The sequence below is a fragment of the Capricornis sumatraensis genome, chromosome 10 (assembly GCF_032405125.1).
Source record: "Capricornis sumatraensis isolate serow.1 chromosome 10, serow.2, whole genome shotgun sequence".
Taxonomy (NCBI): domain Eukaryota; kingdom Metazoa; phylum Chordata; class Mammalia; order Artiodactyla; family Bovidae; genus Capricornis; species Capricornis sumatraensis.
The window spans coordinates 2,046,610-2,325,297 of record NC_091078.1 but is presented as its reverse complement, the minus strand read 5'-3'; the positions used below and the strand labels follow the sequence as shown (position 1 = coordinate 2,325,297).

At 48.3% G+C, this 278,688-nt stretch overlaps 3 protein-coding genes and 1 non-coding gene across 4 annotated transcripts; 2 read left to right on the top strand and 2 right to left on the bottom strand.

The window, feature by feature from the left end:
• The first annotated feature begins 110,817 nt into the window (after positions 1–110,817).
• On the top strand, positions 110,818–115,119 carry C10H10orf71 (chromosome 10 C10orf71 homolog). Its single transcript, XM_068981672.1, has one exon. It carries the CDS (start codon positions 110,818–110,820, stop codon positions 115,117–115,119), a length of 4,302 nt encoding a protein of 1,433 aa, XP_068837773.1.
• A 25,851-nt stretch (positions 115,120–140,970) lies between these two features.
• Positions 140,971–172,127, bottom strand: DRGX (dorsal root ganglia homeobox). Its single transcript, XM_068983162.1, has 6 exons — positions 172,094–172,127; positions 167,895–167,992; positions 166,942–167,043; positions 163,668–163,846; positions 163,465–163,577; positions 140,971–141,236 (listed from the first exon to the last, which is right to left on the bottom strand). Exons 1-6 carry the CDS (start codon positions 172,125–172,127, stop codon positions 140,971–140,973), a joined length of 792 nt encoding a protein of 263 aa, XP_068839263.1.
• A 22,161-nt stretch (positions 172,128–194,288) lies between these two features.
• ERCC6 (ERCC excision repair 6, chromatin remodeling factor) lies at positions 194,289–262,806 on the bottom strand. Its single transcript, XM_068982357.1, has 21 exons — positions 262,746–262,806; positions 257,749–258,184; positions 255,816–255,936; positions 253,864–253,975; positions 248,488–249,199; positions 231,616–231,744; positions 227,329–227,487; positions 220,419–220,554; positions 210,616–210,786; positions 209,940–210,116; positions 206,464–206,580; positions 205,311–205,406; positions 202,078–202,293; positions 201,521–201,631; positions 201,038–201,157; positions 200,403–200,497; positions 199,886–200,031; positions 199,099–199,797; positions 196,618–196,822; positions 195,922–196,000; positions 194,289–194,809 (listed from the first exon to the last, which is right to left on the bottom strand). The coding sequence occupies exons 2-21, from the start codon at positions 258,168–258,170 to the stop codon at positions 194,387–194,389; spliced, it is 4,446 nt and encodes a 1,481-aa protein (XP_068838458.1). The 5' UTR covers positions 258,171–258,184; positions 262,746–262,806; the 3' UTR covers positions 194,289–194,386.
• Positions 262,807–277,563: 14,757 nt separating this feature from the next.
• On the top strand, positions 277,564–277,667 carry LOC138088050 (U6 spliceosomal RNA). The gene has a single exon (XR_011145643.1). It is a non-coding gene; the product is annotated as a U6 spliceosomal RNA (small nuclear RNA).
• The last annotated feature ends 1,021 nt before the right edge of the window (positions 277,668–278,688 follow it).

The following is a 278,688-nucleotide window of genomic DNA, read 5'->3' as shown; positions in this document are numbered from 1 at the left end:
GTTTCTCCTCCAGGGAGGTGCAAGAGGAAGGTGAAAGGGGAGAATCTTGAACTGACAGGAAAGATTCCCCGAAATTACTGTTAAACCAGAAGTGGCTTGTGTGATAAGATCAAGTTTATAGCACTGAGTGATATAGTAAGGGCTCAGGAGGAAGTAAAGTTCAGCCACAGAGAAATAGATCTGGGTAACAGCATCTCCTATGACTCTGAGACCAGGAACACCCGTGGACCGCTGCTGTTGCTGTGGATACACCTGAGGCCCTGCTGCCAGCACCACACAGCCAGACCCCACTAGGAGGAAGGATTAGAAAGGGGAGTGGAAGTGCAGAGTGAGCGGGGCTGCCCTCATTATGCTTCACGTCATGGAAAGAGCCTGGACCTCCCTCTTCTCGCCTGAACGTGGGCCCCGACACACAGAATGGACTCACTCAGACAGCTTTCTTCCATCCATTTGTCCCAAATCCTTCCTGCAATGGAAGCTGACCCTGGGGCCCCAGCAGGATTCAGGGCACACTTCTCTAACTGGGCTGGTTTGGGGGCTTTGGGCGCTGGCAATCCCGTCCCTCCTCAGAGCTCACAGATGATGGGTCTTCTCAGAAAAATCCAGGTCAGTGGCCCTGGCCCTTTTGCCCCTCCCCGGGGCTGTTAGATGCTAGAAATTAGACATGTGAAACTCTAACAGGATGGAGGCTCTAGTCCTCTCCTGAGCAGGATGCCAGAGGGCTGTGAGTTGGTAGGGTTATGCAGCGGCCCCTGCTCCCAGTGGCTGCTAGCATTGCGCTGGGGTCTACGGCCTTCCTCTGACATTCTGTGACTTACAGGAACCTCAGGTTCCCGGCTCACAAACCTAGAAACCACCTTGACATTGCTCTTCTTCGATACCCTTTTCCTATCTCCGTAAAGAGGCCGCAGCTGCCAAACTCCGAGTAAACAGGACATTGTCATTCCTATCCCAGAGCTGTGCATTCCTTTCTTCCTATGAAAGCACCTAGACTTTGGGCGGAACACAAACCTGCGAAGCTGCACAGGTTTGAGAGACGGAAAGCAGCAGGAATGCAGAGGACAAAGCAAAGATGGCTCCACCATGGGCCATGGAGACGGGACGCCGCCTTGGCTTCCAGCGATCCCCATTCAGGGCAAGAGCACGCTGAACCAGACAGACCTTTCGCTCCCAAACCCAGCTCAGGACCTCCCAGGCCCTGGACTGCAGTGGGCCCTGGAGACTCCTGGAAGATGGGCAGTAAGTAAGGAATTCCATGCAGGGGGTTCTTCCTAACACAGAGAAACATGCAGCCGTTAGCATCCAGGAGGACTTAGGGGGCCCTAACCCAGCCTGGGGCATCCGTGAAGGTCCCCAGGAGTGAGCACTATTTAAAAACAAAAGGACAAGTAGGACGAGGCCTTGGGAATAAAGGAAGTGGCTCAGTGGGTCAGAGCAGTGAGGGGGGCTTGGGTAACAGGCTCTGAGTGCTTTCCAGAGGACGCGGATGGGACAGGCAGCTGGGCAGGACCTGGAAGCAGGAGTCAATGGAAGGCCACCAGAAGGATGGAGGAGCCCATCTGAGGCATCAGAATACAAGGGGAAACGCCTCCAGCTTCCAGAAATAGCCTCATAATTAAGAGGAAAACATTAATGGCGGGTGACCAGACGGTGTCAAACCTTGTGACCACTTTGTTTTTTCCTGAGCGATCTTCGCTAATTAATTCTTAAAGATTCACACACTGGGATTAAAACACTCAGCTGCAGAAGCCAAACTGATCAATACCTTTCCAGGCTAATGGAGGGGCTGGAGGCAGGGAGCCGGCTCTGGCCCAAGGTGGAACCAAGGGTGCTCCAGGCCCTCAGAGTGCTCCCAAAGGGGTAGGAGGCCACAGGGAGCTCCAGCCATGCTCAGTGAGGAGTGGCGATGCATAAATGCTATCACACCCGTCAGAAGACCTGCTGAATTCTCAAGGGGGTCAGAGGTGCTTGGAAGCTGGGAGGAGCTTGAGGCTGTCCTGATGGGGTGGGCAGTGATATCCAGGAAAGCCTGGGTCAGAAGACCCCCCCAGTTGGAACACCCAATCAATTCTGCACTCACCAGTGGATGGGTTCACTCCATCTTTGCATGTCTCTGGTGCGGGGCGGGGGGAGACATGAAACCTGCCTATGCCCCCATGGTGGATGGGAAGGTGTGACGCTTGGAACCAGAGCATCTGTGTCCCCTTTCTGCCTCTGCTTTGTGGCCCTCGTGGCTCCCAGCTCAGGGGCCCCTGTGCAGTGGGGCTGACCACAGGAAGCCTGCCTGGCCACACAAGGACTGTGACTGCAAGGATCCCCTCACAGGAGGGTGGTGTAGACTGACGTGTGGGCAGGAACCATCCTCCACGGGCACTTGGCCACTGCTTGACACGGCGTCAGCTTGCCAGCGGGCTGCAGGACGGGCGGGGACAGAGCATATCAGGAGGGGCTCTGGAGAGGCACTCGGATCAGAAAGGAGCAGGCCCTCCCCATCAAGGTCTCAGGTCCCTGCTGTTGCCTCTGAGAGACTGGGGGGTCCCAGGTGGGGGACGGCCCACCCCCTCAACACAGGAGCTTCAGACCAGAGAAAGCCTGTCTTCAGGAGCGATCTCAGGGCCTGCCTTTGCAGAGAGCAGAGGAGGCTGGAAGCAGAGCAGAATAGCTAATTAATGATGGTAAAGTGTTGTGGAAGAGGGAAGCGTTGCATAACCGCTAAGTGGTGGGGTTATTATTATTCATGCAATATTCATAGTGTGCTCTTCCGCCTCTGGGAAGCTTCGCTCTGGAGTCCTCGGGGACTTGGTGGAAGGGGGCATGTGCCCAGGGGGCGGAGCTGTGGGATGACAGCTGGCCTAGCCCTCAGGGAAGGGGTCACGAAGCTGCAGAGGAAACAGCCACACCCCGCCAGTGAACGTCCAGGGAGCTTGGCAACTCCGAGCCGTCTGTCTGTCGCCATCATTGGGCAGCACTGGGTGCCAAGGTCTGTGTCAGGCACTTCCACCATAGTTATCTTTTTAAAGGCTGCTTCTAACATTTGCAGAAACCAGGGCACACCACAGATCTAAATATTTAAAGATTAGAGATCAAGCTACACACAGGGCTCAACCCACTTCCTCCAGCATGGCCCTGTGGTCCACTCTCCAGGGGTCACCTTCTGGAAAGGGAAGCTCAGCCCTGCCTATGGCCCCAAGGGCTGCCAAGGTCCTCTGAACAGAGCAGGGGGATGTCAGGCTTGACCTGGACCTCCTGGAAAGACCAGATCCCCAGGATTCAGGATGGAGCCTGGCTCAGTCTGACGCCCCCAAGGGCCTCACACCAACCAACACCCTGCTTTTGCCATTGGACTCTTGGGCAACATTAAGACATCATCCCACACTGGACCACCAAGTAGAGAGAGGAAGTGGAGCTACCTGGGAGCTGGGTCTGCATAGGAACGCCCTCGACCATTGAAATAAAAGCAGCAGCCCACCCTCAGTCTGTAGTTCACAGCTCCCCACCAAGCCATGGTCCCCGCCCCTTCACGCTCCACTGCCCAGCACACACACAGCTCCCTCCCTTACGTCTCTGTGCTGACCCAGTTCTGGAACTTTCAAGGATTTTCTAACATAACCAAAAAAAAGAAAAAATCTTGCATTTGTATGTGTGTGTGATTTGGGGGGTAGGGGCAGGAGTCTCTCTCGGGGATCACGGTCCTCCTTTCACAGGGAAGTCCCAGGAGGCGAGTGCCGTGTCGTGTCACGCAGCTGAAGGAGAGTGCCCCAGGATCTGGACCCGAGCCAGCCCGGCTCCTCAGGGTCTCCAGCCACGCACAGTGAGGACTGGGGCTCCAGGCTGAGCACAGGTTCTTAGCGTGTCGTGTGTGGCTCAGCTTCAAGGGCTCATCTGCAGCTCTGTAAGACGGGGCTCTGTTCTTCGTATCCGGGGGTCGCCTCAGGGGCCCTCTCTGAGCATCTCCAGAACCTTCTCTGGGTCAGCTTAGCTGCCCAGGGCTATCTCCACACAGCCTCAAGCCCGTTGGTCGTACGTCGTCTTCTGCAGTACAAGCTGTGACAGAGAAGGCACCTTGGCCACACCCTGACCGCAGGCCTCACACAGTGGGAAAGCTGGTGTGAGTGTATAATGGGGCCTCAGAAGCCAGCATAGACCCTGCTGGTGAGGCCCGAGACACATCCAGCCTGTCTTCTCTCCTAGGTGGTCTTACTACTAACTCACCTGCTACACTGCTGGGGAGGTGGTGGGGCGGCTCTTCTCTCAGGGCTGCTAAAACACCCTCAGGGTAAGACCTGTGTCCTCCCGAGACTCACACTCCTCCCCCAGCTAACCCCTCCATCATCCCCGGCTGCAGCGCACACTCCTCCCCAACCCACACTGCCTTCCCGCAGTCCTCTCAGGCCAACCAGATCCGTCCCTGCTCACGGTTCCTGCAGACTGGCTCCTGGAAGCCAAGCTTCTGCTTCATGCACTAACCAGCTCAAACAAGTGCGGCTGCTGGGCATGAGCTGAGCGGTGGCTGGCAAGATTGGATCCCTGACCTGACCGAGGTGACAGTGGCAGGGAGCAAGGTCCCAAACAGGCGTGGAAACAGCCCTGGGAGAGAGCATCTCTGGGGTCCTGGGGCGGGGGTGGTGGGGGCGGTGGGGGTGGTTGGCACACACCTCACACAACAGAGGCAATACGAGACTGGGCAGGGGACTGGACTGGAACCTGATGGCTGTTCCTGGGGCTGGGGAGCAGGAGCCCCGGGATGGGCCGCATAATGGGCTAGGGAGGCCCAGTGACCACACAGATGCTTGTCAGTCCTGGCAACAGCAGGAAGCTGTCAAAGGATTTTAGGCAGGCAGTTCAGTTCAGTCACTCAGTTGTGTCCAACTCTGCAACCCCATGAATCACAGCACACCAGGCCTCCCTGTCCATCAATTTCTGGAGTTCACTCAGACTCATGTCCATCAAGTCAGTGATGCCATCCAGCCATCTCATCCTCTGTCGTCCTCTTCTCCTCCTGCCCCCAATCCCTCCCAGCATCAAAGTCTTTTCCAATGAGTCAACTCTTCACATGAGGTGGCCAAAGTACTGGAGTTTCAGCTTTAGCATCATTCCTTCCAAAGAAATCCCAGGGTTGATCTCCTTCAGAATGGACTGGTTGGATCTCCTTGCAGTCCAAGGGACTCTCAAGAGTCTTCTCCAACACCACAGTTCAAAAGCATCAATTCTTTGGCACTCAGCTTTCTTCACAGTCCAACTCTCACATCCATACACGACCACAGGAAAAACCATAGTCTTGACTAGACGGACTTTTGTTGGCAAAGTAATGTCTCTACTTTTCAACATGCTATCTAGGTTGGTCATAACTTTCCTTCCATCTGGTCCCATCACTTCATGGGAAGTAGATGGGGAAACAGTGGAAACAGTGTCAGACTTTATTTTTTGGGCTCCAAAATCACTGCAGATGGTGACTGCAGCCATGAAATTAAAAGACACTTACTCCTTGGAATTCAGGCAGAGATATAATCAAATTGTTCTCAGGAAAACTCCTTTTCCAGGAAGCCCTCCTGGATACTCTAGTTTGGCTCAAGTTCTCCTCTCTGTTCCCTTCCTGTTCATTCATCTCAGCACTTAACAAACACACTGCAACTGCCCTCTCCATGGACTGTCAACTCCTTCAGGTTGGGGCCTGAAATCATGTACTTTTTGTGTCCTGGCAGAGTCTGGTGAAAATCACTGTTTGGTTAACATAAGGGACATCCCTGATGTCCATGTGTACCAGCCCCTTGGTATAGCTCATGGGTCCAGTTCTAGGTCCTTCACCTCAAACCCTGGACAACAACTCCTTGATGACATGGCCCACGGATCTGCACAGGTCTCTGAGGTGGGTGCAGTCAGGTTCCAGGCAAAAACTCCCCCAGCTGCCCATCTGTTTCATTCAGACAACAGGGAGAGCGCAAGCCCAGTTCATCTTACTGAGAACCACTAGCCGCTTATCGAATGGAATCAAATTTAATAAAAGGAGCAGTTGAAGCAATTCTGGTGGATAAGTGAGGGTCTGGGTGCTGATGTGACTTTGCAGAGGAGGCATGCATGGTTTAATTTGAGAGCAAGTGAAGAAGCCTGCGGATCAGTGTGTTGTTAGCCAGGTCAGCAACAGCTCTGAGCCTCTCGGCTGTGGCTCCCACCTGGGGTGCAAGGCACAGGGGACTATCCTATAGACAGACACTCTGCTGAGGTCGCTCCTCGTGCCTTCACCACACAGGGCATTTCCCCTCAGGAGTCTCGAGGACCAGGGACGTGTGTCTGAGAGACTGCAAACAAGAAGAGTAGAGAAAATCACCGGAACAAAACCCTGGTTCTTTGAAAAGATCGATCAAACTGACAACCCCCTAGCAAGACTGACAAAGGAAAAGAGAGAGAATACACCAATTACCAAGAGCAGAAATGAAACAAGAAATCATATAGATCTTTCAGACCTCAGAAGGGTAATAAGAGAACACCATGAAAAACTCTACACATAAAATCCTGATGTCTTGGATAAAATGAACCGAATCCTCAAAAAGTACAAATATCACAACTCAACCAAATGAAATAGGATGAATAGCCTTGTAGCTATTAAGGAAATTAAATTCATAATCTACAAATTCTCAGAAATATGCAAGACCAATTTCATGAGAGAATTCCAGCAAATGTTTGAAGAAAATATTCACACCAGTTCTGCACAGTTCCGTCCAGAAAATGGAAAGGAAACACTTCCTAATTGATTTTATGAAGCCATTACTACGACATTAAAACTAGACAAAATTAAATGTAAAAAAAAAAAGAAAACTTCAAACCAGTATCCCTCATGAATATAGATTCAAAATATTATCAAATAGAATTCAGCAAGATAAAAGAATTATACATCATGAACATATGGAGTCTATCTAGGGATGCAAGACTGGCCTGATATTCAAGAATCCATCAATATAATCCACCATAACTACAAGCTAGTGAAGGAAAAATTGCCTGACTATATAAAGTGACGCGGGAAAAGCATTTGACAAAATTCTACATCCATTCATGATAAAAACTCTCAGGAACTAGGAATAGAGGGAAATTCCCTCAACTTGATAAAGAATATCTACCCCAATCCCTACAGCTAATATTATATTGAATACTTAATGGTGAAAAATGAGATATTTTTCAATTAAGATAGAGAGTATGCCTGTTACATACAACTAGAAGTTCCTGCCAACCTAATAAAGCAAGAAAAGGAAATATAAGGCATACTTTTCAGAAAAAAATAAACTATCCCTGCAGATGATATTATGGTCTATGTAGGAAAACCTGAAAGTTAAATCCTAGAACTAATAAGTCAATTCAGCAAGAGGGCAGGATAAAAGATGGACATATACAAATCAATTATACTTCTATATACTAACAACTACACATAGAAAGAGGAACTTTAAATACCATTCAATTTATAATCACTCAAAAAAATACTTAGGTGCAAGTCTGGTAATATACTCTGCTGCTGCTGCTGCTAAGTCTCTTCAGTCGTGTCCAACTCTGTGCAACCCCATAGATGGCAGCCCACCAGGCTCCCCCATCCCTGGGATTCTCCAGGCAAGAACACGAGTGGATTGCCATTTCCTTCTCCAATGCAGGAAAGTGAAAGTGAAAGAGAAGTCGCTCATATATACAATGTCTAATATGTTACACATTCCACAATGCTGACAGAAAGTTTAAAGCATCCTAAATAATTAGAAATACATACTGACTTCATGAAAAACTCAACATAATAAAGATGCCAGACTCCTCAAATTGATCTATAGATTTAATGTAATTTCTCCCAGAATTCCAGAAAGGTTTTGGTTGATGTAGATAAGATTATTCTAAATATTTACACAGAAAGGTGAAGGAACTATACTTGCTGATTTCTTTTTGAAAAGGAAGCGTAAAGTAGGAATGATCACTCTCCCATTTGGGAACCTGTATGCTTACAGAAATCAGTGCTGTGTGGTCCTGGCAGAGCGACAGACAGACACATGCATCAACGGAAAAGAGAAGATAGCACAGAGATGTTTCACACAAGTACGACCAACAGATTTCTGAGGAGCAAGCAAAATCCGTTCAATAGAGGGTCAACCTTTGTGTCAACCAATGGTGCTGGAGCAACTGGATATCCGTAAGAGGGAGAGAGGGAGAGTGGGAGGCAGGGAGGGAGGGGAAAGAAAGAAGAGTAGAGAAGAAAGACAGGAAGCAAAAGAAAAAAGTTACCTTGACTTAAATTCTCAAATGAATTCAAAATGGATCATAGATGCAAACATAAAATATAAAACTATATAACTTTTAAAAGAAAACGTAAGATAAAATTTTTGAGATTTAGGGTTGGTGAAAACTCAGCTATCAAAAGCATGACACATTAAAGAAAAAAATCAGTAAATTAGGCAGTTACAACTAACTGGCTTTGTTTTATGAAAGACCCTGTGACGAGGATGAAGAGACAAGCTAGTGGCTGAGAGAAACTACTTGCAGATCACATATTTGTCAAAGAGCTCCCACCCCAAATATGTTAACAACTTTTAAACAAACAAAAAAGCAGTCACATTAGAAAATTGATAAACATCATGAAGAGAATTCTTACGGTGTCAGGAAATTTCTCCTTGCCTTCCCGGGGTCCCAGCCCCTTCCTCCACCCTCTGCTGACTTTGAGAAAGACTCTGGGACGTGGTTTCTTCTGGTATATTTACGATCATTTGTTACAGAGTCAAAGAGAACTAATACAACAGGGATTCTTTCTCACTGGAATGCACACACCACGTGATTCCGAACCATTGTCTTGGCAAGAATCTGGAACAGGGGAAAAGCTGTCAGGAAAGATTTTTACAAAGATCTCAGGGAGTGAGAGCCAAGGCATAAAGTGATGACTTTGACTTGTGAGATAAAAACGAATTTAATTCCCTTTACCCCGGCCTTTGCCATCTTTTCATTATAAATTAAGGGGGGAGAAAAGCTTCTGCTCTCTTCAATAACTCTGCCTCCTCCAGTGAAGAATGTTTTAGGCACTGGAATGTAATTAAAGTGATATTGTATTTCTCTTATTATCATGATTATAATAATACATAGATTTCAGCAGGTACTTTCCAACAGAATTAAAACAAAGACAGATGGCTGACATTTGGGTGGGAATTGGAGTCTACAGGAATATTTTAAACAGCAGCTTTCTCAAAAGGAGGGTGCAAACCTCTAATAAAATGCTGAGAAATTTCACTGGATATTGAGCTCTTCTTAGGGCAATATTTTAACAAAATTTTAAAATATTGATCGGTTGGTAGTTAAGTGGCAAATTATTTAGAATTGTGACAGCTATTATCCAAAACCCGGTTGTAAGTCTTTTATCATTATGTCAAAAGTACATCAGCCTCTCTCAGAAGAGAGAGAGGCTACACTTCCCATTGTGAGACCCTAAGGACGCAAAATCAGCTACGGATTTTCTGATGGGGAATGGACCCCTGGAATCTGATCATTAGGATGTCAGACAAACTCCCAGTTGAGGAATGTTCTATGAAAAAAGAGGGACAGAAACCCTCAAAGATCAGTATCATAAACAATGAGCAAAATTTGTGGAGATGTTCCAGATCAAAGAAGGTTAAAGAGACACGGCAACCAAACACAACACCAGGTCCTCGCCACCGGCTTCTTGCCTGAGACACGGTAAAAGCTGCAAAGATCACCGTGAGGTCCCTGAAATACTGGACTATGATAGATTACATGAAAACTTTAGTCAATGCTAACTTTCCGGCAGTTGATAACTGTCTTGTGACTGTAGTTTTGTGAGAGATTGTGCATACTCAGTCGCTCAGTGGTGTATTTCTGACTCTCTGCAACCCCATGGACTATTATAACCCACGAGACTCCTCCGTCTATGGAATTTTTCAGGCCAGTATATAAGAGTGAGTTGCCATTTCATACTCCAGGGGATCTTCCCGACCCACAGATTGAACCCTCATCTCCTTTATCTCCTGCATCGGCAGGAGGATTCTTTACCACTGAACCATATCTTCAGTTTTAAAAAATACACATTAATGTATTTAGGGTTTTTTTGAAAGTGATGTATATAAATTAATCTCAAGTGGCTCAGGAAAAAAAATCTGCCTGTGTATGCATCTCTCTCTGTATGTATGTATATGTATAAATATATCTACTATATACAATAGGTATTTTCTGTTTCATAAAAACACAGCTATTATCTACATAAAGATCGCTAGAGACTATAAATGCAAATATACACATTACCACGTTTGTTTCATCATGCGTTCTCCCTGTTTACAGAGAGAGAGAGCATGTGATAAAGCGAGCGAGGTAATTTGTTAAAGAGATCAGCAAATCGTACAACCGTTCTTTGTACTGTTCTTATTCCTGCAACTTTTCTTAGGTTTGATATTATTTTTAAATAAAAAATTGAAAGGATAGTTTGAAAAATCTCCTCAGTTTTTGCCTGATGATCCATTTTGACTGATGGGCCAAAAATATAGTCTTTGGGAATCGAAACACTTCCATTTGAATCCCAGCATTCTCGCTTACCTCACCCTCTGGTAAATTAGCCATCATGCAATCATGCTCTATTTCTCAGTTTCCTCATCTGCGAAGTGGGCGTAATGTTGCTGCTCATGAACAGTTCAGACACGTATTAGATGAGGATAGAAGTATTGAAAAGTAGGAGAAATAAAAAAAATAAAAATAAATAAATAGTTTTAAAAAAGAAAAGTAGGAGAAAAAGGAAAGATGATTAAATAAATGATAGGACAATTAATATTCCATAAAGAAAAAAAACTAAAATTAGCCCTTATACAAAAAGAAATTCCAAATAAATTCAAGACCTAATCATGAAAAATTCAACCACTTTAAAGGTTAAAAAAAAAGGTTTCTTAGGCGAGACAGAAAAACAAAACATACAATAAGGGAAAGACATAAATTTGACTGTATCACATCTAGAGACTTCTGCAAAGAATGCTGCAATTATAAAAGAAAGGCAGTAATACAAGAAAAGCAATAGCAAGAGAAAATATTTGCAATGCATGGCATAAACAAAAACTTAATGTCCAGAAAAAAATTACATGAAAAACCAGTAACAGAGTAAAACTAGCAAGAAGTTTAGAGAAAAAGAAACCTGTCTGATAAGTACATGGAAAATGGTTCTTCACACTAGCAATCAGAAACATATAACCTAAACCCTTGCAGGTAATATTTCACAACTCTGGGAAAAAAAATTTGGAAATGTAACAATATTGAGTTTTATCGAATCAGTAGCAGGATAGATAATCCCGACCTCCCTGATGGAGAGCAACTCCGATAAGAAGAGAATCACGCATACAAATGGCAGGAAGTCCTTCCAGGAACGCCTCCTCAGGGGCACACTGCTCATAGGCCCTAGGAGACAGGCCCCAGAAGGCTCACTGCAGCGACAGTTGTCATGAGAAGCGTTAGCAACGCAACAACCCGAGTTGGGTCCGTCCTGGAACGGACAACGAAATTACTGTGCGGTATTTCAAGAGACTCATACAGAGAGTTAAGGTGAAGACACCTGATTCCCAGGCTCAGCATGGGTAGATGACGCAGATGTTACCCACGCTGTGGGGCATTCAGGTCAACATTTAACACCCAGAATACAACACAGGAAGGAAGCACAGTCAAAGCAGGCGCGCCGCTTCCTCTGGAGAGAGAGGAGGGTAAACAAGACAGAGGAAGGGAGACAAAGGGCTCGGCTTCATCTCTGATGCCCGCTTCTTTGATGGATGTGTTCGTTCATCCATCTCCTTTCAAACACGGATATCTTAAAAACACTTTTTTTGGAAATGTGTTAACTTAGGGTGTTGTGTCCATGAATGTTTGTTACCTTGATCTAAGTTTTAGAAATAGTTTCAAAATATTTGAGGACTGGTTCTTCAAAAGCTCTTCAACTACTCCATGTGTGGGAAATGGTGGACCTGACCTCTCTTCCCTGGCCCCAGGCAAGCCTGGATGTCACGAGGTGACAAGGTGGAGATGCCACTCTGCCTCTCTGCGTCCCTAAAAGCCTTCTCGTGTGCAGTTCTCACATACACCCTGGGATGACCAGCCCGGTCACCTGCCTTCCCAAGCCATCTGTTCATGGGGCACACTCGCTAATCCTTAGCTCACTTTCACCAGCCCATAAAGGGAAAGTGCAGCTTGTCTTTTAATTTTCAACAGGTCGGTAGTTCTTTTTCTCTTCATATAAATATATTTATTGGAATGAAGAATATATATAAACATTATGAAATTTTCCAACACAGAAACTAAAAGATGACCTATAATCCTATTTCCTAAAAAGAGTTGAAGGGTACTTTTAACCGCTTGCTATAGTTCCTCCCCGTCAATTTTTGGAAAGGTAAGAAAACGTGCAAAATACGACGACATAACTAGAACTCTGCAACTATGACCTTGTCTCTCTCTCCTCTTCTACCCAGATCAGTTCTGAGAAAGTTAAGTCTTTCATTGACACGTACTGGATTTGTCGGAAATTTTACAGCATAATTGATTTAGCCAGATTCCGACAGATAATCATTAGTTTCTGGTTTTCGCTGTGATCAGCAGTGCTGAATAGCATCCTGCTAAATATTTTAGGGAGCTTTTACCCTGTTAGGTTATTAGGATGAGCTCCTGGAAGTGGAATTTTGGGGTAGAAGGCTGTGAACAGCTTACATTTTGCTACAAATTACCAAATTGTGATTACAGAATCTGGTACTCAATAACGAATGGTCCCTTCACCTTAGATACTGGCTACATGCTTTAAATATGATAACAGATTGAATTCTCTCAACCTGTGGGGTCGGTACCATCTTCATCCCCAAGTTACAGATGAGAAATCTGAGCACAGTGAGGATGAATATCCTACCCATGCTCTCTGGGCTGGTAAAGAGCAGGGCAAGGATTCACATGCAGTGTGTTTAGAGCTGGATGCACAAGGCTAATCACTGCTATCTCTCCAAGCAGTGTTTGAAAGCCCTAAGTAGTTGTGATGCTTTGGCCAAGTATCACAACGCAAACCTCATCCAGAAAACTCAGATAATAGGGGGACTCATTTCAGAGTTGTCACGGGGACAGAATGAGCTAATGTAAGGTATTCAGCAGAATATATACGACTATGCAGCTTATCAGATCCACTCCAAAATGTTTGATGTTATTATTTCTTCTGTTACTTGTGAGCGTGAGCATTTTAAAGGTTTTTTCTATTTGTCATTCTTCAGTGAATTGCCTGTTTGTATAATTTGCACCTTTTTTTCATGAGGCTCCTTAAATTTAACTTTTTCCTCCCGGGCTTGTATATCTACATAAGTCAAAAGCAGAAACGAGGGTTAACACTTGGACTGCCTTCTGTCACTCTTCCCAGGCACACCTCCCAGGGTCTGCCCTGTGCATCCTTAGTTCTGGCTGCCTGGGTTTCACCATCCTTTCATTGCCACCGACACTTGTTTCACATGCCATTTCCACGTGTAAACCAGCAGAGGCCGAGGCTGCTGTCTGACCTGCTAACTCCCGGAGGTCAAGGACTTTATTCTCTCCTGGGCTTAGTGCAGGCTTTAGACAAAGTCCTGCCCATGAGAATAATTTTGCCCGCATCCAGGATACAGGCTGTTATTCGAGAGACAGAACATTAAATCGAGACAGACTGCTCGCCTCTGAGGCTTGACTCAGTGCAGGTTTTGGCAAAGAGCTTCTTTGTGTACATGACAGACACCCATTGCCTTTTTAAGAAATAACAGTTGACGTTAAAGAGGATTTTGCAAAAAGTCTCAAGACTCTTTCCTTTTCTGTTATCTACGCATTTTTCTAACCAGCGCCCTGTCCTGATCGCTGTCTCTTTTGGGTTTTTCTGTCTGTTTCTCTGGCCCGATTTCTCTCCCTCTGTATCATCTCCCTCTTTTTCTGTTAGTCTCTGCCTCTCTCCCTTTTCCTCTTTTGATCACAGGATTAAAAACGACTTTAGAAAACAAATACCTCTGAGTAAATTAGAGCATGCTTTATTGCATAATAAGACTGATTCACCATTAACAATAGAAAAGTGTCTACATATCTATATTTTCTCATTTTACATAATTATTTTCATTTGACTTGATTAAATTTAACTTAATTTTCACACAATCCTAGAAGGTAAACATTATTATTCTCCCTTTTATTGGCTCAGAAACTGAGACTCTAAGGAGCTCTGTTTTGTCAGCAATGGAGCCACAGTTTAAAGCTAGATTTGTCTAGGTCCCAACCCCACTCCAGGACTCTTCCCTGGAAAATCCCAGGGACTGAGGAGCCTGGTGGGCTGCAGTCCATGGGGTCGCTGAGGGTCGGACACAACTGAGCGACTTCACTTTCACTTTTCACTTTCCTGCATTGGAGAAGGAAATGGCAACCCACTCCAGTGTTCTTGCCTGGAGAATCCCAGGGATGGGGGAGCCTGGGGGGCTGCCGTCTATGGGGTCACACAGAGTCAGCAGCAGCAGCAACCCCAAAGCTTTTTCTGCCACAGGAAACTTCTTGTCCTCTGCACTCCCAGAAGCATTTGTCAGCTGCAGCTGGAGTGAAACAGACCAAAAGGTTTTCTCACTGTCCCATCAAAGTGAGAAAAGCCGTCTGTCCAAAGGGACACATGTGTTCTTGAGGGACTGAGCCCCAGTGGGCTAGCAAGCCCCAGTTTCTGACTTACTGAAGCACCCCCGCCCCAGCCAAGAAAGGGGGACATGAGCCCCCTTTCCACACACCACTTACCAAGGAGAAGGAGGAGGACCGTCAGCGTTCTGGCCACAGAGTGCATGCTGGCGTTCTGCTCAGGGCTTCTTACAGGGCAGAGAAGGGGGACTATGCGACCAAAGCTCCGGGGAACGGGAGCCCAGTCCCACGTGACAGATGGGGAAGGAAGCTGCCGCCACAGCCCAGCACTGCTCAGTCCCCCTCAGCCTTGTCATCCCAGCAAGTGCAGGCAGCCAAAGGTAGCTGGTCCACAATGAGGGCATCTAGGGTAAGAAGGGGGCACCAGGGGAACAGTACTGATCCTTACCCAGTATTATCGCCTATGATGTTCCCCACACAAGAGTGACTGCGTGCAGATTCTTCCCCAGAGACCCCAGCTGGTAAGTCTCAGAGAGGGATGTGGGCAAAGCTGGGCTGCCTGGAGGTGCAACTCCTGCAGTAGCCCCCAGCCCCCCAGCCTTGAGGCAAGAGCAGGAAGTACCCCCAAGCCCACAGCATGGCCAGTCACTGTTTTAGGACCACAGACTCCTTTGGGTTCCAGTGGCCTATGGATTTCTCCCCAGAATAACATTCTTAAGTGACCCAAATAAGGTACTTAGGGATCCTTCCCAGGTGGTGCTAGTGGTAAAGAACCTGCCTGCCAATGCAGGAGACAAAAGTGACGCGGGTTCAACCCTTGGGTCAGAAAGATCCCCTGGAGAAGAGAATGGCAGCCCGCTCCAGTATTCTTGCCTGGAGAATCCCATGGACAGAGGAGCGTGGCGGGCTGCAGTCCCTGGGATCACAAAGAGTCAGATGTGACTGAGTGATTAGCACATGATTTAGCCCATGCACACACTCACAAGGATTATAAAAGAAACCAGTTATTTTGAAATACAATTACCCAAATATCTAGAAAACAGACTTGCGATACAGAAATATATGCACTTCTTTACCCACACAGTGAATAGCAAGGCATAGCATCAAGTGAAGTAACTACCACCGTCTTGATGCCATGATACTGAGAGATGTCTCTAACAGCTCAAGTGTGGATGGACATATTCACTGCTCCTGCTAGTGAAAAAGCACCCGTGTGGTAGAGGCACTGCGGCTTACTGGCTGCACTAGCATTAGCAGGAAATGCTAAGTTTCCATTAGAGGTTGGAGGACAGAGATGGAATTTTTTCCCATCCAAGGTCACAGATCCCAGGTCAAGTGTCCAACCTCAGGAGACCCTTGGCTGTTAACACAGACTCAGCCCACAAATTTGGGGTCACACGTTTCCATACTCCTCCTTGACATATACTTAACTGTCAAGGCACCACCTCCAGGGTGCAAGAAATGTCACTTGCAAAAACACAAATCAACTTCATGGCAGTTGTAGAGCCCCGTTTAAATGAGTGGGCAGAAGTTGAACACTTTTCTTCTTGGGATCCCTCAGCCAAATCCCCAGCACACCTCACTCGGTGAGCACTTGCACTCTTAGAAGGCGAGTTTATTTGACCCCCATCCCAACCCTCTGAGTCAGGTGTTAGCACTGGCCTTCCTTTGATGGAGGAGGGAATGACATCACTGAGGTGTGTGGTACCCCAGGTCCACTCAGCTGGGTGTTGAGCCCAAGCCTTTGGCTGGCAGTCTGTGCCTCTCACACCGCACTGTGCCATCCATGGGTGGGCACCACCCACTGCCAAGGTCCATCTGTCCAGCTAGAGGCCATCATGTTGCACTGGCAGCCGCTGACGCCCACTGACGGGACCCCTTCAGAACAGCCGTGTTTGCTTCTCTGAGTCTCCCCCATGAGTGGAGCAGGTCGTTTCTGGGGAATGCAGTTTTCTTTACGTTGGTGCCTTTTACGTTCCACCCTTTTACCCAGATACACTTTATTTCATTTTAAACACTCTGGCTCACTCTTCACTTGGAAACATATTCTTTCACCAGGAAACATATTCTCTCTTGCTTCTCCTGAAACATGTGGACTTTTAAAATCTTTATCCCTCTTAATGGAGACATTTGTAGGAGAGATATTTCAGTTTCCCCTAAGCGATCTGAAAGAAAATGCCAGTGCAGACACAATAATCTATGGGCAGTGGCTGTGGGCTGCAGAAAACACACCAGGAGAGCTTCAAGTGGGCCCAAGGTTTCAGGTACACAAAGAGGTCCCAAGCTGATGTGACATCAGACTTTGCAATTTGGGGCAACTAATTTGAAAATGTCTTCACACGCAATGTGCATGCTCAGTAGTTTGAGTCGTCTGTGACTCTGTGACCCCATGGACTGTGGCCCTCCAGGCACCTCTGTCTATGGGATTTTCCTGTCAAGAATACTGGCGTGGGTAGTCACTCTCTTCTCCAGGGGATTTTCCTGACCCAGGGATCGAACCCGTGTCTCCTGAGTCTCCCGCGCTGCACGTGAATTCTCTACCGCTGAGCCACTGGGAAAGCCCTCACGTGTGGCAAGTCAAACCGAATAGCAGCGTGCAGCTTCTGCTCTAGAATACCTCTCGTGATCTCTTCCAGGGCTCAAGCTTTCATATTAAACCCACGAAGGGAAGTTCCTGCAGCAACTTCTTCTTTTTCACCCAGCCACAACCTCCTAAGACCAGAAAATGCAGCCTCTGCTACCCATGTGAGCAGAAGAGTGGAGAATGGTCCCAAATGCTGGAATCTGAAACGACAGCCTGCCATCCTCTAGCCAGGGGATCTGGGGGTGACTGGAGTCTCAGTGTGGTGCCCTCCCGGCCAGAACGGGCTGCCCCACCCCATGCCCCTGTAATAACTGCCCAGCTCTTAACCAGAGGCTGCTCTTTCATAGGTGTCGGGATGCCTCCCACTAGACCGGGAGCCTGTGAGGTCAGGGGCCAGAGCACTGAGCCCCACACCCGACACAGCAGCGGGTCTCAAGAGCTTTTACTGAATAAAGGAATCACTTTACTTTGCTCACACACAGAATGAGGCAGCCCAGCCTCCAGCCTAGAGCACGGTTGTGGACCTCACCTGCGGTAGGGAGGTAACCTGCTCTGTCAACCAACAGAGAAAGAGCTCGGCAGCTCTGATATTCTGCAGGCTCTGTCCCTTCTCCAGCGTGGTCCCCTCATGCCCAGGAAGCGTCAGTCCGCTCCCAGCAGCTGAGCGCCAGCCACAGTGCTTGCGACTGACGCACGTGTCTATAGTATTAGCCGCGCTGCGGCTGCTTGGTCATTTCTGATTCTCTGCAGCCCCACAGCCTGTAGCCGCCAGGCTCCTCAATCCATGGCATTCTTCAGACAAGAACAGTGGAGTGGGTTGCCATTTCCTACTCCAGAGGATCTTCCCAACCCAGAGATCGAACCTGCGTCTCTTGCATCTCCTCGTTGGCAGGCAGATTCTTTCCCAGTGGCACCACCTGCAAAGCCCAGTACTAGTCAGGAAAAACCGTCAAATCTGCCAAGATTGTGGGAGACTTTGTAAAAAACTAAGTATAGGGAAGATTTTTAATCACATATTGATGTACCACACTTAAATAGAAGGCTGGTCCAAAAAATTAGAAAATTGTCCTTTCAACCATACATACAATATTTACCAAAAAAATATGAACCAGGAAGCCATTCTCAAAAATTTCAAAGAATAGGTGCCAAACAGCGCATATTTCTTACCATGGCACAACTGAATTAGGTAACAGTGGCCAAAAATACATTTAAGTTTCCATGTTTAGACATTTAAAAATGCATTTCTAAGCAACTGATAAGTCAAAGAAAAAGTTACAATTAAAAACAGCTAGCAAGATCATACACCATGACCAAGTGGGCTTTATCCCAGGGATGCAAGGATTCTTCAATATCCGCAAATCAATCAATGTAATTCACCACATTAACAAATTGAAAAATAAAAGCCATATGATTATGTCAATAGATGCAGAGAAGGCCTTTGACAAAATTCAACATCCATTTATGATACAAACTCTCGAGAAAGCAGGAATAGAAGGAACATACCTCAACATAATAAAAGCTATATATGACAAACCCCCAGCAAACATTATCCTCAATGGTGAAAAATTGAAAGCATTTCCCCTAAAGTCAGGAACAAGACAAGGGTGGCCACTTTCACCGCTACTATTCAACATAGTTCTGGAAGTTTTGGCCACAGCCATCAGAGCAGAAAAAGAAATAAAAGGAATCCAAATTGGAAAAGAAGAAGGAAAACTCTCACTGTTTGCAGATGACATGATCCAAGAGATCATTGGCAAAGCAATGTCTCTGCTTTTGAATATGCTATCTAGGTTGGTCATAACTTTTCTTCCAAGGAGTAAGCGTCTTTCAATTTCATGGCTGCAGTGACCATCTGCAGTGATTTTGGAGCCCAAAAAAATAAAGTCTGACACTGTTTCCACTGTTTCCCCATCTATTTCCCATGAAGTGATGGGACCAGATGCCATGATCTTCGTTTTCTGAATGTTGAGCTTTAAGCCAACTTTTTCACTCTCCTCTTTTACTTTCATCAAGAGGCTTTTTAGTTCCTCTTCACTTTCTGCCATAAGGGTGGTGTCATCTGCATATCTGAGGTGATTGATATTTCTCCCGGCAGTCTTGATTCCAGCTTGTGCTTCTTCCAGCCCAGCGTTTCTCATGATGTACTCTGCATAGAAGTTAAATAAACAGGATGACAATATACAGCCTTGACGTACTCCTTTTCCTATTTGGAACCAGTCTGTTGTTCCATGTCCACTTCTAACTGTTGCTTCCTGACCTGCATACAGATTTCTCAAGAGGCAGGTCAGGTGGTCTGGTATTCCCATCTCTCTCAGAATTTTCCACAGTTTACTGTGATCCACACAATCAAAGGCTTTGGCATAGTCAATAAAGCGGAAATAGATGTTTTCTTGGAACTCTCTTGCTTCTTCCATGATCCAGCGGATGTTGGCAATTTGATCTCCGGTTCCTCTGCTTAGAGAAATGCAAATCAAAAACTACAATAAGGTATCACCTCACACCAGTCAGAATGACCGTCATCAAAAGAATCTACAAACAATGAATGCTGGAGAAGATGTGGAGAAAAAGGAGCTCTCTTGCACTGTTGGTGCGACTGTAAATTGATACAGCCACTGTGGAGAACAATGAATGGGGATATTTCTTTAAAAACTAGGGATAAAACTAGCTCATGACCCAGCAATCTCAATACTGGGCATGTACCCTAAGAATACCGCAACTGTAAAAGACGTGTGTACGCTGTTTATCACAGCACTGTTTGCAATAGCAGGGACATGGAAGCAGCCTGGACGTCCATCGACAGAGGAACAGACAAAGAAGCAGCGTTGCATACACACGAGGGAATATTACTCCGCCGTGACAAGGAACACGTTTGAGTTAGTTCCAGTGAGGTGGATGAAGCTAGCGCCTATCATACAGAGTGAAGCAAGCCAGAAATACGGTAATAAGCAAGGCTAGTTGTACATTTGGGGATGATCCACAGAGAATCTTATATATAAATGTGATCCATAAATCTTACCATACATGTGATGTGGTTTCAATATTATTTTCTGATTATAAACATTTGGGATCCCTGGTGGTCCAGTGTTTAAGACTCTGTACAAGGACCTGGGTTCAATTCCTGCTCAGGGAGCTAAGATCCCACAACCATGTGGCACAGCCAAAAAAAAAACAACTATATATATATATATATATATATATATATATATACACACACATATATGTACATTTATGCCTTAACCTACACATGGCCTAACTTCTTCCCCTATCTCTGCATGGCTCTATACAGTTCTGTTACTGATCCAAGAATAATATTGCAATTCTAAATTTTCTCAAATATGGCCAGGTCATCATAAAAAGGATAAAGTCCATTAAGGTACTAATGCGAAATTCATTATTAAAGTAATCAATCTTGAAAAAATGAAATCACCAAAACCAAAAAGGAATTTTCATTCTCAAATTTTTTCCAGTGCTTCAGGGAAGCTAAGGAGCTGGATATCTATCAGTGAGACTTTGAAGAAGCCGTGGACACCATAAAACCCCCTTGGCTCAGGGGCTCCTGGTCAAAGAAACATAGGCATGGCTTGCTAAGAGCCCAGTTCAAAGGGAGTTCTAGGGACAGAGCATCTTACTCAGGGTGGGCTTTCAATTTTACCCATGCTGTGTGACAATTAGGAAACTATGGTGTATGCAGCGTTTTCCTCACTATCAAAAAGAAGAACTTCATCCTCAGCCGCATCTTTTAGAAGGTTGCGAAAGTTGGCATTTATCAAATTTGAAGACTGGTAAAAACACAAACAACCCAGACGCCTGTTTCTTAACTTCAATCTTGAGTAAAAGACTCGGCTCTCTGGACATCTTCGATGATGCAAGAAGCTTAGATAACGCTAGCAAACATCAGAAGTCTCCCATTCCACCTTATTTTCTCAGAAGGAATTAAAATCATTCCTGGCTTCTCTGCCTAGGAAGTAAGCCTTGAGTTATCTACAAATTCTCAATTTGCAGCTAAGATTCTGCCCTGGAATCACAAGAAATTAGCATAAACACCAATTTCTTTGGTGTTAAAAGATATCATCATATAGATAAATATTTTGAAAATGGAATATCTGCTTCCTTACACAAACTCAAAGATCTAACTCCATGGGTAATATTCCTGCTAAGATACTGCTTACTAAACAGTATGACTTGAGATGGGGAAAAAGACAAAGATATTGGAGGGAGAAACAGTGCTGGGGATGAGCCATGCTTTTTAAAAATTCTTTTAGCTCTCTATATTTCTATATGCACATTTTCGGTATGCATATTGAACTTCAATAAAAATGTAGATATGTAAGTAGGGATAACTATAAGATAAACATGAACATTAAATTTTTTAAAATTCTGCAATATGTTGTCTATTTGTTGCTAAATAAAGATCTATTTTAGAAAGAAATTCATGAAAAGTTGAAAATTAGAAACAAAAAATTTAGCAGAAAAACACAAAAAATAGGGTAGTGATTTTAACATTGAATAAAGTAGAATTTAAGGTGCAAAATCACCTAAGTGAAAAGATGGATATTACACATAATGGTAAAAATGATGAAAGAAAGTAAAGTGATCATGCGTATGCAGGCGCCTAAAAATATACTCTCAAAACATATAAAGGAACAGCTGAAAGAGCTGCTGAGAGAAATGAGCAATTACACTTGGAGAATGCCATCTATCTGTTTTAGAAACTGAGATATCAAATAAACGGAAATAAGCAAGAAGCAAACAGTTTGAATGAAGTCAGTTCATGCTAACGCATTTACACTCAAAGAAGAGAGAATATAAATTCTGTAGCACATTTCATCTTACGTCATATTGGCAAGAAATTAATCATGATCAGACTTAAATGCAAAAAGACTGGGAATAAATCTTTCATCTACGTGCCCTGCGTAAAATTTAGGGATTTGTTACTAAGGTAGGAAGGGGCGAAAATCTGAAACACTGATCCTTTACAAATGCTGATCCAATAGACCTCTAGCAAGACTTAGCAGAGGGGAAAGAGAAATAGCATAAAAATAAATAAGTTGCGATAACAAGGAGTCACACATGACTGAGCAACTGAACTGAACCGATTGCATAATTGAGAGGTTTTAAAAATTTTATAAAGATCCACAAAAGCAAGTTAAAAACCTCAAAGAATGGACAAAAATTGGTAAAAATATAAAATGCCAAAATTAACATAAGAAAAGCATAGACAAATTGAAGGTACCCTAGCCATCCAGAAAACTGAGACGTCAATCACAGACATCCCACCTTTATAAACCCATGGTTACATGTGCTTATGAGTTCTACCGAATTCTACAGGAACAAATAATTCTCACACAAATGTTCACAGAAAAAAATTGGCTAAAATCTGTCCTACTCGTTTTAATAAAAGTTCATATTAATGAAGCTAAAATCAGATAAGGACAGTATTAAAACAAATATTCCCATATGAATATAGGTAAAAGATTTTTGCAAAGTATTAACAAATCAACTGCTTACTTTGAAACTAATAAATTGTAATGAAAGAGTTTATTCAAAGAATTCAAGAATGACTTAAAACCAGACAAATCTATCAACTTAATTCACTACAATTATTTTTCTTGTTTTTATTTTCTTTCCAATGTGTTTTATCTTTTCATATACCTGATTGTATTATCGAATCCCTGATATTACATATGAACATTAAAGAAACAAAATAATTTTAAGTTTAGGATGATATTATATTCCTTCAAGTAGATTTGTGTTTCCTCTGACAGTATCCTGTGCTTCACTAGCAGAAATTGCAACACTGAACGCCATGCCAGAGACTAACATGAATGAAGCTGGACTTTCCTCCTTTTGAGGGACAGTTTATTTCCGGTCCACTGTTTCTACTAGGAATTAGCCCTTTAGCATCCAGACCCAAAGCTAGGAGGGTTTCCAAGGGTCCTCTTTCTTAGTAGGTTCTGGTTTTATCCCCTCAGCCTCCCAGTCACCTCTTCTGGATTTGAAAGATGCCTCCAGGAGAAAAAATTGTCAAGTTCCACGCACATTTGGAGTTTCTTCTCCCAGATCTTGTTCTCATACTTCGTTGCCTGTTAGCTCTCTGACAACTTTAAACAGATGTTTTAAAATTTATTTTTTGTCTAGCATTTGCAGTCATTCTTAATACGAGGAAAGATCTGAATTACTTAGTCTATATTCCCAGAAATCCAAGTCCACCACAGCCCAACTTGTCGCAATACAAGATAATACTTGTATCTATGGAGGCACCTTCAAAACTCCCTATTCACAGAAATTTAAAAAAAAAAAAACTGAGCAGATGCATTCCTGGAAATTGCTGATCAGCTGCTAAAGACTCAAAAGCATCTGGTTAATGATATTAGCCTGAATGGATCACATTACTGAGCCCTTTTAAAACGGAAATTCAGGCCACCATCCCTAAGCAAACTTCTGGTAGCAAGGTCTTCACTTACCTGCAGAAAAATAAGCTAAAGATTCTCAAAGCCAAACGTAACTTAAAGGAACATCCTACACCCTAGGCTCATCTTCTAAAGCTTTGCGATGTTTCTGCTCCCAAGAGATCCCAGACTCTGAGCGTCTTCTCCTTTAGACAGAATCTGGTGTCAATGATTACTCACCCAATCCCAGCCTTTCTTGCATAAGAGAATCTCAGCCCATTTCTCTTCTGGACTCCCTCCCCACCTATCTGTTGCCATTCAGGATATATACATTTAATTAATTCAGCTTTACCTCCAACCTGTAAATAGTGAGAGAAGTGTCAGATTTATATGGTGGATAAATAAACAACAAGGGTTTTCCCAGGAGACTCCATCCTGGTGAAAGAGGGTAACTGTAATTTTCAGCTGTGAGTAATTGTACATAATATAATCCTAAATGATTTTTCTTCTGTAATTTCATTAGAGTTTAGAAATTTAATTAGATTTTGAATCACTCTGAAATAAAGTAGCAAAACACCGAGAGACTGAGAGCGGTGGTTATTTTGTCCTTAGAGGCCACATTCTTGGTCTCAAATTGGCATGTCTTCATTAGGAGGAAGTTTGCAGAACTTCTTGATATATTATTGTCTTTCAGAATGGACTCTGAATAGGTCTTTGGAGAGCATTAGAAGAGTACACAATTATTGTGCACACTCTTCTTGAGGTTTAAGATCATCTGCCTTGCATATACTTAATAAAAATATGTCTCTAAAGTTGTTTAAGAAACTGTGGAGATAGGAAAGATGTTCCTTGAATGCCCCAAAGCTGTTCCTGGATTATTAGCAACTACCTGTACGTTATGATGCAGTGAGGGGCTGTTTGCTTAACTTTAATGATTATGTAAGGTTTATGGTTATTTTTATTGCTACAACATATGAACTGTCATGGTGGCTGTAATTAGAGGCAAGCTAAAGTGTTGCTGTTACAGTCCTCCGGGACTGAGGAGAAACTACTTCCTGCTCATCAACTTTACCTCTGTGCAAGAGTCGGGGAAAAAAAGAGTGGAATCAAACTAAATGAACAGTTCTTACCTCAAAGCAGGTTGTGACACAGAAAAATGGAAGAGAACGTTAAAACTCCAGGCCAACAGCTTGCACCTAACGAAGCTGCAAGGAAACAACCTTCTTTTCCCCAAAATACACGAATTTGTTTAATTCTCTGAAAGGCCATTGCCCACATCTTTTCCCAAAGGCCATCTGAGAAGCATGGTGATGGTAGAATTGCTCCAAGGGGCTTCTGTACATCCCTGCTACGCTGCTGCAGCCGCTATGCAAATATCCTCTCCGCACTCCAGGCTGGGGATTAAGAAACTCAAGATGGCCTAAGACATATGGAGAAAACAGCTCAGAGGCTCTGGGAGCCCATGAAAGGGTCCTTGGGATGCAGAGAAAAAAATCAGAAGCCCCAGGAAATAAAACAAATTAGGCAATTTGACTACCTGGTCAATCTGAAGAAGGTAGAATGGTTTGGGTAAGAAGCTAAAAGCACATTATGAACTTGAGAGTTGAGAGTTATGTGATGGGAACACAAGGGTCCTTCAAGAGGCGCTGGGAAGGAGGTGGGAGCAGAGGGAGCGAGGGCCAAGCAGGAGCCTGGGAGGAGCTCACTGGGTGTGGTGGGAGTGAGACCACGGACGTCTCGACAAGGGCGGCCTAGCTCCGCGCTGGACTCTGGGCAGCCGCAGACACGGGGGACACGGCGCCTGACTGCTGAGGCACCGTCTGCCCTCTCGTCTAGACTGTGTGTTCTCTGAGCAACAGGGATGTCAGATTCATTTTTGTTTGCACTACACACACAGAAAATCCTGCTCTATAGCAGGGGCTCAATGAATATTGAATAAATGCATGAATGGGGTCAGAAAGTAACAAAGAGAAGACCAAGCCTCTGCTGTAAGGGGGCGCCCAGTGGCAACGTCATGGTTGCCCAGGGATGGTACCCAACTGAAAAGGGCCTCCTTGAGAAGGTCAGTTGGTCATTTTCAACAAAAGCTTGCAAAATGACTGCGTTCTTTGCTGGCTGAACTGTACTGGGGATTTTTTCCAACGAAATAATCTCAAAGATGGCAAACAGCCCGATGCACAAAATATACCTTTAATAGTGAAAAATTAGAAATGACCCAAATGTTCAAAGAGGAACACACCGAATCAGGAGGCACAAACATTTGACAGGCTAGAGTACAATTAATAACAGTAAGTTTGACAAAAGGCTAACATGGAGAAGGCCATTTGAGGAGGAAACAATATACAAAGTCTGTTCACACAGGATGGTCACACAAATTCATGGGAAAGATGATGGTAATGAAGCAGCGACATGACAAAAAATAGCTTTGTTTGGGTTATTAACCTGGGGGAAAGTCAGTGTCTCCTCCACTCAACGTTTCTGTGTTTTCCAGACTGCTACTGATGTCAGAGTAGTGGTCTCACTCCTAAAAGAGCCCTCAGTCCAATCCGTCTTCTTGCTGTTGTTTAGTGGCTAGGTAGTGTCTGACTCTTTTGCGACCCCAGGGACTGTAGCCCTCCAGGCTCCACTGTCCATAGGATCTCCCAGGCAAGAATACTGGAGTGGGTTGCCATTCCCTTCTCCAGGGGATCTTCCCAACCCAGGGATCGAACCTACGTCTCCTACATTGGCAGGCAGATTCCTACCTCAGTCACCAGCAAATGCCTGCCAATCATGGCCAGACTGGCAAGTGGGCTTTGTAGTGAGATTTCCCCAGGAGATTTTTCTAGTAAGAGTTTCATGGGAGAATCACTTCCTGCGTTCAACCAACCCCCTGGTAACTTCTGCTCACAAAACCTAAATCCAACCTTGTTGAAAATGCACGGCAACCTAAGTCATGGAACTGAGCAATGTTTTATGTATTTTTCCTTTGCTTTCAAGACTTCATTCCATTTTATTTTATGCAAGTCACTAAGGCGCCATTTGTGTCGAGCTTCTGCGTTGGGTCTCAACTGGGACAAATATCTACCGTTTATCGACAGCCTCTGTCATTGCCACTGGAATTTAGTGTTCTCATCACATCCTGTTCTGAGCTTTGCCTGCCTCGGAGCAGTTGGGAAGAGCTTTCTCCAGGGTCAGACATCGTCTCTTGTGCAGCTTCTGTGGTTCTGGGGACGGCATCACCCTCTCCTCTCCTCAGAGGCCCATCCCGCTGATTACCTGCGCTCTAAGCTGTCCCTCACATCCTCGGGTCATTCTCTCTGGAAAGAGCCGAGACAGGCACAGAGAGTGCCCGGGGAGGCAATGCCAGGAGCGAGGCTGTGAGCCAATTGTGCTCTCTAATTAAAGTTGGGAGTTGGGGGGATATGAGGAAAATATGCGGAGCCCATGTTCAAAAACAGACAGGCAGGAGGATGTGAGCAGTGCTGGGCTGGAGACACAGCTCTCTGATTAAAAATAAACAACAGCCACAGAGAAAACTGAGCCGTATCCTAGCATCTGGGGCTGAGACCCTAGGGGTCCAGGCCATTCTTGAGCCCTAAACAGGAATTCTGAGCTCCGGAGCAGCAAGTGCTGACTGTGCCCATCACTGACTATGTCTAGAAGCAGGGCTCGCATGGAAGCAGGATGAGCTGTGGTCGCACAAGGTTGTCATACAGCAGTGCAAGCCCAAGAAAGAAGCAGGGTCGTGCGTGGTCAGGAACCCACCCTGGACCCAGACGGTCTGAGTCCCAGGATCCACGTCCCCAGTTATGCACAGTGTCATCTAAGCAAGTCACATGCCCTCTCTGGGCTGCAGATTCTTAGTCTGTCGGATCAGGATGACGCTCACAGCAAGGCCTGCCTGGCATTGTGTGAGCCGATGCCCTAGGTGGCAAGGAACACCTGCCCACACTGAAGTGCCCCCACTGACGCAGTACAGGGTCAGCACACCGTAGGAAGGCCTCACTCTGATCCCCTTGCCCCAACCACGGTCCTCACCAACGTCCTGGCTGCCTCAGAAGCAGAACATGTCTGTGCTTCTGTGCCCCTTGGGCCACCCAGCAGGGTCTGGCCCCCAATCCACCCGTGCCTGGGTTAGGCCCACTCCTGTGCTCCCACTCCCTCAAGCTGGGCAGCTCCCTGGACTGGCCCTCGTCTCACCTCCACCTCCACCCCTCCATGGCCAGAAAAAGGGGTTCATGGACACTCTGCACCAGAGCTGGCTCAGCCAATTGCTGGTGACAAAGACCCCCCAAGGGATAGCTCCTCCGCATCCCCCCTGCTGCCTCACCTCTCATCCCAGGGGGCGTGCAGTCACAGCAGCATAAGAGGCTGGCGGTTGGCTCCTCCTGGCCACTGATCAGCCCCAGGCCACGCAGGCACAGAGTTCCTCCTTGGCCCTTCCTCTCCTGCCTCCTGAGAGCTGAAGACAGCCTCCAGCTCAGCCATCATTGCTCCTGGTGTCAGCACGGGGCACACGCATGCCCTCCACCATGTTTCGTAGGGTAGGGAAGAGGAATCCCAGGATAAGAGAGAGACCTGGCTGGAGTCCAGGCGTGGTCAGCATCTCACGATGAGCCACCTGTCTGAAGGGTCAGGGGACGGGCAGGGGATGGGGGAGGAGGAGCCGCTGGGCTAGTGCACACGCTCCGCTCTGCAGAAGATGCCACCAGCGTCTTGCTCCACACGGACCTGGCCACCCCCACGTTCAGCCACAGCAGATGGACAGTTCCAAGCACGCGCGCCTCGGGTCTCTTTGCCTCTGCTTCTGAGCTTTCTTTGTAGATGTGGCATCCCATTTAGCTCATAAGCAGTCTGGAAATGTGGGGGGAGGGTAACTACTTTCTGGGCAACTCAAATGATGAGGGACAGGAACGCGCATCCTCCAGCCTCTTGAGTTGTAAACAGACAGTTCTGACTGGCAGTGCTTCACGGAGATTCCTGCAGAGGCCTGCCTCTGCCGAACACACAGGAATCACCGTGCTATACACGTTCTATGAGTTTTTTCCCAGCCTCACCTTCCTTCCTCCTTCTCTCCTGCTCCCGGGCCTCACCTCCCAGAAGAGTTCCTTGCACCCAGGGATTTGTGTGAGATTCATCTTGGGCGGGAAACACAAACAAGCCACTCAAACAACAGAATGAAAAACTTTGTCATTTATATCCTTAGCTGTCTTCTTGCTCAGGTGAATGCCGTTTCATAAAAGGCCGTCTTGCTTGCTGAGCACCCAAATGACTTGGGCACAACTCCGGGGAAAAGGACTGGTGCGTTGTTCGTGTGTTTGGAGTTCGTGTGTTTTCTAGTGCAGACGGGAGGAGGAGGTGCAGCAGCAAAAGAGGAGTGAGAAGCCGGGGGCCCTTGAGGGACGGGCCAACAGGTGGACAGAGCGCTAGGCGTCCGGAGAGAAACTTCCGAGGAAAGGAAAATCAGTAAGTGACCTCAGCTTTTTGCAGGGTGGCGCTCCATGTGAGTCTCCCCCGAGCTGTCTCAACAGTGTGTGCGTGAGTGGGTTGTCTGAAGCTCAGCTCAGGGATGGGTCTCACCCCTGCCTCAGTGTTACACTTGGGAAGAGTCCCACCCCCAGGAGATCAGGGTCTCTGGGCACAGTGGTCAAAAGATGCAAGGCCTTGGGAAGGTGGAATCAGGCACCATGCAAGGCTTTCCTGGCATCTAGTGTTGGCGGACGAGGCCTCTGGCCCAGAGCTTGAGGGGCGATGAACTCCGCTTCCCCACACGGCCCAGCTGAAGGCATTCCAACGGTGTGGGAGGCCCAGTGGAAGATAGCAGGGTTGGTTGGAGAGCACTGCGGACTTTCTCAAAGTTAACAGAAAGGGGAACCAGAATCCAAACCTGGGCTTGTCTCTCTAAAACCTGTGCCTTTTACACCTGATGAGACAAAGGAAAGTCATCCTTGGTAAAGTTAGTGCTAGGGTTAACCTGAGGACAGCATCTGCTTCCTGGGTGCTCACTGGCCTCAGTGACCCTGAAGGCAGGGGCACACTCTCGCACAGAATAAACACAATATGTGACAACTGTGCAGAGCTTCATCCCAGACCCTGTGCTAATGGCTTCTTTGGTATTAACTAATTTACTTTCTCAAGAGAGAAAAAACACCCGCATGCTACACGTACCGCCTTTGCGTTAGCAGTGCGGCTGCCCTGGAATGAAGCCTTATTGCTATGTTGTATTTCCAAGCAAATTGTTGACTGCTAACAATTTGGCCACTTTGAGTGGCTCCTCATGTTCCCTGAAATAGCTCTAGCTGCCTCCTCTATTAATTGCTGGAAGGGAAAATGAGAGCTGTAGTGTCTGGTAAATGTAGAAACGAAGCCAAATGGCTGTTGAGACTCTGTTTGCGTAGAGACAGTGAACAGCTCACACCTCTGGTCCTGTGATCGCCTTTGGACAAAACAGAATTCTCCTTCCTTGGATGTGTGTCACCAACATGCTTGACAAGCTGGCTCAGTGGCCTGGCATTCCACACAGGCTCCATCCCTGTGCTGGCAGGACAGACCACATGCTGGACTCGGGTCACAGAGACCCTGAGGATGCTTCGCCTTGAAACTTTGCCGCTCAGCTTCCCTGTATGGTCATTGCCTGTCATTATGCCCGGCCACCAGCCCCGATGACAGCGAACCCTAAAGGGAGGGACAAGCTCTTGCACATAATAAGCACAACAAGGCAACTGCCAGGAGGGATCTGAGGCAGTAAACACCCCGACCTCACACTCCTTCTTTGATGCCTCTGATCTCCTTCCAGAGCACTCAACTCTCATTTTATTGTGCGTCTCAGGAACCCAAAATAAACAAACATACAAACAGATAAGTCCGAACAGATCATAATGAATCTGAATTTAGAAAGTTTCAATGATGAGCTTGAATGCGTATCTCCAAATACATGTAGCAAATGCAATTACTTTATCGCTTCAGTTTCAGTCAGCCAAACCTTAACAAATAACACTGGCATCAGGTGTCATAAAATTAAAGATAAAAGAGGTCCTTGCAAGTATGTGATCACACTGATCCTCAAATTTTCTCCTACAAGGCAGGTATCTGTGTAGCAGCTATGACATGTCAGGATGTGTCGGAAGGTTGAGGCTGAGAGACAAAGGAACTTGCCCAAGGACACAGCTGACATGTGGAGAGATGGGACTTACCCTCAGGTCCTCTGGATTCTAAAGCCTCTTTGCCCCTCTCCAGGAGACCGCAAGTGTCTGAGGCCGGTGTTAAAAACCGCCCCAGTCACTGGGTTCCACCCTGTGCAGCAGGCACCGCGCCCTGGGCTGCACATTCATCTCCCTGTTCAGCCCCCACGACGTGTGTAATGAACTCTAACGACCACCGTTTGCACACAGGGGGACCAAGTCAAACAGAGCTGCACAGTGGGGCCTGGATTTGAATCCGGTCTATGTGATACTACGTGGGCTTCCCAGGTGGTGCCGGTGCAAAGAAGAGCAGGAGACGTAAGAGACGTGGGTTCAATCCCTGGGTTGGGACGATCCCCTGGAGGGGGAAATGGCAACTGACTCCAGTATTCTTGCCTGGAGAATCCCATGCACAGAGGAGCCTGGCAGGCTACAGTCCATAGGGTCGCAAAGAGCTGGACATGCCTGAGCGACTTAGCGTGTATGTAGCGTGTAAGCTATAATCTATGCTAACAGTCATGCCATTGTCCTGCCCCCATATACACAGCTCTGGAACCTGAAAAGCAACAAATTTGGCTGCCTAGGAGTAAGAAAGGGTGTCAGGAATACAGCGGGACTGGTACGTGGGACAGACTCTGGCCAATAAATTAAGGGATGAGTTCAGCCAGCCTAAGGATGGATTGCAGTTCCACGCACTCACTCACCCCCATCAGAGGAGGGAGGCCCAGGTGGGAAGCTGGGACCAGAATCTCAATGGTTCAAGACTTTCTTTCTCATAGCTCTAGCTTCCAGAGTCTTCTGCAGCATCCTGGGGACTGGGGCAAAACATGAAGCCATTGATTCTCAGCCCTCCCCCGAGGCACCCACCCATCTGTTCTTACTTATGCCTGCCTCCGTGGTGCAGCGGCCGCCAATCAGAATCCCAAACCCCACTGCCTGCTGACTAGCTCCAGACAGGTCCATGTCCCTCTCTGAGCTCTGTTACTGTTAGGTGATTTTTATCAATAAAAGGAGGCCCTTCCATCTTAAGATTAGGTGACCAATGAAACATTCATCTGAGAACATAATACTTCTGTTCTTCTACTCAAAGAGCTTCGTCAGTAGACCTAAAAGCCTGTGGGGTATGACCATCTCCCGGGGGGAGAGTTGGAATGCTTTGGCTCCCAGATATACACCAGGGGAAAATTCCAGGCAGCCCGCTATGTTATTCCTGCTCGCTGATAACACCCCGGGACTCTTAAAATAGTTGTCGAGTGGATGGCTAGGACCCTCAAATATTTCAAGGCAAAGGGTAAAGAGGCTGATGTGATCGGACCCTGGGAGGCTGCTTGTGTATTCTGCTCTCTCTCTGAGGAAAGGCTCTGCGCTGTGAAGGTCAGAGAGGAACAGTCAGGGCAGCGGGCCGCCCTCGCCACCGGCGTGGCACCAGCTCAGAGAAGCCACAGGACAAGAGAGTGCAGCCCCGCCCACTCTGAGGGCAGGTCAGGCGGCATGTGCACACACGGCTGACTGACCCACACGTGGTGCCCAGGCACAGCCAGGACCCCCTGCTCCTCAGGGCAAGCTCAGCGTCACCTCAGTGCACAGCCCAGACCCTCCCCAAGGAGGCCCATCGCTGCCACCCACATAGCTTCTCGCCATCTCCCACTGGGCCTCCCGCGGAGGTGGAGAGAGTATCAGCTCTGCGGCGACCCTTCCTGTTTTTCAGCCCTGTATCTCCTGCCGTCTTGCTGACCAAGACGCATTCTTCCTGCTGACTGTGATGCATTCGTGAAGATCCACTGATCTCTGCTGTTTCATTACATTCTATTTCTACCAACCCACGTGGCAGGCAAAATGCTTCCAAACGTGTGTGCCTGTAGACGGAACTTCTTACAAGATTCGTTTCTGGGCATATTTCTTAACCTAACAAGGCCACCCCCTTTCTTTGCTAGGACTGGACCTTGCCCTCTCAGTGACATTCTGCCTCCCACCTCTGGGCTGCAGAGGCAGGTTGGTGAGGCTGGGATCTGGCAGCCAGTGGCTCCAGTGTGGCCAGCTTCTACGGGTCAGTCAGATTAACAGCAGAGTCCCGTGACACTCTGCACGTCAGGGGACACATACAGAGCCCACTTCACAGGCAAGCGAGCAGGGGCTCAGTGATTGGCAACCACGAGACACCTCCTGAGTCCAAGCGTTTACCTGGGCCCCCGTCCTCCTCCACTCCCTGAGACTGCCCTAGGCTCATTCTTGGAAGCTACCTTGCAGAGTGTTCAGGGTGAAGTGATTCGCATGTAAATACTTACTTTCAAGTAATACAGAGGGAATCTGTAGCTATACGTGCACACCTATCTCAGGGAATCTGAGAAAGACATGACCAACCAAGAAACAGCAAGCCGGAGAGTGCACCGTAGTAGCATCTGTGACTTCAGCCAGACCTCACTGGCCCTCCGCATGGGACCCAGCCTCTGCCCTTCTCCAGGTTCCTAGAACAAATGTGATTAGGCACAGTCGGTCAGGTGCCTACCCACAGACCAGGGAAGCAAGGCTGCGGCGGGGTGTCAGCTCTGTGCTCCTGGAATGCGGCGAGTTGTAGGGAGCTTAGCTGACCTGCCTACCTCAGCTCCCAAGCAGGGTCGGCCAGTCAGAGGAAATTATTTCTAAAAGGTAATAGCAGGTGGAAGGGAAAAGGGCAGCTCAGGGAGAGGCTTTCAGAACGTGCTAAGCAGAGGCATTTGGACTTCCCCTGGGCACAACAAGGAGCCATTGGCGGGTTCTGGCAGGGTAGCAGCTGGTGTCAAGCCTTGACAGCTCAGAGGCGCTCAAGGCAGTGGCCTGGAGGACCAACTGCCACCCCAGACCTCTGTCCCACGCAGACACCTGTGTTGCTGTACCCCAACCCTTCTCCCATGACGGCTGGCACGCTGATCTGTGCCACTTAGCCTCCACAGCCAGTCGGTGGTTTCTGTTGCTTCAATAAAAGAAATGTAACTAATTTGGCCACCAGCCTGGCATTGTCTAAGTGCCCCTCATGTCCCAGCTCCACGTCTTGCCTCCTGCAGCTTCTTCTGCTTGGAATATCATCCCTGGAAACCAGCTCCTCGAAGGGGAATTGTATCTGACCTTTAAGATCGCAGATTCTGCCTCCTTCCTGAAGGTTTCCTTCATCTCCCCAAATGGACGTGATTGCCTCTCTAGACCACTTTCTCCCTACCACACGGTACTCATCTCAGCCTGGGTGTCTTCAGTTAATTCTCTGTTACCATTTCTCTAAACTAGAAGTGCAGGTTCTGTGTAGGTAGAATCTGGGCTTCCTTCTCCTGCGAATCTGCCACTGGACCTCACCAGACCTGATCCGTGGAGAGTGCCCCTTGTTGGTGTAATGAGAGAGGGTGGAACCTAGGAGGGGAAGTGAACCTGAAGCTCTGGTAGATTTTCTCATGGCCTGGGCCAACCCTGGCTGGTGCTGTTGCAGAGAAACAGATGAGGAACCAGGGTCCTATGGGATTGGAGGTGCAGTCCTGCACATAATCCCCCAGTGCCTGCCAGTGTAGGGGGTGGGGCCATCTCTCTGCTGCAGAGACAATGCCCATGAGTGAGACCCCGAAGCAGCTGCCTCTCCCAGAAGGACAGAGGGATGGATGGCCCCGCCTATCCCCCGGAGGGCCTAGGTATAGCCCTCTGAGAGCTGTGTGGATGTCAGACTAAGGGGCACATTTAACAAGGCACAGAGAGTCTTGGCTGGGGGTGACAGTTGCAAGCTGAGAAAGTTCTGGGCTAGGGACACTCTGCTTCTGGAGAATGAGCAGAATGCCCAGCTGCTAAAGGCTGAAGTAAAGCAGACCACGCAGCCAGTGGCTGCCAGGAAGACCTCAGTGCGGAAGAGAGGAGTGCCCCCAGACTGCCACCTGAAGAGCCTGCCTGGTCACGCGCAGCGAGGCTGAGTGCTGGGCCCGCTCCTCACCCAGGGCCCTGCCCCCTGGCCCTCTCCCGGGCATTCCCCTCTTCCTCTCGAGAAAGGTCTTCCCAGAGGAACAAGGAGCCATTTTCCAAAAGGTCTGAATTGCAGGCAGCCTGGAGCAGCCCACCAGGCTTCTTGGGAGCAACTCCTTCAGTCGCCGGAGCAGAGCCATTTGGTTTAAAATCCCCATAAAAGCAGCAAGGCTCATTTCCTATATTGGGTCATATTTCCTAATTACTGTCCCACAGGAAAACCTAGGGAGGAGGAGAGGGGAGCCGGCCCCGCAGCCTCCATTTGTACATTTAAATAGAGTGTGATTAAGAAGCACACCCTGCACACTTGCCTAGAACACACCTTCCTTCGGTGAACGTTTCTGAAGAACACCGAATGGAATCACTTGGAAAAATTATTAGTTCAGCTTGAAAGTAATTGCCACTTATTTTGTTTATAAGGCAAGCTCTTCTGGTGACATCAGATTAGACTTAACTGCATCCTGTTTTGATGCTAACTAATATTTGCCCTAATACCAAGCATAAATGAGTAGGAATTTCTCCTGAGACACCAGAGATATTACATCTTTAATGGGACCTAATAGTCAGAGGCAAGCCAATTGCCCTGCTGTGGGATCATAATTGTGTGCTCTTGTTCCCCCTTTTAAATTTCAAGAGCAGAGAGGAGCGCTTGAAGCCATTAGGCTTTCTCCAGAAACGTGGAGTAAAAAGGAAACGGCCACGTGCAAACTCCACGTCATCCATTCGGGAAGCTGATGGCATTCCGAATGCCCCCGCAAATGCGTTGCCTTTCCCAGAGCTTCCGGGTAAGTGGCAGATGCCCCCGGTGGCTGGCAGGAGGCTGGGCATTTGAAAGGGGCCACGTCCACACTGAGGCCAGAAGTCCGCTCTTCGAATGTCCTCTGCCTCCAAGACAGACTCCTTCAGCCTTCTTGAGTGTCTCTGGCTTGGGTCCCTGGTCTATTCAGGGAAAATTCCCCTGGCTCTATCTGGAAATCAGGTTGTTGCTTTTTTCTCTAAGGATGTTTGGTGTTAAGGACTCAGAGCCCTATCTTGAAGGACATATGGGCCATCTCGACAAATAGGCAAAGCCCTAAATAAAAGCTTATTCAGGCCACTAGCCCAGGGCCTGTGCCTCCATCCTGTCCCTTCAAGCTGATGAGAATCTGGGGCCCTGAGACAAGAAGCACAGTGACCACTTCGAGCAAAGGACTAGGGACAGCTAGATGCTGGAGGCAGAAGATGGGCTGTACGCTGCAGAGAGAGAATCTTCCAGCCCGGACAGCTGAGGAGCTCACCCACCTCAGCTTCAAGGAACGGGCGAAGGAGCAGTGTGCCCATAGGACCAGAAGGGTGAGCAGACCCTTAGGTGGGGCAGGAGGGGCCAGAGCCAGGCAGCTGGACTCCAGGGCTCTTTGCTTTTCAGAGCCTGCCGTGTAAGCAGGGGAGTGGGGCCAAGTGAGGAGAGCTGGGGTGATGGCCTCTGTTCCTTTCCCTGTTGCTAGAGTCCTAGACCCTCTGTGGGTCAGCATGGAAGTAGTTCTCAAGGGGCAGTTACAACAGCCAGTCACAACAGCTGGGTGTATCCCAAACCTAGCCCTTTCTCGACATCAGAGAAAATAGCCTCTTCACATGTTGCCCATCTCGGCTCCCCCAAATGATTTCAAGTAGAGGCTCCTGTGTTTGACTCTCTTGTGCCCAAGGAATTCTCTAGGCTGAGAAAGTCCATCTCCAGCCACAGCCTGGATGGCTGGGGCCCTGCCAACGCTTTCCTGGTCTCTCATCTCTCTGGCCCTCCATCAAACTAATGGCTTTGGTTAATAACTCTGTGCACCTGACATGGAGGCGCTCAATAAGCACTGGCTATTACTTTATTATTATTTTATAGTAGGTATGAAAGGAATGCATGAGGGCATGGATAATGCATGATGAGAGAGCGCAGAGGGGAGACTGATTACTGGGGGCGGATCACAGAGGAGCCAGTGAGGGCCAGGCAGGAGGGAAGGGCATTCCAGGCCAGCCAGGGGAAGGGGAGCCACAGGCTTCAGAAACACCACGTGGATATTTCGCTCTAGTGAGAGATTCTTGTTTGCAGACTGGAGGAAAGGAGTCAGGGGAGGAAGGGAAGGAGAAGGGGACGAAGAAGAAATGAAGGCCGCAGTCAGATTGAAGAGAGGACCGCAAGTGTGAGGCTAAGTTATTGAGATTCTGTCCCAGCCTCAATAAGGGGCTACCAAGAATCTTTACAGCTGGAAGACAGACATGTGCCGTGGGATTTAGGAAGGCCAGTCTGGAATCTACACAAGAGGGATTAGAGAGAGGGGGGCAGTGCTGGGAGCAGGGGAAGCTGTGAGGAAAGTGGGACTTCAGCTCTTGGCGACTGTTTGCCTGTGGGGAGGGAGGGAGAAGAAAAGAAGCCAGTGAGAGGATCCAGGATTTTGCCTCTGAGAAAAGGGCAGACAGGTTTTTATTAGAAGACATGGCTTTCCGATGGTCCCAGACTGCAAAAGCCCACTGGGTCTTGGGAGACACTGCAGTCCCAGGCCTGGCACCCACTCCAGTGAGATCTGCCAGTTCAGATGGACCCACCACGCCACAGTCCAGGGACGGTTTTGGATGAGCTATCGCTGCTGCAGAGCAAGGTTCTGCCCTTTTATAATCTTTGGAAATTAAAAAGTATCAGAAAACAATGGGGAAAAAAAAGAAACAATGACCCATAGCTGAGACAGTGAAACACTGCCTGCTTTGGGATATTGCGTCTCCATCTTTTACTGTGCTTATACTCTTTTAAAAAACAATCCCACAAGTATCATATTCTGTTTTTAAAAAGTGTTAGAACACGTCAGTTAAATGCAAGGTCCTTTGCCCTCTCCTCAACCCAGTGGCTACCTGTATTATATTTCATTTTGCCTTCAACTCATGTCTTATGGGAGAAGGCAGTGGCACCCCACTCCAGTACTCTTGTCTGGAAAATCCCATGGATGGAGGAGCCTGGTAGGCTGCAGTCCATAGAGTCGCTAGGAGTCGGACACGACTGAGTGACTTCACTTTCACTTTTCACTTTCATGCATTGGAGGAGGAAATGGCACCCCACTCCAGTGTTCTTGCCTGGAGAATCCCAGGGACGGGGGAGCCTGGTGGGCTGCCGTCTACGGGGTCTCACAGAGTCGGACACGACTGAAGCGACTTAGCAGCAGCAGCAGCATGTCTTACAGTCATATATACATAGATACATATCTATCCACAAAAAATAAATATTATTTGGTATATTTTCATTTTCATAACTGACATAAAAATGAATTTTTCTGCACCTGACTTTCTCACTCACCAGTGTCTGAGACCTATCCCTCTCGATTCGGATGGCTCGAATGCCTTTCGCCTGCTCTTCCTTGTCCTGTTTGCATGTTCTGTTCCACTACCTTTAACTTATCCCTTCCTCCATTCACACTGAGGTTGTTACACCTTGTTATTATTGCAAACATCGCTATAATGAAGTTCCTGGCACTGTCTCCTGGTTTCTGTTTAAGCTGGCCCCCAGAACCCTTCTCTCATAAGCTTACAGAAGCCACTACCCTGAGAAAGATGGCCGTTTCGCTGGTGTTAATATCAACATAGAATTGTTGAGTGACAGGGTGTGTGCATTTTAATTCCTTTTCTATGAAGGGATTTAACTGGTCACACACTTTCCCAAAATAAGCCGTCAGCCTCTGGAAACTGTAGTGCACTCTCAAGAGGCATGGTAACGAGACTATCTGGGAAACTAGATTACACATCTTCTGTACGAATAATGCCATTTGGCCTCAGCTTACTACTGATACTGATATAAACTTTCATTCTTGTGTATTTATATTTTTAATTACAAGTACATTACAGCATTAAATAAAGTGCAGGAGCAGACAAAAGGCCAGGGAATTAGAAAACTACAGTTTGCCACCTCAAGACAACGAATCTAGATGCTATTCGCAATGGCTGAAGGTCCGCTGGGAAAAGATTGACAGGGGTTTTGTAATAAGAGAGACTTCCATCACCCATCAGTGAGTCATCAGTAATCACTCAGAGTGGTTTCTCCAGACACCATGCTCCTTATGATACGATACAATAGGAAGAACAGAACACCGTCTAACAAAATTCCCTTTCAAAACAAAACTGAACCTGAACATAACCAAGTAACTGGGTCTAATTGCCTGTTAAAGGAAATCTGACGTGTTCAATGACGCTTGCAAGATAAAATCAGTCAAACCCAAAATGTGAAGGATTCATAGGGTAGATGTTCAGTTCTCACAAAGGTGAATGGCATTATAGCACCCCTTTAAGAGACTTTCCACCAAGTAAGAAGTGTAAAGTTTGCTTGGACCCTGATTTGAACAAATTAACTGTAAGCAACTTTACAGAGAATCAGGGAAAATTGGACACAGACAGGGTAACAGATGGTGTTAAATTATTGTCGGAAACCAAGATGATGGTTCACAGGAGTGGCGGCGGCTGCGTGGCACAGGAGTGGCCAAGAGGAGCTACCCCCATGTCCAAGGTCAGGAGCAGCGGCTGCACTTTCTGGAGCAGCCATGAAGAGATACCCCACATCCAAGATAAGAGAAACCCAAGTAAGACAGTAGGCATTGAGAGAGGGCATCAGAGGGCAGACAGACTGAAACCACAATCACAGACAACTAGCCAGTCTGATCACACGGACCACAGCCTTGTCTAACTCAGTGAAACTAAGCCAGGTCGTGTGGGGCCACTCAAGACGGACAGGTCATGGTGGAGAGGTCTGACAGAACGTGGTCCACTGGAGAAGGGAATGGCAAACCACTTCAGTACTCTTGCCTTGAGAACCCCATGAACAGTATGAAAAGGCAAAAAGACAGGATACTGAAAGAGGAACTCCCCAGGTCGGCAGGTGCCCAATATGCTACTGGAGATCAGTGGAGAAATAACTCCAGGAAGAATGAAGGGATGGAGCCAGAGCAACACACAGTTATGGATGTCACTGTTGATAGAAGTAAGGTCCGATGCTGTAAAGAGCAATATTGCATAGGAACTTGGAATGTTAGGTCCATGAATCAAGGCAAATTGGAAGCAGTCAAACAGGAGATGGCAAGAGCGAACGTCGACATTCTAGGAATCAGCGAACTAAAATGGACTGGAATGGGTGAATTTAACTCAGATGACCATTATATCTACTACTGCAGGCAGGAATCCCTCAGAAGAAATGAAGTAGCCATCATGGTCAGCAAAAGAGTCCGAAATTCAGTACTTGGATGCAATCTCAAAAACGACAGAATGATTTCTGTTCATTTCCAAGGCAAACCATTCAGTATCACAGTAATCCAAGTCTATGCCTCGACCAGTAATGCTGAAGAAGCTGAAGTTGAGCGGTTCTATGAAGACCTACAATGTCTTTTAGAACTAAAACCCAAAAAAGATGTCCTTTTCGTTATAGGGGACTGGAATGCAAAAGTAGGAGATCAAGAAACACCTGGAGTAACAGGCAAATTTGGCCTTGGAATACAGAATGAAGCAGGGCAAAGACTAACAGAGTTTTCCCAAGAGAACACACTGGTCATAGCAAACACCCTCTTCCAACAACACAAGAGAAGACTCTACACATGGACATCACCAGATGGCCAACAACGAAATCAGATTGACTATATTCTTTGCAGCCAAAGATGGAGAGGCTCTACACAGTCAGCAAAAACAAGACCAGGGGCTGACTGTGGCTCAGATCATGAACTTATTGCCAAATTCAGACTTAAATTGAATAAAGTAGGGAAAACCACTAGACCATTCAGGTATGACCTAAATTGAATTCCTTATGATTATATAATGGCAATGAGAAATAGATTTAAGGGACTAGATCTGATAGACAGAGTGCCTGATGAACTATGGATGGAGGTTCAGGACATTGTACAGGAGACAGGGATCAAGACCATCCCCAGGAAAAAGAAATGCAAAAAAGGAAAAATGGCTGTCTGAGGAAGCCTTAAATAGATGTGAAAAAGAAAAGAAGCTAAAACAAAGGAGAAAAGGAAAGATATAAGCATCTGAATGCAGAGTTCCAAAGAACAGCAAGGAGAGATAAAAAAGCCTTCCTCAGTGATCAACGCAAAGAAATTGAGGAAAACAACAGAACGGGAAAGACTAGAGATCTTTTCAAGAAAATTGGAGATACCAAGGGAATATTTCATGCAAAGATGGGCTCAATAAAGGACAAAATAGTATGGACCTAACAGAAGCAAAAGATATTAAGAAAACGTGGCAAGAATACACAGAAGAACTATACAAAAAAGATCTTCATGACCCAGATAATCATGATGGTGTGATCACTCACCTAGAGCCAGACATCCTGGAATGTGAAGTCAAGTGGGCCTTAGAAAGCATCACTGTGAACAAAGCTACTGGAGGTGATGGAATTCCAGTTGAGCTGTTTCAAATCCTGAAAGAGGATGCTGTGAAAGTGCTGCACTCAATATGCCGGCAAATTTGGAAAACTCAGCAGTGGCCACAGGACTGGAAAAGGTCAGTGTTCATTCCAATCCCAAAGAAAGGCAATGCCAAAGAATGCTCAAACTACCACACAATTGCACTCATCTCACACGCTAGTAAAGTAATGCTCAAAATTCTCCAAGCCAGGCTTCAGCAATATGTGAACCAAGAACTTCCTGATGTTCAAGCTGGATTTAGAAAAGGCAGAGGAATCAGAGATCAAATTGCCAATATCTGCTGGATCATGGAAAAATCAAGACAGTTCCAGAAAAACATCTATTTCTGCTTTATTGACTATGCCAAAGCCTTTGACTCTGTGGACCACAGTAAACTGTGGAAAATTCTGAAAGAGATGGGAATACCAGACCACCTGACCTACCTCTTGAGAAACCTGTATGCAGGTCAGGAAGCAACAGTTAGAACTGGACATGAAACAACAGACTGGTTCCAAATAGGAAAAGGAGTACGTCGAGGCTGTATATTGTTACCCTGCTTATTTAACTTTTATGCAGAGTACATCATGAGAAATGCTGGGCTGGAAGAAGCACAAGCTGGAATCAAGATTGCTGGGAGAAATATCAATAACTGCAGATATGCAGATGACACCACCCTTATGGCAGAAAGTGAAGAGGAACTAAAAAGCCTCTTGATGAAAGTGAAAGAGGAGAGTGAAAAAGTTGTCTTAAAACTCAACATTCAGAAAACTAAGATCATGGCATCTGGTCCTATCACTCATGGCAAATAGATGGGGAAAAAATGGAACCAGTGGCAGACTTTATTTTGGGGGGCTCCAAAATCACTGCAGATGGTGACTGCAGCCATGAAATTTAAAGGCACTTACTCTTTGGAAGGAAAGTTATGACCAACCTAGACAGCATATTAAAAAGCAGAGACATTACTTTGCCAACAAAGGTCTCTCTAGTCAAGGCTATGGTTTTTCCAGTGGTCATGTATGGATGTGAGAGTTGGACTATAAAGAAAGCTGAGTGCCGAAGAATTGATGCTTTTGAACTGTGGTGTTGGAGAAGACTCTTGAGAGTCCCTTGGACTGCAAGGAGATCCAACCAGTCCATCCTAAAGGAGATCAGTCCTGGGTGTTCATTGGAAGGACTGATGTTGAAGCTGAAACTCCAATACTTTGGCCACCTGATGCGGAGAGCTGACTCATTTGAAAAGACCCTGATGCTGGGAAAGATTGAGGGCAGGAGGAGAAGGGGACGACAGAAGATGAGATGGCTGGATGGCATCACCAACTCAATGGACATGGGTTTGGATGGACTCTGGGAGTTGGTGATGGACAGGGAGGCCTGGCGTGCTGCAGTCCTTGGGGTCGCAAAGAGTCGGACACGACTGAATGACTGATCTGAACTGAAGATGATGGTAATGACTAAATCCAAATCCTTCCACATAACCTCCAGAAGGAAGGAGGAAAGGAAGGAAGATAAAACTACACAAAACTCATACTCTCCACTTAAATAGAGGACAGAAAATATTCAAATTTCAAATTATTTCATTGAACAAATAAATACATTGTGGATAATGAGAGCTAAATCTATTAAATAGACAGGAGGAGGGAGGATGGGGAACACGTGTATACCTGTGGCGGATTCATGTTGATGTATGGCATAACCAATATAATATTGTGCCTCCAATTAAAATAAATAAATTTATACTTAAAAAAATAAAATAAATAAAAAGAAAAAAAGTAAATAGACAGGAGTTACAAATATTGAAGTGAAAAGGATAAGTAAAATGTGGGGTGTTATACTGAAATTAGAGACATCAATGTCAATTTCAGTCACTCAGTCATGTCCGACTCTTTGCAGCCCTATGGACTGTAGCCTACCAGGCTCCTCTATTCATGGGATTTTCCAGGCAAGAATACCGGAGTGGGTTGCCATTTCCTTCTCCAGGGACTCTTCCCAAATAAGAGTATATAGAAATTCTATTGTTCCTCCAACTTTTATGTCAATTTTTTTTTTAAAAAGACACACACAAAAGAAATTAAGTTGCTTGTTGTGACAATATGTGGATTATGCATTTTAAAAAATTATTGTTTATTGAAGATTTTTTAACTTACATGAAGCAAACATTGCAAAAGGTTACTAATTGTGAAATCTAGGTGATGGGTTTACCAGCACTTTTTCCCTGCTCTCCATATATGTTAGAAATTTTTTATAATGAAAAGCTCTTTTTAAAAAAAAGTTATTCTTAATGCCACGTCATTCCAAAGATTGGAAAGAAACATTACTTTTGTCTATTTCCTCTGGACTTTGGAATGACATGTATATTTTGTTGTACAGACCACTGAAATTCGGCCCATTTTACTTTTCATGTGATCTAAGTCTTCATAACTGACTCTTGGATGGCTGCCTATTAGTTTGTCAGGTAATATACTAACTCATTTCACTACTGTTGAACTTCTATTGATAGCTTGCTTATGCAGTGAACTCAAAAATATAAGGTTTTTTCCTATTTTGGATATTTCCTTGGGAAAGATTCCCAGAAATGAGATTTCTGAATCATAAACATGAATCTTGAAGCATTTTGCCAGATTGCTCTCCAAAAAGGAGTACCAATTTACGCCATATGAGACTAACCATAGGGAGTTAGCATTAATTTTTTAGCTGGTGCTGGGGTTGTGTTAATTGCATCTTTCTGATTCCTCTTTTGTGAATTGTTCTGTCTCCATGCCTTTGTTGGGGTCTTAACGTTCTTCAACATTTGCATGAGCTCTTTGAGTAATAAAGATATTACCCTTTATACCATGTTTGCATCAGATGTTTTTCCTGGAAAGCTCACTTTAAAAGGAGGAGAATGCGTAACAATGTCTTGCTGCTGCTGCTAAGTCGCTTCGGTCGTGTCCGACTCTGTGCGACCCCATAGACGGTAGTAACCAGGCAATCCATACACCTGCTGCCTCTCACTTTCTAAGAAAAGCGCCACATCCTGGTGAGGCAATCAGTTGTTCAGGAAACAGGATATTTATATTTTAAAAAAATATAAATTAATGTGAAAAAATTGTCTCTTGAGATAATTTGCCAAAGACTACAAAAGAAAACGAAGATTCTGGCTCTGTCTTCATGACCAAAATAACCAGCTTTAAAAATGGCGGATGTGGTTTTTGTACTGTATTCTTAACAACCAAGTCAGCAGTCTCATGGCTGAAAAGCAGGACATGATGGCAGCCAAATAAAGCTAATTCATAGAGAAAGGTGACATAACTTCTATTTTTACAGGAAAAAATGCAGATATATTTCTCCAAGAACAGATTTCCAAAGAAACTAACCTTCCAGGGGCTGATACCTACATTGTCCCCATAAGCAGTCCATGCTCACCAAGTAGGTGAGATACGGTTAAGTCACACTGATATTCACTGGGTGGCCCTCCTTTTAAAGGCACGTAGGCCTCCCATGCCAGAGGCCATCTGCCTCAGTCTTGCCTCTTCTTCCCCATTTCTCATCTCCCCAATACTTTCTAAGCAATCATGTACCAAGGGTGCTAAAGTTAGCGCTGATGGGGAAAGCAGAGTTTTCATGTGGAAAGGTGTCCCGGATGGGGTTTTGCAACCGATAAATGAGCAGGCTTGTAAACCAAACAAGCTCTCCACCACCAACAGGGTCTTCTAGAGACACAGTCAGACCCCTGCCATTTGGATCACGGTGTTGGTTCTGGCCAGGACCATCTGAATATTATACTAAGAGTTTCCCGGGCATCAAGAACTGAGCTGAGAACTGCTTTCTGCTAGTGACCCTTTTGCTGGGTGCTCTGGATACAGCTTCTGTGTTCACCCCTCCCTTACCAGCCACAAGGCAATACTCAGCACTTTTTGCATTCATCATAAAGAACCTGTCTGCTACAAAGGTGGGGTGTGTGGAGCCACAGCTGGAAAGCTCCTGTTAATTACGTCTCTTTTGCCAAGTGTTTCGTTTCAACTGCTAGTCATGAACTCCCAGTCTCTCCCTCCCTCCCTTCCCTACCCGTCTTCCATCCTGTCCCTGCCACCTTGCCAAGGGTTAGCAAACTACAGACACCCGCTTCACTGAAACAGCCTACCCATTTAGGTTCCATCTGGGACTTGCTGTTGTGCTACAACTACAGAGTTGAGTAGCCAGGACAAACTGAATGGACCTCAAAGCCTAAAATATTTACTATCCGGCCTTTAAGAAAACGTGTGCCAACCTCTGCTCTAAATCTCCTCTGTTACTACCTCCTGTTCCTAGATTTTCCCCAAGACCACTCAATTTGCCACTCCTTTCTTATTAAGGAACACAGTTTACAATTTCCTGGTTTCTGCCTTTAAACTTACACACCCAAATCAATACTGTATTCAGGCCTATGGAAGCCATTACATAGAGCATAACTGCATTCAGCAAACAGAAGGCTTCCGATTAGCACGCCCATGCTTCTTAGAAGGCAGTAAGGGGCTTACATAAGAAGAGAACACTTAGATTTCCTACAACACACGTTATCACATATAATCTGCTACAACACACATTATCACATATAATCTGTTTACAGGCACACTCAGCCCCTCTGGGAATGACCTTCGTGGCCTAACTGTGTGGAATCAGATCCCTGAATTCTCAGCCATTCTGACATCAACCAACAGGCTGTGGCTATCCTGAGGTATTGAAGGAGGTCTGGGGAGGCCTGGTTGGGATGCAGGCGGGGGAAAAGCCTAAAACAAGTGAAAGAGAGAACCAAAGCAGAGAGCTGGTTGGCTGGCCACTGAAAATTCAGGCAGTTCCGGCTCTACCTAGCCAAGTGAGTCAAGCTTCTAAACGAGTTAAGGAAAGACAATGAAAGACACAGGAATGGAAGACAATGAAAGGAAGAGTTGTCTCTGACACTTGAACCTGACCTTCAACCCCAGCCACTACCTGTACTCTCGACTTTTCTAGAAAAATTGAGTAGAATTTGGCTGCAGTCAAACCCCCCAACCCAGGTTTCATCAGTAACAAACATGAAAATATCATGGTCAGTCATCCTGGAAGTGCAAATCTAAACCACAGTGAGATACTACTTCATCCATTAGGACAGCTAGAAACACAGCCCCCGATGGCAACAGTCATTGTCAAGGAGACTGTAGAGAAAATGGACTCCTCATACACTGCTAGGGGAAATGCCAAGTGATGCAGCCACTTCAGAAACCTTTTCCCTTAACCTTCTTCTTTGTCCCAGTCCTAAAAGAAGTGGATCCAAAAGAGAGTGGGAAACGAGAGGGGAAAGACAGCAGGCCACTCCTTCCTACCAAGGTGGACCCTGGGCATGTGTTGGGTATACGTGGCCTCATGGCAACAGTGGGGCGGGGGCCGCAGACACAGGCTAATTCTGCACTCACCTCTGCCACAGCCTGACTGATCAGGTTTCTACCTGGGGCTGCGCTCCATCAGATCGCCTCTCACTGTACTTGGCCCCAGGGCGTCCTGTGGCACCCAGGGCAGAGCTCTGAATTCCTCCTTTGGCGCTTGGATATAGAGTGCCTGCTCACGACATCTCTTGGAACTCCTCCACCCCATGCTGCCACTGTGTCCTTTCACCAAGGCACACAACACATCTGCACCGTTGGTATGGGACAGGAACTTGTTAAGCATTCCTTTTCCTTCTAGGTACACGGCCAAACTACACCATCCAGACTCCCATGCGATTAGGGATGTCATGTGATTTGGTTCTGGTCAAAGACGCGGTGGAGGTGGTGCTCACCGCTTGCCGGCCAAACCCCTGAAGTTTCCTGTGCCACGCTGCAAGGCTCTCCTTCCTCTTTTTACTTTCTTGTTTTGACCGGTCAGACAGAGAGGATACAGTGGAGAACTGAGGGCTGAGGGGGCCGCAGAGCCAGCAGGTGGAAGAGCTTGGGAGGCTGCCCGGGCACCCTCGCTGTGGCTTACCTGCCAGCCTCCTCTTCTGCCAGTGGTACACCATTGCTCCCACCGCGGGGCAACCATGCTGATGAAATGGCACCTCTCTTCTCCTAAGGCTCATAGCCTTTCAGGATAACATGCAGGAAGTGATATTGGTGGGGGTATAGAAATCTTTCTAAGCACCCCAACCCCACCAAATTGTATCCCCCAGAAGGGGAAGATGAAGACTCTACTTTTGGCCAATGTTTCCTGGCTCTTTCTCTCTTCTCTTTTTATAGCTCACTAGAGTAGAAGTGCCTGGAGAATCCCAGGGATGGGGGAGCCTAGTGGGCTATAGTCTATGGGGTCGCACAAAGTCGGACACGACTGAAGCTACTTAGCAGCAGCAGCAGCAGAGTAGAAGGGGTAAGCTTTTTGCTTTGCTTTCGCATGTAGCAGGGTCTATGATTATACTATATCCTGAATTCCTCTGCCCAATATGTTACTGTAACCTTGATGTTCCTGTTGGCCAGGCCTGGCTGCTAACAGGCCATGGGAGCTTCAAGAACTTAGAAGAAGCTTTCCCTCTCTACAAATCCTGACTCTTCACATCATTGTCCTGTCAGAGACTCAAAAAAGCATTTGCAGAGCTGAATCATGACATGGTGTTCTAGTTAATATCTGCCTTCTGCCTGAAGCACTGAAAACTATTGCTACCATGGGGGGCTGGCTGATCCTGTTAGTTGCCCCACCCCCACCCCCACGAGCTTCCGATTCTGGGCTAGACACTCTATTTTCAGAGAGAGATCCACACACCACCGAGCGTCCGCCAGGCTGACACGCCGACTTGGAAAACGAAGTGAACAAGACTTCCTGGCCGCCCAACAGCGCATGGTATCTTCCAGAAGTCTGACTGCAGAAACAACTGACTCTTCTCAACAGCTGAAATGGGATTTTGAGAGCCTGGTGTCATAGGTGCCGAGCAGGGGGTGGCAGCGGCCGTGGTGTTTTTCTAGAATAGTCCTGTGTGAGCTTGGGCAACTTTCCTGTGTGGCAGCCACGACCCTCCCCCGGTTTCCCAGGAGGTCCTGTAAGCAAACAAATATGACTTTAAAATCCCCTTTCTGGTGAAACTAACTGGGACAGATTTTGTTGTCTCCTGGTAAGAACTCTGTCCAACGCAGGTGGGGAGCCCAGGGCATGAAGAGTTACCAGATAGGAAAATGCTTCAAAAATATTATCCCCTTTAAACATGTTTTCTGAATGCATGCCAAGTGAATTTATAAGCATCTTGCTGAAATTGTGAGGAAGAGATACCTAAAGATTTTAAGGAAGGAAGGAACGGTAAATGGAAATTAATCATGAACTTGCTGCTATTACAAATGTATGACGTGTAAGAGGCCAATGCTTCTGTCTTTATTTAGTATGCTGCCTTTGTTTTATTGAATTAAAGGTTAAAAAATAATTAGATGTATAGTGCCTCATGACTTCGTTTATGCTCTCAGGCCTCAGCCCTATTTTTCTCAAAAGCTTCTCGACAATGGGTTCCCCTACTACTGAGGTTTCAAGAAAACTCACCATTGGGCTGGGCATAGATTTCTAGCCACACATTGTTGGGATGACGTACTCAGTAATTAATTAAGTATGACCTGGTAACTGCAGCCTTTATCTTGATGCTTAGGTTCTTTCCAGCCACAACACTTTACGACTCGCTCAGTTCAGTTTCTAAGACACTGAAGTCTTGTTTCTCCAACCAGACTGCAAGCCTCTTGCTGGTCAGGACACCCTTCCTAGAAAGCTCAATGATCCCCACACAGATTGCCCTGCATGACATAAAGGTCCATGCCAGTGCCCCAGGAAGGGGATCTGGGATCCACCAGCATCTGTCTGTCTCTGAGATGGGGGAGGGCTTTGATGGGCGGCAGATTTCCCCAGACCACCAAGGAGAGAAGAAGGATGGAATAGCCTTCTGCAGCCAGTCTGTGAACAATCTCACAAAGGAAGGCGGAAAAAGGTGCTGAGTACGGTAAGGCAGAGCATCTCAGTCAACCCTGGACTAGCACGTGGGAACCAAGGAGCCACATGGTTGCTTCATCTCACCGAGACTGGTGGACTTTTATGAGAACTCACCAGCTGTCATGGATATGAGAGTACTGGGGCTTCCCTCACTGGGCTGTGATTCAGACCTGCTCTAAGTGGTTTGGTCCATTCACACTGTGTGGTTTATAAAAAACAAATGTGTACTTCTCACATTTCTGGAGGCTGGGAAATCCACGATTAAGGCATCATCAGATTTGATCTCTGATGAAGGCCTGCCTCCTGGTCCATAGACAGTCATATTCTCACTGTGCCCATACATGGTAGAAGAGGAAAGGGAGTTCCCTAGGGTCTCTTTTATAAGGACACTGATCCTACTCATGAGGGCTCCACCCTCATGACCTAATCATCTCCCAAAGGCCCCACCTTCAAATACCATCACACTGAGGATAAGGTTTGGAAGGGGAGAGGGCGGGACACAAACATTCCATCTCTGTCACTAAGTGAACACACCTTGGACTTCTTGGAGCTGAGAGATTAAGAGTCTGGCAGAGACGAGTGCTCAGATTCCTGTCTGCTGAAGATGTAATGATACACAAAGCAACCTGAAGGATCACATTGCCTCCTTGCTTACAGCCCCTCAGAGGTGCTGCACAGGGGATAAAATCCCACCCCTCACCCTGAGATTCAGGACTCCACGGGAGCTGCCTCTGAACCCTCACCCAGTTCATCTCCTCACCACTTCCTCCCTTACTGTAGTCACAGGGCCCTTCTCTCTGTGGCTTGGGCATCCTGAAGGCTCCCCTTCCCCAGGGCATTTCATGCGCCATCCCCCCCTCTACATGATCCCCTACTCACTCCCCAGTCAGCATTCTTTGTCTCCCTAGGTCACTGCCAAATCCTTCACTCCTCAAACTGTGTCTAGCTCATAGTAGGTGCTTAGTTCAGTTCAGTTCAGTTCAGTCGCTCAGTCGTGTCCAGCTGTTTGCGACCCATGGATTGCAGCACGCCAGGCCTCCCTGTCCATCACCAACTCCCGGAGTTCACCCAAACTCATGTCCATCATGTCAGTGATGCCATCCAGCCATCTCATCCTCTGTCGTCCCCTTCTCCTCCTGCTCCCAATCCCTCCCAGCATCAGAGTCTTTTCCAGTGAGTCAACTCTTCAGATGAGGTGGCCAAAGTACTGGAGTTTCAGCTTTAGCATCAGTCCTTCCAATGAACACCCCGGACTGATCTCCTTTTAGGATGGACTGGTTGGATCCCCTTGCAGTCCAAAAGACTCTCAAGAGTCTTCTCCAACACCACAGTTCAAAAGCATCAATTCTTCGGTGCTCAGCTTTCTTCACAGTCCAACTTTCACATCCATACATGACCATTGGAAAACCATAGCCTTGACTAGACGGACTTTTGTTGGCAAAGTAATGTCTCTGCTTTTGAATATGCTATCTAGGTTGGTCATAACTTTCCTTCTGAAGAGTAAGCGTCTTTTAATTTCATGGCTGCAGTCACCATCTGCAGTGATTTTGGAGCCTAAAAAGTAAAGTCTGACACTGCTTCCACTGTTTCCCCATCTATTTCCCATGAAGTGATGGGACTGGATGCCATGATCTTCGTTTTCTGAATGTTGAGCTTTAAGCCACCTTTTTCACTCTCCTCTTTCACTTTCATCAAGAGGCTTTTTAGTTCCTCTTCACTTTCTGCCATAAGGGTGGTATCATCTGCATATCTGAGGTTATTGCTATTTCTCCCAGCAATCTTGATTGCAGCTTGTGCTTCTTCCAGCCCAACATTTCTCATGATGTACTCTGCATATAAGTTAAATAAGCAGGGTGACAATATACAGCCTTGACGTACTCCTTTTCCTATTTGGAACCAGTCTGTTGTTCCATGTCCAGTTCTAAGTGTTGCTTCCTGACCTGCATACAGGTTTCTCAAGAGGCAGGTCAGGCGGTCTGGTATTCCCATCTCTTTCAGAACTTTCCACAGTTTCTTGTGATCCACACAGTCAAAGGCTTTGGCATAGTCCATAAAGCAGAAATTACTTCTTAGTTGATATTTGCTAACTAATGGAAACCTCATCGGGTCTTGACTAGCACAGGTCCTAACTAGCGAGATGCATTGATGTGCAATGGAAGCAGTGGCAGCTCCGGCTCTGCCCCCTTCCTTTCTGCTCTTAGGCTCCCAAGCTGAAGGCAAGAGTTTGATAGAGTCCCGTGAATTCCTTGGATCTAAAGCTTTCCTTTATAGCATTTCCCACGAGCCAGCCTGTGGCGTCTTTGAAGCTGAAGTCTGGCTGTGCCATGCCAGTACTTAGAGGCCTGACCTAACAAGTATGAAGCCTCTGACTTATACTGGGTCCTCTTTTATGTAACACTTTCATAGCAACCTCTCTGGTTTTTCTATTCTTACTTAATAATCAAGGACCCCAAGTCTCGGGAGCATTAAGAAATGAGTTCCTAATCACCCATCTTACAAATTATACAACCAGATTTTGACTCTGAAGCCAGTGTTCAACCCTTCACGAGGTTGTACATTGAGAGCAGTCTCTGGAGTGTCACTGAGGTCATACATTACAGCCATCCAATCCGCCTGCCAGTTCAGGAGATGTGGGAGACGCAGGTTAGATCCCTGGGTCAGGAAGACCCCCCAGAGTAGGAAGTGGCAACCCACTCCAATATCCTTGCCCGGGAAATCCCACGGACAGAGAAGCCTGGCAGCCTACAGACCATGAAGTCACAGACGAGCTGGACATGACGGAGCAGCTGAGAACCCGCTTGCAGGGCACCTCGCTGGAGATGAGGGTGAGCTGCCAGCAAGACTGTGAGATGTGGAACTTGCAGGTGGTGCAAGGCCAAAGGCAGAGCCAGTGACTCAGGCCGCCTGAGCCAGGTGACCCTGCACAAGGCCCCTGGCCTGGCCTGACCTCAGCAACCTCGTTTCCAGATTGGAGAACATGGCAACCAGAGTCCACTGACGGCTCCAGAGTGCTGGGAGAATTAACTAATAAATGATTGGGAAGCACTTGGCCAATGCAAAGTGCTATATAAATGCTTAATAGTAACAACCACCCTGTCAGGCATCCAGGGTTGCTTTTGAGCCCTGTGGTCCCTGTGTAATGATACTGAACCCTACAAAGTGCTTTACAAATAGTAAATAATTCATTCTCAGGGCACCCCAGGGAAGCGAGAAAGGATTCCTCTTACTTTAGAGGAATTGAGATCCAACATTTGCTGGGGCTGCTCAGCCAGGAGTCCTCTCAAAGCCAAGTTTGGGTCTCCATGGCCCTCTGCGTCAGGCCAGGCTGGGCCCAGCTGCTCACGAATGAGAATGAGCTGAGCCTTCCCCCCACTCCCACCCAGCGGCTCTGGTCAGACATTTGTCTGTCAGGCTCTGGAGCTCGAGGCCACAGATGGGAAGGGCGAGCAGCACGGGAAGATGAATGAACGTAGCTGGAAGTGGGAACACGCAGCGGCTTCTTGTTGGTCAGGCGCTCAGCCTTTGAGGAGAGAGGACCTCTCCAGGGCCTTGGAGAGGACGTTGCCAGGAAAGGGAGATGACAGGGCAGGGTGGCTGGAGGGAAGAGGCAGTGAACTCAGGCCTTGAGGGAGGGTCCTCCTCAAGCAGGAGCCATAACCCAACCTTGGCCAGAGAGACAGGGGCTAAGGAAGCTGGGGGGGCCTAACTTCCCAGTGACGGGGCAGGAGCCCACTGTTCAGAGAGCTGCTATGTAGGGTTCAAGTCCAGGGGCCTGAGCTCAGGGTGTCAGGACAGGGGTGGGTTGGGCCCTGAAGGATGGGACTGGAAGGCCACCAGCAAAGCGTCAACTTTGTGTGGGGTCATTGCCCAGCACTGCATGGATGGCTGTGAGAGTCGCACCGTAAAGAAGGCTGAGCACCAACGAATCGATGCTTTTGAGCTGTGTGTTGGAGAAGACTCCTGAGAGGCCCTTGGACTGCAAGGAGATCCAACCAGTCCATCCTAAAGGAGATCTGTCCTGGGTGTTCATCAGAAGGACTGATGCTGAGGCTGAAGCACCCCCTTTTTCATGCCATTTATCTTTGTAAGAACTGAACGGGGATTGAACCCACATCTCATTTCTCCTGCACTGGTAGTCAGGTTCCTTACCACAGGGTCCCCTAGATAGGCAGAAAGAAAGAGAGAGAGAGAGAGGGAGGGAGGGAGGGAGGGAGGGAGGGAGGGAGGGAGGGAGGGAGAAGAAAGAGAGGGAGAAGAAAGAGAGGGAGAGAGGGAGGGAAGGAGGGAGGGAGAAGAAAGTTAATTGCTTTCCAATTAGATAGTTAAGACAATTACTATCAATATAGTGGTAGAATTTTTTAATGAAACAAATATTTACAAAATAATTCTAAACATCTAAAAAATAAACAACTGGGAAATGTTGGAAGCAGTTCTTAAAAGAACAGAGAACTATTCTGCCAAATTTTAAAATGTGTACTAAAGTTCCAACAATTAAGTGTTTTATTGGCGGAAGAATTTGCAAACAGATCAATGGAAGAGACTAAGTAAGCACAGAAAGAAATCTCCAAAACATGTAAGAACTGAGAAGACGATAAAAGGAGCATCACACCCAAGGGGAAAGGAAATCTGTTAGTCATCAAATAGAACTTGCATTTACAATGAAACCTTAGAAAATAGAAGTAAATATATGTCAATAATTACTAATATCAGGATGGTGGAGGCACTTCTAAGATCAGCAATAAAAATTACTACAGAAGAAAATGTGATAGATTGAGCTGCACAATCTATGCATATGTATATCTTATATATGCCATATCAAAAATACCACATTTAAAAAAAAAAGGATAAGACAAACTAAAAAAAGGTAGTTTCAACAAATATGACAACGAGTTAATATCCTTATCATTTAGAAGACCTTTAAAAATCAGAATGGTATGGATGGAGCACTGTTTTGTTGAACCCTTCACCAGAGGAGCCCGGCTTCAGTCCATGGGGTAGCAAAGAGTCTGACATGATTTAGTGACTGAGCGACAAAGTGAAATTCACTATAACGTTACATTCTTTCCCTAAACCAGGGTCTCTCAGAGTGTTCCTGACAGAACAGCGGCAGCAGCGTCTTGACAAGAGCTAGGTGGGACACTATTCTCATGATGGTCCTCCAGGTATGGGGCATTATCCCCATCACCCAGACCAGGAACCAGGCTTACCACGTTGAGAGCCAGCATCAGTATCACTGTGGGATCCGAGGCCAGATGTCTCCGGCTCCCAACCTGTACCATGCCCACCAAACCATGCTGCCTAGCAAGAACATCTCCTTTAAGCAGCCCCCAAAACATTCTTAATGCATTAGAACCCTAGAAGACCCTAGGCAACCCCCACAAACCTTGGCTGACCAGATCTGCAGTCCCATGTTCTGAAAACCGCAAGGATGCCACTGATGTAAAGCACATCCATCACAGAGGCTACATCTACTTGGAGAATGCCATGCCTCTGTAACTGGCTGAACCCTGGATCAAGAATTCCCTGAGGGTAGGGACAACCTCTGCGCTAAGACGTAGAGGCGCTGCACGAATGATTGCTAAATAAATAAAAACTGAACCACGTTCCAGGCACTGGCTGAAGACTTGGTGCCCATTATCTTCTGGAATCTCATGGCAGAGACAGTGATTATCTACACCAACCACGACCCTCCTTTCCTCCCTAGTTATAGAACCCTGGTTTTTAGTTAAGAGAAGATATACCAGCTAAAATCTTTATTCACCTCCCTCCCTTGCAGTTAGAAGTAGTCTGACTGTTTCTGGCCAATGGAATGAAAAGGAGTTGCTCTATGGGAATGCCAGAAAATGTATTCAACTGGGAAGAGAAAGCTCCGACTCCCCAGCACCCCTACCTTTCGTCTGGCTGCCAGCCTGGAATGCTGACATGATGGCTGGAATTTTCCACCAGCGTGGACCATGAGGTGACCTTGAGGGTGAAAGCTATACACCAGGGTGTGAAGAAAAAGAGGGAATCCTGCCCTGCGATGTCACCATGGGATTGCCTTTCTAATGCTGGGGAGTCTGACTCCAGACTTTCTTAAACCATCAAGACCTTTAATTTCTCTGCTTGATTGCATTTTAACTTAATCCAAAACCTTATGAATTACCTCAATGATTCTGAAAGGCGGACTAGAAACGTTCAGAGTTGACTGCTAAATTTTTCACTCCTCTGAAATTAGGGAATTGGGGGGCCTCTAGTAAAGTCGGGTAGACTTTTCCAGCACTGTGAACACACTCAGGAGTCCTGGAGTGTGTTCTTGTCCCTACAGTGGGAAATGATGGCTGAAGACTGAGAATTAGGGTCAGTGTGTTCTTCATGACATCTCTCTGCTGCCTGGGATTAAACAAAAAGTAGAAGTCTACCTTGGCTTGGGGCTTCCCTGGCGGTCAAGTGGTTAAGAGTTAGTTTTGCAATGCAGGGCACACGGATGCGATCCCTAGTCTGGGGTGACCACGCATGTCACAGAGCGACTGAGCCCAAGCACTGCCACTACCGAGCTGGTGTGCTCCAGAGCCCGCGCGCCGCTGCTAGAGGGCCCGCGCTTCGCAACTGGAGGGCCCGTGCGCCGCGGCTGGAGGGCCCGCGCGCCGCGGCTGCTGAAGCCTGCACACCACAAATAGAGCCCATGAGCTGCCACGGAAGGTCCCACGTCATGCAACAAAGGCCCTGTGTGCCACAACTAAGACTCAGTGCAGGCAAACAAATAATTTTTTTTTAACTAGCAGATAAGATTTACAAAAAGAAGAATCTGCCTAGGCTTAACCTTGTCGTGAAAGAAAAAGATGTTTAAATGCTCCCTTCAGCAGACTGCTTTTAGCTACAGAAGAACTCACCACCATTAATTATGATGGTGATAATTTCACAGTGCATAAAGTATACTATGTGGTTAAAGTATATAATTAGATAATTGGCATTTTTCATGATTGCTTATGGATCATTCCAGGATGATGAGCAGACTTAATTATGTCAAATTACACCTACCTTGCTTCCATGCCCATTGCCCAGGCGTTTACCTTCCTGGACCCTGGTATCCTCATCTGTAAGACGAGAGGTTTGAATGAGAGGCTCAAGGATCTGACAGCTGAAGGGTGCCTGTTCTGAGCCCTGGGGGAGAGCCAGCCATTTCCTTTGGGTCATGGGATTAGACTTAGAAAACTGTGGAAGATCCTTACTACAATGCATAGCCCTTTTTGTTTGCAATATTCAGTGTGGTTTAAGCGTCACATCTTACCCTTTTCTAGGTTACGGCACACGTGTGTTACATGGAAGTAAACGGAAGAGGCTGCTTGTGGTTGGAGGTGATCAGTTCCTCTCCCCCATGCCTGCCTGCTGCCCCAGGCCCAAGGGGAACAAGAGGCTGGCGCTTTTGCAACCCACTCACGGCACACCAGAAGTGCTGGATCCAAGGACTAGAAAATCAAGAAACGTAAACGTTTTTAGTATTTTTAGTTATCAAATTTACTCTTTGCTCTGGTTTTGCCTACAATGCAAGCACAGAGGCTGAGACCTTGTAACAGTTTATCCAAAAGCAGCTCAAGGCAAGCTGCCTGAAACTCTTGGCTTTTGTATCCATGTGCTCTATCCTCTTTGCATGTAACCCAGAACGAAGCAGCCCCTTGGGCTGGCCAAAGCTGTCAAGACATAGAGCGGACATCAGGGTCTAGCTTTCATTCTGGGGGTCCTCAGACTCAAGGCCAAGTTAATTTGATCTGCTGGAAAAGCCTCTGTTCTTCCTCTTGAGACCCAGGGACAAGATTCCCTAGTGACAATCTTCCACTCAAAGGCAGGGCTAGGAAAAGGCTTGAAAGAGAGAAAAACCTAGTTATCTCCTTTGGATGTTGAAAGATGAAGCTGATTTTGTTTGTACCAGGGGCCAGATGCTCCTCACCTCCTTCATGGACTTCACTGTTCACGAGTAGAGGTAAGAGAGACTGGCCTGGGCTGGGATTCGGGAGTTAGAGGGACCTTTGTTCTAACTCTGCTGCTGAGTCGCTTCAGTCGTGTCCGACTCTGTGCGACCCCATAGATGGCAGCCCACCAGGCTCCGCCGTCCCTGGGATTCTCCAGGCAAGAACACTGCAGTGGGTGCCATCGCCTTCTCCAGTTCTAACTCCAGTTCCTCCATTTACTTCACTTTCCAAGTCTTGGTTTTTTCTGTGTGAAAGGGAAATATTCCATCTAAATTAATAAATATTTATTAAAAACCTATGATGTGTATATCCTGTGAAAACCACAATTGAAAAAGACACATGTACCCCGATGTTCACTGCAGCACTGTTTACAATAGCCTGACATAGAAGCAACCTAAATGTCCATTGACAAATAAATGGATAAAAAAGTTGTGGTACATATGCCATGGGATATTACTTGGCCATAAAAAAGAACACATTTGGGTCAGTTCTAAAGAGGTGGATGAACCTAGAAACTGTTATTCAGAGTGAAATACGTCAGAAAGAGAAAGACAAATATCATATACTAATGCATGTATCTGGACTATAGAAAGGCAGTCCTGATGAACCTGTTTGCAGGGGAGCAATGCAGACACAGACATAGAGGACAGACTCGGGTACACATGGAGGGAGAAGAGAGTGGGGTGACCCGAGAGAGTAACACCAGTTCAGTTCCATTCAGTTGCTCAGTCGTGTCCAGCTCTTTGCGACCCCATGAATTGCAGCACGCCAGGCCACCCTGTCCATCACCAACTCCCGGAGTTCACACAAACTCATGTCCATCAAGTCAGTGATGCCATCCAGCCATCTCATCCTCTGTCATCCCCTTCTCCTCCTGCCCCCAATCCCTCCCAGCATCAAGGTCTTTTCCAATGAATCAGCTCTTCGCATGAGGTAGCCAAAGTGCTGGAGTTTCAGGTTCAACATCAGTCCATCCAATGAACACCCAGGACTGATCTCCTTTAGGATGGACTGGTTGGATCTCCTTGTAGTCCAAGGCACTCTCAAGAGTCTTCTCCAACACCACAGTTCAAAAGCATCAATTCTTCTGTGCTCAGCTTTCTGTATAGTCCACTCACATCCATGCATGACCACTGGAAAAACCATAGCCTTGACTAGATGGACCTTTGTTGACAAAGTAATGTTTCTGCTTTTTAATATGCTGTCTAGGTTGGTCATAACTTTCCTTCCAAGGAGTAAGTGTCTTTCAATTTCATGGCTGCAATCACCATTTGCAGTGATTTTGGAGCCCAGAAAAACAAAGTCAGCCACTGTTTCCACTGTTTCCCCATCTATTTCCCATGAAGTGATGGGACTGGATGCCATGATCTTTGTTTTCTGAATGTTGAGCTTTAAGCCAACTTTTTCACTCTCTTCTTTCACTTTCATCAAGAGGCTTTTTAGTTCCTCTTCACTTTCTGCCTTAAGGGTGGTGTCATCTGCATATCTGAGGTTATTGATATTTCTCCCAGTAATCTTGATTCCAGCTTGTGCTTCTTCCAGCCCAGCGTTTCTCATGATGTACTCTGCATATAAGTTAAGTAAGCAGGGTGACAATAGCCAGCCTTGACGTCCTCCTTTTCCTGTTTGGAACCGGTCTGTTGACATATGGACTACCGGATGTAAAATAGATAGCCCGTGGGGATCTGCGGTATGACACAGGGATCTCAACCCTGTGCTCCCTGACAACCTAGAGGGGTGCGATAGGGTGGGAGACGGGATGGAAGGTCAAGGGAGGGGACATCTTAGGTGTACTAAGACTTATTCATGCTGATGTATGGCAGAAACCAACACAGTATTGTAAAGCAATTATTCTCCAATTAAAAATAAAAGAACTTTTTTAAATCCGATGATATGCCAGGTATGCCAGGTACTCTGCTGGAGTCAAAGGAAATGATGAAGAACAAAATAGCAGAGGATGCTGCCGCGCCCTGTCAAGTGGCCGCAGGGAGGAAGGGCCCACCGCCCCAGCTGCTAGGGTGCTAGGAGCAGGGGTCCCTTCACAAGTCATGTCAGCACAGAGCTGCCAGGCACTAGGTCCCACCTTTCCCAGGGCGGCCGCCATGCGACGACTGATCGAAGCCAAAGGATGAAGACCTGGCCATCTCTACCCAAGTCAGGACACCTCTGGAGGCCCACTCCAGCCCCACAGCTCCCAGAAGTGTCAGACAAGATCAAAGTTTGATTCTCCTTCTTCCCATACCTGCTGCTAACCCCTCCATTCTACAGGGTTGGTCCCAAGAGCCCTCCTTAACAGACATCCTGCCAGCTAACCCCCATCTCAGAGTCTGCTGCCTGACAAACCCAACCTGCAACAGAAACAACCTCCACTCTCTCAGGAAACCAACTTGGAGAAAGAAATGATAAAGTGATTTTATGAGGACTCTTGAGAAAAGCAAGTGAGAGGTGTGTGGAAGCACTTTAGTAATCCAAAACTACCATTGAAGACATGGGTTTCTTTCTTTTTTTTAATGGCTTGAAGTGAGTTGAATTGCAACGTGAAAACCTTTCTCATTTCTTAGAAAGAAAGCCTCCCAATTCCCCTCCACTGTGCCCTCTTCAAAGGCTCACTTCTCTATCCTCAAAGACTCATTCTCAGTAGCCTGCAAGGGGTGACCCCTGACCCCAAGACAGGTGTGACATCACCCAGGGGGCACTTCCAGTACTCCAAGGAAATTTCTTGGCTCATGTCTGCCAAGTGCCTATCATTAGTGAAGCCCAATTTCAGAAGCTACAAAAAGGAGAGGGCCGCTTGACCCCACGCCCAGCTGACAACTTTCCAAGTTCCCCAGTGGTCCAACTGACTCTGCAGAAGCAGAATCTTCGGCTCCAGACCACTAATGAACTCCTTCTAGCTCCAGGTTTAATTAGTTTTCATTGCAATATTAATGATCCTAACAAACCATTTCAACTTTCCTGTTGCACAGCTGGAATTCTTTTATTTGGCATTTGGTCTCTTTATAAGAAAATCCCTCACGCATCCTCCTCCCGGCCGGCCCCATCGAAAGGGAATAAGATCACATTCTTACTTTCCTTATCACTTTGGCCAACCCAGGGACAGTAGTTTTAATAATTTTGAAACTGGGAGCATTAAACACATCACAAACTGCCATACAAATAACATATAATATAACTCCCGGATTTTAATTACAGTGACTAATATATGTACCAATCTTAAAATCTCTGTAGTACCATTAGGCCACATGCATGGACATTATTGGGAGGTTTAAAATTTGCACAAGGTATATCATTAGTTGATCCAAGACTTCCAGATCTAGAGTTCTCGCCTGGGACTCAGAATTCATTTGTTGGGCACTTTGAACTTCTCAGCCAGAAGCAGCATTGTTTTCATTAGTGACTATGAAAAATGATTAGACATTGCTGCCAGTTCGTGTTGGTTTGTGTTGAAGGTCGGCTTGCTGCATGGCTGAGCAACTAGGCATTTGGTACTGGATTCCGATGGTTCTTTATTTTCTCTGCCTTTCCAAAGAAGATCTTCCCTGGTGGCTCAGAGGTTAAAGCATCTGCCTCCAATGCAGGAAACCTGGGTTCAATCCCTGGGGCGGGAAGATCCCCTGGAGAAGGAAATGGTAACCCACTCCAGTATTCTTGCCTGGAGAATCCCATGGACGGAGAAGCCCGATAGGCTACAGTCCACGGGGTCGCAAAGAGTCGGACACGACTGAGCGGCTTCACTCACTTATTTACTTCCAAAGAAGAGAGAAGCCAACAGTAAACCAACGCGTGGTAGAACTGTTTTCTGGCTGCTCCCAGAGATTCTCCAGCCCAGGCTTGATGGACTTTGATCTGGATTTATATGAGAACGCACTGGATCTTTGCTACGTGTTCTTCTAGCCAGAGATTTGGATTTGGGTGGACCTGCTGGGTGACAGCTGATAGAAACTGAATGGAGAGTCCCAGTGGGCCTCTCCATAGAAAGGTTAGCAGCCTATGCTTTAAGTTCAAGGACACGTGGTGAACTCAAGTTCAGCTCAGCCAGCATCAGCCACCCAGGGGCTATGCTACGTGGGGCAGCAGTGCTGAGCTTGTGGTGAGGGTCCAAGTTCAGAGATGTAGTCAGTGTGACTTGGTCCCAGTGGACTCCAGGAAGGGAATAAAGAGCAGGGAGGTAAACTGGCCAGAAATACAGAGCATAAGAAAGTGGAATTTACTCCAAGTACACAAAGGTTTATTTAACATTCAAAAATTAATATAATTCACCATATCAATAGGCTAAAGAAGAAAAATCATATGATCATACTAATTGACACAGGAAAAAATTTGACAAGATATAACACCTATGTATGAAAATTAGAAAAAGAAAAATCTCCAGTAAGCTAGGAATAGGGGGTTTCCCAGGTGGCTCAGTGGTAAAGAATTTGCCTGCCAGTGCAGGAGACACAAGAGACATGTGTTTGATCCCTGGGTCAGAAAGATCCCCTAGAGAAGGAAATGGCAATCCACTCCAGTACTCTTGCCTGGGGAATCCCATGGACAGAGGAGCCTGGCAGCTTACAGTCCATGGAATCACAAAGAGTCAGACACGCTGAGCTATTGAGCATGCGTGCACACAGCTGGGAATAGAAAGGAACCACTTCACACAGTAAAGAACATTTACAAAAGCCTACGATGACACACTTATGGTGAAAAGTCAAACAGGGAGAGGGGATCTGCTCTGACCTATGACAACACACTCAATAGTGAAAAGTCAAACAAGGAGAGGGTATCTGCTCTGACCACTGCTCTTCAACATAACTGAAGTTCTAACCACTACAATAAGGTAAGAGAAAGAAACAGCTTACAGATTGAAAATGAAGAAATAGAACTGTTATTATTTGCAGATGGCTTGGTTGTTTGCATAAAAAAAATCCCAAGAAATTCACATACACAAAAAAATTAGAATAAATGAGTTCAGCAAGATTCCAAAATATAAGATCAACACACAAAAGTAAATTGCATTTCTACATGCACAAATGAACACCTTGAAACCAAAATTTAAAACCTAATGCCGTTGGTTATTGCTCCAAAGAAAATGAAATACTTAGGTATAAGTTTTACAAAACATGTATAGGATCGGTAAGCCAAAATTACAAAATGCTGAGGAAAGAAATCAAAGACCTAAATAAGAGTAACATATTATGTTCAGGGGTTGGAAGCCTCAACACAGCAACCTGGATTCTAGCCTCAGCTAGATCTGTCTTGGATGGACTCAGTGGACCCCCTGGTCTCCCTCTCCCTGCGTGCCTGCATGCTAAGGCACTCAATCCTGTCCAACTCTTTGCAACTCAAAGGACTGTAGCCCGCCTGGCTCCTCTGTCCATGGGAGTCTCCAGGCAAGAATATTGGGGTGAGTTGCCATGCCCTTCTCACTCTCCATGCCTGATCCTTATTTCTTTACTTTTGTACCAATGTTGTGAAGGGAACTCACCTACTAAGAAGCTTTGGAGAATGTGGCAGGCTTCCCTGCCCAAGGCATTCAGTCAGCCCAAGGGAAACCTTTGCTAGGGATTTTAGGTTAAGCCGTCCCAGTAGAGACCAAGTTAAAGGGCTGATGTAGGTAGCTGTATTGGGGAGGGATCCCAGGAATGTGAAGTGTAGGATCAGAGAAGACGGCAGAGAGAACATAAGAGGTAACTCAAGGATGCATTATGGGTTACCCACTGCCAAGGAGGACTGGTTCTCCACCTGAGCAGAAACTTCTGAAGAACTTTTTGAAATGCCTTTCAGAATTGTCCTCCTGGGACTCAGGTGGAGAATAGCTCGTCTTTTGGCTGTCCCCCTCCACAGGTCAAGGGTGGTCCAGGTACACAGACTCCAACACTTTGGGACCACACCTGTGTGAGTGCTCAGTGGATCCCCGAGGGTGTTGCCACACGCGCTGGTCTCAGGAAGTCTGAGACAAGAAGTGAGAGGCACGTGTGTGGAGTCCAGGAGAAGGGATGGGGTGGTTCCTGTAGAGTGTGTTTGTCACCCGTGAGGGTGGCGGTAACTAGCACGAGAACTGTGGACAGATTGGTGTGGTGCTTGAAAGATGTCCAGCAGCGTGGAAGGTGGGGGCGTACGGCCTGGAAGTTATCGACAGCCAAGGCCTCGTCCTTGCGCAGCCCAAGGCCTCTGGAGGGCGGCCACTGCACACCTGGGTCTCCGGCTGGTGAAGCACCCTCCTGTCCTCCTGCCCCTTATGTCGGGCCAGCATGATTCCTCATCTTATCTGACATCCCCCGGCTGTCAACTCCGTGACGGAAAGGGCTCCCGCTTAAACTAGAAAAGATAGTCATCCTCTGTGCTCTGCGTGGAGTCACTCACAAAAGCTTCACAGCTGAGAAAGCAAGGCCCAGAGAAGTGCAGTGATCTGCCCGAGGTCACACAGGCAGTTCAGTCCCGAACACTGGCTCCGGAGCTTGGGTTCTGGACCATGGCCTTTCTCTTCCCGCGGGAGTGCAGTCTGAGGATGCCATGTCCACTGCAAGGTTCCAGAAGAGGCTCGGCGCGGTGTGGCGTGGTTACGGGAAGCTCAAGGTGTCAGGGAGCACGGAGAAGGGCAATGGGGGTCATGGGGAGGTTAAGGGCAGGGAGGGGAGGAGGAAAGAGATGAAGAGAAGAGGGAGAGTAGAGATGTGATGCAGAGAGAGATGCTGAGGGGAGCAGGCGGGGAGGGGCCGCAGCTTGAGCAGGGCTCCTGCGCACGATCGCAGTGCGGGAAAGGGGAGGGTGATCCCTGAGGCTGCCGTGTGGGCGGGGCTGATGCCGAGGGGCTCCGATCCAGGCTCCAGCGGGGGTGAGAAATCATCACCACATTCTGGCTGGGAATGTGACAAAACCAGAGCCTCCCTGGCGTCGGCGGCTGTGGGAAGTGGGCCTGGAGCAGGCAGCCCGGGGCAGCGAGGGTGCTCAGGAAACGGCTGGAGGGACCCAGGGGAGCCGGGGTATGGCCCAAGCCAGGGCACACGAGGTCAAGACACCGGAGGACTGGGAGCCAGGGAGAGAGGGGATCCGAGGTGGTGGAAGGTCCACGCTTCTGCACACAGTGGGTGGGCTTCCCAACCCCCAATCCAAACAACCATTTAATGGATGCCTACTGTGCGCCAGGCCCTGGGCCAGGCCCTTGAGATAGAATCCAGGTTTGTGATCACAACAGTGTTTCCAGAGGGGTTTGTCCCTCCTCATTTTACCCAGGAGGAAGCCTTGAGACGTTCCCGTGGGAGGTAAGCGATGGCAGGGCCAGACCCTAGGGGTCTGAGGGACTCCAGAGTCCGCGTTCTTTCCATGCACCGTGAAATTACACTCAGGTCATTTCACTCAGCAAAGAGCGTGAACCCGTGACAGCTGACCAGGCTCTGAGAGTGTCATAGTGGCCGAGAGCCAAGCTACAAATCACACCACGTCACCACAAAAGCCAAAATAACCAGCGCCTGTGTGCAGTCTGCTTTCTCCAGCTGTCTCAGCTCAACCGGATCTATTGACGATTCCGTAATCCAGCCAATAGCTGGGTGCTGACCCACACGCTCAGCCGAGCCGGAGACAACACGAATCTGTTCCTGAGCCCTTGGCTTTGCCGGGGAGAGTCCATCATTAAAGTCTCCTTCAGAAGCAGCAGGATTTACCTGGCCTGGCCACAGGGGAGCCTGGACAGCAGAGCCAAAGACACCCCAAAAGTCTGCGTCTCTCTGTAAAAAGTCCCTTCTCTCGGGGTTCCTCGTTTGACCCACCTGTCGATGGCCATCTCAGCAAATTTCATTCGTGACAATGAGCTGTAGTGGCTGAAAGCTGGCCCCTAAAAGATATGTCTGTGTCTTAATCCTGAAACCTATGAATGTGACCTTCGTTAGAAAAATGGTTCCTACAGGTGGAATTAAGGATTTTGTGCTAAGTAGAAATTTCGGTAGCCCCTAAATCCAATGATAAATGTCCTTTATAAGAGAAATAGACATTTGAGACAGAGAGAAGGGGGCAATGCCACCGCATGGGTTGAAGAGATGTGTCCACAAACCAAGGAATGAGTGGGGCACTAGAAGCTAGAAAGGACAAGGAGGAAGCCTCCCCTAGAGCCTTCAGATAGAGCTACCCTGCCAACCCCGTGATTTCAGACTTCTGGCCTCCAGAACTGTGAGACAATGAATGTCTGTTGTTTAAGCCACCCTGTATGTGGTCATTTGTTTGGGCAGCCGCAGGAAAGTAGCCTCTGACTGTCCAGTGTGCGTTGCTATTTGCAGGAAAATCTGTGATCTCATCCTTCAGGCCCATGAGCCCGCCGGGTCCTGCTCTGCCCTTGGCTGGAAAGGGAATCCCAAGGTTGCATCTGCCTCTTGGGTGTGGAGCTCCGGGCTGGAGCAGGATGAGAAATGGGCCTATTTATAAACGAACAGAGCCAGAGGGCGGGAGCTGGGTCAGCCGAGGGCTTCACCAAGGTCACAGACCCAGTCCCTTGGGATGGGGGCATTGCAGAGAAGGGCCAGGCTCCAGAGGAAGCAGGGGGCGGGAGCGCTCAGGCCTCTCTGAGCAGTGGGGCCGTGGTCCATTTCTGAGCAGCCTAACAGGAATGTCCAGCTGGCTTCCAAGTCAGATCTGGTGTCTCAGGCGAAGGGCAGGCCCAGCTGGGAGGGAGTGGATTCTTCCCCGCTGCCTCATTGCCTCTCCGAGAAAGGAAGTGTGAGTGCCCGGGGCAGGCGCCCTGCACGCAGCCCATGACTGTCTGTGGGCGGTTGTGTCCTCCACGCTTCTGCCGCTCAAGGAGGATGCTGCTATGGTGAGTAAGCCTCTGTGCTCCCCTCGCTCCTTGCTGCAAAGAGCACTCTCTCACCAGGGCCAGGTTGGAGGGACTTAGCCGGGTGATATTTCAGCCCCAGGCTGTCTCATGGAGGGCAGAAAGCTGGGCAGGAGTGCCAAGGACGTGGGTGGATAGGGGCTCTGCTGATTAGTGGCTGAGTGGGACCAGGGTCTATCCCCAGCGTGACTGGTGCTGGGCAGAGCTGTCCAGAGGAAGTCATAGCGCACAGGCTGCCTTACCCGGCCCCTCCCACAGGCCTGGGCCTGGGATGCTCAGCTCCACAGCACCAGGAGTCTTAAAAGCCAGCAGAAGGCTTCCCTCTACAGCAGGAACAGCTTCTGATCCAGCTAGGATGCCTACCTCAGTCACATCTGTGACCATATCATGTCTCTTGAGTCTTGTATGTCTTTAAGCACTTCTCCCTGTAAGAGTAAATTTCTGAGTAGCTATCGCGGGAAGAAGAATGAGGCCAGATTTTCCCCCTGCTCGTGTTCTGAGCTGCAAGCTTCAGAAAGCACTGAATCTCAGCTGCATCTTCTTCTCGCTGTGTTATCCTGGACAAGTCACTTGACCTCTCTGAGCCTCATCTCCTAGTCTGTAATGTGGACATAGCCCAGCCTATTTTGCTGAACTGCTGGGGAGGTTAGATGAGACAGTATGTGTGACACTCCCATCTCCATCCACAGAGCCTGGGCTCATTTCCCAGGACTTTGGACATCTTTTCTGTTTAACCTTTCCCGCTGAGAAAGTCTGTTGGAGCTTCAGAGTTCCACCCACTCCAGCCGGGCACCTGGTCACATGGAGTGATCAGCACAGCCCCATGCTGTCACGGGGACATTCATGCCACCCACGAGGGACTTACAGGGCTCCGGTACCTGCAGCCCGCAGACTCCTCCTCTACCTTCCTCCCCTGACTCTGGATCTGGCCCAGCTGCTCATGGTCAGAACATTCAGATTCCAAGTCTGAAACCAAACCTGTATCCTTTTCATTCACTTGTCAACCCTGTCTTTCCTGCAGAAGCCTGCCTATGACCTTCTCAGGGTTAAGCTTATACTAAAGTAGAAACAGAACCAGCATGTGGTAGGGATAGTCTGTGGAAAAGGACTCACCGCCTCCACTACGGAGGCAAGGGGTGCTGGTCCCTGCTGCTGATGTGACCTTGGACAAGTCATTTTTTTCTTTCCGTTTCCTCATCTTTAAAATGGGTATGTGCTGTGCTCAGTCACTCAGTCGTGTCCGACTCTTTGCAAACCCATGGACTCTAGCCCGCCAGGCTCCTCTCTCCATGGGGATTCTCCCAGCAAGAATACTGGAGTGGATTACCATGCCCTCCTCCAGGGGATCTTCCCAGCCCAGGGAGAGAACCCAGGTCTCCCGCATTGCAGGTGGATGCTTTACTGTCTGAGCTACCAGGGAAGCCCTAAAATGGGTATAATTTTACCTAAGTCCCAGAATGACTGTAGCTGATCGTCAACCACCTGGCCTTGCCCCTGTCGTGTATGAGGTGTCCCCCCTCCTCTTGCCCTGAGCCCCAGTTTGCATGAGGACAGCAGTTGGCTCCATCCCCAGGTACAGAAGCAGGCTGGCTCAGGGAGGGCCCAAGACTCAGGAGACCCAGGAACAATAAGGGGCATGATCCCTCTTCCTGGGTGTTGCCCCCAAGAGGGGGATTACTAGGGCGACTGCTCAGGCCCCCAGCAGGGAATGGGGGTGAGTCGACTCAGGGCCCCTGAGAGGAGCCTTCTCTGACTCCATATCCATTCCCAGGAAACCCGCAAACCGTTCTTTTGCGTTAATCAGATTTGCAAAGCCGTGGACAACATGGCAACATCACCTTTAGGAAACTCACTTGAACCTCTTAGCTGCTCTGGCCACAAGGGGAGGTCAAGGGTGCTGTAGGGAGTTGTGTCCCCCAGGCTGCAGTGAGGGGGCAGGGCAGACCTGCTTGAGGGTCTCCTCGGGAAAGGGGAGACGCTGAGGGTGGTAGCTGGCTCCACCAGCGCTGTTGAAACCTGTAGCATCTGATGGAGAGGACGCTGGGCTCAGATAGCAGGAGACCCTCAGAGCAGACAGCCGGCACCGGCCTCACTGCGTGCCAGCTCCCTTCTCTCCCGCCTGACTGGCAAGGACGGATCAGATGATGGGGTCTGTGGGGCCTGTCCCCAAAGGCGACTGGGCCTGGCAAGTACAGAGAGGAGAGAGCCAGGGTCCTCAGACAAGGAGGCCATTAAAACCAAACGTTTAAAATATGACTCCACATATATAAAAAGATATTCAGGCGAATTAAATGCATTTAGGCCAGATGCCTGGGACAGAACCCAGCTCCACTACCTGGAAGCCCTGTGACCCTGGACTTCTTTAAGCCCTGGTTTCCTGGCTTCTGTGGACTGGATGGTGGCCCCCAAAAGATATGTCAACATTCTAACCCCAGAGGTTGGGACTGTGACCTTATTTGGGAGGAATCTCTGCAAACATAATGAAGTTAAGAATCTAGAGATGAGGAGATTGTCCTAATTACCCAGGGGGGACCTAAATCCAGGGACAAAGTCTCTGACAAGTCTCCTTTTAGAAGCACTCGGAGGAGACAGACAGACACACAGAAAAGAGAAGGCCGTGAGAAGACAGAAGCAGAGATTGGAGGGATGTGGCCACAAGCTCAGAACACCTGGAGCCGCCAGAGGCTGGCCAGGCACTTGGAGGCAGCTCAGCCCTGCCAGCACCTTGAGCCCAGATTTCTGTCCTCCAGGACTGTGAGTGAAGAAATATCTATGAACCCTCTCTCACCACCAGCTTGTTACAGTGGCCACAGGAAGTATTCTTCAAAGAAGGAAGATAAAGATCTGACAAGAGAGGGTTGACGTAGATCGTGCGCATTGTTCCACACAGTAAGAATCGTGTGCAGTCACGCAAAGAAGCCGTGGACAGTCATTAAGGGTGAAGCTGGTGTTGGGAATATCAAGCCGGAAAAGCAGAGTACCAGAATATTAATTTGTAAATGTTTAGGAATCGAATTTTGTTTTTAAAAGTATGCCAAAAAAGGGAAAATGACGATCATCTCCAGGCCATATTATACCATTTCTTTTATTTTCTTCTTTGCTATTTTCTATATTTTCCAAATTTCCTCTCAGTGAGTACATGCAGGGTGCTGTGCTGAGTCACTTCAGTCATATCTGACTCTTTGCCACCCTGTGAACTGTAGCCCACCAGGCTCCTCTGTCCATGGGATTCTCCAGGCAAGAATACTGGAGTGGGTTGCCATTCCCTTCTCCAGGGGACCTTCCTGGAACCCACCTCCCTTAAGTCTCCTGCCTTGAAAAGCAGCTTCTTTACCATTAGCGCCACCCGGGAAGCCTCCTCAATGAGTATTACTTTTACTGTCAGAAAATAAAGAGCCATTCTACAACTTTCTTCCGCAAATGTGACTTAGTTGTGCAAGAGCCCCCGAAGGCCCACTTTCTTTCCACCTATAATCTCATGAGAACCTTACAACAGCCCCACCATAAACTCACCTGTGATTCCATTTTGTAGGTGAGAAAACTATGCTTCAAGAGGTAAACAGTGACTGCAGAGCCAGCCTATGGCCAGAGTTGGTAAAGGAACACAGTCGACCGGTCTTCTGAGCCTTGTGTGAGAAGCCACACTCCTCTAACCCATGGAGACAGCCACTGCTCTGCACTCACCTCCCTCTCATGACCACAGCCAGGATCTGGCCTGTCCTTCAAGTCAGAATGACTGATCAAAGTCTCAAGTGCCCTCCAGGCAGAGATAAATAACAGAGAGCTAGATCCTGGGATTCCGGTTTCGTATTTTTAAATAGAAGGAGAGATAAATCATTTCTGCTAACTGTTTTTACCTGGCTGCAGGAAATGATGCATCACCATCTTTTAAAAGAAAATTAAGCCTTTAATTCCATGGCACATGTAATAAAATGATACTTCAGCTCTCTGCCTTGAATATATGGCCCGTCGTGTCCTAATTTACTATTTCAATGCTGCCTGAAATGTCTTGAAGTTATTAATGTGGCAATATATTCAAACAGCTAACCTGGCCTTCAAATGCTGTTCAAGCGCTCAGTTAACACAATGGATGGCCAGGTGGGAGCCAAAGGGGTCATATCGAGAGGTAGGCCATGCGGGTGGGGTGCACGGCAGACCCTGCTGTAGAGGGCTACTGTGAGCCAGAGCCCCATTTTCTTCCTCTTGGAGGTGGAGATTATGATGCCTCCTTCACAGGCGCAAGGGGCCAGGTACACATCTGTACCTGAGCCCCCAGCTGCACCCAGGGCCACTCTCTTTATCCTGATTCTCTCGCGGTCCACAGGAGAGCTGTGGTGCTTCCACACGCATACCAATGCTTAGCATGTGTGCACAAGCTCACACGTGGGGCAATTCATCCCAAGACTCTGAGCAGGCACATCCCACTGCCCTTAGAAGAACAGGCCTTTATGACCAGGGAACTGCCCAGTGATCCATGCAAAGACATACTGGGGTGAAGTTTCAATGTAAGATAAAGGGCAGGGGCCTGGGGGCTCCAAGGCCCGCGCCGTTCACCTTGTGCGCCTCTCTCCTCTCCTGTGAGTGTGTGATGCTGACCACGTGCTAACGTCAGCTGTCCTCACAAGCCCTCCCCACTGGCACGTGGAGCAGCCGCTGCACGCGGGCATCTAGGTGGGGCCGCTTGAGTGAGAGCGCTCTTGTTCTACAGAAACTCCCAGATGGGCTCAAAAGACACTGCTGGGGTCTCTGGGGTCAGGGACTTCAGGTCTTTCAGTGGGCCCCTCAGCAGGGGCGCTGGACCCCCTGGGAGGTTCAGGGCAGCCCCACATCCTCTCCAGGGTAAATCTCATCTGTTCCAGAGACAGAGAGTTGGGACAGTTCATTTAGCTTTTAGCAAGCTCACAAGGGGAATAATTGCAGTCCTCTGTCTAAAGGGGAAGATATACATGAAATTCTCCAGTGTGGACCAGATCCCTCAGCAGTGGGCAAAAACCAAGCTCCCTCTGACACCCAGAGCTGGAGGCCTGAGGGAGAGATGACAGCTATAGCTGAGACTAATTTTCTGGAGGAATCAGGATGCTTGGGCAACCAGACAAGTGAGTTGAGCAAACTATTTAGACAACAGTAGCACCTCTCTTGGACTTCCCTGGGGGCTCAGACAGTAAAGAATCCACCTGCAATGAGGGAGACCTGGGTTCAATCCTTGGGTTGGGAAGATCCCCTGGAGGAGGCCATGGCAACCCACTCCAGTATGCTTGCCTGGAGAATCCCCATGGATAGAGGAGCCTGGTGGGCTGCAGTCCGTGGGGTCACAGAATTGGACACAACTGAATGACTAAGAGCGACATAGCACAGCACCTGTGTCTTGTAAGACTGCTGTGACTGTTAAAATGAATCGATATTGCGATCAGTCACACAGACGCGCTCCTGCTAGCGGTGGAAACCAGCCCACTGCACAGTGGCTTCCTAAAGCTTACGCTGCCCCATCTGAGGCAGACAGTGTGAGTGAGCACTCGATGCTGGGAGTCCTGCTGGGGTCTCCTCTTCCGCATCACTCATATTCAAGTGCCCAGAGCCAAATTCTACCCCAAATAACCTCCCCACTCTCCCCTCTTCTCTGACCTTCCTGGCCACCTTCTCCCCTCTGAACACCTGCAATGTCCTTCGACTGGCCCTGCCCCATCTCATCCTACAACGTTCCCTTTTCCATGCTGCAGTCAGAGAAATCTTTCTTGAATTTATTTATTTTTTCATTGAAGTATAGTTGATGTATAATATTATATAAGTTAAAGGTATACAATGAAGTAATTCACAATTTTAAAGGTTATACTCTATTCATAGTTACTATAACATGCTGGCTACACTGCCCGTGTTGCACAATACATCCCTGTAGCTTATCTTATGCCTCAGTTTGTGCCTCTTAATCCTCCGCCCCTACATCGCCCCTCCTCCCTTCCCTCCCCCCACTGTAACCGCTAGTCTAGCCTCTATGCCTGTGAGTCTCCTTTTTGGTTATATTCACCAGTTTATTGTATTTTTTATATTCTACAGATAAGTGGTACCATACAGGGCTTGTCTTTCTCTGTCTGGCTTGTCTCACTTAGCATAATACCCTCCAAGTGCATTCACGTTGCTGCAAAAGGCAAGGTTTCATCTTTTATTGCTGAGCAGTGTTCCAGTGTGTGTGTGTGTGTGTGTGTGTGTGTGCCACTTCTTCTCTATCCATTCACCTGTTGATGCACCCCTACCTTGCTTCCATATCTTAGCAATTGTACATAATGCGGCTATGAAAGCTTCTTCAAATGTTTATCAGATCCTATCGGACCTGTGACTAAACCCACCATTGGCTTCCTATAACACTGAATAAAATGCAGACTCCATGTCCCTGGCCAGCGAGGCTCCACATGGCCTGGTGCTGTCTGCTCTCTACCCTCTTCCAGAAGCCCCCACCCTCAAGCCCCAGGTGTAAGTTCCATGAAAGCAGAGATCCTGTCTTGTTCACAGCTGTATCCCATTGCCTGACCCATAGTATTTACAAAACAAATGCTTCTAGAATAAATGGAAGATTCAAAGCCAGACAAACTACCTACAGTGCATTGTACCACTGGATAGGGGGAAACAGGCACTAATAAAAATAAACCCCTTCAGTTAAGCAAATTTCAATCCCTCCTCCTAAACTGGGAGCCCGTGGAGCTCAGAAGGCTGGAGAAAAAGTTTGAACAGCCTGTATCTTCCAGGGGCCAAGGAGCTCCAACAGAAAGCACTCTCTTGTTTTCCTTCATTCGCTATAGCAGCGAGCATAAGGTTACCATGACTCTCTCCTACACATGAGGCCAGTGTGGCTCAGAGGGTCAATGGTTGTCCAAGTGCCCACACTGCCGGCGATGAGCCAGTGACTCACCCTGGCCCTCAAGATGGGCCCGACAGCTCCTGTGAGGCAGCCGTGTTCCCAAGGCTGTTGGGCATAGGAACCCAAGACTCGGGTCTCCAGGACTCAGCTTGCTGCCACGCTCAGGTCTGCAGGTCCAGGCGCTCTCTGCCCCCATCCGACTTCCCCTGCCTTCTAGTCGGCCCTATGGGGTCTGTCCCTGGGTCTACAGTTGAAGGGGAGGAGGGGAGGACTCCTGAAAACAAGATCCCTGCCCCCATAACTGAGTTTAACTGAGAAGTTCCAGTCTGAAAGCTTTGGACACGCTCCTGACAGTCCCGATGACAGCCCAGCTGGGAGGGCGGCTATATTTAGCCGCATGCTTGACCTACCGTGTTATCGGGAGCAGAACCAAAAGGCTGGCGAGGGGGGTAGCAGAGAGCGCCTGCACCCCGTACCGCCCCAGCCGCGCAGCCTTAGCTATCTGCTCAGCAAAGTTTCTTCTTTCTGAACACAGGTTTTCCCCAATGCTGGGGAGATTTGTGACTTGCCCAGTGCTTTGGGCCTGGAGGTAGAGGCCAAAAGCAATCAGCTCCGTTTCTGCACAAGGTAGCTAAGAAGCATGTTGGTTGTGGGTTACAAAGCCAGGCTTTTCTCCTGCATCCCCGGGCGCCTGCAACGATAGGAGGGCGTCTGTGCAGACAGCGCTTGGGCCCGGGGAAGGGGGACTGAACTGTGAGCAGGTGAACCTTCATCCCACATAATCGTGCTCCCCACCTCGTGGAGCTTCTGAAAAGAGCAAATGAAGCATAACGTGAAAAGCACACAGCGCAGCAAGCACTGCGCCTCCCTCTCCTCTTCCCCTGACCCTCACACCCAATGAGCTATTAGCAGATGTATCCCCATTCTACGGACAAAGAAACTGAATGGAACACACAGAGAAGGGGTTGCCTAAATGCTCAACGGGGGACTCAGCAATAGCTGTGTTGCAGACACATCGGTATTTCTCATCTCTGAATTTGACCTGTGTATTCAATGGTCCAAGGAAATCAAGGTTGGGGGCAGGTGTGATGGTGCTTCCTCCCCAGAAGCAGTCTTACCTCTGCTCTTTGAAGCGTCACAAAACTGGCTGGAAGCTGCTCCCGTCAGCAGCACTGCACGAGGCTGCTGAAAGCACTTTTAGCACCTGATTAAAAAGGAGCCTTATTTTCCTGAGCAATTACCAGGCTCGACTCTCATGATCTCATCCCAAAGACAAGGAAGAAAAATGATGCGAGGCTGGCCTCAAGACACTCACCCCACAGAACACTAAATGGCCTGGCCTCACCCATGTGTGGGGTATGCCAGGCACAGCGTGGGCAGCAACGTCCAGAGCTGCAGGGCAGCAAGCAGGGCTCGCCACAGGGGTGGGCTCTGTCCTTTCCAGCTCCAGTGGAGACACTGCACTGGCCTGCAGCCGGCTGTGACCTGACTCCTGGGGGATCTGGGAGTGAAGCAGAAAGAAGAAAGGAACTTGCCGTTCTTGAAGTTCTCCTGTGGGACGGTTATCCCTTTTATACCCCCAAACAGCTGTTCCTGGGAGCCTTCTAGTCTCGAGATGTATATTAAAGAAAGCAGAGACGTAGCAGGCAACTTTGTGCCCAAAAGCACACAGCCAATAGTTTAGAGAAAAAATGAATTCAAGCCCACGCAGAGCTCTAAACAGCCCCTTGCATTAGACCGTGCTGTCTCGTAGCACCCCCGGGCTGCCTTAAAGAGCAGCTTGGGCCCTGCGCTCACCTAGGCTTCCTCCCTCTGCTCCCAGTGTGGGTAACAGGAAGGCTGCCTCGCCCTGTGCCTGGCTGAGAACTCCTGCCCCATTTGCCCTGAAATTGTGTCACCCCAAGGGCACTGTACACCTGGTCTAAGTTATAACCAAGGTTGTCTCTTACAGCCCATAGTAGCAAGGAGCCATAAAAAGCAAATACCCTATGCTGCCAAAGACGTGGTCAAACAGGAAGGCTTACTCATCACTGGTAGCAGTGGAAAGCAATCTGGCAAGACGTACGCATACAGGGCTTGATAATGTGAATCTCTTCAATCCAATAATCACACATCTGCAAATACATCTTGAGACAATAAATCCAAATAAAAACATCTTGCCTATAAACATCTTCATTGTAGCATTTCCTAAGGAGCCAAATACATTGAAATTCCATAATTTGGAATATCAAGCCATTTAAAATAATATTTCATCTTGGATTGCAAGGACTACATTGTTAAAATGGCCATACAACCCAAAGCAATCTATAGGTTTTATGTAATCCCTATCAAATTACCCATGACATCTTTCACAGGACTGGAATAAATAACTCTAAAAATTATATGGAGTCACAGAAGATTCCAAATTGCCAAAGCAATCCTGAGGAAAATGAACAAAGCTGGAGACATAATCTTCCCAGACTTCAGAAAATACTGCAAATCTATAGTGATCAAACCAACGTGCTCTTGACACAAAAACAGGCATAAGGATCGATGGAGCCAAACAGAGAGCCCAAGAGTCAACCCACACGCCTGCGGTCAATTAACCTCCAACAGAAGAGGCAAGAACGAAAGATGGAGAAAAGACAGAGTCTTCACCAAGTGGTGTTGGGCAGGCTGGACAGCTACACGTAAATCAATGACGTGAGAACACCATACACACCACACACAAAAATAAACCCCAAATGGCTTAAAGACTCACAGACAAGACAGGACGCTATAAAGCTCCTGGAAGAGAACGTAGGCGGACATTCTCCGACATAAACAAGAGCAGTGCTCTCTTAGGTCAGCCTCCCAAAGCAATAGAAACAAAAAGCAAAAATAAACAAGTGGGGCCTAATCAAACATAAACTTTTGTACAGTAAAGGAAACCATAAATGAGATGCAAAAACAGTCTATGGACTGAGAGAAAATATTCACAAATGATGTGACTGAACAAATATATAAACAGCTCATACAACTTAAACAAACAAACAAAAAAAACCAACAAATAAATCAAATTGAAAAAAAGGGCAGAAGACTTAAATAGACATTTTTCCAAAGAAGACATACAGATGGCAACGCGCACATGAGAAGATGCTCAGCATCACTAAGTATTAGAGAAATGCAAATTAAACCACAGTGAGGTATCACCTTACACAGCAGTCAGAACGGCCCCCATTGAAAAGCCCACAAGCAATGCATGCTGGGCGGGTTGTGGTGAAAAGGGAACCGTCCAGCGCTCTTGGTGGGAAGGCAACCTGGTGCAGCCACTGTGGAAAACAGTATGGAAGGTCCTTAAAAAGCTAGAGTTGCCACATGACCCAGCAATCCCACTTCTGGGCACACACCTGGGAAAAAACTCTCGTCTGAAAAGATACATGCACCCAATCGCATGCGCAGCACTATTTACAATAGCCAAGAAACAGAAGCAACCTAAATGTCCATCAACAGATGAACGGATAAAGAACAAGTGGTCCACATATTCGGTGGACTCCTACTCAGCCATAAAAAAGGAATGAAATGATGCCATTTCAGCAACGTGGACACACCTAGGGATTATCATGTTGAGTGAGGCAAACAAAGACGAGTATCAAATGATACCACTTATAGTTGGAATCTAAACTATGATACAAATGGTCTTATTTTCAAAACAGAAACAGACTCACAGACAGAGAAAACAAACTGTGGTTACCAAAGGGAGAAGAGGAGGAAGGATAAGTTAGGAGTTTGGGATCAGCTGATACAGACTACTACGCATAAAATATAATATTCAAGCAACAAGGTCCTACCATATAACAGGTAACTATACTCAGTATCTTGCAATAACACAAATCAAATATAATCTGAGGAAGAACTATAATCTGTGTCTAGCATAATCACTCAGCTGTACACCAGAATCGAGCACTGTATCGTGAATCAACTATACTTCAACAAAAAATGTTTCAGAAGAATTCATAATATGGAAATAAATGCTTTTGTTACGAAGTTTAATGGCAAAAGAAAGTTAAGAAATTGTCCAGATGGTATGATCACAATTATGTAAAAAAAAAAAGTGAATGAATAAATAGTACATGGGACTTATGGGTAGAGGGTGGTTTTTGCTTTTGTTTTTGACAGACTTAATTTTTAAGAGCAGTTTTCTTTCAGTTCATACCAAGACTGAGTGAAAGGTCTAGGAATCTCCCATATACCCCTACCCAACACAGGCACAGCTCCCCCATGTCAACCTCCCTGAGTGGGTTTTTTCCCCTACTTTCTTTCCTCCACTCCTAAATTGTCAGATTGTCTATAATGAGAAAAATAAATTCTGTTAGGAAGGAAGGAAATACAAGAGGAAGTGAGGGCGGGAGGAAAGGCGAGAAGAAGGAGCCCTCATCCCAAAGGGAGAATGCAGACGGCTGCTTAGCCCTTTCAGTTTCCAATACACCTTTTAATTGCACCAGCTGTTGGAATGCCTCACCATTTTAAGTTTGTGGCATCATTTCCCCTTTCTGCATACTGCTCACAGACCATTTTAATGCTTTCTCATCCCTGAAACCATCCTTCAAACACCAAATTCAAGCCAGTCTCTGATGGATGCCTCCTCAGCTCATTCTCGGCTTCCTTGCACCTTAGGCAACTTTTCCTATAGAAGCTGAGCACCAAGGGACCAGCAGCCTGGGGGCCTGGGCAGAGATTCTCTGGCTTTACCACACACACACACACACACACACACACACACACACACATACACACACATACACACACACACATACACACACACACACACACATACACACACACACACACACATACACACACACACACACACACACATACACACACACACACACACACCCCTCCCTGGTGATGGTGAAAACACGACCTGCAGTCCCCACCTCCTGCCAGCAGGGAGCTCTGAAATGCTGAGCCTGGGTGGGGGTCAGGCCCGAGTGTGCGTCTCAGGGCCTCCGGTACTCAGAACTATAGAAGCACAGGCATCGAAGGAGTGAGTGAGTGCCCCTGTAAGTCCCTTTTCTGGCACTCTCTGACCTTTGAATTGAGACTAGGTTTTTCCAGGCAGTGATGGTGGAGTTTAAGTGTTAGTCACTCAGTCGTGTTCAACTCTTTGCAACCCCTTGGACTGTAACCCGCCAGGCTTCTCTGTCCCTGGAATTTTCCAGGCAAGAACAATGGAGTGGGCATCTATTCCCTTCTCCAGAGGATCTTCCTGACTCAGGGATCAAACCTGGGTCTCCTGTATTGCAGGCAGATTCTTCACCATCTGAGCCACTAGGGAAGCGCCTGGTCATAGAAGTTCACGTATCGATGCCAGGTATACATTTACAGCGGTGTTTCGTTCATTGACCCCTTAGTGCTTCTATCCATTTATCTACTCTTTCACTCTACAAATAATGCTCAGGCACAGAGTCCAGGTAGAATCCAGACAGCCCAGCCTACAGGCTCGCTCTTGGCCAGCTCACAACCCAGCAGGTCCTTTTAGGGAGAAGCGGCCCAGTGTGGGGAAACACAGAAGATGGAAAGGGAGAGCCCGGGAGACAAGAAGCCCGGACTTTGCACAGGCTGTCCTGGAGCAGTGGGACTGGGCAGATGGAGGACGCTCCCTTGGGACCTTGTCTGGGGACTGACTTCCAGGAGGCCTGAGGCTGTGTTTGCTTCCCTTGGGGGCCCCCATGCTAGCACAGAGACCCAGCCTGTGCTGAGTGTGACCTGGCAGTGCGTGTGTGAGAGTGCTCAGCTGCTTCAGTCTTGTCCGACCGTTTGCAACCCCATGGACTATAGCCTGCCAGGCTCCTCTGTCCGTGAAATTCTCCAGTCAAGAATACTGGAGTGGGTTGCCATGCTCTCCTCCAGGGGATCTTCCTGACCCAGGGATTGAACCAGAGTCTCCTGCGTTGCAGTCAGATGCTTTACCCAGTGAGCCACCTGGGAAGCCCTGATCTGGCGAGCAGGGGCTAATTTTACATGAAGCACAAAAGAAGAGCACAATCTGGGCCTGGGGCTGAGTTACACGCGCGCAGGAAGTTGCCCACACCTATTGCCCCAGAGGCACCCAGAGGGGGCCACAGCCCTGCGTACCCTGGGCTCTGAGACGCCTCGTGTGGGGTGGACAGCTCCTCTGCACGCACACGCATCTCTTCTCCAAGCCAGCGATGGATTGTTTTCATTTCACTCCAACTGAACTGCGAGACTAAACTGGGCCCAATTTCTGATCAGCGTCATTTCTCTCAGGCTTGCTCAGGGAAGACAAAATCCATTAAACTCCTGCCTGCTCCCCTATGAGAAGCGCTGAGCTCCCCATGGCAGCAAGATGGCAGCTCTGGAGGAGAGAGACTCATTTTATGTGGATCAGTGGCTGGCTTATTGTAGGTGCTTAATAAATATTCAATCATAACAATCTTAATTACTGGATTACATCATGTCTGTCTTAGGGTAGGATATAAATAAATAATGCCGTAATAATAATGAGGCTCTAAAGGAGGGCTGCTCGGTTTGAGTTCCCACTTAGACGCAGGCGGTTTTAATAAATTTGGGTGGATTTCATATTTCATGAAGACATATCTGCTCACAGCAGGTAAATGTTCCTGAAGATAAGCCTTATTTAGTATTAATGCCGGCGGAATGCTTCCTAGTTTACGTGTTCTTCAAGGTTTAATTCAGCTCAACGTGACACCCAGTTCTCTGAGTGTTTGAGGGTGTCCATTGGCAAGGAGGTTGATGGGCAGGGTGTTCAGGGTCCGGCCCCCCAGCTGGCTTTTGGGGAAACCATCCCTCTCCAGCACACCCTAAGCCATCCCCTGCTCAGAATGGAGTTGCAAACAGTCCTGGCAGGTATGAAAATGATGAAGTTAGCTGGTGGCCAGCAGGAGGGTACATGCCTCATCTGGAGGAGCAGCCCCGCACATCCCGCCACCCAGTGGTGCCCAACCTTCCATGTGAAAAGGAGTCAGAGATGCCACTGCCACACCCGCCTCCCGAATCTCCCAGGCTTTAAAGGCTGCTAACCACTGCAAGGAGATCCAACCAGTCCATTCTGAAGGAGATCAGCCCTGGGTGTTCTTTAGAAGGAATGATGCTAAAGCTGAAACTCCAGTACTTTGGCCGCCTTATGCAAAGGGTTGACTCATTGGAAAAGACTCTGATGCTGGGAGGGATTGGGGGCAGGAGGAGAAGGGGACGACCGAGGATGAGATGGCTGGATGGCATCACTGACTCAATGGACATGAGTCTGAGTGAACTCCGGGAGTTGGTGATGGACAGGGAGGCCTGGCGTGCTGTGATTCATGGGGTCGCAGAGAGTTGGACACGAGCGACTGAACTGAACTGAACTGAACTGAACCAATCCAAATTACTTTAGAGCAAAAGCCTCCTGCAGCCTTTTGGGTCCCCTCTGGCCATAGACTGCACTAGGCGACCCTGAGTTCTGGAGCTGAGAATGAGGGGTGTGCAAGGAAGGGTGTGTGCTGCTTCCTCCAAGAAGGCCAGGAGAGAGCCAGAAAGCCCCTGGAAGGCTTGTTGGGTGCCCTAGATCTGACCCCAGCTCTGTTATCTACTGGACTCACCATTTGCCTTCCACAAGTCCCCAGGACCCCGCTCCCTCTGCAGGAAAGTGGGACATGATGAGGCTGCATCCGGAGCCCTCCTCAAAGGGCTGCACAGAGAGCCAGTGCCTTGTAAACAGTGGGATAGCCCTCTGCAGGCCATTCACACCAACAGAACTCCAACTAGTGGATGCCCGTGTGTGTGTGTGTGTGTGTATGTGTGTGTGTGTGTGTGTGTGTGTGTGCTGAGTCGCTCAGTCATGTCCAACTCTTTGCAACCCCATGGGCTGCCAGGCACCTCTGTCCATGGAAATTCTCCAGGCAAGAATACCCATGAAGTTGTGCAAAAACCTCGCAGCTATCTGAATTTGGGCTGCTGGAAGCTTCTGGAAGCAGTAATAGTCTTGGAGGGTTGAGACCCAAATGTCAGGTAGTGAACCTGGAGCGGACATGGTGACCTGCAGAACCGCTCATCTCAGAGCATACAGTCTGACTCAGGTCCAGCCTCCCAAGGCACCTTAGCCAGCTCTGGTCCCACCATGGGTATCTGCTTCCCCCACTCTTCTCTAAAACTGGACAGGAGGATGTGAGAGGACCACCTGTGGAGGAGCCGAGGACGGGCAGGGGCCTTGCCGCCTTGCATTCCCCAAAAGGGAGCCAGAGCTCCGATGGGATTACTGGTACAAGAGCTGGGCAGCCCCCGTGGTGAGCATGCCCTCCTCACTCTGAGGGCCCGAGGTGACCCTCTGCAGCAAAAGCAATGCCTAGAAGGGGTCCTTAACGTGCGCAAGGGTCCAGAAGCAGATCTTACCCCAGCCATGGTTATCACCTCGCAGCACTGGCCGCTGGAGAGTGACCTCCCCAGCCCTTGGGAGAAAGTAGACAGCTCTGGGCTTTCTAGAGAAACTGCCCCTGCACTGGGATATTTTTAGCTCCACCATCCCATACATCCATTCCAGGGGCGTTAATGTCACCAGTGAAATTAACCATCCACCTTGGCCAAGCGAAGGTGGCTCCAGCCGGGGGTGTGGGGCGGGGGAACGGAAAGTGTCTCACTAAAACTCTGGACTCAGGTTTCCCTGCAAGTTGGTCCAACCATAATCTCTTGTCAAAAGTAGTAACAGGTTTTCTTCACCCTGTGGCAAATCATCTCAATGAAAAACACACCATCATTTAAAAGAAAATAAAAGGAAAAATCAACACATGCCCATATTCTGCTGACAAAGCAATATTTGTTGGTTTTAGGTATCATTTTGCCTATAGCTGGGCTATATATTATTTGAGAACTTTTTTCCCTGTAACTACATTATTACAATTTTAAAGTTTTTTCCCATGAATATATATACATTTTTACATTAATTATATAAACTCCATCTTTACTTGATTACTTAATGGAAACATGGAACCATGTGAAGTTGCTCAGTTGTGTCCAACTCTTTGCGACTCCAAGGACTATAACCTACCAGGATCCTCTGTACATGAGATTTTACAGGCAAGAGTACTGGAGTGGGTTGCCATTTCCTTCTCCAGGGGATCTTCCCAACTCGAGGAATGAACCCGGGTCTCTGGAATTGCAGGCAGACGCTTTACCATCTGAGCCACCAGGGAAGCCACTGATTACTTAATACTCTTACACAATATTTTCTTCTATTTTAATGTGTTAATTTTTAAGTCTAGCCTCAGCCAATCAAACTCTAAAATTGGGCATTTAGCTGTTTCTGATGCTTTGTGTACCTGCCAACATTTGTAGAGCTGTTGGCTTCGCTAAAGCCACTTTATATCAGATAACCTTAAGTGAGGTTACCAGACAGACTGGAGTCTGAGGGACAGGCCAGGCAGGCCCAGGTGCCACCTCCTCAGCCACGTGGTTCTCGGACGGTCTCAGGTCTCGCCCTGGCTCCCGCGGAGCCTGCTGGTGTCCGGCTCCCTGCTGTGTCTCTCCTCTTCGCAGAAGCTCCCACCTTCCCCTCGGCTCACTCTGACCCTCTCATTCTCTCCTTCCTGTCTCAGGGAATTTTCTATGTTCTTAAAATTATGGAACATTTCAAATGTAACACAAGTTCAGAAGACAGTGTAACAAATACCCAACTCTCCCAGCTCTTCAAAAATCTTGTTGCATATACTCCAACTCATTTCTCCATACACTGCATCACTCAGAAATAAGTCCCAGATGTCATATCATTTCATTCTTAAATATTAGCATGCATGCGTGCTAAGTCACTTCAGTCATATTCAACTCTTTGCAACCCTATGGACTGTAGCCTGCCAGGCTCCTCTGTCTGTGGGAGTCTCCAGGCAAGAGTACCGGAATGGGTTGCCACGCCCTCCTCCAGGGGATCGTCATGACCCAGGGATCAAACCTGCATCTCTTCTGTCTCCTGCATTGGAAGGCGAGTACTTTACCTCTAGTGCTACCTGGGAAGCATTGGTGTAGATCTTGATAAATAATAAAGCTGCTTTTTTCAAATACCATTTTCATGTCTAAAACATTAGCAGTAATTCCTGAATAACATCAAATACCCAGGAAGCATTCAGATTACCCGAGTGTCTTACAAATGTTTGCTCTGGAGGGTGTGTTAGAACCAAGAGCCAAAGAGCGTCTGCGTGTGGCGCTTAATCCCTGTGTCTCCAGGTGTCTCATAATCCACGGCTTCCACCTACTTTGATTTCAGTGGCTTATTTGTTAAAGAAGTCGGCCGCTTGCCCTGTAGAGTTTTCCATGCCCTGGACTTTGCTGATTGCTTCCTCGTGGTGTCACTTAACAGTCTCCTCCGTCCCTGTTGTTCCTATAATCAGGTAGTTCAGTCCAGAGGCAGAGACTTGTTCTGGTTTAGGTTTGTTTTTGTTTGGCAAGAGCACATCATGGGTGTTGTGTGTTTATATAGGAGTCCCTCAGGAATCATTGTCTTGATCATCATTTGTCAGGGGTTTGGAAAATGATAATCTTCCGGTCCTACCCTTCCTTCTTTACTGGGGCTTCCCAGGTAGCACCAGCAGTAAAGAATCTGCCTGCCGGTACAGGAGATGCAAGAGACGAGGGCTCAGTCCCTGGGTCGGGAAGATCCCCTGGAGCGGGGAATGGCAACGCCCTCTTCCTCACTCATCACCTGGCTCTTTGGACTACTGGGTGTCGTTCACACAGGAAAGTCAGGTGACTTTCAACTTTTCAGAAGGATGAACCTGCTCCCTCCATCCTCCAAGAGGACCATGGAGGGGTGTTTGAGTTATTTGGGTTTTGATTTGGGTTTTTTTTTCTGTTCAGTATCATTATGAGCTCATGCGTTCAAACATGCTCAGTGCTTCAACCTACCCAGGCCTTTATTTGCACTAATGTGACCTGTTCCATCTGTTGCTGTGGGAACCTCTTCAGTTGACTTCTGAGTTATTTTTATATCATCTGCCATCTTTCTCAGCCTGCCTACCTTTGGTGTGACCAGAGGTTTCAGCCTCTTCTTACACATTTTCTGTTAAGAGAATGTGTGTCCTTTTTAATGAGCTATCTTCAGAGACAGAAATGTTGGTAAAGAGGAGAGTCATTGCTATGATGTTGGTTATTATTTTCAGGCCTTTTAAGAAGTGCTTTTCTTTTTTTAAGAGAAACTATATCTTGATTTCACACTTTTGCATACTTGATCTTATATAATTGATATTGATATCGAATAAACGTTACCAAGTTTTACTTACCATTTTGCTTTTATATTTGCAGCTCTTTTCTCCAACACTAAAAAATGACCTTGTTTCCTCATGACACTAACATACTTCCCAATTTGCTTTATCTATGTCGATCTATGTTTCTGAGAACAATTTAAGATTTTACTTTACAGCTGATTTTATGTTCAGGTATACCCTCCTTACGAATGTTAGAACGAACTAATGTAGTTTGAAACCATTTGAAATAATTCCCCTTGGTGAAATTACGCCCCTTACACATTAGATTCATTTGTTTCATTTCGCATTCTTTTTAATGGCTGAGTAATACTCCATTGTGTTGTAATATTCCACAGCTTTCTTATCCGTTCGTCTGCCGATGGACATCTAGGTTGCTTCCGTGTCCTGGCTATTGTGAACAGTGCTGGTAGCAGACATTTGATGGGGAGAAGGAAGGAACCGTGTAAAGACAGAGGCGAAGTGCTTCAGACAGAGTCCGCAGCTGCAAAGGCCCCGGGGCAGGATAGGATGGGAAATATAAAGCGGAGCAAGGAGGCAGGTGTGGCTGGAGCCAGAGTACGTGGGGACCCTTACCTCACTTCTGCTCTGAGGTCAAACAGTTGTGCTCCCCCTGTGCCAGAAGTAGATGCAGGAGAAACCAGAGCCTTCTTCTCCAGCTGCTGCTTGGGGGAAAGGGAGCAGGCAATGCCTAGGGGTGCAGGACAGCAAGAGGGCTCCCTGGGGCTGTGCACCCCAACCCTGCCTCCAGATCCTCCTTCCCCACAGTCAGGCTGCTCTGCAAAACCCAGCCATCACCTCTCTGTATTGTAGGGAGCAGCAGTGCTTCCAGGAAGGCCCTGCTTCCACAGCATCTTAATAATTAAGGCATCAGGGGAACACAATGCAGTCTGGGAAGACAGGGACACCTGATTCTGAGACCAGCTCTACAACCAATTACATGATTTGGGGCAAGGGATTTCTCCTCTTTGACCTTGTTCTCCCTCTGGCAAAAGATAGGCATGGCTTCCTCCCAGGGTGGTTGTGAGGATCAAAAAACACACAGTATATAAGACAGCTAAATCTTAACAGTATATTCTATTAAAGCCAACATATTCAAAGTATCACCATTTCAGCACTGGTTCAATACAATATTCAAACCAGAGTACTACTAAGAAGATATTTTGCGGGTTTTTTTGGTACTAAGTCTTTGAAATATAAGTGTATATTTTACACTTAGAGCATTTCTCAGTTCAGACCAGCTAGGTTTCAAGCACTCACTAGCCACATGTGGTTGGTGGAAACCAAAGCGGGTGGCATGGCTCAGGTCTGGCACACCATGGCCCAAATCCATCTGCCCCTGCTTTTGCACAGCCCTGTGAGCCGAGAGTGGGCTTCCCAGCTGGCGCTAATGGTAAAGAACCCACCGTGGCCCAAGGAGCCTGGTGGGCCACAGCCCACAGGGTCTAGTAGCGGCCGTGAGCTGAGAGTGGATTTTATAACTGAAGAGGAGAGAGAATCAAAGCCAGAATATTCTGTGATATGTGAAAATGACATGAAATTCAAATCTCCGTGTCCATAAGTAACGTTTGACTGGAATGCAACCCCACCTCTTCATCTATAAAGCATCTCTAACTGCTTTTCATGGCTGAATAGAGCGCTGACAAAGACGGTCTGACCCACACAGCCCAAAGCATATACTCTCCAGCCTTTTACAGAAAAAGTTCGCCAGCACGCCCGCCAGGAGCACAGATGGAGCCCAGCTCCTGGCCCCTCACGAGCCTCCTGGCCCGTTTCCAGGTCCCTCCTAGTGGCTAACCTCTCGGCTGGTCACCCTGATTTTGTTGGTGTTTGGTAGTAGTTGAGTGGATTTACTTCATTTCACAGGACAGTTTCTGTGTTTTTCTTTTAAATCTTTCATTATGAAGTCCTAAGCCAAGAGTCCCAAAGGAAAGGCCTCAAAGAGAGCTCCCAGACCATGTAGCCCTAAACTGACTTTGACAGCCACCAATCTGGCCACGGTTTGTCAGACAGGGGGAGCATCTCTAAGGAAGGATCTTCAGTGACCTGGGCCAGTGGCCTGTCTTCCAGCCATGCGTTACAAACAGTGGCCCCCAGATAAATCCAGTCCTTCTGCGCTGGGCACCATTATCATGCCCCATCCCTTCTCAAAGCCACTAACTCTGAGTTCCTGGTAAGGAGATCCATCTGATGAAAGGGTCTGAAGGTGAGAAGTGTCCTGCTGCGGACACCCCACTCTGCCAGCCGCCCTGAGGATGAGAAGGGTCCTGCTGCGGACACCCCACTCTGCCAGCTGCCCTGAGGATGAGAAGGGTCCTGCTGCGGACACCCCACTCTGCCAGCCGCCCTGAGGATGAGAAGTGTCCTGCTGCGGACACCCCACTCTGCCAGCCGCCCTGAGGATGAGAAGTGTCCTGCTGCGGACACTCCACTCTGCCAGCCGCCCTGAGGACACCCTTTCACTGTGCTGACACTCAGGTACAGAATCCCACAGTTAACAAAACAAATCAGTAGCCAAGGAGATGCCCTGGCCAGACTTTACTCTCTCCCCCAGAGGGAGGCAAGCAGAACAGGTGGATGGAAGGAAGCCGTGCTCCCTGCACTTAGGCTTACAGAGTGATTGGCTAGAGTGGCTAGGACGCCTGCAAGGGACTACTGTCCAGACAGGTCAGAAGACAAACCCTCTTCTGCGTCCTCAGAGCCAACCTTGGTCATGTGGCATCCAGGACCTCTGCAAGCCTCAGTGTTCTCATCTGGAAAGCGGGCGCATGAACAGTCATCACATATAGGGAGAAAAGATATCAGACAGTGCCTGCCACATAATGGGTGCTCAGCAAATAGAGGTTCCCCCGTCTTATCTTTCCCTAACTCTCCAGCAGGAAGCAATTCACGGTGAAGGAACAAAATGGTGCTGGGCCCCAAGACAGAGTACAGCGGGAGGCCCATTTACATAAGGGCTCAGAACGGTGCAGGCCACGGAGTAAGGGCTTTCCGTGTGCACCAGCATTACTATTCTGTTGTTGTTATACAAATGATTATTAAGCCTCGGGAAAGCACCAACTTCCTGAAGACATGTATGGACACAACTCATAAAGAAGGCTGAGCACTGACGAACAGAGCTCGGACAAGCTGTTCCGCACAACCACATCTCGAGAGTGGAAGGATCAGGGCAGCTGCCTCACATTATGTGCAGAAATGTGAACTTCGAACACCCAGAAGTGGAAACTGGCCTGAAGGACCCATTCCGCACTGCCCTCCTTTACCAGCTTCTCAGTGTTTCTAATTAGTACCGATGAAGAACAGAGCAGATCTGTCCCCAGATTTAGTTAGTGGCACCATGCACGTCCAGACAGGAGTGAGGCCATTTTCACCCGTGCTGCCAGGCAGCTCCCACGATGCTCCAGAGGTTCTGTGGAGAGCCGGAGGCAGTGAAGTCACCACAAGGAGTGGACGCCATAGCACGCCGCCTGAGGACAGCTTTATTTATGCTCTTGCAGAATGTACAAGCAGGCCTTGTTTTTCTGGATGACCAGGGAGCCGGCTCACATAGCGTTCGTGATTCTACATTTAGAATTGTGTCTTCATTCACATTCTTTCCACGCAGCTCACAGCTCCTGGACTGGGAGAGAGTGGTCACTTTGCCTGGGCCCGTCCCCCCGGAAAGATGCCAGCTGTGGCTCATGCAGACCCTGAGCTCTTGGTGGAGCTTGGACTGAGTCGTCTGGCTGTGTTTTGTGCCTGGGGTGGTCCACACCAGTGCCCCCCCAGGAGTGAGCCAGACATGGGGTCTCTGGGACAGGGCAGCTGGAGGCACATTCTGGGGGAAGTCAGATGCTGCAGTGGTCAGCTGTGGTCAGCCTAGCTGGATGGGGTCCCAGGCCAAACTCTGAGAGCTCCTGCTCCCAGGACAGGCTTTTGCCGGGTCAACTGCGTTTTATTGTTCTCTCTCGACCCCTCCTGCTGACGTCATTGACAGAGCTGCCAGCCACTGCCCTGCCCCCAAATGTTCTCTGAACCATCCTTACAGTTCTCTTTTCCCAACCAGCCACTTCAAGCAAACACCATCAGCACCTGCCACACAGCAAAGCTCACCACTTCTAGGATCCTAAACCAGACATGAGGTCATGTTCTCCATCTGTGAAGAATTAAAAGTAAGCTGGGGAAGAAACGTTCTGAGGAGCGGGAGGAAAGTAAGGGGCCCTGTTGAATGGTTTCAGCTCAGGTTACTCGTTCCTCAAAACAAACTCCTCCTTAAAATGGGATTTAGAAATACAACTTTTCCTAAAATCCAGAACAAAATGATTAGGGGCAAAAGCAGATAGCATACAAACTGGCTGTATATTTGTTCCAATGTATAATTGCGGTGGGGGGGGGCGGCGGGATTTAAAAAACTAGAGCTTCAAATCCAGGATTTTTCAGGTATTGCTGTTGACCCCAAAGCTCTGTTTTTAAAAAAATAAGTCAATTTGAATACTCTTTACCGAAAGATAAGTAAACGATGGTACAGATGGTTGAAGATGTGGCAAAAATCAGGGAAGAAAATAACAAGTGAATGCCTACCATTTGAGAAGCTGTGTAACATAGAAGCATATCTGTACATGAGCTTATTTGATCTTCAACCCCACAGAGCACAGGCCATCTGCCCATCTCAGAGATGAGCAAATCGAGGCACAGAGAGGCTGAGTGATTTGGCGGAAATACAGGGGGCTAGCGCTCTAAATCCCATTTACTGTTTTGCTTTGTTTAATGCTGGTTGACCTCTCAAATCGATTCTTTTTATCTGCCAGGTTGGCTAGCATTGATTTTGACACTCAGGGGAGGTAAGTCGGGTGGGCAGAATCAAGGGGTTCACTTTGGGTGTCCCTCAAAGCACCTCTGAGTGCTGATCAGTGAGCAAGTGCCCCCACAGACAGGTCCTCAAAAGACAAGTTTAGAGGCTCCCAGGAGGAGGAAGGGCTGGATCGTCCTGCTTGTTGGAGGTCTTGACCACTCCATCTGCAGGGCCATGAGGAGCTGTTCTTTGTGACTCGCTTGACCTGAAGTGCATAGACCTGTCTCCCTGGGATCCTGCTACTCGTGGGTTCGAGGCTGGAGGTGGTGCCGGGCCTTGAGTTGGGGCTGAGACTGAGATCGCTGGCTGTGAGTAATCCACGGGGGCAGGCAGGGCAGTCCACAAATAGATTCAGAGGTCCAGTGCAATGCAGCCTTCCAAAGGCTTTGGGCATCCACAGAGCAGGACACCTGTCTGGGACCAGGCACTTCTGCCTTCCCAGGCCCCAGGGAAGGGGAGTGTGAGAAAGGATCTTGAAAAAAAGAAAGAAATTCCTGCATTAAAACTCTTGTGCTCTCCCAGGGTCAGCTTGGGGGAAGGTAAATAGAACACCCAGGACCTGGCATGGTGTGAGCAAAGGCAGGAGGGTTGGAAAACGTCTGGGGGGGTCTGTGGGCAGTTTGGGGAACAAGTGACCCCAGGCCAAGATAGGAAGTGGCCATGGGAAGGCAGACATAAGCCCACCTCAGGGCTGGGGAGAGGCCTGCCCTCCAGAGAGGAGGAGGGGAGCTCAAACCTGGCACCTGGGCCTTGCCAACAACCACATCTGCCATGGCCAGGCTCACGCAGTGGGCACTTACCTCTTCTCTGATTATTTCACATCCTTCAGCAACTCTCATCCTGAAACCCCAGGCTAGCCTTCCCCCAGCCTGCAGCCAGGCATGTTATTTTGCTCCAAAAGCACAGCCCAGGACGGTTCCTTACTCGAGGAATGCAGGCTGCGGTCCTCCGAGCCGATGATGAAACGGGCTATTTCTGCCCCGGGGCATCAGCAGGCCTCTGGGCGCTGGTTCCAAGGCACACACGAGTGTTTATAATGTTTCCCTAAACAAATGTTTTCCTTTGCATCTTGGGAGATTTTTATTCGAATCTCAGCACTAGAATAGTATTAAAAATCAATCTGAATAGAAGTTGGAATCCTGGGTTAGGATCCGGCTAAGAGGCAAGCAATTTCTCACTCCCCAAGTTATCTATTACCCGTGGCCGATCTGGATGTAAAAATAGCTGCTGAGGCTGTTTGTTTAATCTGACTGTTACTTGACACCACGCGGGTGTTGCAGTGGGGACTGTTTGCCTCTTCCCCACCAAGAACACCATTTGGTTTCCCCCGGCCGTGTCTCTATTTAGGTACGCTTCCCCAGCTTCCAGTGTCTGGCCAGCTTCTGGTCCCTGATTTTCCTCAGGTGGGCAGGTTTGTGAACATTAAGAGGTCTGGGTCTTGCATCCATTCCCCTCTATCTCTGGGCAGTCTGGCTGACAAGGGAAGAAATTTTGGCTGCTGGGCAAAGCCAGGCTGCTGGAAGAGTCAGGATCCTGTCCGGTTCCTGGGAGGCCCGGAGAACAAGCAGCGCGACTTGCGGAGAGTGGAAGGTAGGGCCAGATGCCGGTCTGGCTCCCTCGCAGAGGCTGGGAGGCACGAGCTCCCACAGGCCGCAGCGGTGTGCGCTCTGGGCCGGCGGGGCTGGGAGGTTGCCCACCCTGCGCCAGGGCGCTGCGAGTGGCCAGGGCCGTGTCGGGGCTGAGTTTCTCCGTGCACGGCAAGTGCCGTGGTGACGGACTGCCGTCTGCACCATGAGGAAACAGAGGATATGCTATAGACAGGTGTGACTTGGTCCTTCCGTGCATCTCTCAGGACACGCTGCTCCCACATGGCTGAGTGGGCACAAGTCTTGGGTGTGTCCAGGGCGCTATGTTGTCAAATGGGTGCGACCTTACAGGTTCTAGGGTGGGAGACTGGCTCTCTTGTGTCCCCCACTGCTGGGTCAGGCAGGATCCTACTAGTTGTAACAAAGAGGACACTTGGTCATCAGGACCTCATGGCCCATGGACTCTGAGAGCATGTGTGGCTTCAGCAGGGAAAGCCCCCCAGGCTGCGTGTTCTTCCACCCCAGGGGTCCCCAACCAGACAGGTGGGCTTGCCTGAAGCTATCATCGTATCTTTTTCTCCCTCATGGAGAACTGATCCTTAAGAAGAACAACATTGAATACATGTATAAAGTTAAATAGGCCTTACGTTATTAACCTTAAGAAATTATTAAGAAGGATTTTTAACACCCCCCATGGATATATTGATATTGCAGAGGGCTATGCATGGGGGGTGAGGGAGAAACTATATGAGAAATCTCTGTAGTTTTCACTTAGTTGCTCAGTTCTGCTAAGAACCTAAAACTGCCCTAGAAAATAAAGGCCATTTTTAAAAAGACTGAATTATGGATGCTTTCGTTCAACATATCTAGCCCAATTATAACAAACAATATTTGAAGTAATATTTTTTAAAACCCAAAACGTAGGAGTCCTGGAGAGTAGATTAACGAATGTTTGTGTTAAGTGAGGTCTAATTTTCCAGTATTTGTGTCCCCTTTTCTACAGTGGTTGGTAAACCAAGGCTGTGGGCTGGGCACCTGGTTTTATAAATAAAGTTTTATTGGCATGCAGCCATACTCGTTCATTTACATAATGTCTTTGGCTGAAGTTCACAACTGCCCCAGGCTGTGTGGCTGGAAAAAACTAAACCTTTACTACACAGCTCTTCACAGAAAATGTTTGCTGACCCCTGTTGTACCACGCCTTAAGATGGGTTGTTTTCCACACAAACAGCAGTAAGCATTCTAGCTTGTCCAGCCTGCGAGCTGCACCCTGCAGAAACAATGACTAGCTCTGGAGATCCTTGCCCCTCCACGGGCCCATCTTTCCAGTCTGGCTGGTACAGGAAACGTTCAGCTTGCCCCTGGGAGAATTAGCTTTGCAGTGGAATAAGGCCTAGGTTGAGCAGGGCAGATTGTGCTTATCGGGATGGTTTATAAATAGACATCTCCGGGTGACCCAAGTCCAGCCTGCATCTGCCCCCTGGTCTTTGAGAGGGAAACAATTGTGCCTGCTCACTGGTGACCAGAAGCTCACTGGGGTGGGAGTGACCGACCGTAGCCTGCTGGCAGGACGGGGGCTGATGGAACGCTGGGTCCTAACAGTATAGGAACCTGGACCCCCTGGGAGCCCAGGATACAGAGGTGTGCAGAGGAGGCGAGGAAAGGCCCGGTGGCCCCGGGGCCCCTGAGGAAGAGTGCGTCCACCCCAATGTCTTTTCCCTGGGATTCCAGCAAGTGATTTGGTGTTTTCTGCCTTTTGCTCCTGACCCTAAGGAAGCCCAGGAGACCCTTACAGAAAGGGGCAGCCCTGCATCTGGAAATAGCCCTATTCCTCCAGCCTATGCCAGAAATCTCAGTAAGTGAAACCTACCAGCCAGGGAGCCCAGCCTGGGCCATCTTCCTCCTCAGCTTTCAGGCCTTCACTCCATCCGCCCGGGGTTACTGGAGAGACGAAAAGGGCTTCCAGAGAAGACAGCCGATGGAGGCACAAGTGCTGACATTTCCCCAGCAGGCTACAGTGGTCTTGGTTTTATCTCCATCTGAGAGTTTAAATCACATTTCGCCAGACCCAGCCAATCTGTAGCCCTATAATGCAATCTCATGTCTCATTTCGTCAGTTGGGAAAACCCAAAACACCTCTTAATTTCTACTTGATCCCGGGGGTTGCGGGACATGAGTGGGGGTATGGGAAGGAGAGGACAAAGCTCATTATAAATGCACAGGTCGAGGCCCCAAAATGGAATGTGTGGAGCACTGCTGAGATGCCACCCCCAATGTAGGCCATCCCTAGCCTTCCGAACATCTCCTGGAGGGGGTGCGCGAGTGAGAAATACGTGGCAGCAATGTCAAGGCTGAGATGGAGTGGGTTCTTGGCTGCCCTCGGTTCCCAGGGCTGAAGAGGGCTTGGTGCGAAGTGCATTCCCTTCCGAGGTACGGCTGTCAGAGTGTCTACAAATGTGATTCCAAGAGGAGCCAATGGACCACAAATGGCCTTCTCCCCAGGACTTGACGGACTACTCTTTCTCATCGAAGGAGAAAGCAACCCTTCTGGACCCCAGCCCATGAACGTAGGGAGAGAACCTTCCCCGTAGCCTCCATTCTCAGCTTGGCTCTGAACTCGAGCCCAGAGAAGACGCTGCACAGTGAAGGGCTTCTGAACCCAGGGAGATGCCTACGCCTGGCATCGGTAGGAGCCCTTGGTTCCTTTGGGCCTCTGCACCTGGACCCTGTTCCCTGGCCTCAGTGGGTCCCTTCTGTCCCTGAGTGGCCCCTTCCCAGGTGGGCTTGAGCTGCTGAGGACTTCAAGGCTGAGTTAAAAGAAGGGTTTCACCTTAGCCACGTCCCATCTTAAAGCCTTTACCTGAGGCTTGACGAAGGAAGAGCAGAGGGGAAACTGAGACTCGCTTGAGCAACCAGTGCTTTCTCTACTCTCTGCTCAGTCTGGCGGTCAGTTTCGTGTCTCTGAGCCCTGCCTGCAATGGCCAGGTCATGTTAGAGCTGCCGCTGGGCTTGCGCTGGCCTGGGGCGGCCTGGTCACATGCAGCACCAGCAGCAATTAAGGGGCAGGAACTCAGGCCCACTTGCTAAACCCACGGGCTCAGGGCTGCTCCTTGCCCACAGCGTCCCGCCAAGTTCACCATAGAAATCTGGCTGTGTTACTCTATGCAGAATGCTTACATAGATGACCTGGTTTTTTGTTTGTTTGGTTTTTTCTGACTCATCTAGCAGGCAAGGTTTCTTCAGATTGGTTCCAGTGATAGCTTAGGAGACGCAGGCATGGTTTCAGGGGAAACAACCGCCATACAAACAGTGATGCTCTTAAGGTTCAGCCAAAAAGCATTCAGATGAGGGAATTAAGCGGTTTGCTCAGGCAGAGGAACCAGTCAGAGGGCAAAGGTGCGAGCTGGTTCCAAGGACAGGCGAGCGCTGGGGGCTCTAGGCAGTCTCTGGCTTGCTTCTCTCACGTTGGTGTCGGGGAAAGGCATTGTCCTAGTGACCTCGTGCCCCTAGCCCTGGCTTGGCGTAGATTGTACGGTGAGGACGGTGATGAGACATCGACAGTTACCAGGTGTCAGCCGCCTCACAGACACGGATTCACTGGGTCCTCACAAGGACCCTGGGAGGCGGGTATTGCGTTAGTCTCATTTTGCAGATGAGGAAACTGAAGCAGAAAGAGGTTTTGTGGTTTCCCTAGGGCTACTCACAACCAGCACAGCCAAGAACCATGCCCTAGGAGGTCTGGCCTCGGTCCAAGCCCTTCGCACTCTGTTATAGCGCCCCCGTCTGGAGGTTAGAAATGTGGCAAGCGGCATTTCGCGAGCACCTACTAGAGTCTTGACATGCTGGAGCTCACACTGCAAGCCTGTTGGCGGGTGTTAGCACCGCAGGGATAGATACGGAATTCCTCCTAAGGGAGGTCTGTTCCCAAACACCCAAGGTCTCTAGTGGTTCAAGCTTCCATTTACTGAATCGTCACTCTGTGTAGATCTCTTCTGGGCCCTTGACACTTTTCATCTCTACCCTTCATTATCGCCCACAGAGGTGAGGACAGCTGCAGAGAATGAAGGGAGGCTCAGAGAGGTGGAGGGAACTTGCCCAGGTTGCACAGTGCTGGGAAACGGGACATGCTGGTGCTGCTGCTGCTGCTGCTAAGTCGCTTCAGTCGTGTCCGACTCTGTGCGACCCCATAGACGGCAGCCCACCAGGGTCCCCCATCCCTGGGATTCTCCAGGCAAGAACACTGGAGTGGGTTGCCTTGCCTTCTCCAATGCATGGAAGTGAAAAGTGAAAGTGAAGTCGCTTCAGTCGTGTCCGACTCTGTGCGACCCCATGGACTGCAGCCCACCAGGCTCCTCCGTCCATGGGATTTTCCAGGCAAGAGTACTGGAGTGGGGTGCCATAGTCTGACTCTAATCTTTCCACTCCCCTCTGCTGGGTGCTGAGGCAGAAGCCAGCTGGGTGCCTGCGCACAGACTGGCAGCAAAGCTTCTTCCCAGCTGCCTTCAAGCAAGCACTGCCTGGAGAGACCACCCTCTTCCCACATCCTGAACCCTGCAGATGGCACTGATCTCTGCCTGTTCTCCTCCCACAGGCAACTGTCCCTTGGAGAAGGAAGCATTTCTGATTCATCTCTGTACCCTGCATATGCACAGCCTGCCCAGAGCCAGGCCTAAAGCCAGGCAGACACAGCCCACACCAATCATTGACCCCCATGCACATCAAGTGGCCCAAGAGCATATGACTCACCAGTACAACCTCCCAGAAAGAGGTGCAACCTCCAATCACTCGAGGCCTAGGGCAGCAGTGCTCCAAGTGTGGTCCCAAGTGTCCCTGGATGCTCTACCCCTGCCCCAACATCCTGAGAGAGCATCTCTGGGGTGGGCCCAGAACTCTGTTTAACAAGCCCTCCAGGGCATTCTGAGACGCAAGGACCACTGTCTTATGAAAGAGGAGAAGAGATTCCTTGTTGATTTCAGCAAGGAGAACTCCAAGAAATTGACTTTTTCCACTTCAACTCAAGTCATTGTTTTAAATAATCCTGTCTGTCTAAAGAGCACTGTTCAATTTCTTTAGAAGGATCGCCTGGATGGCAAATTATTTGCCTCACTGCTCTAAGCACTTCACAAGGAGCTCTGCGAAGAAGAAGAGATGCTTGTCAGTTCCGTGACTGTGTCCCCAAAGTAGAGACGTCCTCTTTCCTTCCCTGGATGAGCTGGTCTCACAGCTGCCACACGGGTTGGAGAAAAGACAGCTGTCACTTACCAACCAGCCGTTTCCCTTCTACGTCCTAGCCTCCAGCAGGAAGTGAGGAGAAGGCCAGGGACAGTGGGGCTCTGATGTGTCTATGGGGTTGGGGAGGGATTAGAGAGTCCAAAGGGCTCTGTGGGACACCCCTCCCCCAGCCCGGACACTCGTATCTTCCTGACACTTCAAGGGCCAGGAAGCGAGCACCCTGCTGGATGCTCACCGTGTCCAGCAGGTGCCTTCTCTAGCTTTACTAAAGCAAATGTTCTCTGATGGGGAGAGGAGGTGCTACAAGAAAGACCTCCACCCCTTCCTACCCTGTGGGGACACCAAGGCAGAGGGAGACACCCACCCCATAACCTTCTCGACCTTGGCTGTGCAAGGAGGGCAAAACTGCTTGGCACAGAGATTTGGGTCTGAATCCCAGCTCTGCCGCTCCCTGGCTGTGTGATCTTGGGCAAGTTGCCCAACCTTTCTGTTTCTTGGCTTCTGCACCTCAGATTCCTTTGACACAGGTCCTATCTGACTTGGCCAGTGGTTGGGACCCCTGAGAAAGCTGGTGGGTGTGACCTTCATGGCAGTTAGCAGCTCTGCTTCTCTGCCTTTGCCACCCAGCCCTATGGCACCAATTTACAGATGGGGAAATGAAGTCTGCAGATGGCGAGGGAGCCCTGTGCCTCTCTGCCCTCCTTGTGGTTCCAGGAGCTCTTCCTGGAACTTCTTCTCTCTGCCCAAGCCTGGGACTCCCCTCGGGGCTGCTTTCCAGGGGTGTCCTCCCATATGGCCTGGCTCTCTTCCCAGAGGCTGGAGAGGGGATGGTTACCTGAGGGACATCCCAATCCCAGCAGACCCATGTGCCTCTTCCTCTGGGAGTCTCTGAAGCAGCCTCCTCTCTGGACAAGGCTCTCCAGAGTGGAGTTACAATTGCCCCTGTAACACCCACTTCATAGCCCATAGAGGCTTCCTCAAGGACCAGGCTGTACCTTCCCATCAGTCCCAGGTTACAAAAACAAGGCTGAGGCTCAGACTGAGTGATTTGTCCAAACCCTAACTGATTCTGCAGCTCTTAAGTGAACAGTCAGGTGTCCATCTACTGAAAGCCTTGCTGGGTAGCCTGCCAAAGCTGGACTCCCAGGTGGAAAGGGATGCCCAGGGCAGAAGACGGGGGATAGGGTGACTGCGGGTCTTAAGATGAGCTCCAGGGAGCCCTGTGGGTAAGAGCCAGGAGTTGGGGGGTGGTGCCAAGCACAGTTTCTCAGCCTGAAGCAGAAGCTTCTGGAGGTGCCTCTTTAAATGTAGGATGCAGAGACCCTATCCCTCTCCAGCAGCCCCAGGTTCAAGCTCTGCATTACCAAGTATTAAACGTCTCTGGATTCAAGGTCTTCCTCTGTAAAAAAACAGGAGTAATTTCTACCTCGCAGAATTGCTTCCTAATTACGTCATAAATAGGAAGCAATAAAACAGTATATAAAGTGCCTGTCTCATGCCAGGTGCTCTGTGAATGGGGATTTCCTTTACTCAGTCATTCACGTGTTTAATAAATGAATGCTCCTCTGTTAGACCCAGGTGCTGTGCGGAACGAGGCAGGCAGCAGTGAAGCAGAAAGGCAAGGCCTGGCTGTGGACCCACCACCCGGGTGCTCTCCCTAACAATGTGGATCCGGTCGGGCCCTAACAGTCACTGTGTTTGGGCCTTGGATCTCTATTTCTCCATCCAAATGAGAACCTAGCTTCACTATAAACAGGGCAACCCCAAACAGAGCCTGATCAGGAATGATCAGATTCTGGTCTAGGACAGTTTTTAAAAAGATAACCGCTACAGACTATAACTCATTACTGAGCCCTAAAATCACTTACTACATTGCATACAGGTGTGTTTTGTTTGTTTTAATGAAAGACTACTATGCAATAGGATGGAAATATCAGAGTGGCCCATGTGAGCAAAGTAAGTTTTGCTTCATGACTTTTGCTTGTTTCATATAATTATATGTCTCTGAGCTGATTGGATGCTGTGCTGCTGCTAAGTCACTTCAGTCGTGTCTGACTCTGTGACCCCATAGACGGCAGCCCACCAGGCTCCCTCGTCCCAGGGATTCTCCAAGCAAAAACACTGGAGTGGGTTGCCATTTCCTTCTCCAGTGCATGGAAGTGAAAAGTGAAAGTGAAGTCGCTCAGTCGTGTCCGACTCCTAGTGACTCCATCGACTGCAGCCCACCAGGCTCCCCCGTCCATGGGATTTTCCAGGCAAGAGTACTGGAGTGGGGTGCCATAGCCTTCTCCTTGGATGCTGTAATGTAGATATATTTCTTGCTGTGTGTTGAGGGGAAAATGAGTGGGAAACCTCTGCTCCTGGAACATACGCAGAGAAAGACTGCGCACACATTCCCTGTTGCCCAGGAGCCTGCGTGCGGGTCAAGTTCACAGCAGGACGGCTGGGGCTCACAGGGCTCAGTAGGCCTTCTGTGCAGGCAGCCCCCGGGCTGGGGCAGGACCAGGGCCTGGTGAGTCTGGTGGCCCTGAGCATCTCGAGCGGTGGCTGCCTCGGGGGCTAATGCATGACCATTCCTTTCCTCAGCCCCCTCTCGCGTAGGAAGCTGCACACACCCCCCGACCAGGGCTGGGGCAGAACTGAGGTTGGTTTTTGTTGCCCCAGTTTCTCAAGCGCGGGTGGAGGTGGAGTGACTTGCCCAGCGTGGCGCTGCTTTGGGATAGGACCTTGCCCTGGTCTCCAGCTCCTTCTGCTGCCCAGAAAAGCCTAGTCTAGTCCTATCTCATGCCACTTCCTACCGTTTCCAGAATACAGCACAGGATGTTCCTGGGCAAGGTGGAAGGAAGGGAGGAAGAAACTAACAAAGGGTGCCCCAGAGGCCTTACTAATGTTCTTCTCCTTCCTTCTGTAAAGCAGTTCTCAGCTGCAGTGATCGTGCCCCAGGGGCCTTGGCAAAGTCAGTGGTACAGAGGCTGAGAAGCCCTGTTATTAGTACACAGGCCAGATCATTAGCTCCATTTTACAGACAAGAAGCCTGGGGCTCACAGACTCCCTGTAAGTCAGCCAAGGGTGCAGTCAGCAAGCGCAGAGTAGCACTGGGATCTGGCCCAGATGCCTGATGGGCTCAGCATTTCGGTGGCCCCTGTATTTCTGAAAGAGCTGTATGCCCCCTTCTGGCAGCTCCCCTGCCCTGGCCTGGCAGTGGTGTGGCCCCTGGACTTCGAGTTGCATCTAACAAGGAGGCCAGAGGGTCACTGGGCTGAGCATCAAAACCATTTCTACCAGTTTGGCGCTTCTCGTTTCTTAGCCTTTCATGGCTCCGTCAACCCCCCTCAGGCCCCCTCTGGCAGTGGCGCGCGGCTGGCACTGACCCCTCTTCCGGGAAGGCACGAAGGAGGCAAGGGCAGAGCTGTCCGGGCCGGGTCTCTTCTGCCCCTACGTTTACCTTTGATGACAGCATAGTCACTCCTACAAAGGTAAACTGGGCACCTCTGAGCTCACAAGAGAGCCCAGTACCCCTCGTCCAAGGGGCATCTGGCCACCGAGGCTGGTCCCCCAGGGTCTGCAGAGAGCTCTCAGTGGAGCCGTGCCAAAAAGCCAGCCAGTGCTGGACCTGAGCTCCTTCCAGTGGAGGGGAGGGTCCAAAGACTGCACTGACTGAGTCAACCCATCTGGCCACCAGGAGCTTTAAGGAGTGATCCTCAGCAACGCCGGCCATCAGGAATGATCAGAAACAGTGCTTCTGTTAGCCTTTGTGGAGTGAGAGCCCTGCCCAAGGATATAAGAGCAACTGCAAATCCGAGGGGAGCCTGCAGGATGCAGAGGCTTCACAAGCCCATGGTCATGCCTCGTCCCAACTCTGCCTCAGATGCCAGGTCACAGCAGAAATCAGCCATGGAAAATCAGTCAGCGCTACAAAGCAGGGCTTTTGCCCCAGAGAGCAAAACATTGCTCTGCCCGCCCTGGTCACGCAATCAGGAAACAGAAACGGAACTGAAAAGCAGGTTGCTGGAACCCAGCCCATCGCTTCGTCTTTCTCCTCCTCTCCCCGCCTCTGTGCCTTGCTTCTCTGGTTATCTCCTGCAACGGGATGGCCCCGGGTGTGTGATGCCAGGTACTGGCACCCTCCTGTTGTGGGGAGCACTGGTTGGGTCAGACCCAATCTTCCTTGTGCCTCCAACTCCAGACATGGCCCCAGGTCTGGGCAATGCTCAGAGGTTCCTAAGGAAGCATCCCATCCAGGCACAGTGGACCAGGGACCAAGGCCGGAAGTGGGAGTCACACTGCGCTGAGTCTCAGAGAGAAAGCGTCTCTGCTCCCCAGCTGTCTCCCGAGGGCAGGCGAACACCCACAGTGGCTGTGACCTGCAGCTCCTTGCACCTGGCAAGCCCAGGCGAGTTGGTTTCTTCAGCCACATCCCTAGGATTCCCTGGACTTCTACATGCTGCCGGGCTTTGAGGCCCCCTGTACACGTGACGCGATTCAGGAAGGATTTGGATGCATGCCAAATTGGCACTGCTGCTGGGGCCCCCAGGGCCAACCAACCATGTTCCTGGGGTTGGAGGAAGTGGGCCCTGTCCTCTCCCAACACGTAGAAGCCTCAGGGTTCGTGTGAGAACCCTTGGTTTTCCCAGTCTAGCCCCTAGGTTGGGGTTATTTAAGCCAGGCTGGGCCAGGATGCAAGCAGAATCCCCTACCCTGGAGTGCCAAGAGCCACACAGTGGAGCCAAATGGTCAAACCAAATGTGCAATGACCTGTGTGCAAATCAAAGGTGCAGTTTTCATGGTTAAGAGCCACTGCCCAATGGAAACCAGTCGAAGGCCGTCTAAGCGCAGCCTAGCACCATCCCTCGGTTCATCCCAGCTCTGCAAGGAGAGGGCGCAGGTCAGCCCTGCCTGGGCTGGATCTCCAGCACTAGAACCCAGAGGCGTGAACACGTACTGAGTGGGTGGACGTGGGTACAAGCTTCAAATGTGGCTTCTGAGAGTCCATGTCGATCTCTATTAGAACACAAATGATCTTGAAGTTTCTGATTTCCATAAGCCCCAAGGAGTTATAAGGAGACAGCGGTCATCGCATTGGGAACTAGCTAGGGAGGAATCATCAAAGGCCAGACTGCAGGGCCCCGGGGCCAAAGGCGGGTGTGATACAGCTCCAGCAATCTGTATGGGACGAGCTTCCCAGGGAGCTTCAGTTTCCAGCCGTAAGGAATAAAAGAAGACAGGCTGGCAGTAGTGGGCCCGCCGCCCCGTAGACGCCCGCCACCCCGTAGACGCCCGCCACGTGTCTACAGCCCTTTCCAACCGAGGAAGTTGATTTTGCCATGTAAAATGTAGGACATAGACAAGGACATTCCTGTGAAACAGGAAGACTGTTGGAAAATACACAGAGAGGTCAGGAGCTTGCCCCGAGAATGACCAGCAGGGCACCGCCCACTGTGAAGCGGTGGAGGCTGTGTGTACAACATCTGTGATTCACAAGCTGGAAGACGCTAACTGTCATGGTTCACTATACTGAACTGCTCCTCAAGGCAACCCCCAGTCAATGTCTCAGAAAACCACCCAGAAAGAAGATCGAGAAGAATCAATTCCAATCTGTTAGGGCCTTCTGGGTATAATAAAGCCAACCCCTGTCATTTCCACTGGCTTCCTGCTTCCCCCTTTACTGAAAAGTGAAAACACCATTCAATTAAGGTAATTAAATCCACCCAAAGAGCTCAAGCTCAAAAACCACACTACAGGCAAGTGGTCAAACCCAGCAGCCAAGCAAACCCCAGCAGCTTCCTGTGCAAACATGGGAGGAACCCAAGGAGAAGGGAAGGGCCTGCCTAGCAGCCAGAGAGCAACCCTCCCAGCTCTCAAGGACCAGCCACCAGAGCCTCCCCAGACAGGAGGGAGCCTGTGCCAACCAGCCGAATCGTCACTTCTGCTCATGTTGTTGTCATGAAAAACTGGGCTGTGAAGTTCTTAGGAGGTGAACAGAATGATAAACCATCCTTTTCTCCATGGATCCTCAATTCTCCCTTGAGCTCCAGTCCAGGAGCCAGGCCACGCCCTTCTGGGCCTGAGCCCAGTGATCAGAGGGGCCAGGGCTTCACGCTGGAGAAAGTGTAGGGTGGTCAAGTGGTGAACCCGAGCTGAATCCCAATCCCAGTTCTCTTTTTTACATGCTGTGTGACACCGAGCAACATCTGCACCTCCCCAAGCCTTTCTTTCTCTACCTACAAAATGGTGCTAATAAAGACCTGTTAAACCCATTCCACCAGGGTCACAAGAATCAAACGTGATAATGGATCCCCGAGTGTGTCCTGAACTGCAGAGTAACACGCAGCGATGAGTCATCCCAGGATTGACCCACTGGACTGGCTTCTCCTGACTGTGATCCACTTTGGGTACTAAAAGCTGGTGAGGACCTCAGGTTGCCAGATGGAAAAACAGGATGTCCAGTGCAATTTGAATTTCAGATAAATACTGAGTACCTATTTTCAATATAAACATGGGATGATTAATTTTGTAGAGATATTTGACTAATATAAAGTATGGCCCAAATATAGGACATACTTATACTAAAATATGTTCATTGTTCTATCTGAAATTCAGATTTCTCTGAGTATCCTGCATTCTTAATTGTCTCAGTCTGGCAACCCAGCCATGCCAGACCACCAACTGAGACCTCCCTTGCTGCATCTCAACTCCAAGACCAGCCAGGCTGGGATCCCAAGCCCACCTCTGTCACTCAGCAACGGTGCGACACACAGTATTCCGAGGCTCTGTTATCTCAGAACTGACTGTGCAGCCACATGGAGGAGGAAGGAGCTGGGGCCTCCCCAGGGCACAGTCTGGCGGGTTCTATGGACCCGCCACACCCGCCAGCCCTGAGTAGCTTCGTGCGGCAGTCTGGATCAGGGTCTGTAGGGGGCGCCAGCAGGTTCCCTTTCCCTAGCCACTTCCTGACCTCAGGGCCTGGTGCGTGTAAGGTGGGGCTGCCTGACCTGTCAGGCCTGGGCTGGCTGCCGGCCAGGAGTCCTGTGAGAGACCAGGAGAACGTGAGGCTCCAGAGCTTTCGACTCTGCGTTCCCAGGCCGCACACTCGCCGCAAACCTCTGTCATCACATGCTTGTGGCCCAAGAAGCGAGCTCAGCAACAGCAGCTGAAAGCCTGGACGAATGGCCCCGTGACACAGGCATCCTGTCAGTCAGAGATGAACCAGCTGGGACCTCACCCCCAGGAGCTCAAAGCTTTGTTGGGAAGATGGATTCATAGCAGATAAAGCGGAATAATGCGGTGATTTTTGTGTTTTTTTAGAATTCTATAAGGAATAGGGGAAGAGAGGAGGAAGTGGTCAGAAACTGGTGAATGGGAAACAGAGAGACACATCCCAGGCAGAGGGACCACCACCCCAAGAAAGTAAGCCAGGACCAAACCCATGGAAGTAAGCCCAGGGCACCGCAGGCCGAGCAGGAACGGGAGTGAGGGAACTGCTGGCTCGCCCACCTAGAGGGCCTGGAATGTGAGACATTCGAGAAAGAACAAAAGAGAGAGAAAACGATACCTGCGCAAAATGACTTATTCCAGTCCACAGTCGTGCAACAGCATTGGTCAGGATGATATGGGGAAAAGCATCATGTGAGAAAACATTTTGGAAGAGTCAGAATTTAGGAACAGTCATGCAAAGGCTATTTCATTGCTCATGGTGAGAAAAAGCTGATTCATGGGGACGCTCCCACAGATTTGGCTTGTGTGACATATTTTAATTCAAAAGGTGATCCTTGTACTGAAAAGAAGACAAAACACTTCTTCAAGTTCAAGTACAATTCTCCCTGCCTCTGGCTACAGCAGCAGTCCATATGCCCTAGGTGCCCCACGCATGCCCTCCCTATGGTTGTATCACCAGAGCCTTCGGCCCCTCCCTGAAGGCTGAGCTGGAAAACCCCGTCGATGCATTCCTGCTGGGGACCCCATGTCCCCTGGCGCGCTCTGCTGCTTTGCAGGACCCATGCCCAGCGTCCAGCATCTGCAGATGGCGTGTTAGGAGAGCAGTTCTCAGAAGTCTGTCTAGGCGCTAGGGTTGCCTATATGAGGCCAGATGCCAGCACTTCACCTGCCGACACCCATAATTGGGGCCACACAGTGACCGTGGAGTTGGAAATCGTGTGCAGGGGGTAAGAGGCTTTTCAAAGCTGAGACTTGTGGGACCTGGAAATGGCTCGGCTTAGGGAAGGCATGGAAGAGGGAGAGGCAGCAGTCACAGGGAGTCAGATTTCTGGGACCCTCAGAGGAAGAACTGGCCTGTGGAAAGGTCGTGGGTTCCATACTAAATGTGTGAGTTTGTGAAGCTGTTCAGGGGACAGAGGCTGGGCCCAGACAGGTGACCTGGCCTGGACATGCCATCGATGCATGGAAGCTTGTGGCAACCACGAGTGTGGCTGAAATCTCCTGGCGAGCCCATCAGGGGAGAGGAGAAGAGGTCCCGGGACCAGGTGCAGAGGAAATGCAGCCGTCTAAGAGAGGAAGATAAGGGATGGACCATTCGGCTGAGATGGAAAGTGTGTATGTCTCCCAAATCAAGATGGGAGAGCTTCCCAGGAAGATAGTGGCCAACGGTCTTGATTGCACCTTAGAAGTTAAGTCAGATGAGGAGCCAAGTTCCCCCTTGGGCAACCCCCTGGGGAAGGGGAGACTAAAGGCAGAGTAAATGAGTCAAGGGGATAATACGGGGTGAGGAGTCAGGAAGCATTTAAAAGGGCAAATTGATTTTGAAGGCGTAGACATAAATAGGAACTTACCACACCATGAATAAATATTCACTCTTGTTTCTATATATTCATCAAGGCAGATTCCAAGGCCTTGTTTACAGCATGATTTGACTGTATGCTGTTTTGCCTCATTCGTGTTGCTTGAGGGAAACTGCACTCTTTCACCTGAAAAATGCTCTTATGAGCCAGACTTTTCAGCCACTGAGGTTGGCTTCCTTCAAACAATCAAAAGCAGGGAGGAGGATGGTTTTGTGCTGGCCTCTGGAAACATGCTTCAGCAGCGCTGACAGTGAGTCTGCGGCCCCGGCACAGCGGTGGCTCCCTAACTGTCCACAGGATGAAGGGCAGCATGGCCTCCTGCACCTCTGCCTTGTCCATATGCGACATGCGCTGATTTCACCCTCATCCCCAAGTTGAACCCGTGGGAAGCTGCAAACAGAGGAGTGTGCTCTCTAGTTAGTGACACAAATCTGAGCTTTCCAAATCACCTTAAGACCCAAGGCCACGGGTCCTGCTCAACAGAATTCTCTCTCTCGTTTCTTTTCTGGGTCTGCTAGCCCTCCACTAAAATTCAAATTGAAGACACTCAATTCAGAGCATTGCCACAAACATTTATCCAGCTTCTGTGTTGGTGTGTTTGGTACATGAGGGCAAATAAGACTCCCTTCCTGACTCATGGAATTTTCTAACTGAGGAGCGAATAAAGCAACCATCAGTTCTATGACACGTGGGTTATGATGGGTGACAATATGGCATGAGCTATGGAAGAGTCCAGCACATGGTCAGGACACAAAGGACAGCCTCGGGTGTCAGGGAGGGGGCTAGCCAGATAGTGAGCAGCACAAAGTGCCTCTGGCCATCTCCAAAGAAATGCACTCCACAAATTTGAGCTATTATGATTATTAATATTATTAATAAACTACTGTGGACTGGATTAATATCCAGGAGCTACAAGATGAAGACAGGCTTCTGGAAGCCCCAGTGGTCTGCATTTACACAGTGCATAGTGAAATTATTTTAACTAGTTCACACTTAATTCTAAATACTCTTAAAATTCTCCTGGGCAGCTTTTGGGTTCTTTTAGCTGTCAAAACAGATATCCAAGTCTTCTGCCAACAATAAATTGAACACTTCTTCCTTGTGAGTGGATTCAAGTTCAACCACTCTAGTTCTCTTTACTGCAAAACCTGAGTTATTAATTCACAGGGGAAAGGGGCCTTTGGGCCAATGTAACTAGCAAAAAGTGATTCACAACTAAGCCAATCATATTGAAAATCCTAAAGGCTTGAAACAGTTTCCTTAAGGTTTCTTGGGCCAGACACAAATTCATGAACACTGGAAGGGATATAAAATCACCTTGCCTATATTTGGAATTTTGTTGAGTTCAAATGTGAAATTAAAGCTAAAATTGAAAGCCAGTTGTATTACTGACATTTAAAGGTATCTTTTGCACTGAATACCTGCTTGGTTTTTTGGCCCGAGGGGTTCCAACAAGATTACTTTTCTTCTTTTCTCTAGATGGATAACAATGTCAGCAAATGTCAGTGTGAAAAGAAGTTTTAAAACTACAGATCCTAAAACCCAACAAGGCAGGCACCTGCAGCCCCCACTCCTGTAACAGGTATGGAACTAATTCAAGAGCCGGGCCCTGGAAACCCCTTCAATTTGAGTTACTCTGCTGAAGGTTCCACAGGGTATCTGGGAGATTGGGGGGTGGGAGTGGGGAAGCTGAGGCCAACTTTATGATCATCCCATTGAACCCAGGCCAATCAAGTAAGAGTGGGAGAAAGTATCTGGATAAGCCAGCAAGAGGGAGATCTCTCTTCTCCCTGAGGCAGAAGGAATGTGGTTATTTTCTGAGCACCCTAAATAGCAGTGATCAGCTTTTGTTAACTGTTTGGAATTCTGACACAAACCCTAGATCAGTTTGGGTTTTTTGGTCACATGCAACAGAAACAGAAACTAGACAAATAAATCAGAAACAGATAAGAATCAACAGGAGACAGGAACCCTGGTAGACTCAAGGTGAAGGCTGAAGTTCCAAGCCGGGAAAGGACAAAAAGAAGGTGCTGCCGCTGACAAAGACAGGCCGGGAGCCTTCCTCCTTAGCTTGCTCCAGGAGAGAGAGTGCCATAGGCTGCCCTGGGCCTCACATGTGCCCTTGGCTCTGAGAGGTCTCTGCAGGCTCCTTGACTTTCAGCCCCATGAAGACTGAAGGCCACAAGGGGAGGAAACTTCCCAAAAGGTATCAAGTGCTCTTGCTCAAAGGAGGGGATGGAAGATGAGTGTTTAAGAAACAATAAGTATCTGCTAGCAGTAGGCGGTATTTAATTGACTGGGGGTGTTTACTTAACTCTAAGATTCTAATTTGGATCCCCAAGTGTCCTATTTCCGTGCCATTGTGGAAGCAGAGAAACCCCAGTGTTACTGAGTTCAGTCATTATTGAGGTCAAAACCTCAGCAATCAGGATACCAGAAGACTCCCTGACTCTATTGTTCAGACCTCAAGATACAGAAAACTTGACTTACAGTGGCTGAAGCCACGAAGGGCCCCCAACTCATCCCAGTAACACAGATTCCAGAGGAGGGGGTGGTTCTGGCCCAGGCTCACAGCCCTGCAGAATCATCAAGGACTCAGGAGTGTTCAAAAGTCCACCAGGCGGTCCTCAGCAAATTGACCTTGAGTCAGCATTGTTTCTCCCTCAGGGTTGCAAAGTGAACACCTCAGTTAGAAGTTGAATTGTGTGTGTGTGTGTGTGTGCGTGTGTGTGCGTGTGCATGTGTGTGTGTATGTGCATGTGTGCGCGCACGCGTGTATACTCGTGCGTGTGTGCATGTGTGTGCGCGTGCGTGTGCGCGTGCGTGTGCGCGTGTGTGCATGTGTGTGCTCATGTGTGTGCACGCGTGTGTGCATGTGTGTAGTCGTGCGTGTGTGCATGTGTGTGTTCGTGTGCGTGTGTGCATGTGTCTGTGTGCGTGCGTGTGTGTGTGTGCGTGCACTCAGTCGGTCAGTGCTGTCCAACACTGCGATCCCATGGACTGTAGCCTATCAGGCTCGTCTGTCCATGAAATTCTCCAGTCAAGAATACTGGAGTGGGTTGCTCTTTCCTTCTCCAGGGGATCAAACAAATACAGTTTCAGGCTTCTTGTGTGCAATAAAGCAAGAAGAAAGGGCGCCCAGAGAGTGGAGACAATGGGGATCATTCCTTTGATCAGAAAGGCAATCATTTCCCCAGATATCAGAATGCTTCCAACCCCTGTGGTCAGAACTAGCTGTGTGGGGGTCTGAGATCACGAGCATTAGCTTCTGCAGGTTTCTGAGCCAAAGTAGAAGAGGGAACGGGGGGATGGGGTGAGGTAGGCCAGGCGAGGGGCTAGGCCGCTGCTCTCCCCTTTCAAGTGCCTCCTAAACGGCACTCACGGTTCTTTCTGGGGAGCAAGAGCGCCGATGTTCAAGGAACATGAAGGCGGTCTTTTCCACGGCCAGTCAGTGGTGCCTCATCAGCTCATCCAGTTTACTAGAACTTGAGGTCCTTTGGAGAAGGCAATGGCAGCCCACTCCAGTATTCTTGCCTGGAGAATCCCTTGGACAGAGGAGCCTGGTGGGCTGCTGTCCATGGGGTCGCACAGAGTCGGACACAACTGATGCGACTCAGCATGCCTGCGTGCATTGGAGAAGGAAATGGCAACCCACTCCAGTGTTCTTGCCTGGAGAATCCCAGGGACAGAGGAGTCTGGTGGACTGCCGTCTGTGGGGTCGCACAGAGTCGGACACGACTGAAGCGACTTGGCAGTAGCAGCAGAGGTCCTTTGCTTTCTCTGGCAGTCCCAACTCAGCCCTTTGATTCATAAAAAGAAGTCAGCCTGCCAACAAATCAGCATTAGAAGCCTACCAGAGTGCTGTGGTCAAGAGACAGGAAGCAGAAAACCCTGAGGAAGGCCGGCCTCTGGGGTTAGATTGGGCCGCTAGCATGGTGGCATCGGCCGCTGTGGACACCTTCTAGGTGACCTTCTATGGGGAGCCAGGATGGGATTTGGGACTCCTGACATGCGGCCCTGCCACCCTGGTGGAGCATCTTCATTCTCCATCCCCAGCAGACCTGTTCAGGCCCCTTTGCTTACTGTGCAGGCCAGCCAGGCTAGCAGCGGCGTGCCGCCTCTCCAGCTTCCTCTGCCAACATGAATGGGGAGGCTGAGTGAGTGTTTCCTCTGGCAGCTGAGGCTCACAGCACCCTGCTAGAAGTTCACTGTCCCAAATGCCCCCCGCTGGAGCCCAGTCCAGGGTCTATACCTGCTATTTTATCCAACTTTTCACATACTCGTCCCCGGCCCTGGCCAGGCCTGCTCTAGGCATCGGAGGTGTGTACCCCTGGTAGTGATCAGGCTCCCAGTCAGGAAGCAGCAACCTTGGAAAGAATCGAGAAGGGAACGCAGTGGTCCACCTCACACATGTTACGATGGTTACTGTACAAAAATCAGCGACATCATCGACTCAGTGGACATGAGTCTGAGCAAACTCCAGGAGAGAGTGAAGGACGGGGAAGCCTGACGTGCTGTAGTCCATGGAGTCGCAAAGAGCGGGACATAACTGAGTGAACAACCACAACCACAAACTACCAGGAAAAAAAAAACAAAAGCAGAAACGGGAGCTCTTGTGCACCGTTGGCAGGTGCATAAGGTGACCCAGCTAACGTGGAAAATAGCATAACGTCTCCTCAAAAAATTAAAACTGGAACGACCATGCGACCCATCAATTCCATCTCCGAGTATGTGCCCCCCAAATTGAAAGCAGGATCTCGAACAGACATTCAGACACCCATGTTCATAGCAGCATTATTCACAATAGCCAAAAAGTGGAAGCGACCTCGGTGTTGACTCCCAGATGAATGGATGAACAAAACGTGCCTTATACATACACTGCAACATTATCTCAGAAAGGAGGGACATTCTGATACGTGTTACAGCATGGATGATCCTTGAGGACACGATGCTAAGTGAACAAACTGGTCACAAAAAGATAAATGCTGTCTGGTTCCACTCAGATGGGGTACCTCAGAGTAGTCAAATTCATAGATACAGAAAAGGAATGGTAGTTTCTAGGGGTTTGGGGAGAAGAGAATGGGGGTTATTATTCAGTGGGTATGGAGTTCAGTTTTGCAAGATGAAACAGTTCTGGAGATGGATGGTGTGATGACTGCGCTTAATACTATTGACATGTACACTTAAAATGGTTAGGAGAGTAGATTTTGTGTCCTGTGTATGTCACCACAATTTTAAAAGGAAGAAGAAAAGAATGTAAGGAAGGGGCTATAACAGAGGTGTAGGCAGAAATGGGGAGACCCCAGGAGCTGTAGTCATTCAGGAAGTGACAGCCGGGGTTAGGGCACCAGGGAGAGTCAGAGCCCGGGGGAGGGGCCATAGTTAGAGAAGACTGCAGTGTCGCCCGGACCCCACCCACAGTCAGAGCAGGAAGCAAGCAGAGGGACAGAAATGCCTGGCATGCTGGGTCCCCCTCCATCCAGGCTCCTACCAGCACCTCCCGCTGGCCACACCCAAGGGCAAGTGGGAGAGTGAAGGGTCCCAGGCGAGGCAGGCCGTAGGGTCTGTGCCCTCCTGGGGTGGCTCTGGGACCAGGGCATCAGCAAGCAGACAGTCGAGTGGCTCCTGCACACCTTGTTCTTATAGGCTAAGCAGAGGCTGGTCAAGAAGGAAATACATTTTATTTTAGATTGTGCTCAGGACCACAAAGGAAATAAACCAGGCTCTGTGACAGACGGTGAGGAGGACACACCCCCATGGAATGCCAGAGAAGTTCTCTCTGCAAAAGTGGCACATGTGGGCTTGAGGCACTGTATTATTCGGGGTTCTCCAGAGGAGCAGAACCAATATATATATACACACACACATATACATGTACGCACACACACACACACATATATATCCTATTGTATATATATATATATATACACCTGTGTGTGTGTGTATATATAAGTGTGTGTATACACTCATGTTTATATATATATATGTATATATATGTATATGTACATGGAGGGAGAAGGAGCTTATTGTAAGGAACTGGCTCATGTCACGATGGGGCTGGCGAGTCTAATATCTTCAGGCAGGCCAACGCGCTGGACCCCAGAGGGGGAGTCGATGTTGCAAGTCCAGTCCAAAGACTAGAAGGAGGATTGCCTATCGCTCAGGGTTTCCCAGCCTTGTGGACAAGGCCCACTCACATTGTGGGGTATGAACTGCTTTACTGGCGTTTGACCAAAACCTGGGCATCGTGGTCCAGCCAGGCTGACACGTAAAATCATCCATCACAGGCACCCTTGCCCATCCACAGCAGCGTGTCATCTTATATGATGCCACTAAGCTGGGTATCATATTCATACCCTGCACTTCTTCCCTTTGCAGAGAAAAAGAAATTTCCACTTTGCAATTGCATCTGATTATCAGGAAGCTCTAGTTTTGTGGGAAGAGAGCTGCATCCGACCCTTCTGGAATCACATCCAGAGGCGCCAGCTGGCTGACGGGGACAGGCTTCCTGGCTGGCGGACGATGCAGGGGAGTAAGAAGTGCGCGGATGGCTTCAGCGACTCCTCAAGCATTGGCAGCGTGCTGGACGACGCAGACAAGGAGGTGAGCAGCCTCACGGACCGCGCGTTCCGGAGCTTGTGCATCTCAGAGGACGCATCCTTCCATGACTCCGACCTGGCCCTGTCCCCGGATACCACCCGCCAGGTGTTTGGGAATTTTCACCAGGGAATAGTGAGCCACACACACAGGAAAAGCGGCGTCTGGAGTCAGTTACCATCCCAAGGCACTGAGCATGCAGGCTGGGCAGCCACATTCCAACAGCTGCCCAAGTATGTTCAAGGGGAGGAGAAGTACCCCAAAGGCAGCTCCCCACCGACACCAGCCCAGAGGCGACTGGAAGTGCCAGTTTCTGGCCTGAGGAGCAGCAACAAGCCTGTTTCCAAAGTGTCATCTCTGATCAAGTCTTTCAACAGGACCGAGAGCCAGCGCTGTGACAGCCGGCCTCCTGCGAGCAAGCCTCCAGCTCTCAAAAATCCCCCCAAATTTGCTCCTCTTCCAGAAAGTGGCGTCAACTTCTGCTTCGATTCTGCCTTTTTGACCGTCAGGAGGGTGCCTGCCGAAGTCTCCAGCACCCATCAGACCAGCCACCAGCCTGGCCGGAAGCACGGAGAGCAGGAAGCCCCTAAGAATCCCGAAATGGCCAGTCACGGCCCCAGCAGCTTCCTCCCAACACCTGAACGTGCAGCCAGTTCATTTGAGCCAAAGTTCCCCTCTCCTGCCCACAAGGCAGCCACCAGTGAGCCTGGAAGGGGCCAGGAGTGGGCTCGCAAAGGGACCTTTCTCCATAGTGAGAACAGTGCTTTTGAGTCATGGAATGCCCACCAGCCGAGGCTACCCGAGAGAAAAGATGCTGCTGACACTGTCCCAGAAAGCAAGGCTCTCAAGCATTATGAGGACACGCCCTTGTTAAGAGAACCCCCGGCCCCTGAGCACGAAACCTCCCCCTGCCGTGTCCGGGCCAACTGCAGTCAGGAAGAGAACAAGATAGCTGCAGGGACTCTCTCCAGATCTGGAACCTGGGTGTCGAGGGATTTGGGACCCCAGATATTTGCTATGGAAGAAGAAACTTCCAGCTCACAGGCTGACCCTCCTCCACTGAAACCGACCCATGCCCCCTGGAGGAAACCAAAGCCTGGCAATGGAGGGAAAGACAGTCTACAAGATGCTTCGGAAGAGAAGAAACAGACCAACTGGAGAGGCCCAGCCTTGTATACAAAGCACAATCCCCAGGCACAGTTTCCAGAAAAGGATGCTCTTGATATGCCTGTGGAGCCGCACGAGCGTTACGATCCCCCTTTCAACATCAGCAAGCTTCTGACCCCTGTCATACCCACCAAACAGGTCCTGGAATCATCTGAGAGCCAGCCGGTGGAGATAACCCCTCCACCCCCAGGACAGCTAAATGGATACCAAGAGAAGGAGCCCAGTGAATGTCAGTCCCGGGACAGCTACAAATCTAAAGCCCCCAGCCTGCTGTTCAACCTCAAAGATGTGCGGAAGCATGTGAAGAGCACGTACAGCCCCTCGCCTCTCATGAAAGGCCTGGATGAGAGAACCAGGGGCAAGCAAGAATCCCTGAGCAACGGCGGACTCCTTCCCAATGGGCTCGAGGAAAACCCTCCAGATGAGTTCTCTAAGGAGACACCAGATGACGGCCCTTCTGTGCCACTCACCAGTACCCAGAAGGACCCCAAAGCTGACCCTGACGCAGCCTCTGCAGACAACTACCTAACTCCCACCTCACCATCGACTATCACCAAAGCCCCCTTCTGTGTCAACGGCGAGGCTGCCGGCAGGAACAACTATGAGAAGGACGATACCAATGGAGAATCCGAGCTGGGTGATGCCAGGCCCAGCTGGCGTTCGGACTCCAGGCAACGCCGCCACAGGAGACATCTGTCCCTGAAGCTTTGCAGCGAAGACCCTGAGGCAGGGAAGGCTGCAGAGACCCCAAAGACCTCTGGCCTAGAGAATGGATTCTTGAGATCCATCTCTCAAGAGACAGAACCCGAGAGAGAGGCAGGACTTCAGAATCCAAACTTCAACCCGAAATTCTCCCCAGGGCCCCTTTCTCCCGAGGAGGAAGATGTGTTTTATAGCGACAGCCAATCTGATTTTATGCCAGGCCTCAAAAGTAAGGCCAAATTCAGCACCAGCTCTTCAGATCAGTCCTTTGCCTCGTTCGAGGATCAGCAGAAGACGTGGTTCACTGAGACCCAGCAGGAGGAAGGCAGGAACGGCATGAGTGCAGGTAACGGTGGGAAGGATGAGCAGAAAGTGACGGAGGAGGATGAGCTAGAGTACGGTGCCGTGAGTAACGGGAGTGCGTGCGTGGAGGAGAACAGCAAGCGGGGATCCTCGCCAGAAGAAGAAGGTTTGCCAGGAGGGAGCCCCGGGAAGGCGCCGAGGGAGGAAGCTGATTTCAGAGGCGCTGGGACAGGGGGGAGAAAGCCAGACACAGCTCTGTCACATGCCAAAGGTCCTGCCCCTTCACCAGCTTCCACTTCAAACAAGCACATACTCTTCGCAATTAAAGACAACACCCTGAGGGCCACCCCCGTGATCAAACCCATCATGCTGCCCCTCCTGAGGTCCATGTCCTCGGAGTCCCCACTGGGCGGTGGCCACAAAGAAGAAGAACTGCCAAGGCCAGGCTGGAGCGGGGATGCTGGTCTCTGTGCCCCTGAGAGCCAGGAAATGTCCAGCACACTGACACCCACCAGTGCCCGGGGCACACACGTGAAGGGGGTGGCCTGTGAGGGGCTGGAGGACCACGAGTGGGTGCCCAGCGTCGCCAGGTCGGAGACCTCCCAGGCAGCCCCAAAGCGGTATGTTCCATCTTCTCCATTCACAGGAGAGGGCCAGGGGCTGAAACCACCCCAAAAGGCCACACAGAAAGTTATGGTGAACAATGGCAAGAGCGGTTCAACAGACCCGGTGAAGCTGGATGCTCCAAGGTGCATCCCTACCATAACTTTGCCGGAAGATGACCCAGAAGACCAGCTACCGCCACAGCAGCTGGGAACCTTTTGGGAAGAGCAGGTGCAAGGCTTCAATAGTCACTTTCTGTCTACCCCCAGAGCAGGGCCCCCAGGGAGAAGATGGGTCACCGGTGAGCTGGCGGCTTCCCCCAATGCCAGCTCCCTGGAGGAGAGTAGTGCGTGTTCCCCGGCTGCCAGCAGCTTTTGGGACGATGCTTCCCAGGCCCCCAGTGAGCCTGGCCCGCTGCCAGGGGAGCCTCCGCACAGCAGCCCCTGGGCCAGCCCCAGCCCTGGCAGGGTGGCCCGGAGGGAAGAGCTGACCCATGCCCTCGCGTGGGAGCCTGGCTCCGACCCCCAGCTGGGGCCATCAGCCGAAGACCTCAGGACGCTTTCTCCGAGAGGCTCACTGCTGGACGTGGCCGCCAGCTCGGCCGGCCTCCTGGAGAAGCCAGAGCCTCCTGCTCAGCTGGAGAGGGCGGCCGGCAAGCCACCCGCAGTCCCGCCCAAAACAGAGAAGGCCCTGCGGCGGGCAAAGAAGCTGGCAAGCAAGAGGAGAAAGATCGACCAGCCACAGGAAAAGCATGGGGAACGCCGCGAAGAAAAGCTGAACCCTGAGGACTCAGAGCGGAGGCCACTGTCCCCCGGAGAGAGGCCCCGGCCCAGGCTCCCCGTGGTCCGCGCCCTGCCCCCTCCCGCGCACCGCCACTCCGTGTCAGCCCTTTCAGAGCCAGTCCAGAGGAGGCCCGGGGGGCCCCAGTCCCTGACACCCCAACCCCCTTACCCTGCCACCCAGAAGGTCCTCCAGGACCCCCAGTCTGGAGAGTACTTTGTCTTCGATCTGCCGCTCCAGGTGAAAATCAAGACCTTCTATGACCCAGAGACAGGCAAATACGTCAAGGTCTCCATCCCATCCTCTGAGCGGGGCTCCCCTGAGCCAACCCCGCCGGACGCCCTTGCTGCTCCCTACCTGCTCTACCCCGGCTTCCGGCCCCTGCCCGTGACGGCTCTGATGCCCCTGCGCTGCTCCTCCCAGCTCTCTGCCCCCACCTTCCTAAGGCAGCGCCCTCACACCACCGAGGCAGCCGGCCTCAGGCCCCAGAGCGTCCACGATGTGGGCCTGCAGCTGCCCTCTGAGGCTCCCAGCAACCCCACCCAGCCCTCTGCAGGCCAGCGCCCCGAGGGGCCTCCCCAGAGTGCAGGGCAGGAGAGGGGAGAGGCTCCAAGCCTGGGCATCATCTCCACCAATGACCTAGAGGACTTTGCCACAGAAGGCATTTCTTGAGAATCATAGTGGACAAACCTGCCCCCGGCCCCGCAACAAAACCAGAAAAGCTACTTCCCTCTCCCCCCGAACAACCACACACACATACACACATCAACTCATACTCAGCTGTCTGAGATCCCTAAAATTTGTGAGGAAGCCGGGATCCTGAGCAAACCCAACCTGAGGGGCTCACCTCCCTGGGAGGGCGCTGCTCTGCTCACATAAGTAGAGTCCCTTCAGAGCTCCTGGATCCCAGACCCACTCCTCGTCCTTTCTCCTTCCCTCCCTGCCTCCCTGTCCTTCTCCCCTGACCCTGGCACCCATGTGTGTCCAGCCTGATTCCTAAAAAGCCTTCCCTTCAGCATCCCACCCACTCCTCCTCAAGGGCCGACTCACAGCCTGAGCACAACTAAGGCCCCCAGAAACCCTGTACCCCGCTGAGCCCTGCAAGCACATGACCCAGCACAGCCCTTCTAGGTCAGGTCACACAGGGGCCACCCCACCCTCGCTCAGACCCAGCAGCCCGTCCAGCTCACCCTAGTGGGGAAACAGCTGAGGAGCAACCCAAGGCCATCTTGCAGAAATATTTATTTGAATAGAATGGGTTTTCCTTACTGAAGAAACTTTCCTCTGAAGGCTATTTTCTGATCATCTTGTAAAAAGTGAAACAAGTTTGCAGATGAGGTGTTGTCCCTGGACTCTTTTATCTTTCTTCTGTGGGCAGTGACGGGTCTGTGAGTAAAGAGTCGTGCCCTCCAGGTTTGCCATCACGATTGGGCGGCTACCCAGGTTCTCCACTTGGAGCAGAGTGGCCTCGGCACTCACCCGCCACAGTCCCTGTGTCCCTGCCTTCTCGGGCAGGCCCTCCCCTAGCACTGGGCCGGCAAAGAGGGAGACCCTACCCACCATCGAGGGTGACTGGGACCCAAGTCAGGCCCTGACAGTCCCGATGTGATCACTGGTACCTGCGCCCTGCGCTCAAAAGGAGATCACACTCCTCCCGAGTCCCTCTGGGATTTGGAGGAAAGAATCTGAATCAAATCAAGGTAACAGGGTGCAGTGACCACCTCTGCGCCACAGAGAGCAGTGAGGGTCTGTAAGCCGATGCCCACTGTGGACAACGTGTTGGCAAAGAAGCAGGCCAGCCTCGTGGGCCTCTACCCGGGGCTTCCATGGAAGCTTCTTAATTTTTGCGCTGTGGGAAAGACGGGGGCTAGAGTGCCTGCGTTCCGTTTAGAAGGGGCAGCTGTCGTGACAGCTGTTGGGACTGCACTGCTCACGCCCCAGGGGACCACGCAGACTGCATTGCCCTGGACCTTTTAGCAAACATGCCATTTCTAGGCTGGGAAGACGGGGAGGCCCCCAGCTCACCGTGTCCCAGACTCACACAGATACTGGGTCTTTAAACATATTCTGGGTTATGATTTGGATTCATATAACTGCTTGTTTTCCACAAAAATGCAATCGCACCTGAATTTCATTGTGAAAATGCTCCACAAGCCCCCCGGCCCCAGCCCAGTGCCAGGAGCCTTGTCTACACCTGTGAGTCAGCTGATTGGTTAGCCGGGAACTCAGGCAGGCCGTTGGCTGAGAAATCCGGTTCCCACGAGTCACTCACTGCGATGCCAGTGAAGAGAACAAAGTTGTGATCTTGGCTCTGCCAACAAATCACCAAGCCTGCTCTCACCTGTTTCCCTCTTACTCAAATAGGAAAGACAGTATCTCATTTCAAAATTCTTAGGACCCAGGAAAAGAATTACCTAACAAGAGTCCCCCACTTAAAAAATAACCATAGTCACAGTAACCATGTCCCCACAAAGGAAAATGTACTTTTCATAAGGAGAGTTCAAATGTGGGTCCCAGGCTTCCCCAGTTGCTCAGTGGTAAAGAATCCTGCTGCAGTGCAGGAGACGCAGGAGATGCCGGTGTGATCCCTGGTTGGGAAGGTCCTCTAGAGGAGGGCAGGGCAGCCCACTCCAGTGTTCCTGCCTGGAGAACCCCAGGCACAGAGGAGGCTGGTGGGCTACGGTCCGTAAGGTCAGAGGGGTTGGACACGGCTGAAGCAACTGAACACAAACACACGTTTGGACACCAGCCACCTTCTGTCTGAGGAGCAGTGTGAGCAGGGCCATTGATGGAGCGAAAAACGTAAAGATAGATACGTGGAGATCAAGATCAGCTCCCCAGTCCTCTCTGCCCCTGTGGATGTAAAAGAGGAAAGGTGTCTGGCAGAATGCAGCATCCACTCACAAATCCAGAGTAAGGTTTCCTTCCTTGGACATCTGGCCCCCCAGCAAGTCAGCTGGATGGAAGGCCTCCAGCACTCACCGCAAAGTACCTAAGTTCCTTAGAAGCAGATAATGCCTCCAGAGACAGCAGTCGCTGAAGACCAGCTCATCTGCAGGTCGATTCCTTCTGATTCTGTTTGGGGCTGGGGGCAGTTGTCACTGCCTCCTTCCCCCCCCAATCCCTCACTATTCCCCTATTTGTATTCTTTTCTTTCCTCCCTCTCTTGACATTTCCAGAGTTCCTGCTCTGTGCCAGGTGTTTCACTGGGCACCAAAGATACCATGATAATGAGATCTGATCTCTGTGCCCAGGGAATTCAAATCTGACAGAGAAGATAGACAAGCCCACATGGTAAGGGATTTAGCACGGTGGTCTGAAGGGCATCCAGCTCAGCCTGGAGGGAAAAGGGGACTTCTGTGGGAAGGACACCTGATCTGAGCCAGGAAGTACAAAGCAGTGTATCAGCTTATGAGGAAACAAGAATTTCCCCATCTTTGATTTATCAAACAAAGATGACATGTATTAAATACTAATCCATCTGTCTTGCCATATCAAAATGTACTGGCTTAGCTCGTGGTTCACTAGCATTTCTAATCAGCATGAGCATAGAACCGAGGGTAGCCTGGTAGAATAGACCTTTGCTGATATGGCCAACATATCATGAGACAGTTGGATGCTGATATGTCCATCATATCCTGAGATAGTTGGATGGCATCGCTGACTTGATGGACATGAGTTTGGGTAAACTCCAGGAGTTGGTGATGGACAGGGAAGCCTGGCGTGCTGCAGTCCATGGGGTCACAAAGAATAGGACATGACTGAGCAACTGAACTGAACTGATATGTTCACCAGCTTCTGAATTGACGCTTCACTCACCTGAGTTGCCCAGAAAAGGCACTACTTCTACCATCATGTTTGACAGAATAGCGGTGAGAATGGTGAGCATACTGTTTACGGAAGCTGTAGGTAAAGGCCGTGCCTGCATCTTCTGTCCAGGGCCCTGCCCCTTTACTATGACGGACAGCTCTTCCAGGTGTCTCCCAGGGAGGAACAAGAGTGCGGAGCTCCGTGAGGGAATGATCAAAGGTCCTAGGGCTCTTCAGTGGAGAATGAACCAGCGCTCACAATGTCCATCACACAGGCTGCGCCAGCCCCTGACAAAGGAGACAGGAGCATGGCCGCAGACCTCACCACACACCTATGAGAGGGACCTTCATTAGCTTCACTGGCGAAAGGGAAGCCGAGCTCGGAGGTGTGGAGCAGTTTCCCACAGCCAACAGCCACAGAGTGAGGCACCCACTCACACGTCCAGCTCTCTCACTTCCGGCTGGGCACTCAAACCCTCAGTCATGCGTCTCTAAGTGTGGTCCATGGACCGGGAACCTCCGCTTGACCAGGGCACTTGTTAGAAATCCAGACTCTCCATCTGCATCTCCAAAACATTCCCTAGTGATTCGTTCGCACGTCAGACTTTGAGAAGTGCTAGCATCCCCCGTTTGGCCTGGAAAGGAGAAGATTTAGGGGAAGCAAGTTGATATCTCCTTGTCTTTCAATATAACTATGGGTGAAGGAAGAGACAGCTACATGTCTGGGTGGGAGTTGAGGGGGCTGCTGATTCACACCGACTGTGAGAAAGGCGTCTCTGATGACGACAGCTGTCTCCACATTTGACACGAGTAGCTTGGGGAGAACTAAGCTCACTGTCACTAGCGATGTTCAGTAGAAGCTGATGACCCCTCTCCCAAGACTGGGATGGATGCGGAAGTCAAAAGGGACCTAATGCCAGCTTCTGAGGCCCCGGATTATATGTGGGGCTGCAGCGAGCCGGTGTCATGAACCCAAAGTCTACGCGGAGGCTGGCCACATGAAAGAATTCCTTCACTCATGTGAAGTCTTTCAAATGAGTGAAACAATTGCATATAAATGAGGGGAGCACAGGGCAAAATCTGAACTCTATGCGCGTGGAAAGCCTTTCGGCCCAGATAACAAACCCGCTCTCGGTGGACACAACTGTCTTATGCGGTCCTTCCACATCACTGGCGTCAGTGAAGCCCCGTCTCTGCTCTTCCTTGTGCTGATATCCCATCATGTATCTGTGTGAGGGAGATATCTGAGAGCCATCCATCTAGCCAGGTGACCCACTGCACAGGGAAGTGTGATTCCAAAAGTTCTGCACATCTGTCCTGATCCACACACGTTAACTACACTTGTACTGCCGACTTTGCTGACTTCCCAGAGGACGGATCCTTTCTGTTGGAAACCTTTTTATCATGTTCAATATCACTAATCACTGGGGACACACAAGTCAAAGCCATAATGTGGTGTCACTTCAGACCCATTAGGAGAGTGACTATAAAATTAAAAATTAAAAAAAAAAAAAAACAGAAAACAAGTGTTGATGAGGATGTGGAAAAAAATTCAAAACTTTATGTATTACTGGTGGCAATGTAAAATTGTGCAGCTGCTGTGAAAAGCAGTGAAGGCAGGCCCTCAAAAAGTTAAACAGAATTACTACGTCATCTGAAAATTTCATTCCCCTGTACAAAATTATCGAAAGTATACCGATCTCGAAGAGATATTTGTATACCTGGATTCATAGCAGCATTGTTCACGTTATCCAAAAAGTGGGACCAATCCAAATGTTAGCCAACAGATGCACAAAGAAAATGTGATATAGACATACAGCTGAGTATTATTCACCCTTTAAAAGGAGGGAAATCCTGACGCATGCTACAACATGGATAAACCTTGAGGACATTGAGCTGAGTACGATGAGCCAGTAGGACAAACACTTCATGATCCCACCTTTATGAAGCACCTGAGTAGTCAAACTCATAGAGACAGAGAGTAGAATGCCGACTGCCAGGGACTGAGGACGAGGTGGGATGGGTGGGGAGCTGATGGTTAATGGGTACAGAGTTCCGGTTGGAAAAGGTCGAAAATGGCTAGAGTTGAATGGTGGTGAGTGTGCTTAGCTACACTTAAAAGTGGTTAAAATGGTAACTCTTATGGTATTTAAATTTTGGAAAACAAAGCCAAAACAAACCTATTGACCAGCACAAACATCCCACTAACCCTGAGACCCCAGCGCTGGGTGGGGCTGGCAGAGCCGCGACACATGACTCCACAGAAGAAGAGGGAGGAAGAGGGAGCTCCTGAGTCCTGCCCCCCAAGCAGGTCCTCATCTTCCCGGCTCCTGCCCCCCAAGCAGGTCCTCATCTTCCTGGCTCCCACACTCTGCAGCCCACGCTTCCCCTGGTGGCTAAGCCACAGCTCTGGTCGCCGTCCCGGCTGCTCTCAATCTCCTGCCCCCAATTCAGTCAGACCCCACATCTGTCCATCCTACCTCCAGATATCTATCGCCACACCAGCCATCTGCACCCCACCACCCCTCGCCCCCACTCAGAGCCCTCACTGCCACCACTCCCAGCACGACTCCCTTCCAAGCCCCCATTCCCCTCAGGTGGCCCGAGGTCCCACCTAATGCCCAGGGCTCCCTGCTCAGCCAGTAATGAGTCGGGCTCCAGAGCAGGGTGTGCAAGGCTACCCCATGCTGCGGGACGCCAGCCTTTCCGGCTTCATCTCCTGCCTGTGCCGACGGCTCCCTTGGACTCCCATCACCTTGAGCTTCTGTGAGTTGGCCGTATGGGGCATTCCCAGCCCCTCTGCACGCTCTTTGGCCCTGCCCACCGGCCTGTGCCCAGCAGAGTGGAGTTGGTGTATGAGTTCAAGGCCAAGTCAGAGGGTGCCATGCCGCTTCCACAGGTTCCCTGGAGTGCTCTTTGAGTCCCCAGCTGCCACAGAGCAGTCCACATACTGGGTCACTCTACTATCGTAACGCCCACCCTGGCCCACATCAAGATGGCTTAGAAAGACCCTGAGATGATAACAGGAAGAGAGAGAGAGCCCCGCCCTCCTGTTTCAGCTCCAGCCTCTGGCTGTCCAAGCCAGAACCACCTGACCAAGCCATTCCCAGATTCCCGACACACAAAACTGGGAGAGATACTAAAAATAGCGAGGGCTGTCGTTCGGAGCCTCTAAGCTTCAAAGTAGCTCATGACACAGCAGCAGACAGCTGGAGCCCTCTCTCCCAGCCTCCCTTGCCTCTCCATGCTCACCGTCTCCCTGGGCCCTCTGGACCCTCAGCCGCTCCCCACCAACCTGCCCTTGCCCACTCCCGCCCTGGGGTCTTCCCCTAGATGGAAGGACACCCTTGATGCCCCAGCCCGTCACCGTGCACCTCATTTTCCAAGTTCATGAGCATGTTGTACTTCCCCACCACAGCCGCTATTATAACTGCCTAACTGTCTTTCTTGCCCACCCAACCATCAGGTTTGGAGGGAGGGGTCTTGCCTGCCCACCTTCTCACTGCATCCCCAGCAGCTAGCGTGGTGCCAGGTCCAAGGCAGGCCACAGGTAAACATTACTGAAACTCCATGGAGTTCTTCTTCAAAATTCTATTTAAAGTATTTTGGGAGATGCGATCAATGCCATCTTGATCTTCTTTCCTCACTTTCCAGATTGTCAATACCAACCAGAAGAGCTAAGGCACTACCACACCAGAGCAGGCGCTCTGCTGGCCTCTCTCCTATGATATGGGCAGCCAAGGAAGGAGACGGTGGCCCCACAAATGGGGCCTCCAGCCCCCAAGGCCCGGAACAGATGCTCCACAATGTAACACATAAGTCGGCATTCACATTTAGCTAATGTTCTTTGATGAGAAATTCCAGGCCTGCCAACAAAAGGAGGCCGAAAGACTTGTCCAGGACTGACAACAACATCCAAAACCCAAGCCAGAACCAAGTTATTCTCTGATCTCGGGACGCTAAAGGGATGAGGACATTAGACAAACCGCATTAAGTGAAAGTGGCGAATGTTCCTGAATTCTATTTATCGATACAGGGAGGACTCGGCATCAGACCACAGTCTTCTGAAGTATTTCATCATGTCTGGCTGCCAGGTGGTAAGGCCAGGTTTGTACAGATGTGGGTTTAACCTGTAAGCCATCTAAAAAAATCAAAGGTGCTCTCCTTCAAGACAAGAAGGATAGTTTCAGCTGATTATCTTTCTTCTCATTTCCCCTCAATCCAATGAAACTAACTGTAGTTCCATAGACAGAGAAATTAATATTATTACAAGAAAATAAAATGGCGCTAAAATATAAATAGCATCACCACCTAAGGTGTCCACACATCCATTTTAACTCTGTAAGGAGAATTTGAAAATTATCAGGCATGGAAGAGCCTAGAAAATTCTAACGGAGACATTGTTTGACATCTTCACCTCTCAGTGAATTTCTCTATGAGGTTTTGAAACCAGGTAACTCTGAAGGTTGATAGGAACCCAAACCAGCCACAAAGAGATTTTTCATATTCCCAAAAGTTCCAGCAGCTTCTTTTTGAGCATGTTCTTGGGGCTTCAAAAATTTAATACTAGCTGATGCCAGCTAAGCACATTTGCTAAAGGAACCCTGACCACATTATCTTTGCTCACGGGAAATCCACCCCGGGGGAGACCTTTAGGTCTTATTCTTGGCATGGCAGATGGGGAGGGGGACAGGGCAGAAGCCAGGAGGGAAAGAGGAGACATATTCGATCCTCTCCAAAAGTGCCTACAGCATACTCGAATCTAATCTGAATCCCCCAGGCTATTGGCAGAAGATGCTAGGAGAAAGGGCTTTTCTAAGTAAAGCTGAGCTCATATTGGTGGCCTTAGTCTGAAGTAACTCTCAGCGCAACTCCCTTCTCTCTGCTGCTTCAGCAGGGAACCCAGCTAATCAGAAAATATGTGTCTCTCCAAGGACATTGGAGACCTCTGCCTTCTTTTAATACAAAACAAGGTTTTCATAGAGACAAAAATTAGGGTAAAATAAAATAAATTATAAATCAATAGAGTTATAATAGAGTTCAATAAATCAATTGAACTAAATTATAGTTCAATCGAACCATAAAATATGAAATATCCCTATAACTGAATATCATATAGAAAGAAGTATGAATAAACTTAAACTACACATAGAAACACAGATGACTCTTACGGCTAAATATTCACAGCAATAAGATCAAGCCATAGAAGAAAAAAGTTTAAATGAAACTGAATTGGTTATTACCAATCAAATTAGAATAAGGAGTGGAGACACTTCATAATGATGAAGGGGCCAATTAATCAAGAAGACATAATGCTCCTAACTGTATGAGTCTAATAACAGAGCCGCAGTGAAATGGGTAAAGGGTAGCATTACCCAACAGATGGACAAAGTTAAACATTCTGACAATCCCAAGTGTTACCAAGGACACAGTGCAATGAGACTCCTCACTCACTGCTCGTGAGACTAGAACTTGGTACAAACACCGTGTTAGTTATCTATTACTGCATAATGAAAGAACACAAAACAAAATCTTTTTAGAAAATTAATAGTTTAAAACAACAAACCTTTATTTTCTTGTGATATTGTGGGTCAGGAATGTGGGAGTGGCTCAAAGTCCCCCTTGACACGGAGTCAAGCGGTCCTGTGAGCTCTATATGTCTGGCCTTCCTCAGTAGAGTTGTGTGAGGGAAGAAGGAAGATGCCCGCTCCCACCCCCTCCCCAGGAAAGGGAGCCCTACAGACCTGCCACCCACACAAGCAGCAGGGCAAACCACCACCTGTGCCCACCCCACAGAGGCTCCTCCCAGGCCCTGCTGAGAAGAGGCCCCCATCTGTCCAGAGCTAAGGCCCAGGCCTGGAATCAGGGTCCACACGCCCACTGGCCCACTTGCATTCGAGGAAGTGGGCTCATAACAGAAAGACCAAACACCAAAACAACAGTCTTTTGTAGAGACGAAAGCCTTTATTACAGGGAGGCCAAGCAAGGAGACAGGAGGCAAAGCTCCGCTCCGCCTCCCCCAGCAGCTTTTTGAGTAGGTATCTATCGTGGGAGTAGGGAATAGGAGGGAGTCGGAGCTAGGCAATGCCTCTTGGAGGGGAAAAGGGAAGTTTCAAGAGTCCTCTGTGCAGGCATGACTGTTTTTCCTATCTCTTCATGGGACACAGTACACATTCAGGAGGCTTCTGTGCGTTACATGTGGTAGACTTTGAGCGTGTGACATCCAAAGCTCACTGATGGGTTATTCTGGTCCCTCAAAGCGTCTGCACAGGTGGGCTGGCAGAAAGCCGTTAGCAGGCTGCTTCCTCATCTGAGGCTTCTTAGGGGTGCTGTAAAGCACGAGGTCACGGTTCATCAGCTCTCTTTTATGTTGTGGCCGTGGAGGTGGTCCTTCATTTTTCCCCTTGTTTCACGTTTAGAGCCTGAGCAGTCCACTCTGACCCTCAGTATCTTTATCTGTAAAGTGGAGACCTTTCCAATTCCAGATTCCTATGATGGTAATGAAGACTGGGTACTTTAGTATGCAGAAAGCACTTAGCCCATTGCCCAGCACCCACTAAGCGCTCATCAGCCTGGTTCCCTGGGCCACAGCCCCTCATTGCTTAGTAGAGGTCTGTGGGTGGCCTTACAGACTCAGGGCTTGGCAGTAGCCAGCTCCAGGCTGGGTGAGGGGTCTTGCTCACCGCACCCACATCTCCCATTCCTGAGGATGTCATTGTTTGTGGGTTTCCTCTCACCAAGCAGGCCTGAAAAAGCTGCAAGAGGAAAACCTCCAGGAACACAGGGCCTCGTGGTACCTGGGGGACGGCTCCTGATTTTGCTGCAACTGCAGTTCAGGCCCAAGTTTAATAAAGGATAATTCCTAGACTGAAGGACTGAAGGGGAATTGGATTCAGTTGACAAAGCAAATGCAGCTTAATTGGAAAAAAGTTGCTCCTCCCTCCTTGTGCCAAGTCCAAGACCAGAATCCTAGAAGCAAGCCTGGTAGGAATCGTCATGGCCTCTGGGAGTGAAGGAGGGAAGGGAAGGCTTGTCTGCTTGGAGTCCTGACACGGGCCCATGGGCACAGTCGGGATGACCCTCTCCCTGAGAACAGAGGCCTGTCAGAGCCTGTCCGAAGCCCCTGCACTGAGAGGGACAGGGCTGAGGGAAGTGACCAAGCTCCCAAATGCACGCAGGAAGTAACAGACAGGAGGGTGGACATGAGCATCAGGAGGCAGATCTCCAACCACGAAGCAAAGGCAAGGTGCCTTGCAGTCCAAAAAAGAGGTCGGGGCAGCTTAACAGGCCAGCAGGGCCTGCAGCCAGCCACGCCTGGGCAGGATGGGAAGGTCACAGTCACAGCCGGGTGGAAAAAGAAAGGCTGGGACCTCTGCAGGGTCCTTGGGGGAACTGTCTGAAGGACAGAGGAATGAGAGCTTCCTGTCACTGCTCGTGCCTGTGGACTGGTCAGACAGGAGGCTCAGCACCCTCTGTGGGGCCCCAGGATGAAGCTGCACCCCTGCTGGGCCACCAGCCCTGGCTGGCCCGAAGGCCACAGAGTCAGTCCGAATACCTATGATGACAACAGATGTTTCTAAGTTGAGGAGCTTTCCTGATGTCAATCATGGGGGAAAATGTGGGTCCTTCCAGCCACAGCCCCTGTCCCAGGGCAACCACATAAGAAGTCCAGACCCAGAGCCACCAGCCAAGCTGTCCTCAACGTCCTGACCCACTGAACCCATGAGGTGTAATCAAGCATCAGCATCTTAAGCCATGAATTCTAAGGTGATTTGTCACTCAGCAAGAGATCACCAAAACAACACAAGCTTCCAGCTGGGACCCTCTGTGCTCCGCTGTGCTAGAGAGGACGGAGGAAGAGGGAGCGCTGTGCTTGGGTTAAAGGAGGCAGACCCCTCGGGCCGGCGTGGAGGAGGTGGCTGGCCAGGAGGAGAGCAGAAAGGAAACCTGGCCAGGTACAAGCTCCGGCAGCAGTCCTCCTTACTTCAAAGGGCTGGGCTCACTTTTTGGAGCCTGGTGAGTACCTTTCAGGTAGGCTGTTATGATCGCCATTGTACTGCAGAAAAACCTGAAGCCAGACAGGTCAGGACACACACACAGAGCAGAGCTGGGATCCAAACCCCAGGTCTGTGCTCCCGCAAAGCCCACTGCAAAGAGCTGCTTTGCCAACACCATGGATCCCCACCGGAGAGCCCAACCACACTGTCCAGCCGGCAAGTGTACGGGAGGGGTGGGGAAGGGTCCTGAAAGCGGAGCACCCCATCCTGGCTCCTGCGCTACCCCCCCAAGCAGAAGTAACCCCATCCATCCACAGAAACATGCTCCTCCCCACAAACCCATCCCTGCCCACCAGCCTCATTGCTGCAGCCCTACACAGACCTTCAAAGGAACAAGAGGGGCTCACTTTATGGTCTGTTTAGCTCTCAGCATCAGACAGAGAACAGGCACAGAGACGCGCCGTGCCTCAGCAGGCTACACGGCAGACGAGAGTCCCACAGCCTGGGGCTTAGTCTTGGGACCTGCAGGCTTCGCGCAAGGCCCAGAGGCAGAGCTGCCATCTGGGGACACTGCGGCAGAAGGTCAGGCCCACCCAGAGCTAGAAAGCTCCACTCCTGGGACCCAGGTTGGGAGGGCGGCAATAGCGAGACAGGCAGTGAGGAGCCTGAGACTGCGGGGCTGTCTATGCAGCGAATGACCCTTACCCCCAGGTCTGCTACAGGGCCTCTCCCCAGCTTCCAAAGTCTCCTAAGAATGTGGGGTTAGAAGAGGGTGCTGGGATTAGGCAGAGAGGGATGCTCAGAGGGTGACAGGATGCTAAGTTTCCCTAAGTGGGATGGGGGAGAGGAAAGCATGAAGAGATCCCCAGACTCCCTTCTCCCAGAGTCCCTGGTAGCGATGAGGCTGAGCCGAGCCTGCGGGTGTGTCTGAGCTAGGAAGGGAGGCAACCCAAGGTGGCAGAGCCACCAGGGGACCTGGGCTCCTGGGTGAGGCGGGCCAAGGAGGGGATAGGCTCCTGCACCCACAAACCTCCTCATTCTGAATTCACCCCACCAGTAAACAGAGAGGAAACTTCCCCATAAAGAGGGACTCCAACCACTGCCGTTACTAATCACTGGCAATAAAATTGCTAAATAAAGACGAAAGACAATGATAAATCTACAGGAGGGCTGCCCAACAGAACAATTCGGCTTGGGAGACAAGCATTCATTCACATGCGTCATCACTGGGCATGTATTATTAATAAAATAGACATTGAGCTCAGTAGATAATGAAAGGAAAGGAGACCCCAGCCCCCCCCAACCCCTATAAGGTCTCCCACCAGCCCTCAACCTTGGCAATGAGCTCTAACTGTCATGAGCTCCCTGAGACTGGTGAGGCTGTCAGATGATGCCCCGGCCTGGGGAAGGCATGCCCTCTGCTTCTCTCCATCCTGGGGACAGGCACGGCTCCCTCAGTTTCTCCTGCCGACTCATACCTGGGTCCAGCTCCTCCACTCCAAGTTTCAGTATCTCCCCACCTATAAGGAGAGGAGACCGTGACCCAGTGGCTGAACGGTAAAGAATCCACCTACAATGCAGGAAACCTGGGTTCGATCCCTGGGTTGTGAAGATCCCCTGGAGAAGGAAATGGCTCCCCACTCCAGTAATCTTGCCTGGAAAATCCCACAGACAGAGGAGCCTGACAGGTTACAGTTCATGGGGTTGCAAAAAGTCAGACACAAGTGAGCAACTAACACTTTCAACACTTTCACTCCTATTGTTACATAGCGAATTATCCCCAAATTAAGCAGCTTAAAACATTTACTATCTCAAAATTCCGTGAGTTAAGAATTGGCCCAGCTTAGCTGGTATCTGGCTCAAGGTTGCCATCAAGCTTCGGCCAGGGCTGCAGTCTCATCTGATGACTGCTGGGGAAGGGTTTCTCCAAGCTTGTCCGGGGGGCTGGGGGCGGGGGGCCTCTGGTCCTCCCAGCTGTTGGCCTCTCTTGGTTTCTCACCGCTTGGCCCTCTTCACAGGGTGGCCTCACCGTTCCCTCACTGGCATTCCCAAGGCCCACAGTCAGCAGCTCCCGAGATGGGAGCTGCTATCTTTTCAAAGCCTAACCTGGGAAGCCACACCCCACAACTTCTCCTATTCTTTTGAAATGAGTTAGCGTAGGCAGTCCACACTCCTGGGAAGGGGATTACCCAGGAGGCAGGGATCACTGGGCTTCCCTGGCGGCTCAGATGGTAAAGAATCTGCCTGCAATGCAGGAGACCCAGGTTTGATAACTGGGTTGGGAAATTCCTCTGGAAAAGGGAACGGCAACTGACTCCAGTATTCTTGCCTAGAGAATCCCATGGATGGAGGGGCCTGGTGGGCTGTGGTCCATAGGGTCACAAACAGTCGGACACGACTGAGTGACTAACACTTCCGCTTTCAGAGATCATGGGGTTCATTCATAAAGTGCTCACCATACCTCATCCATGCGGGTGAGTGGGTGTCGGGGGTTGGTGACAAGATAGGGCTGAGAGGCAGAGGGGCCTGCCAGCTCAGGGGAAGAACAGAGCCGAAGAAGGTGAAAGGAAGGAGGGAGGGAAGGAGGGGAGGGAAGGAGGGGAGATGTTTTCTCCCAAGCTGTGTTTGCATCTCCGCCAGCAGCACAGCATGCTGAGAAAGTGACGAGGAATCGGGGGATTCGTGTCAAGCCCACACCAGCTCCTTGGTTCCCCCATTAAACTTAGCGATGCAGATACAAAAAAAACAGGGAAGGTGAAGAGGATCCTTGCAGAAAGTGGGGCAGCGACGTGCGGTCAGCAGTCCTGTTCTGGCTGTCCTGCCCCCGCTCTCTTCTCTCTCAGCACTCCTCCACCCATGCCCCCCACCCCTGCCCCCACGAGAAGGGGTGGCCCATGGAGAAACAAGAACCCAGCAAGAGAGCATCTTTCCAGGACAGGAACAAGCCAGCCGAATGTGGGTGGCAGTGGGCCCCTCTGCCCTCAGGGCTCCGTCACACTGTTGCTCTGCCTGGCTCCTGGGAGGAAGGAGCTCAGAATGACCAGCGCTGGGGAGCCAGCTCAGAATAGACCTCTAGGGAAGGAGATCTGGGCATTATTGGAAGCAAGAGAGTGGGTGTGCCACCCATTTCCATGAGTAACTGATGACCACGTGAACTGTGAAGGAAGGGCGGAGCCGGGGCTCCAGAAACTAGCAGAGCCAGGGTGGCACACTGCCTCGGTGGGCCCCGAAGATGGGACGCAAGGATCCCAGAAGCCCTTGGAACTGCGCACACTTTCTTCCACATCTTGTCCTCTTTTCACCACCTACCCACACACCTCCCGGGGAGTTTTCCTCACCGTGTTGGATCAGCAGGAGAACCAGCTCAGGCTGCAAGACTGAGTCAGACCCAAGTGCCAGACGCACCAGAGGGGTGGTGTGCTGCCTGGTTCCCAGCCAGCCTCCAGCCCACTCTGCTCTACCGACGGTCTCCCCTGCCCTCTGCTTTCCGCCCAGGCGGGGGAACGGGCAGGCAACCGGGAAGCAGGAGGAAGGGGGGAGGAATAATTACTGCCCCGCTCTCCTGCCTGGAGACTGCGGGGGGCAGTGGCTGGATCCCTCTTCTGAGGCCCGGTGCTCCTGCTCGTCAGTCCCCTCTAGGGGAGAGCAGAGCCCACTGGTTGCAGCGCCCTCTGGTCAGGCCCAGGGGTGGGAATGGCTCGCCACTGTTACCTGCCCTTCAGGCCTTCCACCACCTCTTGTTGGCCTTCTTTTATCACACCTGCATGCTTGAAAACAGTCCCTCCCATAAGGTCTCCTCCATCACCCATGGGAGTGTGCCAGCTGGGCCCTGACTGTTGGAGATGAGCTGGAATCAGTCAAAATGTGGGAGCTGATGGAGATCAGGTGGAATGATAACCAGACAGAAAAGGAGGCAGGCCTTGGGGGTGGGGGCCCTGAGCCACATGGGGTATCTGGTGGCTGTGCAGGAGTGTCTAGCTGCCTCGGTGGGCAGTGAAAACTCCAGGGAACACTGTAGCTCCATGCTTGGAATACCAGTCTGCTCACAGGGAGGGGCATGATGCCTGCAGCAGCCTTGGAGAAGGGGGAAGTGGGGTGCCTGGCTCCCCATGTGAGCACACAGGGAATCAAGCTGTCTGCCTTGGAGTGGGCAAGGCTGAGGGAGCCTAGGGAAGGTGCTCCGTCCAATCTGCTGACCCACATTGCTTCAGCAGGATGCTCCTCCCCTCCAGCAAGGCAGGAGGGCTCACAACACCTTGGAGTTCACCGGAGAACACACCTCTGCTTGGAGACTGTAGTAGCAGGGAAGGAAGTGTAGCAAAAGGCAGAGCCAGGGCTTTGCCATCAGAGGACCCCACGTAAAAAATTCCAGCCCCGCCAATCACCAGCTGTTTCACTCTGGTTGTTACTTAAACCTCTGAGCCTCACTTTTTTCAGACGAAAAATTAGAAAAACAACAGTAAATTTATGTGAGCATCAGAAATAATAAGTGAGAAGCATCTGATAGAATGCCTGGCACATGGACAGTATCCATGAATTATCATTATCTTTATAACAAAAGATAAAGTCAACCCAACAGCCCTTCCTATTCGGATACCGCCCTGCATCTCCTGCAGGGTGGAGCTGACCCTGGCTCACATGGGCCCTCCTGCCTGTCCTCAGCCTACGTCCCCCACGCCTCTCCCTCCACCCCAGTGCTCCGTGGCTTTGCTCTTCTCACTGGGGTCTGCGTTGACTCTTGACATGAAGACATCAACTTTCCCGCAGGCAGAATTTCCATCCATTATACTGAAGCCTCTGAATCAGATTTCTCATGCTAAGACATGAGAACAGCTGATGGAACAACAGCTGATGAGTGGACAGGTGAAGTTGGTCAAGGTGTAGTATCCACACAGTTGTCCGTACAGCAGTGTTTGTGTTATACGGACTATTGGCTTCTATTATCTTAAAAAAAAAAGTGTAATGGAGATCAAGTTGCCAAGTGGAATTAAACCAGGAAATGATCAAAATCATTAGGCACTCTGCCACCCACAATGCTGTGCTTTCACACTGGTGTTGATTGGGCCAGTCTGGACATTGGGTGCTCATCTGTGTAAGGAATAAGCCAGTTGAAGTGCATTTGCTAAATGCTGAGAGGAAACATGGGGAGAAGCTTCTAGAGGCTGAGTGCATCAGTGGAGGAAATGCAGGCACGTGGATTGAGAATTAGCTTCAGAAGAACATTCCAGAAGCAGAACCATATATGCTAATATGGAATGTTTCCCAAAATGTATACTTAAGAGACAAAAGCAAATATCAAACAGTATGTGTGATGTGCTGCTACTTATATGACAAGAGGATACATACATATTAATATCTCAGGACAGATATAAAGAACCAGATAGCAGAGGGCATCTCTACATAGAGAAACCAGAGGAGGGAAGAAGACACAATTTACTCCATTTTTTTCTTACCATGTGATTGCAGATGATAATGATTTATGTGCATAAAAAATTCATGCAGCCATATGTTCTGCGTATAGCTTGCCATAGATTTCTTAGCCAAAGCAAACAGCCTGGCATTCCATCTCTTCTTGACCAATTATTCCAAAGAGTGAATAAGACATCACCAAAGTCACCTTCACTTCTCCTGCTCATTTCTTTCCAGAATCCCTATCAGCAAGGCTTTTTCACATTAAAAGATGTTCAACAGACTCATGAAAAAATGTTCAACACCAGTATTCATTAGGGAAATGGAAATCATGAGTATGTACTCAAAAGACTCGGGAGAAGGGTCTAAAAGAGACATTTTCACACCCATATTCATAGCAGCCATATTCACAGTAGCCAAAAAGTGGAAGCAACCCAAGTGTCCGCTGATGCGTGAATGGATAAGCAAGACGTGGTCTGTACACACAGCGGAACAATGTTCAGCCCTACAAAGGAAATAAACTCTGACTCTACAACATGGATGAACTGTGAAGAGATCATGCTGGGTGAAATCAGCCCGTTACAAAAGGATAAATACCGCATGATTCCACTTGCATGAGATACTTTGAGTAGTCAAACTCATAGAGACAAAAGATAGAATGGCGGTTTCCCGGGACTAGGGGGAGAGAGAAATGGGGGGTCGTTGAATGGGCAAGTCTCAGTCATGCAAAATGAAAAACGTCTGCAGACAGTTTGCACAGGTATTATGTTAAGAATATATGAACTTACTTAACATTACTGAACTGTACACTGAAAAAGGTTAAGGTGATAAATTTCATGTTGTGTGTACTTAACTACAATTGAAAATAAAATAAATTTCCTCTGTCCTATAAATGTCAATGTAGTTAGCTGACAGAGCCCCTTAGAAGTTACGTTACACACAGTTAACGTTTGTTGTTTAGTAGCTAAGTTGTGTCCGACACTTTCGTGACCCCGTGGACTGTAGTCTGCCAGGCTTCTCTGTCCATGGGATTTCACAGGCAAGAAAACTGGAGTGGGTTGTCGTTTCCTTCTTCAGGGGATTTTCCCGACCCAGGAATAGAACCCACGTCTCCTGCTTTGCCAGGAAGCTTCTTTACTGCTGAGCCATCAGGGAAACCCAGTTAATATTTACTCACTCCCTCTAGGTGATGTTTGAAATCATGGTGACTAGCACACCATGTTGAACGCTCGATTTTTAAAAAGCATATAGCCACTCTATGAGCCCAGATACAGAGCAGCCTGAAATGACAGGGAACAGAAGTATAAGGGTGGGGGACAGACCGGTGGTTGCCGGGTTAGGGTGGAGGGAGAGTCTCTTAGGGGCGATGGTGAGTTCTGTATCCTGATTGTGGGAGATGTTTACACGAAAATACACATGTGATAAAATGCCCATATCCTTCCCCATAAAACGCCAGCATATGTAGAAACAGGTAAAACCCAAATCAGGTCTGTATTTTCGAGTATGATCCCAGAGTCAATGTCCTGGCTTTGACCTTTGTCCTGGGGTTACGTCAACATTTTCTCTGGCAGAAATGGTGGCAGGGACGAGAAAGCTCTGCACTGTGTTTGCAACATGCGTGTGAGTCTAAAATTATCTAATAATATAAAGACTTTTTTTTTTCGCACCATTTTAAAACTTTTTTTGGAGTATTGTTGCTTTACAATGTTGTGTAATTTTCTGCTGTACAGCAAAGTGAATCAGCCTTACGTGTCCTAATATCCCCTCCTCCTGGATTTCCTTCCCATTTAGGTCACCAGAGAGCATTAGGTAGAGTTCCCTGTGCTTTGTAGTAGGTTCTCATTAGCTATCTATTTTACACAAAGTGGTATATGCATATATGACTTGCAGTCCCAACCTCCCAGCTCATCCCACTCCCTCTGACCCCCCTCGGGGTCCATAAGTTTCTTCTCTACATCTGTGTCTCTGTCTCCACTTTGCAAACAGGTTCCATCTGAACAAAAAGAACAGGGTTTTTTAAGAATTCTGTACCCAGTATTTGGAGAATGGGTGATATTTTGTAGCTCTCCAGAAACAGAACCTACTTTATAAGAGGTAAGAGGTCCACAGGCCTCCCATGTAACCTGGGTAGAAACAAAGCCCGTCTACACCGTGTGTTGGGTGTCCTGGTTCATTGCGCTCTTGTGTCCCTTGTCCCTTCCACCTATAGGGCCTTCTCCCTCAGCCCAGAGGGTTGTTCCACCCTCTTTGTCATCAATTTCTGGGAGAGCTCACAGCCCTCCTGGGCAGTAGTAACCCCCGTGTTCCAGGCACAGTGCCCCCACAGCTAAGCCTCACTGTCTCCATTGTACAGATGAGGACACTGAGGCTTGGAGATGACAAGGGGCTTGCCAAGGTCCCACAGACAGTGGGTGGATTCAAAGCTATCCCCGAGCTGACCTCCTGTCCCCCTTACGGGCCACCTCAGCTGCCACCTGCAGACTGGCCTCTGGCAGCAGGTGCAAGGCAAGCTGATGGGGACAGGGCGCTACTTCAAGGATGAGGGCTGAGCAGCTGTTCTCTGAGTCCTGGTGGCCTGAGGCCACGCAGCTCTTCTGTTCCCCGTTAGATAAAGTGCTCCACTTAGGAGAAGCTCTCTCCCGGCTACGGGACCATTAGCGCGCTGACTCCTGGAAAAACCATTTGGCCAGCGCTGACAGATGTGGCCGTTACACAGCCACTTAGCCCCTCTTCCTGCCCCGCCCAGACCTCGGCAGGGGAGGGGGCCTTGGAGCAGGCAGAGCCCAGGGGAGGGTCTGCAGGACTCACTTCCGGGCCACCCACCTGCCTTGCTGCTCTTAGGCTGCGTTTCGCCCAGCCCACGCTACTGCAGCGGGAGGCGGCTTCAGGCAGCACGGTTTCCATGTGCTGCAAACGGCCTTGTTATCCTGAGAGCTGTTCACAAACCGCCTTCACGCGCATCGTCTCCCTTGATCCTCACCAGAGCCCTAGGAAGTCAAAATTAGGATAATTACTTCCTCTGTACAGTTGAGAAATGAGGCACAGGAAAGTTAAACAGCTTGCCCAAGGTCACCAAGCTAATAGAAGGGCTTGACCTCAGGCCTCTGATTCCCAGATCGGTGGTGCTTCATCCACCACACACTGCCGTGATCCTGTGGGGGTGTTCCCGTGGACGGGGAGCTCAAACAGCCTCAAAGCGGGGTCTTCAGGGCCAGGGGGTAGAACACAGGTTCTGTCTGCCCAGCAGAGGCGTCAGGCTGCCAGAGGCGCAGCTTTGCCCCCTAGCAGCAACTTCCCTGTTGGCAGAACCCGGGCAGCCCTTGCCCTGGCGGTCCCCTGGCTTGGGGCATTTCACCCTATACCTCCCATGCTCTCTGGACCTTTTGCTCAAGCTGGATGAGTGTCCCCACCCCCTGCGTGGTGCAGCCACTTGACAGCTGGCAAATCTCCTCTTCTCTCCAGCAGACAAGCTTCTCTGCACAGAGGTTGCTGTGACATCTGGGGCCCCCAGCTGTTCCAGACCGGGGCTCCACAGCCAGCGCCGCAGCCTCAGCACTGTCTGATACTGCATCTGGGTCTCTGACCCTGCACGACAGCCAGGAGGCACCCAGCAGAGTCAAGCAACCAGTGACCGGTGGGAGGGGGCAGTGCTCACATCCAAAGGAAGAGCTCTACAGAGCAATGGCCCATCTCCTGCACAGAGCAGGCGCAGAAGACAAGGAGCTTTGCTCTGCAGAGGCCGTCCTCCCAGCCCAGAGGCCTGAGAGCAGATGGCAGACAGCAGCAGCAAGAGAAGGCTCAATGCCGAGGCCCAGCCTCCAGGGGCCTCTCTGACAGAGTGCAAAGAGAGCACCCTAGGGTGTTGGGTATGTATGCTCTTGGATGATGCTGCCCTCCACGAAGATGCCTCACTTTCCCCTGAAGTGACTCAGAAAAAGGTGGCTTATAAATACCTGTCCAGGTAGGGTATAGAACTTTTCTCTAGAATATCCTTCCTGGTGAGTAAGAGGATAGATCCTGGTTCATCCAAGCCTGTCACCCTGCCTCCTGCCACAGGACGAAGGAAACATGTGGGCCTGGCTTGTTCAGGAGAACAGTTGCTGCTAGGGAAAAGATGCTGCTCTTCACACAGACAGGAGACCCCTGGGGCCTGATGCCCCACCAACACTTAGCTCACTACCCACCGTAGACAGCAGTAAGTGGTGCTGGGACCGTGAAGCGAGAGCCGCTCAGTCGTGTCCAACTCTTTGTGACCCCACAGACTGAGGCCCACCAGGCTCCTCTGTCCATAGAATTCTCCAGGCAGGAATACAGGAGTGGGTTGCCATGCCCTTCTCCTGGGGATATTCCCAACCCAGGGATGGAACCTGGGTCTCCTGCACTGCAGGTGGATTCTTTACCATCTATACTACCAGGGGGTCTAAATTCTGAATCAATTCTGAGCTTTATTATCATCAGGATGGGGTTCTGGACAAAGACAGGCAGTGAGGATAGCTCAGGGGACACCTAGCAAGTCAAGCCCCAATATCCATGACCTTCTTGGGCGCAGGGCTGGGCACCCCTCATCTTTATGTTTGTACACAAGTTCACCACCAAGCTGTTTAGCCAAGTCCCAGAGAAAATTCTTCAAATGCTGGACTCTCTGAAGTCTGGCTATGTCCAGGAGTGGAGCCCAGAAGTGGAGCTACCATTTTTTTAAAGAATATTATAAGTCCTTTATAGCACTTGTCTCTAAAGAGCATAAAGATCCTCCTTGAGGTTAAAGTGTCTAAATGAGTTGGTTTTTTCACATCTGAGCCCTGCTTTACCACTGGTGTGCTCTCCAAGGAGTGGGCATATTTCCAGTGTCCACCCAGATGGCATGTCCCAGGGCAAGGCCAGGACCATGGCAATTGATATCTGATAGGACCAGAGGTGGACACCCAAGCCATTCTCCTTTCCTCTCCCCTAAACCCCCCACACCTGACTCTCAGCACCCCAGCTCCTACTCCACGCTCCCATGCAAGCTCTGGGATCCCAAGACCCAGATGGCAAGATACCAGGCTCTCAGCCATGGATGTGAGTCTGCAGAGGAACTGGGGTTTGCCAACCCCACTTCCTAGGAAATCATGTGAGCTCTGGGAGAGTATGACCTCCAGGAGAAGGCACATCCTCAGGCTCTGAGAGCCAACCAACCCTGTTTCCTTCTGGAGAATATGAGGTTTTTACCCCCCAATGGTCTTCAAACCCTTGAGATGCGTGAGGCTCGGTCAAAGAAGAGCTAGTGTTTACACTGCACTCCCTCTGCGTCAGGCAGCACTTAGCAGTCGACTCATGTAGACTTCAAAGAAACCTGCGACGCTGGTGCCATAATTCTTCCCACTTTACAGGAGAGAACCAAAGCACAGAGAGGTTAAGTGACCTGTTTAGAGCTGCACAGTCAGTAAGAGCTGGGATTCTGAACAGGTAAAACAAGCTGTTAACCACTTCAGTCAGGTTCTGAATTCATCCGAGTTCCACTTTTCCTGCTGAAGCCAGGAAACTGAGAAGAGAGAGCGAGGGTCTGTGATGAGGAGTGGTGGGCCCCTCCTAGGGGCTCCTCTCCCTGGAAAAGCCACTGGAGGGGTCCAGTGGCTCCAGGCACCGTCAACAGCCCCAGGCCCTGCTGGGCGGGCGGGCCCTTGGACAGGTAGACACGACGCAGGGGCCAAGTGTGCTAGCCACGGGGCAGATAAAACGGGTTCAGGCTGGCCTCTGCCTCGCCAGACCGGACCCCGGAGAGGGGGGAGCTGGGATGGCATGCCCTCCCCTCCACGGGCCAGCCCACCTGGCCCGAGTCCGTAGATGGTGAAAAACGCCAAGTAGTCACCCCACCTCTCCACTCGTCACCTCTTCCCCGGTGGCTCAGAAGGTAAAAAGAATCCACCCGCAATGCAGGAGGCCTGGGCTCAATCCCCGGATTGGGACGGTCCCCTGGAGAAGGGAACAGCTACCCACTCTAGTATTCTGGCCTGGAGAATTCCATGAACTCTGTAGTCCATGGGGTTGCAAAGAGTTGGACACGAATGAGCGACTTTCACTTCACTCACTCACTCTACCTGTCAAACTGGCCCTCATTACACCTCCATTGTCCTCTTGGGGTCCAAAGACTGAGCCCAGTTCTTCTCATGAACCCATGTATTCAGCCCTCTCTGGGTGACAGGCAATGAGGCCAAGCTCTCCCTCTTCCCACTGAAGGCTACCATCCATGCAACTTTGGGAAGTTGCCCAGCCTTGCTCTGCCTCAGTTTCCCTATCTGTGAAATGGAGTAGTAATGTTTACCTTGTGAGTTGTGAGATTAAATGAACTAAGCTCTGTAAAGTTCCCAGGCAATGAGAGAGTGGCAGAGTCTTAATAAAGGGAATTATTTATTAAGGGGGATCCTCCTACCCAATTGAGAGACCAAACACTGGGTGTTCCTAAATCACACACTAAATCTGAGAGATGGAGAAGGGAGCCCTGAGTCCCACAGGAGCCAGTGTCCTTGCCCGGGCACCTACCCCCGACTCCTTGCCACTCCCGCTGGTGCTCAGGTGCCCACAGGTCAGCACCCCCAACAAGACTGGGCCCCTGACCCCATCGTGCCTCCAGATTCCTTTCCCATAACCCAGAGTGCATTGAGGAAGACGCTTCCGAGGGCTTCAGCCAACAGATGGATAATAATAATTAATCAGTCACTCAACCCCAGGGGCTGCACCTCCTTCCCAGCATGAGCCCGGCTTCCTTTTTAGAGTGACATTGTGAAACCCTGCAGAGGGGACAACCTACAGGGGTTCCAGTGTTTCTGGGTGGCAATGCAGACCCGCTCCAGCAGGGTACTCTTGCCTGGAGAATCCCATGGACGGAGGAGTCTGGCAGGCTACAGTACCTGGGGTCGCAAGAGTCAGACACAACTGGGCAACTAAACAACAAGGGCTCCATCAAAGGCTGTTCTCGCTGCCCCAAAGGACAGTTCTCACCAAGGATGGCCAGCAAGGGCATCCAGTGAGGCCATGTCCATCCAACCATCCATCCGTCTGTCCCAGGACACAAGAGCTGACTCCTACGTGTGCCGGAACCAGGGAGGTTCTGGCCTATACAGAGGCCCATCTTGTCCCAGAATCTGCTAAAAGTTTCCAGAGCCAAGGCCTCTAAGCCCTCCCCTGGAAGCTTCGGAAGGACTCCATTTGCAAGCTGGCCAAAGTGAAGAAGCTTGCCCTGCCCAGGCCTGCAGCCCGGGGAGGCTAGGAGAAACAAAGAGAGGACCTGAGCTCTTTATATCTTTCTTTTTAACTCTTCTAAATTTATTCAGGTATTTAAACAAACAGAAACTACAGCATGCAAGGTGATTTTCGCCTTTGTACAACAGAACTAAGGACTCCGTGTCTCTGCAGAGGCTTGGTGCTTTTTTTTTTCCTTTCTTTCAGTAGTATCAGGCACACTTTTCGATGTTATCCAGTTTTGCACAGTCACTAGAGTGTTGCATCATGAATTATTAAATCAGTGCTTCGTGGTAATACATAATTTCTTATCAATTATTCATGCTAATGTGTGTGTAGTTTACTTAATTGTGTTATTGACGATCAAAAGTAATTTCCTGAAAGTCCTCAAGGACACAAAATTTAATCAGCGTAACTACTTTTCAGATGCAATGCTGTTAAGTATTCTTAATTTGCTCAACAGTTCACTTATTTATGTACCTTTCTGGAGGAAATACGAGTTTAATCAAACAATTAGATTGAAGAGTTAGTGTACATAAGGGCTTGAGCTTACATCGTTCAACAGAACATTCGTAATTACAGAGAAACGGAAGCGACTTTGCCACTTTTTGGCAAATCGTTTCATCTTTGTACTCAACAAGCAAAATACAGCAGGAAGGACTTGATTTTTTTTTTAAGGAGACAGTGTATTTTATCAAACGCTTTGCGGTAATCAGAGAACGAGGCACAATACATTAAGAGTATTATTTGGGGGGCTTCTGGAGGGGAAGGTAAAAAGGGGGCAGGGTGATCTGATGGTAGAACCTTTGATTATAATAACTGAAAGGAAAACAACCGTGGAAGCAATAACGGTTTGCATGGAAACACCACCAGCAAGCCGTCAGAGACTGCAAGCTTTCTGGGAACAGATATCCCTGCCAGGGAGTGACAGAACCCACGCTATTGCACATTCCCCTTTGATCTCTTCAAGTTCACTCTCCACACGAGAAAAGACGGACACACCCAACCAAAGTCGAAACTTCTAGGAAATCTGGCCCTTTGGAATTGATTCTCTGCACACCAAAAGGAAGCCGTCTTCCCATGCTCCACTTCTGCATATACACCGTTCTTGTTTCATTTCCTACTTCTTTTCCCTTCCATTAAAAAAAAAAGAATAAACAGCTAGGGAGCCCCTTCCATGTGCCCGAGACCTGCAGGCAGGCAGTTCATCCAGACTCGCCCTTTCCAGAGGCATTCCCGAGGGCTTGTCCTCCTCTGAGGACTCTTGGTATCTCCTGGACCAGAGCACTGCCTTCCAGTTGGTCAGCGTCCCACCAGCCTAGAGGTCTAGTCCAGAGAGGCAGGGGCTGCCGGCGGGTGCTGCTGCTACGGGGCCCACACTCGCTCTGGGCCTTCAGTGTCAAGATGGCAGCGCCAGTTCTTGGAGCTGACGGCCCGTGTGGTTGGCCAGCAGTGCCCAGTGGCAGAGCTACCACGTCCCCCCGGGGACAGGCTCTGTCCTGCTGGCACCTCCCTACTCCACATCTTCTCACCTTCTAACCCAACCAAGCCCACAGCCAGCACGCGAGAAGAGGGCATTGCTGCTCGTCTTGCTGGAAAGGACAGAGCTGGTTGGGATCTCAGCAATCGCCTGGTTCTTAATGTCAGGCGGACAGTCCCATTTCATAACATAAGACTGAGCCCCGGGCATCTCTCAAAGATGGCCCATGCCACAGTTCTTTGGGTTGATAAGACCTCCAGAGGCGGCCCAGGAGAGGGACAGGTAAGTGAAGGGGTGAAAACCTCGCCTTCTCTCCAGACTTCTGGGCCAAGATGGAAACCCCAGGGGCCTCACCACAGAGCAGACTCTGGTACCCACGAGTACCATCGGGGCCTGACACCGAAGAAGCCGGGACAGAACAGCCCCGTGGGGGAACTCCAGAGGCACTCTCCATTCACTGGGGGACTGCGGTTCTCCCTTCCTCTCCTGAGTCTGAGAGGAGGCCCAGGGCAGCAGGCTTCTTCCTCGCTCTTGGGAGAGTTTTCCGTGGGGGCCGAGGCTGGGAGAAGCAAGGGGGGGAGGGCGCGGTGGGCTCGGCCACTCGGGCCCCTCATACGCTCTTCTCGCGCTCACTCTGCTCCTTGCTGGGAGGGGTCTTGTCCTGGCTGCCGTCGGGGGGCGCTGGCTTGGCCACGGGGCTGGGGCTGTTGCTGGTGGACGGTAGGAGGTTGGCCGACTGCAGGACAGCCTCCGAGTGCTCACGAGCCTTCATGCGCAGGGCGGCCACGCTGGCCGTGCGGTTCGTCTGGCAGCCGTAGGTGGGGAGGAAGGAAAGCCCCATGGGGTCGGGGACACAGCATGAACACAGGGGGCCCCCTGGAAGAAGGAAAAAAACAGGCTGCCATCACTGTCCACATTCCCATCTCTCAGACTTAGGGTTGGGGGCAAGGGGTTGATTGATGCTATTTATTTCCAAATACTTCAGGGAGAGCTGACAAGAGCTCAGGACCCCAGAGATGCACAGCTCAAGAGATCCAGCTGACAGGACAAGGGGTTAGCACCAGAGCATCACGGAGAACCGGCCAGTCTCGGTTCCCTTACCAACAGGCTGGGAAGGCTCCCTTACCTTAGACCAGTATCTTGACTTCTCTGAGCCTGGGCTTGTCCTTCTATGAAATGAAACGATCCCCACCTCACAGGATCATTATGGGGATCCAATGAAGTAATGCCACACCCTCCAGACTAAGTGCCAAAGCATCCCCAAGAACTCCCAAGGGCCCTGCAAGGATACTCTAAATTTTCAAGGGCAGGCGGAAGCCGGCACATCTATCAGATGCCACACAAGGTAGCTCATGGCTCCAACAGGAGGCCTCGCTGCACTCCTTTCAAGGAGGTCATATTTCCGTGAAGCCAGATTTTGCAAACACCACACAAATAATCCACACGGAACAGAAAATGAGGAGCGATGGCATCCAGTGTGATTCCAAGCTCAGAGAAGTCATGCAGAGCTCACTGACGTACTTCCCATTAGAAAGTAATGGCAGCTCTTTAAGAATAAAAGAAAACTATTATTTTTCATTCAATTTACATGTGTTATTTTCAAATTACTACTAAGCTTTGGGGACAGAAACACTGAGTCGCTTGGACCTAACCGTCTAATGAACAGAACTGTAGGTATTTTTTACAGCCCAAGAGACAGGAAACATTAAACTGAGGTTCAAGGGACACGCAGGGCACCGTGAACTAAAGTTTGAGAAGGTCTGAAGGCCTTGGTTTGGAAAGGACTCAGTACAGGCTCAGTGTGTGGAATGGGGCTTTGGAACAATTGTCTGGCCCCGAGGCTGCCGGCCAGCACTGCACGAAGCTCTCCAGGGCCAGGGCCGGGAGGAGACCTTTCTTTTCAGGGGTCACCCTCGACTGTGCACTTATCCAGCGGCTGTCTCCTGAGCACCTGGCACTGTGCTTGGCCCTGGAGACCACTCAGCGGGAATAAGGCAGCAAGCGTGCCGGCATCGTGGAGCACAGTTTATGCTTCATGTGAAGGCGGGCAGTGGCGAGAGCTATTTAACACGTGGACGGAGTGTGATGCTTGGTAATAGCTGAGTGCAGTGTCAAAGAAACAGGGACAGGAACACCCAGGAGAGAGCACGGCAGCAGGGGAGAAGACCAGAGCAGCGGCGCTGAAGTGGGGATAGAAGCCACCTGCAGCGGGCACTCAGAGTGACCGAAGCCGGGGCTGCCGGGGAGGAGGCGGCCAAGGAGTCGAGCAGCCACCAGGGCCAGGCAGGACGCAGCGGGAGGAAGCTTCAGCAGACTTGAGTCAAGGGTCTGGAGCGTAACTTCCTTGAAGAGAGGATGGGGAGGCTACTGTGATGATGTGGTCCCAGCGGATGGCAGCCTTAGCTCAAGGTGGCCAGAGGGGAGGTGGTGAGAGACGGCCAGATTCTGGATTTGTGCTCACGGTGCGCGCCCATGCAGATTGCTCCCAGACTGTAGGTGGAGGGTGACGGAAAAAAGAATTCACAGATGACAGCTGGGTTTGAATGAATGAATGGAGGTGCCGTTTCCAAGATGGGGACCAACAGAGAGAAAGGGGTGTGCGTGTGTGTGTGTGTGTGTGTGTGTGTGTGTGTGTGTGTGTGTAGGACATGGAGAGTCTAGCCATGGAGTCCTGAGGTCCTAATGTCCATCCAAGCTCTGCGAACAGAGCTGAACCAGGCTGGCACTCCCACAAGGGCAGGCGTGGGGGCAGGAGACGCACAGACCTGCATCCAGGCTGGGTGGGTGGACTCAGCTGCTGGCATGACATGATTTGAGAGATTTCCTGAGTCTCCGGACAGGTCAAATGGCACCCCCCACCCACCCACCACGTCTGTTTCTTGCAGGAGATGAGCATCGAGTATCGCCACAGCCTCTGCCCCAGCCAGTCTGGGACAGCTCCAGAGACTGTCCCACCAGGGAGCAGGAGGTGGTGCACTGAGGCCCTGCCAAGGACATGGGAGTCAGTGCCTGTCCCTGAGCCCTGAGCCCGGGAGGGGCAGCAAATCCAGCCCCCCGAGTTCCACCCACGCCTTGGCTCTTCTAAAAGTGCTCACCAGCTTTGGAAGAAGTAGCATTGCAAATAGGGAGTAGTTTTGGACCAAAATGCTTATCTGCTGAATGAATCGAAATTCCTCCCTGTGGTCTTCAAGACCCTGAGTGCTGGGGCCCTCACTGCCTTCACCTCGTCCTTGTCATGCGCTACCCACGCTTCCTTTCAGATGTTCAAACCACCATCACAGGGAAGCTCTTCACAGGAGCTGTGCTTACTGGAGCAAGCCCTTGTATGGACCAGCACCGCAGTTCTAAGCACGTTGTGACCTTGCACACCTCAGCTTTGGAACACTCCTAGGCAGTAGGCTCTATCCCCTTTTGCAGATGAGGAAACAGGTGAAAAGGCAGAGGCTGCTGCAAAGTCGCTTCAGTCCGGACTCTGTGCAACCCGATAGACAGCAGCCCACCAGGCTCCCCCGTCCCTGGGATTCTCCAGGCAAGAACACTGGAGTGGGTTGCCATTTCCTTCTCCAATGCAGGAAAGTGAAAAGTGAAAGTGAAGTCGTTCAGTTGTGTCCGACTCCCAGCGACCCCATGGACTGCAGCCTACCAGGCTCCTCCATCCATGGGATTTTCCAGGCAAGAGTACTGGAGTGGGGTGCCATCACCTTCTCCACTAGGCAGAGGACTGGTGCCTTAACGACTGTGTCCCTCTGTCTGGAGAGAGGACACACTCTTCCCCTGTCTTGGACCCTTCATCGGGCTCTGCCTGGGAGTGAAGAGATCCTTCCTCTGACTTGGGGTTCTTGTCTCTTTTTAGGGATCCATTTGACCACCATGGCCTCAGGGAGCCCCTTGGGACCTCCCATCCAAAGCAGGTTCCCGGGTTATATTCTCCATCAGAGCCTCATGCTCATGTCTTCACGGCACCGGCCACAAACTGTAGGTGGGTCACTAATGGTTTGTGACTGGTTTGTGGTCTTCTGCCCCCACACACCCCCAAGGGGGCCTAAATCACTACTCTGCCCCCAACCCTTAGCACAGCACCTGGAACAGGCCAGGCCCTTGAGAAACAGCTGTGGCAGGCAGAAGGGAGACAGGGAGGGCCGCCCAGGCCTGGCACCCACTTGTGGGATCAGCCTTCAGGAAGTAGCCTCAGCAGCATCAACCATGCCCACAGCTGGGGCATGCCCAACCTCCTTTCTTTCTCTCCCCAGAAGCACATTTGGGCATCTTTCTCTTCCTCTCCAAGCCCACTCAGAAGCAAAAGGACACTCACCCTTCCAGTACCCACTGTGGTCACTTGTGTTCATTCTGGCCACCCTGAGGGGAGGGCATTACTCAGCCCCACATACCAAGAAGGAAACAGCGCTCCAGGAATTGCCCAGGTCCACACAGTTTATTCGGAGAAGGCAATGGCACCCCACTCCAGTACTCTTGCCTGGAAAATCCCACGGATGGAAGAGCCTGGTAGGCTGCAGTCCATGGGGTCGCTGAGAGTCGGACACGACTGAGCGACTTCACTTTCACTTCTCACTTTCATGCATTGGAGAAGGAAATGGCAACCCACTCCAGTGTTCTTGCCTGGAGAATCCCAGGGACCGAGAAGCCTGGTGGGCTGCCATCTATGGGGTCACACAGAGTCGGACACGACTGAAGCGACTTAGCAGCAGCAGCAACAGCAACACAGTTTATTACAGAAGGCGGCCTTCTCCTGCAGACCGGCCCCTTCTCCTCGAGTGTAAGAGGGGGCTAAAATGCAGCCGTCACTTCCTGCCTCAGTTTTGATGGAGGGGCCGATGCAGCGGGCAACAGATGGCAAGACGAGCGTGAGAGGAATCACAAGCGCCCAGTTTATACACAGAACTCCGAGAGCCCGTTCCACAACCCGCACTCCTAGCTGGCTTTTGCCTGGTCGCATTTCCAGTGACAGAAGGAAGCGAACAGAAAGTTACATGTTCAGATTCCACATCCTGCTGGTTGTGCTTCTCCCAGCGTGCTCACAGGCAGCCACATACTGACAGCAGTCTTGGCCTCCCTGAGCCCGGGGTTCGCGAACTTGGGCGGGAACAGTGCCTGTGCCCTGAGCCCAGGGGCCATCCCAAGGGCCAGGACTCACGCAGCAGGGGAGGGCTTCCCCCTCCAAATCCCTCCCGAGGGGAGCCACGCGGGAAGGGAGCAGAAGGCAGAGCACAGTGAGGCCTCTCGGCAATGGAAATACTGGTGATTCTCCTTGCTGTGCCTGCTTAGAACTTTTCTCATTTTTCTACAACATCTGTGCATTTCCTTTAAACACATTAGTTTGATTTTAAATGAATGTTCAAAAGAAGGAAGACTGATATTAGACCCCCACGCTCAGCACATTTGGGGAGGGGCCACGAGGGCCTGGGGGTCTGAGGGGAGCTTGACTGGGGCTGTAGGCTTCAGGGGACCCTGAAGGGGCCACAGTCCCCAGACCCAGGCCTGGGCAGCCAACCCCATGTCAGACAAGCCCCAGAGGGGCAGGCTCAGCATACATGTTCTCTTGCTGGGTCTCGTCCCCAGCAAGGCCTTACTCTAATATAACATCCGGGAGGGCGTTAATTAGGCTATGACTCAGTGATGAGCACATCACCCACGAGATGAAGAAGTCCCACTTGGACAAGACGCAGCCTCCTGGACCCACAGTCTATGCCTGCCGGTTCACGCCTGCCACAGGCAGGTCCCCACGAAAGTCACTGATAACTACGTTCCTGGCCCACAAAACCCAGATTCAGAGGTGGAAGATATAAGTAAATTCATGGACTGGAGGGAGGGAGAGGGTCTTTGCGGCTTGCCTACTCTACCCCCCACACTAGACATGGGGAAACTGAGGACCAGATGAACCCAGGGACTCCGGGAGACTCTGCTTATAAACTGTAAGGGCTACGCATACAGCCTTTAAAAAAGAAAAAAGGAAATTCCAACCGAGGCAGCAACACGGACGAACCTCAAGGACATTAGATTAAGTGAACCAGGACAGTCAGAGACACAGATTCTGTTTGATTCCATTTGTACGAGGCACCTAGTATAGTCACATTCGTAGAGACAGGAAGTAGAATGGTGGTTGCCAGAGGCTGAGGGGATGGGAGTGAGCGGGAGGTGTAATAGGTACACAGTTCAATTTGGGAAGATGACAGAGTTCTGGAGATGGATGGTGATGATGGCTGTACAATAAGGACATATTTAACACTTCTGAACTACACACTTAGCCATGGTTAAGATGGAAATTTTATCATATGTGTATTTCACCATGATTAAAAATAAATTCTTCAAAACAAAACTGTAAGAGCCGAGGGAAAGCAAGGTCAAGGTCCTCGAGAAGATGGCGACCGCTCAAGACTGGGACCCCTTCTTGCTCCTCCAGTGGGTGAGGGCCCCCAAAGTGTCTCAGGCCACCCACACACACGTGTCCATGAGCAGCACCCTCAACCCACCCAACCCCCCACGTCTCTGGCTGAGGAAGCATCATGAGGTATGCACACCTCCCTTGAGTCTTTCTCTGTCCCTTGACTACACAGTACCGGTCAGGTGGGGATTCCCAAAGCAGGACATCAGACCCTGAGAGATGTACCCGGGCCAACGAAAGTCTTTGGCGTGAAGCCTGCCACAGATGCCTCCCTCTTTCCTCATCAACACCCCAGGTCTGAAAGCAGCTGACTGTCTATCAAAGGGGGCGATGCTCTTTGTGAAGTGAAAGTCGCTCAGTCTTGTCTGACTCTTTGCGACCCCATGGACTATATAGACCGTGGAATTCTCCAGGCCAGAATACCAGAGTGGATAGCCTTTCCCTTCTCCAGGGGCTCTTCCCAATCCAGGGATAAAACTCCATCACTGCAGGCTGAGTCTTTACAGGCTGAGCCACAGGGATGCTCTTTGGTGGAGACATAAATGTCTGAAAGCCACGTGGAGGAATGCTGAAAAAAATGAGCCACTGGGAGTCACCTCCTCTCTGCTCTGCCCTGCCCTCCCTGCGTGAGAACACAGAAGACATGCCGATCCAGAAGGCAGATACAGACAAGACCAGGAGAGGCCATCTGAACCAACAGACAAGCCCAAAGGCAAGCACAGAAACAAATCTAATTCAATGATGTTTATCAGGGGAATGGGTAAAGGCTATGAACTGTCCAAGGGGGATGTATCTCAGCGGCAGAGCGTGCGGTCAGTACGGCTTCCCAGCAAGTTCACTGTGACACCGTATGGTTGTGGGTTGCCTTAGCAGAGGCAGAACCTGCAGGAAGAAGGAGGGCAAAGTCACGGTCAGACCGTCAGGCCAGAGGGAGGGAGTTGCAGGGAGGAGTGAGAAGTGAGAGAACGGGGCCTCTTAGGCACAGTGGATATTGGGTATCTGCCTCTCCCTGGTTTCGGGCAGAGCAGAAGCAGTAGATGGAGGGAGAGAAAGAGGGGCTTCTTTTCTTTACCGTCAGTGTGTATGGTGGTCTCTCTCTGAGGGTGATGGGTTTCTGGTCAGGGGGCATTGAAGCCCCCTTGACAGGATGTGGTAGAGAATCTTCACACACACTATGGGCTAACAGACACATTTTTAAATTCCTTTCAACACAAAATGAGTGGTTATAGAATGGGATGTGAATTATAAAGCTATGTCTTCCTTCCAACTTAAACATCCTTGCAGAATTTCAACTGATTTCAATTGAACTTAAATTGTCCAAAGACCAGCATCTCCCTCAATTCCCGTAACCATTTCTTAACACAGGGGGAAAAACGATTTCTACAAATAGGATCCTTTTAGACCTAACTCCTGATTTCTCTGTGATTTCACAGAACCAACAGCAATATGAGATTTCTCCAAGTGCTCTCCTGCCTGAACCACTCCATCAACCTGGAGCACTGTGAGCAACAGAAATAGCAAAGTATGGATGCCCACTTTGTGATGCTCAAGGCAGCAGAGGACCCCATGGTCACCAAGGGAAAGCCCAGACTCCAAAACACATGCATTTTGCCCACAAAAAACAGGTTCAGGGCCCTCACCACATACTTCAAGGCTTCCAAATGCACGGCTAACATAACCCTTCTGTCTTACAAGGCTGCCACAAGCTAGACAGCAATGAGACTGTTAATAGCAGAAACATTGATGGGTAATACTGAGATAAAAAACAAAAAATTTATAAAACAGCCAAAACATTCAACACGCATGGTACCCTGGAGCCATTTAGTACAAGGCAAGCAAAGTGGCAAGCTTTAGCATGGCCTGAAGCTGCCGGTCCCTGGCCACAGGAACCACCACAAGGGACGATGTTTGAAAGGGCTTTGAAAACCACACCAAGTCTGTGTCTGCTAGTGATGGGGTGACGTGGAGTCAGCCATGAAAGAGGCTGTCCTCCTCTTTACTATGCCAGGGCGGGAGCAGATACTTTAGCAAATGTCTACGCCAAAACCGAGTCATAATTACCAACATCCTATAAAATGAGAATGGGGTCTGACAGCCAGATGCAGCCTGCAGCGGAGGAGGAAATGGGCTTTGAAGTTTGACTCCTGGTTCCCCCATTAACTGGTCATGGGACTTCCCACCGTCTTTCCAAGCTCCAGCTTCCTCATTTATAAGAATCTACCTCTATAAAGCAACTAGTACCGAGCCCTCCAACAATTCTTACTTCCATGACCACATACAAAATAAAGGGCAAGAGTAAGTTACAATGCACAGCCTGCTCTAGGCCAGTTCAGTTCAGAGACCAGCAAGGAGCTAGACTTGCTCTGCGCATGCCCGGGAGGACACACAGGACCCACAGGGAGATCCTCCTCGAGACGCGCGGCTGTGCTGTGAGAGTCCTTCCCCGGGCCTCACACGCAGTCCCGACACTGCTTCACGGCTGGGCGGCTTCCTTGAGGAGCCCGTCCCCTCAGAGCGAAAAGTAGAACGATTTATTCTGCCAACGGAACCTTGAGGAGTGAGCCGACAGACTGTAAAAGTCTCACCTTTTAATGTCTGGGCTTCCACACTTGGGGCTCTAGCTTTCTTTTGTTTTTTTATCTGTCAAAAAGCTAAAATCATGAGTGGTCTAAAAATTAAATTAGTTACAAAGGAAGTCATTCCCATGTGGCAGATATAGCAGCAAAAAATTATGAAGAAACTAACCCCCCAATTCTAGAGAATTGACTGAACAAGATGTAATCACTTTATTGAACCACTAAAGCAATGACAAAATTATACTGTAAGAGGATATTTGGTGCAAAATTATAGTAATAGTAAAATATTAAATTTTAGAAGTAGGTTAAAAAAACAGTAAGTCAAAAGTATCCCATTTTGTGTGTGTGTATCTCTATTTACGTATCTGTGTATACACAATACATACATATATCCATAGTACATATGTGTATATGCACATATGCAGCCATATACCATATCCATATAAGGTCACAGGTATGTACAGTAAATAATACTATTTAGAAATAGAAAATATTTATAAATTTAAACATTTGATTTTTTAATTCTAAATAAGTTTCAAAATACATAAATTTATTGGAGATACATATTTATAAATGGGAAGAAAACAAGTGTACCAAAAGCAAATATTCATCGTGGCTGATTCTGGATGCTAAGATTATGAATAAGCTTTATATTTTCCTTTGTGTTTTGCTGTACTTTCTGCTTTTTCTAAACTGACTGAGCATTACTCTCACAGCACACATCTTTCTCGTGACTTGTGACTTCCCATCTCCTTTCATTCAGATGATGGGAGAGATGCTCTCCTTTAGAAAAGAGTTCCACTGAGGTTTCTAACGAGTAAGAACTGTGTCCTCAGCACCCAGCCGAGACTCCATGACTGCTAATGGCCTCGGTCTGCACTGGAGCTATTGACTGGCAAATGTGGAGCTGAGGACTGGCTGTGCAGGACCCACCAGGAACATTTCATCGATTTCCTGTTTGGTGGGGATCGAAGCCAGCGATCCCTTGCATGCGATGCAACCCAACCTGCCAGCCAGCAAAGCCCCTCCAAGGCCAGGACTTCCTCCCCCTCACCTACCACAGGTGCCATCACCCAGGCCTGGGCAGGAGCGTCCTGCTCCCCAAATGCAGACTGAAAATTATTTTGTTTGGGGAACTTACTACCTCCTGGACACTAAATTAAAACGCACAATTAGATTTCCATTAAGTTACAGCAAATTCTGCTGAATTGATTTAATCGGCCTACATTCCTATATGACATCATGCTTTAAAGGCTTGGCCTGAACATAAATACTTAATGTAATAAATACAGTCTGAAGTATTTGATCTCCTCGGCAGTTCAACTGACCTACTACAGAGACTGACAGGAAAGATTAAGCTAGCTCTGTCTCGTCTCTGCCAATAGCACACTCTCATCACAATTTCGGTTACAAGTAGAGCTGTTGCACACCGATTTTTTGCTAAATGTTCACATTAAGGGTAAGAATATTGAGCAAGTAAGTGCATAAGTGGATTTATGAAACTTTTCATATACATATAGTTCATTTCTTTTTTGCTTCATAGCAAAGTAGAATAAACATGTTCTGTGATTCCTAATACCAGCTCCTTACAGTTTGTAAGAAGTGTCAGGGTAACAGTGTTGGCAGATGCCTATAATATTTAAGCAGAGATTTTTCAATGCCGTGGCTAAGTGCGCTCACCGATGATCACATATACGATAGGGTCCAGTTCACTCCCAGGTGACGTCTATCACAGAACTGCCAAAGCACTTTCTCCCATCTCTGCGTTATGGCTCTTATTGCCTCTTTAACAGGAGTTGTGTTTATTTCACCTCCCAAACTTGCAGGGTGAGAGCCTTCACCTATCCTCACCCCACAGCCCTGATTCTAGAGCTGAAATGTCCATTCTGGATACAAAGCAAACACTCGATTATATTTGGGGGAGGGAGGAAGGAAGGGGAAGTCTGTCTTTCCTGATCTAGGAAGCATATTTTGATTCCTCAAAGTTGCCATCTCCCAGGTCCTAATCTGCCTCAATACCCCATGAAAAGAAAAACCATGGTCACCACAAAGCTACCCAACCTGATTAATGCCAAAATCCCCAGGTTCATTTGGCAGGTTACCCTGGGGTGGTTTAGCTGCTAAGTCGTGTCTGAGTCTTGCGACCCCATGGACTGTAGCCTGCCAGGCTCCTCTGTCCATGGGGTTCTCCAGGTAAGAATACTGGAGTGGGTAGCCATTTTCTTCTACCGGGGGATCTTCCTGACCCAGGAATCAAACCCAGGTCTCCTGCACTGCAGGCAGTCGCTTTATCGACTGAGCTACAAGGGAAGCCCCGACCCTGGGGGAGTAGACGCTAAATCCCTCCCTGTCAACCCCACGTGTGTGTGCACTGTCCCGACATCTGTTTATTCACTCAGCAAATGCTCCCTGATGGGAGTCAGCTCAGCCAACCATTCCTTGCGCTGTGACCCAGTCTGGGGCCAGGACCGATGTCCCATTTCTGCTTGGATGCCTTTGAGGGGGCAAGCAAATGTCGACAGCACCCAGAGCTGAGAATCCTGCTCAGCAGGGGACAGGGAGAAACACTCTAGGTGACCTGATGCCAGTGAGCGCCACCTCCCTCCTTCCAGCAGCCCCCAGAGTGGGCAGCCTGCACCCCTACTGCCTCTGAGCATAAGCCAGGACCTCTGCTCAGCTCTGCACTCCAGGGCCCCATTGATTAGCAGGAAGGGCAAACCCATCAGCACCCATAGGAAATGGCTTCTGGAAAGTGAGTTGCAGTTTTTAAAGCCAGAGAATGACAGCAGGGCCTGTAAAAGGCACAGAATCAATATGGGGTGTGGGGAGCTGGACAATGGGACACTTGGGTCCCTGGCTTGTCTCACCTCTGGCAGTCACACTATGTGACCTTGGGCAGTCCTATCCACCTCTGAGCCTCAGTTTCCCCCACTGTATCCTGGAGAAGTGGAGGTAACGTACTCATCAAGGAGATTCCTTCCAAATGTTAAGTGCCGGCGTTCTCCACCCTTGTCTTCCTGACATCAGCTAGGCACAGAGGAGCTAGGGCTGACCCAACCACATCCCCCACGAGGACAGGTCATGTTCTAGCCCTCGGGTGCCCGGAGTCCCCAACACCTGCGCCTTCGGAGATAAGCCAGGGGTCCTGCAAGGCTGTGCTGCTTTCCTGAAGCTGCACACACTGGGGACGTTAGGTCGGGAGCCTCTCCCATTGCGAAGTCAACCCTGCAGGAAGTGGGATCCTCTGCCCTAGTCAGACTTCACTGTCCTCTACTCTGCACCAGCCTCTGTGTTAAGGGCAGAGGTAAATGCCTTGGAAGGATCTAGAGGTGAGTCAGATAAGGACAGGGCCCTTAAAGCACCTATAGTCAGGAGTGCGAAGTTAGGTGAATTCAAAATCAAACCTCTCAGGACTTCCCTGGTGGCCCACTGGCTGAGGCTTTGCACTCCCAGTGCGGGGGCCCAGGTTTGACCCCTGGTCAGAGAACTAGATCCCACGCGCCTCAGCTAAATTCCCACTTGCTGCAACTAAAACCTGGTGAGGCCAAATAAATACATAAGTATCTGTTTAAACCCCAGCTCACGTCACAGGCCAGAGTATCCTCAATACTGCGCAGTCAGTCTCTGCAGAGGGCCTTCAGTGAGCCACGCTCCCAGTGTTCACACCTGAGTGCAGTTCCCTCCACGTGCATCTGAGCTGGCTCTGTGAGCAGCTGCTATCAATAGAATTCAGCAGAAGTAACACTGTGCCTGTTCTGAATGTCAGTCTTAATAAGACCTGGCATCTTCTGCTCTTATAATCTCAGGATCCAGCCCCCTTCCAACTCCCAGCAAAGAGAGGCACTCTCAGCATCCCTGCCAGGGCACCAGGCACAGAGGCCTTGCCATCCTGTATGTATCAGCCCCAGCCACCATTCGAATGCAACCTCACGAGACACTCTGGGCAAAAGGAGCAACAGAACCACCCGGCTGAGCCCAGCCCACACTTGGAATTGGGAGAGAATAAAGCAGCTGGGCAGCCCTGCTGCCGCTTCTCTTATGCTCAGTTGGGGGGTAAAGTAAGACAGCACTGAAACTCGGAATAGAGATTATCAGGGAAAAGAATTTGCAGGCCAATTTCTTCAGGATCATAGACAAAAAAGCCCTAGACAGAATATCAGCTAGTCTATCTATACATAAAAAGAATAACATGTCTTCTCTAATGTGGGTCAGTTCCAGGAAAGCACAATTGGTTTAACATTAAACAATCAACCAATGCAATTTACTGTATTAACATTTGAGAAAGAAAAATCCTGCGGTTGTCTCAACAGCAGCAGGAAAAAGTATTCCACGAAATTCAACATCCCTTCATATTCATGCTTTTTGAAAATAATAATTAAAATAAAACTCTTAGAAAACTAGGGCAAGAGAAAAACATCTTAACTTGATAAAGTGTATGTTAAAAATAAACAGGCAGACAGCAAACATGGAGAAACCTTCGTGAGGTTGTGAGAGCATTCCCCTGAGATCAAGAATAAGGGCATAAAGCCAGGATCAGTCCCAAAGACCAGCTAATGTATGATATGATTCCACTCAGTGAGCTATCCACAGTGGCAATAACAGAGTCTCCACAATCTGTAGAGGCAGAAATATTAGTGGTAACATGGGGCACGGAGGGTTGGGGAAATGGTGACTGGCTGCTAATAGGTCTGGGGTGATGAAAATTTTCTAAAGTCGATTGTGTGATGGTTTCACAACTCTTGTCTATGCAAAAAAATCACTGAGTTGTTCATTTCAATGGAATCATTCCATGGTATGTGAGTTGTATTTAGATAAAGCTGTTACTGAAAAAAATAACAAGGCAAGGATGCCTATTCTCACCGCTTTTATTCCATACTGTGCTAGAGGTTCTGGCCAGCACAACTAGACAAGAGAAAGAGAAATAAGTGCAGTCTGCCCTTTTGTATCCCCAGGTTTTACATCCTCAGATTCAAGCAACCAATTGAAATCAATCCTCCAACTGGTTGAATACAGAGATGCGAAACCCTCATATATAAAGGACCAACTATATTCATTACATTACAACATTTTCCATAAGGGACTTGAGGATGGGCAGGTTTGGGTATGGCGGGTGGGCAAGGTCACCCTGGAACCCATCCCCGTGGATACCCAGGAATAACAATATAAGGATTAGAAAGGGAGAGACATATTATCATCGTTATCTACAGATGATCTGATCATGAACAGAGGATACCATAAAAGATTGACAACTAACCTAATTACACAGATAAATCTCCCACATACGCCACGTCAAAGGAACCAGGCAGGAGAAACACATCCCACGTGATTCTATGTATATGTATACACATGAACCGTTCAAAAATGTTCAGACTAGGCAGTAGTGTTTCAGAATGCCTACTCAGGTGGCTGGCAAAGCCGCATCACCATCACAGTCAGCATGATGGTTCTTTTAGGGGGAAGAAAAGTGACATGAGAAGCACGGGGCGTGGGGATTCGGGGGCTTCTCGGGCACAAGCAGAGTTGCAGAAGAAGGGTGGCACACGAGTGCTTAAAATTACTCAGGAAGTTCTAAATGCATATTTTCGGAATTTTCCTGATTATCATAGTTCATAACAAAATAATTTTAATTGCTTACTAAGATTGTGATTTTTCTTTAAAAATCACAACACAGAGGAAACAGTGATTAAAAGAATTAGGAGGAAAATGTTTCCAGGGGCTTGAAAGAGGAAGAGGCTGCCTCCAGCTCTGAGTCTAACCCTGATGGGGAAACACTTATTGGCCAGTAAAGCCTCCCACTCTCAGACTCTGGACGCTTCGCCTTGGCTCGGAAGCCCAAGGGCCAAGCTGGGAGGGCACATTCTGGGGTAACTATGGGGCTTTGTTCCCACGAAGGACACGGCCTGACCCTTTCCCAGCACTGCGTGCCCTGCCCCTCGCCTCTCGCCTCTCGCCTCTCGCCTCATCCTCACACGTGTGATGCAGGCTCAGGACGGCTACTCTGCAGCATCGGCCGAGCCCCCACTGCATGTCAGAACACCCTCATCTGGAGGGACCTGGAGGGATGGAGCCAGGCTACAGAGCTGGGACCAGGTCTGGCTGCCCCTGGGCTCCTCCCCACCTGGGCCGCCTGTGGGACCAAGGCCTCGCCTGGGCGGGTGGAGAGGGGAGCGTAAGAGGAGGTCAGACCTCCTTCCTCGGCTCTACTGCGCTTCTCTCAGCTTAGGCCTGACTCCAGGGGTCCGCAGAAGACACGGAGCGTCCCCACAGGCCTGCCTTGCCTCGCAGGCGGCCCATCTTCCCTCCTGTCCCCATCTTGTTGAGGACGGTCAGCTGTGATGCCCCGCCTAGCCGGGGAGAGCGGCTCCACGGCTAAGTTATGAAAGCTCTCCCCTGGCAGCGGTAAGGAGTTTCCACCTCACACCCAGATCTCCGGATCACAGGTTAGATACAGCCAGGCTAAGTACACCAGGGAGAGGGCCTCTGCTGACTGTGGCCCATCCTGCGGCCAGCACTTCCCCGGAACAAACCCAAGCACTTCCCTCGGCCATTAATAACCTCCTCTGCATTAATGAATTGTGAACACAAGGCTGGCCATTAAGACAGTGCAGGAAAACTCTTTGTGTTGCAAAGGCTTTTTCTCTGGACACTCATTATTGTTATGCAAACCCTGGCTTCATGGGGTAGGGTCCTGCTGCCTTTTTCTATTCCGGTTTCTGTGGGACATCCAATACAGAAATACCCTGACTGCCTGCCTGGCCAGGATGGGCCCTCTCTGATCACTCCAGAGTACAAAGCACATCACTGGCTGCGTGAAACTGCAGGGAGGGAATGAGTGCCCTGACCAGCAGATCTTACCAGGGATGGGAAGAGCCACCATCACTGCCAAAAGTCAGAACACTGGGGGTTACAGGACATAGGTGACTGTCAGCAGTGACAAGGACCTCCCAGGTGGTGCTAGCGGTAAAGAACCTGCCTGCCAATGCAGGAGACACGAGAGAGAAGCGGGTTTGAACCCTGGGTCGAGAAGATCCCCTGGAGGAGGGCATGGCAACCCACTCCAGTATTCTTGCCTGGAGAGTCCCATGGACAGAGGAGCCTGGCAGGCTACAGTCCACAGGGTCGCAAAGAGTCGGACAGGACTGAAGCGACTTAGCACGTCTGCATGAAAGTGATAAAGTTCACAGAAATAGGAGAAGCTTGGAAGAAAAGACCTCTTATTGGGTCTTGGAAATATGAGTGGGACCCAGCGCCTTAGAAATGAGAATGGAGGAATCCAGTTATAATGATAGTGTTAACTCACACCTCCCACCGGTCTAGAAGCCTCAGATGTTCCAACTCACGCTCCCCCCTTTTATTCTTATAAATTCAGTCCTGTAATGTCAAGATCCCCAAATTTACAGATGAGGAAGCAGAGGGAGAGATTCCCAGTACTTTACTCAAGATGTACATGGCTAGGGGCTTCACTGGTGGGCCAGTAGTTAAGAGTCTGCCTTCCAATGAAGGGGAAACACGTTCGATCCCTGGTTGGGAAACTTAAGATCTCCCATGTTACTGGACGACGAACCCCACAAGCCACAACTAGAGAGCCTGCATGCCAAAACTAAGGTCCAACCCAGACAAATAAATCGATTAATTAAAATAAATAAATAAACTTCAATAAAAATTAAAAGGTTAACATGGCTAAAGAATGGAAGCATGAGGATTCTCACCAGGCAGCCACCCAGAGCCCTTGCTTAAAGCTGCTGGGCTCGACGGCTGCTTGGTAATTAAAGGAGGAAACTCACAAGTGTGTGGTTTTCAACCACCTGGCTCTCACCACTGGACAGTCTCCTGGCCCCTCTGCTGGACTCAGCCCAGTGCCCATCCAGGGGCCTGCCCAGCAGACTACAGGCTAGCCTGCCACACCTACACATGCAGGCTGTCTGTTTAACCGGCCCACCCAGAAGGTTCATAATCTCCTGTCCTTCAAGGGAGCCGACCCTGCCTCTCATGCTTCCTGGGCTTCTGATTCCTTGAGCAGCCTTGCTGACCATCTAGATACATCTCCCCGTGAAAACCCCTCCACACACCCCAGCGCTGAACCTGCTGAATGGGTGTCCCCAGTGCTCCAGCCCCAGAGCGGCCCCCCAGCCTCCTGGGGCCTGGCAGCAGAGCAGAGCCTCCCAGCCCAGGATGTGGCAGGGGCAGGACTCCAGGCGGCCTCTGCCCTCAGCCCCTGGCCTGAGGCAGGTCCACCAAGCCAGCCCAGGGTGTGCTCTGCCAGTTCTGAGCTGCGCTTATTTTCCAAAGCCAGGGGTCCTCTCCAGCTTCATCTTGGTTTTCCCAGCTCTCCAGCTGCTTCTGAACCCCAGGACCCTACCCTCAACACGTTTCTCCATGCAATGAAAATGAGGGCCTCTAATTTCCTAAGAAAACTGTAATCCAGAGTTTTCTGCTACTGACTTCTCAGTCTGGGTACTAAAGCTCTGCAAAGCAGCTGGGAGACCTGTTCCCCTTCATCTTTTCTGGACCACATTCCCCCTTAATAAAACAATTAAAGCAGAATCTAGATACACCGGTGGGTGCTAAGCCACAGTGGAAGAGCTGCCAGCACTCAGCCAGTCCGCCCATTCATGCTGGAGGCAGGGCTCGGCGACACCCCACAGCTCTGTGCTCTAGCAACGCCACCTAGCACAGGCCCTCTGAGACTAGCTCTCTGCATCTGCTCTTGCTTGCCTCTTTCTCCTCCAGTGCCACCCGCTCCAGGAGGAGACAGTCAATACTCCAAGAATGCTCTTGTTCTCAGAGCACATTCAAAGCCAGTGTTTCCAGGAAAGTGAGTTCAACAGTTACTTAAAGGACCTAAGGACTTGAAGGACCAACACCTAAAGCAACTCAGCACCCTGTACCTTGCCAACCTCCAAGCTCCCCCAAAAACACTCCTGGAGGCTCTCTCCACGTTCCCCAGGCAAAGACTTCACATCTGTCACAACAGCACCTAGAACCAGAGGACCAAGACTCCCTACTCAGAGTCCGTCAACTTTACAGAGAATGCTCTGCCGGCAGTCAGCTCTAGAACCACTGGCCTGGGTAGGGCGGGGGCGTGTGGAGCTCCATGTGCCTCCAGGGAACTGATCCTGCCCAGGCACCGGGAGCCCGCATCCCCCTCACACTTAGGCCAGGCATTGGTGCCTACTGGGCTTGGATCCTCAGGCCCTGGTCTGGAGTCTTGGGAGTGTCACCGAGAGTGCCACCCAGAGCAGGGTCGGCACAGTGTTGTCTTTAGTCCAGGGCTATGTGACCCTACCAGGACCACAAAGTCTGGGGAAGGAGACTCAAGCACTGGTCTGAGTCCGGAAGCTGAAATTCCCTTTGATTCCTTTCCTGTGGGTCATTTGCAAGTTGCCTCAGGCCTGGAGGAGTGGGTTGGGATCTCTGGGCTGGAAGGGCTGTGCTGCTCAGCTGGCAGTGGTCCTGTTCTCTGGGTGAGTCCAGACTCCCCCACCAGGGCTCATGCCCAGCGGAGTCCTAGCTGCTCTCACTCGCCAGGGAGAAGAGGTAGGTGGGGGGGGAGGGTCCAAGCAGGTGCCCACCCAAAGGAATGAATGAATGCATCGTGTCTGGAGGAGAGAGCACATCAGGACCCGTGGAGATCAGCCCTGATCTGAAAGGGGAGGCCGTGCTCATATAAAGGACCTGTGAGCAAGTGGGTTTCCTTTCTGGAACCTCAATTTCTTGCTTATGAAAAGAGGGCCGGGCAGGGGAGCCCAGATATGAGCCTTCTAGCACCCACATGCATCAAGTTCCCGACATGAGGGCGCTGCCACACTGGCCAGGAGCCCCTGAGAAGCAGAGTTCAGGGCGCCAGCTTCGCCAGCACTGGGCTGCCCAGCCACCTGTGTGGGTGAACTCAGGAGAGGGAGGCTGGGCGACAGCCCAGAGGTCCTGGCACTGAGCCAGGCCTAGAAAATTGGGATTGCTTCTCTCCTGGGTCCAGACTGGGCCATGCACTTAACTTCTGTAGCTCGAGGAATCCTGATAGAAGGAGACCTTGTCTGTAAGAGTCTACAGCCTCAAACCACTGAACAAACGTTCCACAAAACAACCAAGGGTTGAAGCCCAGGGCATCCAGAACCTGACTTTCAGGTACACACTTGTTACCCCAGGTCCTGAGGCAGAAGTGAGTCTGCCAAGCACATCTCCAGGGGCGGCCAGGCCCACCTGGACTGGAGCACGGCTGTATTGATCAGCTGACTGGGTGGAGACTTCTAGCTCAAAACACCCCAGTGCTGGCAGTGCCACCTCGCAGGGTCAGGCACTGTTAGAATGCAAAAGTGCCCCAGCTAACGCCAGCTGTTACCTCAGAGCCATCCCAGCCCCACTGACCTCTGTGCAGCTCTAGGGCCTCCCTGATACATCACTGACTCCACTACCCTATGTGAGAATTAAATGGGACCAAACGGGAGATGGTGTTAAACAGTTCATGGGGTTCTCACAGCTAGAATACTGGCGTGGTTTGCTGTTCCCTCCTCCAGGAAGAAGAAAGAAGAAAAGAGGCAGAGTGCAGCAGAATCGATGCTTTCAAACCGTGGTGCTGGAGAAGACTCCTGCGAGTCCCTTGGACAGCAAGATCAAACCAGTCAATCCTAAAGGAAATCAATCCTGAATGCTCTTTGGAAGGACTGATGCTGAAGCTGACGCTCCAATACTCTGGCCACCTGATGCGAAGAGCTGACTGATTGGAAAGACCCTGATGGTGGGAAAGATGGAGAGCAGGAGGAGAGGGCGACAGAGAATGAGGTGGTTGGATGGCATCACCGATTCATTTGATATGAACTTGGGCAAACTCTGGGAGGCAGTGGGAGACGGAGAAGCCCAGCATGCTGCAGCCCACGGGGTTGCGAAGAGCTGAACATGGCTCGGCAGCTTAACAACAACAGCCACCACCAGGCAAAGCACAGAAAATGTTCCCAGTCATCACTCACGTCCCTGCCTTTCCAACACAACTTAGCTTGCCGAGACAAACAAGCCAGCCGCTCAGAGAGACCAGATAGTAACAGCCATGGTGGGTAAGGGGCAAGGATGAGCAGCAAGAGGGGAGCGTTGCCGGGCAGGGCAGAACTGAGGGGGAGCTCTTCTCCCCGTAGTCAGAGATGGGACGGACGGAGTAAAAGTGCCCCACAGGAAGGCAGGCCACAGGCTGGTCTGGCCAAGGATGTGCCCGCTTGGCCCAAAGGATTGGAAGCACATTTAAATATGCGGCTATTCTAAACAAGGGTCTGGATTTCCAGCTTCTCCTGAAATTGCAGTAGTTCCGGCAACGTTGGTTCCATATATCCCTGTGCCTACCGGGGGCTGTCTTGAATGGCAGTTGACACTTGAGTGGGCAAATGCTCCCCAGCCCACCCCCCAGCCCCACCCAGTTCTGCTGAATCTCAAGGCGCCCCTTAGCATGATCCTTGCAAAACTGCTGATGGTAGCGAAGCGTGCCTTTTCCCCACCCCTTGCCCAAAAGTGGGAGAAAGACACACAGACTGAGACAGCTGCGTGTTTCAAATGATCAAGAGCTCACTTGCATCTGGGGGAGCGAAGGCAAAGCCTCACACGCTCACTTCGCTCACTGCCTGCCTCGCTCTGGAAACATGGAGTGTGCCGCCTGCCCCAGCACACCTCATGTCCCTGACTGCAGCCAAGAAGGCCTTCCGGTGAGGATGTCCAGGTTCCCCAGGCAAGTGTCACCACGAAGCACAAGGATGCGCCCTGGCTTTGTGTGCTCACTGTGATTCCCATCACCTCGGCAGAGTCCTGCACACCCCGAGCATTCCCCTCCATCAGAGGAGAGTCTGTTTCCAGCAAGGCAAGTTCAGGGCAGGCCCCAAGGGTGTACTGGGGTTGGGGGGGGTACCCACAAGTAGAGGAAGAGGAGGATGACAGATCCACCTGCCCCTCCCCCCAGCCCTGCCTCCTCCTGACCTGTCCTGTGTCCCCCTCTCGCCACTGCCTTCGGCCTCTCAGGGACAGGCAGGCACTCTCTCCTGCTCCCTGCCAGCAACCCGGGCCTCTCTCCCCTCCTTCAGCCACCACAGGCCTCCACCAGGGCCTCAGCTTGCCACAGATCCCCCAGAGGCTGTCCCAGCAACGAAATGTGGGATTCACCTTCAACCCACGAGGCTGGAGTGGGGCAAGCAGAGACAGTCACTCCCAGGAGCTGAGCTGGCCCTCACCGAAGCAGAGATGATTCAACAGACACACAATTGCTCCTCTGTCTGGACAAGCTCCCTGCAGGATACCTACATCCCACTGGTAATCTCTTTCCAGAACCTCCTTGTAAGTGAGACCCCCACCTTCATTCTCAGAGCCCCATCAGTCTATTACTCGGTGACGCTGTCCCAAGGCCACTCTGTAAAGGGCCTCTACGTGGCCCCTGGAGCTGAGGAAGCACGAGGAGGCCACGGGGTCCAGAGATGGATGGAGCTGAGCCTCATCCTCCCGCAGCAGGATTTGCCCAGCTGCCTGGACCACTGAGAAGTGGCTCCAGGCCTCAGGCCCCCACCTCCTACAGTGCAAACCCCACTGTGAGAGCGCGGTGTCCAGGGCCTGCCAGCTCTGGCCCTGCACCGTGTCTCTTGGCACCGTCCCATGAGCACCCACCATACGGGCCATTCTCCAGACAAGCCTGGGCCTCCTCCCTGCTGCTCTGCACGCCTGTTCCCTGTGCCTAGAGCACCCTTCTCCCCTTCTCGCCCTTCAGGAGACTCCCCAGGGAGGCTCCATCCTGCTGCCTTCAGACTCCAGAAGCTACATTTGCAATGCAGATGGCCATGATGTGTGTGTGTGTGTGTGTGTGTGTGTGTGTGTGTGTGTGAAGAGCCTGCTGGAGGGAGATCCCCTTGAGGCCAGGAGACCCCAGACCCTAAAAGAGAGCACACAGGAGCCACCACGGGGGGGCCTCTCCCTCTAAAAGGCTGCAGCCCACACCTGCGCCTCCACCTCCCAGACCCGCTGTGGCAGGCAGACCCCGGCACTAACACTTGCTGCCCCACACCCAGTCTGGGGCCCAGCCCTGCGCCCGCCCACACAGCTGCCTGGCTTCCTCACAGAGGGGCTCTGGGGCCAAGACCTAAAAGACACTGGATGGACCCATTCATCCAGTGGGTTGCCCGAGAAACCCCCAACAGACAGTCCCATCAGAGGCCCTCTCTGTCGGCCTGACAAAAATGCCCCCGATGGTTTCCACCCTGCAAACCACAGCAGCCTTTGAAAAGAGAGCTAATCTAAGAAAACCACAGGCTCTGACAGTTCAGACCTCTGACCCGGAGGAGGAAATAGCGATCCACCCCAGTATTCTTGCCTGGAAAATCCCAAGAACAGAGGAGTCTGGCGGGCTTACAGCCCATGGGGTCGCGAGGAATCAGATACGACTGAGCAAGCACGCCGATCTCTGACATCAGGAGGCCCCAGGGAAGGCTGGGGGGTGAGCTGCGCGCATGGGGAGGGTCCTCACAAGGTGGGACAATTGTCCATCGCAGGCCTCACCCATGAGCTGCAGGCTGGCACCTAACACTGATCAGCCTGAAGCGGGTAAAGGAGAGGGTGGGATGAATTGAGACAGTAGCATTGGCATAAACACACTGCCACGTGTAAAACAGACACCTGGTGGGAAGCTGTTGTGCAACACGGGCAGCCCAGCCTGGAGCTCGGTGATGGCCTAGAGGGGTGGCGTGTGAGGAGGGCACGAGGCTCAAGAGGGAGGGGAAATATGGATATACACAATCATGACTGATTTGCGTTGCTGTATGGCAAAACCCAACACAACGGTGTAAAGCAATTTTCCTCCAATTAAAAAAAAGTTTTTTTCAATTAAAAAAAAATAAAATCAGTACCAATGCAGTGGCCTCTTCTGAAACAGCCGCATCTCGGCCAGTCCTTTGGCCAGTGCACTGAAACTTAATGACATCCACCTGTATCCTCAAGACATACAGAAAGCAAGACAGCACGCGTGCAAGCGGATGCTGTTTGCAACCCTGCCAAGAGCCTGAGAGAAGGAGAAACGGAGCTGCGCCCGGCCCAGGTGCAAGGATGGGCCAGACCAAGAACAAGCTCCGCGATCCCCGGGGAGAGGGTGCAGGCCAGCGGAGCCCAGGCTCACCTTTCAGGGAGGCGACATGTGACAGGGCCTGGGCGTAGGTGGCTGTATTCAGGAGGGTCCCCGGCAAGCACGAGGGGAAGAACGGCCCTGTGGGACCCACAGTGCGTCCCAGGCTGGCAGGGAAAGAAAATCACAGGGTGAGTTCTCAACCTGGCATTCCCACCGGCCCCCGCCCCCCCAGGCCCGGGGCCAGCCGGCCTCACCTCTGCTGGGCCTCCAGGGCCTCCTTCTTGCTCCGGGCCTGGTCCCCCGGGGGCGGGGAGCTGAGGTTTCTCACGGGCGGGGGCGTCACCTCTGCCGTGGGCTCCTTGGCTCCCAGCTCCTGGTCAGAGGCCCCTCTCTCCGTTTTCCTCCATTTGGCCCTTCGGTTCTGGAACCAAACCTGAGTCCATGAAGGAAACACACACACCCGGAGAAGGCAGAAAAATCAGACAGAAGGGAGCAGCCAGAACCTAAACCCAAATGCCTGGTCCCCATGCCTGGGCCCATAGGCGCCTAACAGCAGGTATGTGGGAGCGCAGCCTCCCCTCTCCAGAGACCTAGCAAAGCGAGGCTCCCTGAATTGCAGCTTCAGACCCACAGGTGGGCCAGAAAGGCAGTGTAGGAACTGTGACAGGCCTTGTTAAGGTTTTATGTTTGATGCGGACCATTTTTAAAGTCTCTATTGATTTGTTATAATATTGCTTCTGTTTATCTTTTGGTTTTTTGGCCATGAGGCATGTGGGATCTTAGCTTCCTGACCAGGGATCAAACCCACATCCCCTTGCACTGGAAGGCAAAGTCTTAACCACTAGACCACCTGGGAAGGCATTTCTAAATGAGTATCACATCCCAATGCACTGCCCAGAGGAAGCGGGAATGTACCCTCTTGTGGAAATTCTCAGTGTATGCAAGTCCATTTATCTGATGGGAAATGTGTTTCCTATGGGGAGTAGGGGGGTGGTTCATCATCAAAGCAGTTCGTAAAACACTGCCCTGTGGTTTCCTCATGCAAAATACTCATTCTCTCTCCCAGCAGGTGTGGCCTGAGTGTGTCTGGACTCACGCATGTGATTTAACCCTGACACACCATCACATCATGACAAGTGCACCCAGTAGGAACCGTGACTCGAGTCGGCTCCGGCTTAGAATCCTGGAACCCAGTGAATCTGGTTCAGAAGCCACTGCAATCTGTTCAGGCAGGCAGCTCTTCCAGCCCCATTCTGCAGAGAAGAAAACTAAACACAAACTGTCTAACTTGTCCAAGATGATTCGAGTGTTATGTGGCGAATCCACAATTGGAAGCCCAGTGGCTTAGCTGGGGACCATGATCCAAATTGTTTGGGAGTAATAATAGCGCCCCCCCCCCCCCCCCACATAAGCATTGTTAGGAAAATGAACAGAGACGCGTGGAATACGAAGCGCAGTGCCTTCACGGAGCAATTAATCACGCAGTGAACATGGGTTGGTGTTATTATCTGCACCATCTTCAGGTTAGGAGGCAGCTTATGATTCTCCTCCTCTGAGCGCCTTCTTAGGGGCGGGTGTGAAGTTCTTTAAGCCCTGGGAACTAAGACTTTGTTTGTAGGACAGCCTCAGGGCAGCCAGGCAGACCGGGGCCCAAGGTGTCCCCAGAGGTCAGGGAAATCCTGCTGTTCTTAATTCTATGCAGCTAAACCTCTTTCCCATCTTTCCTGGGAGATTAGTCCTGATTTTAAAATAAAAAAAAAAAGCTTGGCTAGACCTCCTATTCCCCTGGGCATCCTCTTCTCCTGTGGACAGACTGGCCCAAGAGAGAGCCTGGGAGTTGAGGCTCACCCCACCTCCGAATTTTCATTCTCCTTAACTGGGTTTCTTTCTTTTTTAATCTAGTTGGTTTTTAATTGCACATATCAGCAACCATTGAATAATGATTTTATCTATATTCTAAATTTAGGGCAGTTAAATGCAAAGCAAAATGCAGACACTTTCTGGCGTCTTAATTGAATGAAGGTCACAGCTATAACAACATTTAATTGAGCTATTTTTCATTATCATATTTTAATGACTTTGCACTGACAGTTCTCCTGCTTCTGAGGAAAGAGCATGATGGAGTCGTTTATTTCCCTATTTAGTTATTGTTTGACAACATCAGCTTCGATTAAGACCCTGCTTTATAGAACATTAATCATATTTGAATGAGCAAGGGGTATAAATGTAAACACATCTCCCTTCCCGCCAGCAAAGCCATGTCCCCACACGGGGCTCACTAAACAAATGCTTCACAACCATTGTCTGTTTGCATAATAGCCAACAATAGCCCGAACAACAATCCCCGGCTTTAATTGTCACCACCCCTATCTCACCCTTGCACCTTTCAGGGAGAAGTTATGATCTTCCACTTCTGAATGCTCAATAATTGTGTCATTTATCTCAATTTGCAGTTCAGTCTTTAGGCAGCTATTGGCAAGCTGGCATTAAAAAGAGAAAGGATAAACAGCATCCTGGCCAAAGGAGATTTTCATTTCCAAATAATAATCAGTTTAATTTGCCCGCATATGACCAATGATTCATGTTCAGATTTAATAATCAGGATCACATAATCTGATTATAGGGGAAATAATTTGTTTACAACCCCCAATTTACTGCTCAGAATTCCATTATCTCTCTTCAGCCATTGGTTTTTAAGAGATGCTAACGTGACCCAGGGGAACCGAAAGCAAACTATTATATTTCTTACAATTAGATCTTTGCATAGTCTTAACCCCAAGCCCCTACATAAAGAAGAACAGAAACAGCATGGAGGAAATCCCATAAATAAAATGAATATATAATTGTGCTCAAAGAATAGCTCTCCCGGAGAGGCGGCGCTGTGAATCTCTTCCTCCTGCATTCGGGCACATCTGCTGGGCTCGACGGGCTTGTACACTCAAATGTAATCACCATGGAGCTTCTAAAAAGAAATCCTGCTTAGAGACGGTCACCGCGGGCCACACTAGGCTCAGAGGCAGCCCTTCGATGCTGCCGTTTAAAGATTTTTAAATTGCCCATGTTCTTCACATCCACTTCTCTGAAACAGTCCACACACTGGAGAAAAGTTGGACATGATGCAATTTCTGGAAAGCAGATCCTACCCTGTTCCCTTATGAAAACATAGTTCTCTGCAATTGACCGGCCTTACCCCAGAGCGGTCAGAACTGCTTTGAGAATAGCATCTCAGCTCTTTTTTTTTTTTTTCCAAAGCAAGGAAATGGATGTGCATTGATGTAATTTAGTACCTTAGAGACGCGGACAAATTAGTGTAGAACATTATCACTAGTTAATTATGAATGACCGATTAATCAACCTAATCTAATATTCCACATTATGTTGATGTTATTAAAGTGCATCATGAAAATGACAGATAGTCTTCATTTGCTTTCTTTGGCCAAATGTGCACTCTGCAGTCATGATGTCAAAAAAAAAAAAAGTTTGCCAGTTTTAATATTAGAGAGTTAAATAATTAAAAAGAAGGTTTACCTGCACTCTGGCTTCTGTGAGGTTGATTTTCATTGCTAGCTCTTCTCTGGTAAAGACATCGGGATAGTGTGTTTGGGCAAAGACTGCCTCCAGAGCTTCTAGCTGGTAAAAGGAAAAAATATTTACTGGTGAGAGGTTGTGGCTAGGTGAGAGGAAACAGATGCATATTTCAAATTTTCTGTGAGTGGTGAGGAAGTCATATCACAGATCAAATAGGGGAGGAAGAGGAAGAAAAGAGCTCTTTGAAAAGATCCCACAGAATTAAAATTTCAACCACGATGACTTATGAGCGAAGACTCACTAACAACCTCAGGGCTATGCCAAGAGGTAGAAGGAGAGAGGCGCTAAAATGTATATGCCTTTACATTTAAAGTGCAGCCCACATGGCTTTCACTATAGGGCTTGGAAGAATAGAAGCAACTTGCACAAGCCCTCGCTGCGTCAGTTCCACGGAGGCCGCCCAGGCTTTCTGCTCCAGGGTGCTCTGGGGGAACGACAGGTTTAAGGGCCCTGGAAACACAATGTCAAGGCTTCAGCTGTAGTCCTTCCGCCGACAGACAACAATACCATCTACAATTCCCTCAGCCTCTTGGGCTTTCTCATCTGTCTGCTGGGGGTGAGAATACCTGACCTGCCTTCCTCAGAAGGTTATTTTGAGGTTGAAATGATATTCCTACATCGCTGATGTGAACATGTCCCCAAGATTATCAGCCTGACCCAAATGGGCACCAGCATCACTGTCTCTTCGTTTACTACCTGGGATCACAACAAGGTCACTGTCCTCTGCCCTCTCTCCAAACAGATTCCTCGGCACACAAATTGTTCAAGAAAGCAGAAAGATCCGGTTTAACATAATTAGTCGGCAGCCTTATTTTAAAAGACAAAGAGCTGCTCAAATTCTGAGTTTTTTGGAGGCAGGAAGTGGCTGGCTCTCGGAAGGGGGACATCATCACCTGCTGAAGAGTGAACGTGGTCCGGTTCCGGCGCTGTTTTCTCCGCAGAAATCCATCGTCGAAATCTCCGGTAGAGTGGTTCCCAAAGGGTGCGGTGCCTGCGGTGAGCAAACTGAGTCAGTCTGAACACAGCCCCACCCCCACAGTCCTCACGCAGAGCCCCTGCTAGGCACCCTCACTGGGAGACCGTGGCCCGTCCCCTCCAGACAGAACCTCATCTAGCTAAAAGTGTTTTTCTCTGCTCCTGTTGTTAAGGTTCCCTCTTTTCCACTCTCTCATGCGCGCTCTCTCTCCTTCTGTCCCAGTAATTTCTGACTTTAAGCTCAGCTATGCCTGTTTCATAGTGTGATGGCAACCTTACTCCCCCAGACAGCCAAGTCCTCTCGAGAAATTCTGGGCCCTCTGAGTCAGGAGGGGCCACTGACTTGAGAGGGAGCCTTCACCAGCCTTCTGGCTGCAGCTGCACCTCTGCACCTTCAGCTCAGCCCTTCTACTTCTGACCCTTTAAGAGAAGCCTCGGAGTTTCCCTTTTGCTCACCTGTTACTTCACTTTTCCTTGTTTCTAGAAACAATAAGGATTAAATGCTGGGAAAGGGAGAAGAAAGAAATTTCCAAGAGATTTCCCCAGCACGCCTCTCCTAGAACTTCAAGGCATGAGCAAGTAAGAAGTTTATAAATGAATATTAATACCGTTGGTCACAGCTCATCGGCGCCACAGTGGATCTGTTACATGGATGTCAATTAACAAGAAATCTGCGCTAATAGTGACTGTCCTGAATTCCAAGCAGACTTCAACAGAACCATTCTCAAAGGGCATCCCAGCCTCTGGCCAGGCTCATAAAAGACCCACTGCTCCTGATTCTCTGAAAAGAAAGGCACTCTTCCCACAGTCCTCCCTGGCAGCCTCCAAAGCTCGTATTAAGCCGGAATAGAGTTTGGCCCCAAACGTGCATTCAGATCATTTTCCAAATGTGCGTCATTTACTTGACGTCCACAAAGACTTCTTAACAAAACAAACGAGCAAGTTTCCATTAGCCAATGAATGCTGTACCTGCCATGGGCTCCGGTCTCAGAATCACTGCATGCTTGGCATTAGGAGCTGACAAGTCACACTGCCCAGGCATTATCCCTCTGAAGGACCTCAGGCCAAAGTAGCAAGGTCCTTTGGGCTCTTTAAAATTCTATGTATTAAAAGGAATCCCTCCTACTCATTACGCTACTCCCCTCATCCTATGCCACAAGACCTCCACTCTCTGGTGAAGACTTCTCCCTCCATTGTCTCATCCAAATTGCTTTCTTCCTTGAAATTCTCAAAATATTTTTCTCTAGCTCATTGGAAACTTCAAAGATACAGACTTTAAGCAGTGGGAAACCAGATTGTCTCCTTTTAAAATAAAGCACCTGACTGGTGAGGATGAAGTGTAACCTCTAAGACTCTCCAATCACAATCAGCCTCACAAATTTCTGCTTGCGTGTCCCAAGTTGTATCACAAAGTATACATATAATATCTTTAAATGAAACCCTTTATGTCATACTGGATCCTAAAAAAGGCTGACAGTTGATCAAATTAATAAGAACAAAGATTGACAACCTAATAGAAAAGAGGAAAATAGGAGAACATTTTTTTACTTAAAAATAAATAGAATGGTTGACAATATTATGAAAATTTAAAACTTTAAATAATTAAACAAAACATTTTTGCAAAAAAAAAATAAGACGCACAATTATAATCAGTATAGATAAAAGCACAATGCATTTCACACGCTCTCCACCATTTGCAGGAGCACGGAAAGGTGGAGACTTATTAGAGGGTAATTTGCCAATATCTGCCCAAATTTTAAGTGTATATACAGGTATTTAGTCTATAAATTCACTTTAAAAGTGTGCCAAAATAGAGAGAGAATATTGTTCCTGGTAACATGATAACAGGAAAAAATGGAAACAACTAAAGTGCCCAACTGTAGACATTTTCTGTGCGATAGAAAACGGAATACTACACAGCTGTTTAAAATAAGCCGGTAGATCTGCAGACATGAACACAGGAAAATCACCAAACTCTGTATCATGAAGAGGAAAAACCAAACACTGAATGATGTGGCAGTATGATCTCAGCACAAAGAAGGCATAACGTATACAGGAAAAAATGCATAAATGAGGGTAAATGCAGGTAAAAACATATTTTTCTTGAATGAATCCCAAGAAATCAACAATAGGGAGTATCTTTAGAAAAAGAGAAAGAGAAGGAGGATCTCACTTTTCAGTGCACAAGTTTCTGTTCTATTGGAATTTTCTGAGCAGGGAGATGTGGTACTTTTTAATTTAATTTCAGCAAAGTTAGCTGAGAAGTAAGATTATGAGCCATGCTGGCTTTCTCCTGTATGACTTTCTGGATTAATCAAGTTAAAACGCCAGTAGGCAATAACGAGATGTCCGATTCCAAAGAGCTGTCCTCAGCCTTTCCATCTGCAGCAGTCACCTCCTCCCCAGCAAGACTACACCAAAATAAAACACCCCGTTCTGTAAGGCTGGCTTTGAAACACATCTGCAAAGAAATAAAAAAGTTCTTAAAATCCCATCTCCTTTCCTTCTGGTCACAGAAATCAGAATCACCGTCGAGGTGGGATATGCCCAGATGCAGGAAAGAAAGGTGAGCTGAGCCGAGGGTAGCAGAAGCTCAGTGCTCTGGGGCCATGACAGGCTGGCCCAGGCTCTCCCCAAGTGACTTCTGCAACCCATTCTGCAGGCTGGCTTTCCCCTTCAGTCACCCTGGCAGCCCACCATGCGCTAAATACCCAAACCTCAACCATCCCACTTTAGCTGGAGAGGTGAGCTGCCAAATGCCGATCAGTCCAAACCCAAGACTCAGATATGCAGAAACGGTGTGTCTGCTGCAAAAGCAGAGGCTCTCCCTGCAGTCCTAGGTCAGGGGATGAACCGCTCAGACCTTTATAAAGCCCATCAGCTTGGGTCCTTGGGAGTAAAAGAAGGTAAAATGCAGTCACGTGTCTGTCCTTCCCTTCTTAGGAATGCTGATCAAGCTGGCAGGGCTTGAACACTGGTCTTCCTTAGCCTGCTTTAGAAAATCTTACTGGACTCTTAAAAGCTTCTATGGAAAAAACAAAGCAAACTTTCTGAAATCCCTTGTGTATGGCCCAGCTGAAGCCAGCTACTGCTCCAGGTAACCAAGGCAAGGTGAAGGAGCATGCTCTGATTTTTCAGGTTCTCCACTGTCTCAGTACCTTTTGCCCTGCCCCATGCCTTTGATTTCTTTACCTCCAAAATTCACTCGCCTCCCCCACCCCCAAATAAATCAAAGGAGTAGGTTGCCAAAACCAAGTCTTGGTATTGCTCCCAGTTATGCGTCCTGATAGCCCAAGGCTGAGACCACTGGTCTGAGGAAGGCGTTGTTAAAGGGCCAGAGTATGTGGCTTTGTATTTGCCTGAGGCATTAGTAATCTCTGTTTGTGGAGGGCCCACCCCTGAGGAGTCCTCAAGACCAGCGATCCAACCTCTCCCCTTCTCACCAGCTTATCCCCACCTAACAACCTACTGCAGGGACCATGCCAAGGATCCTGAAGGGAAATTGATTCTAAGAACTGGAGACCCTCAAAGACCCAAATCCCGGCCATGGGATGCCCATGGGAGTGGGAAGTGGTTAGCATTGGGGGTCAGAAAACCAGTGAGTCACAGAGGAGGAGCCATGCCAGGGCACTTGGTGGGCAAGGCCACCGGACTCCTGAGGGCCACATTGTCCTGGAGCAGACCGTGAGGACCCTGAGCAAGACTGCCTTGGGCAGGGAATGAGAGCAGCCTGGCAGAGGGTGGTTCCTGCTCCTTTCGGGCCCAGGGCCATGCAGGCCACCTAGTCCACCATGAAAGATTGATGCAGCCCCCTGGGCAGGGGAGTCTCGATTAGAGGCGTGACACCAACATCTGTGCTAGGAGGATCCTGTCCAGGCAGGGCACATTGCCTGGGGCCGACCAGCCCAGGCAGGGATGGGGGAGGTAGGAGCCAGGTGGCCACGGGGGCGGAAGGCTGGAGCGGGATGCGGGGAGGGGTCTAGGGGGCCTCTACCCAACTGCCAGTGGCCGCGCCCCTCTCGAGCCAGGACCTAACCTAACCAGCCCCAGCTGCCGCTTGGGCCCTTCCTGGCGGGCACCGGCCTTTTGGAGCAGCTTCGGCTCGGCGCTTACTCACCCTCTAGCTGTGGTGGACAATGGAAATAAAACATTGCCGACGGCCCGATCGACTGCACGGCCAGGACTCGGGAGGGTGACCGCAGGACCGCCGAGGCACGCGTACGCGGCGATCTGGCCCGGCTGCAGAGCAAACAGCGATGAGTCTAAGTCTCCTCTGCCTTAGCCCCCACCCGGCCCGGGAGCGCACTGGGCGCCCCCTTCCTGGAAACCCCTCCCAACGCCTTCAGCCCACTCTGGGGACGGGAGGGGAGGTGGAGTGCCGTCGCAAGCCGGGGACCCAGTGGGCAGCCCTTCCGTTCGGGTCCACCACCCGGACAGACGTCCCCCAGCTTCGGCCCCAACACCGAGCCTACGCAGTCTGGTTCCCGGCTCTCAGGGGTCCCCACCGCAATCCCTGCTCCCAAGCCACCTCAGCCGAGTCGGCGAGCGCGCCAGGGCATCAGCGCCAAAGGCAGCCCCCGCCAGGAAGGCAGCCCCAAGGCCGGCCGCAGCGGGCTCGGTGTGTGGGTGCGGAGCCGCGCGTACCTCGGCGGGCGGCGGGAGAGGAAGGCCGGAGCGCGACCGCCTCTGGTCCGTTCGCCGGGCTCGACTGGCAGCGGGCGGGGCTCCGCGCGGCTGGCGCCCGCAGGACCACAAAAGTGACTCGGGAAGTGGCCAGATGTCTTGCTGTCTGTCTACAGCGCGCGCCGCCGCTCAGCACTCGCCTTTATAATCTCACGCATAATTGGCCTTAATCTGATTATTTCCAGCGCTGTCTACAGCGAGTAACTTGGATAGGTCTACTGGGCCTTACAAATGGCCCACGTGGTATAAAAAAAAAAATCCGTCATTTCTCAGCAAACATCAGGAATGTCTTTCCTCTTTTCTTTTAGAAGGTTGAAACAATCACCACTACCACCACCCCCAAGAGGCATTATTCTCTGACCACTCCACCCCACCCCCACCCCGACTTCCCTCTGCCTCAAACCTTTTTTCTCCGCAGGAGCTTGACTTTAGGCTCCCCTTGTCAGAGGCCTGGTGACTCCCGGGCTGCGAATTGACAAAGAGCTGCTAATTGTCGCCACCGGATGGGTTTTGGGGGGACTCTTTGCACACGGCTTCCCTTTCCAAGCGACCGTACAAAAGGAAAGTTTGATTTTGTTCTCAGCAAGGGGTCCCTGAATTTATGTTCGCTTCTCCATGCAAATGATATGCGGTGGGACCCTTCGCAATTACTTTTAAAATGCATCCGAGGCAGACACTCAGCGGAGAGAGACCGCCCTTCCCTCTGCCTGGGTGAAAATTAAACTCTAAAGTACCGGGCTGAAATTTTCAAGTCAGGGGCGCAGGATTGGATCAAATCACATAAACTGCAAAAAAAGCAAGTCTAATGGCGCATAATTGGTTCTGTAATAGCATTACGCTAGGATAATAGCCCGTTACGGCCCCCTGCACTATTAAGTGCTTCCCTGGCGGAAAGCCTTTATGATATTAAAGGGGGAATATAATGATATTTTGGTTATTAAATGCGTGTAATTAATTTATGCACCACTGAAAATAAAGTTGGTATTATGACCCACTCAAGATGCATCAGAAGATGCTAGTCAGACAACTGTTGATAAGTTCTGGTGTCTGTGTTCCGTCTAGACTGCTGATTTTATTTTGGGACGATGGCTTCTTGGACAGACTGCATAAATTGAATATTTTATAAACATTCTAATGCTGCGTTCAGGATCCCTGGCGAGGCAGTAGGTCGGGTCCCTGCATCGCCTGGGATCCCGCCTTGATCTTAAAGACACAGTGAGTGGGAAACAAAAGGCCTGGGGGCCCACACGTGGACACCCACCCCCAAGGAAGGCGCATCGAGCTGGAGGGCAGGTTGACTGCCAGGGCCCTGGACCACCCGTGGATGGCCCTCTGAAAACCGCCAGGAGGAAGAAGCAGGACCGCTTCCGCAGAGACAAATCGGGGCCGCTACACTTCAGCGGCCCCTCCTGGGCTCAGCCCACCCAGGCGCAGAAAGCCGACCTCATCTCAAGGAAGAAACCACTGGAAACGCTGGCTGGATTCTGAGCGGAGAGAGCCCGCGGCGCCAGCTTCGCCAGGGCCACCGACTCCAGGAGTCCAGGCGACCCACCAGCAGGGAGCATGTCTGCAGGTCTGGGCGGCGGGCGCAATAGCAAGCTGGGCTGGCGGGGTAGTGAGGGAGCCATTTCCACTCCATCCGGAAAGGGCTAGAGCCCTGAGAACTGACCCTATTTCAGCCCAGGCCAGGAAGCTCAGCGCGCTCTCTCTGTGTGCACCTCAGAGCACCCGCGCTCTCTGGAGTTCTTTTCGAGAGTCGGAGTCTCCCCCTTGGGTGCCTGGGTCTTCCAAAAGCCCCCTCAAACTCCTACTTACCCTAGGTGGCCTCCTGCAAGCACCCTGCGCGTTTCGGAGCTGAGTGCCTGAGAAACGAGGTGAGGAAAACATCTGGGCTGGCTCCACAAGAGGCTCCAAGGAGCACCTGAGTATCTGTGTAGGAACCCTAGGAACCAGGCGCCCAGCGCCGCGTTGGCCCCCAAAACCAACGAGGTCCAAGCCCGTCTCAGGTCCCCATTCCTGACATCGGCCGAAGCAGTTTCCTGTCAAGGCCCAGAGCACTGGACGGGCTTGTCCTGGGTCTGCAGGCAGGGCGCTCCCCGAGCCTCCTGTGGTCAGAACCCTGGACAGCGGCACCTGTTTCTACCGGGATGCTAAGGGAAGCGACCAGTCACAAGGTCCCCTCTGCGGCCCTGTGCTCCGCGGCGGCGGGATGCACTCGCCAGATTCTGGGTGTTGGGAGCCGATCCCAATCCCCTTCTTGTCCCAAACGAGAAAGTTACTGGGGACGCTCGCTCAGTGCTCGCAGCAGGGGCCGAACTCTCCGTCCCTGAGCCCAACGCCCAGCTTCTGGCCCGCGGCGCCAGCCGGGAAGCGTCCCGCTGCCGCTCTCCGTCTAGCCCCGGCCTTCCCAGCGTCCTGCACCCGAGCCTGGCTGTCTCCCCGCTGGGACACTTGGCCGGGCTCCCGCAAAACACTCACCCAGAGCGGGGCTCAGAGCCAGCGGGACCCTCGGCCTCGTTTCCCCGAAGTTCCTCTCCCCCAGCCTCGAGGCCGGGCTCGTTCCTGTTGGCGAAACAGCGAATAGCCAACCAAGCAATCACGGAAAGGAACGGCTACAGCAAACTTTGGTGGCGGCTCTTTTTTTCCTCGGATTGTCTCCGACCCTCCGGGCCGGGACCGGCAAGAGGTGACTAACACGTATTGCTACCATTTCCTTCCCCTCTAAAAAAGAGCTTCGGTAACGAAAAGGTTATTTTTTCTTAATTCCTGTGCGGTAAAATGTATTTTCCAATTAACCAAATTCACCGATCTGTCCCGCTTGGACACTCTGATAATTTACAACCTAAAAGTGTACTTTCTTTATCTAAAGACCAAGGTGACTGCTTTTAATTTTCTCTAACCTCTTTACACTTGATGTTCACCAGACTCATAATGTTAATTGGCTTCATATACGGATCATCAGTTTAATGAAGAAATAAATCCTGTGTTGCTTTATGTTTTAACAGTGATTGCTTTAATGAGGAATGTGACGTGTTCCAAAATCAAAGCTGCAGGAGATATTAGAGGGGGCTTCTCTTAGGACGGGAATGCTTATTTAAAGTTAAAACCACGGGTCATATTTCAACAGATTCTATCAGCACGGGCCTTCCCCACTCCCACCTGGGTTGCTTCCAGTCTCTAGAAGGATGCAATTGTGTGGTTGGTCCTCAAAGGCTCCTTCTCTGTATTTAACACACAGCAGCCGCAGCCTTCATTCTCTCTAAGAATCATTTTCTAGTTACTAAACTGGCATGCTACCTTACCTCCTGTCCAGCAGAGCAAAGAGAAGCTGGAACGGAGTAGTGAGTTCAACTTTCAAGGTTGTTCACTTAAAAAAAAATAAAATCAAGTGGGAAGACAGTGCCACACATCCTAAGATTTGTGTGCAGCTGTTACCGAGCGGTGCCCCTAGAGCAGCGTATCCCTCCCACTGAAAATTCAAGCCTCCGCTCTTAAAAGACAGACAACTTCGGCTTGGGCCGAGTGGGCAGTTGCTGACCCAGGCTCTGGCCCCTGAGAATGTCTGCAGGGGATGCGCTGGGCTCCTGTCTGGGTGATGGTAGCTTTCCATCTCCGTATCAATTAATAGGAGAGTAAATCTGCTTTCTCTAATGGGTGTTTGATTTTTCTAATTTTAAGCTTGTTCTCTATGAAGAGAGAACTGTCATCACAAAAATACTGAGAGCAGCAATAAAATGCTGGAAATTGGAACATCTATACCTGGAAGCCCTAAATTGTCCTTCTGTTGAATTATGAGTTATTTTTAATTGATTCCTGAAAAGAATTCCAAATCCTTAAAAAATGTAAGGGGTTGAAACTCCAGGTCAGTGTCTCCAACATCACACATGGTATTTATTTCTTACCATTTGTTCTGTTTTAGGAAAATGGAAAAACATTTGGAGACACCACTGTCAACATCTTTTGAGTCTGAATGCATTGTGTTGGATTTGACGTTTCAGCTGTACTCAGAAGGGATTTTTCCAACTTCTGTTTCAAAACTTTCTTTAGCAGAAAAAATTTCAGTAAACACAGTTTAAAAGCATAACAATGGGGTCAAGCAGATAAAAATATTCCAATTTTCAGGGAGGGAAAAAGAACACCCTGAATTCCTGTTTACGAGTTTTCAAAGTGCCCGGATGATCTGTAATATTGTTTCACTGTTTAAATTTCTTAAAGCCTCTCAGGTGTAGCTCCCTGTGGCCACACAGCTTTCCCAAGACAGAAAGTGCAGCTCATGCGTGCTCAGTAGGGACCCCATACATCCTCTGCAAATCTGTTGTCCTTTGTAGTTTTGGAAATGGCCAGCCAAGAAAGTCTGGTTTGCCAAACATGATGGAATATGTCGGGGAAATAGCAGCTAATTGAAATTCCAGATGAACAGGGTACTATGAATGGGATACACACACACACACACACCCGTACACACACACACACACAACAAGGAAAAGATAGGCATTTGGTTATCTTGGAAATTTCCCATCATTCATTAGTTTTACTGTCTTGTAAAAGGCAGAGCAGCTACTTAAGTACAAGCCAGCTTCCAATAGCTTCACCTGCGATGACTGCAGGACAAAGTGTATCCCCATATGGTTCTTGGGGGCTCTCTTAGCTGGCTCTAGTCTGCCTAATCCTCACAAGGTGAGAAAGCATTGTGCCCGAGGCAGGCCCACTGCCTGAAGAGTCTGTGCCTACTTGTTGCCATTCAAGCAGGCTCCAGTCCTCATGAGCAAGGTGAGCTTGAGCAGGTCACATGCCCTTTCCAGACCCCCACGACTTTCTACACAAAGGGGATAAAAATGCCTACATCAAGTTCTGGTGGGAAGATTAAAAACAGTGCTAAAGGGTTTAGGGCAGTGAAAACATTCTGTATATTGCAGTGACGGATACATGTCACTATACTTTTGTTACAACCCGAAGACTGTGCAGCACCAAGGATTAACCCTGACATGCACTCCGAGCTCTGGTGATTATGATGCGTCAGCGTAGAATCACTGACTGTACCATCCGATGGGGGTGCTGATAATGGGGGGGCTATGCACAGAAAATTGCTCTAAAAAAATAAAGGCTATCTTTTTCATTTAAGGGGAGGGGAGAAATACTGAAAACAATGCCCAGCACGTAACAACCACTCATTTGCTACAACTGTTCCACTATCATTATTGTTACTGTTGTCTTGCCACTACCATGATCCACTAGGGGGCCACATTCTTGGAGAGATGCTGCTCTGAGCTGCTCTGGATACTGAGAGATGGCACGTGCCTCTTCTGGCTGTCTCCAGGATGCAGCACCATGGGGAGAGTCCTTCTTTGGCACCTTCTTCTACCCCATCTGCCAGTCAGCCAAGCTTGTTTCCTTACATTTTCCCCTTCATGCTTCTTTGCTTGGTTTGTTGAGCACACACCTATTTGGCTAGAAACCTAAACCAAGGCCCTTTAAGCTATATCAGAGGTGTTTTACCTGGCCATCAGAAATCTGTTAGAAGTTCAAATTGAGTGCCTTTAGCCTGGGCATGTCAACTCTACTTGCCTGTAGCCCCCACTGTTCCACACTACTTTCCTCCAGGCCGCCTCTCATATTTGTGTGACCCACCAGGTTCCTGCAGACATTTGGCTTTCCTACCTCTGACATAAATTCTGTGTGAGTCTAGCATAATTTCCAGACTGTGAAGGCATTCTTATCAAATATTAGGATGAAGACAGAGTCCACAATCCCTGGAGTTTCAGAGTCTAGTTCGGTCCACTTCTGTAAACATTTATCTAGCAACCCCTCTGTGCTAGGCGCAGGAGACAGAGCTGATCTCTGGCGCAGGAGCCAATCTCTAGAGATTTTGGATAGGAAACGAAATGGGAGGGAGCAGGGAGAAGGGAAACTGGCACCACCTGGTGCCACTCGGAAAGGCGCTGGATTCACTGGTCTTCTCTCCTCTGCCCTAGAGAGCTCTCTAGAAGGGCAGCTTTCATAATGCAGCCCACCTCCTGCTGGGGGAGGGGCTCCCAGGATGCTCCTGCACCCTTTTGCAGCTTCAGATGAAGAAGCACCCTCTCTGCCCAGAGCGCACAACCGGGTCTCCCCTTGGTCCTCAGCATCCTGGCCATCACACCAGAGCCCAAAGGTCTTGACAAGGCTCATTATCAGCCCTCAGCCTCTTGCTTCCCAGTTCCTGCTGCAGGGAAAGTCTCAGGGACCTGGACCATATAGTCTGGGATATGTCCTAAAGCTGAGCCTACAGGAATCCATTTCTAAGACCCCGACATCCAGGACTACGCTGCTGGATCTACTGGAGTCACTGACTTGGAGCAAAATCATTTTAGCAACATTTAGTTGTTAATAGTAGCTGGCTACTATTAACATGATAATAAGTTGCTGGAAAGAAAATGAAATCAATCCAAGGAAATCTCAAATAGGATCCAGCCTAAAATAGAAGAAAGATCTGTCTCCAAATCTAAATGATCTCACCAATAAACCTCTAGGACAATTAGCTTTCAAGGTCAACCCTTCAGTGTAAAACTGTTCTCCCCATAAGAATAAAATAACAAAGCTGCTTGAACGTTAAGGGGGAGTGGGGAGATGGCACCAGGAGGGGCTGGCTGGCGACAGAAGCAGGGCTGGAGCCCACCTCCCAGCCACAAGCCCTGTGCTCTTGACTGGCCCTCTTTAATAAGACATGCTTTTCCTGAAACAAAATACAGTCAATTGTCCATGCTAAGTGTTCAGTAAAAGTGTAGAGTTTAATTGAAATGACTATGAAAGAAATGAAATGTTTGCAACATGAATATTAGTAAGCACAATAAAAGCTTTCTAATTTCTAACAGACTCGAATTATGTAAACATTTATGGTGCAAAGGGAGTAGGTTTATAATCACACAGACTTGGGGTTAACTTTGGCTTCTTAAACCCCTTTATCTACAAAGAAGGACTGACAATGCCTGCCTTTCAGTATCTGGCTGGCCATCAGTGCATCAGAACATCAATACCTTATTCTCTCTCTCTGTTTCTGTCTGTCTCTCATACACATACACACACACACTCACACACACACTCACACACACACTCACACACACTCACACACACCCACTCACACACTCACACACACTCTCACACTCACACACACTCACACACTCTCACACACACTCACACACACACATGCGTGCACACACACACCCACACACTCACACACACACTCACACACATGCACACACATACACACACACACCCACACCCACACACACACACACACATACACTCACACTCACATACACACACGCAGTAGGTGCTTCAGAACTGTGACTTCTCTGTGACATCCTTGCAAACCTGGATTTAGAGGAACTCCCCCCACTTCTCTTCTGACCAGCCCACTCCCGGCTGTGGTTAGACCTGCCTCTTCCAACCTACTGGCCCTGCCCCCACACCCAGCTCACAGCTCTGCTCACACTCTCTGGCTCTGCCTTTGTGACTCAGCTCACCATGATCCTGCCCAGCATGGACACACCCTGGGTGTATGGAGCAGAGCTTCTCAGCACACTCCAAGAGTAGGGTCCACTTTGCCTTCCTTCCTTCCTGCCGGCCTCACTCAGTGGGAGCCTCTCAGAGCCCATTTAAATCTCAGCATAAATATTTATTGAATAAAACTGACTGATGTCTAAGCAAGGCTGGTGCAGGCAGTTCCCACCACTCTGCCCCATCGCCAATCAGCCCACAGCACCCCACAGGCCAGCCTGGAGAGTGGCAAGGCTCAGCTTGACATACTGATGCTGGGACATTCTCCATGTACCTGTCCATCCATCCGTTTTTTCATTCCTTCCACAAGACAGCTGTGGAGTCCCAGCTCTGTGCCAGGTGCCTTCAGCAGATGCATTTGTACACAAACCCCCGGGGACTGAGGAGGCTGGTGTGTCAGGAAAGCCTCTCATAACCACTGTAGCAGAGCTCACCAAAGTCCAGGTTCCAGTGACAGGCTGTACCCTGGAAGGATGGATGCCTGCTCCCCAAGTCTGCCCCCTCCCAGACCCCCAGATGCATGGTCCAGAGTCCCGGCCAGAGAGGCTGAGCCCAGCTGCTGCAGGAGGGCAGCTGAAGCAGTGATGGGCAAGGCTCAGCTTTGCCAGGGGAGTGGGGGCTCCCACAAAGCTTCCCTGATGCCATGCTGAAGCTCCAGTTTTCCTCTTCTTCACCTCCCACTCCAACAGTTGCTCACTGAGAGCCATGTTGTGCAAGAGATGGCTTTTCTTTCACTATGCTTAAAATCTTTTAATTTTATTTGTGTGATTTTTTTCTAATATTATCTCCTGAAGTAGACTAAAAGCCTTGATGGTAGGGAACAGGTCAGCGTGGGTTCATCATGACGCTCTCTGCCCTTGGCCCAGTGCCTAGCACCTACTACTAGACATGCAATGCAGGACACATCAGAATGAGGCCAGGTCTATGGGCTCAAGCTCAGGAGGACGCGGACGTCGGCAGAGCACTTGGCGACCAGCGCCTCTCCCTCCCGTGCTGGCCTGTGTCCTTCAATGTTCCCTAGGGTAAGCCAGGGCACAAATAAGCACCTGAATCAAGGGCCAACCAACTGTCTCCTCTCTCCTGGTGCAGAGGGCTTTTGAATAGTCACAGAGCAAAACGGACACACTGTGCAGGCTTACAGGAGGAAAGCTCTTCTCCTGTTTTGCCCAACTTGACTCACAAACCATTTGAGGGCTTTCGCTCTCCCCACTTAACCCGCAGTGCTAGAATACACATGGTGCTCCGCGCCTGAAATCCCCTGTACTGCTTTCCAGCTCCTAAGCATCATCTCCTCTCTGCAACAGACACATGATTCCCGACTCAGGAGAATGCCTTATGATACAGTAACAGGCTCCGCAGATGTGGCGGTGGAGGTTAGCACGCATGAGGCCCGGCCCTGAAGAGGGGCGGGTTTGGGGAATGGGTAAGAGCTCTCTGCTTTTGCATCCCCTCCGACTCTCTCCCTGTCCCCTCCCTCCCTCCCTCTCCCTCAGTGCCCTCTGTCCAGTCCAGCCCCTCACTGGCAAAGCCTGTGCTAAATTCTGTCCTATCTAAGGGATGCCCTGTCTGCCTTAGCTCTTCCAAGATTGTCTCTGGGCTCTGACCTCTCACCACCTTTGCCCCTTTAACCAGGAAATAGAGTTCGGATGGGGGGCGGCACCAGTGAAGAAATGGGGGAGGGGAGAGGATCCTCAGGTTTTAATTTCTGAAGGGGCGTCCACCTGGCTACTGTGGTGAAAGATTTGTTCTTGTTGTTCAACCAGAATCGATACTGGCTTTATTACGTTTGAAAGGTGAAAACGATTGTAGGAACGCCACTGGCCAAGCTCCACACCTGCCTCTTTGTAACGCCGGTCCGTTTACACAAAGACCGTTTCTACCTGACATCTGAGGGCATCTGGACTTACAAGAGATTATAAGATTTGTTTAAGTGAATAGATTTTTTTGAAGTGGTAGGTCCCTTTTATTCTGCTCCTCAGAAAAAGTGTTTAAAGGAAAAATCAATGAATTGAATGTGAAGATAATTTTTAAAAAGCACATAAGACAATGAAATTTAAAACATCCACAATCTTACAACCTAAGGGAACCATTATTAACATTTTATAGTCGAGCTTACAGATGTTTTATATGGATTTGTTTTATGTATATTTTTTAAAGAACAAAAGTGGGACCATAACATTACCTGCTTCTTACTCACTTCGCAATATATTGTGAATGTCTTTCTGCGTCATTAAATGTTCTTCCACAATATTCTTAGTGGTTCTACACACAGTTGGAGTATATGTTCAGTTGTTGGGACAGAGACCTTTAACAGTGGCTTAAACAAGACAGCGCGTTTCCCTCTTGTGTGGATGTCCACTCTGCTTTGCTGGCTCTCCTCTCTGAAGTGGCAGGGCTCCCTTTAATCTGCTTTCTACACCATCCCTCGGGTGTGGCCCGTGTCCACGTGGCCCAAGAGGACCCTCTCCACATCTGCCTCACAGCCAGCAGGGAGGGCAGAGAAGGAGGGTTGGTGGCGCACCCTTCATTGGAGGGCGCAGCCCTTCCAGCATCTGGAAGGCACACACGCTGCCTCTGCCTGAATCCCCATGGCCAGGAGCACGTCTCCACCCAGCTGGCAGGGAGACATCCGTGTGCCCAGGTGAGTACCACAGGGTCTGTTATCCTGGGAGAAAGGAGAGTGAACACTGGGGGCAACAGTCACTGTCCGCCACAGCGCTGCTCCATCGAGGGGCTGTTGTGGAACATTCGTACAGCCATTGTTTACCTCCTAAGATAAATCTTCCAGTAGACAAACTGCTTGAACGAGCAATAAACATGCTGAAGATTCCTGAGAGTCATTCGTGCATATTCAGTCACTAAGCTCTGTCCAGCTCTTTGCGACCCCATGGTCTGTAGCCCACCAGATCCCTCTGCCCAGAGGATTTCCCGGGCAAGGATACTGGAGTGGGCTGCCGCTTCCTTCCCCAGGGCATCTCCCCGACTCAGGGATCAAACCCGCATCCCCTGCAGTGGCAGGAGGATTCTTTTACCACTGAGCCACCTGGAAAGCCCGAGTCTTTTGTGCTTGCTCCCAACCCTGTGAAAGCCTATGCCTGCTGAAATGCTCAAATGCTCAAATGCTTTTCCTTTAGGCTCCCCTCTACCTTGAGTGGGCTTCCCTTGCGGCTCAGCTGGTAAAGAACCCGCCTGCAATGCAGGAAACCTGGGTTCGATCCCTGGTTTGGGAAGATCCCCTGGGGAAGGGAAAGGCTACCCACTCCAGTATTCTGCCCTGGAGAATCCCGTGGACTATATAGTCCATGGGGTCTCAAAGAGTTGGACATGACTAACCCTTATGGCAGAAAGTGAAGAGGAACTAAAAAGCCTCTTGATGAAAGTGAAAGAGGAGAGTGAAAAAGTTGGCTTAAAGCTCAACATTCAGAAAACGAAGATCATGGCATCCGGTCCCATCACTTCATGGCAAATAGATGGGGAAACAGTGGCAGACTTTATTTTGGGGGGCTCCAAAATCACCGTAGATGGTGACTGCAGCCATGAAATTAAAAGATGCTTACTCCTTGGAAGAAAAGTTATGACCAACCTAGATAGCATATTCAAAAGCAGAGACATTACTTTGCCAACAAAGGTCTGTCTAGTCAAGTCTATGGTTTTTCCAATAGTCATGTATGGATGTGAGAGTTGGACTGTGAAGAAAGCTGAGCGCCAAAGAATTGATGCTTTTGAACTGTGGTGTTGGAGAAGACTCTTGAGAGTTCCTTGGACTGCAAGGAGATCCAACCAGTCCATTCTGAAGGAGAGCAGCCCTGGGTGTACTTTGGAAGGAATGATGCTAAAGCTAAAACTCCAGTACTTTGGCCACCTCATGCGAAGAGTTGACTCATTGGAAAAGACTCTGATGCTGGGAGGGATTGAGGGCAGGAGGAGAAGGGGACGACAGAGGATGAGATGGCTGGATGGCATCACTGACTCGATGGACGTGAGTCTGAGTGAACTCCGGGAGATGGTGATGGACAGGGAGGCCTGGCGTGCTGCGATTCATGGGGTCGCAAAGCGTCGGACAAGACTGAGTGACTGAACTGAACTGAACTGAACTGAGCACCTTTCACTTTTACTACCTCGAGCACCCTTCAACTCTCCATCCTTTACCAAGGAGACCAGCCTGCATGAATGGCAGACATCAGCGACCACCACCCCAAACTGAAAAGTGTAACACAAATCCCACAAGCCTGCAGCAGCCCTCTCTAGTCTTGGGTGGCAACACGGAAACGAGACAGGGTCTCAGGGACAGCCCAGAGAGTCAGATGTAAAGACTCACAGGCCAGGGGACAATCTGGATGGAAGACCCTGATCCCCTAAACAGACCCTTGGGAGGCTGGTTGCGGACACAATCAGGAAACCCAAAGCCAGGGGACACTGGGGTGGGAGCCGGAAGGTGGTGTAGGCAGGTTCTGGGAGAGGCATGAGGTCAGGGCTTTTTCTCCCAGGCTAAGGAGGAAGACAGTCACGGGTCAAATACCAGAGGAGTCAGGACTCCAGCTCTCCAGCCTGCTAGCTAATTCCTCCCTAGAGCAGGGGCATAAGCCATGGTCCTCAGGGCTCCCCACATCTCGGCTCCTCCACTACCAGGCCTGCCACCAGCAGATGGGGCCTCTGTTCACACCCCGACAGAATGGCCGTACATCCTGGGTCACAGGTCAGCGCTAGCGATTTGACGAAAATGTGAGCTCAGGTTAAAAGGAGAAGAGGGGAAGCGGGAGGAAGGCAGGAAGGCAAACCTTGAGCAACCCCATCCTGGGGACCAGAAAACGGGAAGGAGGAGGGCTCTCTCTGTCCCCAGGTGGCTCAGCCCAGTCTCCTCAGACTGGGCTGGCGAAGGACTGTTACCCACTGGCTGAGCTTCTGAGAGTGCTGCTGTTATCCTGACGTCCCATGGCCCTGCCCCAACCCAGAGTCGCCCCTATTAAGCCAGAGCCAACAACTTGCCACTAGGTGGCACCAAACTGCAAAGACACTCGCCCCTTCCTCTTCAGCAGGAAGTCCTGTACAGACAGCTTTCCAAGGAAGACTGGAGCCCCCGCTGATTTATCCGGGTGTTGCCTGCTCCCATCAAAGCCCTGGCACAGAGTGGGGGCTCAGAATGTGTGAATGTCTTCTGGTTGCAGGACAGACGGACAGATGGACGGATGGATGCGTGGATAGAGCTGATACCCCTGCAAGAGCTGGGAATGTCTTCTTCTCCAGGTGAGCACTACAGATGAAGCTGGGGTCCACCCTGGGCCTCACAGGTAGCTCTAGCTCAAGAACGGGCCTTTCCTGAAGCTTCCGCCTCTGGCTCCTTCTGGGCCCACAGACTGGGCAGTGTCTTTATTATACAGATTGGTGGTTTACCTGCTTATGAGGAGGGGGTGAAGAGGGTGGGAGGTTGAAGAGCAAGAGATCACTGGGAGTGTCCTAATGATCTCACCCACGGCGATCAGAGAAACCCCTTCTGTACCCCGTCCCCACCCCAGGCTGGCCAGCGTCTTCCCACCTTCAAAGCTCCGGCCTTCCCATTACTCATTCCCAGCTCAAAGTCACCTCTTCGAGAGAAGACTCCCGGGGCCACCACAGAGCTCTCCCCACACCCCCAGCTCTCAGCCCTTCTCCCGCTTTAACTGCCTTCTTCGCCATCAACACTGTCCCATGTTTTATTGGCCCACCTCCCTGCTAGCATGCAAGCTCAGTGGAGCAACTCGGTGTCTGGTACTGCACGTGGCAGACAGCATTCTGCTAACTGAGCAAACTCCAGCTCTTCCCCTGGCTGGACCAGCTGCCAGCAGCCCCTGGTTCCCTCCCCCACCCCAGCCAGGACTCCCACCCCCAGGGAGAGCTCATTGCCCCTAAGAAGTGAAACTCTGCACAACAATAGGCAACTTCCCCTTAACTACTCTGCTGATTTTAGGTCCTGCAGTCCCAGCTCTGCACCAGCACCGCTGTAAACTTCATTCCCTTACAAAGTCCAGGATACACAAATCTAATATATTTTGTTTTAATTATCGCTGTTTAATGAGCCATAGTGGGACTACGGTGAGGGTGCACGAAAGGAGATCATTTAGGGGAGACCAGTGCAGAGGTGTTGGTGAGCGAGAGCCTTACCTGAAGTTTCATTTGCTGTCGCATGGCTGCCTCTCTGCCTGATGGAGAGCAGTCGCAACCCAGGGACCACGGGGGACAATGGAAGCTCCCATAGGCCGGGTGCCCGGCTTGCTCCCCATACTCATGGAGGCAGCAGACAACTGTTTAAATAGTTTCTGACAGTCTCAGATATTCTCAGATAAGCCTCAAACAAAAATGGCATCTTGTTTTCTCTTCTTCTTTCATTTTAGGTGGTTAAACAGTTTATTGTGCATATATTCTGTTTGTTGCTTGGTGGCTAGGTCATGCCCTGCTTTTTGCGCTTCTATGGACTGTAGTCCTCAGGGCTCTGCTGTCCCTGGGATTCTCCAGGCAAGAATACTGGCGTGGGTTGTATTTCCCTCTCCAGGGACTGAACCAGCATCTCCTGCACCGCAAGCTTATTCCTTACTGCTGAGCCCCCAGGAAAGCCTATAGCTTCTGCTGTGATGTATTTCTTTGATTTTTTTTAAGGAGGGCCTGAGTATTCCATGCTTACTTTCCTATTGGAAGGTTCACGAGTCCTACTGGAGGACTGATGATTTGTAAGAGCTTTAAATGCAGTAAGATTTTCCCCTTCTGTCTGTCATCTGTGCTGTGTATATTCTTCATTTATTGTGCGGAAGTGGCTGTGTGTCTACCCAGGACAATCCCACCTGCTCTGGGCTTTCATCTCAGTGAAGCAAGGCTGTCCCCTCACTGCCCTTGCTATGAGTCGGGGGAGGCAGAGCCCTCGTTCCTCCTTAAGGCACTGGCTCTCTGGCTACCCAGGAAGGGACACACCTCCTCCCCGGCCCCAGGAGGACCCCATTCTCACATCACCTACATCACTTTCCCTGCACGCCTGCTTCCCTGCTTTCCCAGACACTCCCTCTATTCTAGTGTCCCATCTAGGCCCCCGGACCCATCAAATGTTTGTTTCTGCTTAGGAGGGGGCAGGAGCAGGAGAAGGCAGCCCTGGAGCACCACTGAGAATTCAGGGGAAAGAAACTATCCAGAAAAACTGCACACAGAGGAGCCTGAGGCTCCCTGCGTGGTGGCTTGCCTTACTTGTCATGTTCACCTTCTAAAGTCAGGGTCAATCCAGGAGCGGGGTGAGTGGGGACTGCTTTCAGCATCCGCCGCCCCCTTAAAGGAGCATCTGATGGAGGAATTGGGGGAGGCATTGTCAGCTGCAGAGAAGGCGGATGGACCTTGGAAACAGCTGAGGCCTCCCTCAGGTGACACTCTGCTCTGCAGAGCCACAACTGGCCACTCACAAACTGCCCCTGAACATTGCAAGAGCTGAAGCCCTGGGAGGAAGGCATAGGTAACCCCCTCGCCCCGCCCCGCTCCCTTGCATGGGATTTCCTGGCTCAGCCTGACCCTGGTCCTGGTCACACAAAAACATGGAGGGGAACAGAGGCATGAGGGAGGCTTGTCTGCCCGCCACCAACTACAGACAGGGGATTATTTGAAGAAAGTGGGTATGGGTGTGCTTCCATCTATTCAGTCAACAAACTGTTGCCAGGCTAGAAGGGCCCAGACATACCCAGAGGTCCTGCACATCCAGAGGTGTCAGGGCACGGCCATAGCAAAACAGCAGAAGGCTCTGCAGACTTAAAGAATCCGTTCCCATTTGGATCTCCAGACAGCCAGTGTTCCCAAAGACATGGGCCTATGCAGTTGGGTTTTACTGCACAATGATAAGCTTCTGTCTGTGACGGGGATATGGATGTTTGGGAGCTGGAGGACTCATGAACCAGGGTCTCTGACTGTCAAGTGGCTCTGCAGGTTCCAGCCCCACAAAAGGTGAGAGAGGGGGATAAAACCTCAGAGCCATGGAGGGCCTGAGCTGGGGCAGAACAAGGCCTTGCTAGTACCCCCTCCACCTCAACTCCATCACGATGGACTGATGGAAAAACAGCCAGGACTGGAACCTGGGTCACTGGGGTCAGGTCGTTGTGGCAGGAGGGGAGCCTGAGCAGCTTCATGCTGGCCAGCCAGGCAGGACCCGGCAGGGAAAGTGATCAGAGAGAGGGGAGGGTCAGAGTCCAGCAAGAGCTGGGGAAGGACTCTGAATGCAGCTTCTACTCCATCTGGCCCAGTGGCCAGCATACCCATGCTTTGGTCCTGCTCATTCAGGGTTTTGACTGAATTCTCAGTGTGCAAAGGGCTAGTTCCAGAAAGCTTTCATCTCTAATGTCCCCCCTGCCTGTCAGAGGGGCCGTGACACTCAGGGCACTGTCAACAGAGCGCTCGCCCTCCCAGGCTGAGTGTGAAGCCATCCTCCCATCGCAGGGCTGGGGAGTCCCCCAGGGGGCTCCTTGCCCCTGTTGTTGGTGTGGATGGCCAGCAAGGGGTTCCTGTCCTCTTTGCTGTCCACTTCCAGTTGATCTTGCCGTAGCTGTCCTGCAACACGCCCATTTTGTTTGCAGTCAGGACGGCAAAACCCAGAAAGCTGCTGGCCGAGGCCTTCATAGGGATCCAGACAGACACCTGGAGATGCCAGGGTCCAAACAGGGATCAAACAGGATGGCCCTGCAGCCATGCAACCTGGGCCCAACTCTGGGTCTTATTAGCTGAGTGCTTTTCCCCCCCAGTGGTTAGCATTTATTGGGAACATTCTACATGCCAGACACTTGATATTTTGCATTATCTGAAACCAGTCTTCACGGTAACCCCATAAAGTAGGTGCTGTATTTATTCCTATCTTACATATAAAGAATCTGAGACTTAGGAGTAAGCTGTGTTGAGATAAGTAAATTTAATATGGACCAGTTCCCCATAAGACAAACCAAATGAGCAAGTCATGGTTTTCCGCCTAAGCAGACCCAAGCCAGTGCGTGTCTTTAATGCACGTCCCTCTCCCATGAGATGCTATATTCCTTGACTGGAACCTGAAAGAGGGAACCCCCTTTTCTAGGATTGCAGGTTACCTGGACTATAGAATCTGTCCTCACACTGAGACGGGGAGGAACCAGGGAAGGAATGGTCTGTGTCAGGAGTCACAGACTCGAGCTGTTCTTACCAATATTTAGCAGATTTCCTGACTGTCTCTTATTTACAGTATACCCTTAGGACTGTTTCCAGAAACATTAAATTTTCCAGGGAGGGGAGGGGTGTTTGTCTTCTGGAATTTCATCCAGTTACAGTCCTTTTCTGGACTGCACTTCTGCACAGCCCTTCACACTGCCATTCTAGGAGTCTAAAAGATGTTTTCATGTGGGAAAATTACTGTGAACTTTACAACACTAAGAGATTTAAAGGGGAAAAACAACACAATTAAATCAATAGATGCAGAAAAAGCATTTAATAAAATTCAGCCCTGGATTCAGAACTGGAAAGAGCATTTCTTTAACTGATAAAAATCATTTGCCAGGAAATAAAAGCAACCACATGTTTAATAGTAAAACTTTGGAAATTTAATCTTCAGTGTCAGGAATAAGGCAAGGATGCCAATCATTGTCAAATATATTATCATATTGGAAATATGTAGTGTAAGTATTGAAATCAAAGAAATACAACTGTCATTACTTGTAGCAGGACAATTTATAGACTTACTGGATTTAATAAGAGTTCAGCAAGGTTGCTAAGTGCAAGACCAATATGTAAAATCCAACAATACTCCAGTTTATAAACTAAAAAATGGGATATTTAAAATGTCAGGATAGCAACCAAAACTGTAGAATTAGGAATAAATGTAAGATGTGCAGGACCTTATAAGATGTAAGTGAAAGACACAATGGAATTATGTCTTTATAATATGTATCATAAATAGAATGACGTGTTATATTCATAGTTGAGAAACTCAGTATCATAAACAATCCTCCACAAGCAACCTGTAGAGTCATTACAATTTCAAAAACAAGATCCAAATGTAACAAGCTGATTCCAAAACTTAGGAACAAAGGTCCAAGAAATAAGAAATTTCTTAGAAGATGAAGGGAATCATTCTATTATATTATGATTGCCAATTATAAAGTACAATGATTAAAACAGTGGGTTATTGGCAAAATTAAGTAGACCAATTTAACATGAGTAGAGACCAGAAATATTCCCATAATTATAGAAATCAGATATAATGATAGATGAAGCCTTATAAATCAGGAGGGAAAGGATGAAATATGTTTTTAAAGGCGCTAGAAAAAGTTTAATTATCCACATGGAGTTTATAAGAGAATTTATGAGAGTGTAATCATGGCTTTAGTTAGGAAAAGGGTTCTCAAGGAAACAAAATGAAACTGAATTTGGCTATATTTAAAAACCTGTATATAATAAAGTTCTCTGTTCTAATTCTCCATAGCTTTATGCAGAAGTAAAAAAATCCCTAACAAAACATCTATAAAATAGCTGCTAAGTTGCTAAGTCACTTCAGTCATGTCCGACTCTGTGTGACCTCATAGACGGCAGCCCACCAGGCTCCCCGTCCCTGGGATTCTCCAGGCAAGAACACTGGGGTGGGTGCCATTTCCTTCTAGGAACATCTATAAAATAGCTATTTTAGGAGCAGGAATAGGAATCAACCTAATATGAACTGTGCAAGGCCTTCGTGAAGAAAGGTATTAAAATTACTCTAAAAACAGCCTATCGTGATACTAATGGCAAAAACTATATTGTCTATTATCCTCAAATTAATATATAAACTAACACAATCTCAATCAAAAGAGCAACACAATTTTAGTGGAACTTAACAAACTGATTCTAAGTGTCACCTGAAACAGAAAATGCGCAAGCATAAGACAACGGCGTTGAGGGGAAGGAAAGGAAGCCGGCCTGCAGGCAGCGCAGCACTGTGCCGAGCCAGACAGCGAAGCGCGCGGCCGGGCAGCAGAGTCTAGAGCCAGTGTCCAGAAACAGACAGGTGGGCGCATGATAAACCTGGCATCTTTCAAATGCTCGGAGAAAAGATTGGACTGTTCAATAACAGTAGGAACAGCGGCCTTTCTGTCCCAGAGGATGTCTAAGACAGAAGGGAACCTACAGTAAAACTAGGTGAACACGACATGAACGGGTAACTTGTAAAGGAGGACCTACAAATGGAAATGTCTGCTTTATAAGTAATCAGAAAAACTCAAGTTAACACAAGGTATTCTCAACCACACAACACTGGCTAGGAAAACACACTCCCGAGACTGACGTGGGCTACTGCTTGCTGTGAGTGTGGACAAATAGTCCTTTTATGGGGTGTGACTTGAAGGAGGTAGTTCCACAACATCCATTACATTTAAAAATCTACCTAATTTTAAGTCCAGCAATTCCACGAAGGTAGTTACACTTAGAGAAATGAAAAGGTCTCTAGCATATGTTAAATGAGAAGTTAGTTGTTAAATAACGAGGATGATAATAATTGCATTTTTGTAAATCACATGTAAAATAAAACGAGCTGCTGTAACAAAGAGACTCCAACAAAAGACAGTGATTTAAACAAGTCAGGAATTTATTTTGCTCTTAAGTAACAGGTGAAAAGGAAGCAGTTTGAGACTGGCAGGCCAGACTCTCCATCCTCAGCACACAACTCTGACGCTCTTGCATCCCTGCTTAAGCTCCCACAGGCATGTTGGCCAGCACGAGCGGGGAATGTGGAGAAAAGTAGATACCCAGCTCCTCATTTCAGGGTGCAGTCTGGACGTTCTCTTCACATCCCACTGCCTGTCATGTGGCCACATTTAACCATTTAGCAGAGTGTTAAGTGAGCAGCCTTGGTGTCCAGGTACAAAGCAGGAGTCTTAGCAGGAAAGGAGAAGGGGAAAATGGACATTATAGCAGCAGCAGCTGCCACATGTATCTGCAAAGGCATGGAAAACAGCCCGCAAGAATACACACCAAATAGAGTCCTCATCTCTGGAACAGGAGCGAGAGGAGTGGGAGGCAGAGTACTGCATTGCCTGAAATGCTTTAAACAGTGGTCATGTTTTAACTAAGGGATTTTCCACATTTCACAAAGATTTTACAATCCTTCATTGTAGCTTAATACCAGTATAACCATCGTTGTTAAAATTATGATACTTGGAGCATTTTCCTCTACGTATCTCCCCCAGGGGCATGATGACAAAGCTTACCAATGTCCACACTGAGACACAGGCATGGCAGTGACTACCCAGGGTCTCAGCTGCCGGTAGGGCTGAGGCAGGCTGGGAGTGAAGACCATCGCCCTGCGACTGCATCATAACTTTTGCCCGCATTTTCTACTTGAAGAGAAGGCTACAACTTCCCTCGCTCAGTAGACTTTAGATTTCAGACAATAGAGGTATGATGCCAAGCACTTCATATTCGGGAACAGCATCAGGACTTAAATATGAGAACAAGAGGGATGCAATTTTTTTTATAGGTTAAAGACAACAACAAAAAAAGAACTTCGCAGAAACAAAATTCATGAGTTTTGACTCCCTTCTGAGCCAAGTAGTCAAGTTTGGGATGCACTGACCCGTTTAAAAGTCTATTATTTCCAGACAATGATGGCAGAATGAAGATGGTAGGATCCTCTTCCTCTAATAATAAAACACGCTAAAAATGGAATGAAATGAACAAGCCAGAATCCAGAAAAAGCAGCACAAAATCCTGCTGGGAATTACGACTCTGACTATGACATCTCCTGTCTAAAGGGAGGGAATCACAGACCAAGTTATTTAACAAAATCTCAGAAAACATAACTAAAACCCAAGTCTTTAGTCAAAAGCTTCACGTTGCCCAGCAGAGCCTCTCCTCGACTCTGAAACCCACAGTCCTCCTCTCCTGAGTGGCGGAGAAGAGCACAAAAGAGGTCTGGGACCCGCTGCTCACTTCAGCATGAGCTAGACGGGAGGAAGGCAAGGGCAAGGCAGGAAATCAGAGCGCTGGCCAGCAGCAAGCCGGAGAAAACAACGAACGCACTGGACCACGGCAGCTCTAGGAGACGCTTAGGAAGTCTGGTCAGTTTAAGAAAACAAGACCTCAGAGCTGAGACGATAAGCGCAACAGTGAGAAGGAGAGAGAAACAGGGTAAGAAAACAAAGGACCGAAACGACAGCGTAACAGAACTCTAAACACGTAAACAGCCAGAAACAGCCGCAGACAGAAAGCAGACGCCCACAACAGGAGAGTCACGGGGAACGCAGGACAGGAGGGACGGCAACGCCGCGACAGAAGGCAGAGAACAGCGGAGCCTGGCCAAGGCTACCGGCGTCCTCAGAGAGGAGGACAGCGAGCTGAGCAAACAGCGCTCCAGGCTCCCTCCCGGCAGCACCATGCGGTGATGGCGGTCCACCTGGGTGTGGTCGGAGTGGCGTTCCTACGCATGGGCACGTGCTGGCAGTTTTATCTGTACTTACTTTTGGTTAACCTTGGGCTTTGTTTGTTTTTTTAAAAGATAACACATTTCATTTTCCTAAAACCAGGAGTCAGTGTAGGAGGAAAAAGGTGCCCTTGGCTTAAAATAAAGCAACTTTAAACTGAGAAAACTCTAACCTTCTGCAAATACACATCTCATAATTTATTACCAAACTATTCTATGTTTTGCAAATAAAAAACTTGCCAATTTAACAGTACCTTAATGGAAGATTGCTTAAAGGCAATCAACAGGATTCAAAAGGTAACAAATTTGATCTCTTTTTTGAGTGGCAAATGATCGCTTTAAGCATTTAAGCACGAGGCACCCAAAAGACACTGCTAATAGCTGCTGATGGACTGGTTATCTGAACAGGTGTAACTGAATGTAAGACACGTTTTTAGCACCAATAACAAGAATTCTTGCAAGTTCTGGTCTATAACCTTCCAATGAGTAGTAAGTAATGTGTTCCCTGATAGCATCTTCTGGGTAAAAGAACAAGTGTGTTCCAAGGATTAACGGTTAGGTCCCTGAATTTATAACATAATTCATTTTGGAAAAAAAAAGTCAACCCAGGTATTTTTAAAACTTAAGTTTTGGAGAAGAATTTCTTCTTCCCCAAAGTTTTATGAGGTAGCTATCATTCAAAGTAAACATCAAATACAGCCAACTTCCACTGACAAACATGATAATTAAATAATTAATCTTTTCATCAGAAAAGTCAATTAGAAGTCCAGAGAGTAATGCTGCTCAGCAGTATTCTGGCTTGAGTTTCCAAATGCCTTCACCAGCAGAAGTTCTATGAAAAGTGCACAGATTTCTCAAGAGTTCTCTAAAGACACAAGACTGTGATGCTGATAACCTGGACTCGAACTCCTGCAGTATCTCCTGGGTGCTGGCCTGGCCATCAACTTGGGCCTGAAAGGCTATGAAGTTTCTCATTTCCACCAGCAGGTCATCATGCTCTGTGCTGCAGGGCAGCGGAGCAGCGGCTTCTGGGAGGCGCCCAATTTCACTTTCTAAGCGCTCTGGCAAAATGAGGTGGTTCCTAGCTCTCATTTTCGCCAACAGTGAGGACGAAGTGAGAGCCCCAGATGAAGACTCTGCATCTTCAACTTTTCCACTAAAATGCTCCAAAACATGATCTTTCCCATCCTTCTTCACAGTGCTGTCCTGGAGAAAGAAGACCAGTGCATGGGTATATTTAATCTCCTGTTTATGCTCCCACTTATTTCTCCAAAGGCTCTGAGGGGCCATAAGACAACACATGTGCCCAGGGCGCTGAGGCTGATGGGGGAAGAACAAGACACCATCTGACGTAAAGCGAAAGGAGGAGGTTTAAGTGTCTAAATTCACCTGCTCTTAGAGAACATTTCCTAAAACACCCCCAAACTACACTATTTACTTCATCACTATCTTGAGTGGTGAGCATGGAGGGAGGGCCAGGATTCCAGAGAAGACATCTAGGAAAACCGTCTGCAGGAGGTACGGGCTCTGCAGGCTTTTCCTGTTCTTCCTCCCAAAATTTCCCTGATCTGGGCACCATGGGATAAGGAACAGTATCAGAGCTGTACTTCTTTTCCTTCACTTTTAAATCTTTTACTCTCTGTACACCTCATGTGAGTTTCCTCAGAACAGCAACAGAAACCTAGCTTTTCTTCGTACTCCTACTGCTAAAAGAGCGTAACACGGGGATGAAAAGAGCTTCTCTACTTCTAGGTGTGTCAAGTTAATCTAAAAGGAATCTGAACCTTGGAGCTTTCAAATTTCATAAATAACACAAACCTTAAGCAGAAGAAAAAAAAAGAAAGTATTAAACGATAAGAATATGGCCTGTTATTTACTCTCAGAGAGGCACTCAAGGCGTTTAGGGCGTTGCAGGGCAGCGAGAGACGGACACGACGCTCTCGCAGTTTGTAAATCACAAACACCACTCGGGCGAGTTTCTAGATCTTTATTCTAGACAGCAGTGGTCCCTCGAGCTAGCACTTCACCTCCGAGTGGGGCGGGCAGAATGGGCAGCAACACATATCACCTATCCAATGTGAACTTCTGGAAGACAAAACAGACTCTACTACAGATCTTGGGTTAAAGGCTTTGCCTTTTCTAGGAAGTTAGCTGGCCCTTTTAAATTCACACAAAAGTGCTTCATAAATGCATGAAAGTTCATGAAATGCAAATAGCAGATGTCACTATGCACCCTCCAACGTGGAACTGAGTGAGATTTCCATGGCAGTTCAATCAAGTAAATCTTGTGAATGAAAGCAGAAAGGCTATCAGATTACCTGGCATTTTTCCTTTGGAGATGTTGAAGAGGGACGCTGCACGGAGAAACTGGAGTTCCTTTTCTGACCGAATCTGCTCCTAAGTAACAAAGAGAGTCATAGTTGATAAAATGTTACTCTGTGAATTAGAGATGAGAACGTCCCTCCAACACCTCAACTTTTCTTGGAGAAATTTTCTTCTGCATGGCTATTCTCTCATAGCTGTGATGCGTCTGCTCTACCCTTAGATTCCTATACTTTACTCTTTTGGGAAATTACTAAGGCATCCCAAGGCAAGAACCACTTAGTACCCTTGGCTCAAGTCACAGTGGAAACCACCCTCGAATTCTAGGTAGGAAAACTACTCTAAAAGAGCAGAGTAATTACTGATTGCTGAAACACACCTAATCAACTTACTGAAGTTTACCTGCTATCCTACAACTCTCACTATTTTATAACATCACCTCTTAAATCACCTCAAAAGAGATTTCTCCTTGCCCCAGAAAATTAGCTCTGGAAGGAAGGAATGAAAGCAAAGAAGGTAAGCGGGCAGGCGTACTCCTCTTAAGTCATGCACATCTGGCTGGGCCAGTCCCTCCCTGAGGGATTTTCTCCTCCTTCAGATAAACGGCAGGAGTGTCTCCACCTGTCCCGATTTTACTCCCAGCCCGGCCAGTTTGGCCTCCTCACAAGCATGTCAGGGTGGCGACCTCTTACTTTTTTCCTGCTGGTGCACCAGCAAGCCCTCTGTGGCCAGTCCAAGTGGGCACACCACTCGCTGCGCCCAGACACCGCTGCCGAGAGAGCCTCAGCGCTCTGAGGGCGTCCTGAGCCACGCGGTTGGCCTCCGCCTCCACCAGGACACAGTCTGGGCTGGCTCCATCCACGATGGCGTCGTGCTTCATGACGCTGTGCACGCCCACTGGCAACAGCAAAGCACACAGTGAGCATGCCATTTCAGCTCAGGCGCGACCACCCGCTTTCCTCTCTCCCGGCTAGTGTGTGGCGGGTGGAGGAAAAACCATGAACATTTTCGGCTGCTACTCACCCGTGACCACCAGGACCCACAAACTTCTACAAACGTTGCGGATCTTCACCTGCATCTCTACCCAATGAGGGCTGGACTGTCAACTATCACTGAGTTGTATCATCAAAGCATAATGCTTTAATTACCACACTTCCACAAGCTCTTCCCGGCTATCGGGAAAATTTTAAAACCTTCTACTAATGTGAAGAAGTGAAGTCGCTCAGTCGTGTCCGACTCTTTGCGACCCCATGGGCTGTAGCCTACCAGGCTCCTCTGTCCATGGGATTTTCCAGGCAATAGTCCTGGAGTGGATTGCCATTTCCTTCTCCAGGGGATCTTCCCGACCCAGGGTATCCCCTATTGAAGGGGGAAAATATAAACAAAAATTACACAATTTCTAAAAAGTAATCATCATAGAAACACTGCACACCAGAAGAATTCAATACAGTCATAGGTGAAAAATTCATAGACCTAAATATTTATATTAATAAAACCAAACAAACAAAAATAAGTGAACTGAATTCCAAGCCAGTTTTATAAAAATTAGGACCAAAAACATTAAAACAACAACAAAAACAAAAAGGAAGAAAGTACTGAAGATAGAAGCAAAAATTATGGAGGCAGAGAAGAACCACGGATCTAATTAATTAATCAAACTCCTGGTTTATTGAAAAAAAAATCACAAAACAATCTACTGGTTTAACCTGATCAAGGAACAAGGAGGGAAACAGACAAAAATTGGAAATGACAAGGGGGAAATTATCTTGAAATAGTCAATTAAAAAAAATTATTACAGGAGTATTTTCTAACAACTCCATGCAAATAAACTTGAAAATTAAATAACATAGATAATTTCTTAAGAAAGCAGATCCGGAACTGTAGGAAAAAACAGAGAAAGTCACCAATGAACTACCTTACAAGAAAGCACCAAGCCCAGAGGCTGTCCTCCTGAGACACTGTATGGAAGCCTGCCTTCCTGAATAGAGACCCATTCGGAGACCCTTGGTAACCCAAGACCGTCACCTTGGGAACACAGTGACCTGTGAGATCTGAGCAGGACAGTCCCAGGGGTGATTCAGCTGTGCAGGCTGGCCTGTCCCACAGGGTCCTGGGCAACTGCCAGATCTGCTTTCCTAACTTTTCTCCCTTGATATCAGCTACCAGCTTTCCTCCTTCCAGAGTGCCTGCCTCTGGCCATGCCCCTTCCTCTCCCCATCATCTGTCACTTGACTCTTCTGTGGCTGGAAAACCAGACACACAGAGCATGCAGAGAGATATTCTATGAATGTTCAGGTGGTACAAAGCTATCTTAAGCATGCACTCTTCCTGTGTGTGGTTAGAAGTCAGGTCCCACTGTTCACCCAAGGTTCAAACTCTCCTGGGAGAGAGAGGTGAGAGTGATTTTTTTTAATGTCAGTACAGGGCCCCCCTGGTGGCTCAGTGGCAGCGAGTCTGCCTGCTAATGCAAGAGACACAGGTTCGATCCCTGATCCGGGAACATCCCACATGCCTTGGAGCAGCGAAGCCCGAACGCCGTGACTACTGAACCTGCTCTCTGCAGCCCGTGAGCAGCAACTGCTGAGGCCACACGCCCCCACCACAGAAGCCCGTGTGCCCGAGAGGCTGGGCTCCTCCACAAGAGACGCCACAGCAGTGAGCAGCTTGCATGCACAGTGAGAGAGCAGCCCCCGCTCACCACAGCCAGAGAGAAGGCCCCGCTCACCACAGCCAGAGAGAAGGCCCCGCTCACCACAGCCAGAGAGAAGGCCCCGCTCACCACAGCCAGAGAGCAGCCCCTGCTCACCACAGCCAGAGAGAGAAGGCCCTGCTCACCACAGCCAGAGAGAGAAGGCCCCGCTCACCACAGCCAGAGAGCAGCCCCCGCTCACCACAGCCAGAGAGAAGGCCCTGCTCACCACAGCCAGAGAGAAGGCCCCGCTCACCACAGCGAGAGAGCAGCCTGCACAGCAAGGAGACCCAGCACAGCCAAACACACACGAACAAGTAAGATTATTTCTCAAAGTGTTGGAATACTTCCAATCTGACTTCTAGAAGGAAAAATACTTCCAGTTGAGTGCGCACTCCGCCCTGTCAGGGATGCCTGCTCCCACAGAAGCAGCCCCTCGGTTCTATTCCTGGCATACCCGTGGCAAGTTCAGCAAAAGGAGTACCTGACTTTCTGAAAAGCTTCTCCAGGACGTAGTCGTCGTGGCTGCGCTCCTTGGCCTCGCTCTCGTTTTCACTGTCTCGCCTCCGGTACTGCCTCTTCTTCACCAGGTGTGGAATTCGAGTTCCCTCAAACTTGGCGTCTCTGCGGTGCTTAGAGCTCTCTGGCTTTTGATTCGACCTCAGGTGTTTCTCCCTGGCCTCTTCTGCCACATGATGTTTCATTTTCGACTTGTGTTTATAACAATTATTTTCCGTTTGCTCGTTCTCCCAAAGAGGCTCTCTCTGAACCTGCCAGCTTTCTCTTTTATCAGAAAGACTCTCCTTTTCACTGATGCTTTCCTCACCAGACGTCCCGCACGTTCTGCTGATTCTTGGAGAATCTGAACTGTCCCCGTTTTCATGAATCACTAAGGACTCCCGTGGTCTGGAGACTGCATCTGCCTCTTCTCCAAGCCTCTCACTGCTGGTCAGACTATGAGGTGTCTGAAGGGCGTCTTTCAAAGGAACACCTTGGTCAGAAGTTCCTGCACGCACTTCGCTGCCTGGTGCTGCAGGTCTCTCTTCAGATGAGACGGCGGCATTTGCAGACGTCTTACCATCAGGGAACTGTCTGCCCACTGGGACATTCGGGTCTGTTCCACAGGCCTGCTGAAGTCTTCTTTTTAAATGGCGTCTGGGTGTCTGAACATCTGAACCAGTTCCTATGAAAGAGAAAGCACGCTAACGCCACACTGCGGAAGCCCTACCATCTCATGACTTCAGGTTGGATTATCTCATGGGATAAAATACCTGCAAAGATAGCGCTCGTTTCCGTGCTCTGGGATGTGTCAGGGCTGCTCAGAGTAAACAGCTCATAAAGGTCATTGGACTTGAAAAAGCGTCTCTGCTTCGGATCTTTTAGCACTCTGTTTGTCAAAAACTGCTTGAAGATTTGTCTAAAAAGATAAAAATTAAGCTGGTATGAAACAATGTTCAGCTGCACCTCAGGATTCTAAACTTACAGCAACTGTTTATTAATAAGGTTAAAAACAATCAGACTCAAAAATATTAAAAAACATACACACACACAATAAGCCAAGCTTATTTTAATGAGAAAGAAAAAAAATACAAGAAATTATAAAAAAAAACACATACATCTCTCAAGTTACAGCAACTATTTCTCTGAGATGGCAAGATTTCTTGAAGTAACACTTCTTAAAAACCCCCTGCTCCAAACCCTGGCAGCAGGTCCCCCCCCACCCCACCCTCGCTCGCACCCACGGCCTGGAGGCAGCTCTGGCCCAGGGGCGCGGCTGTGTGCACTGACCGGTGGTAAATCTTTTCCTCAATGGTGCCTGCGGTGAGGAGCCTGTACACCGTCACTTGCTTTTTCTGGCCGATCCTCCACGCGCGCTCCCGGGCCTGCAGCAGAGAAGACCACCAAACAAAGAGAGGGAAGTCGCTCAGTCGCGTCCGACTCTTTGTGACCCCATGGACTGTAGCTTAACAGGCTCCTCTGCCCATGGGATTTTCCAGGCAAGAGTGCTGGAGTGGGCTGCCATTTCCTTCTCCAGGACACAGCAGAGAAATGCAGCTCAACAAGGGCCCTTCTCAGCAACAAGCGCTGACTAACAGCCAGTCACTTCCTTCCACTCCCCAAATTAGAGCTTTGGCTAATGAGGCTAAATACCTCATTTACATCCTCCACCTGTTAAGGAACACAAACAGGCAGGCGACAAAACAGACCAAGCCAGCTCTGCCAGTTTCCTCCCACGTCTTCTCTGCACACAGGTCTAGTGCGGGCTGCAGATATGCTGAGAAGACCCTCCCTCCAAGCGGAAGATGAGACATAGCCAGGATGTGAGCTCTAAGCGGAGGCGAACACGGCATGGAGGGCTGCTCCTGCAGGTAAGCCACCAGACAGCATGTCATCAACACACTGCTTTAAGAAAATAAACAGACCTGCGTGTCTGTGCTTGGGTTCCAGTCGGGGTCATAGATGATGACGCGGTTTGCACCCGTCAGGTTGACTCCTAGGCCACCCACGCGAGTGGTCAGAAGAAACACAAACACGGACGTGTCCTGGGGGTGAGACACACGACACTCAGTCCACACCGCTGCCACCGCAGCCCTCACACACTCTATGCATGGAAGCCTGGCTGCAGTGCAAGCACTGGGTTACGCCGCAGAGACCTTTGGTCAGTCAAGATGCCAACTCACAGCTTCTGCTTTTCATAGCATTTACAGTATCAATGTTTGAAAACTGGATTTTTAAGAAGGAATACACATTCTTTGTTTAAACACACATACACATCCCATTAACCCAGAAACGCATCGAGTTAACAGCTGCCCAATCCCAGACGCAGGCGCTGTGGGTGCAGACCTCTCCCACCGTCCCCTCCGCACCGCGGCACCACGCGGCTTCACGGCCCTGTCCACCATCACCTCATTGTATCTTGCGATCAGTGGCTGTCTGGAAGCTATCGCCGTGGTGCCATCCATCTTGAGGTAAGAATACTTCTGGGCTCTGAGGAACACTTCAAGGACGTCCAACATCTGTTAGGGAGAAGCGGTGGAGGACGTAAGGGTCTAAAAACCAGAGGTGCGCCTCCGGTGAGTATGCAACACTCATGCAAACAGGAGCACACCTTCCCCAACAGGCTTAAACTAAAAGGGTTTCTTGGTTCGAGGTGGATAAATAAAACTACTACAGGAGTATTTTTGGTATTTCCATACTGTTCTTACAGATTTTGTAAAAGGCAAGACATCTGAGTTCAGACAAAACTCCCCTGCACCCCAAAATCACATGGCAATACCGTCTCTTTTTAAAAAAGGCAACTTCTGGGCACCAACTCTAGAGAAAGATCCACCTCCAGGAGAGCTCTGCAGCCTGCCACTTCAGTATCAGTGGGTAGATCATTTTAAACCATAGCCCTCTTTTTTTTTATTGGTTATAAGTCACAAAGAACCACTTGCTTCTTGAATGAGGCTTGCATACGCACCTGTCTGGACTGAGAAAACAGCAGCACTCGTTGGCCCTGCTTGTGCCATATTTTCAGCAAGGACTCGACAACTATCATTTTCCCGGAACGTTTCCAGTATCCAAACTCATCTTCCCCTAGCTCCTCGTCTGGGGCGCCTTTAAGACTCTTGGGGCCTCCAGAAAAGAGATCAGGGTGGTTGCAGATTTTTCTTAGGGCTACGAGTCCAGAGAAAATCTATGGTACAAAAGAATTATGTCCACTCAGATCACCCCACGGAAAATAATATTCACTCAAGAAGAAAAGGAAGCAGGCTGTTCAATACATAACACAGATTAAGAAGTAATCCTTCATCAGCTTTTTAGTTTTCTCCCCAATCACAGCAGAAGAACCTTTACACATCTTTTCCTGACAGGGCAAGTTCTCTAAAAACAGAAAGTCCTGTTGGAACAAACATATCTAATGGGGTCATATTCAATTGCTGATGATTCTCCCTCTAAAAAAGAGGCATGCAGTTCACAGTGCATAAAAAATTGGTTCATATTTTAAACATAAATAAGAAATATCATGCCCATTCTCAACAGAAATCTGGGCTTCCCTGGTGGCTCAGATAGTAAAGACTCTGCTTGCAATGCAGGAGACCTGGGTCCAGTCCCTGGGTTATAGCAAGAGCCCCTGGAGAATGGAATAGTAACTCACTCCAGTATTCTTGCCTGGAGAATTTCATGGACAGAGGAGCCTGGCAGATTACAGTCCATGGGGTCTCAAGGAGCTGGATATGATTGAGAGGTTCCAAACAGGAAAAGGAGTACATCAAGGCTGTATATTGTCACCCTGCTTATTTAACTTATATGCAGAGTACATCATAAGAAACGCTGGGCTGGATGAAGCACAAGCTGGAATCAAGACTGCTGGGAGAAATATCAATAACCTCAGATATGCAGATGACACCACCCTTATGGCAAAAAGTGAAGAACTAAAGAGCCTCTCGATGAAAGTGAAAGAGGAGACTGAAAAAGTTGGCTTAAAGCTCAACATTCAGAAAACTAAGACCATGGCATCTGGTTCTATCACTTCATGGCAAAGAGATGGGGAAACAGTGGAAACAGTGTCAGACTCTATTTTTTGAGGCTCCAAAATCACTGCAAATGGTGACTGCAGCCATGAAGTTAAAAGATGCCTACTCCTTGGAAGGAAAGTTATGACCAACCTAGACAGCATATTAAAAAGCAGAGACATTACTTTGTCAACAAAGGTCCGTCTAGTCAGGGCTATGGTTTTTCCAGTAGTCATGTATGGATGTGAGAGTTGGACTATAAAGAAAGCTGAGCATTGAAGAACTGACGCTTTTGAACTGTGGTGTTGGAAAAGACTCTTGAGAGTCCCTTGGACTGCAAGGAGATCCAACCAGCCCATCCTAAAGGAGATCAGTCCTGGGTGTTCATTGGAAGGACTGATGTTGAAGCTGAAACTCCAATACTTTGGCCACCTGATGCAAAGAGCTGACTCATTTGAAAAGACCCTGATGCTGGGAAAGATTGAGGGCAGGAGAAGGGGACGACACAGGATGAGATGGTTGGATGGCAACACCGACTCAATGGAAGTGAGTTTGGGTGGACTCCAGAAGTTGGTGATGGACAGGGAGGTCTGGCGTGCTGCGGTTCATGGGGTCACAAAGAGTCGGACATGACTGAGCAACTGAACTGAACTGAGTGACTAAATTTAGGGAAATCTGCCATGTAATTTAGCAAAGGCATTTAAGTATTACACTCCTAAGAACCTCACTAGAAGTTCTATAGTTTACTGTGTGAGTCAGAGGTTGAAGTATATCACAAAACATGCCACATGGAAAAGACACAGATGGCAACAATGTGTGGGATGGCTCACTAGAGGGCTGGGGAGGCCCAGAGAAAGCGCCCACTCAGCCACCTGCAAGCAAGCAGGCACCTTCTACAGCTTTCAGCCCGTGACTCAAGTCACACTCACCAGTACAAAAGTTCAAATGGAAAAGACAGACCACAAATTGAGCAATAATCCAAGAGTATGATAACACACGAGCTGAACAAAGCAGAAGCACCGTCAGCACTCCCCAGAGTCATCTGTAACTGATCTTTCTTCCTTGAGATCTCTGCTGCCCAACACAGCAGTCATGAGCCACACGTGGCCACTGAGCACATGCAGCGTGGCAGGTCCAAACGAAGATGCGCTGCGAAGTGAAATACCCGATTCCGAAGACTCAGCACAAAAAAAGAAGAGTAAAATGTCCAGTAATTTAAAATTCTTGATTACATACTAAAATGACATTTTAGATATGCCAGGTTAAATAAAATATACTATTAAAGCTGACTGCACCTGTTACGCTTTTCACCTTTTTTAATGTGACCATTAGAAAATTTAAAATCACACATATGGCTTGTATTCTCTCTCCCCTGGACAGTGCTGATCCTACCCACCTAAGGCTTCACAACTTGGAGGCACGTGAAGGTAAGTCAGGGGAGATACAGGAGAGGAATAAATGTGAATGGTTTAAAAACCCCTACAGATGCCAATGACAGATGAAATGAACTGTTAAGAGATGGTCAAAAGAACAAAAATGACAATCTGGAAGAAAAAACATGTAGATATCATGGGACTCAAGCAGCCTTGTCACCCGTATTCATCCCCATCTGCCTCCGTGTAGGGGCAGGACAGTGAATTTCAGAGCGTCCCCTGCTCCTCAGCTGCACCTCCAAAGAGGACAAACCAAAGACTAAGGAATTTTACATGTTAAATAAATAAAATTACAGTTCACACTTTAAGAGACTGAAGCACAAAGAAGCTGAAGAGTTTACATGGAGCTTCTGACTAAAGCTGATGATAAAATTACTACGTAGGCTTAATAAAGAGACATTTACCCACATATATTGCTGAGTATGGCCAATAACTAAAACACTATTACTTATACAAAAAGGCATAATAATAACTCTTCTTCCGTGTACCCAGCAGCCCTGGGCTGCTCCCGACGTTCTGCATAGGACTGGTAATCCCTGCAGGACCCCCCAACTAGACCACGTGGCTCTGGGTTCAGATGGAACAGTGCTGCAGCACGGATAAAAAGGCAGCATCCTCAGACTGCGTGCAGCTGGCTTCCGGAAGGGCTTCAAGACGGCAACGACCGTGACTCTCTGACTGGTACCAGGCTCCCTCCCCACCCCGCCGTGCCCCCTGGTCCACAGTTCTTTCTCTCCAGCTTCTGTTAGTATCATTTGGCTGACCTGCATCTCTCCATTGAGAATCCTGTAAACTTCTTTGGAATCTATGAAATTTTGGTAGACTTTATGTTGTTCATCTGTAAGACGGCAAAATAAGACCTAGGGGAAGAATTTTAAAAAAGACTTAAAAAAATTTAACAGTACAATATAACTAAAATAACAGTCAACTAATCAAAACAAGCATGATGTACACAACTTTTACAACGTGCCTCTCATTCAAAACAAAACAAAACAAAAATATACCTTAGAGCTGAACAATGACCAGGACCCTCCTTCACAGCCCCTCCATTTCCATCATCTCCCCACCTCGTGATCCCCATGCCCCATGGTCCCCACCCCACTGTCTCTGAGTCTCTGAAGCCTGGCTTCCTGCTCCCAAGGAAGCTCAGGACCAGGTCCACAGCCCTTCCTCCATGCCAGCCTCCAAGGGCTCAGACCCTCTCAGCTTGCAAGCCCCTCACTTCAGCAAGCCCGACCAGGCTCCAAAACATTGCTTGGCGCCCCCTTTCCTGAGTTCTAAGCCACACACAGGATTACCAGACTGGTTTCTTGACCCTTCTGGCCAACTGCGCCCAGCACTCCACGCCACCGCCTCGGTCTCAACCTCTGATTCATGTTGATGTATGGCAAAAACCATCACAATATTGTAAAGTAATCATCCTCCAATTAAAATAAATAAAAGATTTTTTTTTTAATCCAACAAAAACAATAAAAACAGAAACTGAAGCTATCAGGCCTGATTTCCTAATCATCAGTCTCAAAAATAATCTATCAGCACTTCATCTGCCACCTGTGGTTATTTTTCTTTATCCAACAGGTCCCTACGTGAGCTCCAGGACAACCCTTCCCTCTTTGTACTAGATCCAAAAACCTACTCATCCTCATCAGGTCAGTGCTCCATGTCTTAGATGCTCCAAAATCCAAGGGGAAAAACTCCCTGAAAGAGCATGCACAGTGGCCACCTCTTCTCGCCTTCCAGTCACTCCTGAGCCCAGAAGGTTCACATGTCACAGGGAGGTGCATACAGCAGGCCCACCCGCCCCGCAGCACCAGCAGCCACCCCCGTTAGCACCACCAGTTCTGCATGCAAAAAGCAGAAGGAATGGCAGGCACATCGTGCTTTAGCAAGGTTTTGATAACGCCTGGTTTTACAGACCTGTTCGTTTTTATCTGGCAAAGAAAGGCTCATTTTGACATCCGACTTCATTCTCCGCAGCAGGTATGGATTTATGGTATCTCGTAAGACACACGCACACTTATAAGCAGTTTTAACCTTTAGAAAGAGAGAAGGGGAAACAATTACTCTGCCTAAGGAATGCATTTGCTCTTACCTCACAAGTGATTCCAAAGTTTAAATTCCTTTTAAAAAAAGAATGATCAATGGTTGTACAAAACTACTGGAAAATGATTTGGAAAAATTTAAGTTCCATACACTCCAAGATGCAATAGCTTTCATAAGATGATCAGTAAAAACAAATAAAAAAAACTTCTCATTAACCAAAAATGTACAAAAGAGCAACCAGGAAATTTTGTGCCCTCTTCCACCTCTATTTAATTACTGTTATATACTTAAACCCTAAAGTAGAGATTTATTCAGTGCTTGACCCCACCCCAGCGCAGGGAAAAAACTGCTTTCAGTTTATAATCTTATATTCTCCAATGACCACAAAGGGGCTGCTACTTCACAAAACTGAAGATCAAACACTAACTCTAGGGAAATGCCGCAGCAAGGGAAACAGCAGATAATAAGCAGAGATTACTGCCCACAGGAGATTCGGAGCGTAAATTCAAGGAAAGCCCTATGATCCCAGAAATGAAAGGTCACTGCAGCCTAAAATGCAGCATATGGCTCTGTAATGGAGCTTGGCCACAGGAGATGGGCATTAAGAGTCCAGAGAAAAACAAAGCCCCACAGCGCAGGAAACCACACCCCCTACCATTTACTTAAAGGCAAACAAAGACTTCAATAAATTATTGATACTTAAAAAAAATCTACATAGGCTTAGCAACCTACTGTGTATCAGGTAATGGAACAAGAAAATCTCCAACCAAAGCTTAAACAAGTTACCGGCAAAATGAACAATAAAAGGAGCTTGACCATAATACATTAATACAGAAAAATTCATGTTAAAAAATTAACATGGTAGAAAAGAAAACACTTCAAAACATCCTAAGAACACCTCACTCAAGTCTGTATGCGTGCTAAACCGATTCAGTCATGTCCAACTCTTAGAAACGCTATGGATTGTAGCCCGCAGGGTCCTCTGTCCATGGGATTCTCCAGGCAAGAATACTGGAGTGGGTTACCATACCCTCCTCCAGAGGATCTTCCCGACCCAGGGATCAAACCCGTTTCTCTTATGTCTCCTGCATTGGCAGGTGAGTTGTTTACCGTCTGAGCTACCCAAGAATGGCAACTATGGCATCACCAACTCGATGGACATGAGTTTGAGCAAGCTCCAGGAGTTGGTGATGGACAGGGAAGCCTGGCGTGTTGCAGTCCATGGGGTCACAAAGAGTCCAACACGACTGAGTGACTGAACTGAACTGATGATCTTAAACAAAAAGGAGCAGCAAATAATAGCAACACCCTTGCTCCCAAGGACTTTACAATCTGAAAAAGGAAAAAAAGTCAAGTGCACAAACTTCTGAAACAAAGACTTCAAGGAAGAAACAAGACTGTATTTACATCATCTCAAAGTATTCCCCCCTGACTTATCAACTATAGAGAAGAAGAGGCAACTTCAAAGAGTTTAGAAATCTGGCACACTCATCACCCTACCCAAGTAATCAGACCACCACCAGCGAAGGGATAAGCCCACAGCATGTGCCTCCAGACAGGAACAGAACTCTAAGAAACGTCATTTCTGGGATATTCTTGCCAATAATGTGTAACCTGATTCCAATCATGAAGAAAGGAAAGACAAACCCAAGGTAAAGAACATTCCACAAAATAATAAGCCTGTAGTCTTCAAAGATGTCAAGTCATGCAGGCAAAAGAAAGATTAGAGGAACCAGGTCAGATGAAAGGAAACCGGAGACATGGGAATTACTGGGAAACCGACACAACGTGAACGACACACAGATTAAATAACAGAATTACATCACTGCTGCAACCTGTCTCCTGATTTACACTCCTGTTTACACTACGGTTATGTAAGACATCTCTGTTCTTAGTAAACACAACTGAAGGATGTAGAGGAAAGGGGTATAGTGTCTGCAACTTGCAAGATTCAGAAAAAAAGATAAACTCCGTGTCTGTGTGTGTGTGTGTGTGTGTGTGAGAGGTAGGGGAGAGGGTGGGAAGGAGAAATACAGCAAACATGGCAAAATGTCAGCGAAATGCTAAAGACCAGGGAATTTGGGTGAAGAGGGTACAGGGGTTCTTTTTACAATTCTTGCAACTTTCTCTTAAGTTTGAAATTATCCCAAAATAAAAAGTTAGGAAAAAAAAAAACAAAAATCAGGATACCTAAAGGATAATGGGGGCTCAATGGAGGAAGAGAACTCTTATAAAAGTTAACTGAAGATCAAAACTCATTTAATCTCAAAATTTTAAAGGTATTAAAATGGTTTTCGATAGTCCTCCAGTTTTAAAGATCTAATATCCTTTTTCTAGTTTTAATATTTCAAAATATGTGACCACCTCTTTTGGTGGCAGGCTTTATTTCTGTTATAACCTGGCAGGTACAGGCCCCACCTGAGGGCTGTGCAGAGACTCTGCCCCTAAATGCCGCAAACTGCCCTCCAGTTGGCCCGATGTTTCTGTGTGTGACAATCCCACTGTCAGTCACCCAGGCCTGAAACCTCAGGGGTCAGCTGCAGCAGAGCTCGCCTGGTCTCCCCCCGCCAATTTCCTTTATCAGTTTCCTTATACACCTCCACATCTTGTTTGTTCTGTCTAGAAAGCGCCACCTGGGACTCTTGCTCTCCACCTTCTTTTCTCAGGACCACCACCCACAACCAGGTCCAGGCTCTCCTTACCCTCACTCCCAACAACTGAGCAGGTCCCTTAAAGCCAGCCTCTCTCCCACCACTTCCTGCAGCCTGAGTGACCCTTCGAGCACAGCTGTTCCCAGCCTCCTGCTCAGACACCTTCAGTGGCTTTTCCCTGCCTAAGCATTTCTGCCTCCCCTCAGGACCCCACTGCCAGCATCCACAGCTTTCCTGGAACTCCCCCACGAGCATCTCCAGTTGAGTCGAGCATGTCTCTTCATTGCCCGTGGCCATACAGAGTAGCTGCATGCAAAAAGTTGCTCTAACCTGGAACGCTCCACCCTTTCCAGCCTGTTTTCCCAGAATCAGGATATATGCCTTCTTCAATCTTTCCTGGTTTCCCCTTTTCTAAGCTTTTACACTAGTTTATAAGACGCACTTCCCCAATCTGCACCATTATATGCTGTCCAGAACGAATTCACTCTTGTCTCATAAACCTGACTGCTCTTGAATATTTTATATGATTTTTTAAAAGCTTATTTGGAAAATTATGTGCTTTTGAGCAAAAATAACTGTGATTTTTATAAGCTGGGCCATTCGCCTTACATTCTGAAAGACCTGGCTACAAAGTACAGTATTTAGTAAGACTGTTTTAAGTATTAAAATGCCAGAAGTGTTACCTGCCCAATACATTACCTGTACTGGGGAGGCGTTTGAATACCCCCCCATGGTGATGGGGACTGAGAACTGCTCCATGAACACAGGCAATGTACCCAGCTTTCCTGGGAAGATGAAGTCAAAGAGAGACCACAGCTCGCGCAGGTTATTCTGCATCGGTGAGCCAGACAGGATGATGCGATGAGGCGTGCGGAACTAACACAGGAAAGAAAGCACTTTTCTATTAAATTCACCTTTTAACACATGATCACCAGCCCTACCCCAAAACACTGCCATACGACCTGTCATTTAACACAACTGCGTGTCATTTTGGTCTCCTCTAAAATGCAGACATTTTATGTAACTTCAATTCTTCAATTACACATAGATAAAAATATATATACATAGATAATGTATATATATATATGGAAGAATTTTTCTTATTGTTCAAGTTGAAGACTATGGACTAGAGTTGGATGTAGTTACACTCTAACAACTGATCTGTACAAGAGACACTCAGTAATAACAATCAGAATCTGAGAAAACATGACTAAGGGTAAGAACAAAAAGTGTTCAGCATTAAAGGCAAAACATGTATTTCAAACTCCTTATGCAAAAGCATAAGGAGAGATTCCCTAAGTGTGTTATTAAAAGCAGAGAGTTTATTCTCAATGAAATATCCACCTGGATACCCCCTTGTTATAAGAGGTCACACCTGTTTGCAAGCAAGGGTGATGGCAGCATTTGGATTCCGAATTTTGTGTCCCTCGTCCAGGATCACGTAGTGCCAGTCGTGCCTGCTAATATCATCCTGCATCAGTCGAATGTAGGAGTAAGAAGTGATCAAAATCCCGTGACAATGAGCAATGTCTCGAACTAGTCTCTCCTAAAACGATGACAAAACGGCAAAGCCACTTTTAAATAAGTTAAATGAACATGACTGTTTTTCAATTCTTTTTTTTTTTAATTGGAGGATAATTGCTTTACATGTTGTGTTGGTTTCTGCCACACAATGTGAATCAGCCATAATTTTACATATAGACATATATGTGTATACACACACACACACCCCCTCCTTCTTAAGCCTCCCTCCCCTTCCTATCCCAAGCATGACTCTTAAAGTCAACCTTTCAACCATGATACAGTCTAAGGCACTTTATAAACATGTACATAACCATCATACATACAACCTAGTTATGTAGTATCAGACTGGAAATCTACTTTATGTTTCATTAATCTGTAAGTTGTAAATGCTGATAATATATTCCCTATTATGGGGGAAGAGAGTCAAAGAAAACCAGAAAAAGATGTAACATGTAAACACTTGCCCAAATTTTATTTTTCCAAAACATCCTTTATGTTAATCCATATTAAACTTCCTTCCATATTAAACTGGGCTTCCCTGGTGTCTCAGACAGTAAAGAGTCTGCCCACAGTATGGGAGACCTGGGTTGGATCCCCTGGAAAAGGAAATGGCAAACCACTCCAGTATTCTTGCCTGGAAAATCCCATGGATGGAGAAGCCTGGCAGGCTACCATCCATGGGGTCACAAAGAGTCAGACATGACTGAGCAACTTCACTTTCACTTTTCACTTTCATATTAAACTTAAAACAACAAGGTAGATAAAAAATGATTTATGATTTTAAAATGAAAGCAAGAAAATGAAGGAAAAGTCAAGGGAACAAGAAGGACAAACCCAGAAGCTCTAATGATGTGTAACGTGGATTCAAAGAGGACAGAGTACAAGGGATTAAAAGAAGTGATTGTTTAAAATGATACCAAAGAATTCTGAGGAGAGACTCGAGCCCATGGAGCGAAACACTCCTGAGTACCAGGCAGACACGCTGGAAAAGCCACACACCTAGACACATACCGGCTAGATGTCTGAATTCCAAAAACAAAACAAGCAAGAGAGATGCTGCAGCTTCTAATCAGAACAAGACAGATGTTTTAAAAAGGTTCCCTTCAGAAGAAAAGGACTCTACCTGTGTTGAATATCTTTTCTGCAACACTAAAAATGTCAGAGAGCAAAGGGAAAACCTTCCCATAATTCTAAGGAGAAAGCAAAGATTCTGGAATTCTGCAGTGATCCCAAATTAGCAGTCATGCTTGCCAGAAAAAAAGTACATTCCAACTTTAGACAGTCAAGGACAAAAAATAAACTAGCAGGAGACGGCCTAGCAACGGTAGGCTCCATCCAGCTGGTGCAGGGGTGCTGCCACTATAAGAGTGTGGTCCCTTTGCCTGGTGGGAGGAGGGGGCTGAGGACTCCACACTCTGCACTGGAGTGGACAGCAGAGCTCCCCACCCAGGGCTCAGCACAGACGGGGAGCTCACAGCACCTCTGTGAAAGGACGGGGGTCCTTACTGACCCCAACTTCCAGAAGATAGAACTGTGGCTTAGAGAATAAATAATATTATCAGGTCACAGAGCTGGGAAGTGGCGGAGCGGGATTTGAGTGTAACAAAGAAGCCGACTCCAGAGCCTAAGCTTTAGGCAACACTGCCTCTTACTTAACTGTGAAAGAAAATATTTTTAAGGGAAGATTACATGTAATATACTTACCAATCTTAAATTATTACAGCAATATTAAACATTAAAATAGTAAAATAATTAAACATTAAAATATTGTTTTAAATACTAATGAAACTGCTAAAAGGGTCTAAAACACAGATCATATACCTATATTTATATATAATATATACATAAAGGATCTATTGTCGCATTGCTGCAAGTCCAGTGTAACGACCAACAGTGAGAACAGGGAAAACTAAGAGTGCACTGAAAAAAAATCCCTATCCAAGGGTAGGAAGGGCTGTACGTGGGTTCAGTTCTTTATCATGACAGAAAACAGGCTAACGTACACTTGCCAAGATGTAAGCCCATTTTCTGATTAACAGCTGCTGCCGCCGTTCAGTCACTAAGTCGTGTCCAACTCTTTCCTGACCCCATGGACTGCAGCCCATCGGGCTCCTCTGTCCATGGGATTCCCCAAGCAAGAGTATTGGAGTGGCTTGCCGTTTCCTTTTCCAGGAAATCTTCCCAACCCAGGGACAGAACTCGGGTCTCCTACTTGGCACGCAGATTCTTTAACACTGGGGAGCCCTGATAATGGTCGTTTCATCATGTGTCTTCGGCACAAATATCAGAAAAGCAGCAGACTGCAGGACTATCAAACCACTGTCAGGCAAAGACAGGAACAGGCAGCAGACAGGTGGTTTCAGACCTAACTGGAGAAGGCGATGGCACCCCACTCCAGTGCTCCTGCCTGGAGAAATCCCGTGGATGGAGGAGCCTGCTGGGCTACAGTCCATGGGGCTGCAAAGAGTCAGACACGACTGAGCGACTAAACTTAAAAAACTAAACTTCAGACCTAACATTTATTTTGGGGTTGCCATGTGACAGTGGGCTGACGGCAGTGACATTTTCCACTAGGAGAGTCTGGCCCACCCCAGACTGGCACTGGGAACCAAGCACACAGGAACTGTTAAAGAGACGCCAAGGAAATGCAAACAGAACCTGGGGGGCGCGGCCCCTGCTCCTCAGAATCCACATTAGGAGAGAGAGGAAGACCACAGGCAACTTGAAGTTTACAGTCAGGGACAAAGGGCCCGAGGCTCACCATCAGTGAGCTCCTCCTGCCAACTCTTAGCAGAGCCTCAGGCCACACCAAGGTCCTCATTCCTCACACCCCCCTGAGGCTGAAATCAAACCAAGCAGCCACAGCAAGAGGTGAAAAAGGGACAGTGAGACAGCCAGATAAAAACAAAAATCAGTGACGCTTAAGGACAAAACTTCGCAGAACTGAAAAAGAAAAAGTGTAAACAGCTCTTTGAAAAGACCCCAAAAGAGAGAGACCTCTGTAAAGTCAGCCTGAAGAAGAGACTAACATGGCAGCGTGAGACACGTCAGTCACACAGAGGCAATGGGCATGGAAACAGCAGCCACGCAGTGCGGAATTTAGCGCCATCTGAAGCCTGACAGAGGACGCCCACTAGACATGAACAAGACACCAAACGGACCCGAGAAAAGCGAGACACACCGATCAGACCCGCACCCGAATACCTGAAAACAATGCAAACTGTTCCCAGCAGACGTCTACTAGAAACAAGTCAATGCCATCTGAAGCCTGACACACCGATCAGACCGTACCTAAAGACCTGAAAACAACGTTAAACTGTTCCCAGCAGACGTCTACCAGACCCAAGGGTTTTATCAGCAAAGTGGGTATCAACTCTGTGATTTAAATGGCTCCAAACACAGAACAAGAAGACTGGCAAAACTGACAGAAGCAACATACTCACAGGCACCCCTCACTAGAGAGTCATTCCTTTAATAAAAATTCAGCCCTATATTAAGCGAATAAGGCATCACGGGAGTAGAACCGCTAAACATTAGGAAAACCAATACAGTTATTCATATGATCATAATCATATAAATTTTATAAACTCAACACCTCCAAAATTATCATCTTAATAAACAAGAATTAGAATATTTTTTAATTCAATAGAATATAAAGGGTGTAACACTGACCAAGAAAATTTTGAAAGAGAAAAAGAGAGAAACTGTCTTATACCAGACACACCTCAGGGCTCACCCGGAACTTCAGCGGTCAGAGCTGTAACACCTGGTGCTAGTGAAGGCTCTGCGAGTGAGAGCTGGATCACCAATATGACACCGCTGTGCCTTCTCCCTATTCACGAGCTTCAGTCCCTGCACAGAACTGCACAGAGGCCACACCGACTTAACCATTTCCTGACTTTTTTTTTGGTACCTTATGATGAATACACTGCCTTGCCTCCACCCAGCTCTCCCTAACCACAATGCTATCCATGGCCTCGGGCCCCACCATGGCAGCGAGTGTCCAGGGAAGACAGACAAGCTGTCCAGAGATACACTGCTCCACCTTGCGCTCATCCCACCGGCGCTGAGATCCCACCTCTGGCTGAGTCAGAAGCCGGAGGTGACTGCAACAGCTCCTCTGCATCTTAATTTTCCACTGGAACTCTGAGCAGGCAGCCATCGCAACTCTCTCCCCATCTCCCTCCTCCTGGGAGAGCAGTGGCTGCTAGGAACCAAGAAGCAGGCGGTGAGGGGCAGCAGCAGATGGACACACCGCCGCGTCCTGTGCTGTGAGTTCCAGGCACGGAGCTGTGCGCACAGAGAGAAACGGGAGAGCAGAACAACAACGGCCGAAGTGAAATTACCACTCACGCGTATAAAATGTCCACTGCATCACAGCCAAACCCTGCCCACGTGGGTCCACTTGTTCACGGCCTTGGAATTCACCCACTCCCCACCGTCATTCCACTACACTCCAAGAACACCACCCTGAACTGGATTCTGGACATCCCTGTACCACAGTTAAACTGGGACACCAAGCCCCCCAGTTACACACCACCAGGGTGATGCTTAGCTTCATGGGCATGTCCAAGAACTGAAATTTATTTGGAAAATTCTGTGATTTAAGCTATAGCTAAGAGAAATACAAATTTTCTACCATATTCAGAAAGATGTGTGATGATGAGTAAGAATCAAAGATGCTTTTGTAAAAAGAGTAAGAAATTTGCTGAACGTCTGCATTGAAAATATAACCTCCACTTAACAGCCACTGGGTAAAAACACATCTAAGACTATTTGTTTTCACCTGATTCAATCTCAGAATTCTGTAACTGCCTAGACCGGAGTTTCAATAATGCTGAATTGTTGAATATTACGGAGGTCTCTATCCAAACACTTAAGACAAATCATCTCGGGCGGTTTCCAAATTAAAAGCTTGTAAAATATGTAACCTCTCCTAGTTTTTGCAATTAATAGGGTACATCTGCAATTAGCCTGACTCACTGAATGCAGCGCTGTTGCCATTAGAAGATGTCTGTGAAAGTGCTGCTGTCATTATGGAGGCTCAGGAGGCCAATCCCTCCTAGAGGGCAAACAGTGGGCTGGTGGAAACCAGCAGACATAAATCACACTGTCAGGCAGCAGGGGGAGCGGGGAGGAGCAAGGCACGCGAAGGCCACTCTCCGCAAACAGCCCGGCGCTGCCCAGGCACAGGCGACCGCACCTGCAATTAATTAAAGTTCCCTTCAAGCCAAATCCCTAATAAACACGGGTTTGTGCTGACAATGAAGAAACAAAGGGCCCCGGCAACCTAATCTTACACTGTCCCTTACGGAACGAGCGAGCGTCTCGCACCAGGCGTGCACGCGTCTCCAAGGCTAACAGGGACTCGCAGCGCTCTGTGTCCACTCGCAGTGGACCTGAAACATTCAGGGTGCCTGAGGGGCCGCGCGGTCCTTTCCTGCTTTAGTTATGCTTTTTCTTGACTCCCAGCTTTTTGAACAGCCGAGACTTCCCGTGCTAGCGCTTCGGAAGACGGGCCTTTGAAAGAGCACGTGACGGCAGTGGCGCCAGGTGGCCATCCCCGTGTGGCCCGCTCTCTGCTCACACCCTGCCTTTCCCACGGAAGAGTTTCAGCACTGTTTCACCGCGTCCTTTGGGAGCCAACGTACCTAGACACAGGGCGAAAAAGGTCTACATGTGAAGGACTGGGAATATTTTTGATAAAGTGAGTGTGAACTTTCTATCTCAAGTATAATTACACTGAATCAATCAGAAACACCAGAATGCCTTTTCTCAAGTATTGGGATGAAGAGGCCTACCATATTCTTTGTTTTCAACAGTAGGAATTACCTGAGTAAACATTATATGCTGGGGAGCACACTAAGTTTATTGTTCACCTATATGAACCCAACAAACTCTCAAAAAATTACTAAAAAAAATACCCATTTTCAGGAGTTCAAACAAGGCTCAGCAAAGCTGAGCAACTGGCCCCAGCTCACAAAGCTATGAAATGGCAGATCCCAGAGTCAAGCCCCGGCCTGGTGATTGTAGAATCTATGCCTTTACATCTTTATGCCACTGCTGCGTTTCCTAACCCTACAGCTCTAAATGTCATAGATATCATAAATGGATCAGAATCATAAACCTCTGTGAGCTATTAATAGCAAAACTATTCCACAGTATTACCATGTCTTACAAAGCAGGGAAAGGTGAGAGCTTTAAAGTGACAACTGTTTCAGAATTTAACCAAGACATTTCTCACTAAACATCTTCCAACAAATTGAAAAAAGGGTACTTAATAATTAAATAAACTATACAACACGGTGCTAAAGATGCCACCACCTGCTGTGAGCTGTAAGTATTATAAAACTATCTCCTTTTATTATCTTTTCATGTATTTTCTTTCCCCAAGAAAATGCTTAGTTTTCCAACGCCAATTAGCAACATCATATCCATTTTTTGCAACCCAAGTAACATCACACACCTACAATACTGTATTTACAGTTACTCAACAAATAAAGGTTAATCAACTTATGTATCAAGTTTCTCTCCATTAGAAAAGGGGATCATAAGACATAAGGAGAAAAGGAAAACCCTAGGTTCCTAGTAAATGAGATTTCAACTGACCATTAAAGGAGATTCAGAGCCTGAAAATCTTATCTGATTTGATCATTTGACTGAAAATATTGGCCACATATTTTTTTTTGCATGGTTGCTGAGTATTCATTTGATAATTCAAAATTATGCTGTCAACCAAAGAGAATATTAACAAAGGTAATACAGGACCACATGGTGAGAGAGGTGGGAAGCCAAAAGGCAACTGAGGGAAGAAAAATGACAGATAAGCTCCATTAGAAATTGTTTGATCATTCGATATTTATTCTCTAAATGAAAAACTAAAATTTTTCAAAGTTTAACATCTGCCAGTTACAACAAATCTTTAGAAAAATAAGAACAATCTACTGAATAAGAATAATAATTCTGGCATTATTACATTGTTAAGCTTCCCAAAGAGAAATTCTCTTCCCTTCCCTGTTTCCCCAGCACTGAATGTCCCTATACCAGAGTGCTGCCGTTTTATTTAGACAGGACAGCCAGGGGGCACAGAATGTCTCCCCATGGAAGAGAGAAATTTCAGCCTACAATGGCGAGGAAGTTAGACATCAAACGCTGGCTCAGAGGACGAGCAGCACGAGCAGGAGGTCTCAAGTGTGACTGAGAGATGTAGTCTCCACTCCAATTTAGCATTCGCCTGTGAGCCAGCAAGTGCGCACGGTGGTAAGCACGGTCTGTACAAATACGGAAGGAAAGAGCAGAGGGTCAGATGCTGCTCAGGGCTTCAATCCAGAAGCCACAGCTCTGATCTCGGAGATGTTCAGACACAAGGACTTTTGTTTCCAGGATTGGAAACAAGGTCTGTGTGGAGGAAGTAACGCATATTCAAGATGCTATCATCACAAACAATAAACTGATACTAACATTAGTAACAGACTGTGTTTCTAAGTGGATAGTACGGTTTGAAAGATACAGAAGAACACCTTTTCAATCTTTTGCGTAACAACTTACATCTTTAGGGATATGAGACACTTTATAATGGAAAAGGAACTATACAAAGAGTTAAGGGTCAGAGTAAAAACACAAGCCTCCTTACTTTTCCTCAAAACTTAAGTAAGAAACTTTCAAATTAAAGTCCTCGGTAAAGCATTAAGTACTGGAAAAACTATAAACAACTATATGTATGCAAATATCTGTGCACAACCAGACACCTCAGAAGGTGCAGATCACTGTAAAAAGGTGAATAATCCGTTCTTTAAGGTTCTGTTTGCCCTCCAAGCAAGTGAAGGAAGCAAGCCTCCTCAACAGAGGCACTGACCAATCAATGTCAATCCCATTTCTTTTTTTTTCTTTTTATTTTTTTTAATTTTTTTTTAAATTTTAAAATCTTTAATTCTTACATGTGTTCCCAAACATGAACCCCCCTCCCACCTCCCTCCCCATAACATCTCAGTGGGTCATCCCCATGCACCAATCCCAAGCATGCTGTATCCTGCGTCAGACATAGACTGGCGATTCAATTCTTACATGATAGTATACAGGATAGAATGCCATTCTCCAAAATCATCCCACCCTGTCAATCCCATTTCCATTCATTAGTCAGTGCATTTCGCTTGCACGAAGGCTGCTTTTCAGGCTAACAGAGGAAATACAAGTGGGCCATGATACGGCAAAGGTGTAATAGAAAAAGCGCCAAAGAAAATAAACGGATAAAGAGGAACGTGTGGAAAATGTGCTTCTTAAAGATACGCCATCAACTAAAGAATTCTGGTACAGGATTCTGCAGTACAGAACATTAAGAAACGTCAAAAGACAAAGAAGTGAAAGAAGGAATCAAAAATATTTTACAAGGGTGATAACAAGATAGTTACAACAATTTAGCTTGACTAGAAAAATGATTGAAACTTATTATCATGCTGCTAAAAAAACCACTTTTTAAAAACTGCAGCGTTTACCTCACTTCGTTAATTATTTCAACTCACCTGTTTTCCATTTATCATTTAAAATTCAGGGCAAAGTCAGCTGGTTTCAACAACAGCTAGTAAAAGCAAGATTCCACCTCACCAAACTTGAGCTACCAAATTATAGATACTCCTGTTTCACTTCTATCAAAAGCTCTGCTTACTCATGATCATGAACAAACAGGAATTTGGAGGAAAGGGGGTCTTGGCAGAATTACAAAGACATTGGAGCTTAGTGGCTCACATGCACTTAACTCAGCAAGGCAAACATTCACCAGCCCTCTCAGCTGGCACTGCTTTCATGGGGGCACGAAGACCTCACTCAAGAGCTATGAAAATCAGCAAAGAACTCATAACAAACTGCCACTGCTCATCTACAGAGTAACCTGCAAACCCCAGTGGAAATGTGTAATTATCATCTATTCAGCTATAGGGGCACTTGGGATACAACAATGATGAAGACATAGTCTCCACTCTGCAGAGTTTGCAGTCTAGATGATAGACAGAAATGAGAATTTAAAAAGCATAATACAAGCTATCTATGCTACCCATAGAAGAACAGACGATAATGTTCCTTTTTGATGATGCGGCTAAAACAAGTTAAGTGAAGAAATGCCACCTTCAAAGAACAGTGATTATACTTAAATGGCAATCAAGGATTCAGAGAACAAAAAGCAACTTAATTAACTAAAAGGCAATAATACAAATAACGAAAATGTCAAAATGGCAGGGTGTTCTTTTGCTCATTAAAAACACATTTTAAAAGCATGTTAACAAATGCCTTTACTGATTAAAACACTAATTACACTTTGTACCTACTTTCCTAAAACTGTTTAAAGCCAGTAATGCCTCAAATCCAGCCAGTTAACTACTGCATAAGGCCCTTGATTCTGGTCCCACTCAGGGTATCAGGCTTGTGTTTCACTGGACAAGAACATGTCTTGTCATCACCATGGGCTGTTAGAATGATAAAGCCTACATTCACAACTGTTCTGAAAATAAAGAGTTCTAAAATGAATCAAGAACAACAAGTGCATGGAAGAAACATCAGAACATACATCTGAGAAAGAAACAGATCAAAGCAACAACCGTCAGGTAAAATGGAAGGTTTTAAAACAAAAACAGGGAAAAAGGTATTGAAGTATTGTAATGTTACCTTTTTGTGGGTAAAGGACCCGGTTTCATGCAGAACTGCCACTCTGAATGGAGGCCACCACGTGTGAAATTCCTTCACCCACTGATGCATCACCGTTGTTGGACAGACAATTATGGTCGGACCCAACCCCTCGAACCTGCACCCAAAATGTCCAAGAGGAAAAGACAACCATGAATGACGGTATACGGACGATTCACTGCCAAAACACACACACAGAGAGAAACAAAACCTTACAGCTCGAAAAAGAAAATCCTACTGAGGATAAACCCACCTAGTGAAATCCCTACAACCCCATTCATCAATGAGTGGACGCATGCATTAAGAGGAACCACCAACTAATCTGTTGAAAATGTCATCCACAGTAAAGCAAATCAAACAAAAACTACCTAATAAGGAAACTTTTCTCTCTTCTTCTATTCCAGATTAGCAAAGGCATAAACGGTATATCAACCTAAGTGAACATAAGAATACATTCAATCAGTTTGAAGCTTTATAGTTCATCAAGAGTTTTCATCCACAGGATTTCAGTCAGTCTCTCAGCCCCGGGAAGCCAGCAGGATAAGAATCCTGCAGTGTTCAGGCCGCTGAAGACTGGTGTGCCCAAGGTGCCACAGCTACCAGGAGATGGAGCAGCGCCTCAAGTCCGTCTTCTGCTGGCTGCAGCCTGCTTCTGCGCTACATCGCGCTGCTCGCTTCTCCACGTGATACAAAACCAGTGGGTGAGCGCCAGTGACCGTCGCTCCCAGAAAGCCCCAGCCAGCAGAGTTCAAGTGTCATAGTTTTTGTGGAAAGCAGCTGAGCGCTACAGAGCAAGAGCCTTAACAAGAGGCGCGTGTTGACCAAACAATCCCAAGACAAACATCTGTGTACCAAGACGCACACGGCAGCATTCTTTGCCTGCAAAAAAGTGGGCGCTACCTGAGCATGTGTAAGTAAGCGACCGGCTAAATAAACCATCCTGTTTCTCTACTACTGCACAGGCAAGTAGCTAGGAGCGCTGCCGAGGTCTGAACCCCAGCTCTGCACAGCTCTTCAACTTCAGTTTCTCATCTCAAAATGGGAACAGCAGCCAGTTATATGAAGTTTAAATCAATAACTATGAAGTGCTTAGAATAGTATATACTAAATACTATTAAGATTTGTTAAGATAGAATATACCATATAACCATTAAAATCATCTTTGAAGAATATTTAAAACCTGGAAAATGTTTTGAGGTCTTTCTAAAAACCACATAATTTACGGAATCATCCCAATTCATTCACACACAGGGAACCAGAAGGCTGGTCACGGCCGCTGGGCCAGCAGTCACCTCTCCCCTCCTCCTTCCCAACAGAACAGCTTTGTGCAGGCGTCCCCTCTTCCTTCCCAGACCCGTACTTGGCGGGACTCTGACCACTGTCTCGTCACGGAGGGGAGGGAAGTTCATCTGCGGCCTGTTAGCACACAGCATTCCCCTAGAGAGGCTCACCAGTCCCGAGGGGCCTGGGAGGGCTGGCTGGCTGATGGTGAGGAAGCACTTCTGCTCCAGGTCCCGACAGCGCCATCTCTCGGTCTCTCCTGCTGCACGCGAGCATGAGAACAAGAGCCAGCAGCCACTGGCAGCTGAGTTACTGTGCAAAGAGACCTTATGACCGCAAGAAGAACTGGCCTCAGGAGAACCTGCGCTGCTTCTGATCACGCTGTGCCTACGATCTGCCTCCTTGGCAGGTTCCTAGATGTAGCGCACGTTATGTGAACATTTAACCCAAACTGAAACCAGGATTCTTTTACTGGCAGTCAGAATATCCCAATCCATAGCACACCACAGGCACCTGACTGAACCAGTGCCCCCCCGCCCTGCTTCCTACCTGTCAACATGGAACCAGGGCCCCTTTCCTTGTCTGAGCCCAGACCCCCACCACATCAGTGCGTCTGCTACTCCATCTTCAGTCCTGCCGCGAGACGGCTGTCAGCCGGTGCAGAACACGAAGCCTAAGCCAGACGAGCGACACCAATCTCTTCAATGCGAGGCTCACGCTCAGCCGCCAGAGGCAACCAGCAGCTGAGGCTGACGGAGGACACTGGAGCCTTCGTCGCCTACCTCTCAGTCTGCAGCAGAGTCACCGGCGACTTTTAAACTGTCATTCTCTGTCCCCTGCCTATTTCTGCCCACAAGGATGCTGAGTATCTGAAGCTATCCACTCCACACACTTTCCCCAAGCTACCATCTCACTAACCCTCACAGTTTCACTCACTCTCTTTACACTGGTAACGTGAACCTAGGTCTCCAGCCCCAGCCTCTTTTCTGAGCTCCAAAGTACCATTTGCCTAGATGTCCAACTGCCGGCTGGGCTCTGCACTCAGATGTCCCCACAGTACCACACGTCGTCCTCCCCCGAACTGCCCCTCCCCCCAGGTTTCCTAGTCCAATGGAAAGCACTGGCACCCATGCTCCAGGCACCCTCAGTGGAAATCCAGACCTCGGCCCACTCCTGTTCTTCGCCACATCCAACTGACACAGAGTTCATGTCACATACGCTTCCTCTCTGAGTCACTCTCTCTCTACTGCGAACACTCCCCTTCTGGCCACTACCATCTCTTACCCAGGATATTGCACTTTCTAGCACCATCTTTTCAAGAAAGCACAATCAGAATGCCTCATCCCTTTGCCTAAGAGCCTTTTCATGTTTGTCCCTTACTCTTGAGACAGTCCAAACACCTCACCCCGCTGTATGAGACCACAAGGATTGGACCTCGGGCCACCTCTTCAGCATCACCCCTCCACAGAGCCCTCATCCTGACCGGCCCCTCACAGTTCAGCACTCCCCCTGGCAGCACTCTTTCAGTTCTTACAAAGTGTACACCCCTCTGACCTCTCGGCCTTCACCTTGTCCCTTCTTTCCCTCTTATTCCAACCACCCTCAACCTGTCCTTCAGCCCTCAACTTCCTCCCTTCCTGTCCCTTTCTCTCCAAGTAGGTTAAGGACCCTTCCTTGGTGCATCCACACTAGTTAGGACCCCACATTAACCCCGTCATAATACATATCACCGTGTGTGTGTGTGTGTGTGTGTGTGTGTGTGTGCGCAATTATACTGAAACATTAAGAGAGATTATTTTTGAGATGGAGATCATGGTTGACTTTTTTTTCCCTTTGGCTACAGTTCAATAAATTATTCTCAAACTTAAAATTTTTTTGTAAACTAAACCACACAGTGCTGGAAATATTGAAAATAATCTGCACAACTGGAAACACTTTGCAATTCTGTAGAAAAACAAGCCATAACCTGAATAAGGCTGACCTGTTTACTCCAATGTAACAAAATTCCTCCACCCATTTCTAAATCCTCCCAGCCTTCAGCTAGTTACTGCCCCTGCCCCTCTGCTCCAGAGAATGGGCTCAGATCACAAGAAGCCAGGAGCTGACAGCTCCTAAAGAATTTCCAGCAGTGTCTCAGCCTCCCAGCAAGGGCAGGTCCCCTCAAACTCCTTGGGGAGAGTACAGCTCTGCCCTGGCCCCTTCTGTGACAATACTCCCTAAAAGGATTAAACGCAGCAATTTCTTATATCCTCCAAGAGCAATTAGAGAGCTATCAATATACACTTACTGTCTAAAATATTTAAAAACAAACTCACTTTCAAGTAAACATGAACACGTACACATGCTTTTGCAGGTCACACGGCATTTACACGCCTTTTATAACCTGGCTGCTGTCAGCTGCTACAATATTATGTAAGGCCAACAGTTTATTCTGGCTCAACATCTATCTGGCATTATCATGCCCTTCCATTTCTGCCATTCTCTTAGGAAGCTATGGAGGGTTTCACACAGAGCGGGAATCCAGGAGCAGACCTAGACAGCTCCGGAACCTCAGAGGGGCAATCACATCCATCAGCAGTCACATCAACTGCCCCACCCTCTCCAGTCCTCAATGCCAGTGAGATGACCCTTCTCCAGTCCTCAATACCAGAGAGATGATCTTAAGAAAGGGCTCAATGTACTCGAGCAATTAGTACCAATTACTGAACTGGCTACAGTTTCTTTCATCTTTGATTCTCATTGATTACCTAGTAGGTTTACAAGTCAATACCTCCGTGGTCAAATATTTCAACCTGCAGGACAGAAATCTGCCCCTCATAGCCTTGAACTTATCAGGAATTACAAAGTAAAAATATTTACCTTTGAAAGTTTATTAACATTTTCAGGCCATTTATTTGTAATGAGGAATTTCCTAAATGATATCCAAGACTTCAGAGTATTAACTGAAGTTTGCAAGGTTAACCACTTATTTCTTCTCCATCATAAAGTGCAGGGGCCTATCATTGTAATATGAATGGCCAAGAGAAAGTATATCGTGTCTACACTATGAACTGGGAAAGCAACCAGTGTAGACTTCTATTAACCACAGTAAGCATGCTTCTCCCTCTTTTTGAAAGACATTACATATGAAACACATTAAAGAAACAAAAATCAAAAACTTCTTTTTACCAGTAAGTTCCTTCTTGGTATCCCAGGGACATCCATGGTTTCAGGATCACTGACCTTAAAATTACAATACTAAGACCATTCAAATGAAAGCCCCAAAATCTACAGCTTGCAAGAGCTCAGAGGGAATTTACACAGCCCGTGAAGCAGTGCTGGCTCACGCAGAGCTTGGTTTCACTATGCATCCAGCTATTTCTCTTCAGGACACAAACCTAGAGGCAGACTCCAAGCTCATCTAATTTCAAAGGAGGACATACTGTAAAACTGTGAGCAAATATGTTGAACAATTTGCCCTGGCCCCTGCACAGAGAGGGGACAAGCCCTCTGAACACCTCTGTTCACAGAGACCTGCTGTTTGGCTGATGTGTAACTGCATTCTGGGAAGCCACTTCTACCAACACTACCTTAATAAAGATGATCCGGGCTACAATCCCACATGCCACACTATTTCATTATGGAAAAAAGGAGATGTACATTGATAGTCAATTGATCACAGCTGCTGCTCATTATCAGCCCACAGTTCACGCCTAGTTGGACTGTCACCATTCAAGAAAACATGTTTTAAGTTTTCAATCAAAACTACACAGCAGGGATGATCTTAGGTTTCCCAGGCCCGGTGTACGAGACCCCACACAAGTTTCACGGTAACAGGAAAGGAAGGGAAGAAAAGAGATGGGAAATAAGAAAATCCCATAAATCATTTAAGGAAAGAAAGATAGTCTTAGAAACTATCTGGGGCAGGTTGGGGCATTCTAGTTATCAAAACCCAACCAAAGCAAACGAGAAATGCAGAGGCAAGCCAACCAAACAGCTTGTTTAGAACAGAGAAAGCATTTTATAAACAGTAAATTAATGATATACCTAGGTAAGAAAACACTAAATGCCCATTTTCAACTTTGACTTTTCCATTGGGATGGAATGTTTTCACATGAAACATAACAGAATTTCAATATCGGAAGAAAAAAATCTGCTTCAACACTTTATTGTAGTAACAACAGAATATTTAATATTTAAAAATCTCCCAATATATGTTCCCCTTTTTACAACAGTGTAAGTATTTCTAAAATATCCTAAAACTTTAAGTACTGCTCATGGGATGTGTTGATCTCCTAAATTAATGAGAAGAGTAAGGAATAAAAACAAAGCAAAAAACTCTGAAGATTAAAATAAAAAGTTCTTTACGTAACACTTTACAGTTTGTATTTGACCCACTCCAATATTCTTGCCTGGAGAATCCCATGGACAGAGGAGCCTGGCGGGCTACAGTCCACAGGATTGCAAAGAATCGGACACGACTGAAGCAGCTTAATCCACAACACACACAACATTCCAGTAAACATTTCTCTGCTGATGAACCAGAGTGTAGACAGTCATTTTCTGCTGTGGCCGCCTTCAGGCACGCTAACATTCTTTTAAAGGGGTCGTCAAATCACATCCTGTGACTGCCTGGGGTTTCTAAGACATAAATGTCTGGTAAATATCTTGCTGTTACTCATTAGGTAAAGCCTATTAGAATCCAAGGAGCTGTTGGATTATCTGGGTTTAAAATTAAATATTCCACATAATTCATCTAGCATTAATTGATTTACATAATTCATCTACCATTACTGATTTACAGAAGAAGTCAACTTACAGCTTAAATATGGAAATACTCACTGGATTTCAAGATAAACTATTTCAGTCCCACCACAAAGAAAAAGCATAGTTTAAATGTTTATTCTTTCAGAAGATTAAAGTTTTAATAGTTTATTTGAATCCTAAAGAAAATAAAGATTACAACCAAAAACTAGTTTTCTATCATTTTCTATTTCTATTATTTAGACTTTGACTTCCAAATTTATATAAAATTCTTAAAGACTGGGAGAGTAGGGAGAAAGCATAGTGAGCAGACAAGTATGTAATGTCATTTGAAAAAAAAAAAGTACCATCTATGAATGCTATCACACATAACGGTTATAAAAGAAATCCTCCAAAGATCCAACTTTCCCCATGAATAGACTTTGTACTTACTGTAATGCTCACCTGGTCTCCTGCCAGAACAAATATTTTAATGTAAAACTTAATAAATGGAACTAAAGGTATTATGTCTAATTTAAAATTCCATATTGTGTAAACTATTGATATTAACATAATTGAGTTTGTAAACAATCCATTTGTAGAAGCTAACCTTAGACACTGTATTGACCCAAAATATCTAGTGGGGCTCATCTGCAAAATGAAGCATCAATGCCTGGAATTCATTAAAAGTGTTACATGTTTAATTTCTCCTGCCCTACAGCTCCATTGTCTCGTAAAAATTTTCCTTTGATGTCCCCCACTAAAAGAATTAAAGGAATATTGTAATTGAAATGTCATCAATAATTCACAAGACCCTCCTCCACAGCAATACATCTGATGAAATATTAATTGAGCTCCACAGACTGACAGTCTGCAGAGAAGCACTTGCCTGTAATTTGAACCGCGAGTCCTGATCTTGCTGTAGCTCAGGCCTGCCAAGAAGGCAATTATCTGGATGGTCTTGCCCAATCCCATCTCGTCTCCCAGAATGCCTCCTGCCTGCTGGCAGTGTAATTCCCACAGCCACCGAACACCTGTCTGCTGGTACCTACACCAGCAAGCACCAGCAAGAAAAGGAGAATGGCACATGGTGGGTGATACAGATCGCAACAGAAAGCACTCATGAATTAATCATTTAGCGAGGTTCTAGCACCAGTCAGAGAAACATGCCGGATGTGTGTTTTACATGAGTATTATATTCATAAGGTCATACATTTTTGATTACCTAAAGCATAAAATCACACATTTTTCTTTACAGAACATTAACACATTTCTAATTAAACTGATAGATAGGGTAATTAGGGACTATTTCATTTCTTTTTCAACATTAGAAATAGCCTGGTAAACAAGCATAAACTTATTATCTTTTATTCAATATCTTCCTGAAAAAAAACTCAATTGTCTTTAGTTACATAAAGTTGTAATAATTTTTCTATGAAAAGATGCATCAACATTTACTTTTCCAATCTGAACAGCATAAAAAGGCAGGACAGAGAAGACTACAATTTACAGTCTATACTGTTGAAAAGTCACCTGGTAATCATATTATCTTTTCAGAGGAAAAATTAAAATTTAAGGCCATAAACAAGTCTAAAGAATAGGGCTAGTCACAAAATGAGTACATAACGTATGAGTCTGTCATATTACAGCAGAGGCAAGAAAAAAAAAAGGGGGGGTTTAAAGGCTCAAAAACACAAAAGGTCTTTTAATATTCTAAAGTAGAACTTGACTCAGTGACTGTATCATAGATACAAAGGCCAGAGCTATTAAAATTTTAAATAAATAAATTTTAAGCTTGATTTTCAATAAAATTTTAAATAAGTACAGGTCAAATAGAAATAATACATTCCCCTCTAAAAAGAAGAGACTTGGTATTTGCCCCTTCCCATCGATGGCATGTTTAATTCAACAATCTAAATGGGAAGTTTAAAAAGCAACAAAGCAAAACGCATTTCTGAGAATGGAAGAAAGATTTAACACTATGGAATGGCATGAAGATTACATGCCAAGTTTAAGAATCTAAAGGGGAAAGCACTTAAAAGACAGTGAAAGCTAAAGATTCTGCCCCCGCCCCCTCAAGAAAATGCCAAGGCTCGTGAGGCGGCTGCCCTGGAAGAAGGCGGCTTTGCTGTTTCACTCCCCACATGTTTACCCTTTGGTACACGGCATCTCTAACTAAAACCTCACGGATCTCAGTCTCTGGGAAACTAGTTTTACTCACTCTTCTCTCAGTAAGCTTGTCATCATTAACTTTCCCCCAGTATTCTGAAAATCAGCTGTGGAAAAAAATCTAGTCCAAAAAGTTCCCCAAAAAACTCATGGACATTCACAATCCCCTAAATTCCAGTCAACCAGCCTCCTCTTACTGAGGCACAAAACTAGGGGGCCAAGTCCTCTGGGAAGAACAGGGGCCAAAACGTCCCGGTGGGCATTCCAGTGCCTTCCCACTACATGAAACCGTCTCCACCCAACGTGGCTCCAATCCCTCTCTGTTTGGGGCCGATCAACGGAAAGAACCTGGAGAGGGACAATCGAGAAACAATGAAAGGGGTACAGAAGGGTGACCAGTGTGGTAGCCAGAGGGAGTCAGGTTGTCCGGATTCCAGGTGACCCACGAGAGGCAGACACAGTGTGCTCAACGTCTCCTCATCTACGCTCAAAACAGCATACGGCTGTATGTATAAGAAGCTGATTAACACTAAAGAAATGACTTAAGGGAAAACAGCCACTAGGCAGCCTTGTAAGTCACATCACTACATGGAAATCACCAACCACACCTGGGGACATTGCGCAAAGATGGCCAAGAACAGATCCCTCTCTCTACGAAGGCCCTTGGGCTGCACCAGCACCCTGGATGGTAGGCACGTATCACTGGCTGAGCACTTCCGGGACCTGGGTTCTGATTCCAGCAGTGGCACCAACTGACTCAGGTCTTATTGCTTTAATCTCCTTAAAAATAAAACACTGTAAAACAATTACATACTTTAAATGAAAGCAGGCTATGGAATTCAGTTTTCAGAACTGTTCTGAAAACATAAAAAATTACTCTTCAGGAAAAGTTCAAGGATTTTTACAAACTGCTGTAAAAGAGTAACAGAATTACTATACTCTGCTTCCCCCAGGAGCCTGAAGCACCACAAAAGAACCACAGATAACCAGTGTATCTTGGCACTGTCACATTCACCCGGGACTGCACTTCCTAGTGTGGCTAAAAGTAAGGTCAAAAGAGTGGATTTTGTCACTTGATTGTTAAATCAGAGTCAAATATATTCGCTGGGCCACTTTTCAAAACAGAATTTTAAAAGTTAACCAGGATGGTGCAGAAAATAGCACTTAAATAGATAACAGTATCTGCTGACTCCTTTGTGTACAAATATATCCTATTAATTTCATTCCACAGAGTGTGGTAAATACGGTACAAATATATCTACAGCTTAAAATTAAATTGGCCTGGCTAAAAGTTAATCATGAAAGAAAAATGGATACTCTGCCAATGATATTACATTTTTTTTCATATACCAGAATAAAAGAAACAGAAGTTTTGTAACATTTATGAAATATTTAAAATTCTGCTTTTGAGAAATGAAAAATGAAAACAAAATACTTTCAAGGAATGTGCAATTGAGACAAAATTTTTTTAAACATGTATTTACATTAACTACAATAAGGTTAACAGTCAATACACTGTTTGATACACTGAATTTGATACACTCTTAATAGTAAGTAAAGTTTAGTTCTATTAATTGAAATTTCTTTGCTAGAAAGTCCCACATTTAGACAAAAATGCACATTCAATTTCATTCTTGAGGGTATTTGCCAAATCACTTAATACTCATGGAGAATTATCCTGTCTTCATTAAATTAATCTGTAACCTGGGCATTCCTTCTGCTAGTACAACACAGATACTATTTGGCCTGTTTCTTAGTAAGAAATCACTTTAGAGAACATGAAAAGAGTTGCCAATAAATATCATCTCTACTCATCTTTCCATAGTTAATTTTCATTTGGGAAAAGCAACAGCCAAAGTAGCCACTTCTACGGGCTATAAAACACCTCCAAAAATTACCAGAGATTCCCTACAGTTCTTCTTTATAGTTCTGTCCAGTGTAGCAACCCAACCAAGACACTTCACATCTTTAGGATTCAGCTTCTTATATGTTTATCGGGATAAAATAACTGCTCCCTCTGTCCCCTCCACCCTCTAGAGAAAAGTTAAAATTATAATGAAAGCTCTTTGAGAGGAAATATAAAAAGCAGGTTCTTTTTAAGTAGCCATCTTGCACAAGTTTCAGGCACGGCGATCAGCTGACTCTATAAAGGAGATTAAACCTAAGTGTCTCAAAGAAGGGCGTTTACATCCTGCACCCAACCACCAAGTGATGATCCAAGAGACAGAAAGAAGCGACTCAACGCTTTAACTTCCTATATGCATCAAGGACGCTTTCCTAAAGTACCTTGTTAAGTAAATCCCAGGAGGGATGAGACTGCAAACCTGGCTCAGTATTTACACTCATCACGGAGACAGTGCTGGACCTTGTAGGCTATGGACACGCATCTACCACAGGGCATCCATCTATCTGCAACCCTGGGCCAATTCACATATGAAACACAGCTTCAAGCAGAAACTCAGTTCTGAAGGTGTTTGCCTACATTTTCCCTTCTGATGTAAGAATAACATCTACAGGAAATACTTAGATAAACATCTGGTCAGCTCAAAAGTATTATACCCTTAGGTACAATACAAGACACTCAAAAAAATAATCTCTACAAAGTTTTTTATTTCAACACAGAAGTATAAGACCTCTGCAATATTGATTTTAATAAGGAATTCTTCTTAATTAATCTGATTTAAGAAATTAGAGATTTGGTCCCTTAAAAACAACAAAATAACTTGATATAAATAGCTTTTAAAGTGTTGTTTTTAGTCTGCTGATACAGGTCCACATAGATTTATAAGTTTATAAACACACTGAATGCACACGTTAGTCAACTTATTATCATCTAATTTTAACGAACAGCATGTGGCTAAAACTTCATTTGACAGTAACCGTATTTACAATAAACTGCGGCAAGCACCTTCAGGGCCCGCAGGTAACCACTATGTAGTTGCTGAAATATTAATTTGAACACAATGGCTTGACGACAGATGTAAAGACAGGGACACGTGGCACATACTTAAAAAGCTTTTTGAACAGAAAACCCGGCATTTTAAAACCTTCGTCAAATTCAGCATCGCTTTCCTCAGAATCATCTTCAAGCCTCGAACTCTTCTCTTTGTCCTTCAGCCTCAGTTTATTCCATCTCCTACCATGAAAACAAAAATCGTATTTTCATTACTTTGGTTCCAAATCAGATTAAAATAGATAGTTCAAAGTAATACAAAGAAAAAAAAAACAGACAAACAGAAGTCCTTTAGCTTTCTGCTGCCACCATCACCCAACACACTGATGTGCCAGAGAAAAAAAAAGATCATCTTTTCCCTCTTCAGTTCAATTCTCATTTGAATTATTACAGCTGCTCTAGAAATATTCCTGTAAGGTCTCATTTCATTACCAAAACTACTTGCTCCTCTCCCGGCATACCCTAAGGGAAAATTTCTCTGCTAGTTCCTAAGATATATGAACTTAATTCTAGAAAAGATTCAGTGGAAATTTCAATATAACTAAATTTATAGATACTAAATGTCATAGCTCCAAAATGACAATGTAAGAAAAAATAAATTTTATTTATAATTACTATTTCTGTGCTAAAGATATGATGGTCAGAGCATAAAACAGCACAACATCTTGGAACATAAAGCAAGGTTTTGGTCAAAATTACTGTGCATCAGATTCACATGTTGATTGCTTAATTAGGGAGAGGCATCAGCCATATAGAAGTATGGATAATGGTACAACTGAGGAAAAGTCTTCGCTAAATAAAATCTAAGTTATAAATTTAGTTATATGATGCTTTTCAGATACGAAATAGGATGAACATTTATATTTCAGTAGAGTGACTCCATGTATGTGTAACAAAAGAAACGTCTCAAGATCTGAGCGTATTAGTGGCACAGCAAGGCTACTGGGGAGGTGCAGCCATTCAGTCAGACTAATTTTGCACCCATATAACTAAAATGGACACTGGTGTCATAAGGGAGGGGAAAAAAGTCAACAGCCTCACATTCTAGTTGCTCCCAAAATAACAGGATAGCTTCTTTAGTATGCATGCAACTGACACTTGGAATCTCACAAAATGGTGGAAATGAAACAGAGCAGTAACACAGATAAACGCCTTCCAAGCAGAACGCTCTCAGGACGGGGATGAGAACAGCAGCGCGTTTAAGGAGTCATTAATCCGCCCCGACTCTGCAGGACTAGCAGAGAAAGTGTGAGGGAAGGTAGAGGGAAACACGAGAGGACGCTGCTGCACACGCGGCCCAGGGGGAAGAACGCGTTCTCCAAACCAACCACCAAGCCAGCACAAAGGCCAAACACAGGGGCAACAGGCAGCCCTGTGCGTAGATGCTGGAAGACCTCAGAAGCATGTCCTCTGATTAATTCCAGCCTGGTGACAATGTCAGCGCTTCAGAGTAAGGAGAAGAAGGGCTGGCCGAGGCTCACCTGTGATCAGCAAGGAAGAACTAGTTGGTGATCTGAAACTACTTCACAGAGCCCATAAATAAGCACTGCTGCTGATTTTCAGAGAACAGACAACGGAAGAGGCAGTGCATGGCCGCCTAAGCAAACAGCCACCACTTAACCGTGAGGTTGCATACGTGACAGTGTTTTCATGGGAAAATGTTAATGGCCTTTTTGTGCTTAGCTTCTAAAGGCAATCTCTTCCTCTCTTCAATCAGTATTTTTCTTTCTTAAAAGTCATCACCATCCAATTCAGGAAGTACCTCTGAGTGGCTCTAACAGTCTTAGCCCCTCTTCTGAGTTGCACATTACCTACAAATCGAGGTGTGCAATGGTATACAGCAGAGGCAACAGCGGGGGCAACCTGGGTGTCCTCTGAAGGTGACCCCCCCAGGGTAACTTGACAATGTCTGGAGACAATCTGGTTGTTACAAGTGCTGGGGGGGAAGGGAGACATACTATTGGTATTTAGCAGGTAGAGGCCAGGACGCTGCTAAACATCCTACAATGTCCAAGACAGTCCTCTACAACAAAATATTATCCAGTCTGAAACGTCAACAGTGCCAGGCTGAGAAATTCTGATACAAAAGTATCCCTTACAATTAGAACGTAGAAACTAAAATGATGTACATCCATTTTCCTGATATATACATATATCAGATATATACATATCTGATTCTCATTATCTGAAATTTAGCAGATATATACATATCTGATTCTCATTATCTGAAATTTAGCAAGCAGGCAATTTCAGATAACGAGATAGCCCTCAGTACCCAAATTCTTACTATCAGAGCTCAGAACCAAACATCTGCATAATAAAAGATATTTCTTTTTAGCAAATTTGTGGATAATATAAATTCTGAGGAAAAAAAATCACAAAAACTTAAAAAAAAAATCACAGCCACTTAAAAATACTCCACTTTGCCTCTACTCAAAAATAATTTTACAGGGAGAAAAAGCAAAGCACTAGAAGATGCTGGCTTTACAAGTTTGGCACAGCAAGGTCACTGAATATTCTGCATACAAGAGTTTCACACCTTAAACTTCACTGACAATGATAGCTATTTCCTTAGACTTAGCCAGTCAATCTTTGTGGCTATTAAATTTCCCACCACATCACGCTGCTGCAACAGAGTTCCAGCTTCCTCCCTCTCACTCCTTCTTCTCTGAAATATACAGGCAGCATGTTGCCACTGAACACGCAGCACCTAGGAAACCACACAAGCCACTGCAGAATGACTGCATCCCAGTGCCTTCCGCTTCACAGAGAGAGATGGAAAGAGACAAACATTCATCCAGTTCGGCTGACAGATGACTAAAGGCGGTGAAGAAAAAAACCATTATTGCCTACAAGTATTTGTATCATTGTGAAGACAAACTGCCCCAGTAGAATCATATGCACATATTAAAGACAGAAAATACCAGCGTTATAAAACCACATGCACGTGCGGCTCCAGCTAAGAGATTCTCCTGGTATACAGAGCAGTAACTCCTCACGCGGCAAACCACCAGGAGGCCTGACGGCCTAACCAGCGCCACCAACATGGGGCAGCACCAAGTGCTGGTCAGCAAGAAGCGCCACGTGGCGTGCTAGTGGGGTGGAGGAGAGCCAGACACACCTCAGCTCCGGGAGAAACAGATGTCTTCCCGTCCCAGATGCCGAAAGGGTCTAAAACTGCTCTCTTCAGGGTGCTTAACTCGCGGTCCTACCGTCTGGCAGGCTGAGCGGCCTGCCCAGTCTGCAGGTATAAAAGGGGCTTCCCTGCTGTGAATAAAGCGGCTCTGACATGTGCCCAGTGAGCACAGGCCCAAATCCTCAGGCTCAGACGGTCCAGAACCCAATCCCACTGCCATGCATTACCACCTCAGCCCTCAGCAAGCAACTTAGCCTCTTTAGCACCTAGGCCTCCTCGTCTCTGAGATGAGGGAAGAGGGGCACCTGCGCCACTGGATTCGGGGGGGATTAAATGAGGCGCCACATTTAAAGCTCTTATCATAAGGCAGGAATCTAACAGCTGCTCAATGCGTTACTGTGCTATATATAATCACACGCACTTACTAAAACTGCACACAACCCTGAGGGAACTGTCACGGCGTTCACTCACAGAGGAATAAAGAGAGGCCAGATACAGGCTAACCCAACCCGCACGAACACGCGACAGGACTCTGAACAGGCGCCTCTGCTCAAAGACCATGGCAATCTGTCGAATGGATGCTCAGTAAATGACTGTGAGGAGCATGATCACCATGAGTAAAGACACTTAGCCATCAGAAGACAGCCGCAGGAAATGTCCATTTAAAAGTTCTATAACAGATCTGTAAATAGTAAATTGTCATGAAGTATGGCCACCTTTTTAGATGATAGCAACAACAAAATAACTATAGAGTAACCTAAAAATGGTTGGGAGTGAGTCAAAATTAAGATCTGGACCCAGAGATCTGAAATCTTAAAAGTGGCCTCAGAAATGTCTAAATTCAATTATTTCAATAAATAAGCTAGGTGACGGATTTTAAAAGTAGAATGGGGCAGTAAATAGTCCAATATTTACGCTTTTGAAAAAGCAACGACTTCTCATGTTTCCCACCCCCTCGTTTTAAAAGCGTCCCACATGTGAGAGTCACAGCTGCAGCCACACAAAACCAAGCGGGCCTGGTGTTCTCTGGCAGGGCTTCCAACTCCCCACACGCTGCCGTAGTCAGCCCACTGCCGACGCTGCTGGCAGCTATTTAGGAGAGAACCCAGTAATAAACATAAACTTGCAATTCCAATCAGATGCAGGCAGGGCAAATGCTCCTTGGCTTCATCACATTCGGGCGGGAGTGAGAAACCTGGCCCAGGCTGTGGGCCCTGGGGCTGATACTGCGGTAACGATCTGTCAGCAGCGGCTCGGACCCAGGGCCCGGCAGAGCAACGCTGCACAGCCAGCTGACCTGCACAGGAACAGTATGTCCTTCCCTTGTAGCCTACTGGCATGCCTTGTCGATGGAACCCTGAGAATACACCTGAGAAGTTAATTTCTTTTCAAAGGAGAATTTCCAGCATCTCAAGGATGTTCAAGATGCCAGAGCAGAACACAGCCAGCTGCCACCATGCTGAACCTCAAAGCCCACGCGTCACTGCGCATCGGTATGCCCCGTGCTATCCCCAAGCTTCCTCCCGCAACACACACGTTCATTCAGGGGCCTGGGGACCCTTCACACCTTGGCCCGAGCAGCACCTCTGGAAGAAGTCTTGCCCAGCCAGTCAGTGAGGTGTCCAGTCCTCCAAACACCACGTGCCCTGGGCACACCTGATGTCTCCACTACCAGAGTGTGAGCATCTTTTGATATCTCTATCTGTCTCCCCTGTTAGACTGGGAGCCACTTGAGGTCAGAGATGGTCTCAGTCATTTTAATATCTTTAAAGACTAGCATAATGCCCACCTCACCAGAGGCTCGATGAATGCTAAAGGGATGAATCAACAGGGTTCAGAATTGGCTGAGGAAGACCCAGGGGCAGAGTACCATGGGCAACGGCTCAAGAAACGTCCTGTTCTAGCTCCTTTAGGCCTGCCTCCTGCCGCACTTCCTGCCCCTTCTATATGCCTGACTCTGAAATACTGCTCTGGGCTGCAGCCCCTGCATAAACATGGCTGGGTCCGCTGCAAAGAATGAGGCTTGGCCAAGAGCGACTGCGAAGTCAGAGATGTTTAATTCAGAATTTTATAAGGAGAAAAAGAGAGGAGAGGAAGCTCATCACAGCGAACGACAAAAATTTTGCAAGCTGTTCTCAATTCCTCGTTTCTGTGTTTCTGGGTTTCCCAGGGGGTTCACTTTGCAACAGGACTGGTTTTTGCACACCAGCTGATGGGAATAAATAAGGAGTCCTGAGTCTGGGTCCAAGGCTCCCAAGGACCAGGTGGGAAAGGCTGGGTAAAAGATTCAACTTTTTATGAAAGGATTCATCTCTTGGCAGAGGAAAAAAGTTTACTAGCCCTAACCTATATTTACATTAACAGAAAGGAAACAATGTTTCTAGTGTTCCCACTTTCATCTTTTCTTTAATCCAACATATAATAGTCACAGCTGCAACCCAGCAGAATGAGGTGAGTGTGTCACTCACTGGGAGGTTTTCTAATTCCTCTAGTCCCTCAGACTCCAGTGGTAGCTACCAGAGCAGAACTAGCGAAACACACAAATGCAAGCTGCCCACTGAGAAGGGGAAACCGGACGCAGGCAGAGAGCTGCACTGCAGGTCTGTAATTAGCAAGGGGAGGTCTGAACTTCAGAAATAACATTGGACAGCGCTGCATTTGTCTCCTCGACCACAAAATGAGCCAAATAATAGGTTCTTATAGGACTAAATGAAGTGATAGGTTTACTATATGCTTTGGAAGCTATTTTTAATACTGCATAGATGTCAGATACTGTATCACAATTATTGGCAGATTACACAGAAAAGCAAAACTGAGAAATCTGAATTAACTGTAGGTTAGATGTGAATAGTAACAGATCTCAGGACACTGTGGAACTGCAATCTAGGGTGGGCAGGAGTTAAGTGTACAAGTCTAGGAGACCATCTCGCTACTGTGCCTGTACTACCCGCCAAGACCAAGACTATCACGGTCACTCTGAGCACAACGTCCTACTCACTGAGCGAAGCAAAGACGTAGAAAACCAAGCCTTACAAGGCACAAGAGAAGCATCTGGAACACTGACCTCTGAACAGAGCAAACTATGAAGAATCAGCGTAACCTTGGCCCCTCCACACTCAGAGCCGACCAGTAGGCTGTTGGTTAGAAGCACACACCCTGGGCAGATGTCTAGTGCCCCCTAGTGTGTTCAAAGGAGAAATGATTTTTATTTCTCCCCAACTGTTAATAATGTACTTATATAGAGATTTTATCACTAAGTAGACATAATCATATTAATAAGAAATATATGAAAGTTAAGAAAAGCCTAACATTAAACAAAACTAAGTTTATAACAGCATATACAGTATGAGCTGGCTGCTGCTAAGTCGCTTCAGTCGTATCCGACTCTGTGCAACCCCAGAGACGGCAGCCCACCAGGACCCCCTGTCCCTGGGATTCTCCAGGCAAGAACACTGGAGTGGGTTGCCATTTCCCTCTCCAATGCATGAAAGTGAAAAGTGAGAGTGAAGTCGCTCAGTCGTGTCCGACTCCTAGCGACCCCATGGACTGCAACCTACCAGGCTCCTCCGCCCATGGGATTTGCCAGGCAAGAGTACTGGAGTGGGGTGCCATTGCCTTCTCCAATGCATATTAAATATAACTGTTAAAAGCGCTTTTTACCCTGGAAAAACGTTATCTTTTTATACATATGGATATTTATATAAGCTCTTCCTCATGATTCTCCCAGACCCTCTTACTGGCTTGATGAAATCTTAGTAGAAAATGTTTTATCTAATGGACATACAAATAACAAGACTAGCTAATTTTTGTTGAGTGTCTGATATCTGCCAAATGTCTCAGATATATTACCTTTTGTAATTCTAACATCACCCTTGAAGAAGGTACTGTCATTTACAGACGTGGAGATACACAAGACCTCATAGCTACTCAGTAAGACTTAGGCATTCTGACTCATGGCCTGTGATTTGCACCCACTATGACATATAGCCTAAAAGAAATCCAACCTTGAACATTCACTGGAAGGGCCAAAGCTGAAGCCCCAAAACTTTGGCCACATGATGTGAAGAGATAACTCTGGAAAAGACCCCGATGCTGGAAAAGATTGAGGGCATGAGAAGAAGGGGACGACAGAGGATGAGACGGATGGATGGCATCACCAATTCAAAGGACATGAGTTTGACCAAACTCTGGGAGATAATGAAGGACAGGGAAGCCTGGTGTGCTACAGTCCACTGGGTCGCAAAGAGTTGGACACAACTTAGTGACTGGACAACAACCAAAATGCCCCCCCTGGCTGTGGACAAGCTATGTTTTGCAATTATATATACATACATATTATGTTTTAATACATAATATATTTCATGAAATTAAAAGACGCTTATTCCTTGGAAGAAAAGTTATGACCAACCTAGATAGCATATTCAAAAGCAGAGACATTACTTTGCCAACTAAGGTCCGTCTAGTCAAGGCTATGGTTTTTCCTGTAGTCACATATGGATGTGAGAGTTGGACTGTGAAGAAGGCTGAGCGCCGAAGAATTGATGCTTTTGAACTGTGGTGTTGGAGAAGACTCCTGAGAGTCCCTTGGACTGCAAGGAGATCCAACCAGTCCATTCTGGAGGAGATCAACCCAGGGATTTCTTTGGAAGTAATGATGCTAAAGCTGAAACTCCAGTACTCTGGCCACCTCGTGAAGAGTTGACTCACTGGAAAAGACTCTGATGCTGGGAGGGGTTGGGGGCAGGAGGAGAAGGGGACGACAGAGGATGAGATGGCTGGATGGCATCACTGACTCGATGGACGTGAGTCTGAGTGAACTCCGGGAGTTGGTGATGGACAGGGAGGCCTGGCATGCTGCGATTCATGGGGTTGCAAAGAGTCGGACACGACTGAGAGACTGAACTGAACTGAACTGAACTGAACTGAAGAGTAACTGATTAAGCGTGCGGGGTGCTGCTTTAAGTGTTTACATGTATTAAACAATTCAATCCTTACAACTCTATGAGACAAATACTATTCTTAATCTCTTTTTCTTAATTAAAGAAAGGGAGGCAGGGACAGGGGAAGCAGCCTGCTCAAGACCGCCAATGCGGAGGGTCCAAACTGGAGTCTGTGCTCCTATTACATAATCTTGAGTTTCAAAAACACTTTCAAACTTGCAAAAAAAAATCACCCTTTTTCTCACAACACCACCCAAAAAGGTCAATAATCACCTCTCTAAATGCTATACAATGAAAACACTTCTACAAGAGCAAACTAAACTCTAAAACGTCAATTCAAATTTGTCTCGAGAAGTATCAGTGTGAAAGTCTCAGGAGAGTAAAGATGGCCACTTTTTGTGTACAATAACATGATTCCCTCTACACCGTGCTGCTGTGCGGGGTGGGTCAAAACTCACTCTTCACTGGACACCTGCTAACTTATCCAAGTAATAGTGAAGCCAATTTAACAGTTCTTCTGATTACAGATAATCTGGGCTGAAAAAACACATCGGTTCAGTTAAGTCGCTCAGTTGTGTCCAACTCTTTGCAATCCCCTGGACTGCAGCACACCAGGATGCCCTGTCCATCATCAACTCCCGGAACCTACTCAAACTCATGTCCATCGAGTCGGTGATGCCATCCAACCATCTCATCCTCTGTCCTCCTCTTCTCCTCTTCCCTTCAATCTTTCCCAGCATCAGGATCTTTTCAAATGAGTCAGTTCTTCACATCAGGTGGCCAAAGTATTGGAGTTTCTGCTTTAGCATCAGTCCTTCCAATGAATATTCAGGACTGATCTCCTTTAGAATGGACTGGTTGGATCTCCTTGCAGTCCAAGGGACTCTCAAGAGTCTTCTCCAACACCACAGGTCAAAAGCATCAATTCCTTGGTGCTCAGCTTTCTTTATCATCCAACTCTCACATCCATACCTTTAACCTCTGAGCCACCTGGGGTTCCCTACTAGCCTTGACTAGACGGACCTTTGTTGGCAAAGTAATATCTCCTCTTTCACTTTTATCAAGAGGCTCTTCAGTTCTTCTTCACTTTCTGCCATAAGGGTGGTGTCATCTGCATATTTGAGGTTAGTGATGTTTCTCCTGGCAATCTTGATTCCACCTTGTGCTTCATCCAGCCCAGCATTTTGCATGATGTACTCTGAATATAAGTTAAATAAGCAGGGTGACAATATACAGCCTTGACATATTCCTTTCCCAATTTGGAGCCAGTCTGTTGTTCCATGTCCAGTTCTAACTGTTGCTTTTTGACCTGCATACAGTTTGAACATTCTTTGGCATCACCTTTCGTTGGGATCAGAATGAAAACTGACCTTTTCCAGTCCTGTGGCCACTGCTGAGTTTTCCAAATTTGCTGGCATATTGAATGAAGCACTTCCACAGCATTATCTTTCAGGATCTGAAATAGCTCAACTGGAATTCCATCACGTCCACTAGCTTTGTTCATAGTGATGCTTCCTAAGGCCCTCTTGACTTCGTCTTCCAGGATGTCTGGCTCTAGGTGAATGATCACACCATCGTAGTTATCTGGGTCATGAAGATCTTTTTTCGTATAGTTCTTCTGTGTATTCTTGTCACCTCTTCTTAATATCTTCTGCTTCTGCTATGTCCATACCATTTCTGTCCTTCACCGTGCCCATCTTTGCATGAAATGTCCCCTTGGTATCTCTAATTTTCTTGAATAGATCTCTAGTCCATGCCTGAAGAACTATGGATGGAGATTCGTGACGCTGTACAGGAGGCAGTGATCAAGACTATCCCCAAGAAAAAGAAAGGCAATATGGCTGTCTGAGGAGGTCTTACAAATAGCTGAGAAAAGAAGAGACGCTAAAGGCAAAGGAGAAACGGAAAGATATACATATCTGAATGCAGAGTTTCAAAGAATGCCAAGGAGAGATAAGAAAGCCTTCCTCAGTGATCAATGCAAAGAAATAGAGGAAAACAAGAGAATGGGAAAGACTAGAGATCTCGTCAAGAAAAACACATAATACACTTAATACCAGACACACCAATACACAGGCACACCTTGGAGATATCACAGGTTCGGTTCCAGACCGCCACAGCAAAGCAAACATTGCAGAAAAGCAAGGCACGTGAGCTCTGTGGTTTCCCAGCACACACGAAAGTCACGTTCACAGTACACTGCAGTCCAGTAAGTGTGCAATGGCGTTATGTCTGAAGAAGCGACGCACAGTCCCTGATTTAAAAATGGTTAGTTGGAAACTGCTACCCTTCATCTGAGCCTTTAGAGCGTCAACCTGTTTGCAATAGTAACATCAAAGATCACTGATCACAGATCACCATAACAAATACGATAATCAAAGTCTGATAAGCTGTGAGAATTATAAATGTGACACAAAGATATGAAATGAGCAAATGCTATTGGAAAAATGGCAATGACAGACTTAAGGCAAGTTTATCTTCAGTCTGTATTGCCTATACTGAAAGCCTGTACTAACCTACGGAGAAAGCAAACTATACCTCTTACAGGGACTGTCAAATACTAGGAGGCTGCGACCACAAATTAATAAAATGAATATGCCCGCTCCAAAATTTCCAAGGAAGTCACATATTTTGCTGCTTGAAATTTACCACTGACCTTATTGCTGTTTTCAGTTTTAAGTTGCAAGGGCCGATAAGATCTGTAGTGATTGAGAGGGGAAAGTCACACATCGTATGGTTAAATCATTCCTAATATGGGGTGAAATTTCAGTATCAGGGTCATTCTCCACTTACTGCAATATCCATGAAAGAAATTCTACAACAGAAGCACAGTGAGGACAATTTGATTTTTAAAAATATATTCACGGCCCCAAGCTGGGTGTTTAATGCAATTTGCATTTCTGCGGTGCAATAGGTTTTCTCTTGCAGACAGCTAAGAATCCCACACAGATTAGTCTAATTTGCTAAACTGAGATGCTCGGTGGTTTACTTTTCTTATCTGCCTTTTTATGGTCTATCTGGGTGGACTTAATTGGCACATCTGAGCAGATGAAATACCCTCAGTTAGGAGTCCAGATCTCACAGAGTAAATTAAGACTGATGCAGACAATTACGCACTGGAGCTGAGGACGAGAGGTGTGTGTAGAGCACGAAGGAGAATCAGTCTTCATTTGTGTCTTAGCTTCGTCATTTAAAAGAAGCCAAGATGCTCTCTATGAAACCTCCTTAAGGGAGTTAACTTTTTCTTTTCTTTAAAATATAGATTACTACAAGAAAAGAAAAAGGAAAAAAATATATAAGTTTATCTCTTAAGAAAACAATTAACTCCCAGAAACTGATGACAAGAACTGTCAATAAATAATTATAGTTTACGGGTCAAATCTAGATTAAATTTTAACCAAATTCAGATTTTTAGAGATCAAATGATTTGGGTTTCTTTTTGTTTGTTTGTTTGCTTGCTTTGTTTTTAAGGCACAAGCAAATCAGGCTCTACAATGTAATTTGGCCTTTGCCTAACTGCGACCTGAATTTAAGTGCAGTGCAAACAAAAATCTAATTGAAGGATAAACATGGGACAATCACAGTGCAAAGGGATTGGCTCTAGACAAGAGGAAGAGGCTCTGTGAAGACAATTAAATGCAGACAGAACAGCTGGGAATGTGGGAGGCACAGCCTTCAGCACCATTTCAAGCCAGGGCTGGAACCTGCAGAAGTGTGAGGTTGTCCTCATCAAGCCACGGGAGAAACTGATCGCTGAGGCCAGGATCTTCTGGGTCCATGGCACCAGTCCTGGCTGACAGGCCACTCCCTGCAGACCCAAACCACCCTCAGCTCCTCCCCAACCCCAGACCACTCCCTCCTGATCCAAACCACCTTCAGCTCCATCCCAACCCCAGACTTCTCACTTGCTGCTACCCTGGGCGAAAGACCTCAGCTTTCTCGGCTCAGTTTCCCATCTCCTAGGGGGCCGTGAGGACTAAATCATTGGGCCCACAGAGATGGCAGCACTGCCAAGTGGTAAGCGTTCACTAAGGTCAGTTACCTTAGTTCTCACACAACCTCCTCCCCTTCCTCCTGGATGCCCCCCTTGCTCAGGCCTCCAAATTTCGAATCCAAGAGACTTTTTTCAGCATTTATCCGCCTGGACTTAACTCCTCTTGGCATCTGAGAATAACAATAGCCCTCCCCTTCTAGAACTAGGCATGTATACAGCCAAACCCTCCAAACCAGGATCCAGCTCAGCCCTGCCACAGAAGCCGCAGTGCTCAGGGGAGGGGTGACGAGGACACCATTTTCCCAGACAATTCAGCCGTGTGGAGGCTCCAGATATTCTGTAAGATTTACACAATGAATGGAGTCATCTGACTTTTTAACTCCAAGCTATTCACATGAAAATAAAGTTTAAAATGTGATAAAAGAAAAACCTTTAAGATTAAAAATGTGTCAGAAACCAGTTTTATCAACGGGTACCATGACTATAGGTCCGGGTTATACCACACCATGAGGAAAATTCTATCCCCATCCACATCAGACCTGTCCAGCTTTCTAGACATCCCAGCAACCTCCCCAAACCTTCATCCAACTGACCTGGGTTTGGGGTTTGGTTTCCAGTCCAGGGAAGCAGGGCTGGCCATGTCCTGATTCTTGGCACCACCATGTGGCCATATATAGACATTGCCCATTTAGCCAGTGAGATCATGGGCAAGTTGATAAACTTGAAAAGGCCAAGATAAAGTGTACACCCTGCTATAATTATAACATGTGACAGCTATATACACACAGGATCAAAGACTGGAAAGAGGGACTTCCCCTGCAGAAATAACGTGCCCCCAAAAGGAAAGCAGTACTCTCCTTTTCAACGATGCACTGAAGTTTGAGGGTAAATGTGGGCAAGTGTTTTAACCTGCATCCTCAGGTCCACATCAAGAGATCTGGACCGTTCCACACACGAGGCCCAGTGCTGGGGCCAACCTCCCCCACAAAATCTCCCCTAAAGCACCTCCAGCTTATTTCATTACACTCTTCACCCCAGTAGGTCCCATCTGTGCCCCTGTTCCCCAGAACACTGAAGAGTCCTTGCAGGAATGGCGTCTTAGAATGGAGTCGGGCATTCATGCAGTGAGAATAAAGATGAAGCCGTGGAGCTGACCTCCTATCTCGACTGGGAGATGAACCAACTACACTGAGGGTACCAGGACCAATAATCTGGCAGGGCAAGGTGCCTGTATGAAACGTGTGGTCTTCCAGGCCACTCTGGACTCCACCTGGGACACATATCACCCAACACCGAACGTGTCTCATTTCTATTAAGTGCTTGGCCCCGGGAGATCCTAGATCCTAAAACTATGGATTTTACGGAAGACTTCACAACTGAGAGCCATACCCTAATGGAAACTTGAGTACCACAAAATTAAAATAAAACATTATGGATGCTTTGTAAGATCTGTCAGCACTGACATGAGCAGGAGCCAGCAGAATGGCTGCTTCTAAGAAGTGGCCCATTCATCCCGGGACAAACCAGAGCTATGAAAATCAGGGAGCACCACTGAGGGGACAGCCTGCAAGCACAACAGGACAGAGAAGAAAACGGGACAAAATGTGGCAAAGGCGAAATTCACAGACAGTACAGAAGATGCTGAAACTTCCAAGACTGACCTGAAATCTTGGGCTAAGGCAGAGAAAGTAGGGTTGTAAGTGCTATTACCCAGATCCAGAAACTGTTAAGCTGTAGAAAAGGTCTGACAGGGTATTCCTGCTGAACATCAACTAAAATCAAAGATGCCTAGTTAGGACTAACCTAGGGCTAATGAAAGACGTAAGACTCTCCAGTTGAGAGAACTTAAGCGGGTGAGATGTCTAGGAATCATCCACTTTTACTTCCAAGAGTTCAAAACAATTAGCATGGTTATCATTTAAGCCCTGTTACATAAATATATATAACTCAACACATATTTAAGTTCAAAAGGTACCTGCCCTGGACATAGATTTCTAAATTCTAACCGTTAGGAACAACTCCTTTCCTATGCTGTAAACTAGCTGTTGCTGCTGTTCAGTTGCCAAGTCACGCCCTGCTCTTTGCAGTCCCCATAGTCTGTAGAATTCCCTGTCCATGGGGCTCTCCTGGCAAGGATGCTGGAGTGGGCTGCCATTCTCCTCTCCAGGGGACCTTCCCAACTCAGGGATGGAGCCCGCATTTCCTGCGGATCCTTTGCCACTGAGACACCAGGGAAGCCCCCTGTAAACTACATGGGGCTTTATTCTGATCATCAATCGATCATCAAACCAGGCTATTAATAAGATAAAAAATTCTAATCTTTTTCTTCACTCAAGGGGCTACCATTACAATTTCAATCTGTCTACAAAGATCAACAACAAGAAATAACAAAATACAGAGTGACTGGCAGTTTTTAAATACCCTTAATATGCTTCTCAATCAGGAGTATTTTGGTTTCTTTTAATATCCCCCAACCCAAAGAGTACCAAGGGAGATGTAATATAAACATTTAATGCAGATATCTGCAGTTCAACAGTTATCTGCCTTAATAACTGTAGCTATAAAATTTTAAGAGCTATAGTACTTTGGTGGCAATTAGAGTTATTGATATTTCTGAAACTCATCTGAGATTCTACTGTAACTTGAGCAAAAACTGACTTTCTGATATGGCTTTGGATATAACAGTTTTACATTCTTAACATTATTAAGAAAAACTTATTGCCATGAATTTAAACCCACATTTAAAATTCAATCAAAACAAACTGCTCTTGATCAAAATACTGATATACTTAAAATACATTTAATATTGACTCAATTTAATGGCAAGAATATTCATTCCACTTACAATCAATATGGTGAGATTAACACTTTTATTAATTCTCTACAGTAGTCAAGGAAAAAACATGCCACTCACTGTTTAAGAGTATTGAGCAATACCCCTCAGACAACTCTACAAATATGGAACACGCAAACCAACTGTAAAGCTGCAATAAGAAACAACCAATATGAAGCCACTCCTCAGCCCTGTCTTGCCATGTAAGGGATCACTGCAGCGTCGAGTGTAAGGGCTCTCTTAAAGACCTGGATCTAGGCTGCAGGCGCTCGAATCACTTATGAAAAGAACCATGCCTCCTCTCCTTCTAAAAGGTTAGGCAGGGAATATGGATATGCGCATATCCGTGTGCAGCAATATGGATGAGGCACGTCAGCAGCTCTAAACAAGAAGGAAAGAATATCAGGCCAATCTTCATTCTCCAACGTTCAGTCCAGTCCAGTTTAGTCGCTCAGTCGTGTCCGACTCTTTGTGACCCCATGAATCTCAGCACTCCAGGCCTCCCTGTCCATCACCAACTCCCGGAGTTCACTCAGACTCATGTCCATCAAGTCAGTGATGCCATCCAGCCATCTCATCCTCTGTCGTCCCCTTCTCCTCCTGCCCCCAATCCCTCCCAGCATCAGGGTCTTTTCCAATGAGTCAACTCTTCGCATGAGGTGGCCAAAGTACTGGACTTTCAGCTTCAGCATCAGTCCTTCCAATGAACACCCAGGACTGATCTCCTTTAGTTAGTGGGAAGCTACCAAATTACAATAAACTAGGTCTCCCTACACTGAGGAAAAAGAAAAAACTGTTGAAGATTGGGAAAAAAATATCCTGGGAGCAAATATTTAAAAAGTAATCTGAAAAAAAAACCCGTAACCTGTTAAGCAGATTCTCACACCCCCTTGAGTTTCTCAGTGCTCCTGGCAAGCTAAGTGCTGAGACTTGAGCCACACAGCGCAGTGCTCCATGAGACTCAGTGGACACTGCAGTGTGCCAACTGGTTTTCGTGGTTCACAGAAAATGTGTGGCAACAGGCAATGCTGACTCCACAGCAGAAGTGTCCACCTTCCTTCTATCTTACTTACGCCAGATACTGACAAAACCATGGACGTGAGAAGCCAGTTAGTCTCTAGCACACACACCAAGAAGACAGTGGGAAGGGCATCCTGGACATTCGAAGCCCATTTCCGGCACTGGAAGGTTTAAATTCTTTAAACAACTACTTTTTTAAGACAAGGAAGGAGGGACTGAGGAAAGCAATCTTACTTTTTCATACACTAAAACTTAAAACTTCAGCTCTTTGGGCTTCCTGGGGCGCGAGTGGTAAAGAACCCAGCTGCCAGTGCAGGAGACGTAAGAGACACAGGTTCAACCCCCGGGTTGGGAAGACCCCTGGAGGAGGGCGTGGCAGCCCACTCCAGCATTCTTGCCTGGAGAACCCCGAGCACAGAGGAGCCTGGTGGGCTACAGTCCACGGGGTCACACAGGGTCGGACACAACTGAAGCCACTGAGCATGCACACACGTCCTCCTGAAGTTACTTCCACCCAGCAGACACCACACAAGCCAGCCTCCTCCTCCACCCAGCCTTGTGGCAAGGCACCCAGCGCTCCAAAGGCAGGCACACAGCTCCTGCTCTAGTCCTCTGCAGGCCTCTCGACCCAGCCTTCCCCTTAGGCTTTTCTCCTTAGACTTGCCCCCCAATCTGAATGATGACCCAGAAGTAGAAACATCTTGGGTCAGCTCCACTGAGGATTCAGGGGCTCTGATGGTTCTAACGCCGACTCAATGGACATGAGTGTGGGTAAACTCTAGGAGTTGGGGATGGACAGGGAAGCCTGGTAAGCTGCGGTCCATGGGGCTGCAAACAGTCCGACACGACTAAGTGACTGAACTGAACTGATGTTCTATTGGGCTAAGGCTGCAGGAAGTCCAATCTTGGGATGAATAGGGGTCTAACACACTAAGCTAGGCCAGAACTCTTATTTATTAATAAACCTGCCACCTACAATAAAATACGGCCCCCGTGGACTGACCTTAATCGTTGCTTATAATAATCTTCGTCTCCATCGTCTCGGCATCTCACCACTTTCCGACCTCCTCCCGTGCCTTCAGCTTCTTCCCCAGAACTTGGAAAAAAGTCATCATCGATCTCCTGTACAGTGACTTTCTTCTGCCGTTTCCGGCGATTGAGCCCCAGCCTCTGCTCCCAGTCGGCGCCCTCCCCGGGCAGGTCGGCGCCCACCGCCTCCTCCAGCTCCTCCTCCGTGGGCAAGTACTCAGACTCTTCACCCTCAGAGGTCCCCTGCGCTTGTGGTCTCACATCACAATCCCAGGGTTTTTTTCCCTTTAGCAATCCGACCTGCCCCTGGAGCTGAAGAGCCCTCTTCTGGAGTTTCTTGATGTGTTTTTTCAGGCGTTTATCTGTTTTCGATACAACTTTGCCTCTCTCGTCTGGTTTGTTTTCACTGAGTGTTGAGCTCAGCTCAGAAGTGGCCGAGGCCGAAGCTTTTTTAGCTGCTCTTTTATTACAAGCTTGCTTCTTTCTTTCAAAGGACAGTTTCGCTTGATCTGCCAAATACTTTTCAAAGCCTGATGCTTCGTTGAGCATTAGTTTTCTGGGCTTTTTCTCCTGCTTCTGAGGGATTTTGGTACCAAAAGGTGTCATCTGACCAGTGCGGACGAGCTCTTCCCAAGCGGTCTCCTGAGCAGGCATGAGCATGCTGCCAAGGCAGGACGGCTCTGCTTCTGAAAAAGGGACGACAATGCACTGGGTACTAACATGAAACTTTCCAGGAGAACAAGAGACATGTGTGCTACTCAACACATAGATACAAACACACACACACACACACACACACACATACACACACTGATGTACTTACCATACTATATATGAAGAACACAGTGAAATCTACTCCTACTCAAAAAGGTAACTTCTCAGTAATTTTTCCCAAAATACTGCATTATAAATATGCTTTCTGGGCATCCAAAGACAGACCAAGTCATATGTAACATACAGAGAGGGAAATTTTGCCATGTTTCCTTATCAAGTAAAGGGTAGTCCTTGAACAAGCAATCTCCCAAGTTTGCACATCACTGCTAACACCAGCACTGAGAGGGACTTAAATTCAAGAGACAGCAGGACTGAAAACAGAACTCTAAAGAATCAGCATGCACCTAAACAGGTTAGACATAAACGGTGGCTCTGCTCCGTTCAATAGGAGAGCCACCACGTGGCCATTTAAGTTACACTGAGAATTCATTTTTCAGTTGTACTTGCCACATTTCAAGAGCTCACACGTGGCTACAGGCTACCATGCCAGACAACACAGACAGCATTTCCGTTACTGCAACTACGCCTACTGGACGGCACCACGTTAGATGCATAAACTGACTGAGGGACCAACTAAAATTGGAAGTTATGCCATAATAATAGAAAGCCACCCAGAAATCATTCGTCTTTCATTGGCTGAAATCAATCTCTAGCAAAATTACTTTATCCATAGCCAAAATGTCAAAGGAAGGCTTAACGGGAAGGAAACCACATTCTAAAATCTATTCTCTCACAGGCCAGTAACACCAGCGCAGTTTTTCATTAAATGTACACTAAAGAAAAACGTACATCAGAAAGTGCAGAAATCCTAAGTGCACAGCTCAGTGAATTTTCAGAGACTATACCCATACACACCTGAAGAGGAAACAGCAACCCACTGCAGTATTCTTATCTGGAGAATCCCACGGACAGAAGAGCCTGGCAGGCTACAGTCTATGGGGCTGCAAGAGTCAGACCCGACTGAGCGACTAAACCGCCTCGACGCTAGCATCCAGCTCAGGGAGCGCGAATCGCCACGACCCCCAGAGCTGCCCTTCACGGTGTCTCGCAGCTTCTAGCCCACAGGACACTGCCTGACCTGGTAACACTGCAGATAAGCTGGGCCTGGCATTGAACTCGGAAATGTCTGTGCTCATGTCTGGCTTTTGTCCGAAACTGTGCCTGAGTCGCGCCTGCTGTTGAATCCGGCTGCGGTCGGCTGGTGCGCCTGCTGTTGAATCCGGCTGCGGTCGGCTGGTGCGCACTGCTGTTGCTGTGCAGTCCTCTACTACGCCACCCTACCACCACGTCTCCATTCCGCTGCTGATGGACACGTGGGTAGTTTCCAGGCTTGGACTGCCGAGGATAACACTGCTGCGAGTATTCCGGGACACGTCCTTTGGTAGCGCTATGTATATAATTCTTTGGGTATATTAAGCTTTGGTAGACAACACCAGACATTTTCAAAGTGGTTCTGTCAATTTTAGGTTCTATTAACAGTGTTTCAGAGTTTCAACTGATCCATATTCTCGCCCTTCCATTTTAGCTATTCTGGTAGGTGTGTGGTAGTACCACTCAGTGGCTGTAATTTATATTTCCCTAAGTGACTAATGAACTAGGGAACATCTACACAGATTTGCTATCTTTTGGGTAGCCTCTTCTAAGGAAAATGTCCAAATCTTTTGCCAATTTTTCTCACAGGTGGTCTTTAAAAGGAAGGAAAAAAAGGTCTCCAGGAATTCTTCATACATTCTGGACTCAAGTCCCTGGATTAACACAGATACTACAAACATTTTTTCCCATTCTGCAGCAGCTTGCCTTTTCCCTCCCTTAAATGCTATCTTTCAGCAAACACAAGACCTTAGTTGTAATATGGTTCATTTATCAAATCTTTTCCTTTACAGTGAGCATTTTTGTTGTCTTGTTAAATTTTTGCCCCAAGATCATGAAAGTGTTTACTATGTTATAACATAAAAGCTTTTTTTATCCATCACATTGGAAGAATCCATCTGGAGTTCACTTTAGTACGCTATGTAATGGGCCAATCTTCATCTTCATGTGGATTGACCCGGCACACTTCATGGAAAGACGACCCTTCTCCACAGCACTGCACCGCGACATGTATCAGGAATGCAAGTGGCCACACAGGGGTGGGTCTGCCTGCTGGCCTCCACTGTGCCCACTGGTGTGGCGTCTGCCCTTACGCCACCACTGCACTACTGTCTTACTTCCTGTAGCTTAATAACGGGTCTGGACAGTTCATTCTTCTTCCAAGATTGCCGTGGCTACTCCCGACCCAATGCATTTTTATACAAATTTCAGAATCAGCTTACTAGCGTCACTCACCTCAGCCTACTCTTCCTGCCCTACACCCTCTCCCTCAGAAAACTCCCTGAGGTTTATACCGGGGGGGATGGAACTACAGCAGCACAGAGCTGCCGCCATCACAATGCTGTCTCTCCCATCTGCAACCATTCATGGCGCACCTCCCTCGTTCGTCTTCTCTCGGTTTTTCAATGACAGTTTGTCTTTAATGTGGAGAGCACCAAAGAAAACGACTTTTTTAAACTGACAGTTATTTCCAGGCATTTTGATTTTTATTATAATTACCATCTTTACTGAATTTTTATTTTTTACTTTTGCTCATATGCAGAAATATGACTGATTTTTCTATACGGACCTGGTGTTCAATGACACTGCTAAATTCACATAGTAATTCCAAGAGAATGCCCACTGATTCTTTCAGACTTTCAATATGATGAGCAATCACACATTCGGTAAACAGTGACGGCTTTCTCTTTCTCTTACATTACTACCCTACCCAGTGCAATGCGACAGGAAAGGTGACAGCAAGCACCTCGTATCATCCCTGATCAGAGAAGCAAAGCCGACTGTTGCGAAGTTGGTCCCACCGAATTCCAGGGAAGGGCTCTTCAATCAGGTAGTCTTCACAGCGATTAAGAGATGGGTCATTATGTGGACAGCAGGGGAAAGGAAACCTCAGGAAAGCACGGGAGCAAAGAAATGAAGGCCTACTATGCTCATGCCCATCTCAAGACAGACTTGGAAGGTTAGAGAATGTAGCCAAGGTCTATACCTGGGCAATGAAGAGCTGGGGGCGTAAAGCCTAGACATTCTGCTCTCCTGCCTCTCCAGACAGGGCACAGAGCACCAGGGGGACGGGAGGGACCCCAGAAAGGATGGAAGAGGAAGGGTGGCAAGAGAGACCAGGAGTCTTAAGTGTTGGCTAGAGCCCCAGTGGAAAGAGATAATAAGAAACAGGCGTTCAGAAAAAGGGAGAGGCCGTAAGTGGACAGATTTGTAAGACACTAGAACCCAGGTGGCTAGAGAAGCCGTAGGGAAGGGGTAAGATTATTTGGGGAGACGCAGTATTATAAAAAGAGGGCTCAGCAAGAAATTCTGAGAGTAATTACTATTTAAGATAAGCCTAGAAAATCTGGTCAAAAACAACTAAATAGAAATGGTCAGAAGGCTGAAAGGAAAACCAGCAGAGAGACATGGCTCCTGAGAGGCAGGGAAGTAGCAGCTGCTACAGACAGGCCAAGCGGAGCTCTTGGATTGGGGGAAGCAACAATCACCCCGGGTCGACTTTCACCAAACAAATAACAGGAAGCAAAAGATAACAGCAAGTTCTAGGCGGCCAGCTCAAGAGAACATTTTTTACCAATGAGAAATGGCAGCACCTCCGCAGCAGGAAGCACTGGCCGCAGGCCCAGCGGGCCCCCTAAGGCAATGCTGGCTGACATTTTCCCATCACCCCAATTGAATCTTCACACCTCTCTGCCTCACTGAATGGAGCCAGCACAAAATATGTGCTTGAAGGGCTTAAATCTGTATTTCAACTGGTAAATAGCTGAACAGCTACCAACAATTTCTAAACACACACACACACACTGACACTCAAGACATTTCGTTTCAGAGCTCATGTATCTTCCCAAAAGGTTTTCCAAATGACACCCATCCAGGGCAGTGATATAAGCAAAATCATGGCCATGAATTAAATAACCTGAATTAAGATACCTTAACAACAGAACTGATGGTTAGAAAGCCTGTCAAATAGGTCCCAAAAAGATTTGTAAAAGCAATTCTATGAATGCTGACTGATGATACTGGGTCAACAAAATATAATTCAATCAAGATGTTAGGTGTCTTTATGAAGTTAATTATACAAAATGTTAAGATTTCTAATTTATTAAACGTAATACTAAATGGGCACCAGGAGCCTCTATCAGGCTGAGTTAAAAATTTACTTTCATTCTCTGAAGCACCAAAAGACTTATAACTCGTTTCTTCTCAGTTTCTCTCTCTCTGAACAGTCTCTATCGAAACATCAAAGAGCTGCTAAAGAAAGATAGGAAAATACAAACAAGTTATAGTAGACCAAGGTTAGGGTTAAGATTAGGGTTAGACTAGGTTCTACAGGTGTCGAGAATAAAATGTCCTGTGTTTGTTTTGACACTAAGCAAATAAATGTATTTGTCCAAACACCCAGGCTGGGGCTGAAGAGACACCCTCCACTGAGCAGAGGCATCAGGCAGTGATTCGCAAACAGAGACGCCGTCCCCAGGACCCTCACCTGCATCCTCCTCCTCCAGACTGCCGGGGCCTCGGTCCACCCTCACCTCTGCTGCTCCAAGGACGGCCTGGAGGCGTTTCCGTTTTGCTGTGATCTTCTTCAGCTGTTGTTCCTTACATGGTAAATGTTGAACACAAAAAATAGCAGTGAAGTGATTAAATACAAAAGGCAGCATCAAAAAATTTTAAACACTTTAATCAAGCGCAAAATAAAAATAAAACACAGCGGCCATATGTTACTATTACTACAGAGAAACTTATCTGAGTAACTGCTACTTTTCTCGCAGGAAGTAGCGCGTTCCCCCAGGCAGCACCGTCCCCACCCTCCTGACTGGGTGGCGCAGTCCGCTACTTGCTCAGCACCTAAGCCCCATGTGCACTGACCCCACTGACTTGGGAGGTGGCGCTGCTCTTTCTTGGTGTCCCCATCACACACGGGGTAAATCACTACATTTGGTTCCGACCTTAGCAGCCAAAGGGCTATGGGGTCAACAGGCTACATGGCAAAGAAACGCATCAAAGTTCCAACAGTGGAACAAGCCAGCCCCCCGATAATGCACCACGTTTGTGACTGTCCTTTGCAGCACACCACTCAATCACAACATTCGAAAATGAAATCTGTTTTGACAGACCCTCTTACTCTGTCCTCCGTGGGCCCCCCTTTGTCTTCCTCCTACATCACCAGAGCTCAGCTATGTGGCCATTCCTAGGGACTCCCCAGTTAACGAGGCCTGTGGTAGGTGGTTCTTCTTTCCAAGGTCAAGAATGTTCAAAGAGCAGACATGAGCGTGGGGCGAGGGGACATCCTGATTATGGACACCATGTTGTAACGACTTGTAATTTGTTTTACCTTGCAGTTTTTTTCTCAGCAAATTCTCATTTAAAACAGCCTGTCTCTGAACAGTCTCTCTCTAAACATCAGAGAAGAGCCACAGAAAAATAGTAGACAACCAAGTGAGACTAGTACCTAAGTGGTCCTCGCTGCTCTTCGAAACTTCAACCCACCAGAAGCCCACTGTTCACACACTCCCACAGAGGCCAGATGGTCCCGTCTGCTTTGGGGAGACCCCGGCTGCCTCACTCCACTGTAAGCAACGACCAGTGAGCTGCTGCTACGCAGTTAAGTGAGGAGTCAGCGAAGACCATGATCCGGTGAGAGGAAAGCAAAAGGAGCCAAGGCTACCGAGACCCCCAAAGGTAAAGCCCAAGCAGGCGTGGTGAGGACCCTCCTCGCTGCAGTGAATCGACCGCAAGCTCAAGGCCATCTGTCAGTCACTCTGGACGGCAGCAACACAGTGACTGAAACCAGTCATTTCTGCCTCCTGCCACGTTGTTACGGAGTGCACGCAGGTTCTAAAGAAATGTTTCAGACTCTATAAGAACAATGTCAAAAGTAATAGACACTTCCCTAGCCTTAAGTCCAACAACCCTAAGTGCAGGCCAGTCAGCGTGGCTGGGTGGCAGCTGAACGCCTAAGGCCAGCCTCTTAGAAGAGGGCACGTGAGTGTCGGGGGTGGGCAGGAGCGTGCTGGCGGGAAAGACGGTGGAGACAGTCAGCACAAGCAGGAGCCCAGCAGGAAGAGCGCAAGTCCACGCGAGGCCAGACGGCGTGAGAGGCTGGCGCCGCGGAGGGGCCTCAGCTGGGGGAGAGAAAGCGGCAACGCAAGGGGGCCACGGAAGTGCGTGAGCGGAGGCGGAAAGTCAAGACAGGGCACTGCCTCCCAGCTGGGAAGGGGCCTGCACATGTGTGTATGTGTGCTTAGAAACACTCTTGAAACCGAGGATGTTAAAGGGAAACAGCCAAAACATTAAATGCATAAAAGTTAATTCTCTACTGTAAATCTGCTCCACATCTTCAAGTACTTTGCAGAAATACCTATTTCCTAAATATTACATGAGCTTAAATAATGACTTTTTTCAAAAATCCAAGACTTGTGTGTTTTCTAGAGTCACCTTGTTATACTTCTGTCGTTTTACAGAGTCTAGCTTCCTGTTGATATCTTTGTTGGTGGCAGCTTGAGGGCCAAGTTGTTCAATAATTCTATCAATCTGCCTTAGGGATGTCGTACATGACCTGAAAAGTAAGAGAAAATGTCTATTTTCCACTCTGGTAACATTTTTTACGGAATAATATGAAAAGAGGAATGCTAAAAACATGTCCCTTTTACTTCTCATTAACTACAAAAGAAACCAAACCAGACTAACACGTTCTCTTTGGCCACTAACAGAACTTGAAGAGCTGCTACAAATCTACGACGACTGCTCATGCTTTTCTTTTTAATCTGACTAATTTTAATCTGCTTATTCCCATTTGCAAACCGATTCATTCATTCTATAAGCATTTTAAGTGTCTATTCAAGGGACTACGAAAAAATGATGGGCAATGCTGTCCTTTTATATGAAAAAATGCATACACTTTTCTTTAAGGTGATTTTTTAGAGCAGTTTTAGGTATGCAGAAAAACTGAGGAGAAGGCAGAGATTTCCCATATACTCCTTGCCCCAAATATGCACAGACTACCCCATGAGCAGCAACCCAAATATGGGTTTTTAAAGCCCATTATGGGAGTTTCCCAGAGTTTGGAAAAGTACTAAACATATTTAAACATTTTCTAATATAAATCAGACATCTGTGATAGTATTTTTCTTTTGCATGACTAGAAGACTTACTGCTATATTATTACACTTTGTAGTACAAACAGAAAAAGCCAATTTATAATAGATTGCTCCTAAAATAGACACAGAATTGCAACTCCCAACTTTCAAAAGACAAATTCAATATTTACACTTGTGTAATTTGCTGTCTGTGTCCTTTGTGGATTTCAGCAGAAAAGATGTTATCAATGCAACTTACTGTGGTCTTGGCACCACGTGTCACCCTCTCTCTAGCTTTAGGCAGTCTCATGACCCCGCAGCACCCTGCTCTGTCACCTCCGCAAGCAGTGGACACATTTCCCTCGCACCTGAAGGTCAGACTACAACTACTGGAGAACACCTGCTGCCCAAGAGGCTCAAAGAACACACCAGAAAACCGCTGGCAGAAAACAGGCCCTTTGCGTGCCAAGAGGCCACGGTGCCCTCCACGGGGGGCCAGCAGCTCCATCCTCTCCCCTCCCCCACTCCCACTGCTGCCCCCTCCTCCCACTGCTGCCCCCTCCTCCCACTGCTGCCCCCTCCCGCTGCTCCACCCCTCCACCTGGCCTCCCCTTCTCTTCCCTGCCTGCGGCACACTCTGCTGAGAACACTGGCTATGGGGGGGCAGACTGGCAATGGAGCGTGAGCTCACCTCAGTCTTCTGCCCCCTCTTTCAACCCAGGTCCAAGGCTCTCCACAACTAACGCATTCTGCTCAGCACAGCCCAGGTCTGTTTCTCCTCTAAAGCGTAAGTGAGCCTCCATGGAACCTCACCTTTCCTTAGACAGCCAAAAGTACAACGGAAGAAAAGAAAAGCAGGGAGGAATTTCTCACTGTTTCCAGAAATGCAAATCTGAAAAGGTACCAAAAGACTGGTCCTCGCTTCAGGAACAGGAAACTAGAAAGAAATTATAGGATGGGGGAGAGGGCCAGGGGATGTTCCTACTATCTGGAGTAGGACACATCAGATCTTCAGAAACACCTCTCCTGAGAATCATCTGTGCACAAGCTTGCGAGACCTGGGCCACTCAGAACAGCACTTCTCACCAGGACATCATGTGTAAACAAGCAGCCAAGAACTGAACTGAGTAACTACTGTTTACAATGCTAGGGTTTAAACACTGGTCAAGGACTTACTGACTCCATCTTCTGATTAAAGGTTCTATAAATCCCCTCAATTTCTGGACTACCACAGGTATTGTCTAAATTTTTCAGTCGTACGTAAAATCAGAGAGAAGGTGGTCCACACTCACGTGAGGTCGTCCAGGACTGACCGATACTCCTTCTCTGCCTCGGCAAGCTGGGCCACGCGGTTGGCCTCATGGATGGCGCTGTCCACCTGCTGAAGTACCCCTTGCTCCAGCACATCCTGGTCATAGACATCTACACCCAAGCCCTGCAGCTCCAGGGCCTGCGCACTGGGCTCCACCGCCTGGATCTGATGCCTGTCGATGTGCAGCACGGCTGGCCCTCTCCTGGGAAGTTCCAAGAGACAGCCTTCGGTGGAACTGGAGGGTCCATCAGCAGAGGAACAAGCGGGGAGGCTCTGCCCCAGGTCCACGTCACCACCCTTCTCCTGCTTGACTGTCCCCTCTTCACTGCCACTGACATCCTGGCTCTGTGAACAGTCTGGCTCCTGAGTTTGACTTGAGTGGGGGATTCTTTCATTTGGCATCCTCTTCAGACTATCTAAAAGGAAAAAATTTTTCAGCAAGCCCATCAGTTATATAGAATTGTATTTATAAAGTTGAGTAAATATTTTATAATTACAGCAGATTGATTTCTCAAAAGACTAAGCAATAATCCTCCAATTACATAAAATCAAGTTTCCAAGTATTATTTCTCTTAAAAGAGCACAAACTATAGACCATCTTGAGTTCTGATAATAATTAAGAAAAATTCCCAGCAACAACAGAAAAAGGAATGCAGTATCAACAACAAGAACCCTGGGGTAGCCAGCTGAGAAAGCTGGCGACCAGCATCCCAAGCGATGCCCACAGAGACTTCTCCAAGTCAAGTGAGGTCATCTCCCTGCTGCTTTCCAAGTGAGCCTCTTCACTGCATTTTGGCACAACCGACCTACATCAGAGCTGCATGGTCAGCCGTGGTACACAGCTCTAGCGACTTAAGAAGACAGACTCGTAGAGAGATTCTCTACAGATCTAACACTAGAAACTTTTAGGTTGACTACTTATTCCAGTAAGTAGAAACCTCTGAAAAGAGACAATAAATAACACCACTCAAATCAGAACCTCAGTTAGATTAATTAAAAGTCTCAAAAACAACTCCATTTCAATGCATGATTTAATTTCTCACCAACAAGCTGGCAAAAACATGATGACTGATAATCTCCACTTAGGTAAGAAAGAGCCACCTTCACATAATGCTGGTGGGAATATAAATTAATAAAATTCCTTTGGAAGGCAGTTTAGCAATATCTACCAAGATTTAAAATGCACATTACGAGGCACTTATTCCAGAGAAATATTCACATATACACAGGCTACTTATTGTAGCATGTTTAACAGTTTTAAACTGGCATTAAATATTCTCAACAGTACCAATATAAAACCCAAATAAAATGAAAAGCCACGTCGTATGAAGGCATTTATATTGGAAAAAAATGGGTACCCACATCTGTGTGTATGGAACGCATTCAAAATGATCTGAAGATACATACTAAACCTGCAGCACTGGAAGGCGGGAAACAGAAGGAGAAGGTAGGAATAAAGGGGAACTTTCACATTTTACAAGAAATCAGGAACTCCTTGAATGAAAATGTGTTTGCTATACTGCCTGTGGAACTCCATCTAATAAATACTTTTAAACAGATTTTTTTTAAGTGACAGCTTATCTTTTTATTTAACTGTGAATAAACTCTTTATTTCTATGAAATGTTCACAAGTTCCCTAACAAGCTCCACTCATTCCTCATTAAATAAAGTGATCCCAGTGGCCAAGCACTAGGGTACAAAGATGCCAGGAACTTAGTGCCCCCCTGTCCCAAGGGGCTCACTCTCTACTGCAGAAGCATGCCAGTGGGGCAGGTCAATAGAAGAGGCACCGATAAGGGGCCAGGTGGACACAGAAGGTGGCACAGCGCACTGGATCTGGAGTTCAAAAAACACAGGCAGTTTTGCACATGTGGCCCACGATCTGACGCCCATAAGGTGTTCATACGTGTGGAAAGGAAGGCTCAGACAGGAATCTAGCAAGTCTGGTCTGGACAACTGAGTCACTGGTGAATTCAGTCACGAAATTTGAATCAGAAAGGAAGCAGATGGGAAGCAGCCAAAGCCGTCCGGACAGAATGCAGGCAGAAATATGAACCTGGGCTCTAGAGAAAATCTGGACAAGATGTGGAAACAGCAGCAGAGTAAACAGCCCCAGGGACCCCAGGGCTCTTGACGGGGACCAGAGAGTCTTTCAGGGGATAAGAAATAGACAAAGGTTGAAAAGGTTAAACAAGAACAGCAGAGAAAGAAAATTCCTCTATCTGGGGCCCTTCTGATTATTTCCAGGAGGAAGGATCAGATTGGCACTCTATTACTTTCAACAGAGAGCGGGATTCTGGCTCCGAGCCTTCATACTAGCTGGAATTTTTAAATTGTTCTTATTTGTATGTATACAAGGGTTTCCTTTTCAGTTCTTAAAAAATATACTAATCAATCAAAATATTAAGTAATAATTCTGTAGTGCAAAGACGAAGTTAAAATAACGATGTCTGGAGAAAACGTCTAATAAGGAGTTAGGAAGGAATGGTCAAACGTGGAAAATAATAGGGCAAGTTCTAAGGAAACTACAAAGGTTCCAGTGGATTTGGAAAGTTGAGCAGTGGTTATCTTAGGATAAGGAAACAGAGGCCTAAGGATAGGCTACGGCAGAGAGATCACTGGAATAATAAAGTAATCAAAGGATGGGGAAGGAAAATCTGGTCAAGAAAAAGAGAACCTGCACAGAAAGCGGCGCGTGAGACAGCAGCGAGCAGAGAGTGAAGAGGGCACCGCACACCTCTCTCCGACTCTGGCAGGAGGAAGACCCCTGACGGACCTAAACTAGAGGTGCAGAGGAGAGCAGCTCAGCTGGGCCACAGAGAAAACGCTCTAAGGCAGGAAATGCGGGCATTACCTGAGTCACAGGACACAGCTGGGATGGGAGGTGGGGGAGAGCAAGAATCTGAACCAAGTAACCTGTATTAGCGAAAAGGTGACGGGGAACAAACACCGGTGACAGGGGTGGAAGGCCTACCAGAGGCGAGCTCCCCAACCAGGAACTGCCAACAAGCCCAACTGCCTTCTTCAGTAATTAGCAGTCCCAGGGGAAATGCCAATGTTGGGCGTCCTCAGGGTAGAAAGGCAGATGCCGCTTGGGGTAAAGATGCTGAGATGTGGCAGAAGTCAACACAATGTGGTGAAAATAACTACCCTCCAATGAAAAATAAACGCATGTTTTTAAAAAGATGCTGAGTCTTTCACGTAACTGACCTTGGGGTCCAAGCTGGGCAGATCAGGGAAAGAAAACAAACAAGCCAGGAGGCACTGAAGAGTGAGGAAGGAAAAGGCAGCTGAAAAGGAGAAAAGAAGGAAGAAAGGGATACAAGAAGCCACTTGGAGACTACACCAAAGGGCAAGTCTCCTGGGAATAAGAGATGAAAACCAGGAAGTTTCGGTTAGAAGGAGGAATTTCAGAAATGAAATAAATCAGCTGACATTCAACAGATATTTACTGAGTCAATTACACCAGACAATGTACTCTGCCAACGAGTTTCCGTCTGCATAGAACTTGAAAGCTCTTGCAGATGACACGTATTTTAAGAATTATATATATGTATTTACATACATGGCTTCCCTGGGATATGCGCACTTAGTGGTTCAGTCATGTCCGACTCTTTGCCCCCGCCATGGACTGCAGCCCGCCAGCCCCCTCTGTCCACTGAATTTCCCAGGCAAGAATACTGGAGTAGGTTGCCATTTCCTTCTCCAACATAAGTAAGTATTTACACATAAATTACACACACAGAAATATAACTGTGGTAACTGCTATAGGAAAGTAGAGACTTCTTTATAACAAAGAAACAGAGGAGCCTGATATTATAGAAGTAGGTGTGAGGTCAGGGAGACCTCTTTGATAAACTGATATGTGAACCACCATCTGAAGGCTGAAATATAGGCCAAAAGTGAATATTTTGCAAAGAAACAGCATGTGTGATTTCTAAGGCTGGTAAGAGTTGGTGCTATTGAAAAACTGGAAGAAGGCTGGAGCATTCTGACAAATCTCTATTGTACATGAATTACAGAGTTAAAGAAAGTGATAATGACTCATTTACAGAACGTCTTCTAACACTCTGCAAGACTTAACCATCTGGAAAAACATTATCTTCATTGTCCTCCTTTAAGCGCTGGGGCGTCTGTGGGAGGCGCTGGATACTGGTTTGGAGGTTTAGTTGTATACATGCGGAACTGGGAAGCCGAAGGGGTGTGCTTGGAGATGGAGCCATAGGCAAGGGCCAGATCACAGGGAGCCTAGGGAAACGTGAGCTTGGATTTTTCTCCAAGTGTAACGGTGTGACTCTTAAAAGTTTCAAACAGGGTGAGAATGCCATGACCCAATTTATGTTTGAAAAAGACCAGCTGGACTACAGTACGGATAATGGACTGGAGGAGACAGCGCACCATGGACACGCTGGGACCCGTGCGGGTGAAAAGTGGCAGGAGCTTGGAAGAGGGTGACAGCAGCGAGGATAAGATGCTACGTGGGCAACCTTCATGCCTCAGCATTTATATGCGGACTGCTCACTCCTCCTTCACATACTCCCACTTTACTGTATCAACTGCCTGACTTGTTTTCACCCCGACTGTCTCGTTCAAATACCAGCTCCAGTTTTAACCGAGATCCAACAAGGCCGGGCTGACCCTAACTGCGGGGGCGGGGGGGCGGGGAGGGGGAGGACACAGAGCCGGAAAGCTGGTGCTTAGTCGCCGGCCCTCCGTGCCCTCGGCGGAGCCAGAGGCGCGGCCCCCCGGCCCCACCGGCCCTGCCAGGTGAGCGCTCCCCAGCGGCACTTCCGGCCGCAGGTGGGCTGGCGCCACAGCCGCGCGCCCACGCGAGGGCCCGCTCCCGGCCGCCCGCGCGGAAGCTGCCGCCCTGGCCCCGCCGCCAGGGGTCCAGGCGGGGCTGCGGCCGCCCGGAGAGCCGGAGCGGGCCCCGGACTTGTCCCGCCTGACCTTCAACCAGGCCGCCAGAACACTCACCCCTGGGCCGCGCGGCCACCCGGACGGAAACGCACACGCAGCAGCCGCAGTCAGCCGCCGCGGAACCTGGGCTAGGACCGGGCGCGGCGCGTGCGTCCTCACGTCTCCTGCGCCGTAAGCGCCGCCCCCGAGAATGGCCCGACGGCCGAGCGCGGGCGGGGCCTAGAGCGCATGCGCCGGCCGCGGGGTGGTTTTTGAACCCGGGTGAGGCCACGTGGTTTGAGCTCGTGACACAGCCGTGCTTTCCGCCTGGGAGCCGAGTGCGGAAGTGGTCCTGGCTGCTGATCTCTGGATTGTGGCTAGCGCTTCACGCGTGGTGAAAAATACATCTTTAGTAAAGGCGATTATCAGAATCGAAAGAAGGTATAATAAGAATGTTTCCAGAAAAGGCAGAGAGGGATACGCAGTGTGCCGAGCGACTATGCTGACAACCGTGAACCCCAAAGAGAAAATAAGCTTGGGGAGAGGAGCTGTCTTGACCTCCGCACGCTTCAGTAGCCGGCTGAAATGTCATCTGGCACGGCTGTTAGTACGTGAGGAATAGGGAGAGGGCTTATTTATCTTTGTTCCCCCTCTTACACACACATACGCACCCCGAGTGGTGTGTGTACATAGTGGGCCTACGTCGGTGTCTTGATTGCGTTAGTCAGTCACTTAATATTTGTCCTCAGATCAAAAAGGAGGATTTTTGAGCCGGGTGACAATTCAGCTGGGAACGTTTGAAGAAACAGAACGGTCACAGGTTTTGGGGAGAAAATTGAGCTTCACCTGAGGAAGGAGTAGCCCCCTTTGGGTGGCAGCTGTATCAAACAGCAGCTTCTTTGCCCAGAGATTCCTGCTCTGGGAGAGGGTGGATTTTCCAGGCGTCAGCGCCAGAGAGCCTTCTGGGAGTTAGTGACTGTGGGAAGGGCCTTCCGGGTCTGAGTAGGAAAAGGGAGTAGGAAGTGTACTTGTGACACTCAGTAATGGCACTGTATCTGTCCTGTTGGCGTTGCCAATCTGCATATGCCTGGAGCCATCCCGCATCAAAATAACTTGTTTCTTATCTCAAAAGGAATGAAGACTTCTAGTCATGTCTTGAATAAAATATTGAAAAGAGTGATGCGTTCGTAAGATATTAGTTGGAGTGCTTGAATGAGAGAGCAGTTTTCCCAGGTGTATAGTGGTTACCACTTTGAGAATGAGGTCCCCTTTTTACTGTGCACTGTTTGGGTGAGCCCCTATAAATCATTCAGAACTTGGACAGGAAGCAAATGGTGCACTAAGACTAGGTAGTTGAGGAGAGTTAGTAACAGTGTTTACAGAGGTGTGGGCAGGATTTAGGGAAACAACTCAGGATGGGATAGTAACCGTGGGGCTAGTGAGAGGCCAGGAGCCTCTGTTGCCATCTGTTTTGGGCTAGATTGCATCCCTCAATTCATTTGAAATTCTAACCCCCAGGACCTCCAAATACAGAACTGTATTTGGAGATAGGGTCTTTAAAAACCCTAAAAACTGTTAAGTTAAACTGAGGTCATGAGGGTGGGCCCTAATGTAACTGGTGTCCTTATAAGAAGAGGAGGTTAGGACAGAGAGACGGAACCAAGACCGTGTGCAGACACGGGGAGAAGATGACCATCTACAGGCCAAGGACAGAGGACCCCAAAGAAGACAGCCCTGCCAACACCTTGATCTCATGCTTCCGGCCCCCAGAGCTGCACAGAAGTTCTGTGACCTCAGTTGCCTGCTTTGTGGCACTTTGTATGGCAGCCCTAATGAGCTAATAGATGCATCGTCCCTGGACCTGACGGCATCATGGGAGGACATGGGTTCAGAAGACAGTAGCTGAGTGGGGAAGACCACTGGGCCAGAGAAATGCAACAACCGTGCTCACTCAGCAGGGGGGACCTGGGGAGATAAATTCCCTGGCCTCACTCTCCTCCCTTATTTCACCTGCTGGAGCCTCCCCTCTCAAAACCACTGAGTGGTAATTCCCTGGCAGTTCAGTGGTAAGGACGCCTCGCTTCTACTCTTGGGGGCACAGGTTCAATCCTTGTGGGGAACTGATACCACGGGCTGAGTGGCACAACCACAAAACAGAAAACACTGAGAGCCAGAGGCGAGGGAGCCTGTAGACGCCCACCCATACGGATCAGTCTCTCAGAGCACAGGGCAGGGTAGAGAGAGATGAGAACATCAAACATACGCAACATATCCCATGCAGTTATAATTATCCTTTTAATGGCCCTTTAATTTAGAAAATGCATGATGACTCTGAGTCAATTCAGTAAAGCTTTTTTACATGAATCTGTATTTAGTTAATTAATGGATTTTATACTTTCAGTCAAGCTTCCCCTGACCTCTCTAGACAGAGAGTAGTAATAAAGTCCTATTAGCAGCAGATTTTGTTGATTCCTGTGCCCACCTGAACATACGGGACCCTTTTTTTGTCCAGGCCCTTAAAAGTGAAATTAGTGCACTGGAAAAGGGATATTCCCTCAGCCCTTCCACCATGTGAGGACACCACGAAAAAGGTGGTGGTCCCAGAAGTGGGCTCTCACCAGACACAGAACCTGTTGGCATTTCGATCTTGAACTTCCCAGCTTCTGAAACGGTGAGAAATTTCTGATGTTTGTATGTTGTTGATGTCTGTGATGTTTTGTTGGCAGCCTACATGGACATAGAATGTAATAGTGGGATTTTTAGTGACTTATTCATAATACTCATTTACAGACTGAGATCTCTAGATGTCAGTCGAGACCTTCTTTCCTCCATATTCACTCAGTCCCTATTGGTCCTGCATTATTGTTTTGGATTTTAATGCATGTTACTTAACAAACACTTGTACAGCCCTGACTGGGGGCCAGGTTTTGTCCTGAGTGCTTTACAAATATTAACTCATTTAAATATGATGAGAGCCCCCCTCCTACCTTTACTTTCTATTTAGTTATCAGTGTAAGAAACTCTCCCCCTGCTCTTACGAAGCAGGAGAGCTAAGTCGACTCTCTGTTAAAAATTTCAGGGTAGTGACAATGCATCAGTTTGGTTCTCATTCCCCATAACCATGGCGGAAAAAAATGTGTACTGGAAGTGCATTGAATACTGCACAAATTTGATAAATCCAAAAACAGAGGTAAAAGCGTATTGTTTAGAATTATCTTGGCAGCCACTGGAAGATAACGTTAAATGTATGTTGAATAAATGAGCGAACAAAGGCCATATAAAGCCATATGCTTCCATTGAAAATGTATGTATATCTGTGTGTGTGTGTGCCTGTGTGCAGTGTGCACGCTGGGGGAGCATAAGGGATGGTCTCCTTACTTTCAGTCACACCTCCACCACTGTGTCTCTCATTGATACAGCCTCTAGGTGTCCTAATCTCATCGTTTCATATATTCTGTCCAACTTTGTTATTTTCCCGATTTTTCACAAATCCCTCCCCCATTACTTTTGGGCATTGCTTGCTTTTTACCTAAACATTAGGGTCATTTTGGTAATCTTCAGCAAACACCTTGCTCTCCAAAGCTGATATAGAAAGAAGAGAGCCAATATGTGTAAGCAGCTCTTTTACCTAAACTTTAGAAGGAGGTAACAGTGTGCCCTGATTTTAGCAGGTTCCACAATCTTAGTGTAATTTTTTATTGTCAGTAACCAGCACTGTGACTATTCTCTGCAACTGTACATTAAGGAGATGTCTAAGGAACTTGTGGTGATTCTGAACACATGAGAAGAAAAGTTATCATTGATGTATTCTTCGTATCAATGGAAACTGGTTACTGATTGAGGGTGAACATGAGGAATTAAGCAACTGTAAGAATAACCTGAAGACATGGACGTGTCCGCAGGATATAGGATTCCAGCTGAAATTCGTGGAGAGTAGACTGACATAGATCTTCCTGTGCTCTACAATGTGGAGCAATTTCACGTGCTTGTTCTTTATCGGAATAGCTCCCTCTGAGCAGCCAACTCTCAAAGCATGCTGTTACGCCGATGGCCACTAGAGGAAGCAGAGCATCAGCTCTGGGCTGATTTCCATAGATACATTTGCTTGAGTAACCGGAAGTGGAAGTCAGGGTGCTCCCTGTTCAAAAGCCAATAAAAACGCAAGGTTGGTGGGAAGGAAGGTTTGCTCTATTTTGGATATAGGCGGCTGCGTGGGAGGGCAGCGAGGGATGAATGCGGGGGACTCAGGTGAAGAGGCGGAGTCCCTGCTCTCGAGAGGCTTTCATAGAATCAGAGGGAGGAAGCCACAAATGCTTTAAGCAAAAAGATGAAATAGTAAATGCTGTTAAGGAACATGAAATAGGATAACCTCTTACGAGAGTGACTGCGAGGCCCCGAGCCAGGGTGGAGTGGTATTCCATAGGAGGCATTGCAGCTGCAATCTGAATGATAGGAGGAAAGTCACCGTGTGGCATTAGGCAGAAGAGGGTCCTGGACAAGAAGCAGAAGAGGGCATGTGTGCGGCTGGACCACTCAGCGGCCCTTCTCTGTGCATCCGCTGCGTGGCGAACGCCTGTTTCCCCTACACCCTGTTCACATGCCTGACCTTCCTACATACTGGCCCCAAGCCCAGCCAGTGACTGTTCTTATGGAAGGGGCAGAGAGGAGCCTGCTAGTTTCCCTGGTAACCAATGAGCCAACCACAGATGTCAGTTCCCCCTGAAACTGGCAATTTCCCCTTGCCAGAGCAGAGGCTGCTGCCATGACCCATACAGTGGGATGCCATTCCAGGACGCTACTTCAGACATGTACACTCCGCCTATCCATTAAACCACTGATGTCCCTGTCACTGACTCGGCTCTTTCTTTGGTCTTAAAGCTGGTCAAGCACAATCCATGTAGGCCTGTGGGGTGCAGCCCAACAGCAGGGAAACACAAACTTAGCAAATTTACACACTAGAAAATTGAGCCACTATGGCTAAAGCCGTGGAAGGCAGAGGCTGGATACCTAGAGCTCTGTCAGCAAGGCCTAGAATTTAGATGTTATTCCAAGTGCAAATCAAATCCACTAGAAGTTTAAGGAAGTTACATGATAAGATTTTATTTAAAAATATTTTTGTATACGGGTAGTCACAGGTGAGGGGCTAGTGGTAAAGAACCCACCGGCCAATGCAGGAGATGCAAGAGGTGCAGGTTTGATCCCTGGGTTGGGAAGATCCCCTGCAGGAGGGCGTGGCAACCCACTCCAGTGTTCTTGCCTAGAGAATCCCAGGGACAGAGGAGCCTGATGGACTACAGTCCACAGGGTTGCAGAGAGCCGGATACGACTGAAGTGACTTAACACATAGCACAGTCATAGGTCAACGAAATAAAATTCCGAGTCCAGAAATAAACCACATAGCTATGGTCAACTGATTTTCAACACTAGTGCCAAGACCATTCACTGGTTAGCTCTTCAACAAACGGTACTGGGAAACTGGATTTTCACATGTAACAGAATAAAGTTGGAATCTACATCATACCACAAACAAAAATCAGCTCAAAATGGATCATAGACCTAAGTGCTAAAACTAAAGCTCTTAGATGAAGACTCAAGAGGTAAATCTTCATGACCTGGGATTTGGGAATGCATTCTTAACTGTGACACCAGAAGCACAGCAATAAAAGAAAACAAGCCGATTGCACTTACCAAAATCAGAGAGTTTTGTGCATCAAAGGACACTCTCTAGAATGGGAAAAGACAAGCCACAGAACTGGAGGAAATATTTATTTGCAAGTCTTTTATTTGACAAGGGTCTAGTTTTCAGAATAATGAACTCTTCTGACTCAACAACAAAAAGGAAAGAAAAACCGGTTAAAACAAACAAAAAGTACTTGGATAAACATTTCTGAAAAAACATTGGCTAAACTTATCAGATGTGGTCTGAGTTAATACTGTCTAGAAAGAAAGCCAGTTTTCTTCCCTCCCACATTCGGGAAGGAAGAAGGACCTAAAAAAGCGATGTTAATAGTGGTGATTTTGAGGGGGATGGGGTGTATATGCGCGTTGCAAGATTAAACTCCCAATTCAGCCTGTTATATCCTTACTCATTTTTCTCTCCCCCATATTTGGAGCTGGCAATGTGTCTGACCCTTGGAAAGTGGGGAAGTAAACGTCTGAATCTTCGTTCAAGTGCTTCTCTCTGGGCTGTCAGTACAGTAATATTCTATAAGTCCTTATTATTTGCCTCAAATTCCAGTCCTTTCGTAAAGCTTTCCCATCACCTTCAGGCTGCACTTCCTGGCTCTCTGAGTCCAGCACAGCACTCTGTGTACAGCAGACTGTTCTGTAACTGGCTGGGCCAGTGTCCATTTCCCCCACTGATGAGGAACTGGGCTTTCTGCTGCCCCCACCAGCTCACCCTTCCCCTCCACAGGCACCAAATGCCTCTCTAGCCCTGTCCCCTTTCCCAGAGCTACAAGGACTGTCAAGCACTTCAGATAAAGAGGTCCAGCCACTGCTTCTCAATGCATCAGCCCTTGGGGACCTGCTGATCTCAGAGCCATCAGTTATTGTACCAAGGTTGTACCAAGCGGTGAAGCTTTAAAAACTTGCCTCCTCCAGCCTGGCATGTGCCTCTACCCACAACCCACCTCATTTCTGCAAAGGTTGTGCTTAGAGACCCACGAATTCCTCAAGATGCTTTTTAAGACTTCCTGTTCTTTGCTGGTAAATTGTTAATCAGTTTGTGGCAGCATAAATAAAATTAGAGGGTTTAATTAAAACTAATGAACGAGTGAGTGGAGACCAGCCTGGCCGCTTTGCTCTCTGAGCCTCAGAGCAGCAAATAATGAAAGTGTCACACGGCAAGTGATATGGTTTAGCAGAAGTGAAGGGCCAGCAGAAAGGAGGCCACAGAGAGCTCCTCCACTGGGGTGTGATTTGCAAGGAGGTGGAATCCCCATTTTGGTGTGACTTATTAACTAATAATTCCACAGGAACTGTTCCAGTTTCCTGGCTCTTCCCCCACCGCCCCCCAAAGGAAAGCAAACAGTAGCACATAGGATGTCCCTTTGTGTAGCTGTGGCGTGCTTTAATGTTCTGATCTCCAGAAAGGGAGCAGTAGACACAATAGGGCCGCACTGTAGGCGGTTAGCGGGCAGAGGTCTGGAATTCTGACTTTCTCAATGTGGAGGAAATAAAAGCGAGAAGTGCCCCACATCCTGCTTGCTTTTCTCTCTTTTTTTTTTTAAATCTTTATTGAATTTATTACAATATTGCTTCTGTTTTGCGTTTGATTTTTTTGGCCAAGAGACATGTGGGATCTTAGCTTCCTGACCAGAGCTGAACCTGCACCCCCTGCCTTGGAGGGTGAAGTCCCAACCCCTGAACCACCGGGGAAGTCCTTTCCACTTGCCTTTCAAAGGCTTTCCCAGCCATTCACGTAAGTAAAAACCTGCTCATGATTGTTTGGGCTTAGACCTGGACTCCATTTAACCATAAAGTCCATCTTGCACGGTTTCACCGAGGCATTTTCCAGGGACACAACGACCGTGCAGACAGGAGAAACAGCCCTCCACCCAATATCTACCTCTCTGGCGTAAGACCCGCCTCCACCTGCGCTGTAGCTGGTCACCTTGAAGGTGATTCTGTGCACAGACGCAGGCATCTGATGAGTCATTTTGTCCCTCAGTGGAGGCCTGCCCAAGCATTACATGTTCAGACGAATCTTCCTTTATTATGAATTGCTTCCCTTTTATTTTATGCAGCTGGGGCTGAATTCAAACAACTGTGTGCAAATGTGCAGGGAGTGGCAAGAAATATGCATTACAGAAATGGGTGCCTCACACGTGATTCTATTTGGTGTTTATGAAATGGATGGGAGGTTGACGCGTGAGGTTCTGGAATGGTCTACTGGAGAGTTCCTTCTGCCTTCCTGGGTCTTAACACCTTCTTCTTAAGCTTGGAACAATGTTTTTCCAAGTGGGGACCGATGCATACCTACATCAGCATCACGTGCTTGCTAAAAGCAGGTTCCCAGGCCTCCCCTGGGCCGCAGAACTGGAATTCCCAGGAGTGGGCTGGGAACAGGACTATCTTCCCAGCTCCATGAGGCCCGACACACAATGAGGAGAGGCCCCTGGGACTTTGGACCCGGGGAGGCCCTTTTCACTCCTTCCCCTCAGGGATTCAGGGGACCTCGTCTCCTCCTTCGTCCTCATCCTCATGCACCTCCCCCCACCCTGGGATTTAACCAACAATTCCTTTCCTTACATTTACCTCCACCTCCTGATATCTCCCTCTATCAGCTTGGCCTGTTTTGCACACCGGTATAACTATTGTGGAGTCTGGTGGTAATGTTTTCTGTAAAGTTACACAGATTTCTATTTCCCGCTCAAGAAATGTGGTATCTCGTGCACCCCTGTTCATAGCAGCGCTATGCACAACAGCCAGGACATGGAAACAAACTCCACGTCCATTGGCAAGTGCATAGATAAAGAAGATATGGGACCTACATGCTATGGAATACCACTCAGCCGTACGAAAGAATGAAGCGACGCCTTTTACATGGACGGGCCTAGAGACTATCGGGTAAGCAAAGTAAGTCAGAGAGAGAATGACAAATACGTGACATTTCTTATATGTGGAATCTAAAGTATGACCCAGATGAGCTTCTCTATGAAACAGAAACAGACACAGACACAGGGAACAGGCTCGTGGTTGCCAGAGAGGAGGCTGGGTGGAGGAAGCGTGGATGGAGAGTCTGGAGTTAGAGACGCAAATTATTATGTATGGGATGGATAAATGACAAGATCCTATCATGTAGCACAGGGGACTATATCGATATCCCATGATAAAAGGTAACAGAAAATATTAAAAAGAATACATATATATGTATAACTGAATCAGAAATTTCTGTACAGCAGAAATTAACACTACATGGTAAATCAACTATACTTCCAATAAATTTTTTTTTAGAAAAAGAATTATGGTACTTTATTTGTAGTTGGCTGTCCTAGCTTGAGTCAATACAGAACTGATACAGGTAGGGACGGAGGAACAAACAAAAATCAGCAGAGGTCCCAGGAAAAATCCTAATCCAACAAAACAATATTCAAGAAAAGTATGCAAAGCCCTTTCAAACAATCAATGGCTTGGGATCACAGCTCTAAAGTTTTAAAAATCCATACTGGAGATGAGGACTGTGTACCAGAGCCAGCGTGGTGTGTATTGTTTTCTGACTGATAACAACTGAGGCCTTTGGTCTAGGAGGGAAAATGTCAGGTTCAGCAAGATGCCAAAGTGGAAGCAATTTGAAAATGGTTTGGAGATCAATTCCCTGCCCAAAAGGCCTAAACAAACCCAAACCAGAGCTTTTTGTGCAGACAATTAGAAATAAAAGCAAAAATTTCATCAAAGCAAAGATGTGTGCACTCAACATATTGGCCCCTTGGTGTCATTTGAGGGAAATTAATGTGGAAGGCCAAAGAGATGGAGTCGGCATTATGCAATGCTCAAGAGACCTGCCTACTATTTTGTTCCTAGTGCAGCAGAAATAAATTCTGCCCGCAAGCCTTCAGGGAGAAATAAGACATGTGCATAAGTAAGATTAATCAGTGAAGCTAGCATCGACCTAATGAGTCATCTTTGACATCATAAAGCTTGAAAACATAAGGCTGTGGCCTGTTGGATGTGCATTCTCGTAAGAAACCGAACAGGGCTGTGAGGTGCACGGGTGGGCAGCTCTTCAGCATGTTGGACGCAGCAGAGAGGAAGTGATAGAAAACTGGCTGCCTTGAGGCCGTTTTTCTTACGATTGGTGCATATTTATCGGCTGCGGCGGGTCCTGGCTGCTGCCCACGGCTTCCTCTAGTTGTGGGAAACCTGGGGGCAGGGGGTGGGGGCACTACTCTTCAGCTGCAGCGCCCGGGCTTCTCTCTGCCGTAGCTCCTCTGGCTGCGGGACGCAGGCTCTGGGGCCTTGAGGCTTCAGCCGTTGCAGCACGAGGGCGCAGCAGTTGCGGCTTGCAGGCCCAGTATTTGTGGCCCACAGGCTTAGTTGCTCTGTGGCATGTGGAGTCTCCCCAGACCAGGGATCGAACCCACATCACCGGCACTGGCAGGCAGATTCTGGACTGCCGGGGCAGCTCCTGCCTGGAAGCGTTACTGACCTACCGTGGGACTGCTTCTGTGGAGATGAGGGATGGAGTGCTGGGCTGAAGGAAAATGAAGGTTTGGGGGCGCACGTACCTCTCCCCACAGGAAGCCCCAGCCTTCCGGTCAAATGGAGCGCCCAGAGAGGCTGCACTTCCATCCAAACCAGCCAGCAGGATTTCCGGGAGTGTAGCAAATGCTTCTGAGAGACTGGGAAGACAGGGACACAGAGAATGGGCAGGACGAGATGCCCCCGGGGCAGGACCTACAGAAGTTTCCGGGCCTGCAGAGGCATGTTTGCAGTGGCCTCGAGTCCCTCTCTGCCGCCAGCGTCCCAGCCCACTTGTCACCAGCTCCGGCAGGCAGTCCTCGCCTAGACCCAGCCCCTCTTTTTGCCGTGCATCTGCACTCGCTCACACACAGCCTTTACCTCCTTTGAGCCTGACAGTCTCTTCCCGTCCATCTCCTTCCATCCCCAGTTATCCCCAGACTCAATCCAAGGAAAGGCTGAGGACCGTGGTGCTGCACTTGCAAGTCATACTCCCTTTTAGAAGGCGGCATGTTTTATGCAGTGTCTCGGATATCCCCATACACTTAGCTGTCAAAATGCCAGACCTCTTCCTCATGGAATCATGATCACCTGGCAACCCAGACCACAACTTCTTGACCATACACTCCCCAGGTGCACCCTAGCTTTGAGAGGTTTCTTTAAGCACCTCGAAAGCTGAACCCCATCTTCCTTCTGTTGACTGATTTCATTTAGATGGTAGACAGCATGCCCCAAGGGCCCTAGAGAGTTTCTCTGTGGTTAGAGCTTCCTGAAAGGAAGGCCCCTCCACTGCCACAGCCAGGTTCTGTGGGAGCAGCTCTCTCCCTGTAGAGACAGCCAGCATGGCACACCAGTGCTGGCACCCGGCCCACCCCAGCCCATGGCAGCCACCGCCAGGCCTAATGCCTGGCATCCAGGACACACAGCCACACACCTTCCCCAAGTGGCTGATTCTAAAAGTCTGCAGCAAGGACATCAGATCTGGCCCTCTTTCCTGAGTCATGGGCACATTTTCTGTCTGTGCAGGCAACTGGAGGAGAGGTTTCTGGGACTCTTGCTCATGATGTCCACTGAGTGCACCAAAGGGCACATGCTTTGGAGCCAGGCGGCAACATGACTGCCCTGGTGCCCTGGGCAGTCACCGATGTGCATCCTGGCCAGTGAGTCAGCATCTTGGAGCCTTCGTTTCCTCATCTGTCTCTCATTCAATGCCTGCTGTGTGCCTGCACTGTTCTAGGCACTGAGGACACAGCAGCAAACAGGAAAGATCCGACCTCTGCTCTCCCGGAGCCGCTGCATCAGTGAAAGACAGGAGGATGATAAATGAGTAACCAGATAACTAGATGCAGTGCCATCACTCGGTGGTGCCCGCCACACAGGAGGTCCGCGGGACAGGGGCCTGTGGCTAGACAGGGGAGCGGGGACTTGGACAGTGGGGTCAGGGAGGGCCACTCTAGGAGATGAGCTCTGATGACCCAGTGGAGGAAAGGTTGCTGAGGTCAGAATAAGTTCCACTTATTCAAGGAGCAGAAGGGCAGTGAGCACAAAGAGTGGAGGCTGACAAGTTCCAAGACAAGGGTGGGGCTGGATCATGCAGGGTCCTGTGAGCTACAGGATTCTCTGTTTAACTTTAATTCTTGTTGTAACGTAAATCCACTGGCTGATTTTCCCCAAGAGAAGGAGAACCGATTGCAGTTTCCAGAACTCTGTTGTCTGTTTGTGTCTGATGAGTAGATGGTGGGGGGGAGGGGTGGGGATGGGAGTGGGTGGAACAGAAGCAGGTGACTATTATTGCCCAAGAAAGATTGGGATGGAAACAGTGGAGTCTAACAGGGACAAATTTGGAATATGCCTCAGGAGAAAACCCAACATATCTTGCCAGCAGATTTGATGTGAGGGTTGAGGAAATTTGGGATGAGTCTAGGAGCTTTTGCTGGAGCCACTGGTTGGCTGGTGGTGCCACTTGCTGAGATGTGGAAGTCTGGAAGAGCAGCAGATATATGCATGAGGGGAGGAAGCAGGGAGAATGTTTTGGCCAGATTATGTGTGAGAGACCTATTATATATGTGAGTGGAAATTCAAAGTATGCAGTTGGAGATAAGAGCCTAGAGTTGAAGAGAGAGGTCCAGGCGGAAAGGTAAGGTTGGAAGTCTTCAGTACCTGGGTGGAACCTAGTCATGAGATCAGATGAGAGCACCCTGAGGCAGTATGTAAATAGAAAAGATGGATCAAGCTCTGTACCCTATAATCTTTAAAACTCAAGCCCAAGAAGCCAGGGAAGGAGACTCCCATCCCAAATGGTGTAAGTTACAGGTGTACAATACAGTGATTCACAGGTTTGAAAGGTCATACACCGTTTACAGTTATTATGAAATATTGGCATATTTCCCATTTGCTCGGTATATACTTACGGCTTATGTTCTACCGAACGGTCTGCACCTCTTATCCCTTTACCCTGTCTTGCCCCTCCCCCATCCCTGTCCCCACTGGTAACTGCTAATTTGTAGCCTCTATCTGCGAATCTGCTTCTCTTTTGTTATATTCCTATTTTGACCTACTTTTTCAGATTCTACATTTAAGTGATACCACACAGCCTTTGTCTTTCTCTGTCTGACATTTCACTCAGCATAATGTCCTCGAAGTCCATCCATATCACTGCAAATGGGAAAGTCTCGTTTTTCTTTATGACTGAGCAGCATTCCACTGTATGTATGTGCCACAGCTTCCTGACCTGCTGACAGGCACTTAAGTGGCTTCCATGTCTTGGCGATTGTAAATAACGCTACTTTGAACATTGGGAAGCATGTGCATTTTCAAAGTTTTTAAAAATATATACCCAAAGCGTGGAATTGCGGGGTCAGACAGTAACTGTATTTTCAGTTTTCTGAGAAATCTTCACACCGTTTTCTACAGCGGCTGCACTAACCAGGGCCGAGAGTTCCATTCCCCCCTGCCCTCGCCAGCATTTGTCGTTTGCATTCTCTTTGATGATAACTGACCCTGGCAGCTCAGCGGGACCTTGCTCTACCTTTAGTCATCTAATTACTCACGAGCCGTGGGAAACGCCCCGCCCACCTGCCCATCCAGTAAGCATGTGTTGATCACTCACTCTTTTCCAGATTCTACGCTTGATGCTAACAGGTCAGAAATAATGAGAAACTCAGAACAAAACAAAACAAGATTTTGAGAGGGGATAATAAGACCCATATTTACCCTCCCACATGGAACAGTAAAAAATCCAATTAAAATATATGAAACAATGGATTTCAACATATTGGACAGCAGACAAGGAAATTCAGGGATCCCTGAGAAAGAGAAAAAGAAATTGAGATAAGCCCTATTATTGCCTTGGCTTGCCACCTGGAGTTTTTCAGCCCTCAGTACACAGAGAACCCAAACAGAACCAGAAGCCTTTCCGATTTGAGAACATGGAGCTGAGAGTCTGGGGGCAACCGAGACAGAGTTCCGAGAAGAGAGTACCAGAGAAAAGAGAACGAGGGTGACTTGCAGTGCGTCCCTCCTGGGCACTTAGCAGAGTATTGCCCAGCACCTTCGTGTAAGGAAATAGCCTGAGTCTGGGAAAGGAGCCGTCCAAGACTATCAGGGGGACCATACCCAGGGCTCACACAGTGGTTGGAATAATGCCTGCTCCCACCAGGCTGACTGGAATACCTCATAATTCACAACAGAAATACTTAGGAAAATCTTGCCTCAATAAAGCAGAATAATTAACCCAAGACTGGGCACTGCTCCAGACTCACCAAAAGAATCATAAATCAAAACTTAAAGGATAAAAGTGTCTCCAAGTAAATTAACTTCATCCTAGAACAAAGCTCAAGAAGATTTATAATTAAAAAATTATTCAGTACCTAACAAGTGTGACATCTGGTCAGAGAGTATCAGGCATTCAGAGAGCCAGGCCCCACTCCAGTGTTCTTGCGTGGGGAGCCCCAGGGACGGGGGAGGCTGGTGGGCTGCCGTCTATGGGGTCACACAGAGTCAGACACGACTGAAGCGACTCAGCAGCAGCAGTAGCAAACAGCCAGAGGCTTCCCAGATGGTGCTAGTGTGGAGTCTGCCCACGAATCCAGGAGACGCAAAAGATGTGGGTCCTATCCGTGGGTTGGGAAGATCCCCTGCAGTAGGAAATGGCATCCCACTCCAGTGTTCTCGCCTGGAGACCTCCCTGGGCAGAGGAGCCTGGCCGGCTGCCGTCCATGCAGCTGTAAGAGTCAGACGCGACTGATCACACGTCTCACAAAGGGGCAGGAGGACACGGTCCCTGATGAGGATGAGAAAGGTATTCTTAGGACTGCCCTGGTGGTCCAGGGGATAAGGATTTGCCCACCACGCAGGGGACACAGGTTCAATCCCTGGTCGAAGAGGATTCCACAAGCTATGGAGCAACTAAGCCCGGGCATCACAGCTCGTGAAGCCCACAGGCGCTCAAGCCGGGGCTCACAGCAAGAGAAGCCGCCACAGAGAGAAGCCGGCTCACGGTAACCAGGGAGCAGCCACACCTAGAGAAAGCCCACGTGCAGCAACAAAGGCCCAGTGCAGCCAAAAGTTAATTAATTAAAAAATAAGAAAAAAAGTTATTAAAAAAAAAGACCCAAGTTAAATTCCTGAGGTGAAAACCATAATGTGTAAATTGAAATACACCCTGGATGGGATCAATGGAGGAACAGACACGGTATAAAAGATTAATGAATCTGTGCTCGCTTCGGCAGCACGCATACTAAAACTGGAACGATACAGAGGTTAGCATGGCCCCTGCGCAAGGATGACATGCAAATTCGTGAAGCATTCCGTATTTTTACATTTCTCCAAAGAAGACATACGGATGGCTCACAAACACATGAAAAGATGCTCAACATCACTCATTATCAGAGAAATGCAAATCAAAACCACAATGAGGTACCACTTCACACCAGTCAGAATGGCTGCAATCCTAAAATCTGCAAGCAATAAATGCTGGAGAGGGTGTGGAGAAAAGGGAACCCTCTTACACTGTTGGTGGGAATGCAAACTAGTACAGCCACTATGGAGAGCAGTGTGGAGATTCCTTAAAAAACTGGAAATAGAACTGCCTTATGACCCAGCAATCCCACTGCTGGACATACACACCGAGGAAACCAGAATTGAAAGAGACACGTGTACCCCAATGTTCATTGCAGCACTGTTTATAATAGCCAGGACATGGAAGCAAGCTAGATGTCCATCAGCAGACGAATGGATAAGAAAGCTGTGGTACATATATACAATGGAATATTACTCAGCTATTGAATACATTTGAATCAGTTCTAGTGAGGTGGATGAAACTGGACTCTATTATACAGAGTGAAGTAAGCCAGAAAGAAAAACACCAATACAGTATATTAATGCATATATATGGAATTTAGAAAGATGGTAATGATAACTCCATATGCGAGACAGCAAAAGAGACACAGATATATAGAACAGTCTTTGGGACTCTGCAGGAGAGGGCGAGGGTGGGATGGTTTGAGATAATGGCATTGAAACATGTATAATATCACATGTGAAGTGAATGGCCAGTCCAGGTTCGATGCAGGATACAGGGTGCTCGGGGCTGGTGCACTGGGATGACCCAGAGGGATGGGATGGAGAGGGAGGTGTGGGGGGGGTTCAGGATGGGGAACACGTGTACACCTGTGGTGGATCCATGTCAATGTATGGCCAAACCAATACAATATTGTAAAGTAATTAGCCTCCGAAAAAAAATTAATTAATTTAAAAAGATTAATGAATTTGTAAACATTGCAATAAAATTATATGAAATGAAACACTGAGAAAAATGAACTTTTTAAAATGAAAAGAG

Excerpts from the sequence above, each read along its gene's own strand:
- C10H10orf71 (XM_068981672.1), top strand. The coding sequence starts at position 110,818 with ATGCAGGGGAGTAAGAAGTGCGCGGATGGCTTCAGCGACTCCTCAAGC.
- DRGX (XM_068983162.1), bottom strand. The coding sequence starts at position 172,127 with ATGTTTTATTTCCATTGTCCACCACAGCTAGAGG. Across the intron at positions 163,578-163,667 it reads GCCCTGGAGGCCCAGCAGAG|CCTGGGACGCACTGTGGGTC; the intron begins GTGAGGCCGGCT and ends TTTCCCTGCCAG. Across the intron at positions 141,237-163,464 it reads ACATGTCGCCTCCCTGAAAG|GGGGCCCCCTGTGTTCATGC; the intron begins GTGAGCCTGGGC and ends TCCTTCTTCCAG.
- ERCC6 (XM_068982357.1), bottom strand. The coding sequence starts at position 258,170 with ATGCCAAATGAAAGAATCCCCCACTCAAGTCAAACTCAGGAGCCAGAC. Across the intron at positions 255,937-257,748 it reads TCAGTCCTGGACGACCTCAC|GTCATGTACGACATCCCTAA; the intron begins GTGAGTGTGGAC and ends CTTACTTTTCAG. Across the intron at positions 231,745-248,487 it reads TATTATAAGCAACGATTAAG|GAGATGGAATAAACTGAGGC; the intron begins GTCAGTCCACGG and ends TTTTCATGGTAG.